Source organism: Rhineura floridana, chromosome 20 (assembly GCF_030035675.1).
Source record: "Rhineura floridana isolate rRhiFlo1 chromosome 20, rRhiFlo1.hap2, whole genome shotgun sequence".
Lineage (NCBI taxonomy): Eukaryota > Metazoa > Chordata > Lepidosauria > Squamata > Rhineuridae > Rhineura > Rhineura floridana.
In genome coordinates, this window is record NC_084499.1 from 16,256,091 (window position 1) to 16,488,081 (window position 231,991).

Consider the following 231,991-nt stretch of genomic DNA (forward strand, 5'->3'; position numbering starts at 1 on the left):
GAGGCGTTCCAGCAGGTATTGTGGTCCCGCACCGTGTAAGGCTTTATAAGTCAAAACCAACACTTTGAATCTGGCCCGGAAGCATATTGGCAGCCAGTGCAAGCGAGCCAGAACAGGTGTTATGTGTTCAGACCGCTTGGTCTTCGTTATCAGTCTTGCCGCTGCGTTTTGCACGAGCTGCAGCTTCCGAACTGTCTTCAAAGGTAGCCCTACGTAGAGCGCATTGCAGTAATCCAATCGCAAGGTTACCAGAGCATGTACCACTGATGTTAGATCTTCCCTGCTCAGATAGGGACGTAGCTGGGCTACCAATCGAAGTTGGTAGAACGCATTCCGTGCCACCGAGGCTACTTGAGCCTCAAGTGACAAGGAAGGATCTAAAACAACTGCCAAACTACGAACCTGTTCCTTTAGGGGAAGTGTAACCCCGTCCAGGACAGGATGTATATCCACTATCTGGTCAGAGAAACCACCCACAAGCAGCATCTCAGTCTTGTCTGGATTGAGCCTCAGTTTGTTAGCTCCCATCCAGTCCATTATCGCAGCCAGGCAACGGTTCAGCACATTGACAGCCTCACCTGAAGAAGATGAAAAGGAGAAGTAGAGCTGCGTGTCATCAGCGTACTGATGGCAACGCACTCCAAACCTCCTGATGACCGCACCCAACGGCTTCATATAGATGTTGAAAAGCATGGGGGACAGAACTGACCCCTGCGGGACTCCACATTGGAGAGCCCACGGTGTCAAGCAGTGTTCCCCAAGCACTACCTTCTGAAGACGACCCGCCAAGTAGGAGCGGAACCACTGCCAAGCAGTACCTCCAACTCCCAACTCCGCGAGCCTCTCCAGAAGGATACCATGGTCGATGGTATCAAAAGCCGCTGAGAGATCAAGGAGAATCAACAGAGTTACACTCCCTCCGTCCCTCTCCCGACATAGGTCATCATACAGGGCGACCAAGGCTGTCTCAGTGCCAAAACCGGGCCTAAAACCCGATTGAAATGGATCTAGATAATCGGTTTCATCCAATAGCGCCTGGAGCTGGCCAGCAACCACTCGTTCCAAGATCTTGCCCAGGAATGGAACATTCGCCACTGGTCTATAGCTGTTAAAATTTTCTAGGTCCAAGGAAGGTTTTTTCAGAAGTGGTCTCACTGCCGCCTCTTTCAGGCGGCCAGGAACCACTCCCTCTCGTAAAGAGGCATTTATCACTTCCCTGGCCCAGCTAGCTGTTCCATCCCTGCTAGTTTTTATTAGCCAAGAGGGGCAAGGATCTAGCGCCGAAGTGGTAGCACGCACCTGTCCAAGCACCTTGTCCATGTCCTCGAGCTGAACCAACTGAAACTCATCCAATAAAACATGACAAGACTGAGCTCTAGACACCTCATTAGGATCAACTGCTGTAAACTGAGAGTCTAGGTCCCGGCGGATGCATAAGATCTTATTCTGGAAGTGTCCAGCAAACTCATTACAACGGGCCACCGATGACCCTACCATGTCCTGAGGGCCAGAATGGAGCAACCCTCGGACAACTCTAAAAAGCTCCGTTGGGCGGCAGAGAGATGACTTAATGGTGGCAGCAAAATGTTGTTTCTTCGCCACCCTCACCGCTCCTAAGTACAGCTTGGTAGAAGCTCTTACCAGCGCATAATTGCATCCGTCTGGAGTTCGTCTCCACCTCCGCTCTAGCCACCTCCTATCTTGTTTCATCGCTCTCAGCTCTGGGGTGTACCATGGAGCTGTATGAGCTCTACACAGGAGAGGGCGCGCAGGAGCGATCGTGTCGACAGCCCGGGTCATCTCCGCATTCCACAGTTCAACCAGGGCTTCAACAGGAGCGCCAGTCTTATCAGCCGGAAAATCCCCCAGAGCCCTCTGAAAGCCTTCAGGATTCATTAGTCTCCGGGGGCGGACCACTTTAATGGGTCCCCCACCCTTGCAAAGGGGAAAAGCCGCTGTGAGTCTAAACTTCAGCAAGTGGTGATCTGTCCATGACAACGGGAGAGATGTAAAACTTCCCACATCCAGATCACCATCCCCATGTCCAGTGGCAAAAACAAGGTCTAGAGTGTGCCCCGACACATGTGTTGGGCCAGTAACGTATTGGGACAGCCCCATGGTTGCCATGGATGCCATGAAGTCCTGAGCCGCCCCGGATAAAGTGGCCTCAGCATGGATGTTGACATCTCCCAGTACCAGTAGTCTGGGGGATCTCACCAATACCTCGGAGACCACTTCCGTCAGCTCAGTTAGGGAAGCCGTTGGGCAGCAAGGTGGGCGGTACACCAACAAGATTCCCAATCTGTCCCTCTGACCCAACACAAGGTGCAAACACTCCAGGCCAGTAGCTACATGGACATGGTGGTTGATCAGTGAGATGGAACTCTTATAGACCACAGCGACCCCACCTCCCCGACTCTCAGATCTACCATGATGCTGAACCAAGTACCCCGGTGGGCAGAGCTGGGAAAGACTGACTCCTCCCTGTTCACCCACCCAGGTCTCGGTTATACATGCCAGATCGGCCGCCTCATCCACAATCAAATCATGGACAAGGGAGGTTTTATTGTGTACCGATCTGGCATTTAACAGCATCAGCTGGAGATCCGAGAGTTGGCTGACAGGACAACCAGCAACCCTGCGGGTGTGCGAAGAACCGGAACGAGGGACAGCCACTACATGTCTGGTCCGCGTTCCCCTTACCTGGCACGTCCTTCGCCCAATGCCATACCTCCCTCTGCCCGTCACTACACTAATTGGGGCCCCTTCACGTCCCCCCGATGGATGGAAAAGCCTCTTTCCCAGACACATAATAAAACTATATACAACACACTTTTGCTTCTGTTTTTGCTTAATTGCAACTCATTGCGTCATCTGGATTGGCAGACTGTGGTTAATGTCAACTACGGTTTGTTCAAAACAAGCTAACTTCAAACTATTGGTTATAAAGTTGGTCTGTATAACGAGCAATAGCTAACATTAGCTATAGCTTAAGAGTTTGGGCAAAACACTAAAACGCAATTAATGAAAAATGGAAGCAAAAGCTTCCAACTCCTCTTTGCTGTGCCAGAGGTGAAGAGTGGAGGTGGAGCACCTGAGCTAGAGGCTTGCCAAGGCCTGATCACATAACACTAAATAATGGCTTAGCATGACATTAGAAAGTAGCCAGTGTCTTGTTTATTCATTTTGGAACTTTATATCAAGAACATTTAATAAACTGAGATCCAACAGGGAAAGTTTGACTATGGCCCTAGAACAGCAAGACCAAAACCAGGAAATGTCTCTTTGCTAGGAGCATCTGCAAAGGAACACATTTGTTTAAATGCTTAAAGTAGTCTCTGCCGGACTCCATTCAATCTTGTTAGAAGGTCATTGCCAGAATGTAGCAAGAAAGTACTACAGGAACATACCGTGCTGCTCAAGATAGGTCTGGAGTCTGTTGATGAGATCCTGCTTGTTTCCTTTTGCCTCCAGGCCTCGGGCTAAACATTCTTGCTTCAGTTCAGCAAGCTTTAACTTGTGCAGTTCTACTGTTATTATTATTATAATTATTTAAAACATTTCTATCCCACCCTTCTATCCAAAAACAGGGCACTCAGGGCAGCTCACAATAAAACGCACAAACACACACAGAAAAACAATTAAAATAGATCAAAATACATAAAATGCAGGTAAGAAATCTAGAGGAGTGACATTGAAAAGGGACTAAAGAGGCAAAACTAAAAAGGGGAGAAGAAATTAAATCCGTTCCAGGCTCAGCCTTCAGAGCTGTTAGTTCAGCAACACCGGGAAGGCTCCTCACACACCGGCCCTGAAACACGCCTGCGTTTATTATGACATTCACAACGTTAGCGACTACGAATCCCAGAATGCCACGGGGCTGCATGCCTTTATATTCCGCGCTGTAAGAGGGCGGGACGGGAAACCGGAAGTCTCTTTCAGCCAGACCGGAAAGAAGCTCTCGGTATCGAGTTCAAACCTCCACCGGAAGTGGGCAGTCTCATTTCCGGTCTGGCCCGCTTTCCCTCCCGCCGTGGGAGGGGAAGTAGAGAAGAAAAGACAAGCGGAGGCGATTTTCCCCTCCCCCTTTTCCTTTTTAATTTTTTCTTAAAAGGGCCTTTCGACATTCGCGCGTGCTCGGTCTGGAAATTCTGGAAGCGGGCTTCCCGCCTCAGAACCCGGAAGTGCCGTGTCCCGCTTCCGGTCCTCTGCTGTCTCCTTTCCCCCCCCACTGCTGTTCCTCCTCCTTTTTCTTTCTTTCTTTCTTTCTTTCTTCCTTCCTTCCCTCCCTCCCTCCCTCCCTTCCTTCTCCCCTTCCCCCACTTCAAAGCCGCTGTCCCAAAATGGCGCCCCTGGACTTGGATAAGTATGTGGAGATTGCGCGGCTCTGCAAGTATCTGCCCGAGAACGACCTCAAGGTGAGGGGAGAGAAGGAGGAGAGGCAGGGAGGGCTGGGCCTTCTGAGGGGGTCGGTGGGTGGGTGGGTGAGGGGCTTGGTGGGGGTGGATAGGGATTGGGGGTGGGTGAGGGACGGATGAGGGGTCTAGGGGTGAGTGAGGTGGGAATTTGCCCCCCCCGCAATCTGTCTCTGATAGGCTGTTCTTGTGGTTCTACTTTGGTAAACCGTCTGGAGTTTGTAAGACACAAGAGGGTTGCCTCCCATGCTGATCCTGCTCAGAGTAGACCCGTTGAAATTAATGGGCATGACTGATTTTATGTCCATTCATTTTGATGGATCTACTCTGAGCAACATCAGCATTGGAGAGAACCCACGGGGAGCTGCAGAAATTATTTAAATCCTAGGTTGGAGTGGAGTTGTGGGCTTTTGTGGGGGGGGGAGGGCAGGAGTCAGCATGGGGAAAGTGGGAACTTTATATTCTTTCTGTCTACTTTGGGGGTGATGGTGTTGGGTATTTCCATTGTTATGATTATTTGTCAGAAATATATTTATTTATATTGGCTTCTCCAAGGTGGTGTATGTTTTCTTTCAATCTCGCAACAACCCTGTAAGATAGGCTAAACTACAACAGAATGACTGGCTTGGGGTTGCCTGTGTGCTTCGTAATTGAATGAGGACTTGAACCCACATCAAAGCCAGAGGGTGGGACATCTGTGGCCTCCTAGATGTTGCTGGACTACAGCTCCCATCAGATGTGACCATTGGCTATGCTGGCTTAGGCTGATGGGGATGGGTCCCAGCAACCTCTGGAAGGCCCTAGGTTTCTCATCCCTGCTCTAGACCAACACTAGCCGCCCAACAATATTGTGTAGTGTAGTCCTTTGCCTCTCTACTCAGAGGTAAGTCCTGTTGTTTTCAGTGGGGCTTACTCAGATGTAAGTGAAGTTAGGATGAGCCAATGCTCAGTGGATGACCAGAGGATCTTCTGTGCCTTTTATAACTGGGTAAAATGGGATGTTTAAGCAGTTGGAGCCTTTCTTGCTTCTGTGTGGCAAGTGTCATCTGCCAAAATTTCCCCTTGTACATGCTTCAAAAAGTCACATGAGTCCTGATGTATTCCTTTGTGCATCTCAAATGGGGTTAGCTGCAAGATTGCAAACTGCCTCCCTCTTCATGTTCTGTGCGTCAAGGCAATGACTGATGGGGAAGCATGGGTTGCTTTTTGCCTGTGAGTGGGTCTTTGTTAGATAGGTTGCCTGGAAGCCATCTCTAGGAAATGGGCTTGTAGCTAATATTGTGTGATATGTTTGCATTCTTAGCTTCATTGAACTAGGTTTTGTGAGTTTGTTTTAAACCTTTGCATGCTTCCCTTGCATTGGGTACTTGGAGTGGCGTATGTGGTGGTTTTTTCTCCTTTGTGTTATTGCAACAGGCAAAGTGGTACCTTCTGTTCTTCTGCTTTATAGCAGCAAGAGAGTGTGCTAACTAACTGTGTTCTGACAAAATTCTCAGGTTGACAAACTTGCAAACTGTAAATGCATATTGGTATAAACTAGTTGGAGATTTTATTTTGGTCTATCATAGTAATTTGGTCTATCACTTTTCCTGTATTGTGAAGCCATTGTCTGGCTGAGTTCAGCTTCTGTTACCTTTTCTGCTATCTTTTGAAACTTGAGAGTTCTGAGAGAGTAGATAAAATCTGGGATAATTTGATCTCACACAGAGCAGAGGTCTTTAATTAACAGGAAATAAAATCACAGTTGGATTAATTGCTGAGACGTGTGGCTTAATTTCCTATAGGAAGTAAGAGTTTATGCCAAGTAAGCTGGAAGGACAGTTCTTGTAAGTCAAAAGAATTTGGGGGGATTTTTATGTGGGTAGGACAACTGCTCAAAGTTCTTATCGGTTAGGAATATCAGTGGATGTGTTTGCAAGGCTGACCCCTTCACAATTTCCCCAGAGTGGAATGTAGAAGGACTGTGGTATACAAATAAATTCTACTCTGGAATGTTTGTACCCCTTTATCAGGTTGCCATGTGAAATTATGATGATCATAATACAGAGAAATCTTGCATGAATGACCAAATTTAATTATCTCTTTGTAGCGCTTGTGTGACTATGTGTGTGACCTTCTTCTAGAAGAATCTAACGTGCAGCCAGTTTCTACGCCAGTTACCGTCTGCGGCGACATACATGGACAGGTGGAATTTTATATGAATTGTTCCTTCGATGCTATAGCCCCTGGTACAGTGTTACAAAGCTCTGACAGCATTTCAGTGTGAATGGTATATTTGCAGTCTCATAGCAGTGATGTTCCAGATGTACTGTGCAAGAACCAGATATGGGTGTAGAGATCGTGGTTGGAAGAAGAAGAGAGAGAGGCATCACTTAGTGATGCTCAGTGACATGACCGGTGCATACTGCCTTGTGCAGCATTGCAACCATGAGACACAAATATTAACATTAAATACTTTTTTAGAAATACCATCAAGACCCATAATCAAAACAAAACATAGAATGTTGATCAGGGAATAGCTCAGATGCTGTCTGTCTTGCACTGATGCAACCTGTTTAGGTAGCCCCAGGATAAAGCTGGTAGCTTTTTAACTCTTTAAATGTGGGAGCCTAGCACTTGAACATCCCTGAGCACACATAGTTCTCTTCAACCTATGGTTGTCATTTGATGCCTTTCAGAACCATCTCTTTTTTTAAAAAAAAGAAAACAAAAGGGTCACTAATGATCTTATGGGAATTCTGAGTAATTTGGGTTTAACATAATTAATGGTACAAACCATTCATCCTTTTCTTTTGTCTTTCAGTTTTATGATTTATGTGAATTATTCAGAACTGGAGGTCAGGTTCCTGACACAAACTATATATTTATGGTATGTACAAATCAAATGCTAAAAATAAATAGCGAATGGTTTTTGAAATGTAGTACTAATTCTGTGACTTTGCAACTCTCTTTGTGTGTTGTTGTTGTCTTAATCTGGGCACCTGGGTCTTGCTTGCCTCTTTGATTTTTCTTACCGTCAGGGAAAACATGATCTAGCCAGTGAAGGCTTGTAGAAGAACTGCAGTGCTTGGGAAAATACCAAGTGCTTGGTTACCCAGATGCCCAGAAATTTGAAACCTTTGCTCAGCCCTGTGTATAACTGGCAGCATTAGAAAATGGTTTAAATTCTTATCAAGGAAACGAGAAAGAGATTGAGGCTGGGGTTTTTAAATTATTTTTTGCTGCCACGTTCATTCTAACAGAAATTCTGCCACGGATCCCACTTTGCATGAATCTGTTCCTTAAGGTAGGATGGGTTCTGAAGAGAACATTTGAAATGTAATGTAGGTGAGCAACGCCAGAGAGACAGAGGGTGGTGGGTTTCTGTAATTAAACCAATATGTTAACTGCCTGTATTTTTTTCAGTATAGTTGTTTTCAACATTCACAATCCTAGAACCTGGGGGTGGGCATAGCTTGGGGCCAGAGCACACATTTTGGATGCAGAAGGTCCTAACTTCAGTCCTTGCCATTTCCAAGTTTAAAAAAAGGGGGCCAGGTAGCAGGTAATAGGAAAGCTTAGCCTGAGATCCTGAAGAGCTATGGCCAGCAAGCATAAGCATTACTGTGCAAGATGAACAAAGAGTGTGATGTGGTATAAGGCACATGTTTCTGTCTGCTGACTCCTCTCTAGAGGGAATTACTTGTTGTTAAAACTGTATTCATGTAAACTGTTTTACTTCTTTTGCTTCAATTGTACGATTATATTTTTGCGATAACCTGCCCTAGGACCTTAAAGGTGAAGAAATCTTATGAATAAATAAATGAATTGAACACGTTTGGACGTAGAGACTAACAGCCCAATTCTATGTCTGTTTACTATGATGCAAGCCCCTCCAAGTTCAAGGAAGTGTGTAAAAGTGCATCTAAGGTTGCAGGCCAAGTGTGCCGTTTCATATGATATAGTAAAACATCTGTCTTAACTTTCAGGGTGACTTTGTGGACAGAGGCTATTACAGCCTCGAGACATTTACCTACCTTCTTGCCCTAAAAGCAAAATGGCCCGATCGCATCACACTCTTGCGTGGAAATCATGAAAGCAGACAGATAACGCAGGTGTATGGATTTTATGGTAAGTTCCCCCCACCCCACCAAGCCAAGTCTCAGTTATAATCAATATAAAACCGTGGTGAGTTGGCCTCCCCCAGGAAGGTATGGAGCAAAGGTGTGGAACCTGAGGCTCAGGGGCCAGATGCGGCCCTCCAAGCCTCTGTCTGGTCCTTGGGACTCTTCCCCAGTCACGCCCTCTCTCTCCCAGGCCTCATCCCTCTCTGGCCCTGGTTCACACCCTGCTTGAGTCTTTTTGCCAGTCCATGAACTCTTACAATGACTCTTGCTTTCCTGGATGGAGGATACAGAGGGCCATGTGAAACTAGCCTTACTGTACAAAGGTCAAATTTACATGCATTACCCCATGCACTCATGCAGCCCCCCTGATGATTGCCCAGAAATTCTCAGGCTGGGAAAGGTTTTCTTTCTCTATGTCAGGGCTGTGTACAACAAGATAAAAACATTTAAAAACAATGCAAAATGATCATTAAAATGACTGGCCTGAAAGTCAAAAGTGAGAATCTCTGCCAGAAGTGTGTTCCACAGCATGGACCGGTGACACTAAATGCCTAGTGTCTGGTTGAGACCAGTTGGGTCTCTGTAACGCAAGGAACAATGAACAGCACTCCTCCTGATGATAACAGAGAGTGAAGCGGTTACCTATTTCGTCAAGGCATTGAAGAAATGCTGACCAGTTAGGACAAAACCTTTACGCAGTCTTGTAAGATAGCAAAATCTCTTTTACAAGGTTGTTGTGATTAGAATGCATGTGGGATGCTACCCAAATTATGTTATTTAGGTGAACAGGCAATGACAGGTTTTCAATCAATATGGGAGCTGCTGCTCCTACAACACTTCTGTTTCGTTTGTCTGAGAAATTCTAACCAATAAAATATGGATTTCTTTATTTCTCTCCATTCCTCTCTCCAATAGATGAATGCCAAACTAAATATGGTAATGCTAATGCCTGGAGATACTGCACCAAAGTCTTTGACATGCTCACGGTAGCAGCGGTAAGGATTTTATTGGAAAAATTATGAGTCACTTTGTCTCTAATCATACATTTGCCAAATGATTTTTGACTTTCAAGATTGTGGTGCTTGTAAAGCATCCCTTCTTTTTTTGTTTTAAAGTTAATAGATGAGCAAATCCTCTGCGTACACGGGGGCCTGTCTCCAGACATCAAAACACTGGACCAGATCCGAACCATCGAGCGCAACCAAGAAATCCCACACAAAGGAGCTTTTTGCGACCTCGTTTGGTCTGACCCGGAAGATGTCGACACTTGGGCCATTAGTCCCCGAGGAGCTGGCTGGCTGTTTGGGGCAAAAGTCACCAATGAGGTAAAAAACAAAAAGCCCCACACCACCCACCATCCTATAACTTGGGTCATTTTACCATCCATGTGCCTGTCAGTGGCTCTGACCTGCGAGCAAAGTATTGCCTTAGAAAGCAAAACAGCAAGGAGTTTACGACCATGTTTGCCTCTCTGTTCAGAGAACATGTTTGAGCTTTGGAAAATGTCCTGCTTCTCACAACGATCGCATTTGGTGTCCTGCTGCATCCAGGAGTGGAGGAATCTTTGGCCCTCCAGATGTTGCTGAACTACAGCTCCCATCAGCCCCAGCAAGCAAAGCCAATGCGTGGGGATGATGGGAGTTGTCATTCAGCAACATCCGCAGGGCCAAAGGTTCCCCACACCTGCGTTATTTGCAAGAGACGTTAAGGCTGGGTGTGCCCATTCCATCCCATTCACACTGCTAACAAGTGCTGATGGTGTATTCGTCGCCCAGTAGAAATCTTGTGTTGAGGGAAATTTAATTGAAAACTATGATACTGCTATAATGTCGTGTGTCTGGATGCAGGAATCAAAGTGATAGTACTTCATGTTGAAAATGCCTTCATGCTGTCTCCAGAATCACTGGACCACTGGCTTGGCTTACATATTCTTAGAGGTAATGTTTGGCTCTCAGGATCACATTGTTTTAGAAGCACCTATCGTAACTGAGAAGCTGAGAGCTAAAAGGGGAGAATGTCCTCGGAAGGAAGCCGCAGGATTAGGCTAAGAGAATGTCATCTCCTTGTGCTGTTTGTGTGTGTGTTGGCTTCTGAAGGATTGCCTTGGCTCTTTATCAGTGAAAATGGGGGGGGTGCCTCCTCCAACATATTTTTTAAAAAAGTGTTTTAATTTAAAACTTTCTCCAAACCAATACAGAGCACTTCCAGTGCAAATAACAATAAAAGAAACACACATTTGACAATAAGTAACAAAGAAGTGCAGAAAAATAGCTCCTGAACTTTGCAATAACCATCATGACATAATAGTGTAACCAAAGGATTCCTCTCATAGCTCTGGTTATACTTACTGCATTCTGAAAAGTCCTCCCATATCAGGTGTTTAAATATCCTTCACTGTGTTTCCTGTAAATGTTCTTAATTTCCTCCTCTCTTTTTTTTAACGCTCCAGTTTGTCCACATCAACAACTTAAAGCTCATCTGCCGAGCCCACCAGCTGGTGCACGAAGGTTATAAGTTCATGTTTGATGAGAAGCTGGTCACGGTGTGGTCTGCTCCAAACTACTGCTATCGCTGTGGAAACATTGCCTCAATCATGGTATTTAAAGATGTAAATACGAGAGAACCAAAGCTCTTCCGTGCTGTCCCAGACTCAGAACGTGTGATCCCCCCGAGAACGACCACACCGTATTTCCTCTGAGACCGGGCTCTGCCCCTTGTACTGTTTTCTTTTGTCACATACTTTTTATCGAGCACTTTGCTGCTGAAATGCTGCCTCTTGCCTTTTTTATTTTTAAATTATCTAAATGTGTTGTATATTGTCTATAGTGACGCATCTCTTAATTTCCTACCCGCATACATGCCTCCTCTCCCACACCTCACCTCCCCGACTGGTCCGAGCGAGTGCTTTTGAAATATCCCTGAACATTTACCTTGCTGGGTTTTTTGTAGTGCTTGTGATTTTTCTGGGTTTTTTTGGGGGGGGGCGTTCTTTTCTTTCTTTTGTTTAGGGAAACTGCATTTTCCCTTTAAAATTTTCAAAAAATAAAAACAGAGCAAAACATCAGAACTAGTCTGATCTCCTTATTTCATCTAGGGGGTTGTCTTGGGGGAGGCTATTTTTGGATAAGGTTTTAAGAAATTTCAGCAGCAAAGTTGTGTTTAGTGTACGTGATGGGTCTTTCCAAGCCCAGCTAGTATACATACATCTAAGATGTAAAAAATGAATTGTCCTGGTTTATATTTTGAGTTAAGCCAGCATAAATAAGTGATTTAAAAGTCTGCCCCTGATTTTTCTTTGTTGCTTTTTTTTTTAGGATTTAAACTAAAATACAAAACCCGGTACAGGTATTTGAATTTGTACATTAAAATAATTGTTCTGATTTTTCTCAGATACCTTGTATTTTTAATAAAGTCATATCTTGAAGTCAACTTCTAGGTTAAGCATTCAAAATAAAACCCTACATTGCTGATGTGAATGTATGTCTTTTCATTCTCTGCTCCCCCACCTCCCTTTTCACAAAGAGAGATTGCACATGTCATTACAGTTTTGCAAAGTAGAGCTTTGTCTCATAAGGACATTGCTTTGAACTCTGGAAACTCCATAGCCCACCGCACCTATTTTTTGTACACATTTGGGTCAAACTATAACTTTTCCTGCTAAGAAGTGGAGAGCCCTACTAATTTTGGATAGGTCTGCCCAATTCTACTTCCAGACGCCTCAGCAATTACAAAAGGGTAGATTTTGCTAAGATTGCTAAAGGAAGATTGGATTCTGCAGATACCTCTCTGTAGTCTTTGCTTCTCGCGAAACATGTCTAAATGATTTTCACATAAGGGCTTCAGATTCTCTGCTGTGGTAGGCCTCTCAGTTGTACAAGAGATCAAGTCGTTTTTCATAAGAAAAAGTGAGATGGAGGCATTTATGTTCCTAGATATTTTTTTAATTATATGGTTACTTTCCATAGAAGGGCCAGAGTTGTGGCCACTATGGTCAAGCTAAGTTTGCAGGTGGATCAATTCCTTTCTCATAATTGGGTCTTGATGGTTGCCTGGACTAGTGCTGCCTCTTGTGTATACTTTGGAGCTTGTGTCTTTGTTTTTTATCAACACTGACCAGCTAATAGCTGTGGAAAGTACAGTATCCATGTCTTCTGCTTAAGTGAACTATTTGGTATGAGACAATAATACAATATTGATCCTCATCCAAAGATGTGCAAATATATCCAATAGGTCCCAAGCATACCTTCTGGTCAGTAGAACTTTGGATCATCCTCTACTGGAAAGCTGTTTTAATCTTATCCCAAGTATAAAAGTCTTTTTTATTTTATTTAAAAGCCTCTCCAAACCACTGAATATTTAGTAATCTCTTAAGTGGTATACAAAAATACAACAAATAATAAAATGGTATCGTAAAAACATATATAAATGGTAAAAGAGTATTATTAAAAAAACATTTCAGGTCTAATCTTACAGTTCAAGGAAAGCCTGGGTAGGAATTTGCTGTGGGGTGGGGTGTGTCACTGTGTGAAATAGGTTGCTGGGTTGGGGTCAAGAGTCACTACCATTTTTACTAGTTGTGCACCCTAGAAATTTACTAATGTTATTGCATATCCCCTTTGGCACTTCTCAGATCCTTTATAGTAAGTTTAAAAATTGTATCTACTGAATTGTTAATATTAAGATCATATGGACAACCCCGTTTGAGGGAGCGGTTCTCTTCAAGATCTCCATACAATAAAAAAGCAGATGTGTGTGCATGCAAATAAACCTGTGAAAAGGTAATGGAGGAGGAGTGATTTAAGGAAAGGGGTAGTTAAAAATAAATGGCACGGGTACATTCTGTCAAGCACTGTCCATCGGTATGGATAGCAAATAGTGGAATATTAGAAACTGGAATGCATGGGAGCTAACTGTGCACACACACCCCAAAACTGAATTTGAATGACCTGTTTGCATTATAATGCCCTCTGTCTGGAAGCAACCACAGTTAGGTATCAGTGGCTTTGGTTATTAAAAGGAGAACATGCAGATCAATTAATGTATCCATGGATAAAGCTAGAGGCCCTATGTTACAGATGAGGTGGCTGAGTTTGCAGAAAAGATTGTCCAGCACTTTGTTCAGTTAATCTGTTGCCCAAAAAGATTTTAACTGCTTGGAAAGCATTTTTACAAGTAGATGTTTGAACAAAATGTTGTTTAACATGGCAAGGGATACAGACACATCGCTGGGGACTCCCCCTTAGGTAGACAGGATGATCATTACCATTTTTTAATTTTCCTTTCAGATTTGTAAACAGCTTCACAGCCAAAAGCTACTGAAGAAGTGGACAATAAGATACAACACAAATGATTATGGACTAAAGCAATTTCAGAGCTGGGCACAATGGATTGCATTTGAAGGGTTTTTGTCTGATAGAAAAGAGAATTCTGACGGTGGGGGAAGTTCCTTCTGTCTGGGGAACCTTTGAACCCAGCCCAGCATAGCCTGGTTGCTGGTGCCATCAAACCTTGAGTCTGCCTACCAACTTATTTATGTTTTGTGCTTTCCCCCCCTATGAATAACATGTTGTTTTTCCAGTGAACTTTGTGGCTAAAATGCCAGGCTAAAATGCCTGGAAAGCTCATTCACCTTATTTGGCAAACTTCATTACTGGTTTTCCTAAGGCGGGGATACTAGATGAGTGAATAAATGGTACTTGATGTACATCAAGTGGTTTTTTAACTAGAGACTGAAGTGTAACAGGACTTGTTTTGCAGGTGACTTGAAATGTAACTGACTGAACCAGTTTCATAGACTTACAGTGATCCCCCTCTCCCCCCCCATGATTTGCAACATGATGCAGCGAAAACAAAAAGAACTGGTTAGATTTGAAGAAGGTGCATGGAGGGAAATTGAAGTGAAGCAATTGCGGTGAAATGAATCAAGCTGAAGAGGGTGTTGAACCAGCATTTTGAAATGAGGCAGTTAAAGCTGACCTCAGGCAAACCGGAGCGAATCAAGGTGAGGTGAGCTCAGTTGTTGCTGGTTATATGAATAGCGCTCAAGGTGGTAAATATGCAGTCCAGTGTGGACGGCAGCGAACTGAACAGAGAAGTTGTGAAGCTAAGGGATGGGTGGTCCTCCAGATGGTGGATCAAGCTTATTGGCCTATTCAGTTCTGTTCATTCTGATTGGCTCCAGCCCGCAGGAAAGGACAAGGAACCATGTGAGAAGACTCTTCTCAGTGGCTAACACTCCCCTTTCATGCTGATTGGCTCATAGGACACTGGAGATATTGGGACCCAAAAAAGTAAGGGTTCTAAGACCCTAGACTACACCTGTTCCCTCTCTCCACATAGTGGGTTGTGTCACATTTTGTCTGAGAACTGGAAAGCTCATTCACTATTTTGTGGTGTGTTAGTTCCTAATAAATGTATTTCCCAACTGTGGAATTTCCAGTGAGGTAGCCAATATTAAGTCATACTTGGTTTAAATCCACTGAAATAAATGGACATGCCTAATTCTGAAACGATTGTCAGTTGCTAGGGCACTCCTTAAGCGGCAAGTGACTAATGCACTGAAATAGTAACTAATTCCAGTATGTCTGCTCTTGAGTAAATTGGGTGCAGCCCTTATTCATGAAGCTTAGCATGTTACTGAGGTAAAATGAGTCCAGTAGGCAACTAGACACAGCCGAACTGTGCGAGTTAACTGAGGCCGCACGCAGACCCCTCTCTTTAAATATATATAGATTTCCCTTTCTCGTTACTCGTCTAACGCCCTGATACGAATCCCAAATCGAAGTGGCGCCGAGTCGAACGTGAGAGGGGTGGGGTGTGTATTGACGTCACAGGGAGGGAGGCGGGCTGAGGAAGAGCCGCTTGAACTGGACCGGGGGCTTCTGAGGCGAAGCCCCTCCCTTTTCCCAGCTCCGCCCTGGGATTGGTTGGGCAAAGTAGTCAGCCAGTCCCGCCTGCCCCCCCAGGGGGTTGGTTGTGTGCTCCCGTCAGTCAGTCAGTCCCTCCTCCCTCTCCTGTGGGTGGGGTTTCCGTTTCCGGCCGGTGCTGTCCCCAAGGCAGCGGCTGTGGTGTTTCTCGGCGGCGGCGCCTCAGCGGGGAGCGAGGCCTGACTGCCGCCCCCGACTCGGCCATGGCGCGGAGCTCGCTCTCCTCGCGCTTCCGCCGCCTTGACATCGACCAGTTCGACGAGAACCGCTTCGTGGAGGAGCCCGACGGCGCTGACGCGGGAAGCGGGGCCGGCGCGGCGGAGACCGAGGGAGGGGCCAGCCCGGAGGTGGAGGCGGCGCTGCGGCAATATCCTTCCTGAGCTCGAGCCGGGAGGGAGCCTCGTCTCCTTCCCGCGCCCCCCCTTTTTTGGGGGGGAGGAATCTATACCCCCCCTCCAAAGAGAGCCTCCCGTAGGAGCATAGGGGGCAGCCTTAGACCGAGTCAGGTCCACTGGCCCACCGAGCTCAGTAGCGCCCGCACTGACCGGCAGCGGCTGTTCCAGGGTTTCAGGCAGGGAGCCTTTCCCCATCCTTTTGAACCTGGGGCCTTCTGCATGCACTGGATGATTGCCCTTTATCTAAGTAGAAGAAAGACGCCAGGCCTGTATTTCCTGCCCATTCCTCGCTCCAAGAACAGAGGAAACGGCCTTATACTGAGTTGGAGTCATTGGTCCGTCCAGCTCAGTGTTGCCTACATTGAATGGCAGCACCCCTCCAGGGTTTCAGGCAGGGGGCATTCCCTGCCCTACCTGGAGATGCCAGTGAGGATTGAACCTGGGATCTTCTGCACGCAAAGCAGAGGCTCCACCACTGAGCTGGGCCCTTCCCCACATTGTGCCTTGCGGCATTTGACCTTTGGTACTCTGGGTCTAAGTTCTCTATCTGTCTTGGGGCGCTCTGTCTAATCTTCTTGCGCTGTTATTTCCCCCTCCCCATGCCTAGTTTTAGGTGGATTTCTTTTTTTACCCCTTGACAATTATTTTCTCTTCCTCTCCCCCAGTGTGCCTCTCTGTTACGCCCTTTCTTTCCCTCTTACCCTGTATGTCTTCATTCTCTCCCACCCCCTTACTCTGTTTCTTGGGGCATTCCTTTGCAACCCCTTTTCTCCCCACTGCCTGGGAGTCTTCTTCCCCCCACAAAGCATCACTGAGGATTAATCTGTGAAGTTATCTTCACCTTTTTCAGACTTGGGATTCACCTTTAATCCAAACATACATGGGGGGGAGGGCACCATATATATTTTTCAACTATATATTTGCACTGTTTTGAGCCACCATGAGTCAGACTCGGTAGTTCAAGACCACTGTGTTCTGGGATCCTCCCCTACCTGATCTCTCCTCCTGTGCTGGATTTTAAGGTGTTGGTCGAGTTCCTTGTGGCAGCTGCCTTCATGGTGAAGGCATCATCCTTCGTCCCTCCTCCTCCTCTGAATATTTCTGCCCGTTAACCTGCTGTTCTCTCTCCTCACAACCTTTACTGAGGAAAGATGCATATCTTGCAAGCAAGAACAGGCAACCGTGGCAAATGCCAGAAAGGCTTCGGCAGTGAAGTGGGAAATACTCTCAGCGGTTGTTTAGATGTACCAACCAGGTATTCCCATCCTCTTTTCTTTCCCATCAAAACATCCTCTCTGCCTTTCCTGTCTGGAATGGCCTCTCCTGTCAGAATTTGCTTCACGGCCAAACACTCTTCCCTGCCTTCTGCCCAGTCAAAGATCTAAGGGTTGTAGCCAATGTTACTAGACGCATTGAAATTAATAGACATGACTAACCTGGTTCATTAGTCAGTGGGTCTTCTGTAAGGCAAACTTAGTTGGAGATAACCCCTAGCTTCCTGTGACTATGGTTTGGGGGGCCATCCCTCTTTATCTGAGTAATGGGCTTTATCACCATGTTCGCCTCCATCAGAGTATTTGGATGGAGAGTCCTTATTTATGTCTCTCCATCATGTTTAAGACAAAGGTCCCCAGACCTGTTCTAATGGCTGAGCTCTCTGAAGGACTGTGCTGTAGTGCCTGAAATGTTTGGGAAGCCACTGTGTGTGCAGTAGTTGCTGGTGCTCCTAGCAGTGCATGTTTAGTGTGTCTTTGCATGAGAGGCAACTTGGGGTCTGCCAAGCACTTGGGAGTGATCTCAGGAGTTTCAGAAACCTGCAGAAACGCTGCCTGCAAATGGGTGGTGTGTGCATCTTGACCAGCTGTGGCGCAGAAGGGCTGTGAGTCGAAGTCAGGTGATGTTGCAGGGCAGGTCACCATAGTGTAAGGTGAGCCCCACCCTGCAGCTGCCTCCAGTGTGTCAGCAACAAGAGGCATGTGTAAGGGTTGTGAGGCATGCATCCGTCATGCGTAGAATCAGGTTTGGCAAGAAGGCACCGGTCTCGCTGGCTCTGAAGAGTGACGGGGCCAGGCTTGTCTGTGCCAGCCAGGATTGGCAAGTGCAGCCCTGCCTGTACCAAACGCTGAAACAGGAGCCTCTGCTTTCTGGAAGGTCAAGCAGAAAGTCCAGTTCAGAGGCCAGTGGGTCAGGAGGCTGCTGCTTCTGTGATTTCCAGGAAGGGTGGGGTGGGGAGGTTCTTACGTTAAAATATTGGTCTGTGGTTTTGCTTCAAAGAGTAGAACTGATGCTTCTCTGTCTTGGGCAGCGCTTGCTGAGAGACTGAAATGATGTATGTAAGGAGTGACCTTGCCCTCCTCTCCTGAAGACTCCCAGGCGGCCAGTGGCAGCTGGGACTTGCTATAAAGGACGGGAAGTACCGGCATGTTATAAAATCAGTAGCATTATCAGGTTCTCTGTGGGTTGAAGCAGCATATTTGTTGCTAGGTTCCTCTTAGCTGATGGCTTGCCTTGGCTCAGTAGTTGGCCCGTGTATATAGCCAGTCAAAATAAACCCTGTAGAGTCAGGGATATAAGCTTTATGTGACAAAAGGGATGAGATGAAGGCGATGTTGCTGAGAATGGCAGAATTAAGAACAGAAGTGATAAATGCCTTGAGATTCTTAAGACTAGATGCTTTGAAGTGGCATTTTTCATGCCACTAATAATGCCTCTCCCAAGTGTCTCACCTCTTGGACTTTTTCTGCTTTTCAACTCTTTTTGCCATTGTGTTTTCACAAGCCGTTTTCTTGTTGAAATGGTACACGCTAGTCTCTGCACTTGAGCCTCTCGTTCTTTGCTGACAGCAGACTCTGAAGTTGGTGGAAGCCTGTTTCTGCTTGGCTGATGGGAATCCTGTGAACTCAGATACAAAAGCAGCTCCCAGCAGCTGGGTTCCTGCTTGGCTTGGCTTGGGAGTGTGCGTGCTTGTAGCTGGCAGTTATGCTCGGATGTGAAATTCAGAGTTAACTGCATCCTTGTAGGTAACAGAATTACAAATCAATGGGATTGATTCTCCCCCTTTCTCTGCAACTTTTCAATGAGTGAATAGAGCTAAACTGATGTAAAGATGCTCAAAATAACTCAGCTGCCATCTCTCCCAGGGACATAACCCATATTGCTGCTTTTATCAAGAGGCCCATCTGGAAGAGAGCAAAAACATTCCATGGATAAAGTCCTCTTGATTTCAGTTCTGCAACTTGTGCAGTGTCAGGCAGGCTTTCCCTGTGCTGCTGGTATACTGGAGGTGTCTCATTTACTCTGTTCTTTAAAAAGGATGGGCTGTTGTATTGCTCTCGTCACTCTTGCCTGCAGATTCATTTGACGTGCACCGCTTGTTTGAATAGAAGGAATTCCCCCTCTTTTAGCAAGGCTGGTTGCCCCCCAGGGATATTAGTGAATTAGAACCCTGGTATCAAAGAGTTGGGTTACGGACTTACTATCTTAGCACCTTGAGTTAAATCTGCCAGGCTGGTGAATCTGAATTCTGACCTTTAGTATCGCATCTTGCTTAAAAATCTGTTCCCATGGTAGCTTTGCTTGTTGAGTGAGAGACAACAGTAGACAGGAATTGGAAAGATTCTATGTTGGCTGAAAAGGTGTTGAGAAGGAACAAGTGTCTGGTAGTTGAGAAGATAGCACAGGCAGGCAGCAGGACTCTGCTCCTAGCAACTGCCTTCTGCATGTTACTGTAATTGCTTCCCTCCTTGCAAATGTTTTACCTGGAAGCCTAAAGACAACCCAATTAAAAGAAGGTGGCGGAGCCGCAGTTCCTTTGAATTCGGAGGTACAGTGTTCATGTGGGATGCTGAATATACTTTGGGAAATGGAATGTGCTTGTGCCCTGGTTTCTCCCCCACCATCATTCAGCTGAGTGGACATTTGGCTCAGCTTTCTTGAGAGAAGGAAAATGAGGCATTAGTGACTGTGCAGCCTGCTCCTTCCTCACTGATAGTCAAGAGGCTGGTTGCGGGCCATATTCCTCCTTTTGTGGTGGGGACAGACCTTTAAGTTCAAGGGCCATGTTTCTTTTTTGTGAGGGGGCGTAGGCCTAGTATAGCTTTACATTCTTTGCAACCACAAAGAACACCAGCAGCAGACTGCTGTTGGAGTTCAGTCTTGACTCCTTTCAGCTAAGTAAAGCCAACAGTTTAAAAAGGGTGGGGGGCTTTAATCTTTAGTGTGTGTGGAGGTTTCATCATAAATACCAGTCTTGTCTGTACAGATTAAACTGTTTGTTTTTAAAAAAGGTTTGCAGCTGTTCCCTTGGTGTATTTTCTTGTTCCTTGGTATTCTGACAGCTACATAAGTGAAACTTCTTTTTCAAAAAAGAAGCTTTAGTGGGAAAAAGATTAACAAAATTAGATTTGTTGTAATAACGGGAGAGTTGCACAGATGAGTTCAAGGATACACGAGACCCAGGGTTTCCTTGATCTGTTGGCTCTGTCACTTCTGCTTTGGGTGATAAAGGGTTTCTGTCAACTTCAGTGTGAACAGTTTCTTTTAATAAGTGGAGAGGAAATTGACCTTGACACAAAACGACTCCTTCCTTGCAGTCAGTGATGCCTTGTGAAGGGGATTCTAACAGACTCCTTGTGGAGCAATTTGAGGGCAATCAGAAATGAAATGTGCAGAATAGCATTTAGTCCATGGGAGGGAAAGCAAGTTCTATTTCTGGCGGACTTGTTCAAGCCTTGAATATATTTTCTTTCTCTACTAGTGAGGTTGTTTGGCCTCGTAGGACATCTTAGCCTGCCTCACGCTCACCAGATCGTTTCTGTAAATGTGGCGGCTTACGATTTGCAATGGCAGAACCCAAGTAGTCTCCATTTCCTTTACTGAAGGGGATTGTATGCTGCTGAACACCTGTTGGATTCCAGCATTTCCTCAGGGTTTGCCAGTGCCACAAATGAAATTTAGAGTCAAGTTGGCCAGTCACCGTGCAGCCACTACTGCGAGAGCTTTGTAAGATTCCCCGGGTGCTGGCTTTGGTGTGTTGTGTGGGTCAACTTCATTGCTTTAGTTCCTTAACTTGTTTTGCTGCACAGGCGACATGCTCCGAGCATTCCATGCAGCTTTACAGAATTCTCCAGTCAACACAAAGAACCAGGTAGCAAAGGTAAGTGGAATCTTGGAGGAAGTTTGGCCATCGCTGTCTTGATACTGTAAATGCTGATAAACGAACGGCCTTGCGAGTGGCAAGCCTTTGGGTGCAGGGATGGGGGGGGGTATTCAGTCCGCATTTCAAGCCAAATCTATCAAATTCTCATTTTCCAAAACGGTATGAGAATCAAAACACAGGAATCCTTGGAAATTCATACTTATCTGAATTTTGCAGTGCAGTTCTCCAGCCAACAGTGTTTACAAAAGTGTATATATTGGGGGGAAGTGTGCATAAAAATGAATATATTTGTGAATATTAACACACAACAATGCATTGCATTAGAAGTTGCTTGCTAAAATGTGCCCATTAGTCAAAACTGCATGCAAAAACTGTGTGTTAGGAGAAATTTGATTTTTTTAAAATTGCAAATTCCTGCAGAAATGTGGAGAACTAAATTTAAGATTGGAAAATGAGAAACAGAGACCCGAAATGCACAGATTCTTCCCTCCTTACAGGGGTGTATGTGAATGTCTTCCCAATAGCCATCCATTGCCTGGCTGAGGGTACCCTGTTTTTTTCTTCTGTAATATTTCTATTTGTTTTGTAAAGACAAATACAAAACAATAACCGCTGTCAGGAGAGTCAAGGCCAAAGTCTTAACATCATCGTTCCAGAGGACATATTAACAGCCGTATTTAGTCATCCAGGGTCATCTTTCCACAGGTTCCCATGGGTTGGAGTGGTTACAGTTGTGTTCAGTTGGTGCCGCATAAGTAATGAAGCCGCTCCATACAGCAGGAGTGGGGAACCTATGGTCTATGGGCTAGTCTTGGCCCGCCAGGGGGTCCAGTTTGGCCTGTGAGGCCACTTCCCACAAGCCACACCCCCTGCTGACATCACTCGTGTTAGTGGGAGGGTGGGGTTACATCTATTGGGTGCATGTATCTTTTTCTGGCAGGGAACAGGAACTTGCAACCAAATCAGCAGGATTTAACCCCCAGCTTGTCAGCTGATGAACAGTTAAATCCTGCTCATTTTGGCTGAGTTCCGTGCAGGTTTCCATGCATATCCCTGCTAAAATGAAGGGGACCCCCCCCCCCAATGTTTTTAGCAGCACTTTGCACATCATAGTGATGTCAGGTGATGGACAGGTGAGCGGCTCTACCCACCTGTCATATTTGGCCCCAAGGCCGATCCTGATAACCCATGGACTCAAAGGTTCCCTGTGTCTGCCATACAGTGTGGAAGTCATCTGTGGTAGTTCCTCTGCGCATTGATTTTACCTTCTCCATAAGCACCATCTTCCGCACCTTCCTGATAACTGTATCTCCAATATATTGTGTGTGTGTGTGTGTTTCTTTCCACTGTCATGCTACCACCTGTCTGGCAGCAGTCAACAAAAAGGTCACCAAGCTGAGGGCACCCTTTCTGTCCAAGAAGGTGCAGAGCATCCCTCCTTTAGTCTTGTAGCAGGATGGATAGCCTTGGTTCTGGGTCCAGCCTTAAATCAGTTCCCAGGAAGTAGCCAAAGTGGGTTGGCTTGTATTTGAGGCGTCATTTCTCCTTTCCTTGCGTTTCTCTCCAGGAGCGGGCACAGGAAGTGGTGTTGAAGGTTCTGACCTCTTTTAGAGGCAGCGAGATTGAGCAGGCGGTGAACTCCTTAGACAGCAATGGCATTGACTTATTAATGAAGTACATTTATAAAGGATTTGAAAAGCCAACAGAAAACAGCAGTGCAATACTTCTCCAGTGGCACGAAAAGGTACGTGATTCCTCCCCTTCAGACTTGTAGGCCCTGATCCGTGTGGTTCAGCCAGCCAAGTAGCTGGCTGTTTTTGAAGGGATGTCTTTGTTGCCTGTCAGAGGCTATCTGTAGCTCCACAAAAACTCATGCTTGCAATGGGATGACTGTTGCAGGTGGTGCCAGCACCCAGATCTTTTAAGTGAACAACATTTTGAGTAGATTTGCTGTTAGAGAACATACCTAATGTTGGTAGACGACAGCGCACCCTTCAATACAGAGCCGAGGATTCCTAGGATTGCACAGAGGATTCACATTTCTACACAGGGATGCTCAAGTGATAGTTGCAGTTTACCTTGGCCAGAGTGCACTTCTGCTTGCGCAGTGGAATTTCTCCTCTTCTCATCCTCCTGCTCCCTGAAATCTGTTCTGGAGGTTTCCCCTACCTTCTGGAGCAGATTTGAGCAGGTGTGAGAAGCTGAAGCCCTTGCACACACAGGACAGTTTTGTTGGATGCAGCCCTCAGTTTCCCTGTGCATCTACACAAATGGTGTGCAGCCAAGGTAGGGCAGGTGGGAACACTGGGCAAGGCAGCTCTCGTTTTCCAAGGAAGATGGCTGAATTTGTGGCTGTTCACTAAATGTGCCATACCAAGAGATATGCTTAGTGGGAAAGTTTTTCACGTTTTAGGCTGCGGGTTGGAGCATTCTGTTTGAATGCTCCTTGGAAGCCCTCCAGAAATCTTGCATGTGGGGAGAAAGGTTGAGCCTCCTCTTTTTTCAGTGTTAATTTTCTGTGTGCAGGGAGAAAAAGCATTCAGATACCCAAAGGGCTGCTTTATCGCTAGTATCTACTGCATGTTTTACCCTGAGCTGAAATCTACAAGAGCGTGGTTTTATTTCGGGTGGCCAGCTCAGGGGTAACCGGCAGCCTTTGCTGTGTGGAATTGGGGTTGCTGAGAAGGGTAACCTGTGGAAAAATGAAAAAGTAACTTACAGAAGAGGAGCTGGCCCCACAAAAATGGCAAGAGACACAAAGGTTTTACATGCCTTTCTGTTAGTGGCTCTTCCAGGGTTAACAGCGGAGTGGTACTGCATACTTGCCTCTCAAGAGGTGCAGATGCACCAGTGGGCGGTTTGGTGGGGACTCTTGCATTCTCATGACAACAAGCCTTTCTGTTTGCTCTCTCGTTTCCAATGGAAACGGCAGCTTATACCCGACATGGGCCGATGCTCATGCATGTGTTTGTGTGTGAGAGGGTGCGAAATCGGAGAGCTGGCTTCCTATTTGGGAGGAGGAAGAAGCATTGCTGCCTGTGCATGTGTGCTCCCCAGGTGCAGCGCAGAAAGGCATTTCCAAGAGAGATTTGGTACAGTGCCTAAAGAGGCTGTGAACCTTTGCTTTCATACCTCCGCAAGGATAAAAGTGCAAAGAAAACAAGCCCGCCTCGTGCTGTGGCTTCACGCCATTCCCAAGAGCAAACACAGCTGTCTGAGGGCAGGAAGCCATTTCGAGCATGGGCTTGGGGCCGCTGGTTTGGTGTGCCATGTTTCCTCCTCTGCTGTTCAGGCACAGCAGTCAAGGGCTGAACTGTTAGGTAGTAAAGAGCAACAAAAACACAACACCTTTTGCTCTTTCTGAGCTGTTGCCATGGATGGCCTGATGCAGGGAGAGGGACAAGAAATTCAGACTTCAGAACCTGGGATTTCCAGAGCAGAAATGTTTATAGCTTCACAAACTTTTGTTTGAATTCGTATCTCTAGCTGTTGCTTTATGCCTCAAGCTAGGTTCAGTCATCATCCCGTTCAGAGTGAACCTCTTCTCTTTGGCTGGAAGCAGCGACTTGGGACAACTGCTGTGTTTTTAGGATGAATCTTATGAATGCTTCAGAAGTCTTTTCTTCCTGAAGTATTGCCAGGTGATATAATAGGCTTGATCCCAAAAGCCCTACATAGCTGTGGCCAGATGCCACTTGGTTCAAGGTTCAGTGCCCCTCATCTCATGGCTGCACCGCACTACCTGCGACGCGGGTGGTGGGGGAGGAAAGAGGCAGAAGGCCAAACCAGCCTCAAAGTTGTAAAGTAAAACTCTAACATGACCTCTGCTTGCTGGTCAGACTGCTTAGAACAGGTGGGAACCTCCAGCTGTTGCTGAACTACAACTCCCATCATCCCTGGCCGTGCTTACTGGTGTTGATGGAAGTTGCAGTTCAGCAACATCTGGAGGATCAACAGTTCCCCAGACCTGCCTTAGAACATTCAGAAAACCCAAAAGGTGGTGCTATTTTGGATATTTAATTTTTTTTAAAAATTCTTACCATGCTTTGCAAGACAAGTTCAGTGGAGCCAATAACAGAAGGAAATCAATAAAAGCAATGTAACAGATTTAAAAAGACTGAACTCAGAGCTGGTCCTTTATGAGCAGCGATCAAACATCGTAAAGGTCCACAGGGCAAAATGGAGATTGGGCGAGCGTGAAAGCTGTCACTCTTTGCTTTTGTTTGCTGGGGTGGGGATGGGCTGGCCTCGATGCTAACTCTTCTTCCCCCCTTTCTTTCTCTCACCTTTTGCAGGCATTAGCAGTAGGTGGACTAGGCTCGATAGTCAGAGTCCTGACTGCACGAAAGACTGTTTAAAAGACTTAAGTTCATTTGAACTGAGACACCAAGAACTCCTTTGGAGTCCGGAGGAGGAACTTGCTATGCTGACACTTCGGCCCACCCTTCTGGGAACCACAATCTACTGAAATACTGTATGTGTGTGCTGGAGGGTGTGTGTCTCCTTCCTCCTGGAACAGCGTCCTTTTAACCGTAGAGGTGGTGGTGGGGTGGGACAGGTTTTGTGTTCATGTTTTCCGACTATCAAGTGCAGGAGTTTTTTGGGGGGGGGGCAGGGCGGCACTTGTGCATTTGCCTCCAGAACAGCCTCTGCTCTGGCCAAGTAAGTGTGGGTGATTGAAACTTTAATTTAAATTTAACGATTTTTTTGGGGGGGGGAGTGTTTTTGCGCCAGGGGTTAGTTGTGACGTCAGATGCAAAACAAGGAGCCTGGTTTTGGGGTTGGAAAAGGTTTTTTTCTTATGCAAGAGAGCTTTTTGTACATAGTTACGAATAGGTGGGCAATGTATGGAGTTGGTTTCATGTAAAGTGCCTGCTGCTCTTTCAAAATAAAGTTCTTGGATGGCTAGAATGAGCAGTGATGGATTTGAGTGGCGTGCATAGTGGCTGCCTTTGTCTACGCACACATTCTCCCTCCCCAAGTGCTTTCTAACCCTCGGCTACTAGTTGATAGTTTGGTAGAGGCTGCAGCCTGCGTTTCCCCATGGTTTATCACTTAGCTGTCTCTCTATTTCTGCCTAGGAAGCCTAACTTTCATATTTAAATCATGCAGCTTTTAAACTGTGATTTTGTTAGAAAAATAGGATTGACAAGGTAGATGCCAACAGAGGCCTGCTTCAGGCCCAAAATCTTTTGTTTTCAACTGTATGTGCCCCCCCCCCCCAAAATCAAGCAGGCCCTCTTTCTTCTTTATACCGCAGCTGTGGTAGTTGGGATTCATTCTAAATAGCTTAGCCCTGTGGGCCCTATGCAATAAAGGCTGGGAAGGGATATGAACCTAGCTTTTCCACATCCAAATCCTAATTCTCAAGCTGCTAGCTAATGTTAGTAAGCTCTCTTCTTTTTCCTGATCAATTTCACGGCAGTATACTCTGCCACTGCCTCCCCCAAAAAACCCTGGTGTAGACAGATAACTGCTTTTGATTGATATGTACTGTACAACACACACACGTAAGAGCCTTCCCCACAAGCAGGACAAGAGAGGAGCTACTCCTGATCTTGGAGGCAGCAAATAACCGTCATCCCTAAGTAGCTACTAGATGCTGGCAAGAAGCAGGCGCGCTTGAGCTGCAATCCTGGTTTAAGCCTGCCCTCAGTAGTCACGTTGCAAATCCTGACCAGCAACGGGAGCTTGTTTCTGAACATTCCAAGCTGAAGGAAACAGAGTGCAACTCCCCCCCCCCTTCATTTTTGAAATTGAGCAGGTGCAGTCCTGGTGGGACAAGTATCCTCTTCAGGAATCTGCGCAACAGAATGGTAAGTGCCCTACAGGGAGGAGTTAAAAGCAGTGTGGTAGAACATGTGGGTTTTTAACCTTGAATGATGAGACAGAAGGCAGAATTGCAGTTAAACTCTTCAACTCACGTTAAAAGGACTAAGTCTGCCTCTCTCCACATGCACAGTGGAAACGCTGTGTTTTCCTTTACCTCCAATACTGGTTGAGCATATATACCATGAAACAAGAAGGTAATTATGTCAGCCTCAAGTTTTAATCAAAAATGTAGTGCACCACAAATTAGGTCTCTACAAGCCATTACATAATATAGTCCATATTTACACAGAATGTATGGACTCAACCAAGGGTCCATAAAGGCTTTTTCTATATACACTCCATAGGTGGTTTGTGTGTTCTTTGTACAAGGAGAAAAAGTGCATTAGTTGCTACTATTAAATGAATATACACACCTCGTTCTTGCTCTGACAGCTTACAAGAATCCAACGCTAAGGCTACTGCAGACTCTTGCTTAACAGGTTTTCTCTTAAAACTGACTCTAAAAAGGTAGATCTGGGAAAATGCCACAAGTGCTAATCGGTAGAAATTTTACTTTGTGCTCTTGGGAAGGAAGACCAACCCTTGTGGGCTGGCTGATTTTTCCCCCTTCTTAACAGGCAGTTGGTTAAAAAAAATACTGTTGCTTAGCAATATGTAATGATAATATTAAAACTGGAACCTGCTGTCTTACATGGTTGATTTTCTGTACAGTATAGATAGTATCTTTAAATAGACTGGTTAATAAAAATGCAGTGTCTAATATAAGGGGTAGGGCGTTAGTTTGGTTTATCACTGTATATTCAGTTTCTCCTTTCTAATGAGCCAAACTGACTGCCACCCCTCGAGTAGTGGGGGGGGGAATTAACTGTGATTAGGTAAGCCACTCCCATCCGTTAAAAGCAGGAGTACAGATTGCGAACACTTCTGCTGGTCAAATATGAACTGGCTCTAGGCTGATGCAGCAGCAGCTGCCACATTGAGCTTTCTGTTTTCATTTTTAAAGTGAGCGGCTGCCACCCTCTAACTTGCTAATATATGTCAACACTTTATATAGGCAAGGAGAGTACATTGACTATTGTAAAGACCACTTAAAATGATTTTTCTTTAAGAAAAATAAAAGCTGGCCCACTGTGTAGTTGCCTAGGGGCTGGAGAACGGGCGTACTGTTTGCAGCTTAGCTTGAATGCGCTGGCAGTTTCAGCTACGAGGGAAGGGGGGCTATAAGTCCAAGGGAAAAGAATTGCTCCCCCCCCCCAGCCAGATTTCTACACTGTCAGGAATGATGTATGCAACACACACATGTACGCTTGTTGCTCAACATACAGAGTTTGGGATTTATCTCGTGACAGAAGCCGGAAGGCACCACCCCATGCTACCAGTTACTGCCCCCGCCAACACAAACCCTTTGGTTCCACAAGGCCTCAGGAACCAGCCGCTTGTTATCAACTAAAGGACTGTGGAAGGGGGTGTCGGTATGCAGCAAAGGACACTCCTTTTACAGTACAGCTTTGTAAACCATTTTTCAAAGTTCTCGTACAAAAATACTGTGGTGACAGCAATTAGATACCACCTCCATTGGTGGGTCCAGTATCCTTTTCATAGAAAAAACCAACTGGAGGCAGGAAACACATCCTTGGGAGGGGGGGCTCGTTCATGACCATGGGGTCCGTGGACTTGAGATCGAGGGTCGGATACTGCCCCTGGGAGATGGTTTTGACCCAAACCAAGACATCTGGTGGAAGGGGAAAAGCACAACACAAGAGAAAAATGTGGCACATGGTTACTGAGCAGCTAAACGGGCAGGGATAGGAAAGTGCCAACAAAATAAAAGCAGGGAGAAAGAATTCGGTACCTGGTTAGGCGTGGGGAACTTGTCCCTCCAGCTGTTGCTGAACTGCAACTCATCAGCCCAACCAAGCATGGCCAATGGCCAGGGATGATGGGAGTTGTGCTTCAGCAATATCTGGAGGATCAGAGATCCCCCACACCTGATACACGGGTTGAAAAGCCTTCACTAGGAGGCAAAGCTAATGCAGGAAAAGAGACAGGGAGAGGCGATCACAGTGTAACGCAAGAGAGAGAAGCTTAGGAACAAGTCTTTGGGGACAGACAAAGAATCATTGGTCAGGAAGGTTATGGTAGCATGGCGAAGGGGCCACTTAGACATTGGCTTGTTTTGAACTTATGGGAAGGCCAGGGTTCCCTAGACAACAATATTTAAAATCAGAACAAAGCCCAGAATCTAGGTAACCCTGTATGACACAGAAGCAGCAATTCACAAGCATGTTCGAAACAGGCCTGAGCTTGTATATCTACTCGTGTACCCTGTGAACGTTATTATCTCTGCAGCTGACCTCCAGATTAAAAAGGAAGATCCACACAGGGCCTGTGCTGGAGATGCTGCAATGAAAGCTTCACCCATCTCTGGCATATAGACGCATGACATGTTTCACACATACAAGCGTTCCCCTTGATATGGCAATCATCAGGTGACGAAGATGCACAAGTGAATTCATAGTAAGAGTTCTGATGAAGTCTTACCTTATACTCCAAGGTTTCCTTGAGCATGTGTTCCTCCTCTTGAGAGAAATTTAGCAACACAGACACAGCTTTGATCAGATGGAATGCCTAAAACGCAACAGCCACCGAGTCACAACGGATCATCTTAGGCAAGCCTTACAGATCTGATCACCGAGGTAGGGCCAGCTAGCTTGAGAAAGATGCTTGCCACTTCCCTAGCATTTCTATTCTACATTCCATTCTGGGCTACCTTGGTTGCAGATTTCCTGCTGAGGTACTGACTTCCTGGCCATACTTGCTAGGGTTGATGGGAATTGTAGTTCAGCCATCTGGAGGGTCGTAGGTTCTGTACACCTGGTGTAGACCCTCCCATTAAGATGGAGGCAACATTCAGATGTGCTTATTCTGAATTTCTTTTCACATTTGATTCAGCTTCACTGGAAGTTGCACGGAACTCTTCCCTCACCCCCCGCCGTGTTGACTCACAGAAAAGAAAACTGTGGAAATGAGAACAAGTTAAGACAGCATCCCCAGCAAAGCATGCTTTTCTTACCTCTGATTCCCGGCAGGACATAAATTTTAGCACCACGTGCTTAAGGTACTCAAAGTTTATTTCCCGAGAGTCATTCAGATCTGAGTTGTTTGTCACAGTCAAGGCAGCAGTGGGCACTTCAGGGACCTCACCATCGGGTCGAATTTTCTGAAAGGGACAAAAGAAAACAGTGCTAGATTAGAGAGGCAGGCAAAGCCAACACCTGCAGCCCTTCTAAAGCACAGACCTCTCACCATGCCATTCTCCAACCCTTCCTGGAGAGCAAACTCTTTGGCAAGGAGCAAATGCACGCGCCACTCTCTCGGATCCTACATGAAGAGAAAGGGGAATCTAGCAACTTGCGTTAACTATGCAAACTGGGCGTCCTGGCATCCATCTCTCTTCTCCAGTATTGCTCTATTCACACCCAAGTGCTGACTATGTGGATCATATATCCCAGTTTTGCTTGTTCCAATCCAGAAACACAGAATATTCAGCCGCTGCTCTGGCTTCCAAAATGTCAGCAGGCATATCTTCCCTTCCATAGGAAAGAGAAACTTGTCTTTACAATTAAAATCCAAAAGTCAACATCCTCAGGAAACTGGTCTGCTTCCACCACCAAACTGTGCAGTTGTTGCCCCTCTAATAAGCCAAGAGTGTGCATTCACACCGGTAGACAAGCGGATCGTCATGCTCACCAGTTCTTTCTGCAAGGTCTTCTTTAGCTCTGTCATTCTCTGCTGCAGCTGTTTTATCATCTGCCAAAGGAGAAAGGATGGGGAAGAGAACTTCAGCTCAGAGGCCTGGTTATCAATAAAAGCTACTGAGGAGTCCATTGTGATAATTGGACCACCTTGAAAAAGCACGCTGGGGCAAGGTGGGGACAAGAGAGACATGCTGGCTGCCAGTCAACGTTGCTGTCTCATTTATGCAGGAAGGGGAGGGCCAACCTTCTGTCCCCTTTGAGTAGCTGCCACCTAAACAAGACTGAGAATCAAACAGGCCCTCTTATTAAGGGCGTCTTGTCTTCCTTGTGCAGAGAAGACATTGCAGGTATTCTCAAGACACTCAAAACAGTGCCAAGAGGCTGCTTTACCTGTTCAGGTGTGGCGGTTGTGTTTTGTGTATATATACATATATATCTTTCCACCCCACATCACCAGCCAGGATCCAACGTTAGTCCTCCCCTCTGAAATGGTAAAACCTGACTAACTTAGGTATATTAATTTCAGAGGGTCTAATTTCCAGTGGGCTGTAGTCAGCCAGGTTCTACACAGAGGAGATCTCCTGGAATTTATGTCCCTAAGTTAGAGACGTCCATCAATTTCCATGGGTCTAGTCTGAGTAAGACTAACACTGGATACTCTCCAGAGTGCCTGGATGTTTGCTTAAATATTTATGGGTCGCACTGCATATGCAGAGATCTCTAAAGCCCACCCACCCCACAAGTATTGTTTACAGAGTTGTTAGCCCACAATCAGAGGCTCTCTGAGAGGCCCTCATTACCTGGGGACTCTTGCTTGCAGCTGAATTAATCCTTGCATAAGATAAATCAAGTGACTTCCAAACGAACGCAGGGTCCCCATGTGTACCTTACGCTTAAAGCATTCTCATACCACTTTAAACAGTCCTGGCTTCCCCCAAAGCATCCTGGGAACCGTCGTTTGCTAAGGGTGCTGAGAGTTGTTAGGAGAGCCCCCATTCCCCTCACAGAGCTATAATTCCCCAAGCAGTTGACCAATCAATCCCTCTTCTCAAGGAACTCTGGGAATTGTAGCTCTTTGAGGGGAAGAGGAGTCTCTTAACGACTCTCAGCACCCATAACAAACTACAGGTCCCAGGATTCTTTGGGGAAACCCAGAACTGCTTAAAAGTGGTAAAAGAGCACTTTCAACATAAGGTGCAAATGGGGGCATAGTGAAAATAAGGACCCTCTTCTGAGAAGAAGAAATAGCACCCTGGGGGCTGATGGTGGCCGTGCTGAGCTAGAGAAGTGAGCAAGACGAGTTGATGGATCAGAAACGCTGGGGGGGGGGAGTAGAAGAGGGGCTCCTGAAGAGCTGGAGCCACACCTTGTTCTTCTCTGCGATTTGCTGCTCCAGGTCTCTGTTTCCCTTCTGTAGCTGGATGACGTCTGTGACTGCCACCTCCCCATTCGGCTCGGCTTCGCCATCTTCAGGGGGACCTGAGTGCTTTTTCAGGGCTGCAGATGACAGTTCTAATGTAGCAACCTGGCAGGAGGCCAAAAAAAGAAGAAGAAGAAAAAGGTGGGGATCTTAGCAAGTTCAGAGCAGCTGCAGAAAGTCCGGGCAAGCTGAAGGGGTGGTGCGTGGGTGGGCTGGAGGGTAGATGAGCCAGCAGCAAAACCACAGAAGCAACGACTGCACCCAGCTGCAAGGAGGTCAGAAGGCTGCGCTGACATCTCAAAACGGATCAAAAGGAGGCTGAACCTTCAAAAAGAAAGTTCTGTGCTGCAGAAACCCAATCATGCAAGTTTCCAGGTGTATTTGCATAAATTTGTTTGGCTTCTGCAGGGCATGGAAATCTTACATAGCAGCCTGAGGTTTCATCAGGCACTGGCCACATGCTTTCAAGTATGAGTTTTATATCCATAAGGCCTGGATTTATTTTTTTTTTTTTAAGGGAAGCAGACTCTTGGGATTCTGAACTCTGTGCCCAATACTACATTCTGCAGCTTTTCTGAGCTCTTGTGGAATCGCAATATGCAGTCCTATTTGTAAGATGCACAGAACTCCTTCATATGGAGCTAGACCCAATGGCCAATCTAATGCAGTACAGCACTGAACACAACAGCAGTTCTGGCGCAGCAGACCAAAATCTCCATCTAAGCCATCATCCTGCCCACCGCAGCGACCAACCTAATGTCTCTGGGAAGCCCAGAAGCAGAGCATGAACCTGCTCAGTCAACTGGTAGGTTCCTTATAGACATGATGGTGAGTGAACTCCGATAGATCCTGTCCTCCATGCATTGATCGAATCCTCTTTTAAAGTCATCTAAAAAGTAAAAGATCAGTTCTAACAGCTTGGATCGATTTGGTATTCAAGAGGGATCCTGCCTCTGAACCAGCAGATCTCCAGTCTCTTGGGCAGATGTAATTCTAGTTCTTTTAAGTGGATACACTGCAGGCCAGGAAGATGTCTAGGTCAGGCATGGGGAACAGGATCCGGCCAATGGGCTTTGACAGGGGCACCTGTCAAATCACATGATACCAGACAACCTGTTTGCCTTTGCCTGCATGGTTCGAAATCAAACCATGCACGCAAAGACACTCAGCTTTACAAGAGCTGTCCGTCAATTGACTGGCAGCACCACAAACCCTGCTATCGACAGGGAGATGTATCTTTACCTGTCATTGCATATAACGCAGTGGTGGCTGGTAACCACCAACGGTAGGTGGAGTCGGAGCCAACTCCATCACCCCATCTGCCTCCGTGCTGAATTCTATATGGGCAACCCTGAGACTGGCAGCCAGTGCCATGTAGGAGGGCTGGCTGAGGTTAATGGGGCAGGGCCCCATTTCCCCCTAATGATACCAGGTACAGGCCGTAGTGTAGCAACAAGGGTCCCTTCATGTTAGTAAAAAAGGAGGGCGCGTGGCTCTGACTATGGGGTTGAGAATGAGATCCTGCCTTCTCCCACAACCACAGACACCCCTAGGAGGCAATCAGCATGAAAGAGGTGTTAGCTGCGGAGAAGAGTCTTCTTAGTGACTGACTCACTTCCTTTCATTCTGATTGGCTCCAATCAGCAGGAAAGGACAAGGAAGCATGTTAGAAGACTCATCTCAGCGGCTCACACACTCCCCCTTTCATGCTGATTGGCTTGTAGGAACCCTGCTGGTACCCCACTCCCCAAAAAAGCAAGGGGTCTTAGCCACCCCCCTAAGACCCTGGTGGGCATGGCTTGGCCAAATGGGGAGGCCCATGGGCCGGAAGTCCCCCACCGCTGGTCTAGGCACCGAAGAGAAGAACCCTCAGGTGAAGAGCCCACAGCCGAAGGCACCGCTGCGTACTTGCTTCTCGCTGGCTAACAGGCGCGCCTGCTGGTCCTGCAGCTGCACCTGGAAAGCGCTCATCTGCTTCTCTGCTGCAGCGTCCCTCTCCGTGGCCTGCTGCTGGCACAGTTCAAGGCTGGACTGCAACTGGTGCGTCTGCAGGAGAAGCGCATCGTGGCCTGGCAGAAAGGGGCACAGCAGAGACCCAGTTCGGAGGAGAAAGGGGCACAGCTTCCAGTCAACAAGCATGGCAGTCGTTCATTATCAAGCATTTGGCCCCAGGAGCTGAGTAGAGTTCCCCCAATTTTATCCTCACAACAGCCCCGTGAGGTAGATAGGCTAAGAGAGGGAGCGACAGGTATAGGATTCATGGCCACGTGGGGATGAACCGTAGCCCAAGGAAGGGGAACATTTTTTCTGCCGAGGACCACAATCCCTTGGGGTTGTCTATCCTGGGGCAGACAAAATCAAAAGCAGCAGGGTGGAATATGAAATTAGTCCAGGGGTCACATACTGCACAAGGGCCAAAGGGTGCCCATCCCTGTACTAACCACTACACCACACTGACTCTTGAAAGACCCACAAGTTTTTATTACACATCCTACACACCCACACTCTTCTTCTAACCTGTGGATCTCCAGGTACCATTGGACTCCAAACTCCCATCAGCTACGCAGCCAGCCTTGCTGATGGGAGTTTGGAGTCCATCATCAACACCATGATCTGGAGGGCTTCATCAAGGATGGGGACCCTTTGGCCCTCCAGATGTTGCCGAACTACAACTCCCATCAGCCCCAGCCAGCCTGGCCAATGAGGGGCGATGGGAAATTCCCTGCTCTCGTAGGCCCTCAACGGTCCAAGCCCTGGAGAGGTCACATCACCCACTATACCAGCAGTGAATGAAGCATCAAAGCCTTGCTAGGCCTCACCTTGCCTGAAGCGCTTCAGCTCTTCCTCCTCTGTCTGAAGCCTCTCCGTTTTCTCGGCAATCAGCAGGTCCTTCTCCTTCAACAGCGAGGTCAGATCGGCAAGCTAAGCCACCAGAAAAAAAGGGGGCCAGGCTATTACAGGATCTAGCTTCCAGCCCATGCTTTTGAACAGTGAACATCGCCTATCACCACTTGGCTCAACTGGCATTGACTTAAACTGCTCTCTCCAATCTCACACACACGCCAGAGAGAGGAATGAGCTCAACAAAGGGCCATTTTGCACTTGGCACTTGGGTGCTGTAGAAGAAGCGGGGGACGGGGGGGACGGGACTATAGCCAGAGATTGTGCCGAAGCTGGTGCAACTGTTTATGCAAGCAGAAGCATGAGAACAACTGCAGAACGTAGCTATTATAGTGCTGCACAAAAATGCTTAAGCCAGCCTTTGCCAACCCGGTGCACTCCAGATGTTTTGGAAGACAACTCCCATCAGCCCTGGCTTTTAAGCACTTGCACCATGGGCTTCATCCACAGCTATTCTCCTCCTGCTCTCGGTTCTTTGCCTTTGGATCTAAATTGTAAGGCCGAATTCCAAGTTCCCTGATCCCCTGAATTCACCTTGACACACAGCGAGGTGCAAGAAATTCAAATGCTCATGTGAACTGGCAATGCCTTTCCCGCTACCCTTGCAAGCTCAGCCTCATTTAGACCATCTGCCCTTATCTCTCTCTCCCCCCCCAAGCCTCCCCTCAAGCCCGAATAATCCTGATCCTGCCTGAACCCAATGTATCTTCCCATGCCTCTTTCCCCCCCCTGACGTTGACGCTGAATCTGCCGAGTAAGAGCCTCCAATTCCCAGGCTTTGTACACAGCACCTGGCAACCCTGCTGGCACTACAGAAATATGCAACTGGTTAAATAGGACCAAACGCTAAACTCCTTTCAGAGCCTCCCCGCAGATGGGCTGCCTCTTGTTGGGAGGATCTCGGCTTTCACAGCAGTACAAGCCCTTGGCCAAAAAAAGACAACCCACTGCCTTGGATGAAAGAGCTGCCCAAACACAGCTGCCCTCACGAACAGTGGGTGGCAGGTGCAAAACCACTTGGAAAGTGGAGGAGACGTAGAACCTTTCAGAAGAACACTTTCCCTAGTCACCAAAATCACTCGGGAACAGTTAAATTGGGGCAGACGGCTTTGACCCAGAACAGCAGAGCGGAGACAGAGGCATCGCTTCTGCCGTCTCAGCTGTTAGCGAGACTTCCTGCCCATTTCCAAAATGTTTCCCCATCACCGTCTGATTGCCAGGACATTCTTGGCAGGACAAGACTAATTGCTTTCCTTTGGTTATGCTGACATTAATACGCCAAATGGCTGTGGCGAGGGTCGCCCAGCCAGCCAGTTCCGAAAGCGAGATGTCTCAGACGCGGCCCTCCTGCAGTGACCGATCCTGAGGGCAAGGCAGCCTCCGCCCATAAGGGGGCAGCAGAGCAGTAAGCACACCTCCACCTGCAGCTGCTGCTCTCTTTGCTTCTGTGTCTCCTCCAGGGCTTTGGCAGTTTCGACGTTACTGTTCAATTCCGCCTGCAAAGCAGCAAGAATCCTGGGGTTAGAGAATGGAGAATTCAGAATGACAAAAAGGCATGGGAAGCAGTGGGGGGGCACATTCCCAACTAGGGCCGTAGCCTATTTTATCTGGGCAAACTGCCTTCCAGACCCCAAACATGGGAAGATGAAGGGGCTGATCAGGGTCCAGTTTCTCCCTACAATCATCCTTAAGAATGGAGACAAAAGCTGGTCAAGAAAGAAGATATAAATGGAAAGCAGAAATCTCAGTTTGTGAAGTGTTTTAAGGATTGGTGATCACCTGTAACAAGGGCGGGAGAGCTTTTTGGCTCCGAGGGCCACATTTCCCCCTTGCCATCCCTCCGAGGGCCACATGGAGTGCTTATATTAATGTCTATGTTTAAATCAGAGCTGATGGGATATCCTTATTGTTACTGTCAGCTGGTGATGCTTTTAGTCTCCCCCTCCCTTCTTTCTGTTACACATTTGCAAACAAAAATCCTAAAAAAAAAAAAAAAAAACAAGACAAGTGGGACCTGCAACAAAATGGTCCTGTTCTAGCCCACCATTTCCTTTTCCCGGAAACTCCATTTTTTGTCCCCCCAACCCCCGCCCGAGCGTGCTCAGTACTTACTGGGCGGGCAGTTAGGATTCCCACAAACCCCTTTTATAGTTCCCCCTCAACCCCCCCACCCCTTTGCGTTCTTCCACAAGTCTTCGGAGCTCCTCAAAAATGCTGATATTGCTCCCTCTTGTGTGTGGATGGTGCCATTGCAACAACAAAGGGTCCCACGCTCAGAGAATGAAGTTGCTGTTACTATATAAGCAGGAACACCAGCAGTGTAGCCTTTGCTTGACCTGAAAAGGCAGACCCATTGGCAGGACACCAGTTTCCAACAGGCTGAAGGTGGCTGGTATTCAGAGCAGAGATACCTTTAGTCGTTCCGATTCAGATTCTTGCTGCCTTAAGGAGCTTTCTAAGTCTCTGCATTGGCCTTTGAGTTCTTCATTTTCTTTTTCCAGTTGGCTCTAAATGGAAAAAACGAACAAACGCAGGGCTGCTTGGTCAAGATCCAGGGAAATCGCTATACGGCTGCAGGGTTGCTTTATTCTGGCAAAATGCTGCCTTCATTTCTCCATGTGTTGTTAGCTGGATAAGAACCGTCTGGGTTCAAATTCTTCTTCAAGGCCAAGACTCACCAGCTGACCTCAGGCAGGTCTTCGCTCACCCTCCATTCCATTGCCTCACACGGGAAAGTAGCGCCCTACCTCACAGGGTTACTGTGAGAATGAAGTAATACCACCTTTCTCAGAACCTTAATGACAGGTTGGGGTAGACAAAGTCTATAAAAATCAGTGACAAGATCCAGGTAGATAATTCAAAGCAAACAGGCTTGGAGATAAGACATTATCGCTCCGCCTCTGGACCCCTTCCCTGGCAATGTATAGCTGCTTCAGTTCAAAGGCCCTTCTGTGAAGTTTCCAGCCTATCCAAATGGCCTTTTTGACTCAATAACAGAAGCGCACGCGAGGCATTCAGTCCCGTTGCTCATGTGCTCTACGTTCCATGACATCACTGATTCTGCCACTGGGGAACGCCAGCGTTAAGTGACTAATCAGGGTCAACATTAAGTCACCCCTATGTAAGACAATTATTGTCTTATTTCAAAACAGCCCCCCTAGAGCTGCAGCCTAGCTCCACGCCATCCATATATTTAAAGCACAAAGAATCCTGGGAACTGTAGTTTGTTAAGGGTGTTGGGAATCGTGGCTCTGTGAGGAGCAAGCTATAGTTCCCAGAATTCTTTGGGGGAAGCCGTGAGCTTTAAATGTGTGGCATCAACGTGAAGCCACATCACATTGTGTGGGTAGTCAGGCGTGCTTATTGAGATTCCAGACCACGCACAACAGAGGGAAGCCAAGTCTATGTGAATGCCACAATCCCACAGGAACACAGAAGAAAAATTAAGCTTCCTGAGAGGCTTTCGTTTTAAAAAAATAAGATCCTACTCCTTTCAAAGACAAGCCTGAAAGGGTGTGAGCGATGCCTGCTGAAAGCTCAGAAGCCAGAGAGGTGCTCCAGAGAGGGGCTCGATTGCCTAGCCTCTCCTTCACGCCAAGCAACACAAGAATTACGCAAAACAGCTCAATTTGCATAATCTGTATACAGGCTGCAGAACTTTGCTTTGATTGTTTCTTTCCCCAGGCAGCAAATCGGCGAGGGAGGCCCGAATGTTGCTCTGAAGAAGAGAGCAGGGCTCACCATCTTACGCTGGGCGGCCGTCCTTTCCAGTTCCTGTGCAGCTTCCAGGGACGCCACTTCCTCCTCCAGCCTCCTGACGCGCTCCGTGCACTGAAGCTGCACCGCAGAGAGGCCCTCCTGTGACTGGGTCCTCTCCAGGTCCAGGTCCGTTTGCTGCCAAGAAGGGAGGAAAGAGAGAGAAAGAGTCGAGTTCTGATATTGCACCAACTCTGCAGGTGCTCAGAAGGAGGACGGGGGCTCTTTTAAGTATTTTCCTTCCACTTCACATCCTGGAAAACACTGGCACAAGCCAGACTAGCGTGGACTCACCAACTTTTGGATCTGCAGCTCTCTCTCCTCGAGGTCTTCTTTACTTTTTGCCGTTGCCTCGTTGGCAAGTTCGAGGGCTCGTTCAAGATCTTTCAACTACGAAACAAAAAAAAACCATCTGCTCAAGAGAACTTTCTGACACCTCACATGCACACCGCCAGTGCCACCACCTGTCAGCCACTGCCACACGGGGAAAGGGAAAGAGGAATGTGGCTCACGCGGCAGCCGCTACCTGTTGCAAACCGCTTTCCCGGAGGCTCCGCACAAGCTCCTCATGTGCGCTCAGGCACTCCTGCCCTTCCGCCAATTGGCAGTTCAGTTTGTCAATCTAGGATGCAACACAAGTGATCAGCGATGAGCGCAGAAGGAGCCTATAAGGGCGATTATGTAGAGGAGTGTTCAAAGATGTGATCCCCACCCACCCCAGCAGTCCAAAATGGCACAGCCCTTCTTTTCCTGGACATCGGCTTCAGCTCACAAGAGAAGGGAAGGATTTATCTGTCTGTCTTCCTGGCACACACACACCCCTCCCTCCTGAAACAAAGGCTTAGATCAACAATCTGTTTTAAAATTTCTGAACAGATCCTGTAGGCCTAGAAAGGCTGCCTCTTTGCCCTGAAAGTCCTCCACCCCACATAAGTAAAAGGTTGGTTGCAGTTACTCAGAGGTCAAGGAACAGCACTCTGCACGTGCTCATCATCGTGTTCCAGGGCAGAGGAATGGTACTGAAAACCAGGAGAGGAAAGCCCCTCCAAATGAACCCGCTGGCTAGGCCAAACCAAGAGGAATCCCCCAAGAGGTATCAGCGTCATAATGCATTGCCCACTCAGCACCAAGAGCAAATTCTGCCCAGCCGACCTGAGTCTCCAAGAGGTTCACGCTCTCCACGTGGCTCGTCCGTGCAGCCGAAAGTTGCTGCCTCGCCTCCTCCAGTCGCTGCTCCAGAGCACTTTTCTGGAGAGAATAGAAACTGTCCATGACTACTAGTACTGTTAATATTAGGGCATTTAGGCACACCACATTTTTACAACACTGTGACCCTCAAAGCGGCTTACAGTCAATAAGATATAATGAGTGTGCACGCACACACATCAAATAATAAAAAGTATATTGCTCTGTTCCATTCTAGAAAGGTTTCATGCCTTTTAAAATTGTATTGATTTGTATCTGTTTTAACATGGCATTTCCCACTCATTCTAACTGGCCCTGGGACCTCACGGTTGAAGGGCAGGTAACCAATCTTAAAAATAAACAAATAAATAAAAACACGTTACAAAACAGCAGCAACCATATGAACTAAACAGGGAATAATTAAGGAGTCATTTCCTACATGGGCATCGTCAAAGTCTCCCACCAAAACCGTAACAGAATTGGAAAAGGCAGCAGCTAAAGAGTGAAAAATCCAGTCCAACACCAGACAAGCAGACTCTTCACAGTATTTACTGCTCCTGGGTGGTATGCAAAAGCTCGTACTACACACCTCTATCTATCTTGCAGCCATACAAAAACAACCAGGATGCAAAGCAGAGGCAAGGAAGGGGTGTGGCCTGGAGAGAGTTCCAAGGGCCAGAAAGGAAGGCCCAGAGGGCCACTTTTGGCCCTGAGGCACACCACTCCTTATATCAGAGTCTCGCTAAACCAGAACCAAGAGAGGACAATGAGAGAGCTGAACTGAATTCACCTTGACCTCTTATATTTTAAGGCCAACCAGAACGGGCAGCCCACCTGCCGCCCACTCACATTCGGTGACCTATCTATCGGAAGAGACCATGTTCTACATCCAGAGTGGACTGAGCCTACGCTGCCAGATTTCCGAAAGCCACTCCCTGCAAGGAAGCATCATTAGCCCATGCTGCACTAGGAAGGAGCCAAAAGGTCTTGCCTCCATCATTCTCTCTTTATCCAATGTTCAGAGGCGAATTTGTAAAGATTTTTTGGTGTTAAATCACTTGTATTGACACCTGAGCTCCTTCTGGGGAAGGGTGGGATATTAATTTAATAAAAAATAAATAAAAGAGTGTCACTGCTGATGTAAACCAAAACAATACCATCCTCACACCGGGGGGGGGGAGATATCAGTAGGGTTAGGGGAACCTCAAGGGTTACAGAACTACCAACAAAATCCACAGAAAGACAACCTAAGGAAGAGAAACACAACCCCTTCAAAACAGCCCAATGATGACTGAGCATGCTCAGTGACCATTGAATGTTGACTGTCCAGGGTGTGTGGTAGGAATGGAGTATGGCAAAGGAGGGCATGGCTGGCCACACAGAAGCATGCCACACTGCCAATGATCTCTTGGAGAGACAAACGGCATTTTACTGGGAAGTGGGAAACTGTGGCAGCCTCCGCGAGGGAGGCACCCAGCCCTGAAGGGCATCCCGCAGATTGAGAAATATTGGCATGCGTGAGAAGGGGGTTGGACTTGATGGCCTTATAGGCCCCTTCCAACTCTACTATTCTATGATTCTAAGATTTGTGGGGAAGGGGCCCGAAGGCAGGGATGTCCTCAGCAAAGCACCCTCATCACTCTTTCCGCACATCACCAGCGGGAGCCCGCACGCACCTCCCGGAGCAACTCCCGAACATGCTCGTCGCCAGAGAGGTTCCCTTCAAAGCGCTTTTCCAGAGTGGCCACTTTCTCCTGTAAGTGGCCCGCAAGCTGGCTTTTCTCCTCCACCTCGACAATCATCTGTAAGGAGACACACGTTGTTTGCCCCGTGGTCAGTCGTCAGGGGAAGCTTTCAGCCAACACAAACTTTTTCCCACAGCAAGAACATGGGATCTGCCCTCCTACCCTTGACCGGAGGTGGCAGGGTGGTGGGTGGGACAGCCTTCCTCCCTTTCGCAAAGCCCAAGAGGGGCGGTTTCCCAAGCGGCCCTACTCTCTCACCTCACCCTTTGAAGCTGGATGTTTAAAGCTGCAACTCCCCCCCAACCCACCCTTTTTCGAGGTACTTCAGTGGCCACCATCAACCCGGAACCGAAAAGGGCAGCGAGACTTAAAAAATGGCACTCTCTGTCACATTTGAGACTTGCTGTGGAATTATGGGAAATGGTTTTGACAGGATGCACTGGTTTCACGAACACAGCACAGGTGTGCCCGCAACACACACGTCATCTCTGTCAGGAATCACCAACCTTTTTGGGGGGGCCGCTGGGCTGAAATGCAAAAGGCCCCGTCAGTATTGGCATTTCACCGGCTCTTAAAGATGCCCTTGTTTAGGCAAGCGGTCCCCTCAACTTGAACTTCAGCTTGGGGGAATCCATTTATGTCTCCCAAGCACCACCTATGCCAGCCGCTGCTGGGCTCAGTCACAGAGAAAAATTCTTTGCACTTTCTCTGTTCAGAACAGGTAGGAGGGTGGGCATCCAATCCTGACATCTAATGAAATGGAAGTGTGTGCATTGAGGGGGAGGGGGTTCAATGTATGAGAGGCTGAGCCAGCACAACTGGATCTGAGCAGGAAGAGCAAACTATGGCCACCCCATGCATTTATTCCACTATTATTCCACTTTAAACAGACATGGCTTCCCCCAAGGAATCCTGGGAAGTGTAATTTGTGAACTCTCAGCAGAGTTGTTAGGAGATCCCCATCCCCGCAATTTCCAGAGTGGTTTAGCAATCAACCCCTCTTCCCAGAGAACTCTGGGGACCTCCAGGTTGGTACCTTCTGCTTGTGCTGCTCGTATTCCAGCTTCAGAGATTCGTGTTCTCCCTGCAACGCCCCCAGCCGCTTTTCACAACCAGAGGCTGCAACCTGAGCCTAGAAGATATTTTATTTGTTTCCTGGGATTTACATTCCTGCCTTTACACCGAACGGTGCTCAAGACGGCTGACGGCAACAAGGCAGAAGAACGAAAACATGCAATAAAACATCCAATGTTACAGAACAAGAAGAAGCGAAGAACAAAGCAGGCAAATCGCCAATAAAACAAAACGAACCACCTAAAAGTAATTTCAGTGAATTGTATCCAACTTTAGTACTACTCAGAGTAGACTCATTGAAATTAAAGGGCATGACTAACTTGGCTCCATTCATTTTAATAGGTCTACTCCCGAGTAGAATTTAGCTGGATACAGCCCAATATTTTTATTAAAGTGGTATCCTGCCCTGCTTCTCAAAGGAGACCAGGGTGGCAGGCAAGTCAACTTATGGGCCAAATAAATGTAAATGTACTGCCTTCAAGTCGATTCCGACTTATGGCGACCCTCTGAATAGGGTTTTCATGAGGCTGAGAGGCAGTGACTGGCCCAAGGTCACCCAGTGAGCTTCATGGCTGTGTGGGAATTCGAACCCTGGTCTCCCAGGTGGTAGTCCAACACCTTAACCACTATGCTACACTGTAAAAACCTCCTTGCCTGCCAGTGGAAGGTCATCACAGACAAGACCAGCAGGGGCTCCCTTGGCAATGAGTTCCAAAGTCCTGGAACTCTGGAGGGAAAGGCTCATGAGTGCAACTTCTGCAAAGAGAATCGCCCTTTGAACTTATGTCTCCCATCAGATTTCAAAGAGGGTATGGTCTCGGCGAGGTTCTCTCGGCAGTTGTCTTGGAGGAACTGTGACGTCTGCCTACCTGAGAATTCAACCACTGGCTGTTGCTTAAGGGCCAACTCGCACATCATGCCACCGGTACGGAAACCTGGGTTTGCCATGAAGCATGTAGGCGAGATGGGGGGAACCTTTGGGGGCAGAGAGAGAGAGAGAAGACAACTGCCCAGCTTACATTTTGCAAATCCACCGACAGTCGTTGAATGTAGGCTTGGAGATCATGGTTTCGCTGCTCCAGGGTGGTGATCTTGCTTTCCGCACCCTCCTCGGCATCTATGAGCTCGTCCCTGAGTGACCAAGGAAAAAAAAGAAGAAATTTAAGCTGCAGGCCATAGGTCATGGATCGGCAACATGGTGTCCTCTAGATGGTGTTGCACTACATCTCCCACCAGCCCCAGACAGCACGGCCAATGGTCAGGGATGATGGGAGTTGGGAGCCCAACAACACCTGGAAGGCCACGGGATCCCCCCACCCAGCCTGATCCAGAAGTTCCGCTCTGTTCGTTTGGACCTGAAACGAGATGGTGGCTTCCTGTTCCACCAGAGATGTATGCTGGTGTCCCCCTGCCTGCCTCAAGTGGATGGGGGTGCTTTTATTTTTTCCCCTTTAGAGCAAGGGTGGGTGACCTGTGGCCCTCCAGCCGTTCTTGGACTCCCAACAGCCATCCGCCCTAGCCAGCCTGGTCACCCGTCAGGAATGTTGGGAGTTGAAGGGCCACAGGCTCCCTAACCTTGTCCTAAGGTTATCCCCAGCCAAGCCTTGGGGGTGGGGTTTGGCATCCTTGGCCAAGACAGACCCCTCACCCCAAACATCCCTATATCCTCATACCAGGCCATATTCGAGACTTTGTTGTTAACATATAAGCCCCTGAACAACTCAGAACCAGATGACCCAAAAGGTAGCCTACCCCTATACAGACCTGCAAGATCACTTAGGGGTTGGCTGGGGGAATTCTGTTCCCGGCACTGCGCCCTACAGAATTGGCATAGGCCGGTAACCCCCAAAATGGGCGTTTTCTGCTCTTGCCCCTGCATTATGGAATGCCCCTCCCTCTGCCATACGTGAAGCAGCAGCCATCTGCGGCTTCAGACGTCTTGCAAAGGCAGATCTGTTTGCTTTCAGGCTTTCCCTGACCCGTAGTATCGGACCCTGTTTTATGCGTTTGGATCTTCTGAATTCCTGTTTCGTTTGAGTTTTTTTATATGCCTTTATGCTGCTGTTTTATTTGGTTTTCGATTGGGGGCGGCTGTAATTTTTTTAAAATATTAGGGAGGTTATGACTGCTTTCAAATAAACACGCAAGAGGAACATAAGACATAAGAAGAGACCGTCTGCTGGATCAGGCCAGTGTCCCATGTGGTCCAGCTTCCTGTCCTCACAGCGATGCCCACTAGTTTAGGCCTGCATCAGACAAGGCACCCAGAGGGCTCAAACAAAACATCATTTCCCCCCTTTTGGGGAAGGGCCGTAGCTCAGTGGCAGAGCACCTGCCTTGCATGCAGAAGGTCCCAAGTTCAATCTCCGGCATCCCCAGGTATGGCTGGGAGAGACTCCTGCCTGAAACCCTGAAGAGCCGCTGCCAGCCAGTGCAGGCAGCACTTAGCTAGAATGGCCAATGGTCCGCCTCAGTTTAAGGCAGCTTCCTAGGCTCACCTCTCTGCTTCCAGGTCCACGTGCTGCTTCCGTAGTTGTTGCAGCTCGGCAGCCAGGCGCGAGGACGAGGCACGGGAGGCCTGCAGTTCCTCTCGGGCAGACGTCAGCTCTTGTGTGGAGGCTCCCAATTCTTGCTCCATCCGGGCCAGCGACTCTTCCTTCTTCAAAAGCTGGAGGTTTAAAGAAAGAAAGCAAATAAACCACAACAGACGGACACAAGTCAGGTGACCCTCTTGAGGCAGAGGGAACATCTCAGCCCCTACCTTGGAGAATCACCGGGGTAGCCAATGTGATGCCCTCCAGATGTTGCTGGTACAAAACCTCTCACCACTGGCCTTGCTTGCTGGGAGATGTAGTTCAACAACATCTGGAAGGCACCATGTTGGCTATCCCTGGCATGTGAGGGTCAGTAACATTTGGAGATGGGAGAAGCATGGAAGAGAAGAACAAGACAGGGGAACCAGATGCCCTAGAACTGGAGTGGGCCGACTCCAGTCTTGTGGGATCTGCTTTCTTTTCTAGCAGAACCCAAAAGCTCCGTCAACTAGTCGCATGCAGAAATGGTGGCTCAAGAGGAGGCGCCAATTACCTCCCACACGCCCTAGGACAAACCCTGGGACGACACTTGCACTCGCAACAGCAAGCCTACATTTTATATGTTTTAACGGGATTGCTTTACTGCGGGTTGTAGTCAACGAAGTCCTGTTCAAAGAAGACCCAGTGAAACTAATGAACCTAAGTTAGTTGTACCTATTAACCTCAACTCTGAACAGGTCTAGCACTGAATACCACCCTGTTAATTATGAATATTTTAAAGTATGTGTAACTAACTGGTTTTTATACTTGGCAAGGAAACAAAAAGGAAAGGCCCGGGTGCTACTGGGAATGAACTGCTGAATAAGCTCAGTGCTTTTCGGAAACTCTCTTCACTTCAACAAACACTCTTCACTTCCTTCACTCGACAAATTATCCCTGTTCTTGTCTGCCAATAATTCCAATCTCAAACCGAGACTCCCACTCAGAATGGCTTGAGATGAGAATTAGCTGCAATATATACACTAGGACCTGGAGGTCTAGGCTTCTGGATCATGTTGCACAGGAGGGCCTGGAGATCTGGCCTAGCTGCCCTGCCCCAAGCAAGACAGCCCCTTGGGAAAGCTCACCATGTGCTTGACTTTAGCCAGCTCCTGCTGCTGGAAACCTTCCAGCTCGTCAATCTCATCTCTCTTCTGGAAGAGGTTCAACCTCTGCTCTCTCATCTCTTGCAACTGTGCAGAAAGGAGCTTCCTCTCCTGTTGAGCAGCAGCCAACACATGAGAAAGAGGATTTAGGGGGGGGGGGATTTCCCAGCTTCAGTGCAAAAGCCAAATAAGGTCTGAGAAAAGGGGAAATCGCTGGATGTTGAGCTTGGCAGCACAAAGCCCCAACTGTGCCTTTCAGGAAGATCTCTCGCATTCATTTCAGGGATTTCAAGGAGGACTCTTGCATTCATAGTCAATCTAGTCTATGTTAAGGCAACTTACTGAAAATAATTAACATGACTAACTGGGATCCATTAATTTCAATGGGTCTACTCTGAGTAGCACCTAGCTGGATACCGCCCTTAGACCTCCCACATCCTGGGCAGCGAAAAATGAGCAATTCTTGGAGTTCCCCTTGACTTGAGAGGTGGGGGCAGCCTGATCTTGTCTTTAAGGCACCTGGGCATCTCCTGTAGCTGCCGCAGCTTCTTTCGTCAAAGGGCACTGGAAGCAGAGCTGACTCTGCCTTTCAGCAGGGATGGCATCGTAACGATTTGATGCTGGTACCTAGGGATTTGGAACATGCTTCTAGTCCCAATGCTTAACCTTCATGAGATACCCTTGGGTACTAGAGGCTCCCATGTTTCTGGAGTTTTTTTAAAAAAATGTTTCTAGTCCTCAAGAGATCTGGAAGCTTTTCCGCATTGAAGTGTTCTAGGGAATGGTTTTCTTGCTTCTCTCTCTCGAGAATCCTAGTTGACATTCTCCTACCCCAGGGGAGGGGAGCCTGTGGCCCTCCAGACATCCCTGAACCGCAGCACCCATCACCTCTGGCCATTGGCCATGCTGGCTGGGACTAATGAGAGCTGTTGTACAGCAGCATCTGTAGGGCCACAGGTTCCCCATTCCTGGGGTAGAGAAAAATAATCCACCCTTTTGCCCTAGTTATTGTTCCTCAGGGAACATTCAGCTGGTAAACATGCAAGACCACATACCGCTTCTGCCCTCAAAGAATGTCCACAGGACCCAAAAGTCTAGACTATCCCAGAAGACTGAGTTCCCTGCATGGGAGGATAAACAGGCAGGGACACTATGCTGCTTATGATGTCTGTGGCACAGCTGGGAACCAAATTCAGAGTCTATTTGGGGAGAGAAGATGGGATCCTCCAAGAACCGGAGTCCTCTTGCCATTTTTGCCCACGTCTGTTTGCACATCAGGGCTTTAAGCAAGCGACTTGCCTTTTCAAGGTGAGACAGCTTCTCCCTCCATTCCTGGGAAAGAAGAAAAGGACAAGTCAACATCTGGGCGCCGGAGGGGTTCTACCAAGGGAGAAGCTAGGAACAAGCCAGGGAGCAGCACAGCCTGTGAGGGGAAAAGCTCAGAGCCATCTGTCTGACACAGTGCAAAGCAGCAACAGCAGGTGCCGTTATTACATCACAGAGAGGCTCCCTTCCTTAAAGGGACGGTCTCAGAGGGAAAGAGCATCACACCTGGAGGGGCCATCTCCAGAAGAGGAGGGATGGAGAACCAGGGCCCCTCCACATGTCGTTGGGCTCGAACTCTCATCGTGCCTGATTGTTGGCTGTGCTGGCTGAGCTCGATGGGAGCTGGAGACCAGCACCATCTGGAGGGCTGCTGGTTCCCCAGCCCTGCAGGAGACGAACAGAAAAAAAAGGATGGGAACATGCGTTTAGGCACATAACAATTCAAGGCAGGTTTAACCCTTCTGCGATGAGCATTTCCCTCTTAAAACATCACCCCTACTAGGCCTTATTGTGGAACATGGAAGCCACAGCAGCACAAGTGAGGCTTCTCAGACATCTGCATTCTGATCTAACAGCAAACCATGGTTTCCTGTTAGAACGTGAGCAGGCACGAACCTCAGGCTCAGGTGCTCCCTCCTTCCCTTCTCCATGAGCAAGCAGAGGAGATCAGTAGCATCCGGAAGCATTTTGCAGCCAACCATAGTTTGCTGTTTCACAAGAAGTTGGCAAGCTATGGCCTATCTGTAAAGCTGAATCAGACCATGGTTGGAGATCCAGAATCTGCACAAATGGTAGTTTGCCAGATTGTATGCAATGATGATCGGAAGCTTCTAATTTCCTCCCCTCAAGCACGTGGAAGAACAGCCTAGGAGCCTGAGGCATGTGCCGGCTTGCAACCATGGCTAGCCATTACGTCTGAATGCATACAACACCTCTTCAAGCAGCAAAGAAGCTTGGAGTCACCCCAAATTGAACTAAAGCAACAGAGATGAGTGGGCAGGCAAACCTTGCTCCTCTTCAGCAACCAGACAGATAAAAATGTATGTATTTATTACATTTGTATCTTGCCCTTCCTCTCAAAGGAGTCCAGGATGGCAAACATCAAAATGTTATAACAGTGCAATTTAAAATGAAATTAAAACATATCTAAAACCATTTACAAAGCAAAGAGATGCACTCAGTTATTAATTTCACAGCTGCCACGCCCAGTATCTATCAACCATATATAGATGTTTTAAAATTTCTCCTGAAAGTCACTCACGAGGGAGACAGATGCACCTCACCAGGAAGAGCATTCCACAAACACGGAACCACCACCAAGGAGGTCTTGTCATGGGTCAATGCCAACCGGGCAGCAGCAGTTTTATGTGCTTGAATCCACTGACTTTTTGTTTCACTTGTCTTTACATGTTTTTATGCTGCTATGTTTCTGGTTCTAGATTGTATTTTTTGTTTTAATGATGTTGTTTTGTACATTGCATACTGCTTAGAGATTTTTAAGTAGTAAGCAGCTTATAAATGCTTTTGAATAAATAAAACAAACAAAAGCCATGGAAAATCAGAAACAACACCATGCATGTTGAATTCTTTCCACCAAATGTACGGAAAAAACCCAGCAGAGGGGCAGAAACCCAGGCAAAAACAGGGTTCTGCCAGAGGGACCTTCTTCCACCCATGGTGGGAATGCCCACCTATATACAAATTTTGGTCTGATGTATATCTGGAGATCTTTGATGGCACTTGCCTCTCCTTACTGAACTTGTGGGATGCTCAAATGAAAACCTTCTGTGCAAACGAACTTCTGACATGGTTGTTGATGGGTGCTAGACTTTCCGTAGCACAGAAGTGAAAGACAGCGCAGGATTTAAATATACACCAATGGTACCAAAACGTACGGAATTTGGCTTCATCAGAAAAAATAACCCATGATTTGAGGGTCTCCAGTAGCTTGGAGAACACAGAGAATTTTTACGTGGTCTGATGGCACTTTTTTCATATGCTGTTGTCACCAATACCCAATATTCTTTACCTACACCAATGCAGGAGCGTGGACATCATAATCACTTTCTGTTTCTGTCAAGGATCTCTCTGTGTTAAATTTATACAGGGGGGTCTTGTTTCTGATGTTTTGTCTGGATTGTTTTTTTGGGGGGGTGCATTATATGAACATATGTTCAATAAAAGTAATAGGGTTCAGTTATTCAGTCATGCCAAGAACTTGTCAGGCTCATACTTTGCGTAAGGTTCTTTATGAGCTGCTATGAAAAGAATGAGCCCCTCCCTGATTCCAGGCTGCAGGAAGAGAAAGCTGGGAGAGGACGCCCACACTCAAACCACTAGTGCCTTAAACCGGTTTGGGAAGTGCCAGCAATGAAGAGGTATTTGGAGGACGTTATTAGAAAGTGCTGAAAAAGTTGCTTCCTGGTTCTGAGCAACACCTTAAAAAAAAAAAAAGGAACTCTGGAGTGTAATCTTACAAAAGAAGGGGGCATTGTAGGAGGTATAGACCTCTAGGTTAGATTAATGTAATGCATTACACATGGGGTCACCTTTGAAGACGGTGCGGGAACTGCAGCTGGCACGGAATTCTGCGGCCAGATTGCTGACTGGGGCAAGACAGTCAGAGCGTACAAAACCAATTCTGGCATGACTAGATTGGCTATCAAGTAGTTTCCAGGTTCAATTCAAAGTGCTGGTTTTGATCTATAAAGATTCATGCAGCTCAGAACCTCAGTACCTTAGGGACCACTCCTCATGTGAACTAACCTGGCCCCTGCATTCATCATCTGAGGTCCTCCTCCATGTGCCCCTCTGAGGGTGACATGGAGGGTGGCAACACAAAAACAGGCCTTTTTGGTGATGGCCCCCCATTTGTGGAATGCTCTCCCCAAGGAATCCCACCTGGCATCATTAACATCTATTTTTAGGTGCCAGGGAAAAAAACTAAGGCTCTTGGCCCTTAATTTGGGGGGTATTAGGCATACGTATGGCCTCTTTCTTGCTTCTCTTATAGTGGGGTGGGGTGGGTTAGACCTGCCTTTGTATATATATTGTGGATGCATTTGGGGCTTATCATTTTGTTCTGGTTGTTTATTCGTAGCTTTAAAGTTTGTATTATTTTGTAAGTTACTCTGGGTCACTTCCCATGAAAAAAAGGAACTAATAAATGTGAACAACAACAACAGATGCACACACACAGCTGCATTGGATGCATTTCTAAAGGTTACTACCATTACTGAAAAAATAAGAACCGAGCAGCATGGGGCTGTCCAAGAAAACTTGTTCCTCTCCCCAGGAACGTTTTGCACCAGCTATTTTAGGGGTGAAACTCCTGGCACCAGAGAATTCTGACTTACCTGGTCCTTCTTCTCTAGTGCCAAGGCCATCCCTTCCGCCATCTTGGCTGTGCTGACCTGATGAGCCTCATTCTGCTCTTGGAGCTTCTTCACAAAGGCTGTGGATGACAACACAGCTCATCAGCCTGAGTAACACCAGGGCGCTGCAAGGGTTGGGCTGAAGGCTCAAACTCATTCCATAGTAAGAACGTAAGACACGACTGGTTCATCTGCTTCAATATTGTCTACACTGCCTGTCCACGGCTCTCCAAGGTCATCAGCAAAGGGTTCACTGCCATCACTTGCTACCTGAAAAAAGTGGTGGCTGATGCCTACTGAGGTCGGTAGGGCGGAAGGCAGGAAGCCCAACGGTAGGCAGAGCCAGAGCCATTGACTGGCAGAGCCCATTCATTCTAATTTTGTCCCCATCCTCCTCCCTGCAGAGTTCTACAAGGGCAACACTGAGACTGAGGAAGAAGCTGACATGTAGTGCCACCCTATGGACTAGTTATACGTAAGAAGGCAGGCTGATGGCTAGGGATAGATTGAGACTGGTGGGGCACTGCCCCACTCACCCAAACAGGCCAGCCTCCTGCCTGAAATCCTTTTAATTGGAGAATCAAGACAGGATCTTCCATGCGCAAAGCATGTGTTCTGCTACTGGGGCTTTGGAAGTTTCCCACCAGCAGAATGTCAGTCCACAGAATGAGAGATGAAAGGAACTCTTTGACAGGACCAGTCTAGAGTGACTTCCTACCCTGCTTCTCTGAAAACTTTTGAACTTGGCATAGGTCCTTCACCAGGAGGAGGCAACTGCAGAGAGCTTTGTATGGAATTGCCTACGGTTTGCTGTCCATTGGACTTCTCAGCACACAGAATAATTTACAATGCTCTGCCTCATTTCTGTTCCCTCCCTCCAACTGCACAGCAACTCTGAAAGCTACGTTGTACTGACTGACATCAAGATCCGTCTCTCTCCTTTGTTCAAATCTCACATTTTGTCTGCTCCCCCACAACAGAGAAAGCAAAGGAGGGCCGCTCAGATGTAATGCCAAACCACTGTTTACCCATCTCGAGAATCACATGCTGACTCCTCCCCACAGGTACCACTATTTTTTGCTACCTAACAGCCAAACTAAATGCTGTGTCTGCCTACAAATCAGGATGTGATCCTAATTTGCAGGCAAGCACAAACCATAGTTTATGTCACTGGACAAAACAACAAACAATAGTCAGATATTAATCAGGATCAACAACACAGAACTGAGTCATGTGAGAGGAGGAGGGAGAGGAGATGGCAAGCAATCCCAAAGCTGCTTGGGCTCATTCTCATAACGTCAAACCATGGTTTGGCATTCCATCTGAACAGCCTCACAGTGTTTCTTTGTAGAGCAAGGACGGGGAACCTGTGGCCCTCCAGACATTCCTGGACTCCAACTCTCATCATCCCTGCCTATTGACCATGCTAGGGCTAGGGCTAGGGCTGATGGGAGTTACAGTACAGCAACATCTGGACAAGGTCCCTGTCTCTGTGTTCCATTTTGTAAGGTTTCTTTTTAATGGTAAAGTCATAATTCCAATAAACAGAGCTTTGCAGTTTTACGCACCAGGGAGAAAAAAAATTCTGCGACAAGAGTCTGGATCCTAGAAGGATGCTGTTAAACAGTAATTTATCTGTCAATAACAATCATCAAAATGTTTTGCTAAAAAAAGGTTACACCATACAGTTTTCTGCTGTTTAAGACTATGACCTATCTTTGTTTGCTCACCCATTTATTTACATGTGAGATATAGGTATAGTGTGCTTTTAATATATCTATATACGCAACAGAGAGTAGGCAAAAAACCTCCAGGAATACCAGCTCCCCGCCATCTCCCTGCAAGGCTCCAGCCAATACACAGCAGCTTCTTTATTCACTATAAATCAGGCAGAAACAAGGGCTGCTATTTGACAATTCACACTCCTGAACTGCAAAGTCAAAAAGAGCCAGTCCCCTCTGTCCCTAGACCAGAGCACTGAAAACAAAGACGGTTTTACTCTGCGCTTTCTGAGGCTTCTAACCCCTTCTTAAAGGGAAAGGGGGGGAAATGAGTACGTACAATCCTGATGCGTCTCTAACGCGTTCTCAAGCTTCTCCTTAATCTTCTGTAAGTTTCTGACCTGCTCAGCGTAATCTTGGGAGGAGGCAGCAGTGGCACCAACCGGAGGTGGATCGACAGGTAGGGAAAAGGCGGGGGGGGGGATAAGCAGAGGGAGACAATGGTGAGTGAAGAGGAACAATGATTTCCTTTGTTTGAAAGTCATTTCTGTTGAGGAAGGCAAGGCAGGCAGCCTCACCTTGACAAAACAACATACATTCATTGAACGTTGTGGATGAAGGCAGGAAGAGGTGCAGACCGAAGGAAACGGTCTTCGTCTTGCCAGAAACCGGGAATCACATGCAGCCCAACACTGAAAGGATGGGGCCCGTTACCGAGCCAAGCAAGGTACGCTTGAGACTGACATGGCCTCCCCACTCTCTTTAAAGCCCATCAGAGTGGCCTCACAGCAGGTCAGTTTGTTTAGCCAATTGCAAAGGGCACTTCAAGATCCCCCTTGTGGTAACAACCCCCACCTACATGGACAGTTTAACCATGAGGCTGAGGTGGCCCCAGCACTAAGCAAAAGTTTGACTGCTTTTAGACACACTCCTCTCTGTATCCCTAAAACCCCATTTCAGTTGAAAGAGGCCAAAAACCTCTTGCGACCAAATAAAAGAGGTGTGCTTCCCGTAGCCTGCCATTACTGTTCCAATTTACAGGAAGGGTTAAGGTTTTGAATGACCCTAGACGTGTTAAGGGGCTCTTATTGGTTCAAAGCACCACCGATTCAAGCCCCTAAAACCATGGCCAATAGCAAAGGATGATGGGAGTTGTAGTTTAGTGACATCTGGAAGGCCAAATGTTCCCCACACCAGATCTAAGATCAACCTGGCTCAAAGAACGGAGGCAGTTTCCTCATCATATGATTATTTTAAGTGGTAAGGGCTTTTAAAAATAGTGATAGCCTATCTAAGGGCACATGCTGGTAGGACAGCTGCAGTCTTACAACAGGAGACTGCAGAAGTGAAATTAAAAACAGGAAGCTTCTGGGGGGGTGGGTGATCATGATAGCAATGGGTCAGGTACCTTTTTCAGCATGGGGGCTGCATTCCCTCGCAGACAAGCTTCCAGGGCAGGGGGCGGGGCATGTGCCAGTGGTAGGTGGAGCCAGAAGCAAAAGTGGGCGGGGCAACGGATGTGATTCTTACTTTTGCACAGCAGGTGACCTTTCCAGCCACATGAAAGCCTTTAAGCAGCATCCAATGTTAATCCTGCTCAGAGCAGGCCCGTTGAAACCAATGGGCATGACTAACTTGGGTACGTTAGGAACACAGGAAAGCTGCTTTATACGGAGTCAGACTACGGGTCAGTCTAGCTCAGTACTGTCAGCACTGACCGGCAGCGTCTCTACAGGGGGGGTTCAGGCAGGGGTCTCTCCCAGCCCTTCCTGGGGGTGCTGGGGACTGAGCCTGGGACCTTCTGCATGCAGAGCAGATGCTCTGCCACTGAGCTGCAGCCGCTCCTCAAGGGATGTCAAGAATGACATTCAGTCTTTACTGAGCATTTGTTCCGATTTGTTTGCAGGCCAATTACGTGACAACGAGCATTTGTCCTGACTTCCCCACAAGGTGTTCACACCTCTTCCCACAAATTAATTTCAGTGGGTCTACTCTGAGTAGAACTTAGCAGGAGACAACGCAGAGGTTTCTACACATGAATACGTACCTCTCCATCCAGGCAGGTGCAGGGAACCGCTGACCCTCTAGATGTTGTTGAACTACAACTCCCACCATCCCATTGGCTGTGCTTGCTTGGGCTGGTGGGAGCTGTAGTTCGGCAACATCTGGAGGGCCGAAGGTTCCCCACACTTGATCCAGGCACGCGAGGAGCATTATCACATTCAAGGACACAAGCAGGCAAAAGCACTCGAGACCGGCAAGGGACTCAGCCGGGAGAGAGTCCCAAGGTCCAGATAAGCAGGCGTAGGGGGCCGCTTCTGAGCCACAGCCCCTCAGGGGTTCTCCATCCCTGAACTTTTGAGTCGGAGATGGTTACGACTCCTGAATTTTGTTCATCCAGGAGGAAGCCCCTGCCTTCTTAAGCCAGCGCCGCATACGACAAGGAGCATACCTGACAGCTTGACTTCCAGCTTCCGGATTTGTTCATTCCTTCGAAACAGCTGAGACGAAAGGTCTTCCCTGGAGCTGCTGCCATCGGAGGGCTTGGCAGGTTAAAAGGACACACGGGAAACACTTACTTTAAAAATTCAAAAATGACCAGCCCAACAGAGTCGGGCACTTCAGTGACAAACAAAGCCCCACCATCTTGAAACAGGCTCTAAGGGACCAGAGGACCCCCCTCCCCTTCTCCAGTGGCTAACCTGGCACTAGGAGATAGGCTTCGAAAACCAGGGAGAGGGAGAGAGAGGGAGAGAGAAGAGGAAAAGGGCACTTCCAATTATACTCTTTTCAAATCACGTGGAATACCGTTTGTTCCAGTAGCAAAAACTGCACATCTACTCATGGGAAAGGCAGAAATATGTCACAATGCTCTCAGTTCCTCTCGTGCTATTACATAGCATTGCATTTGCTGAGCGTGCTTATTCCTCTCAACTCAGCACTGGGATTGCTCCATCCTTCTGGGATGTTCTATGGCTTGCAAGCAAGTCCTATGTTCTTTATACTAAACTGGGGGCGGGGGAAGTCTCAGTTTTCACCCTTGAAATGGGGGGGGTAGTTCCCAGCATGAGCTGGAGCAGGAGGGGGGGCACATGGCCCACTCTCTGGAAGGCCCTCAGGAACAAGCATCCAATCACACCCCCAGGGAGTGGGGTAGGGAAATGTGTGAGGCTGCAGTTAGGTCATATTCACCCCTCCCCCAAATTTACACCACGCAAGTTTACTATAAAGGCAAATACTGATCGAAGCTCAATTTCAGGCGATTCAGGACAGACAAAAGAAAAGACTTCTTCTTACACCGCAGAGTTACAACATGGAATTCACTCCCGCAAGAGTTAGTGAAGTTGGAACTTCAAAGCACCCTGCAGGCAGAAGTGCACTGCCAAAATGTTTTAGCAGGGGTTTTCAGTGCAAGCCCTTTTGTGATCAGGAAGAGGTTTGCACTGAACTGGACTAGAAAGAGGGCTTTTTCAATTGTGGCCCCCACCCTATGGAACTCCCTTCCAAATGATCTCCGCCAGGCCCCCTCTAAAATGAGTTTCCACCGGGCCATGAAGACCTGGCTCTTCAGGCAGGCCTTTGGGGTGGGCTAGATTTTAACATCATTGCTTTTAGATTTTAATGTTATTGTATTGATATGTCATTTTGTGCTATTTTGCTTATTTTGTACGTCGCCCAGAGTCACTGGTTAGCCAGCCAGATGGGCGACTAAGAAATCCAATAAATAAATAAATAATAAAATAAAACTGTCAACCGGAGCAGGATTCAACCCCTTGGTCATCAGTTGACAAGCAGGGGGTCAAATGCTGATGCATGTGAGAGTCTAAACACCAGAGTGACATCAGCTGATCGACAGATAGGCGTGGTGTTAAAACAATGGCCTCGTGGGCCAAACTGGAACCCCTGGAGATTCCCCCGCACCTGTTTTACTGCTTTGATGAAAACTGGGCAGGACAATCAGGTGCTGGATTCAGCCTGCACCGCCAGCGCACAGCCTTGGCACAGTCCATCCATCCCTTACCCTGGACAAAAGGAGTTTGCCCTACGACATTCAAGAGGAGCAAACCGCACCAGAGAACTATTTGCGGGTTTTTTAATGTTCATTTTTGTATTCTGTAGACTTCAATATGCTACGGCCGTACTACCCTGAACATGCCCAATGTCATCTGATCTTGCAGCTAAGCAGGGTCAGGCCTGGTTAGCACTTGGATGGGAGACCGCCTGGGAATACCGAGTGCCGTAGGCTTAGAGGAAGGCAATGGTAAGCCACCTCTGAATACCTCTTACCATGAAAACCCTACGAATATATCCAAAAAAGATTCATAGGGTCGCCATAAGTCATAATCGACTTTAAGGCATATAACAGCAACAAAGACTTCAATATAAAATGGAGCAGGCCAATGCATCATTGCCTTTAGAAATGAGACAGCTGAATGCCACCCCTGGCACTTACGAAGTCATCCCCCGAATCGGCTCCTGCGGATGTGATCGACTCCTTGCTGACTGATCTGGGCATTCTGGCCAGCCCTCCTGGCCGCGGAGCGGTCGCTGCCTCTTCCGCAATCTTCTTCTTCAGTTTTGCAAACATCTTCCCTCAAAGGCAGGATCGCCCCAATTCAGATGGCCGGCACATACATACAGGCAGAAGCCTAGGCCAGATTTCTCTTTCATCCGGTCACTTTCGCTCCTTCAAGGGGCTCATAGCCCAGCACTGCTTCAAAATTAAAAGACAGAGGGGGTGGGCACCATTTATGAAAACCACTAAACTGTCTTGTCAAATTGAACACAGACCAGGCGAGCCACAAGAATTAGTTTAAGAGCAGTGACCAAGGCCATGATTAAAACCTCTCACTGAACTTCTCGTCCCAATTACACAGGAAGAGAAGCCAGAGCCCAAAAGCTCAGGAAGAGGTTAGGATTGCTCACATCACACTAAACCACAGTTTAGCACTATGTTTGAACTCTGTCAATGAATGAATACAATGCAAGTCAAACTGGACCACTGGGACGGATACAATCCCAATCAAATCTAAAAACAAAGTTGCAATTAACTTATTTTCGAGGAACTGTCTTTAGGAACCACATATTTATGCACACAGCTTTCAGGTACGCTAGCATCAGTATATTAACAGTTTTGAGTACCTTCATTTCCCCCCTTTTTTAAGATATGAGAAACGTATGCTACTCAGTTGTGTTTTACAATATTTCCAAGTATTCCACTAATTTTTCCCCAAGCAGCACCCTGAATTAATTTTAATATAACATTTAAGACACACAAAGTGCCCTTGCTTTATTTCCCCCCTCCTAGTCTAATTTACTTAAACAACCCATGGTTTGAAGTTGGCTTGTTCAGGCTCATCCACGTAGCACTAAACCATGGTTTACCAGCTCACCGTAGGTGGTTGGATTTGAAACAAGCCACGTGTGTGCGCACTCTCTCCACTCATGCACCAAACACCCAGACATCTGGAATACATTCCTAGGCCTCAAGCCAGGTGGCACATCTTCCTGGAAAAGTATATTCAGGACATCTTCCTGGAAAAGTATAAATAGCAGCTTAAAGAAATTTAGCACTTTCAGGTGATCGCAGGGGAAAGTTTTTGAAAAGCTGCTCTGAAAACTGCCACAGCACGTGTTTTTGTAACACTGGGAGAGACAGACATCAACCAAAGACCTACTTGCTGGACCAGGTTCAGCTCATCACATGCCGGTCTCAGATTGCTGGTTATTGTCTAACCCAGGGGCTCCCAAACTGTGGTGCGTGGACCATCACTGGTCAGCAAGCTTCATTCAGGTCTGTGGCATGTCCATATTAAATATTCATATTGATTTTTAATTGAACGTTTATTGCTTTTTTTCCCTTTTGTTGTATTTTATTGTATTACCATTTGAATTCTACGGAATGCAAATTGTAATACAGTAAAATACAATATAGTTTAAGAGCAGTGACCAAGGCCATGATTAAAACCTCTGAACTTTAACAATCATACAGCTTCTAGCACAGTGCATTACAATTGCTACAACAGGCAGAAAAACAATCAAGTAGTCCACCAAAGCCACCAGCAATTTCAAGTGGTCCGTGGGGAGTTTGGGACCCACTGGCCTAAGAGGAGATGGACCTCTTAGTCAACCAGCTGCAGCAGGAGAATTGCTATGGAACAGCTGCTCACACAAATGCTCCAAGAACTCACAGAGCAGCAAAAGGAGGTTGAGCAACAGAGGTTGCCGAGTCTGTGCAGCAAAAGAACCACAGAAGGTGCTGAGCTGTGGTTTCATTGCTTGCCTGTGGCCTGATGGGCCGTTCGCTGCACCAAGTCGCGTGCTCGCTCATGTGCAGTGTTGCCACTTCTGAATCTGCAGGCTTCAAAGCATGTTGGAAGTCACGGGGAACCCCACCCCATCCAGCCCTGCTAGTGACATATGGAGGCGGCACAATGTGGGTCAGAAGCAAAAATCAGGCCCCCAATGGAAGAGAAAGGGATGGAAGGAGATGTCCGATTCAAGCCACACCAAATGGAACCTTCTCCTCATGTGGCCTCTCTCCCACCTACCTGAACACCATCTCCCTGAGCAACCATGAATTATTCACTGGGTTTCTTGGCAGCCCTGCAGGAGCTGTATAGGACACAGGACACCACCGGACTGACATGCTCATCCTCAAAGTGCTTTGTGTATCAGACTGATCTGCAATGGTAATACCAGATGGGCAACTACAGTCTTTGCCATATGCTTAACTCTGCCCTCTCAAGACATCCGCACAGTTAAAACTCCACAAAGACCCTTCATCTTGCATCCAATGGATGACTACAGGTCCCAGGCTATGGTCTGAAGGCACATAAGGCCAGCTCCCTGCCGAAGCTAAGCAGGGTCAGGTCTGGTCAGTGCCTAGATGAGAGACTGCCTAGGAACCATATGTAAGCCGCCTTGGGTTTCTATCAGGAAAAGAAAGGCGGGGTATAAATGTAATAAATAAATAAATAAATAAAATACTACTGCTCTGGCCTCCCACGAGCCAGGATCAACCAACACTTAATAAGAAGTGCCACAGCTCAAGCGTGCCTGGAAATCACCATCGCCAGCTAGGAAGTCCTCTGACTCTAGAAGCGCGTGGGATGAGGGCAGCGAATGACAAGTGGCAGGCAACCTTAAAAAAAAAAATCAAGCCCAGACATTTGTTTTATTGTTCCTAGTTGCTACATAATGCTCTTGATGTCATGAGCCACTTTATACATTAATTCCTGAAAAGCATTATTTACTGATTCATGATTGTTATACACAGACAGCTCAGTACATGGTCAGGGGCACTCTTATTTATATATTCTAGCTTCAAGAGACACAAATTAAGCCTTTACTAAAATGCTGTTTGAATTTCTTGCTGTACTGATCTTTCCACTAACTCAGAGTAATGTTAATACCTACACACCATCACCCACTATGGGGGGGGGGAGTTCCAGCCTACAGGTCTAATTAGGCCTACTAGGCCTCTGAATTTGGCCCAATCCGCCATTTTAGACAAATGCCCAACTGTCAGTCAACTGACACCATGTGATGTCAAGCAGAGATATCTGTTATCTCCAATCTAAGCACTAAGTGCTAAGATGGGAAATAAGGGAGCTCTTTTCTTTTAGCACTAAGCACCACAGTAATATTTACAGTACTGTATTTGCCCCCATCATTCCCTTACTGCAGAAGAGGCAACCCCCAGAGGAGCTGCTATGTTGAGATATACTTCCATCCATTACATTTTTCTTACAGAAAAGACACTGCATGGCTGGCACACATGCAAGCTGTGAGAAATGCCACCGTTGCACACGCATGCAGATGCACATACACATATATACACAGCAGTCTGCATGAAGGCTGCATGCTCTTTCCATGTTTTCAAAACTTTTGATCTTCAAGGGAAGATTTTCCACATCCATTCATCTACCATGGAAGTTCTACGAGTCTGCCACAAAAACACATGACAGAAGCCTGTAGTTCTTCCTCATTTAACCCAGAATTACTCTTTCTGGGGGAAATCCAATAGATTCTGTTTGTAAATTAAACCCCCTCTGGAAAGACTCAAATTAATACTAGCAATAGGGATTAATACAAAAGGGACAGGTGGCTGTGCTGGTTCATAAGGAAAAGAAATACAAGAGTCACTGGGCCATCATACCTTTATTTGGGTCAACTAAAGCATCACAAGACAGTGACATAGCTTTTAAGTTACACAGAACTTTTCATCAGACTGACTGTACAAAACCAGGTCTTGGGGTGGGGTGAAAAGAAAAAAGGCAAGGGTTGTTAAGAGTAAAAAAGAGAATTAACTCTTTTCTTTCTCTTTATGAAAGCCAGTGTCATATAGTGGTTAGAGGATCAGACTAGGACCTGGGAGGCCAGGGTGCAAATCCCCCACTCAGCCATGAAGCTCACTGGGTGACTCTGAGCCAGTCACCGTCTTTCAATTTAACCCACCTCACAGGGTTGTTGCAAGGATAAAATGGGGACAGGAAGAAGCATGTATGTACACCACCTTGATTTCCTCGGAGGAAAGGTACCATATAAATGTAGCTAATAAACAAACAATCACGCCCACCTTTTTCCTCTTCCCTCCTCACACCCTTTTCCTTTTGCACACAGCCTAAAGAAGCAGCAAAGCACCAAAGAACACAAAACCTTTCTCACTACAGGGAAGGGTGTCAGTGGGTAGAGCACTTGCCTTGCATGCTTAAGGTCCCAGGTTTAACCACTAGCATCTCCAGTTAGGGCTGGGAAGGAATCCATGTCTGAAACTCTAAAGAGCTGCTGTCAGTCAGTGCAGACAGTACTGAGCTAAATGGACCAGTGAGTCTGACTCAGGAAGTTTCCTATGTTCCTACTGTTGCTCGGTTCTCATAAATCTATTACCCAACCACAAAAATGGGACATTTGGGGGGGGGGAGTAGATGGCCAGTAGTAGAAAATGTTTAAGGCTTTTTTAAAAAGATGTTTTGTTTTAATGTATTTTAAAGTATGTTTTTAAAATATTTTAGGGTGTTTTTAGTGTTTTTGTGTGCTACCCTGGGCTCCTTCTGAGAGGAAGGGCGGGATATAAATGTAATTAATTATAGCTATTGTAATTATTACATAATAGTTATTGGGGTAGCCACGTCGCTCCGTTTACCTGACTGCACCAGGTTGCCTGTCTGCCTCGCTGCAACCACGGTTGCCGTGCTAACCCTAATACCCGCGCAACCCCTTCCCAGTTACCGTATTTACCCTCGCACCTTCCATTCGCTGCCACAAACACTGAGACAAAAGTCCAACTCCAGACCCCATCAGCGCCCGCAAACCTCCAAGACCGTAATACACAGACATTGCGCAAACCCCTTAAACGCTCGGGAGAAGAAAACAAAAGAAAAAGAACAAGCGTATCAACCCCCTCACAACTCACCAGCTGCTCCTGACAGAAGCGACGCCTCCAAAGCCACTCACGGCCGGACCCAGAAACGCTGTCTCCACCGGCTGGCGGAAGTGACGCGGCAGAAGGGAGCGAGGACGCGTGCGCAAAGGGTGAACGTGGAACTCAAGAGATAATGTGGGTGGGGACGCTTTCACTTCGGGGGCGGGGCAAGAGGAGAGGCCCCTCCCCTCGCGTGACTGGAAAAAGAGCGGGCAAAAAAAAAAAGGCGGCCGGCGGTTACGTCAACGCACCCCTCCCCCGCTCCCATTCGCCTCAGAGAGAAGCTCGCTGAGGCGCTTGAGAAGCGGGAAGGGAGCGGTGTTTAAAAGGAATGACGGGCACCTACGTGTATGCACACAATAAAAAGAAGCACACAACCGTTCAACACTCATGTTCTCCCTGCTGAACAATGCCCATAAAAAGCAAACTTGGCTTAACTGCCCGGAGCCAGGGTCGCTAACCTAGGTATGGGGGAACTTGTGGCGCTCCGAATGTTGCTGAACGACGACTCCCATCAGCCCTGGCCGTCGGCCATGCTCTCTAGGGCTGCTGGGAGATGTAGTTCGGCAACATCTGGAGGGCCCAAAGGTTCCCCACTCCATGAACTTTAAATGAATGTGAGCCTGGTTGGCCTCTGAGAACAGGATGCTGGACTAGTTGGGACCCTTCTGGCCTGATCCAGCAGCCAGGTTTTTCTCAGCTGTGATAGCTGACAATGGAACCTCCACACCCAGAGGCAGCCTACCTCTGAACACCAGTTGACAGGCACCACAAGTGGGGGGAGCACTGTGTTGCTCAGGTCCTGCTTGGGGGTTTCCTACTGGGCCATCTGGTTGGCTACTGTGAGAACACAATGTTGGACTAGATAGGCCACTAGCCTGATCCCACAGGCTCTTCTTATGTTCTGGTACTGAACATGCAGATCCACAACTGTGCCCTCTCATAGGAACATAGGAAGCTGCCTTATACTGAGTCAAACCACTGGTCCATCTAGCTCAGGATTTCAAACTCTACACTGTCCCCAAATGTCCTTGACTACAACTCCCATCATCTCCGGGCGCCTTAGCCACTGGCCAAGGGATCATGGGAGTTTGGAGTCCAACAACATCTAGGGACCCAAAGTTGAAGAATGCTTGCCTACACTGACTGGCAGTGGCTCGCTAGGGTTCTCCCTCAGCCCTACCTGGAGATGCTGGGGACTGGACCTGGGACCCTTCTGCATTCAAAGCAGATGCTCTACTAGCTGAACCATGGCCATAGCCTCTTTAACCAACTCTTAAGGGGGGCACAGGGCCTTATACCTGCATACCACCCTACTGCTCCTGCACATGCTGTAGGAATGAAAGCCAGCAGCCACAGCTCCTAAGAGCTGGATGCCTACAGAACAGGCAGAAGATGTCGTGTGTATACAGAACACGACTGGGCCTGGAGTAGGGACAGGGGGGAAACCTGTGGCCCTCCAGATGCCGTTAAACTACAATTCCCACCATCTCCAACTGCTGGCTGTGTTCCACAGCCTTGGCCTACAGTACTATCTGATCTTTTCAAAAGAACTGCTGAAGAATACACAAGCACCACATCCAACTCTACTGCAACTCAGAAATCAGTCTCTCTCTCACACACACACTTTAGTCCCAAGATGGTTCTGCAAGAGGAAAAGATGTCTCTGCTGGTAGGGGATGGGACCTTCCCCCTTCCCCACACACACAAAAAAAGCCTTGCTGACTAATTTCCTCCTAGTTTCAAGATCTCCCCTCTCCATCCTATCCCTCAGTAGACGTTTCCAGGGCTGGTTTCCTTTTGGCACAGAGAGCTTAATATTCTGTGTGTAGATGTGCAATTGAACAGACACTTCAAGCTACAGAGACAGAGAAGGCAGGCCTAGGTATAGTTAGTCGTTCTGAAGCAAACTGCAGCTTTCTTGCACTTTTTACCAAACAGCTCCAAAACAGAAGAATTCACCCTTTAGCAGGTCTCCTGTGCCTCTTTATACCTCCCAGGCCTATGCCAACATACAAACAGCTGGAGTGATCCGCCAGCTTGATCACTTTAAATTAACATTCACAGTAGTCAAGTGATACCAAAGTGAGGCTTTCAACAACAGGAGAGCATAACCTATAACTACATTTAGGACTCTTATTGGCAATGTGCTATTATCATCAAGCAAGATCTAGTACAACAAGATTATGGGGAAGGACCATAACTCAGGGACAGAGCATGTGCCTTGCATGCGCAGAAGGTCCCAAGTTCAATCTCTGGCATCTCCAGGTAGGGCTGGGAGAGACTCCAGCCTGAAACCCTGAAGAGTTGCTGCCACTCAGTGCAGACAATACTGAGCAAGATGGACTATAATAATAATAATAAATAATAAAATTTTATTTCTGTGTCGCCTATCTGGCCGGGTCAACGGCCACTCTAGGCGACGTACAATCGGAATTAAATACAACATATAAAATGCAACATATAAACCAACAACTTCAATCTAAAATTAATCTAAAACCACCCACAGCTGTAACAAGATAAAAGTTAGTCTACCCCCGGGATCTTGTAGACCTGCCTGAATAGCCAGGTTTTCAAGGCTCGGCGGAAGCTTGGTAGGGAGGGGGCATGGCGAAGGTCATAGGGCAGGGAATTCCAGAGGGTGGGGGCCACAATCGAAAATGCCCTCTCTCTGGTCCGCACCAGCCTAGCTGTTTTAACTGGTGGGACCGAGATAAGGTCTTGAGTGACTAATGGTTTGACTCGGTAAAAGGCAACTTCCATTGTTCCATAAACAGAATTGCAAATTCAGGTGGGGTCTTCAGTGTCTTATCCAAGGCTCTAGGCATCTATCTGGAGAGGGTTTAAAAATGTCAAAGCCACAGCTTTAAAAAAAAGCCTATCAAGTCTGGCATTTCCTAAGTACTCTTCACGAGAGTTAATTGCCTTGATTTCCAATTACTGTAAATTACTAAAGGGCAGTATGCCTCTGAATATCAATTTCTGGGGAAAACAAGGAGTGCACTATTGTGCTCATGCCGTGTTTGTGGACTTCCCATAGGTATCTTGTTGGCTACCATGACAACAGAGTGCTGGACTAGATAGGCTTCTGGTGTGATCCAACAAGGCCTTTCTTATTATTTTAAGGAGGGGAAATCTAATTAGTGACTTTGATGAAACCTGATAGTGGAAGAATGCCCAACATTCCTCCTCTTAAAGATGATTGAAAATAGCATTATTCTCCATCAACATTGCTGAGAATTATATGGCAATTGATACACAGGCAATGATCTATTGTCATTTAGAAGTATAGCCCACCTAGTTCTGAAGGCTCAGATGCACTCCTTTAAGCAAATATGTTTATTGTATATTGGTAGTACATATAATTGGAGTGGGTCTCAGATACAAAATTCATGTACAGTAATTCACAACCGATGAGCGTACTCACATTCCAAGCAAACATTAACCAACGTGAAAAGTCTTAAATACACTGACAGCAAAACCCAGAAATGTCATATCGTTACTTAACACAACATAAAAAGCAGTGTTTGTTTGTTTTTTTACAGTATTTTGTTCCCTTGATGCTATGTCTGGTCTGTAGAGAATCACAGTGTTAGCTTGCAAATTTTTTATTTAGTGGAATAGTCTTCCCAAAAGCGGTAAAGAGAAGGGAGGGGTGGATGCTTTGGATTTTCAAAAAGTTGCCACCAGCCCCGCTGAGATACTACCTTGCTGAGATCTCTTTCATTGAACCCTTGGGAAAACACATCTGCACGGATGATCAATATCAGCCAACAAACTGGGAGAGATGTCAGATGGGATGAAACAGGAAACATTCATGTTCGGGCATATGGCTTGGTCGTTCAGATGCATTACACACACATTTTGTACAGTATTACAACAGAGATAGACACCAGGCTTCCACATCAACTGGGGGGGGGGTGGAGTGTGAACTCTTGGTGAGAGAGGGGGGAAATGCCATTTACAACCTTGTAAACAAGAATGACTCCCTGATCTTTTCAGCGTAAGAGGGAAAAAAAGCATTACACTACACTGGCCAGATCAGGAATGTTGCAAAAATCTCAAGTCATAATGTAGATAAGACTGGCACCAAAGATGTGGATATGTCATAAAGGTTAACAGTGGCTTTGTGAAACCGTTACAGAGGTTACCCTATATAGCATTATCACATGCACTATGGACTAGCAGCACTTAGAAACAGGTTAGGTACATGTAAAAGGCTTGTGCTTCAATCTCTTTGTGAAAGAGATTCTAAGAGATATACAGCTGTATACTCCCTACAACTGGCATCACAGTTCAATAAACATTTCAATTACAGACAAGCATTTGCCACAGATTAAAACGTTCTTTTCTACCACGAAGAAGGCATGGTACTACAATTTCCAAATGAAGTGTTCTTTTAATAGAAGGAAGAAAAACAGGCATGTAATTTTCTAATGCAAGCTTATTTCTTTTTTTAAAAAAGTTTATAACTTTGTCACCATTGTGGGAGATGTGCCATTCAAGATATGTCATGCTCAACCTGCTTGATTTCAACTTAATGTTTGCTAGCAGGAACTGCCATCTTACTAAGACTAGTGTTAGAGTCTGAAACTTGGTTTCATTCATAGCCCTTCCTGACTTAAAAGCCATTGGCATCGTCTGATTTTTTGCTGATGTGAATTATAGTTTTAATCATTTGTTTCAACTGTGCGGCAAGATCCAATCCAATTAAAACAAACGGATTTACGTATGCTCCCTGCTGCATTATCTGAAATATGCCCACATAAGCAAAGGACTAGGAGAATCATCACAGCAGAACACACACTGCAATTTTTATATAGCCAAACCAAGCATTTGACAACCTAGAGGCTTGCAAGGCCCGCATAAGCAAACAAAATGTGCTTAAACATGCAAAATGGCACTGAAAGCAGAGGCAAAGATCCACAGTGGAATCAGTAATCAGGCCTTAGTGGTATTAGATTCAAAAGCCACCAATTAATAATAATAATAATAAAGCTAAAATTTGACATCTAACTTGCAAGGCTTGCTCAAGGAGTGGCTGCTCACAACGTCATCATGAGATGTCCAGTGGTTCCATGCTCATCACTGTCAGTCCCCAGCTCTTCAAGAAAATACAGGAATAGTAAAGAGTCCCTAGTATTCAAAAAGCAACCTGCTGATTACAGATGCATTTTTACCTACAAGGCACTTCCTTCTATGTAATCTGCTAAGAATCCTCCAGTTTCCAAAGAAAAGGCAAAATGTGCTCTAGTTCCAGAGGAAGCAGTAGAATATGTGTGTGTGTGTGTGTGTTTAATTCTTAACCCCTTGCATGCCCCCACTGGGCTGCCCAACAGGGCAAACGGTGGAGGGAGGGTGAACTGGTTTCTTGTGCTTTAAGCAATGGCATAGTCAGGGGTGGCTAATCTTTGGCCCTCCAGATGATGTCGGGACTCCAGCTCCCATCAGCCCCAGGCAGCATGGTCCAGAATGATGGCACACAGAGTCCAGCGACATCTGAAGTGTCACGGTTCAGCCACTCCTGGCAGAGATATTCACAATTCTATCTAAGGAAGCTTAGTCTATGTTTTCCCTCTGGCTGTCTAGCTTAGCACAGCTTGAAGGACAACAGTAAAAGACCTAAAGAAGCCTGCACAGGGAATGCTGGGAGGTTCTCACTTGGCAGTTGACATGTATTTCATACTTAACATATCACTCACATTTACTTCTTGTCTATGTCCAATGGTTTCATTGGAATTTGCTTTCAAGGAAGTATGCCTGCAACTGTAGACTTCGTCTAAAGATAGAGTTTAAATCAGAAACCAGTCAGAGATGCCAGAGTAAACTCGATCTGAAACTTTAAAGTTGATTTGGTTACCCTTGTGTAAGAGTATAAAACACAGGAGAAGACCCCATTTAATTCCAAGAGCTATTCCAACAAGATTAAACTGGTACTTTAGTGCATTAGGATTCGAAACGTCAAGATACAAGGTAATTTCTGTACAAAGTGTTTCTTACTGATCAGAAGACCATCATTTCAAGATTCTGAACTAATGTCCAGGAGGCTATGAAGGTTGATAAGAGCAAATGAATTACACCTTGACGTTTTCTGACCCAACAACATATTCAGCAATCCCAACAAGGATCACACCATTTAGCAGACCTGCTTGCTGCGGCCACAAGAAGTTGGTCCAATTTTGGTGTCCCGAGCGTTTAATCTCACCCTTCACTGCAAACATCCTCCCATCAACCATAGCAGTGGCTTCTCAAAGAGTGGGCCAGGGACCACTAATGGGCCTCAGCCCTGTAGCCCACCCTCTGCTCATGCAGTAGCCTTTCCATTGGACAGGTGCTGCACTGGCAGCTCTGAAAATACTAGTAACAAACTGGGAACAGAGAGGAAGGGGTAGTTCTCATTATAGGAGGAAGAAGGACCGTAGGCTCAGTGACTCCGCACTTTCTCCCTTGCTGACCCATGTGCTTGAATCAGCCCCCCAAGACACCACTTGTCTGATGTGCTTCAGATCCCTCTACAAAACCTTACCGTTCCAGGATCCTGTTAACACAACCCCTTAATTCCCATGCCTTACTGAAACCCAGGGAAGGGTCATACCTCCGTGGAACAGTATCCACTTTGCACGCAGAAGGTCCCCGGTTCAGTCCCCGGCATCTCCAGGTAGGGCTAGGGGAGACACCTGCCTGAAACCCTGAAGAGCCACTGCCAGTCAGTGTAGACAATACTGAGCAAGATGGACCAATGGTCTGACTCAGTATAAGGCAGCTTCCTGTGTGCCTATGTATGTGTGGGGGGGGTGGGGGTAGGTCCCAGGCCACTAACTGCATAGACCAGCAAAACAGAGAGAAACCATTTATGTTTAAAACCTGGGCCTTTAGCGGACATTAAAGGCAGCTTTCCTTTTCTTCCGCCCCATTTCAGCAAGATGCATAAGCCACAACGACAGCCTTACTAATCCATCTAAAAATAAGTTGTGTGTGTTTTTTTTAAAAAGAAGTTCAATAGAATACAGTACCTTGAAACAAAGGGGGCATCTGGATACACAGGACAGTTCATTAGAGAAAGTCTTTCAGTGTCTCTCAATCACATTTCTCTAAATTTAAAGAGAGTGGCACAATTTTTAAGAAAGAGCTTAAAGTACGTTTTTAGCCAAGAGAACTGGCCCTGCTACTTGATGCGAGATCTGCCCCAATAGCACCACATGATCAAATTTTAAAATGAGTGCAAAACTCGCCTACTTGAGGAAAATGTGCTATCGAAAAAGACACTGCCTTCCATTTTGGCAAATGCCCTCTGCTGTTCTTGTGGCCATACAGGAATATCCCATGTAATTCTGAAGCATTGCATTTGTGGAGCTGGTACTGTAAGGATATCCCTAGTTATCTGATTGTCCCATACACAGCGAGGCCGGAAAATAAATTCTTCCCTCAACCCTCCCACTTTGGTTTCGCTCTTTAAGGAAGCCTGAAGACCTTTGCTAGTAGCAAACAGCCAGACTTGTTCCAGAAAAAAGAAGTAGTTTCATTTACACTTGGAGCAGAAAAAGGTCAAGAGAACAATACACAAATATTCATGTGGTAGATTGTTTTAAGCATACCAACTTTTAATATTTGTTCTTATTTGCTTTTCAAAAATATAGGTCTGTAATTATTTTTGTTTTCCATATATACTATGTTAAAATGGGGGTGACTGGGGCTCTGTTTTAACCTAGACCTATAGTTAAAATAAATATTGAACAGAATACAAAATATAAACTCTTAAAAAACAGAAGTCTCCTTTCCAGGTCTATGCACACAAGCGATTCCAGCAGAGTGAGGCAATGTGGAGCAAGGTAGTCACAACCAACTGTGGAAATGGAAGTATGATCACCACAAGCAACCAGAGAAATCTTTGAAATCCTCCCTCCGCCCCAAACAAAGGGAGAATCTTTGTGACCGAAATCTCAGCCTGCAGAATGAGCACAGATGTTTCACGTTCTTAGGCAATCCCCAATAAGAACCGTTTGCAGTTAAAAGCCTAGTCAGACATACATCATGGGAGGCAGGGGGGGCAATACATTGGCACCCACATGTTTCAGCGAGGTGAGTGGGCTTCCACCATTACAAGCCTAGAAATCAGCTGGTGAGCATTACAAGGTCATGGTTCGGTAAGAATTTGTCACCGAACTTGTCCCAAATTCCCAAACTCGTCCCAGATTCGTCCTAAGTTTAAGACATACACAAGTCCCTAAATTGTTTGGGGATGGTGACGTTCTCCAATCAAATCCCACTTAGCCTTAATGCCACTTCTGAATCACGGACCCATGCAATCACAGCCTCAAGCGACAGCATTCTTAATGAAGCTCTCTTGCACAAAATGAATTCTGCCCAGCGCCTATGCACATTTTTATTTTGTTATTCATCTGGTTCTCAAGCTACCCTATATATAAATATATACATATATACAAACACACGCACATTTACGAGAAGCACCTCTCAAGTTGGCAGGCAGAGTACATATAGTACATATAACACACACCTTCCACCTACACTTTTTAAAAAAATTAATCAGGTAAATGGGGACTGAAAGAACAAAGCACCACAGGCAAAAATGCACCAGGGCCAGTTACCAAACCTACCCTGATGGAAACAACTTCTATTAAACTACTCCAGGTGTGGGGGACCTTTGGCCCTCCAGGTGTTGCTGAACTACAGCTCCCATCATCCCTGGCCATTGGCTCATGCTTGCTGCAGGGGCTGATGGGAGTTGTAGTTCAGCAACATCAGGAAGGCCAATGGTTCCCCCAACACCGGAATTACTCTTTCTAGTTGCCTGGAATTTTAAAGCCAGGCTTATTAAGGGCAGCGAAGGGAGGGGGGCATCAAAGCTCTGCAAACTCTGCATCTACTGCCTATGTCCCCATTGCACTTTTTGCCCGACCTAAGGCACCTCTTGGTTATCACTCCCAAGCACTGCCTTCTCCAGCTCCGGAACAGATCTCAAGGCTGCAGCACCTAACACGCTGGCTGCTGCGTCTTTCCCTGGGCAGTGGTTTGCATGGCAGCTCTGCTGAACCAAATCCCGAGCAAGCAATATTTTACTTGAGTAAAACAGCCGCAGGAAGAGGACAAGAAACACTGGCCCCATGGCCCTTCCCTCAGCCTCAGACAAACTCAAGCTTTGACAAGACTCTCATTTCTCTATTTTACATCTCCAAAAAAACACCCACAAGTGTATCGTTGCAGAATATGCTCACAAAGGTGAAAAACAGCGCTCGAAATGTGAGCTCGCTGTGTTCGGAGGGTTAATCCTGAATAGTCCCAACAGATGATCACCAGCAGCGCACCCAGGAACATCTGAATGACAGTTAACACACAAACTCAAAAGCCTATGCAGTATTCATTTGCCAAGACTTGCCATTCACCTTATTTGATTAGATTTAGATTCCTTCCAGTTCCTTTGAAAAATATTTACATTTTAGGTCTTGCTAAGCCTGCAGCTCTGCTTAAAGCATCAGTACCTTTGGCTGCATACACACCACACATTTAAAGCCTATTTAAAGCACATGGCTTCCCCTCAAGAATCCTGGGAACTGTAGTTTATCCCACACAGAGCTATAATGCCCAACACCTTTAACAAACTACAGTTTCCCAGGATTCTTGGGGAGGGAGAAATCATGTGCTTTAAACGTTTGGTTTGGTGTGTACACAGCCTTCCTTGGTGATTAGTTGCTAACCACAGATCTCTTTCTTGGGGTTGTGGAATAAAAACCTTGAGGTCTTGCAAGACGGTTGTGCTTGGCTGCAGGGATTGGGTGCTGAGGACAATTTGAGAGCAGCACCCTTCCTCAGCATCCCTTTCCATCCTCCATGGCATCATCCTGTTCCTCACACGCTGAGAAAAGACAAGACTGCATTCAGGCAGTTTAGGTTGCCTCTCGCAGCCACTACTCAACAAAAGCCTTGCTGCAACAGCCTTGAGCTTCCTGTAGACCAGGTGAGGGAAACCTTTGGCCCTCCAAAAGATGACAACTCCCATCATCCTTGCCAGTGGCACATGCTTGCCACAAGGGCTGATGGGAGTTGTGGTTCCAGCAACATTGGGAGGGCCAAAGAGTCCCCCACACCTGCTATAGACAAAGCAAAGAGTTACACTAATCGCCACCACCTGTTCTCCCCCTTCCCATCTAAAAGCCGCTCTGGCAGGGAGGATTCACACTTCACGCAAGGTGCAAGGTGGAGGGACGCGCCTTTCCCACAACTATAAACTAAAAGATTTTATTTTGAGCACTTGAGCTTCAGAGGCAAGGCAGTGATCTTAGTCACTGCACAGCATGGACTTGTGTCATCAAAAAATGAAAGGGGGCGGGGAGGAGGGGGCAGAAAAGCAGCTGTCCTGGATCTAGGGGAACTTCATGAAAGGGTTGGGGGGGTTCCCCCACACACACAGTCCAAGTATGGCAGTGGCAGTCTGAAGCAGTTTCTTGCCATGTGTCCGTGTGCAGAGAGGGAGGTATTTCCCATCCCTAGGTATGACTCTCTGGGCAACAGCTGAGGAATGGTATTTCATCGTGGAGTGAAGGAAGGCAGTTTTCCATTGGAGATTTCAGAATCCAAAACTGACCGGTTCTAACCCTCCTCCCGATGTAGGAGGATCTCCATGGCTCTGCAAGAGGCACAGAGGGTGATCCGATAAAGAGACAGGGGCCGATTTTCTTGATGCAATTCATATGCCAGGAGATGGTTCTTTCAGGCTGCGCTGGAATAAAAATCCTGCATTCGTAGCCAACATGCAACACAGCTTTAAAATCTGGATAAAAGGGTTTTACGGGGAACACGACATTTTCTGGGATCAGTTAAAATAAAAATGATGTTCCTTCTTGGGTTGACCATGCATGTTGTCTTGAAATACTATTTTTTTTATTGCTATCGCTGCTTTGCATGGTATGAACCCATCACTCACATTTCAAATCCAGAATCTTTGGGGGACAGAAGTCTTCTCCTTGGGTTTATTTGCGTTTTGTTTTTGCTTTTTTTTGCTTTTTTGCTTCCAAATTTTTAAAAATTGTACAAAAATAAAGAATTTCCACACACAAGGGCTAAAAGTGACCAATAGCATTTTTAAATACTTAGGATCGTTTGTGACATGTGGCTGGCTTCAACCACCAAATAAAAAAAAAAAAATTAAAACCCAAGGGGATTTCTTTAGTCTTAACATTTTTTTTAAAAGATGCAGGAGGAATTAGTTTATAAAATTGACCCCATACAGAATGAAACAGCCGTGCCCACAGCCATTTCATTTGTTAAAAAAATAATCATTAAGTTTAAAAATAAAAATCAAGTAAATTCCTTTTGTGGATCTTCACATTAGAAAACTGCACCATTTCAAAAATCTGTGGCTGGGAAACCCCCACTGCAGTAAGAAAGCCAGAATGTGTGTGTTTCCGTTTTAATAATCATCAAGCGTGGTTTCCAGGAACACGTTCCGAACATCCAGCATTGAAGCCAACTCCAAAATGTGCTTTTGGAGGTGTGGATTCTCCACAGTTTCGTCCCTTGGCAGTTGGGGATAGGATTCCGGATAATTTCTAGTTTCCTGCTATGGGAAGAAAGGGGAACAGAGAGAAAAGGGAGGGGGGACATTTCAGTTGTCCAGTAAAGTCATCATGAAGGGAGATGCATTTTGGAAGCCAACTGGCCATGGGCTCCACAGAATCTGCTGCACATCACTCGAAAGCGTTAAGTCATGGGAGATATAGGCCCCATCTACACTATATCTTGAAAGCACTATGATAACATTTTAAATAGTCATGGCTTCCTCCTGACAATCCTGGGAACTGTAGTTTGTTAAAGGTGCTGAGAGTTGTTAGAAGACCCCCTATTCACCTGATGGAGCTACAATTCCTGGAGTCCCCTGTAAAGAGGGACTGATCGTTAAACCTGTAGTTCCCTTAGCTATGGATATATAGATATGGTGTGTGTGCCCGTGAGCATGCACACAAAACCACATAAAATGTAAAGTCACAGATCAGCTAACCATTACAGAAGACCTGCTTTCTTTCTGCATAAGCCTGGCAGCACAGAAACATCTTCAGCAAACATTTAAAGGTTAAAATGGAAATCGTTTGCTGAAGCTCTGTTGACAGAGCATTCCGCAGGACCGGGCTGATGACATTCAAGGCTCGGTTTGGCTAGCTTGCTTCAGTGCGTTAATATCATGGTCAGTGTCTATCAAAGAGCTGTTCTGACAAGAAGAAAAGAGTTCTTTGCCATACCCGGAAGATTTTGTGCATCCTCATGGTGGCCGAGCAGAAGACGAATCTGGTTAGAAGCAAGCGAAGGAATTCATCTCCAAAAAACTGGAGGAAGGCCTGATCTGCAGAAAGGAACAAAGTGGCAGAACTAAGAAAGCTGAATTCAGAAAAGTTATTTTTAAAATGTCTGGGAGGGCAGGCTGGCAAAGGATACCAGGGTATATTCCTGCCTCCCCAACCCCAGATACTGTACTTAATATTAAATAAAACCCCATAAACAGAACTCATCACTGTTGCTCTTTTTTGGCGGTGAAGCGCCCTCCGTCTAAGTGTACCCAATTAACGTACCTATGGAACGGGAATGAGTCAGCAACTGTGCAATATCCCGGAAGATTTTGCGAAGGTAATCGTGACACTTGTCCCATAATCCTTTGCGCATGCTGGATAATCCAGAGACAAACAGGAATGCCATTAAAGGATTGTTCAGAAAGAAGGTGAAGAGGCTACCTCGTTGAGACTGATCTAAAAGCAAAGAACAAATCATGCACTCAGCCTATGAAATAGGAGGGGGAGAGAGATTGTTGGCCACTGTGACACCCCCTACCATGACATGTAGAGAGGGAGGCACGATTAAAAAAACACCAAAGACGCTCCACCAGCCACGTCGGCTCTCCATAACTTTGCTCAGCACTGATGAAAAGGAGCAGCAGCAAATGTTTATTAAGGGCCAAACAGAACCACCATCACCCCAAAACACAGGGTTGCAGCAAACTATGTGCTACTCAGAGTAGACCCAATGAAATTAATGGGTCTAAATTAGTCATGTCTATTAATAACCCTGGGCTCTTACTGGGAGGAAAGGCGGGATAGAAATCTAATAAATAAATATTATTTCCAATGGGTCTACTGTGAATAAGACTAGCACTGGATACAGCCCTCAGAGTGATTTCATTTTGCATAAAAATCTCACATTTGCCTATTTTGCTTTTCTTTTATTTATAGTCATCGTCTGCTTCAAGGTCAGGGTGGGGGACTACAGGGAAACAAACACACACAGCAGAACAATAGTTCAGATGTACTGAAATCTCCACACATTTTCATCATCTACCCTTAAGATCCCCAAATACCAACCTCAACAGGGTAGGTTTCACATTGGTGAAAGAGGGTAGGTTTCACATTTGACAAGGTGTTTCAGGTTTCGGCTTTTGGCAGTCTAGTGGGATCAAGGACCAGGTCCACAGCCTCGGGGTCATTCTTGACTCCCAGCTGTCCATGGAGGCTCAGGTTTCGGCAGTGAGCCGGGCATCTTGGTATCAATTACATCTGATACAGAGGCTGCGACCCTACCTTCCTGTCCATCTGCTCCCACGGGTGGTACATGCTCTGGTCTCCTCTCGCTTAGACTACTGTAATGCGCTCTACGTTGGGTTACCCTTGAAAACGGTCCGGAAATTACAGCTGGTACAGAACGCGGCAGCACGGTTGATTAAGAACAGCCGCCGCCGTGATCATATCACTCCAGTGCTAGAAGATCTACACTGGCTACCAGTTGTTTACCGGGCCCAATTCAAGGTGTTGGTGTTAACCTTTAAAGCCCTACACGGTTTCGGTCCAGTTTATCTAAAGGAGCGCCTCCAGCATCACCAAATATGCCGCCTGACGAGATCAGCCTCACAAGACCTCCTCTCGGTCCCGCCAGTTAAAATAGCTAGGCTGGTGCGGACCAGAGAGAGGGCATTCTCGATTGTGGCTCCCACCCTCTGGAATTCTCTGCCATATGACCTTCGCCATGCCCCCTCCTTGGTAGGTTTCCGCCGAGGATTGAAAACTTGGCTGTTTAGGCGGGCCTACGGGACTCCTGGGTAATCTGGTTTTAGTTTGTAAAGATGTGGGGGGGTGGATTAATTAGATGTTATAATTGTACTTAGTTGTTGTATTTTAATTTTTATGTACACCGCCTAGAGTGGCCGTTAATTCGGCCAGATAGGCGGCTTAGAAATAAAATTTTATTATTATTATTATTAATGGGGGGGGGGGAGAGGGAAGAGACCAAAAGCCATTCTAAGTTGCTGCTTTGCTGCTACTTTAGAACATGAAGCTATGAGCAGATCTGTGGCTCCAGTCCTCATGGAGGTTTGGCGTTTCAAACCCATGGCACCGTATCAGAAAACATCACCTACCCTCTTGAATCTTTGTGCATCTCCCAAGGATAAGCAGGTTCCCCAACCTGGACTCTGTGTCAAGTGCAAAGGGACATGGCTAATAATCCAAGCTGCTCGTTGCTAGACCAGGGCAGCTGGGCCCAGGTCTGTGATACAGACCAGCGTCCCTTAAGGTACCAGCAGGAATTTGCCTATCCCAGGGAAAAACTGTAGGCACTCTGGCTGCAAGAACCAAGGAGATTTCCCTAATTGTGAGGTAACCACTGAGAACTTAATAGTTATTATTTGCTTTATTTGTTGCCCCATACAAACGTCTCTAGGCGACCAGGAGACTTCTGTCACATCCATACCGGGCATTTAAAGCACATTTAACACACGCAACTTCCCCCAAAGAATCTGGGGAACTGTAGCTTGTTAAGGGTGCTGGGAATTGTAGTCCTGCAAGGGGTAAACTACGCTTGCCAGGATTGTTGGAGGGAAGCCATGTGCTTTAAAGGTATATTAAATGTGCTTTAAATGCATGGTGTGGATGTGATACAACAACAGCTTGTGGCATCATGCCATCTGTTATCTTTTCGGCGTCTACTGAAGACCTTCCTCTTCCAAAAAGCCTACTAAGTAGAGACCTTTATCCCAGTCTGATATCAGATTTCGTTTTCAATTTTTTTTTTAAAGACTTGTAAAATATTTTTTAAAAAAAGATTTTAAAAAGATACTTTTCGTGTTTTATCGTTTGTTGCCTGCCACTCTGGGCTCCTTCTAGGAGAAAGGTCAGGGTATAAATTTTAAATAATAAATAAAATGCGAAGAATGGCCCCCACCCTAATCCCACAAAAGCACACACAAAGAATACTCTCCACCACTAAATTGCCATCCCAATTAGTCGCCAGAATGAAAGCTGATCCTTCAGCTTGACAAGTCCCTAGCTCTCTTTCAAAGTTGTGCAATTAAGCAAAATGAGAGCTGACTGGTTTAAGGCTCCAACCAGCAGGCACACTACACACTAAAGAGGATCCCCTCCCCACCCTCCTCTCCCACTGGAGACATTCACCTTTTGGTTGTGTCTATTTTTATTTTTAAAGGCAAGTTCTATTATTTTCACCACTCCTCCGGACTGACTTGCTGTTATTTTCACAGAGACAGGTTTTTTATTTTGCGCAAAACCTCTTGGCACATAATAGAACTTACCTCCAAAAGGCCAAAGGGTGAAGTCTCCAGCTTCTCTCATGCATTCACTGCTGACCACCAACTTCCTGTGTCACAAATTATGTCACCAGACTGGACTTCATGCTGGGAACCAGTAGCAGTAAAGGGGCAGCTCTCTCAGAGAGCGACACCACCAGAGACCCATTTACAGTAATAGGGACTGGAAAAACGGGTTGTAAAGTTAATAGAGAGCTTTCGGATCGAGGAAATATCTCGCTCCCTAATTCGATTACTAGTCTCCCTCCAGAAAGGCTTCCATTAAGTTGCTCCAGGCAAGCAAAACCCCTAAGAGAGACTGCATCCCACAGCTACCGTTGCAAGCAGAGAGAGGAGGCACAACACATGCTTTTTCGGCATGGACCTAAAAAGGCAACAGAAGCACTTTTTGAAAAGGTTACAAAGGCCTGCTTATTTTAGCTGAGTTAAGCAGATTTTAACAGGAACGTTTCACCTGTTGTTACCAGCCCCATAGGAACATGAAACACAGGAAGCTGCCTTGGACCGAGTCAGACCATGGCCCATCCAGCTCAGCACTCTCTACACTGACTGGCAGCAGCTCTCCAGGATTTCAGGCCTCTCCCGGCCCTACCCAGAGATGCCAGGGATCGAACCTGGGAATTCAAAGCAGGTGCTCTACCACTGAGCTACACAGCCCTACCCTTGCAGTTCTGCAGTTCTCAGTCTCCTCTGAGAAGCGTGACCCATGCTTATATTACAAACATGGGGAACTGCAACCAAAGCGTTGCAGTAGATCTTCATCTCCAGCCAGCCTGAAACAGGGGCCACATACCACTGTTTGCACCATGCAGGGACGGGAGCAAAGGACCTGCTGCCCTTCTAAAACCCTCCACCGGAGGGCTACAAAGCCCCAAAGGGTGAGAAGATAGAAAATCCATAGCTAAACAGAAAGGGGGTGGACAAAGGAAGATTTGACCATTGTAAATGTGTCTGCCACCTACATAAATATTGGGTTGTAGCCAACTAAGTTCAACTCAAACTAGACCCGTTGAAATGAACGGATCTACGTTAGTCATGTCTGCTATTTTCAATGGGTCTACCCTGAGTGGGACTAACATTGGACTAACATGACCAGCCAAGAAGCTCCTCCCCGTCCCATTTTATTTTGAATTTTACTTTGCCGAATGAAAATGGTTCGTTTATTCACTGCAAAGGCTAGATCAGCAGTTCCCACACTTTCTTCCCCCCACAGACCACTTGAAAACTGATGAGGGCCTTGGCGGACCGCTTAACGCTTTTAAGGCCTGCTGGAGCAATTGCCACGCTCTGTGCTAGATGCTGTATGACTTTTAACTCCATTGGTATTACTTAGTTTCTTTCTTGTATCGTATTTTACTGTATTGCAATTTGAATTCCATAGAATTCAGACTGTAAGCATTCTTTATAGACATGCAGTGGACCGCCTGAGTGGAGCTCGCGGACCACAGTTTGGGAACACCTGGGCTAGATCGCTCCTCTCTACTAAAATTATAAGATTAGCTCTTGGCTAAAGTGGTGCTTTTGACAGCTAGCACATGGGACCACCCACCACCCAGGGTAATATTGTTAAGTTTTCTGTGGGGTCTGTCCCAGAACTGACCAGGGTGGGCTACAAGCAGCTTCCCAAAGGCTTCAGGCCATTTTCCCCCAACGTAATTTCAAAAAGCACATGGCAGAGCTGACTTGTATCACTTCTGCAATTTTTACTGCTGGAGAGGAAAGTGCCGAAAGGTGGAAGGAGGTGGAATCCTCTCCCACAGGAGCCAATGATGGCCACCAACGTGGATGGCTTTACAAGGGGATTAGACAAATACATGGAGAACAAGGCTATCAATGGCTACTAAGAATGAAGGCCACGTTCTCTCACCACTGTCGGAGGCAGTAAACCTCTGGATACCAGTTGCTAGGAATCACAAGTGAGGGGAGTTGCTGTTGCACTCAGACCCTGCTTGGGAGTTTTCCTTTTAGGCATCTGGTTGGCCACTGTGAGGACAGGATGCTGGACTGGATGGGCCACCAGCATGATCTAGCAGGCTCTTCTTATGTTCTTATGGGAGCCCAAAGCACAATAGTTTGCTGAAATTATTGAGGAATGAATGAATAACACTCTCATACAGCAGCGGGACAGCGTCAGAGCAGTTTCGCCAAGCACCCAGGCTACAGGTTTGTGTACGGCAGGCCAATTTCAACAAGTATTAGTATACATTTATAGCAAACTTCCAGAGGACAGATGCTCTGTCCCTGCCAAAACAAAATTGCTCACCGTGGCTCAGGGGATCAAAGAAAGAAAGAAAGAAAAAGGTGTTGCAGCAGCTTTTTAACCTGGGATGTGAATACCCTCGTCATTTCACCGATAGTTTGAAAAACGCAGGAGCATAGCGCAGCAACTGAAACCCTGCTACACACAGAGAGAAACACCTCCTACCTTGTAGTGCTTTGGGGTATGTTGTTGGTGAAAGTAGGCACACCAGGGGCTGTCCAAACAAGTTTGTGAAATTCTGGAAGAGGAGAGAGAGAGTGAAAGAAAGAGAGGAAGAGATTTCAGCGGTTTGGTTTGAGAGCTCCTCATCCAATAGCAACAGGAAGCCAAGGAGAAAGGCAGACCTGATCAGCGGCTGAAGAGAAGCGTCGCTGGGAGGCCCACGTACACCTCTCTAAAGAGTAGGATTTTAAGTGTAAAAATTGTAAGTCACTAAGAATGTGACTGCGCCAGCTGTTTTCACAGACTAGATTCTCCTGCTGGCTGGTGCAGTTGGTGCTTGGTCTCTGACTAGGGTGTCAGGTTAGGGATCCACATCAAGGTTACAGGCAGTATCCGGTGAAATAGATCCACTGACAGGAGGATGTTTGGCTGCGCAACTGAACATCCTCTCCCTCTATTCTCCTTACACTGTCCCCCAAATCTGCTGCCAACTTTCAGAAGCAATTTTGGGGAGGGTGCACAGAACACAGGTAGAAAGGAGGGGTAGGGAAGTTCTGTTATGCAAGCAGAAACCCTTGCGCTAGTAGAAGTCCTTGGCTAGATCCTGTCCTTTGTCCCTAGAAAGGTACTGCCTCATTCAATCAGATGCGAACTTTGGGACACATGCGATTCAAGACATTGCTCCCTATAAACTTGCATTTTGAGAAAGTTGGCTGGTAAGTGTACCCATAAATTGCTTCCAAACAGGGAGCCAACTTGTGGCTTGAACTAGTCACAGTTGTCCTTCGATGACTCCCAGATCCCCCCCCCGCCTGCCTGCATCACATGTGCAAAGGAAGCAAAGAGCCGCACAGAGAGAAACAAGGGACAATGGCCACATTCACAGACAACGAAGCAGCAGACTTTTGGGCTTTCTGCGGTTTATTATGAACTAGCAACATGCTGATGTGTGCTGTCCAAATGCTCTTATTTTAATCCTACCCCAGCACAAGCAGGATAAACAAACCAGGGAGCCAAGGCTGAATTGTTTCTTGCCCCTAAACAAGTCCCAGTTAGCAAGCCAAGTACAAACCAGGGCTTAAGGTTGGCTAGCACTTGTGGTTTATTCGGAAGCAACAAACCATGACCTCTGGGTTTAGATGTAAGAGGGATTCCTGATTCATTTATCCAGTTTGTGCCGGGGAGGAGCAAAGCAGGGGGCGAATTGGGGAGCATGCACCAGCACACCGTTCAGTCACAATAAACCATGATGGGACAGAACGTTTGTCTTATCTTTACATGCAAAAGCAGCCCATGAGATGTGGATGAGAGACAATGGAACGCTGCAGACATACCCTTAAAGCCTCATGTGCTATGCTACAACTTTAAAGAACTTTCATGCCCATATACTTGCTGTAGCGCATGCTGCAGGTTTTCCAAGAAAATGTTTTCTACCCTGTCATGACTGATGGTTCCCAGAGTTTTTTTCTGTTGTTGTCTGGGGTAAAGGGAGAAGAATGTGGAAATCTCTGCCTTACGTGAAGAAGCAGCCAACAGTTGCTACGGATGTCTTGTGAAGACTTTTCTGATCAGTTTTTTTCTGGTCCATAAGACTGGACCCCGCTTGATGAGTTTGAATGTTGTGCATTTGTTTTATTTGCTTTTATATGCTTTTCTGTGTTTTTATACTGCTGTTTTACTAGTTTTAGATTGTGTTTTTGTTTTAATGATATATTGTTAGTTTTTTATCGCTCAGAGATTTGTGAATCAGTAAGTGGTATATAGATGCTTTTAAAACAAATCAAGTAAGTAAAGAACCACAGCAATTAAATGTGCTTACAAATCTCTTTAAATAAGCAGGTGTTATCTTTAATCAAATACACACACTCAAATAAGAAGAGTTGTGTTCTATTTACTTGTCTGACAACAGAGCATAGCAGAAGTCTACGCAGTGCATCTTGGGATGTCATGTGGACAACTCAACGTGAAATTCAACTTTCTGGATGTGACAGCCCGATTATGAGAAGCACAAATGTTTTTAAAGGCAGAAGACTGCTCGGGTGTCTTTTTCCAGCCAAGAGAGTGTTTTCTACCACTTCCTAATATGTTGTGGAAAAAAGGGATTTGAGGAAGTTGGAAATTTGGGAGGGAAAAGGAAGGGAAGGCACAAACTACAAATGCAGCCTTTTTCTAGTTTCTATCCAGGACTCAACACATAGGACAGCAGCTCTTTTCCAAATGTGTCAATTCCACTAAGATTCATTAAGCTATTTCCTACTAAGCTTGTTAACATATTAAAGACCAGCTGGGTCTCATCAGAGTAATATTCATCCCCCTCTCCTCTCCCTCCTGCGCCAAAGCACTGATTAAGCGCAGGACTCCGTACCATGAGACAAATCAGGCAGATCCATGAAATGGATGGCTGGGCTTAGATGACAAAAACAGCATAAATAAACAAACAAATTTGGGGGCATTATAGTGATGCGTAATTTAGCAACACTGAAATTCTAGTAAAGTCTTTGAAACAAGGAACGGAGCAAGCCACAGCCAACCTGATTGCATTACGATGTCTCTCCAAAGGGGCTGGTGTTAATCATGGGTTAATACAGCATTGCATTATAGCTCTGGAGGGCACAGTTGCAATTAATTGTGCTTTAGAGGTTCAGAAGTAGGCTTAGCCAGAAATCTGACACTTGGTCCAGAAACCCAAGTGGGGATTTCTTTCCTAGAAAGATGGATACCTAGCCTCTTACATCTGAGGAGAACCTCAAAGTCTTATTTGCAGGCTTCCCATTGGGGCATCTGGTGGCCACTGTGAGAACAGGATGTTGGACTAGATGGGCCACTAGCCTGATCCAGAAGGCTCTTCTTATGTTTTTAAAAACCTGAGCCACAGAGATCACTCCTTCGAACCAAAGTGTGCGTGGGGAGGGGGCAGCTCAAAACACACACGCCAGAAAAGTGAGATCTAGCCTCAATATGGTATTTAAAAAAACCTGAATGTTATGATATATTTTACTTTCTTACATTTTTACTGCACCTTCTTTTCATTATAGAACCCAAGCATACATATGGATCCCAGGCAGTCTCTCATGCAGGCACAGACCAGACCCAGATCTGTTGGGCTTCTGTTCAGCAACGTCTCCAGGCAGCAAGAAACGATTGTTATAGAAGAATGAAATGCCTGCTGTGTTTCAGCAAAAGCCTTCCTCAGGGGCACAAGAATACTACCAAAGCAACAACTCTCCTTAATAGGCAAACTGTATTCTTGTTTATTTAATATTTATTTATTATTTATAAATGTTGCATCCCTGTGCCCCTGAAGAAGATCCTAACTGAAATGCGTTGGGCATTTCACCATTTCATAAAGGACATTTTAGCATTTTATAAAGATCAGTTGTTACTACGATTCAGGCCTCTTTCTTTTGTCGCTTTGTCCTCAACGCAAAGAACTTCTGTTTACAAACAAAAGGGAAAAACTAAAATACTGCATCCAGGAAAGATTATTTTGGGCCGATTTCCTTCCGTTTGATGTCTTGGGGCATTCTGGGCGCAGGGCTGATTGTAGGAGTGCTCCAAACGCAGACGCTTGAAAAGTCTTACCTTGTAGGCGACACTGTTAGAGGAGTCCACTATGATAAACAGAGGCTTCCTCGTGAAAGGATAGAGATCGCCAGGGTGGAGGCTGAAAGGGAGCAGAAAGCATTCAGAGTGTGCCGCCAAGGTGAGAAAAGATGCCACCACTCATATTTCCCTTCCCTCCCCCAAATATTTTAACAGTTCTCCCCAATGGAGAAGATCTGTCGAGACACATCCCCACCTTGCCATTGTAAGAACTGAACATTACTCTGGGGGCTCTCCCCATGCCCCTACTTTCATTTATTTATTTGTAAGGGCCTTCTCAGTTGTGGCTCCCCATCTGTGGAATATGTTCCCTAGTGAGGTCCGCCTTGTGCCTTCACTGACATCTTTTCAGCACCAGGTAAACACTTACCTTTCCCCCCAGGCATTTGATGGACTGAAAGTAGATTGTCTCTTCTTAGTATGCTGCCAAAGCTTCCTATGACTGCACTGGCGTGTGTGTGTGTTTATAGCATGATACATTTGTTTTTGTCTTTAACATTGTTGCAAGTCGCTTGGAGACATTCAGGTGACAAGCGAGTAACAAATTTAATAAATAATAAAAAATTAATTAATATCAATACTAATAATAGCAGCAGGGCCTGAAGCATGTGTGGGAAGCCTTTGGCCTCCTGATGTTGCTAAATGGCAACTCACATCATCCCTAGTGAATGGCCCATGCTTGCTAGGGCTGATGGGAATTGTAGTTCATCAATGTATGAAGGGCCAAAGGTTCCCTGCACCTAGCCTAAAGTAAGCTAAGCAAACCTATGTAGGCCCTGCCATGCAGGCTCAAATCTTACATAGGTAGGTCCGAATTCACGACCATGCAGTTTTTCCAAGGTACAGGCAAATCTTTCTGGGATGGGTGATTGTAGTAGGTGGTTTGTCGCATGAGGTGATGTTTTAGCGGATTGTCTTTTATCGTTTTGCCACAACTGCTGTTGGCTCCTCCCCAGACCTAAACGCTAGCCATTTTGTTTCCAGCACCCAAAACTATACAAGTGTGTATATTTCCACTGATTGTCGCATGCTGAAGGTGCGCTGTCATTTTAACAACCCAAATTAGAGGAGTTTTACTCTCAAAGATCTCCACACATGCAGGGGATTACCTTGGAGACTGTAGTTGAAGTACAAACATCAGAACTTTAATAAAAAATAGAGAGAGAGAGAGGTCTTGCATAAGACCTCTATGAGAATCTGTGTAGCTAAATATCTCTCTCACGCAAGACCTCTGAATGAAAAATTAAAAACATGAGATCCCTATCAATGAATACAAACAAGAAATTCTCCTACAGGGTTTTGCAGCATTGACTGTGTTTCCATGTGTTCGTTCGCAGACAGTAATATTGTGAAGCCAAAATCTTCCACAACTGCAAAGTGTTAAGGGGCAGAGAGCGTAAAGCCCTAAAGCGGGGGCGGGGGGGAAATGGGGCCAAACGTAGGGGAATTGGCCCCAGGAGGCAAACGCAGTCCTCCAGCTCTCTCTGTTAGTCTCTCAGAATCCTGCCTAGGCCAAGTCCCTCATTATGCTGCTACGTTCCCGCTTTGAATCCTTTTGTCTGACTGGAGCATGTCCTTGAATTGGGACAATGCCTCTCGCTTGCCCGGATAGAGAGGTTTGTGTCTTGTGTGTAGAAACCTCTGACTTTCGCATGGCTGGAATGCAGTCTATTCTGCAAAAGGTTAAGAGCTGCATCTGTTGCTCTGCCCACTTTTGCCTCTGGCTCCCGCCACCGACGGCACAGGCCCCCCAAAAGGTTGCCTATGAGAGAATGTGGCCCTCGGGCTGAAAAATGTTCCCCACATATACCACAGAGGGGAAAGTAGAAAATTCAAGAACAAAACGGTAATTGAACTGCAAGTGCCGAGCTACTCACCAGTGCATCTCTTTGTACGACTGGTTCCGCTTGTGGATGCCGTCCCCATTTATAATGTCCCTGTTGCTGTTTGTCAGGACACCCCCAAAATCGTAGGGACCTGCAGGTGGGCAAACAGGAGCCACGATGAACAGCAGATACGTGGCTAGGCTGGCAAAGAAACAAACACGGAATGCCGACAGCAGCCCCCGTTGAGAAGGGGCAGAAAGGAGAATTTGTGAGAGCTTGTAGATTGCTAGCTGGACAACGGGTTGTTGTGCACTTTTTGTTAGCTCAACTTGTCTCCCGTCTCGGTAAAATGGCATTCAGTGCTAGTCCTACTCAGATCAGACCAGGTGAAGTCAATGGGCGAAGCTGACTTAGGTTCATTAAGTAGATTCACTCCGAGTACGACTTGGCTGAACACAACCCAATATATTTTCTAGCTTTCGTTTTAGATGATGAATTCATGGAATCATAGAATAGTAGAGTTGGAAGGGACCTATAAGGCTATCAAGTCCAACCCCCTGCTCAATGCAGGAATCCAAATCAAAGCATTCCCAACAGATGGCTGTCCAGCTGCCTCAGAACACGAGACAAACTAACTGCACCCCGTGACCTTGAATTAAAATTTAGCGGAGGAATGAAAATTGACTCAAGCGCTGCATTTGAGGGCTGCCCACTGACAACCCATGCGTAGACTGTGCAGGGCCCAAAAGGACGATACCCATTGTCGCTAGAGGCCTCTCTAACTAAACCGTGTTTATTTCATAGAACAAGAAGGATCAATATACACCATGTTTAAACACACACCACAATCAAATCAATACACCCAAGAACTAGTATCCATCCTTCTACATTAACAAGTCAGAAAGAACCTTTCCAGATTTGATGTGAACGCTGGCCGCCACCACCACCACCACAGCGAGGACACAGAGGGAGAGAATGCCAATGGGAATATGGCTTTGGAAAGCTTAAATTTTGTTGCTGTTGTTGACCTGACTCTTGGTAGCAGCTACAGATGCATCAGGGCTTATAGCGCTGATTTAATGACTGCCCAATGGGATTCAATCATTTTCCACAACAAGACAATGGAATTTTCACATCGTCTTTTGCACTTAACCATATTCTCCCAAAGGATATTATATATATATATATATATTTTTGCTGGCTAGCACCTGAACTGACGCACCGCCCATTCCATCGTACGATTTCTCAGAAGTAAAGTCCCACCAAGTTTAAGGGGATCTACTGCCGAGAGTTTGTGGACAGGGTTGAAGCTTAAGGGCTAATTCTTACAACCCACGCTTTTTCACCAATAGGGAGCTGCCTTAATACCGAGTCAGGCCACTGGTCCATCTAGCTCAGTATTGCTGGCAGCGGCCCTCCACAGTTTTAGAAAGGGGTCATTCCTACCTGGAGATACCAGGGACCTTCTGCATGCAAAACAGGTGCTCCATCACTGAGCTTCGGCCCTTCCCTTTATGGCAGGGAGAGAAGGCATTGCATTTCCCTTTTCCACTGGTTGCTATTTTCAGAAGAGCAACCACAAATGCGCACATTGATTGCATCCAAGCAATTAAATCGCGTCTGTTTTGGCCCTAAGATTTCACTCCTTCCCTTGGAGACCCAGGTAATTTGTTCGCTTTTTCACACAGCCAAGCTGACACACGTTCAATGCGGTCACTTGGATGCTGTTTTCCATGCCCCCAATGTGGGCATGGCACTCAACTGGGAGAAGCAGTATTCCAGGAAAAGGTATCCTTCCCTGTTCCAACTCGGCCCCCCGCCACCGCCACATTCAGCTCAGGAAGCCTATCGGACGACTTGCTGAATCTGAACTTAGTTCCACATTGGCCCCATCAGCTACATGGCTTGGCCGGGATTTACCACTCCTGACTTTTGCACCGTGGGCAACTGAAAGGGTTGAGACAACCAGCCTGAGCATTTCCGCCCCTCCTCCCCATTTCATTTATTGATTGTAACCAGCTTTAACTTCCCAAGGGAAGGCCAAAGCGGCTAGCAAACCAGAAACATAAATGAAAAGTGATTCATTTGCAGCAGTGAAAAACAGGAGATGTAGCCATCGGAAGTTTGCCACACTGAGCTCAAGAGGTTACTGGACGATTTGGCCAACCAGGCAGTGTTCCCTGTTGCCTTGTCCTTTCCTTAGGCCAACCCCCGTTCCACACTTCATTTGGCCCCTGTGTGCTCCATCATTTCATAGTGTCTCCAAGAAGGGCAAGTCAGATAAGATTATCTGCCTTCCTATGCCACTACCACCAGGAAGGCCCAGGAAGACCCTTGCCTGTCCCTCCTGCTTTTCCCCATGTCAATTTTCCAGCTCTCTTCCCTCCCACAGTCCCAGCTGCATTAATGCCATTCTCTAGGGCAGGGCAGAGGATCCTGCCATTTTGGATTGCACCAATGGGCCCCTAGGGGCTCTCATCCCACTGGGAATTCAGAAGAGTAACAAGAAATCTAGAAGGTTCTCCAAAGGGCGGAGATGGATGTTTGTTCCACCGTTACATTTGGGAAGGACAAGAGCTCATGCAGCGGACTTAGACAAAAACAGGCTACTAAGGACAGCAGATCTGGCACCAAAGCACACAGGAGAATTCTACACAGCTACTTTAAAAGAAATTCTTAAAAATTAAAAAAAAAACCCTGTAAACTTTTTGGTACAGGGGTTTCCTTTTTTTGGTGTAAAATATCTGGAAAGGTTTATGAATCATGCAAGGAAAGATGAAACAAGCATGCATTTTATAAAGGAATGCAAGTCTTTTTAAGTGGGTGGCGGGAATAAGACAACATCTACTCAGAGGAGTTTCTTTGTTGAATGCAAACGTTGTGCAGTAAAAAAATGAAATTGCTTGCCTTTGTCCGATCCATTCACTCGGCTCCAGCCAGTTTTTATAATGGATCATTATCAACAACATCATTATCATTTCTGCAGAAGTGTGGGGAGTTCTTTTTTTTTTTTTTTAAGGTGGCAACTGCATCCCAATATTCTGCCAGGTCGGATAGGTGGGGAGGGAAGTGAGGTGGAAGGAAGTTACAGAAGTCATGACAAGGGCTTGAACTGTCATGATGATCAACGAGGAAGTCGTAACCACCATCTCTACAGCCTCCCCCCCCCCTCCCCAAGCACAGTCATCCTCTTGGCCACACTTAGATATAAGAAAGAAAGAAAGAAAGAAAGAAAGAAAGAAAGAAAAAAAGAAAAAAAGAAAGAAAGAAAGAAAGAAAAAAAGAAAAAAAGAAAGAAAGAAAGAAAGAAAGAAAGAAAGAAAGAAAGAAAGAAAGAAAGAAAGAAAGAAAGAAAGAAAGAAAGAAAGAAAGAAAGAAAGAAAGAAAGAGCACAAAGCGGGATTGTTAAGGGCCAAGACAGCCCCACAAGCATTCAGGTTTTCTGACAGGTTAAAAAAAGAAAAGGCACGGTTGGTCAAACACTTACCAGGCTGGTGATCTTTGTGCGGCGGAGGAGCAGGTGTGCACTGCGCCCCGTTTCAATGTCACATGCTCCATATGGAGCCTCGTAACGCTTTAAACTCAGGCTGTACAGGAGGAGTGGGGAACCTCAGGCCCAAAGGCAAAATGTGGCCCTCTGGGACTCTTTTTCTGGCCCTCAAGACTTTCTCTCTGCAGTCACGCACCTAGCAGGTCTTGCTTTCACACCGTGAATGTTTTTTGACTGGCTGGGACGCATCCTTGAGCTCCGATTATGCCCGTGGTTACCCAGATGGAGGATAGGGATACCTGTGTGTGTGTATGTAGGTGCACACAGACGTGTTGTGTAGAAACTTATTATTGTTATATGCCTTCAACTCAATTACGACTTATGGCGACCCTACTGAGCAGGGGGTTGGACTTGATGGCCTTATAGGCCCCTTCCAACTCTATTCTATGATTCTATGAATCTTTTTGGAATATTTGTAGGGTTTTCATGGTAAGAGGTATTCAGAGGTGGTTTACCACTGCCTCCCCTCTAAGCCTACGGCACCCGGTATTCCCAGGCGGTCTCCCATCCAAGTACGAACCAGGCCTGACCCTGCTTAGCTTCTGAGATTGGGCGAGATTGGGCGTGTTCAGGGTAGTATGACCGTAGGCGTGTAGAAACTAGCCTACTGTAAAATAAGAGTTCTTTTAGTTTAATCTTAAACTACCTCCCTGTACCCCGTAATATACTCATTTATCTACTTCACCTTTTGTCATCATATGCAAACTGTTTTACTGTTTTTAACATTGTTTTGTGTGTGTATTGTTATATAATAATTATTATTTTTTAAAAAAAGAAAATGTTGCCTACTGTACAAAGGTAAAATTCACACTCACGGCTCCACCCACCACTGACATGCGGCCCCCAGGAGGGAATGTGGCCCTTGGGCTCAAAAGCGTTCCCCACCACTGTTGTAGAGGCTGCTTCCCTGAGTGGAGAGGGGAGGGCAGAGAGGCATCCCATTGGCAGAGGGGGTCACATAGCCACTTCTTCACCATACAAAGTAGGTTGCCAGCCCGGTAAGCGTCTGAGCCGGGCCTAACGCTTCCAACGCCAGAAAACATCTGAAATGTGGCCCAAAGGTAGACTTGAGAAAATCCAAACGCCGCTTTGCATGAGCGCTGCCGCGTTCGGACAAGGAAAGCCAGCCGGCAGCTTATCCTTTGAGAGAGGAAAACAAGAGTTTGGGGCGTTCCTGTCGGCCTGTGGACCATAAAGAGAATTCAAGCCCTGCTCATGACAGGAAGCATTCCTTTATTTGTACCTTCACTATCCGAACGACCTGAAGGGAACACGCCCGTTGCAGACAGGTAGATTAGCAGGACGCTATTCGCAGGCAGCTCCTGAAATTTTGACAGGAGAAGGGGGGGAAAGGAGGGATCGGAGAGGGCAAATTGGGAGAGGGGGAGGTAGGCGTTTAATTGGTTAATGCACAAGACAGGTACTTTTTTTTTATTTTAAACAGTCAGTATCAAAGATAACCCAAAGGAGTCTTAAGTGGGATTGTATCCGGTCCTAGACCCACTCAGAGTAGACCCACTGAAGTTAAGAGACATTTATTATTATTATATTTATTAGTTGCTTTTTCCCCCCCAAAAGAAACTCAAAGCGACTGTTTAAAACAGATACAAAAACACAAACAAAACCGTCCAAACGCACTTATGAAAAACATAGGAACAAATCCACCCCACCTGTCTAAAAACAAACCGAAAATTAAACCCCAAAGACCTTGGTTAATAAGAATAGTTTTACCTGGCATCTAAAAGCAGACAATGATGGTGCCAGGTGTGCCTCCCAGGAGAGAGCATTTCATAAATGGGGAGCCAACACTAAGAGGGCCTGTTCTCTTGTTGCTTTCCTTAGAACCTCCCTCGGAGGGGGCACACGGAGATGGGCCTCAGATGACAAACGCAGGGTCCAGGTTGGTTCATGTGGGGAGAGGCGCTCCTTGAGGTACTGAGGTCTTGAGCTGCATAAGGCTTTGTAGGTCAAAACTAGCACTTTGAATTGAGCCCGGAAGCTAACTGGTAGCCGGTGCAGCCATGCCAAAATTGGCATTATATATTCCAACTATCTCGCCCCGGTCAGCAGTTTGGCCACTGAATTCTGCGCCAGCTGCAATTTCCAACTAAATTAGGTTCATTGATTTCAGAGGGTCTATTCTGAGTAGACCTTAGCTGGATACAACCCAAAGCAAAAATTACTTTGCACTTTTATGCAAAAATTATGCTTTTTCAAAAAAAGTAATGGTAAGACTTGCACTGAGGAAATATCCCACCCTCCCCACTGCTGTAACTCTGTGCAGACTCCTCCCTTGTTTCCACACAACTGACAGAGCTACTTGATGCTGCTAGACGGGGTCCCCTGGCTGCCCAGAGGCCTCGTGTGAGGTCAGCTGATCCACGGAGCCGTCACATGGGCAGGCTCAGGGAGTGGGCAAAGGCTAGCAAACAGGGAATTCCCCTGGGACAACTGACTGTCTTGGGCTAGGGGTTCCCCCCCATCCCGGGCTGCCTTCTGTCAAGCTAGGAGGAAGACACCAGTCGGATGACCAGACGTAAAAAAGAGAAGGATGGTGCTCTAGAACTTTTATGGACAGAGGAAGAGGGGATTTCACGTGGGTGCGGCTTTTGTCGGGCAGGGGTGAGAAAGGCTGCCTCGGCTAGACATTCCCTCTTCTACACAACTCCTAAAAAGGCACAGCAGCCCTGCAGTAAACCTTTGCATCCAGCTGGTATAGTTGCCGGCGGCGAAACCTGCCTCCTTTTGCTCCACAGCTGCCAAAGAGGGTACATGCTTGATAAGAAAGAGTCCTATATCTAGCTAACTAGCTAAGTTGGAGCAGCAAACACTGAGCCCAGTGCTTGCCCTCATGCTTGGAGGAGAGAGAGAGACAAAGGAAAAATGTCTGCTCCCCTCTCCTCCAAGCATGAGGGCAAGCACTGGGCTCAGTGTTTGCTGCTCCAACTTAGCTAGTTAGCTAGATATAGGACTCTTTCCTATCAAGCATGTACTTCCAGAATAAAGTAGTTATTTCTTATTTTAAAGCTTAAAGTCTCTGTCTGACTAATTTGCAGGGAAGGTGGAATCTTTAGCAAGGATTCAAACACACACACACATAAGTTTGCTCAGTACTCTCCGTTCCCAGCGACTCTCACACAGTTCTCCGACAGTGTCTGTGTTACAAAGGGCTCTCTCCGGGACAAGCATCAATGATTGGACATTTTCAGGGCTATTTCATCAAGGAGCACCATCCCCTCTTGCCTTTGCTGGCTTCCTATTTGTATCTGGGCCCAATTCAAAGTGCTAGCTTTGGACTTATAAAGTTCTACATGGCTTTGGGATCCAGTACCTGACAAAATACCTATCCATACCTTCAGGTAATCTGCAGAAGCCCTTCACTGTGTGTGTTCTCCCCCACATCATCTGAAGTTCTGAGAGTGGCCACAAGAGAAAGGGCATTTTTGGTGGTGGCTCCCTGGCTATGAAATGCTCCCCTTAGAAAATCTCACCTGACACCACATTGTTGTCCTTTCAGCACCAGGCCTGTTAAGATCTCATTATTTAAGCCCTTGTAGCATGGTTGGGGGCTCTAGCTGGTTGTTTTAAGCTCCCGTGATTCGTATCTTACTATACTGTGCGCGTCCTTGTGTGTTTGGCTTTTGGGCTGGGTTGCAGTTTTAAAGGATTTAGGGCAGATTTCTTACCATAGCATTGTTTTACTTTTCCATACAACATCTAGAGCAGGGGTTCCCAAAACTGTGGTTCATGGACCACCAGTAGTCCACAAGCATCATCCAGGTGGGCTACGGCATGTCTGCATTAAATCTTCATGTTAATTTTTTATTGTGTTTTTATTGCTTCTTTTATTCCTTGTATTGTATTTTACTGTATTACAATTTGAGGTCTATGGAATGCAAACTGTAATATAATAAAATACAATGTAAGAAATGAAAGAAGCAATCAAAATCCAATTAAAAATCATACCATGTCAAGCACGGCGCATTGCAGTTACTAAAACCAGCAGGAAAATCATTAAGCAGTCTACCAAGACCCTTAGCAATTTTCAAGTGGTCCATGGGGAGAAAAGTTTGGGAACCGCTGGTCTAGAGAACTTATCTTACGAGCATTTCATCATTATATAGGCCAGGACGTCTGCTCTTAATAAGAGACAAAAAAAAAAAAGCGCCAAACACAAGTGGGTGCCTCATGCCAGAGAGCCAAGAACAAACTGAGAACGCTTAAGCAAGTGAGCTAATCTACACACATCAGAGAGGGCCAAAAATTCCTGCCCCCAAGCACCAAAGCAAAATCCACTCAGCATCTCCCACTCACTGGCACACAGGCTTTTCCTGTGTATTGTTTCACCAAAAAAAACACTTTGTTGTTGTTGTTATGTGCCTTCAAGTCAATTACAACTTATGGCGACCCTCTGAATCAGCGACCTCCAAGAGCATCTGTCGTGAACCACCCTGTTCAGATTTTGTAAGTTCAAGTCTGTGGCTTCCCTTATGGAATCAATCCATCTCTTGTTTGGCCTTCCTCTTTTTCTACTCCCTGCTGTTTTTCCCAGCATTATTGTCTTTTCTAGGGAATCAGGTCTTCCCATGATGTGTCCAAAGTATGATAACCTCAGTTTCATCATTTGATTTGTTCTAATACCCAATTAGACCACTACAACATTAGAATCAATACTGGAAAGGGCAGGCGGGAGAGAGGCAGCGTACAGCCACCCATCCTTATACGGAAGCAACGCCTCTCTCATATGCCACTTTCAACTTTCAAAAAGTTGTTGCCCGTTTCCAGACAAATGCGCGCACGCACACGCGCACACACGCACACACGCACACACACACACACACACACACACTTTGTCCCACCATTGCTTCTGTTCAAATAGGTTTGGCTGGCTCATACAATTATTTTTTTACAAAAATCTGTTCCGCCAGTGAGTGGGATAGCCGTAGTATACAGTAATCCCTTTTTCAACCCACCCTTGGGGATGAGGGGGTAGGGAGTCTCTTCCTCTTGCTTCGTAATTTTAGATTTGCATTTACTGTACAAATTCCAAGGAAAGCCCATCTCGCTTCCTCTTGAGATGGACCTCCACAGGTTGGTTGAGAAAGCTCTCTCTTTAGAAAGGCATTTGGGCTGTGAACTGGTGCCTTACCAAATGGATTCTGGGGGGGAAAACTATGGTTTTGCAAATAAAGGTTTATTATTGCTGTATTCAGTTATTTTCCACGGCTGTTTCAGCGTTAAATTGTCAGCATAACTTAAAGGTTAAATTGCTGTTAGCTGCCTTGAGTGATTCAGAAGATTCACAGGAGTTCCCTAAATGGTGGCCTGTAGACCACCAACGGTCCACAAGCTTCATTCAGGTGATCTTTGGCGTGTCTGTAGAAATACAATCAAAACCACACAGCACCGAGCACAGTGCATTATAACTGCTACAACGGGCAGAAAAAAGAAATCATTCAGTGGTCCGTGGGGGAAAAAATTAGGGGACAACTGCTTTAAAATAAATACAATTCATAACTACAGTATTCTGATTTGTCGCTGTTTGTTTCAATCACGCTCCCTAAGCGCCTTTGGCTTCCAAGGCCCACGTTGGCCCACTTGCATTTCAACTCAGCAAAGTTGTGCTTTGGGAGATTCTACCACTGCAAAGGGCCCATGACCCATTTCTGCACAAACCTTAAACGATGCAGCCAAGAAGGTGTACAGCTGACTGAAGGTTGGCTTGTACAGCAAATACTTGTGAGGGTTTTCCCTTCTTGCTGGCTTCTCGGTCGTCTCCTGTACAAGATTGAAAAAACAAACACAAAAATACAAGTTCCTAAAAGCAGCTCTTGTAGCTTTCACTTAAAGAAGGGAGACTAAAATCAGCCCATGTGGAATTCTCAAATGGGGGAGCGGCTACTGACCCCAACCAAAGTTAAAATCAACTGCCGGTCGCTAGCCTGGTAAGTGGAGGTGGGGGCGGGGACCACAGACTTGCCTGCAGCCCAGGCTTGCTCATTTGTGATGCCAAGTTCATTGGCTCCCTCTCCAGAGCTTGCAGCATCCGGAACATGTCGATTGTCAACTCGCTGAACTTCACCTATGAGAGATGCATTCCATAGAAGCCCTGATATATATTTGCACACGCATATATACAGAATCATTGTTCTGTACAACTACACCCAAAGCAATATACAAAGGTAAAAACAAGTAAATACACAACTCAATACATATAATTAAAACAATGCAAAGTTATATATTAAAGATCTGAAAACAGAGCACCAGTCAAAACTTGATCTGCAATAACAGTGAATATATGCTAGAAAGGTCCTTTGATCTAAAAACACATTCACATACCAACAGAGGTGGTGCAGAGAGGTAGCAACACAGATCTCCCTAAGCAGGGAATTCCAAACAAAGGGGGCCACCATGAAGAAGACCCTACAACTTTGCAATCTCCCTCCTTTAAGAGGGAGGTCATTAATTTACCAAATGCTGTGGGCTTTCCAGAGGCATCTGGTTGGCTACTGTGGGGAAAGAGTTGCTAGATTCCAACAGACCTCTTCCTACATTCCCTACCGAATAGTCCCTACCAAAATGTGTCATCTTTTGTGGCAGGGGACAAAATGCTCATATGCAGGATCCCACCTGATTGTTGCAGTTGCCAATGATAAGCGCATCTGCGACAGTCAGCTGCCCCACAATCATCCCCTGCTCCAGCAAAGGGGCTCCTGTTTCAGAGAGGCGGTTGGAGAGGATCACGAGGGTGTTGTCATCGTTCAAGACCATCACAGGGTCTGCCTGGAAAAAAGAAAGAGGCAGACATGAAAGTGAGGGCCCTGATGTGAATAACCTGGACCTAGGTTAAGCCGACACCTTGCTAGAAAGAATAAAACAGCATAGCACTGAGAGAACAAGAAATTAGCAAGGCTAGTTATTTTCCCAAATACTCTGCTGGAGGAGTGGGGAAGTCTCTTTCTCATAAATCTGTAGTCCATGCGTTGGTAACCTCGAGGCTGGATTACTGCAATGCACTCTATGTGGGGCTGCCCTTGGCCCTGGTTCAGAAGCTCCAGCTGGTGCAAAATACGGCAGCCGGACTGCTGATGGGAGCACATAGCTGACAACACGTGACACCACTTTTAAAACATCTGCACTGGCTGCCCATCTGTTACCGAGCCAGGTTCAAGGTCCTTGTGTTAATTTACAAAGCCCTGACCAACTTAGGTCCGGGATACCTTAGGAACTGCCTGAACCCTTATATCCCAGCTTGATCACTGAGAGCATCTACAAGAGTGGCTTTGGTCAGCCCCCAGGTTGGCAAGGCTCATTTGACATCAACACGAAATTGAGCCTTCAGTGTCATCAGCCCAGTTCTCTGGAATGCTCTGCCAACAGAGGTTCAGCAGGGGCCTTCTGTTTTAACTTTTAAGCGCCTGCTGAAAACCTTTCTGTGCCGCCAGGCTTATGCAGGCAATTAAGAAGATGCCCTTTTTTTGCAACAGTTGACCTTTGTTTTCATTGTATGTTTAATGTTTTTTGTTCTATGGTTGTTGCTTTCAACGTGTTAAAAACATCAAAGTGGTTTACAACAAAATAGCTGCATGCAAATATTTTATATATATATTTATAAATAAATCCAAATACACTAAGCTGGATGAACGCAATGGAGCAGATTAACACTAAAGCCACGATCAACATTAGCTGTCATCGTTATTTAGGATTCTGTTTTCCAATTAAGCTGCGTTCAAATTCATTTGCATTTGGGGGAAGAATCCCTTCAGGCGTGGGGATGAACAGCATCCGGCAAACTGCAAGTCAATCTCTGATGTGTCATTACGAGCCTTGGAAGTTCCAGAAGCAATAAGAGCAGCCGCGATATAAGGAATTCTACCTGCAAGATCCTGGCCCTCGTTACACAAAGTTCACCACTAGATTTGGCTTATGTGTAGGACCCTTGAGCATTCTGTTCTGTCCACTTTGGGATAAATAATTATGCTTGCAAAATGTTGTTTATATATTGTTGTTGTATGCCTTCAAGTTGAAGGCATGGTAAGAGGTATTCAGAGATGGTTTACCATTGCCTTCCTTTAAGCCTACGGCACCCGGTATTCCCAGGCGGTCTCCCATCCAATTACTAACCAGGCTTGACCCAGCTTAGCTTCCCAGATCAGATGAGATCGGGCATGATCAGGGCAGTATGGCCATAGGCTGTTTATATATATTGCTGGCAAAATTTATCTTAAGAACACAGGGAGTTGCCTTACCCCAAGTCAGACCATTGATCCACCTAGCTCAATATTGTCTATGCTGACAGGTTTCAGACAGGTGACATTCCCAGCCAGGCGACGTCCCCAGCACTTCCTGGAGATGCCGGGGACTGAACCTGGGACTTTCAAGCTCCTCAGTAAAACAATGAGAACGAGAAGCTTGGGTGTTTTCTTTTTCAAATGAAAGCTCAGATTCTCAACCACCAGATGAACAAGCTACAATAATGGCAACTAGCTTGGAAGATTTTTAAAAAAAGAAACAGAGCAATTAAAAGAGAAGACTAGCAGGTATTAGTTATAAGAACTAAAAAGTATACCTGTTTCAGCACCAGTCTTTTGACTACCAGATGTTAGGGATAAACAGGAGCGCACGCTCTATCACCCCTGTTTGCAAATTTCTTAAGGCATCTCTCTGACCACTCTTGAAGACAGAATACTGGGGCAGATGGCCCTTTGGTCTGATCCAGCAGGCCCTTCTTATGAACCCTAAAATGTAGCTTATGCTCCTGTGCCAGAACCAGGAGACATCATCAGACTCGACATCATCCAGAAGGAAGGACCACAAATCTCATCCTTAGCATGTGCCACAAAGCCAAAATTAGGATTCAGCTAAGCTTTACTCAGAATAGGCCCATTCAAATTAATGGACCTAAGTTAGTCATGCCCACGTTCAACGGGTCTTCTTTGAGTAGGCCTAACATCGGATACGACTCAAAGACTTCAGCCATAAGGAGAGCTGTCTTGTGAAAATGTCCTCAAGAGGAACGAGAACTGATCAATGCTCTTCTGACAGAGCAAGGTGAGGATTATCCCAGAAGTAGCAGGATCAGAGTCAAGGTCCGGGTCGATGCGGAGCTCTTTCGGAAAGAAGGAAAAGTGAAGAGGTTTGCTTCCGTCCTTACCTCAACGAATGCCGCCACCTCTTGAAGAACCAGGTTCCACTCCACTTGGTCCTCTGTGTTGAAGCGGTGGGTGTAGTCTTCAATCTCGTCCGATAATTCCTGGGAAGCACACGGGCCAACAAGCAAGAAGGTTCAGCGCTGCCTTTTTTTTTGGAAGGGCCTAACTTTATTAGATTTGTGGGTAGGCAAGTGCCGTTAGTGAGCAAACACACAACAGTGCTCAAAAAACAATTTCTTCAGAATGTTCACGAGAAGCAGCACCAGCACGCTAGAGGCAAACAAAGGGGGATCTGTGGGACACAATTACATCCCCACTGATGGGACGTGTCGTCCTCCTAGTACGCTGGTGCTGCCACATTCTTAGACTGACCAACGCGGCACATCAGAACGGCACAGCTGGTTTTACCTTGACAAGGTCCTTGACAACATCCATTTTGTTGAGTAAAAGGCAAACCACTATGAACCGGGCGTAATAGCGCAGTTTCTTAACGACCAGTTCAGGCCTGGAAAAGGAGGAAAGAAAAATGGGAGAAGAAATATATCTATATATTTATCAGATGGAAGAGGAGGGAAGGCCGCCAGGAAGACGGCTCCTGCATGACGGAATATCAAGTGATGCCATGTTACATTTTAATCACAGCTGTGGCTTAGGCAGAAAATATTTAACCTTCAGCACTTGCAGAGTTCATGGAGCTTGGGAGGATGAGAGCTTGGAGGACCAGCAATAATTCACTCTGGAGGTCTGTCGGCCTATTGGTTACCTGTCAAGCACAGCTATCTGACCAACGGGACGGACCAGAGGAGGCTGCTCCATTAGGACTCGAGGGTCACCGCCCCACCAAACTCAGTCTGCTCTCAGGCTAGCTCTCCCCTATCTGGCTCCTGACTCACGCCCAGCCCAGGGGACGGCCCGCTTTGTCAGCTCCCTCCTCCGCAGTCTCTGCCCCTTGTAGAAATCAGCGGAGAAGAGGATGGAGACAAAGCTAGAAGTTGCAGGCTCTGCCTGTCGTTGCCTCGGGCTGCGCCTGCTTTTTGCCCTTCTGCCCTACCAGTCAGGGCCGGATTAAGCTGAGGAGGGCCCCTAGGCTGATTCTGAGCCGCCCGTTATCCCGTCCCATCCCCCCCGCTTCACCTACCTTTCCACTTTTTTTGCGGCTGTGCGCACAGGTTTGCCATCAATCAAGATGGCACGCATGCGTGCCATCAACCAAGATGGCGGCAGAGGCTTCAGCCCCTTAGGGAAACCTCGGTCGCCATCGTGATTGATGGCAAACCGCAAAAAACAGTGAAGAAAAAGGTAAGTGAAGCAGGGGGATGGCGGATGGTTCGGAAGCTCTTGTCCTGTGATCCGCGGCTCCTGTCCTGCTTCTGCGGATCGTGGCCCCCCCAAGTGTTCCGGGTCCCTAGGCTTCAGCCTACTAAGCCTAATGGATAATCCAGCCCTGCTACCAGTCCCAGCAGTCACCAGCTGCCACTGCTCTAGAGCACATCATTTGCACGCAGACGGTCCCGAGTTCAATACCTGGCACCTTCAGTCAAATAGATGAAGTCGAAGCTGATGTGAAAGACCTCTGCCCAAGTCCACTGCCAGTTGGGTCAGACTATACCAGTGAGGGGGACAAATAGCCTGATTTGGCATGAAGTTTAACTTCAGAAGGAAAGGAACAAAAATGGCTGGTTTTAGAGGAGGTCAAGAGAGAGCATGCATCCCGCTGGATTTCTCTCTCTCTCTCTCTCTCTCTGCTGGAGCTCTCCGAAGAGGAGCCAAGAGGAGTCAGCCAAGCACCTGTTGCAAAGAAGTTCACCCTAATATGCCCGGTGGGCTCAGCCTCCGCGGCCGACACATATTCCAGAGTTCATTCCCTTTCAAGCCCCAGGAAGAGCAATTCTGCTGTAGAAGCTGTGCTCCGAACCACAATGATACAGATCACCAAGAGCTACGGCTCGGCAGCAGAGCAGCTGCCTGGCATGCAGAAGGTCCCAGGCTCAGTCCCCAGCATCTCCGGATGGGGCAGGGAGAGGTGACATCCAATGAAAAGCAAGGATGTCTAAAGGGGCGTGTTCAGTGTTAGGAGAGGCCACACCAGTGCAAAACAGAAACTGAGCGAGAAAAGCAAACAGCCTCTTGTGTATTTGAGGGAATAGAAACATACGAAGCTGACTTATACCGAGTCAGACTCTTGGCCCATCTAGTTCAGTACTGTCTACAGTGACTGGCAGCAGCTGACCAGAGTTTCAGGCAGGGTTCTCCCCCAGGACTACCTGGATATGTTAGGGATTGAACTTTTGCATCCAGAGCAGATGTTCTACCCACTGGGCTGCAGCCTTCCCCAGATATTTACAGAGACCTTTTGCAGGCACCACAGGAGGCACTGATGGCCGCACTGGCATCCTTGAGCACCACACTGATGACCCCTGTGACTAGCTAGAATTAAAGAGTGTCCCAGGACTGGGTTTGACACCCCTGACGAGATGCTGAGTAGGTATAAAAGATAAATCCATCCTCCCACCTACACAGCAAGCCAGTTTGGCGGCTCCAGATTATTTCAAAGCAGCTTAAGAGATGGCAGGCACAGCTGGAATGGGGTCTCAAGTCAGGCCCTTCATCCTATCTGTGATAGGTCTTTTGAGTCCCAGTGTTAGGAGGTGCCAGGGCTCGCGCCATCTCTGAACACAGCTTCCCCCTGCAGTAAGCCCCTTAGGGCTACAGACTGAAGCCTAGGTGGCAAAGGGCACCCAAATACCAGAGTGGCTCCGCCAAGCCAGGCTGGTCATTGGCACTCCTCAACAGGAAGGGCTTATCAAGGCTTCCTGCACAAACAGTAATGGAGAGCCCTGGGACTCTATCAGCTTCTGGAGGACCACAGGTTTCCCCATTGCTGCTGGACAGGTTGGGATAATGATATGCTTCTCCTGGATCTGGCTTGTGTCTTGGCTTCTTTTCCTTGGCCCCAAAGACTCCTGGCTCTTGCTCAACAGCTGCCTACGGCTTACACCCAACGCTCCCCTACTCTGGGACAGGGAACCTGGGGCTCTCCAGGTGTCGCTAGACTGCAACTCCCATCACACTGGGCCAAGTTCAAGGTTTTGCTATTGGTATATGGAAATGGACTGCCTTCAAGTAGATTCCGACTTTATGGTGACCCTATGAATATGGTTTTCATGGTAAGCAGTATTCAGAGGGGGTTTACCATAGCCTTCCTTTGAGTCTGAGAGGCAGTGACTGGCCCAAGGTCACCCAGTGAGCTTCATGGCTATGTGGGGATTCGAACCCTTGTCTCCCAGGTCATAGTCCAACACCTTAACCACTACACCACACTGGCTCTCTCTATTGGTATATAAAGCCATTTAAAAGTTTAGGACCAGTTTACTTGCAGGATCACCTTAACCCCATGTGTGACCACAGGTCTGCTTCGACCTGCGGAACTGAAACTGTTACAGGCGGCACATAATACTCGTCTGGTACCCTTTGGAACTCCCTGCCTCTTGAAATCAGGCAGGTGCCTTTACAGTACTCTTTTCGGGGCCTGCTTAAAACATTTCTGTTTTAGGTAAGCCTATCCAGACCCAGTGTGGTGCAGTGGTTAGAGTGTTGGACTACGACCTAGGAGACCAGGGTTTGAATCCCCACACAGCCATGAAGCTCATTGAGTGACCTTGGGCCAGTCACTGCCTCTCAGCCTCAGAGGAAGGCAATGGTAAACCACCTCTGAATGCCACCATGAAAACCCTATTCATAGGGTCGCCATAAGTCGGGATCGACTTGAAGGCAGTCCATTTCCATTTCATCCAGACATGATGTTAACATGTTTGAATCTCTTTTTTAGCTTGCTGTTCATTTTAATTATCTTTTACATGGTTTTAATTTACTTGTTTTTAAGCTTCTCATTATACCCAATTTTAATATGAAAGGGGTTAGAATTTTTTATGGGAATCAAGCAGTATATACATTTTGTTAAATAAATAAGGCATCTCTGACCTGTCGGCCGAGAGGACACATGGTCCAGCAACATCTGAAGGGCCACCAGGTTCCCCCACCTCTACTCCTGCCAAACCCCAAAAAGGCAGGTGTTGCACAGCTAGTCAACGCCAACCGGGACCAAGAACTGCCACCCGCCACCCACCAAGTTTACAATGCAGCATGCCTTGCGTTTAAATCGCGAAAAAAGCCTCACAAGACTGAAGCATGGCCTGACCTGTCTTCTTTGTTGACTTGTGAGTAGTAAGACCTCTGGCGGATTGCAGAGTAGAAGGAGAAGGCTTCGTTCAAGTAGCTGGTTTCTGATGTGCGAAGGCTGCGGAAGAGGGAGACGCGCTCAAAGCTCACAGGATGAACACGCACGCGTCCTGCCCACCAACTACCACCAGAGAATGGCTGGCTGGCCCATCTCGTCGCCATCCCCTCAGCACCCCCAACATTACACCGAGCATTATTATCGTTCGCATTTATACGCTGTTGTTTTCAATAGAAGTTACCCAAAGCTGCTCACAAAATGTTACAAAAATTAAATGCAAACGTTAAAACCCAGCCTTAAAAAAGAGCAAAATGAAAATATATATTTGTATATATATTAATATTCATTTTGGGGTGTGTTAGAGAGTGAATGAGTGAGTGACAGAAAGAGAGAAAGTGGGTATGTATGCAAATAAAAAGGCAGATCTAACACAACACAACCCACTAAAAGATAAGCAAGGAAGAGGCCGCAAGGATAACCCTCCAAATTAAGGGCCAAACATCTGGGTGAAAAGAAGCACTTTTGCTTGGCACCTAAAAATAGGTAATGAAGGTGCCAGGCGTGCCTCTCTGGGGAGAGCCTTCCACAAGTGGGAAGCCACCACTGTGTCAAAACTCTCTGAACCTCCCTCAGAGTGGGGACACAGAGAAGGGCCTCAGATGATGAACGCAGGTTCTGGGTCGGTTCATTTTTGCCAGCTGTTGAACAGCAAACACAAGCTTTCACCATAGAGAGGTAGGGACGGACGGACGGACACACAGAGCATCCATAGAGAATAATGGGCAAGAGCGGCTCTCATTCTGGCTTTTTAGATGCTGCCACTGCCCACTTATCCTCCAGCGAGACAGGTTCGGAGCCCTGACCATCCCCAGCTCCAGCTTTATACTACATAGAATCACAGAATGGTACAGTTGGAAGGGGCCTATAAGGCCATGGAGTCCAACCCACTGCTCAATGCAGGAATCCAACTTGGACCCAGCTTGGCCAGGAGAAGAGTGGGGCCTTTGTCATCTCACAGTTGTTCTGTGTAGGGATGCAGATCGACATAACTGTAGCCCAATTAAAAAAAAGTCTCCAGCCACAACCTAGCTCAAATGCGTGGGGTTTTTCTGATGGCATTAAAAAAAGCCTTCCCCGCATATGACGTTTGATGGCGGGATGTGGGGCTTTTGTAATGTTATTGTTTTGTATTAATGCATGCATTTGAAAAGAAACTACTCTAATGCGGGGGGGGGGGGACTTTTTTTCCCAGCCAAAGGGCCACATTCTGCTTGGGCAACCTTTGTGTGTGTGCGTGCGTGCATGCGTGAGACATGACAGTGATGGGAGGAGCCACTGACAAAAGTGGGCGGAGCAACAGACACAATCCTCTCCCTTTATACGGAAGACTACATTTCAGCCATTTGGAAGTCAGCAGTTCCAACGCACACCCGTCTGTCCTCCATCCAGGCGGGCAAGAGACATTGTCAGAGTTCCAGAACACATTCCAGCCAGGCAAAAAGCACTTGAGGAGGGCACACAGCAGAAGGCCAGTGAAGGTGTGGCCTGGGAAGAATCCAGATGGCCACAGAGAGGGGCCTGGAGGGCCAAGTTCCGCATCCTTGATCTAAGGCATCGCAAGGACTGTGTTACTCACTAGTAGTGGTAGTAAAGCTGCCCGATCTTGGAAGCGATTTCGCCAATTTGCCAGCGCTTAAGACCGTACCGATTGTCCAGAACTTGCCTTTTTTTTTTTTACCGAAAGAAAAAAGAGAGTGTGTGTCACATTCTCCATGTTCTCCACACAGTGCTACATAATTTTTGGGCTCCCACACATAGCAGTTCCCCTTAAGTGGACTAAAATGCAGCCTCTTAGGACAAGACCATGATCCTTGAACTCTCAGAATGCAGGAACGATCTCATCGGTAGCTAACCGCCCAGGCTGATCCCCCTCCCACAAACCGCTCCCCACCAAGTGGCATATCTACACTACAAATTTCTTTCATATTTATACCAGTTTAACCGACATGGCTTCACCACCCAAGAATTCTGGGAACTGTCGTTTGGTGGAGGTGCTGAGATTATTTAGTAGAGATCCATAGGAGAACCTACACAGGACTACCAATTCCCTGGGAGAAGAGGAACGACTGCAAAACTGGTTGCAATCCACAGTGCAAGTTACTTATTGTTATTTATTGAATTTGTATCCCTGCCCTTTCTCTCAAATCAGGTCCTCCACTTGGTCATAGTTGTCTGAGGGGTGCTTCAGACTCTCTCCCCCCCCAAACCTGGGGGGGGGGAAGGAGGGTGGCCTGGCAGCCAAAGCCAGCTGGCTGCATCATACACAGCTCTGGCCCCCACGTTCCGAGAAGAGGCAAGGCAACTGGTTCTTACCGGTGCTGCTGCTGGAACTTCCAGAGCTTGGTGTAAACGTCAAAGGTCCGCCCAAAATAAGACTGCCACTGCTTCTGCCCATACTGAGGCAAGTCTCTGTAAAAGAGCCAGTAAGAAGAGTCCATGTCACCAAACAGGGAAGAAAACAGGAAGAGCCGTCCACGGTGGGAAACAGACAGTTCAGAGGCAACCTGGTGGTACTCATCTCATCATGCTCCATTTCACTTTCTGCCTCGCAGTCCCAATACCAGAGTGCATGCACCTGCTATATATTTTGGAAAGCTGCCTCCTGGTCTCAATACTAGAGTTCATACATCTACTTTATATTTTAGAGAGTGGTGCCTATCGGATGCAGGACACTGTAATCAAATTTTGCCCAATGGTTTCTAAAATCAAGGAGCAATTTGACATCGTTTTGAATCAAGATGGAGGACTGAACTTTTCAAAACTGCACTGATTTTAACCGCCGATTTCAAAACTGCAACTTTTCTGTGTGTTTTTTTAACATACCCGAGCAATGCAGCTAGTTTGCCATATATGCATCATTCCAAGAGGGTGGCTACAGATCATTTTTGACATTTAAAAACAGAGATAATGTTTTCGGGAAGGGATTTGGGGGGGTGGATTAAGAGGTGTATAACACATGTCCATCTCTGCTAAGATTTTGTTCTGCTAAATAAGATGTCACACACTTATATACCCCTATACAAAGTTTTAGGCTTTATTTATCAGTTGGTAAGATCACTTCTGTCCCACCTCTTCTGCCAAATTGGGAAGCTCAGAGCCGTTTATAGCAACAATGCACAATTGACACACAAACTAAAAACAGCAGCTCTGACCTCCTGTGTATAAGAGACACGCTCCCAAATTTCTCTTTTAATAAAACTGTCACACACTTGGGCTTCTGTGTGAAATGAACTCATCGTTCACTAGTCGTTCCCTGGTCCAAATATCTGGCATGCCCTATTAAAAAGGATCTCTGGTAGCTAGTGCTGGGAAAGTTCTCTCCGTCTCTCTCAGATCCCGGAGAGCGGCTGCGAGAGAGTGACAGAGCCTTATGTATGCATAAGGTCTCTGCTATCTTTTCGGGGCCTTTTGAAGACTCTTTCAACAAGCCTTTTAAGTTGAGACCTATCCCAGTCTGCATCTGTGTTAGAATTGCTCGTTAATATGGTTTTTTTTAAATAATGTTTTTAACCCTTTTTTAAAGATGTTTTTAAAGCTTTTTAAAAGAAATGTTTTTAATGTTGCTTTGTTTTAATGTATTTTAAGGTCTGTTTTTATGATGTTGTAAAGTGTTTTTAGCGTTTCTGTTTGCCGCCCTGGGCTCCTGCTGGGAGGAAGGGCGGGATATAAATCAAATAATAAACAAATAATAAAGTCCCAGGGCTCAATCCCTGGCATGTCCAGGTAGGACTGAGAGATACTCCCTGACTGAAATCCTGGACAGCCACTGCCAGACAGTGTAGACAATGGTCTGAGTCAGTATAAGGCAGCCGTCTATGTCTCTGTGCTCTCACAGAACTGAGGCAGCCCTGATCTTAGTTGCCTACTGAGGCCAATGTCTGGGAATTAAAAAAACAATATTTTTCCAACCCTGCCTAAGTCAAATGAAGAGCTGCACTGATACCCACAGCTGGAGGTGCCTGTCCCAACACTGACTGCACAAGAGGATGCTTCATAGCCTTAATCTGGAGAAGGGAGCACCCTCTTTCTCAGCACAGATTCTCTCTCTCTCTCTCTCTCTCTCTCTCTCTCTCTCTCACACACACACACACACACACACACACACTCACACTCACACTCACACACACACACACCCCTCAGGGTTTATAATAGGAAGAAGCTATTAGCCCAGCATGCAGCCGCAACAAAAGGCCTTTGCAGAAGGAAGGCAATTAATGGGCTGGTGATGGAAGAATCTGCAGTGCGTCTCAGGCTTAGCTATTCTGCAGGGAAAAACAACATATATGCCCCATGCACTTGCTCCAGGCCTGCAGGGAGCCAGGTCCAGACAGTTAATGGGATCACCTGGTGGTTGCTTTTCACCTGAATCCACACCCCGAACAAAAGGATCTCTCGCCACCCTAAGACAAGCTGAAGAACGCCACCTTGTCCTGCAAATTTCAGAGTGAACCGAGGAAAACTGGATGTGGAGGAGGCCTACTGGCTAGCATCTGTGAGAATACCAATACTTCCAGCCGTTTTACAACTTTTTCTAAAGAAGACTTGGAACTTTGGGGGGGGGTCAGGGAGAGGAAACAAGATGAAACCTGGACATTATTTATTGAACAAAATTTATATTCCGCTCAATTGCAGAAACCTCTTAAACAGTTTACATAAAATGGACCTATTACACTTGCTATTTTAAGGAGAGAAAAAGCGGACAGCCTGGCTTGTTCCGTGAGGGGAGGGGCAATGCCAGTCTTGTATTTAAAGCACTGTCCTGGTTGCCTCAGGAGATAAGGAACAATGTGCAGGCGAGTGAACAGGCTGGCAGAGCACAGCCAGAGTGACCTACTCCTTTCCCTGGGCCCAGCACAGAAATCAAGGCAGGAAAGAAAACCCTTTTCTGTGCTGCCTGGAAAATGCAGGAACCTGCCCCCACCACTGACAGCCTCCAGCAGGCTAGTCAATTTAAAGGACAAGAAAGAAAGAGAAGAACCTGCCATGAATTACTGAGGTGCAAGGTTCTGTGCCTGATATCAGATAGCGCCCTCGGCTGTTTGAACATACAGCTGGTTCACGTATGCATGTCAACCAAAGACTTCTTAGCCAAGGATCCAAAAATTCATCCCTCCTGGCAAGCAAAACATAGGCAGCTCTCCAACTGTCCATCTTCACAAGCCGTTAACATGAGAACACAACGTAAGAGCCTGCAGGATCAGGACGGTGGCCCATCTAGTCCAGCATCCTGTTCTTCCACTGGCCAACCAGACACCTGAATAGAAAGCCCACAAGCAGGACCCGAGTGCAAAAGCACCCTCCCCTCCTGTGATTTCCAGAAGGATACTGCTTCTGACAGTGGATGTAGAACAAAACCATCATGGTCAGTAGCTGTTGCTAGCCTTATCCTTCATGAATTTGTCTCAACCCCTTTTAAAGCCACCCAAGTTGGCAGACTACGTGCCGTGTGACTACGTCTTTTCTTTTGTCTGTCCTGAATCTTCCAAGCTTCATTAGACATCTTCAAGTTCTAGTTGTATGAGAGAGCGAGAAGAACGTCTACAGTAGGGCCACGCTCATACGGCAGGTTCCTTTCCGGACCACCGCCGTAAAGTGAAATCCGCCGTAAAGCGGAACACATTGACTAACATTGTCTAAAATGGTGCCCGGCGCCCGAAAAACGCCATAAAAGTGGAACAAGCGCCGTAGGAGCGGGGCCTTTCTGCAATTGACAACCACTGTATCAGTGAAATGCTGCAAAGTGGAGTGCCGCAAAGCGGGCCCTACTGTATGTGCTTTCTCCACGCTGTGCATAATTTTATACACCTGTATCACGTCACCTCTGACTCACCTTTCCCCTAAACTAAAAAGCCCCAAAGGTTGTACAATTCCTCGTATGTCCACAGGATTGCCTGCTTTGACTGTTGTGGTCTGTCGGTGTGCTGTACTGCCCCTTCCTACTCTTATCCCAGCTATTGTCCTGGGAGATGGTAACTCAGGTAATCGCTGCTTACCCACAAGCGCCAGCCAGCAAAACCTGAGCTGAGCGTGGCAACAGGAAGTGGTCCCCGCAGGCCTTCAGGCACCAACCCAGGCTCTCTGAGGAACTGGGCACATGCTGCATTTCCTCCAGGTTTCATTCCCAAGAAACACAGTCAGAAGATACAGCTGGGCTGTGCACCCGCCTCCCTCCCTACCCCTCACTTGCAGGCAGGCTGATGTTCCAGGCAGGCGGCGCATGATTGGAGGGCATGCGCACGTGCACCCGCAGCAAAGGCGGCAAAATCGGAGGCTCCAACTGCCTGAACAGAAGAGCTCTTCTGCAGGAGGTAGTTTTATGCGTACAGCTGAACAAACTGGCGGTGAGGTAGAATAGACTGTACCACTTCAGACTGCACAGGGGGTGGGGGAGAGAAGATAAGAAGGGGAGATCACATTTTTAGACACTCTTTCAAGACGAGAAGTACCTCTGCATGAAGAGCGCAAGGCAAGGACCTTTGTCCGGGAAGCAGTACTCACAAGGATTCAGAATAAATAAATAAATTTGTGTGGTGGAACATTCAACAAGGCGAACCCCCCCTGTTAATCCCAGTTACGGAACTCGATTCTGAGCAGGATCAAGGACAACTCTGGGCTCTTTTAAAACAGGCCTTAAAGACACATTTTGTCTTGGGTCCCACCAACAGAATGAGACGTGGGACTCTCGGTTATTCGAGGGGGGGATGCAAAAGTCTGCATAATTTTTACAGCTTACAGATTTCAACTTTTCCCAGCAGAGAATATGTATTGCCCAAGTCCAGAATTTCAGGCTGGTTGGTTCCCCCCACCCCCAGGTTCAAGGTAACACAGCCCTACCTATAAAAGCACCTGAAACCAACTGACCGTAAGCCATTGAAGAGCTGTTTGGATTTATCCAGCAGGTAACAGAAGTCTGTGACTGTTTTCCTCTCCCCCTGAGGGATGTCATCCTCCATGCAGCCCGCTGACATGGCTTCTTTCAGGGCAAACTTACTCCTAGGGAGGGAAAACAGGGAAAAATCTACATTAGCCATGGATGGCAAGAGGCTCAGAATGAACATGCTGCAGCTGGGAGTCTGGCACGTAGAAGGTTAGATGTGCAGAAAGAGAATGATCAGATTTGCTTGATATGGCACCTAAACACTGGCTTGCCATACGGCAGTGGTTTCCTCAAAGTCTTGATAGCCGAGGCAAGAAAACTGAACACAAGCACCCAAGAACTCTCTGCGAGATGCCTCATGCTGGCCGGGCGACCCACGTGCTAACTTTTTTTAAAAAACAACAACAACAACCTGCACACATCAGCTTCCATCTCTCAGTTGTGCAACCACAAGCGTAGCAGCACGTTACACTGTGCTAATGAAGGCTGAAAGGGGAAATTAAGCATTCATTCATTCATTGGCGATCACTCGTGACTGAATAAGATCGTACTCAAGACCTGGTGACGCCTTTGATCAGGGCTGTGGAACGTGTGGCCCTCCAGATATTGCTGCACTCCCAACCTCCCTTCCCCAAAGTGTGGGAAGATGGGAACTGCAGTCCGGCAGCATATGGAAGACTACAGATTTTTTACGTTCACGTCCCACCTTTCCTCTTAGGATCTCAAGGTGGGGTACATGGTTCTCCTCCCTCTCCATTTTATCCACACAACAACCCTGTGAGGCAGGTTAGGCTGAGAGGCTACGACTGGCCCAAGGTCACCCAGCAAGCGTCATGGCCGAGTCATGATTTGAACTCTGGTCTCCCAGGTCCTAGTCAGACACTCTAACCACTACACCAGACTGGCTCTCACCCCTGCCTTTGATTAATGGGCTTTCCATCATCAGCAGGCCCCCTGCCAGCCTCAGGGTCCTGGCACCTGTGCCATGTCACCGAGTGTCACCTACCTGGAGTCAGCCATACAACACAAACATGCGCCAACAGCCAGCAAGGTGAGTCACCAACTGGCAAAGTAGGAAACACTCCTTTGTAAGCAAATGGAGGGATAAAGAGTCAAGGATGCTGGATACTGGATCAATGTGGCTGTGTGAGCATTGCTTCATTCGCGAAAGAGTGCAGGCCAGTCATCTCCTGCAAGTCTTTGTTTAACTGTGCTCGATGAGCCCCCAAATAACTACTGCTTGAAATAATGGGGTTCCTTAATGAGGTGTTGAGGAGCTCTGATTTCAGAGTAAGGCTAATTTTGTGCCAAATGCACACAAACACACACATATATATACCAGTGTTATGATCAGAAGACTGATTTGTTCATTTTAAAACACAAAATCATTTCTGTTTTCCAACCCAGCTTTCATTCTCCCACCTTTCTTTATTTTTTGTCTCTGAAAAAATATTCTACAGATCCACCTTACTACTCTGGAGTCCCATGCACACTTTCCTCACAAAAATGTAATGGACTGCCTTCAAGTCGATCCTGACTTATGGCTATCCTATGAATAGGGTTTTCATGGTAAGCGGTATTCAGAGGGGGTTTACCATTGCTTTCCTCTGAGACTGAGAGGCAGTGACTGGCCCAAGGTCACCCAGTGAACTTCATGGCCATGTGGGGATTCGAACCCTTGTCTTCCAGGCCGACCTCCCCAACTACAAAAAAACCCCACTATCCTGTCACACTGGACATGCTCTAATGCGCTGTGGGCTCCTTCAGGCCACACAGTCCGTTGAGCGGTGGTTTAGATGCTAAATAACTCCACATTTCCACAGGAGGAAGAAAAAAAACCAGAAATGGATAGTTTGGATAGAGAGTGTGCATTAGGCAAAGCAATGCAGGAATGACCTGTGAGAACTATATCGAAGCCTTTGGCCTGAATGACAGATGCGAGCAAGCAGTCGTGGCAGGGCCCATTTTTAAGAGCCAAACAAAAAGGGGTCTTTTTCTTGAATGCATTGACAAAAGGGCCGGAGGGGGTGGGGTGGGCGCTTACAATTAGGCGCCCATCCCCACTAAAGAGTTTTGCGCTGTGTTTTCAAATCTCACTACCTCCCTGTGAGGTAGGTTACGTGTAGATAACAAGAGGGAACCAGGGTGATGTAGTGGCTAGAATGTTGGGACTAGGACCTAGGAGACCAGGGTTCAAATCCCCACCCAGCTAAGAAGCTTGCTGGGTAACCTTGGGCCAGCCACAGTCTCTCAGCCTAACCTACTTCAGAGGGTTGTTGGGAAGGGAGCCCTACCTGGAGATGCCATCGGAGGGTGAACCAGGGAGGTTCAACCTTCTGCATGCACAGCTAATGCTCTACCCACTGAGCTACAGCCCCTTCCCACCCCCGCATTAAAAAGAGCAGAACATGCCAGCAAGGTAACTGCAGCTCTGTCCCCAGAGCTTTTGCGTAATGTTTACCAAAAACAAAACGGAGCAGGAGACTAGGTGGAAAACACCAAGCCTGAATGTACTTAAATAAGCAAGTCAACAAGATGGTGTGAACAAGCCGCTGGAAGCGGAAACAGATGGAGCGATGGCAAAGGCAGACAAAACAGAGAGGAAAGGGAGAGGGAAGCAGAGCGGGAACATGAGCCAAGGGAGAAAAATGCCAGTTTCCCTGCAAACCGGGAGGGGAGGGAAGAATGACAGAGAAACAGACATAAAAAGCAAGGCTAAAAATATCTAGACGCAGAAGGAAAATGGGGCAACTGGGAAGAGAAGGCAGGAAATAAAACCGGAAGAGGATACGACCCAAAAATGGAACAGTGGGACTATTTTTAATTGTTATGATGATTACTTGCAGGGAGGTGGCTTCAAAGCATTTTAGCAGAAGACACGCCTAGGGCTGCATAAGTGCACGACTCTTAAAAACCCACTTGGCGGGAAATTGGGGTACAGCTGAATCCTGCGATCGGGATTAAGCTCATGTATATATACATACACACACCCTTTCTACGAGAGAAGGTAAAGAAAGGGAGTTAGACAAACCTAGCACATTCCGGGAAGGCTAGTCTTAAGACCGTGGAGCCAAACAAAGGGTTGTATCCAGCGTTAGTCAAATTAACATGCGTGACTTAACCGCAGAAGTCCATCCATTTCAGGGGGTCTATGCTAAGTAAAATGTAGATGGATAGCACCCCACTGACACCAAAGGGCTTGTGGCAGGAAAGAGAGTCCAGAGGGCCAAATCCGCTGCCACCGTCTGCCAACTCAGAGGGGGTATTTGTAGGGCAGCCTTCCCCCCAATCGGATGCCCTCCAGATATTTTGGAACTCGACCTCCTTCAACCCTAGCCAGTGTGGCCATGGCATCTGGAGGCAATGGAAGTCGAGGTCCAAACACCTGGAGGGTACCAGGTTGTTGGGGGGGGGGGAGGCTGGTGTAAAGAGTGTCAGCAGAGGCAAAGGGACTTGCCAGCACTCCGCTGGCAAAGGGGGCTGGCACCCTCCATCTCCTCTTCTTCCAAGGTTAACCAAGGCCTTTTTGCCATCAGGCTGTGGGGATCCAGTCCTCCTGCCTCAGTATTGTATATGGAGAAGACGGCATCCAAATCTGCGGTGCTGACCGCCCCAAAGTTCCAACCAGAGAGCAGCGTGTAAAGGAGACACACGCAAGGCACCAGAAACCAGAAAGGCATAAGAAAAGGCCTTGTTATTTTTAGCATTTAATAGCAGTTGATGGCTGGTGGTTAGATGCAAACAACAGAGCCCAATTAAGACTGCAAGAACAAGGCTGGGCTTCGCCTGAGCCCCAGTTGTCCTTTGTGTATATTTTTCTTTCTTTCTTTTTTTTTTTTTGCAATTAATTTTTATTCCAATTTTCAAAACCAAAACAATACAAAAAGAAAACAACACAAATCAATAACTAGTACAATACAAAAAGAAATATATATATATATAAAAGAAAGAATATTGACTTCCGATTTGTCATAGTTCAGCTATAAATCTATAATATATATCAAACCTATCTCTTAATAGATTATAAAATCACCTTCCTCCAGCGGTTATCTTAGTTGGTTTCAAATCTCATTAACATCATATCATTTTAATCTTCCACAAAAAGTCAAAGAGAAGTTTCCAATCCTTGAGATATATGTCAATCAATTTTTTTTCTAAATAAACATGCCAGTTAATCCAACTCATCAAATCTACTAAGTCCAGTAATTTCAAATCGCTATAATTCAGCTATAAATCTATAATGTATAACAAACCTATCTCTTAATAGATTATAAAATCACCTTCCTCCAGCGGTTATCTTAGTTAGTTTCAAATCTCATTAACATCCTATCATTTTAATCTTCCACAAAAAGTCAAAGAAAAGTTTCCAATCCTTGAGATATATATCAATCAATTTTTTTTACTAAATAAACATATCAATTAATCCAACTCATCAAATCTACTAAGTCCAGTAATTTTAAATCGCTCTTCTGTCATTATCCATATTGGGTCCATCTTCCATCTTTACGCACCCAAAAATCTTGCTGTCATAGTCATATAATAAAAGTCTGATAGGAATTTCCTCCATCACAGATATTTTCTTGCCATCAAATCCAAACGTATCACTGAAGTATTGTTGCAAAGCCGCATCTCTGTTCCTCTTTTCCACATGATACACTAGTACATCTCTTGAAGATTTTTCCATTGACACAAAACAGGGATTAATTCTGTTAACTTTCTCCATTTCAAGTTCCATCAAATCCTTCCAGTCCAGGAATTTTTTTGAACTGATAATATCTTTATCTCCAATCTCTTCAATTCCTTCAGGGACAGCGCTGAATTCCAAACTGTAATATTTGTCTCCAGGATCCATCACAGCCAGGAAATCCAAATCTTTTTTCATGTCCATAATTAAGCCAATCTCCATAGTTTGAACCTTGCCTTTAATTTCTCTTTCATCCTTTTTTTGTTTTCCAGATCTATCTTTATTCTCCTTTCTTATAGGATCCTGAGTTTCTTTCAGCTCCTGTCTCATTTCGTGAAATTCAATTCTCCACGCTTGTCTATTATTTCTCAGTTCTTGTTTTATTGAGTTAATCCCATTCATTCTTTTCTGAAACATGTCTAGAGATAAAGTCCCTTCTTGTACATCCATGATCTTCTTAATTGTCATTCTTAAAGCCAAAGGAACAAAACTCCTTCAATTTTCAATGTCCCAAACAAAGAGCAGCTTATTTCTTTAACCAGTTACTAAGGAGTTAATCTTTCCAACCAACTAACGTCACACGCTAGACAGCCCTTATCTCTTATCTGCCCGGAAGTGTAAGAACGGCTTTAGTTCACAGCGTCCAAATAACTAGTAGCAGAGAGAATGAGCAGATTCGTCAAAAAAAAAAGTAGATCAGGAAAAATAGTCCCAGCCATATATTACACAAAAGACTTATAAATCAAAAAGATTTCTTATCTCTTCCAATCAGAAATCTCCCGTCCGTTGTAATCTTTAAAATGCTATTTTCCATGTCAGCTTTTTGCAATAAAAAAAAAGATAAGCTATTTATATTTTCTTCCCCCTTAGTTCCGTGAATAAAAAAAGGAAAGTCTTACCTCACCTAGGTTATCTCAATTGCTGTTACTTTGACAAATCTCTTTAGCTGTATAGATAAGAAAATGATGAATGTAGACAGGAGGATGTTTGCCTGTTAATCCGTAAAAAAAAAAGGATCACTTATCCAGCTGAGCTAGCATAAAAATCCTCGCTCTGTCTGAGCTGCTGGAAGACAGACAATTCTGACGAATTCCAGACTCCAACAATCAAAACAAAGCTGTGTGGGAAATCTCACGTTTCTTCCTTATCCGGAAGAAATTATTCCCAGTCAGAAAAGAGCCTTCTGACTGAATTTAAACTGGATAAGTTTCATCCAAGACAGAGCTCGTCTCAGAGGCTCTTTGTGTATATTTTTCCAAGAAATAAGTGGCTATTAATTCTATTCATCTTAGAAGGCTGTTCCTTCCACTTGTGTGCCCCTGACAGTCTCTCCCTCTCCAGCTTCTGGATACACAAAAAGGTGTGCATGGCGTGGGGAGTGAGAGGGAGGAAGGGGATGGATTGCAGCTGTGTACCCAAAATACCTGTGGAGACATTGCAATCTAATTTGCAAAACACACAAACTCCAGGCTCTCAAGAGCAGCCTCCTTCCTTCCGAAACTTCTGCGTCTGAATGCAAAAAGGGAGGAGGCATATTAAAAGGAATTTATTCTGAAAAGGGCAGATCTGCAGTAACGGAATTAGCAAACTGTAGTCAAGGATAAGTGGCTCACTGCTCTGCAAGATGTATGTCACAAATAATGCACATCAGCTTTCAGGGCAATCCGTTGGCTTGCAGAGGTGCAAGCCACACATTGCAAGTACTTGCTCAGGTGCATAAGGTAACCCCAATGGCTATTTTTAAAAAACTGAAAGCAACTTGGGAGGGGAGAGGAAAGAAAAGACGACTCTCCTCTCATGACATTTTGCTTTGTAATTGCAACCTCTCTCAAAAATTCCTCTACTGAGGCAAGTTTCACCCCTTCTTAACTGGTTCCAGGGTTGTTCATTTTCCCTAATGGCTTCTGCCTCCCCAAAAAGCCACTTCAATATTCCAAGTGAAATTGAGTTACGTTGAGTGATGGCCACGAACTTGGACGGCTTTAAAAGAGGATTAGACAAATTCATGGAGCATGATGCTATCAATGGCTACTAGACATGATGGCTGTGCTCTGCCACCATAGTCAGAGGCCAGATGCTTCTGAAAACCAGCTGCTGGAAACCGCAGGAGGGGAGAGTGCTGTTGCGCTCCAGTCCTGCTTGCCATGAGCATCTGGTTGGCCACTGTGAGAACAGGATGCTGGACTAGATGGGCCATTGGCCTGATCCAGCAGGCTCTTCTTATGTGTGTGTGGGTTTTTCCAACAACTAGTCCAGATAACGAGCTTGTTAAGGGCTGCAAAGCTTCTGAAGCTCTGCTCATCTACAGTCTAATGGCCTTAACCGTCATTCCCTCCCACCAGAGAATCCTGGGAAATGTAGTTCTGAGTGGAGGCAGGGATTTCCAGAGTCCTGAGCACCAAACTACAATTCCCAGGATTCTTTGGGGAAAGCCATGACAGTTAAAGACCAAAGTAAGTATAGTGCCTATGTGCCTTGCAGTCTTCTAAAAAAGCAAAGAAACACCACCAGTTTTAAAAGCAAGCTCCTAACAAAAGCTAAAGTTAGTAGGTGCCTGGGAAGGCCTTAAAATAGAAAGGGCCAGAGAAGGCAGGAGGAGCGCTTCACTTCTAATTAAGACAAAGCCCCACCCCCACAAAGATTCTTTGGCCTATCTGAGGCCCGAAGAGCGACAAAACACAGTAAGACTTTTCAATGGTCCCCCCCCCCCCCAAGGAATATCCTCCCCCAACTGAGATTCACCAAGCCACGGGCGAATTGTATGGTTTTAGGCTTTTGACCAAAAATCTGCTTCTTTCTCCTCTCGTCATAATAAGCACGTTAAGACAGGTTTCCTTTCTTGGGTGCCTTCAAGTTTTTGGCGGGGGGTTCACGAGTTGTTATTTTTGTTGATTTTGGAGTATTTTGGTTTTCTACGATGTCTGTTTTCTCTTCCAATATTGGAACTTCAGATAATCAGAAACATACAAAAGCCAGCTTCCTTGCCCCTTTCAATTTCAACTTTAAAAAAAAAATTAATTATATCTATTTTAATTTTATGCTATTGCCAACATTTGCTTTTAGGATGCCTTGGAAACCAAATCATTGGTACAAATGTGGGACCTTTTTTTTTTTTAAATAAGCCAGGCTAAGCAACGAGAAATGACACCAAGCCAACCAGAATTAAACTGCAGTGCAGACATGGGCTAAGCTATATATGAACCCTCATCAGCTGTTTTGGAAAGAGGCTATTTTTTCCCCGTAAGGCTACCTGAATCTCAGTGCTTTTTATCCACTACAAGGTGACGGATGGGAAGGTCTCTGCATTTACTGTGGTTGCCAGCATTTAAATCCTGGCGTGCCCGAGAAAGACAGCTGGCCGGAAGGATATAATTACAGACACCATTCCTTTTATTCCATATGCACGTTACATGATCTGCTTTCAAGCTGGTTCCCTACCCCACTTCAAAGTCATAAATTGCTCCTGCTTACAGCAGTATGATTTGGACTCAACGTTACTACCCTGGAGAAGAAAACAGCTGATTGGAAGCGACACCTGTCAAGAGTCCTTGACAGAGCTCTTAAGACCCCAATGTTTAAATGGCAAAAAGGGGTGGAAAGGGGGCCAAAGGAGATTTACTATCAGTTCTACTGCAGTTTGCCTTCAGAGTATGTTTGCACCAAGGTTGCGCCCCCAGAACATACCAGAAGCAGAAAACGGTGCAGGCACGTCCACCTGGGATGCCATTTACATCCATAACCCATGGAGCAATTAACAAAAGATATGCAAGACAAGCATCATTCAGAGGAAGGACCATAGCTCAGCGGCAGAGCATCTGCCTTGCATGCAGGAGGCTGCATGTTCAATCTCCGCTGCATCTCCAGGGTAGGGCTGGGGGTGTCCCCCGTCTGAAACCCTGCAGAGCCGCTGCCAGTCCGTGTGGACAATACTGAGCTAGATGGGCCAAGGGCCTGACTGTTAAAAGAAGGAATCGAGAAGCTTTTGGACTTACAGGTGGTAAATGGGAACTTTTAATGCCTCTAGGTCAGAGCTTTTTCCTTCCACTTGGTTTCTGCTCTGGGGAGGGGTGTTATGTGGAAGGGGGAGGAGAAGCACAGCACCACCACATCCTTTACCACTATTATTAGATTTATTAGTCAGATTGTGAGACTCCAGTGACTTCAAATGATATGTTTTATTATATATTTAATTTTTTTTTAAAAATTGGCAGGTTAGGTTCCAGACCCCCGCCGAAAAGCAAAAATCGCCTAAAAGCAGATCAGCTGTAGAGCGGGGGTCTGGAACCTAACCCGCTGATCGCACCAGAAGAGGAGAAGATTAGCTGTAACACACTACAGCTGATCTTCCCCTCCTCCGGCGTGATCAGTTGGAGTGCGGGGAGCTCCAGCCCCCACTCCAGCTGATCGCCCCGCTGGCACCGTATTAGCGGAATGCCAAAAAGTGGGGCGCCGAGAAGCAGGGCCATACTGTGTTATTATTGCTTTTGTTTATTATAAATAAAAGGTTTTTTTTTTAATTAGATTTATTAGTCGCTTGTTACCCGAATGTCTCCAAGCAACTTACAACATTGTTAGAAACAAAATTAAATACAGCATACCATAAAAACAAAACAATATAACCTCCACCACCCATACAGCCACAGAAAGCTTTGGCAGTACACTAATACGAATATCATCATCTCAGTCTATCAAATGTCTGGGGAAAAAGGTGCCAAAAATATCTCAATGAAGGGACAGGGGAGCACATTCCACAGACGGGGAGCCACAACTGAAAAGGCCCTCTTCCTTGTCACTACCCTCCAAGCCTCCCTCAGAGGGGGGATTTGGAGAAGGTCCTCAGAAGAAGATCTAAGGGTCTGGGTAGGTTTATATCAGGAAAGGCGTTCCAGGAGATATTGGGAGCCTGAGCCGTAAAGAGCTTCGTAGGTCAGAGCCAGCACTTTGAATTGGGCTCGCAAGCGTACAGGCAGCCAGTGTCGTTGAACAGAACTGGTGCTGTATCATCTGTTTGCCTTGAACCCTCAACAATCGGGCAGCTGCATTCTGCACTAACTGAAGTTTCCAAACCGTTTTCACAGGCAGCCCCGCTTAAAGCGAATTGCAATAGTCCAACCTTGAGGTTACCAGAGCATAGATTGCTGTAGCCAGGTTATCCCTGTCGAGATAGGGTCGCCGTTGGGCCACCAACCTAAGCTGATGGAAGGCACTCCACACCACTGAACATTCTCAACATGGGTTTCTAAGCCTTGGCACTTTCCCACTCCCTGCCCCACCACTGCTGCCTGTGTATCCGCCAACACAGATACTAAGAATACAGATATCCCAACTTTCTGCCTGACAACCAGCCTCCAACACGGCTGACAAATGAAAATTCATACATAATAAATACCTATTTTTAAAAGCGTTGGTGACTGAAGATGGCTTGGCGTGTGGAAGAGAAGGATGAAAGATGTCCTCTCTTCAGGAATGGGGAACCTTTTACAGACAGTATTTCTCTCCAGGCAACAAGTATTTATCTTTCTGTCGAGGGCTACATGCTAGCAGTGGGTGGCGCAAGAGGCAAAAGCAGGTGAAACAATGAACATAATTTTTCCCTTTGTAGAGTAAGCTGGTTTCTACACGCATGCACCCCAGTCTATCCTCCATCCAAACATGGAGGATGCATGATCAGAGCTCAAGAACGTGTTGCAGCCAGGCAAAAAACTCACCCTGCAAAGCAAGGCCACTGAAGGGTGTAGCCTGGGGAGAGTTCTGAGGGCCAGACAGAGAAGTCCAGAGGGCCACATTCGGCCCCTGGGGCTGAGGTCCCCTACCATTGGCTTAAATGTCACTGCTCCGGTGGCCATTCCAAAAGCATCTCTTTGAAGAATCCATGGCGTCCACAGTGGTAAATGCTCATCCATTCACCCCAGAAAGGTGCAACTTAAAGAAACCACGGCCAGAAACCACACCAGGTTTTTTTGTTCCCTAGCAGGGGAGCGCTCTCTGTCTCTCCCCTCCCCTGACCCAGGCAGCTTGATAGTCAGCAGTTGTTGAATACTCTGTGATGTGTAAAAAAAAAAAAAGGTCCACTCCGTTAGAGGTTACTTCAAGGGCCCTTTCAGCTTCAGCAGCAGTTAGAGGACTCAGATTTGGCCATTCAAGGGACAACACAACAAACACACAGCCAGCTTCACCTTCTCACCACATCTCCATCCTGCAGCAAGCTCAAATCAGTGACAGACCAGCACTCAACAGCCTCTGCTAACACCGACACAGTATGGCTCCTTTTTCCTACTTAACTCTTGGGGAACAGAAGACGATGTTGCTACCCCCGTGAGAGAGTCATGGAGAGACTCTCTGTTGTTATAATTACAAAGATCCAACATCCTAATAATTATTTTCCTCTAATCACCCACGTGGAAAATTGTATGTGTACAGGAGGATGTGTTTTTAAAATTAGCTACTCTCTCACAACAACCAAAGTGGGCAGGACTAGCGCAGTTTCTAGATCCACACCTGGACTCACACCGGCCGTTCTAACCGATACAAGATGCTTCCCCTCCTCAGAGACCCATGTGAGCATGCAGGCGCCCAGTCCCGTGGAGATCTGCATGAACCGGCTGGGACACGGATGCAATCTGTGCAACTGCAATGGCTGTAAAAGAAAAAAAAAGGTGATGCTGTTGTGAAAAACCAACAGCTCAGGAATAGAGCACACTGTGACGCCCTTCCCTGGCTCTCCCTGTCAGGTTCCTACCTGCGCGTGGCTACTGCCTGTCACTAGACACCACCAGGGACTCCACCAGTCCGGACTGTCTTTTTTTATTGTTTCTCTCCCCGCTCTAGCACAGATCTCAACAGATCCCCCTGCTAGGCAACCATCAGTCACGTCCTAATACTAGTATTCCCAGAGACTCTGAATACTGGTATTGTTATTCTCTTCACCGCTGCCACCATTTGTTACAGTTCCCCTTCAGCCTTGGTCATTACCTTACCCTCCCTTCTGGTCTGTGAAACCCCAGCCAAGGATCAGGCCTTTGGTAAACCAAATTAAGTATTTATTAAAGATAACAAAGCTAACAAGATTAACAAAATTTCTTCTTAAGGCACATAAGCATATGGTTTTACTCAATACTAATCCGAACTCCACCCCCCTCCTTCTCCACTCTCTCCTGGCAAACAACTCTCTAAACCCCACCAAGCAACCCACTCAGTTTCACCTCATCCACCCCCTAGATTCCACTCTCACTCTTCCTTTTATACGTTCAGCCATTTTAAACACTCAGCCAATCATCTAGCATTCTACTGCCCATTCACTCCCCCTCCTCTTTCACTCCACTTACCATGTATCTTCTAAACAACCAACACTTACCATATATACATTAATATAGGAACATCACACACACACTTTACAAAGAGGCCTCTCAACATCTCCACTCACAAGGATCTCATAGCAAGTGACAGGAAATATTTTTACCTGAAACCCCGGAGGGCTGCTGCCAATGAGAGAGAGCAACGCTGAGCTAGACGAACGCAACGCAAGGCAACTTCCTACATACCCAAGCCACTGCTATCTACGTACGGGTCAATCTGCACTAACATTTTGTCACGGGATCTCATGTTCACACACTGACAAGAAGGAGCTGCGTCCTCTCCCTTGTAGAGGAAAGCTTCCGAGAGAACATCCGGTTCCAAAACAGAAGAGCCAAATGACAACTTAGCTCTGTTGTCGCTCGTCCACAGCTTAATCTTAAAACCAAGTTTGGCCCACTTCAAGTTATCATGCAGGTGGTTGCTCTTGCTGCTGATTATTATTATTTAGATGTAGTAGTCGCTTGACACCTGAAGGTCCCCAAGCGAGTTACACAATGTTAAAACGAAAACAAATAAAACGCACTCTATAAAACATAACAACAACAAAACCATAGCAATAGCACCCCCTACGCAGCCACAGGAAGGTTTGGCAGCGTATTAAAACAGAACATCGTCTCAATCTAGCAAATGCCTGGGAGAAAAGGTACATCTTTACCTGGCGCTAGGCTTTACACTGGGATAAGCTTGTCCATTCTCCACGGGCAGCACCAAGAGGATAACCACATGCATTCCCTCCAACTGTAACAGTTTTCTTACATTATGTGCCGCGCAAACAAGAGGACCATAAAGAAATGGTATTAAACCAGAAGCAAATACAGACATTTTAATTCACGCAGAGATGACATGTCTCATAGCGCAGAACAGTAGTTCTCCCAACAGCTCCTCTACCCATCATCTACAGCCTGTTCAGGCACCACCTTTAACGATAATCTGGAACAATACCCCACTTTTAAATTTAACTGCGCAAGTCCATAGTCCTGATTCTCTCTTTCAAGAGAGATCAGATGCAATAGAGGACACCAGTGTCCCTGTACCAGCGATAGCAACCTGAGGAGTGCAGCTAGTTGTCTCTGGTGTTACAGAGGCCCGACTGGCCTCCACTAGAGGCTGGTCCTGTGCTGTGGAACCCTCTTATAATAATAATAATAATTTAATTTTTGTGTCGCCTATCTGGCCAAGGCCACTCTAGGCGACGTACACAATTAAATTCCAGTAAAATACAATTTAAAATACGATTTAAAATACATAGCAATACAATACAGTCGACAATAAAGCATTAAATTACAGCATAAAACAGTATGTAAACAACGGGCATTCAGTAATAGTGATAAAAGCTTAGCCCACCCCGGAGGTCCCGAAGGCCTGTCCAAAGAACCAGGTTTTTAATGCTCGGCGAAATGCATCCAGGGAAGGGGCATGTCGAAGATCGAACGGGAGGGAGTTCCAGAGAGTGAGGGCCGCCACTGAAAATGCCCTCTTCCTAGTTCCCACCAACCTAGCTGTTTTCGTTGGTGGTACTGAGAGAAGGCCCTGCGTGGCTGATCTAGTCAGGCGGCTAAGTTGGTGGTACTGGAGGTGCTCCTTCAGGTAAACTGGGCCGAGACCGTATAGGGCTTTAAAGGTTAATACCAACACCTTGAATTGCCACGTTATATTGTATGACATGGCGGCACAGAAATACTGCTATTTATTTGTGTTTGTTTATAGACACAGAAACATGAGAAAAGCTGGGCAGGGGTGCAGAAAGCTGCATCTGATGGAACTCCCTTTTCTACCGAGCTATGAAAGATCAAAAGGGGCCTGCCCTCTTTTTCCTTTCGTTGCTCTCTCAGTCTCTTCTATTCTTAAAAAAGCGGGGGGGGAGAAGAGAGAAGAGACAGTATTAGTGGCATCAGCATTAGTGGTCCAACTCACCTTTAAGGCTGCAACACAGCTCAACTTGAGACCCACCAGCTGAAGGAGACCGACAGGCTTAGGCACCTCCTTCATGTCCATTCTTACCCCTCCCTGCGGCTGCCTCCAGCAATTAACCCTGCATTCATCTGGTCTCCACCTTTATGGCTCCCTCTTTCAGTGTGGTTCATGACCTCTTGTCTGGTCCACACACAAGGGCCAAAGGCTATTGACATCAACTGTGGCAGACGCCTGACACTGACTTAATCAGCTCTTTTAAAAAAAGAAAAAATGAAGCCGCCGTTGATTCAGTCACTGGGACAGCAGCTTCCAAACTGCTCAGACAGCCAACTGGAAGGGATATTTATTTGATTTTATCTATTATTAACATTATATCCCACTCTTCTTCCCAAAGGGAGCCCAGGACAGCACAAGCAAACAAGCAACCAGAAAACACTAAAAGTTTTTTTTGTTTTTTAAATCAACTTCCTACACCAAGAAACAGATATATCCAGCTAATTCTACTCAGTGTAGGCCCATTGAAATTAATGGATCTAAGTTAAGCCTATTATTTTCAGTAAGTCTACTCTGAGTAGCGCTAATAGAGGCTACAACCCGGAAGTGTATGCCACTCTTCCTGTGGCGAGGGTCATTTCAAGTCAAAAAAGCAGAGGCCAATGGGAGCGCATGGAAGAAGTGCAGGGGAAGGCAACACAGTTGCATTGCCACCCCTTCACCTAAAGTGAAATTTCAGGGGAAAACCATGGAAGGGAAAAGCACCCAAGGAAATTCCAGGGAAGTCAACTGATCTCAGATAAGATGTACAGGGGGAGGAGAGAGGTAAAGCCTTAAACACAACGCCAGGAGCTATAAGAGATATACTGAGCATTTCATCTCTCTTACCAACGTTTCCTGAATATTTGCAATATTTTGAGGATTTGCTTATTCACTACCTCTCCTCCCCCCCCCCAGATCCACTTGATAAGACACAGAACATTTTTTACTGGGGCTCCATACTAGGGACATTTTCCAGCTGAAAAACTGTGCTCCTGCATGCAGGGAAGTTCTCCAGGTTTTTTTTTTAAAAAAATCACACCTTCACTGCAATTTCATAAGGTGATCTTAGGGGGGACAGCGACTACCTCTCAGCCTCCACAGCTGCAATATGGTGGACTGAAACTGGCCTACCTCACAGGGATGTTATGCCAAGGTGATACGCATGAGATGCTTTGAACACTCAAAGAGGAATACAAATGCTAACAACGGTTCTGTCAGTTAGGACCCCAGTCTTTATGGCGACATAACCTAACTCCCTGGCGAGCACAAGAACACCTAGAAACAGAAGACAACCTTTACGCTTGTCCTGCATATCAGCCAGCCAGGGCTGTAGGACAGTATCTCCTCTGCTACAACCCTCCTCTGCTCCAGCAGTTAAGGCATGCTGTGCCTGTTGGGTTGTCTCCGTGTTGCAGAGCAGGGGAAGGCAGCCAGTTCCGTTTTCTGGACATCAGGTGGCTGGCTGCCAGTTTCACTCAAGAGCAGAGCCAAGCTCTGCCCTCTTACCTCAGGCAGTCAGGAAATGCATCCTTAGAACAGCCAAGTTCCTAGACAGCATGTGAGTGCCAGGGCAAATGCTTGCTTCTTCAGAAGGCAGACCTCTGAAGGAAGCCTTCTGGGAGGAAAAGTCTCACTCAGACTAGACGTACACGATTAAAACAATCTCTAGACATGGCAGAGCTACAACCGTACCGGGTCTGAGCTCACCATGGTTAAGAGATCAACCAGGGTTACATCTGTAACGAGGCCCGCCTGCACAACTGCGACTTCAGAGGTCCCAAGTGCTACTCGGCTGCAAAGCTCTACGAGTAGTTGTCTGTCTGACTTCCTTCATGCAGGTTAGAATGCCACCCTGAACTCCATGGAGGAAAGGGTATAAGGTTAATCTACAAAAACAAAACCATCACTGGTATAGAATATGCCACCATTGCGACTGTTATCTCCCCCCCCCGCTCAAATTAAATAACTAAGTTGCTCACTTTCAAGGTCTGCATAGGAAGTCTGCAAACGTGGGGCCATCCATCTCAGAATCTATATTAGGGGTCAAATATCCATACTAGAGGCAAGACGTTTGGTTGCTATGTTGGCAGATCCATGCAGTTTCCCACACTCACGCATGCTGCCAAACAATATACCATCACCACTAATTATTCAATGGCAGTTACTTGCACGTAGAGAAGAATAGGATAATGAACAATGAGGCACACAAGCTACATGGTAGCACATTCAGTCTGATGAACCCCTTTTCATTCCTCCCTTGGTGCCAGTGGGTGAACAAGCCAGGAAGGGGACAGCTTAGCAGTGCATCTGCACCCAGGATTGTGGTTAGCTTCTCTCTTAACAAGCCATGACCACTAGCCAGACTTAAACCGTGGCTTGCTACAGGCTTATACAAACAGTGGCTAGTTAGGTCTGATCCAGCAGTGGGTTGGTCTTACATTTTTATCCCCTGGAAGGACATCATGGGCCAAAGTCTTTTCGGGGTTCCTGCCCCCCCCAGGTATAGGGACACCCACAGGACATCTCATCTCCCTGTTAACTAAGCCACCTCCCTACTTGATCTCTCAGGAAACTGGAATGAAAAATACTGTGGCCTGCTCCTACAGCAAAAGCTCGACTGGGCTCCCTCTCCAGGCATAAATTGCTAGGCAGCATTTACTTTGGCAGCAAGCTCACATACTTTAGAGGCATGGACCTCGGCTTGACCCTCTCTGCTGCATCTGCACACGCTGACGTGCCTTCGGGCTGCTCAAGTGAACACGCTCGAGACGGACGGGGCAGAAGGCAGGCTAAGGGAAAGCACAAGATTCTAGGGCAGGGAGAAGAAACCTGTGGCCCTCCAGAGATTGCTGGTCTCCCAACTCGCATCACCCCGAGCCAGCAGGCCAAAGATCAGGGATGATGTATGCTGCAGTCCAGCAATGCTGGGAGGGCTACAGGCTCTTCGCTCCTGCCCTAGGCCAAAGCGAGACCCAGGAGTCTGGCCATTTTCTAGTTTTCCTCGACAAGAAGCAACAAGTGATCCTATCATTTGGGTGGGGAACCTTTTTCAACCTGGGGGCCACAATTCCTTCCAGGCAACTTTCCAAGGGCCGCATGCCAGTGGTGGTGGGCGGGGCCAGAGTCAAAATTAGGTGGAGCAACAAATGCAGAATACACACACATACACACACCTCTATCCTTCACCCAGGCAAGCAAGAAGCATAATCAGAATTCAAGGACGCATTCAAGGAGATGCCAGAGGGTAACAGCTTAAAAGTGGAAGTGCTGGGTCCCATAGCTAAATCTCCTATGCCCCTTCCTTATAGGAACAGGGAGATAACCTTCGGTGAGATATAGACGTGGCAATGACCTCACTGATTGAGACATGGGAGAATCGCCCATAAGGACTCCATCCTGAATTTCCATTTGACCAAGAAATGGTTGACGTGTTTGAGATCCAGGACTGCTCAGGTCTCTCCGTCGCTAAGCCTGACCTCTCTGTTCTGGGGAAACCGGTTCGATGGCATGGATCTCCAAGAGATGTGCAATGACTACAGTATTGAAGTCCTTTGACGTCTGGCTGGGTTGAAAGATGAGGGACTGAGAAAAAAAAAACCGTCCTTTGGAATTCCAGAGTACAGCCCTTGGCTCCAGGGTGAAGGATCCAGCAACTGGAAGTTGTTAAGGATCAGACACTTTGGGGAGGGGGGGAATGAAACTGACCATCCAACACGTTTTCCAGAGTAAGCTGAGGACAGTCATGTGGAGCCAGACTTTTTTGCTACTGCACTGCAAATCCTGTTGGGACTTCACTTCTGGCCCTCTATGGCTGCTACTGCCATCTGGTTGTGAGAGTAGGTGGGTTTGGATGAATGAAAGGATTTAATCTGCTTAGAGCTTTTATCACTGCCTGGGAGTTAAGGAGCTGTACCCCACCCTGGGGACCTAACCCAAAGTTGGCTGTCCTCCTCCCCTCGAGGGAGAATCAAGTGGGTTGGCAGAGGAGTGATGGGCTAATCTGTCCCTCCTCCAACAGCTGATTTCACTCTCCTACATGGAATTCCTTTGATCACCAGCAAGTGGTTCAAAAAACAAAACAAGGCTGTTCTAGTCCCCTACTCAGGCGGTTCTATTACCTGGAGAAGCCAGTTCCAAAGCTGCCCTCTTGCTGCTGAAAAAGCCCTAGCAGGTTTTACTCCAGCCAGGCTGCATACACACCATACATTTAAAGCACATGACTTCTAGAATCATAGAATCGTAGATCTGGAAGGGGCCTATAAGGCCACTGAGTCCAACCCCCTGCTCAGTGTAGGAATCCAACTTAAGAAATACCTAACAGGTGGCTGTCCAGCTGCCTCTTAAATGCCTCCAGTGTTGGAGAGCCCACCACCTCCCTAGGTCATTGGTTCCATTGTCGTATCGCTGTAACAGGTAGGACGTTTTTCCTGATGTTCAGCTGAAATCTGGCTTCCAGCAACTTGAGCCCATTATTCCACGTCCTGCACTCTGGGACGATTGACAAGAGATCCTGGCCCTCCTCTGTGTGGCAGTCTTGCAAGTACTTGAAGAGTGGTGTCATACCTCCCCTCCATTTTCTCTTCTCAAGGCTAAACATGCCCAGTTCTTTCAGTCTCTCCCACAGAATCCTGGGAACTGGGGTTTGCCCTGACAGAGCTACCATTCCCAGCACCCTTAGCAAACTCCCAGTTCTGTGTGCCTTAAACACAAACAGTGTGCACGCAACCCCAGAAATCGAAACCAAAGCAAGGCCTGCACAGCAGGTATCTGAAAAACTCATAGAGATTCACATGGGAAAAAATGTTTCTACAGACAGGACCGGCCCACTAATTCCTCCTCTGAACACTTTCAACTCTTCTTCACCCAGATTTCAGTTTATTGAAATAAGGACACACACACAACACTGCAATGTCAGGCTGCCAAAACAAGGCTCCTCTTTTCCTTGGTTGTTGCCAAGCGTAGATCACACCCCTTGTGGTTCTGGCAGAGCTGATAGAAGGCGCTGGAACCAAATGCCAGCGTAACTTGATATCTCAGCTCAAATGCCATTTAGTTTGCAACAACTTACCCAAGGCAATGAGAGGGAGAGTGGAGAGGGGATAGAAAGAGGGGCAATTATCACTCTTCCAAAAATACAGTTTCTCTTGCCATTACTCTGTCCTGCAGGCAGGTGCAACCCAGAGAGTTTTCAGTCATTCGTGCCACAGTTGGAGCTGTGAAGTTCCGAGGATTACCCAATCAGGTTTATCTTGGGTCATCAAACGCACTCCAGGTTTCGAGCAGTGACAGCTTCTGCCTGCGCTACAGCTAAGAGCTCAGCAGCATCTCTCATGGATCTGCCCTATTAAGAGTCAGCGGTAAGGAGGACTTGGAAGTCAGCAGCCAGAAGCCCAGGGGCCAAATGCAGCCCCCTTTAAGTACCTTCAGCTCCACCAGGCCACCTGGCAGGTGCCAAATTAAAAAGGCAAGTGGTGGAGGTGTTTTTGGCTGCAGCCCTGGCATTTGCTTCATAACCTCCCCCGCCTTAAGGAGAGCCACGCTAGATCAGGCCAATGGTCCATCTAGTCCAAGAAGCCGTTACCCACAGTGATCCCAGGAAGGCCATAAGCAGAGCAGGATGACAACAGCCCTCTTCAGGTTTTGTCCCAGTATACTGGGACCAGAAGCATACTGCGTCTAAGCATGGAGGTTCTATTCACCAGTTCCAGCTAATAAATCTCTCCTCCTCCATTAATTTATCTAATTCCCCATTAAAGCCATCTAACAGCCATACTGCATGCGACATTAAATGCGTGTAAGCATTTAAGGGGCATATTTTTGGCTGCTATTTAAAAGAATCAGTTGCACATTACATGCATTTCACATTGCATGTCGTTTGGCACTAAGGACAGTGCCACATCTTGTGGCAGTGAAAGCTATGAATTAAAATCAGTGTTTGTGCGGAGAAGCCTTTTCTTCTGTCTGGCCTGGATCTCTGGCCAATTTCATTGGCTGGCCCAGTATTGTGAGAAGGAGAGGAAAAACCTTTCTCTTTATGCACTCTGCCCATATCGCACACCCAGACCGGAGAAGTGGCATAGCTCAAAGAAGAGCACATGCCTCACACCCACAAGAACATAGGAAGCTGCTTCTACTGGGTCAGACCATTAGTCCATCTGGCTCAGGATCATACATTGACCGGCAGCAGGTCTCTGGGGTTTCAGGCAGAGGTCTCTCCCAGAGATTGGACCTGGGACTTTCTGCATGCAAAGCAGAAGCTCTGCCACTGAGCTACATCCCAGGCATTGATTCCCCATATGTCCAAGTAGAGCGGTGAAAGAACCCTACCTGAAAACCTGAAGAGATACTGCCGGTCAGTGCAGACAACATTGAGTTAGGCACTCCAATGGTTTTGACAGTATAAGACAGGTTTCTATCATCTAACTGTATTGTTTATTTATAAAATGTATATCCCACCCTTCCTTGCAAGAGGAGCCTAGGGCTGCAACTGTAGAATATCTGTTGCACAGAATTTAAGAAAGTAGGAAGCTGCCTTTTGCCCAGTCAATCTATTTGTGCATCTCCTCAGACTGGCCATGGTTTTCCAGGATCTCAGACCGAGACCATTCCCATCACTTGCTACCTGACCCTTTTAACAGGAGGTGCCAAGGAGCTGACATGGGGCCTTCGTCAGGCAAAGCACATGCTTTACCACTGAGCTAAGGTCCCTCACCTTTGAAAAACAGCCATTCACCCAGTCAATTGTGATGAGTAAGAACTGCAGGGAAGTCTTTGGGGTAAGTGGGGCTGGCCCATCAACTACTAAAAAATAATGTAAATGTACTGCCTTCAAGTCGATTCCGACTTATGGCGACCCTATGAATAGGGTTTTCATGAGGCTGAGAGGCAGTGACTGGCCCAAGGTCACCCAGTTAGCTTCACGGCTGTGTGGGGATTCGAACCCTGGTCTCCCAGGTCATAGTCCAACACTTTAACCACTACACCACTGACCTGAAGGTGGTGCTTCTATAAAATTAGAGAACCAAAACCTAAGAAGATGCCAGCCTTGTGGACCTCCAAGTCTGTTGTCAACAGCATCCTTGCATCACATAAAGTAGCAGTTCAGAGATGGCTATAAGCTTACTTATATGCTATAATAATTATTAGCCTTATTAGCTGGTGGTGTCCAAGAGACTTACATTTTAAATGCATTATACCAGAGTTTCCCAAATTCTGATCCGTGAACCACCAGCGGTCCGTGAGCTTCATTCAGGTGGCCCGTGGCATGTCCACGTTAAATATTCATATTGATTTTTAACTGCTTCCATTATTTCTTGCATTATTGTATTGCACAATTGGAATTCTGTGGCATGCAAACTGCAACACAATAAAATACAATGCAAGAAATAAAAAGCTATATAAATTCAGTTAAAATCATACAGCACCTAGCACAGTGCACTACAATTGCTACAACAGGCAAAAAAAAAAATCATTAAGTGGTTCTCCAAGACCATCAGCAATTTTCAAGCGGTCTGTGGGGAAAAAGTTGGAGAACCACTGCATTATACCATAGGGAGGGAAAGCCATATAAAACATTAACGTTTTCATACAACCCCTACAACTGATTAACATAGCACATACAAAAAATCACCCTGCCCACGTAAACAGCCACAAGAAGCTTTGACAGCTCACTAAGAGTAGAACAAAATCAACTCAGGCCCTGAAAGAACGGGGGGGGGGGGAAGGCAAGTTTTTACGATGTCAAAGAGATGACAGCAAAGGCAGCAGGAAGACCCCAGTGAAGAAAGTACAGCAAAAACACAACTGTAGAAACTCTTGCACAAGGCTACTCACCAGATGTGAGCCATGTCTCACCAACGCCATGCCTGTCATAGCTCTGCCCACTCGACCGGGCATTAACCGATGAGGGGCTTACCAGTGTGCCCAACAGCCACAGATGAACCTGCCACACAGCAAGACACTCAAACAACTGGGACCTGTGAGTAGGTGACATGCCTTAGGACACGGGTCTCTGGTCATTGCCAGGTACTGCAAGCAGAGAGCAATGACAGTCTAAAGCAGGCCTACAGGAAAGAAGGCAACATCTAGCATATCCTAGGGGAACAAGATGGGAAGCCCTAAAAGTGCGACAAGGAAACAGTGAAGAAGAAATCAAAAATGCCAGCGTGGGAGTCTTTCCCTGTCCTACCCAGACATGACAAGGATTTGAACCCAAGACTTTTTGCCTGCAAAGCACATACTCTGTCATGAGCTGAAGCCCTGCCCTTAGGGCTACAATTGCTGGAAATCCAGTTTCTGCGCTGGGGGGCGTGGGAGCTCTCTCCAACTCCCCTCTCCAAGTGGCCCTCCCATAAACCTGACCAGGTGCAGGAGGGAAGGGCAACTTCAGTGCCATGGGGCAATTCCAGAACACAGACCTGTCCGCATTCTGTTCTAATTCCCTGGAGAATGCGTCCTTCCCCCCTCCCCCCGCGACAGGATTCACGAGATGGTCCCTTAGAGATCTGCTTGGGCCACAACCAAAACCATACATTGCACCTTGCAAAGATACAGGAAGCTGGGGCTCAGCGACTGCAGCACCAGCGCAGCCGTGCTCCCGACAGCCCTCCCCTGACAGGTCATAATCTTGATAATTCTGCCCAAAGGGAATTTTCAACCTGACATCCTGACAGTGCTGGAACAATGCCAGTAACATTACACAGCAAACACCAGAGAGAGAGAAAGAGAGAGATGCAGAAACCTGAGCCACTTGTAGAATCGACAAAGGCATGGAGCAGAGGGTGGGCGAAGGAGAAGAGGCAGAACGACAGCTCGGAATCTGTGCAACGCATTTGCTTAATGATAAAACCTTCGGAAAGCACTTTTCTGCATGCATCTATTGCATTCTTCTCTCCGCCACACACACTGCAACCTCCTCCAGCAGAGCCACAGTGCACATGCCTCTCTCTGTCTCTGACACACACACTCTCTCCAAATACAAACCTCTCCAAATACAAACCCCTCCAAGACTCCCTTGCTTTCTACACCTTCGTGGGTACACAGAGAGCATCCTACTCATCAAATGGCGGCGCGGGGGGGGGGGACGGACAATGAACACAAACCTGCTTCCTAAAGCTCCACAGAGACGGCAAAGCAGAAGAAGGGGGGGATGCCAACTTTCAAGCCTTTTCACAGGATACACTGCTCCACAGGCACCCCCCTCACCATGCACAACAGCAGGAACCACTTCCGCTCCACCCCCACCCCATTTTTCAACAGCTGCCTCGCTTCTTTTGAGTTTTTGCAAGGCAATCCAGCCGTCCAAGGAAAAGGGCAAGTCCGTGAGCACAGCCAGCTGACCGTGGCTGAGAGAGCTTGCGTAGGAAGTGTTGATTCACACGCGCAAAGAGCTGATGTCATTCGAGCAACTGGGGAAGAAGGTATTTGTTTTCCAGCAGTAGGTTAAAAGAGAAAGAGACTGTGGAACGCTCAGAGGCTTACATGCCTGTTTACAAAACATATATTTTAAAGATATGGGGGGGTGGAGTGGAATAGCGACTTCTGCTCTGAACCTGTGGAATAAGCCCATTGCTACATGCACAACGGAGCAATGCTCTGGTGCAGAAATCAAAACCCTGGCCTCAAGAATGGGGAGCCAACAGAAAGTGCAGCCAATATGACTGCAGCGTACATCTCCCATTCAGGCTCCTGTAGTCAAAGGGAGATGTAAAAACATGTGTCTGAAGCACTAGGCAATACACTCCCTTGAGAGTTTGGTGTTTTTTTATGCAGGGGAGAGGAGGGAAGGGGAGCATTAAGTCCAAGGTGATGGATTGTTCCCTGTAGGCATCACTCCTTACGATTTGGGGGAGCGGGGAAATTCACTACCTTTCTGTAACCAGCACTAAGTAAAATCTGTCTCTGCAGTTACAAGAACCAAGAAGGGGGGGGGGGAGAGAGAGACCGCCAGCTCCATCCTTGTCTTCTCCAAGGCAACAGAAAAACAACAGAACCTGTTCACCTATCAGCTCCATTTTCGAAGCATCATTTCTGTCCCCCTCCCCCCTCAAAAAAAAACTATGAAAAAATCACCACACACACACACACACACACAGCTGCTGCAACAATGCAGGAGATCAATGGAGGCGACTGAATTTGCAGCCACTAAATTGGGGGAAAGGGGGTCTGGGGGAGAAAAGAGAGATGGTCTTCCTCTCACCTTTTCCGTCTGCAGTGGGGCTTCTGCAATGGGGCTTCTGCACCAGCCTGTGGTTGGAGGGTGTGGGGAAGAAATAAGGCACTGACAGGGGCCGGCAGGGACAAGCAAAGGACGACAACCCCACTCCACCCACGACATGCAAGCACATCAGCGGCAACCTCCATGATTGCAGCTCACGTACATCCCTGTATTTGACAGATACCCAAAGCACATCCTAAGCATATGAGAGCCCTCCCTCGGGAGAGCCTCCCTGTTCCAACATGTTCCCTCACATGGCAGACCCACTCCAAGAGGAGCCATGTCACCCCCTCTTGAGGACTCCACGCTCTTCACCCATCAGTGCTCTTCCCTGCTCACAATCCACCTCCCCTCACACCCCACACAGTGATCACCCTCCATCCAACACATGACACTAACCTTTCACCCCAGGTGGACCATTCCCTAGCCAACGAGGCTGGCATCAAAAGCCATAGCCTCTGCAGTTCAGCACCCATCCTGCACCCATCCCATGGCCAGCCCCCCCACACCCACAACTCAGACCGCTCTGTCATCCATGCCCTTGCCATCAACATCTTCACCACTATCCCCTCCACAGGCCGCCCGCCTCTTCAACAGCCCCATACTAAGCCCTCTGTCCGCTTGCTCCGTCCTCAGAACAGCCCACAAACCACGCTGGGCTATGTTTCATCCTCTTTCTCCACCCCAAATTCAGGATATGCCATTGCATAAATTCCACTCATCACATGGTGGGCCCCAACGAGCAGTCCCCCAAACATGAAGCCCTCACTCCCCAGCCCTCACAACACAGTTATTCCAACACCACGTGCACCTCTACCCCCAACATCCCCAAGCCTCCAGCCCCATAGCCACGTTTCCCATACCACGTCATATTTCAGCATACGATACAGCCATTCCTGCATACACCTTTCTGCTCTCACCCCCGCAATCCTTCACAGCACCCTCATACGCACCAAACCCCCATGATTCACACAACCCAAAGAAACTTCCAAGGCCTCACAGTGTCCTCTCTCCTTCAGCCCCAGCCCCCAAAGCAACCCCGACTCTTCAAACGGCTTCCCCCCACCTCCTACCCTAAACCCCATTACCCCAACCCCCAACTTCCCTCCAGCCCCTCACAGCACCATTACCCAAACCCTTCACTCTTCTCCCCATATGCCCCCATACCTCAAGCCAGTTCATATTCCAGCACACAATCCCCTAATTTAAGGGCCACATTCCCTCATAGGTAACCTTTGTGGGGCCATGTGCCAGAGGCAAGAGGGGAAGATAACTATCAAAAACCCCATTCCTAACCTGCACACATCTCAACCCCCCCTCAAGGGAACCTCAGTCCATCTGAGGACCTTCTACCCTTCTCATACCCCCCACACACACACCATGCCCCCTTTGCCTCCCCAATTCATGCTACACACTCCGAGCCCCAAGGCAGCCCAGGCTCCTCACGCATTGCCTCCTACCCCAAAGCCTTCATTCCTCTTACCCACCACCCCCTCATTCCCCCAGGTCCCTCCACACACACCCCAAGATGACCCTCAATCTGATGGACCCACTCATACCCCAAACCCTTCACCGTACCTCTTTTGCCTCCAAACTCCGCACACTCCTCGGCCTCCAATTGCCCCCCACCCTCTAAACCCTCGGCTCCCCGCAACACCCTGGGACCCCTGCCCATTGCCCTCCTGCCCCATCTCCTCATAGCTCAAGCCCCTCCATGCTTCAACATATAACCCCCCTAATGCAGCCCACATCCCCTCCTGCTCCTCTACCCCTAACTCACCCCACACCCACCCCTCCCAAGGCAACCCTCAGTACAGCAGAGGATGCTCCACACCCCACATCCACACCCCCACCATAACCCTTTCCTCTCCATCCGCCTACACTTTACACCCCAGGCGGCCCTCAATACATCAAAGCGACCCTCCACCCCTCTCACACCTCAAGCCCCTCACCAAAACTCCTTTTCCTTCCTTGACCCCCAAGTTTCACACACCCTGAACTCCAAAAGCCCCAAGGCAACCCGCAATATGTCAAACGACCCCCCAAATCCACACCCCCATCCCCCTCCTGCTCCCCCACCCTCAACATCCACCCCAGAACCCCCAAGGCAACCCCACCACACACCAGACAGCTCTCCACTCCTCACCATCCCTTTTTCCCTCGCTCAGCCGCCCAGTCTCCGACACCTGCACCCCAGAACCCCCAAGGCGACCCACAAACCGTCAGATTGTCCCCTCACATACCCCAGACCCCTCCCCAGTCCCCCTTTCCCTCCCCAGCCCCCCACACTTTCACACCCCCTCCATCCCAGAGCCCTCCCCTCCACAAGGCAACCCTCAACGGGTCAGATATCTCTCTACTCCACACCTACCCCAAACCCCTCACCATCCGGTTTTCCCCTCCAAACCTCTCACACTCCTCAACCCCCCCACGCCCACCCATCCTCCGCCAGGCGACCCTCTACCCCCAAAATACCCCAAACCCCTCCTCAGCTCCAACAGATTCCACACCCCCTCCACCCCAGAGACCCCCCTCCACGCAACCCTCAACGCGTCACTTGACCCTCTACACCCCACATACCCCAAACCTCTCCCCAAACCCCCTTCAGCCCCCCACCCCACCCCACCCCACCCCACCCCCGAAAGGCGACCCTAAACCCTTCTCATTGTCCCCTCACATTGCCATTACCCCCCCACACATGTCCCCATGTCGCACAGGTAGGCGACCCCCACCCCACCACCCCACCCCCGAAAGGCGACCCTAAACCCTTCTCATTGTCCCCTCACATTGCCATTACCCCCCCACACATGTCCCCATGTCGCACAGGTAGGCGACCCCCACCCCACCCCACCCCCATCACCCCAAGCCCCGCCCACGCCGCTTACCTGGAGGCCGGGCCGGTGCGGGGCTGGCGGGCAGCCCCTCTCACCATCCGCGCTCCGGAGCCAACCTGCTGATGCCGGGGCGGCTGCTACTGCAGGGGCGGCCCCTCCTCGCTCGCTCGCTCTCGGCTGGAAGGTAGCGACACCTCCCCGCCTCCACCGCAGCCCAACCTGAGCACGGCCTCCCTCGACCCCCCCCCGCTCCGCCGCTCCGGCTCCCTCATTGGCCCCGCGGCCCCAGAGGCAGCGTGCGATTGGCCGAACGCGCCGCCGCTCTCTCGCGCTCGCCCTCAGCGGTCCCCTGTATTCGGAGGCAGGCGAGGGGCGGGAGCAGTTGGAAGAGAGGAGAGACGAGCGCCACCTCGAGGGCAGAGCGAGGCGTTGCACGGAAAAGAGAGGCCAGACTACCTGCGAGGGGAGAGGAGGGGCCTTCTGTCCAGGACACGTGTGTGCGTGTCAAATCCAGAAGTGCAAGTTCCCTTCATGTTACTCACAGCCATGCCCCCACTCTTTTTTTTTTTGCTGCTGGGTTGAGAATGAGATCCTTGTTAACGCCTTCTCCCACAGCAACAAACATCCCTAGGAGCCAATCAGCATGAAAGGGAACAGTGTTAGCTACTGCAAAGAATCTTCTCAGTAGCTGACACACCTCCTTTCACTCCGATTGGTTCCAATCAGCAAGAAAGGACAAGGGAGCATGTTAGAAGACTCTTTTCAAGCCCTTTTTATGCTAATTGGGTTGTAGGTTACTGGAGACATAGGGACCCTGCTGGGACCCTGCTCCCAAGAAAGTATGGGGTCTAAGACCCCCTGAGACCCTAGATGACTACACCCCTGCTCGGAAAGCTTTAAGACATGGGTAGGGAACCTGCCACCCTCCAAATTTATTGGACTCCAGCTCCCAACAGCTTTTTATTTCGTTTGCATTTTACCTGATTGAATGGTGTTGCTCTATAACTGCTAAATAATTCGATTACTATATTGATCAGTGCTTGATCAATATAGTAATCAGATTATTTAGCAGTTATGGAGCAACGCCATTCAGTCAGCTAATTCCCGATTTCTATGTATGGATGTGAAAGTTGAACAGTGAAAAAAGCAGACAAGAGAAAAATCAACTCATTTGAAATGTGGTGTTGGAGGAGAGCTTTGCGCATACCATGGACCGCGAAAAAGACAAATAATTGGGCGTCAGAACAAACTAAACCAGAACTATCACTAGAAGCTAAAATGATGACACTGAGGTTATCATACTTTGGACACAGCATGAGAAAACATAATTCACTAGAAGAGACAATAATGCTGGGGAAAACAGAAGGGAGTAGAAAAAGAGGAAGGCCAAACAAGAGATGGATTGATTCCATAAAGGAAGCCACAGACCTGAACTTACAAGATCTGAACAGGATAGTTCATGACAGATGCTCTTGGAGGTCGCTGATTGATAGGGTCGTCATAAGTCGTAATCGACTTGAAGGCACATAACAACAAAAATTAATCAGCGCTTAATGCAAATGCTTAACATAAGTCTCGTGGGGGGACAGTGGAAATAATGCACCACCTAGCTGCAGCGGAACCTCTCATCCGGTTACACGGGCTAAACCATTGCGAGAGGAGAGGGAAAGAAGAGAATAAAAGCTCTTCCCTCCGTCTTCCTTTCCCCGCCCGTCACCCCGAGCGTTATGCGCTTATTGGTTGATCCGGCCTTCGGGTTTCCTGTTCCTTCCCGGCTTCCGTCCTTTCCGGTTGGTCGCCTGGACCGCTCGTCTCTGCCATGGTGAGCGCGTTGGGGAGGGGGCGACTTTAATCCGGTTCCATCGGTTCCGAAAAGGAGGTTTGGGGCCCTGGGTGTGGGTCGGATGGGACGGGGAAAGGCCGGAGGTGTCAGGCGAAGCGAAATGGGGGGAGCACATCGGAGGATGGAGTAGGCCGCGCTGGGGCAGGCTTAAGATGTAGAGCCCCGGGTGGGGAGAAGGAGAAGGAGGAGATTAGCTTATAGGGCTACTAAGATGGCTTGCTGGCTCCCCTTCCTTGTTGGGCGAGATGTCAGTGGGAGGGGGCTGCCTTTGGGGGAAAGGCTTAGAGCTCCTCATCGCCAAGGCTGCATGCAGGCCTTTTCACACTTTCCACGCTGACATACCCGGGTTTGCTGTTTTAAAAGTGTCGTCGGCGGGTCTCCCGAGAAGCTTGGGCCTGGCCCCACCGGTGGCTGCATCGCCAGCTGACAACTTGGCGTGCAGCGAAGTTGAGCGGGTAGAGCCGAGGCCTCGTTTGCACGTAGCAAGCTGCCTTGTTACCAGGTCAGGGCGCTGGGCCAGTTAACTCCTGCACTGACTGGCGGCGGCTCTCGAGTGTTTCAGCGCTGCTTGTGGACCAGCCCATAGTCGCCTGCATCTCACCTTCACAGACGAGGAGGGTGCTCAGCTGTGGATATGTTCCTTTAACGTACTTTGTTAAAAAAAACACCACCTGATTGCCCTTACGTATGAAAAACTCATGGGAAGGTGCCTTAGATAGAGGCACACGGCTGGCTTGGGTTCATTTGTGTCAGTGGGTCTGCTTTGAGTAAAGCTACGTTGGGTGCAGTCTCTGTTTTAGTTTGTGCATCTTTCCTGAGGAACCTCTTTCCCTTCCTACAAACTTTCTTCCTTGCTGGGTGTTCTTTTTCCTGCATGTGAAGAGAGACTGCGATCTCACGTCATGTATCTAAGTGTGTGCTGTGCCATTTATTTATTTACTTATTTGTTACACAGCTCTCTTCCTCCACGTTTTATGTATCTAAGCATGCGCTGTGCCATTTATTCATTCATTTGTTACACGGCTGTCTTCCTCCACACTTTATCCACACAACAACCCTGTAAAGTAAACTAAGCTGAGAGACTGCAACTGGCCCAATGTCAGTTAGTTAGCTGAGCAGCCATTTGAACCCTGGACTCCCAAGTCCAAGTCTACTCACACGTTATCCTAAACTAGGCACTCTGACACAGGGGTAGCTGATACGGTGCCCTTCAGCTGTACTGGGATTACAACTGCTATAATCCCAAATCATTAGGCTTACTAGTGTTGATGGTAGCAATAATCCAGGACGCCATATTGGTTATTCCTGCTCTAATGTGTAACTGGAAGCACAGGATGCTTCCTTGGGAAAAGTAGGGTTTTTTTTCACTCCAGGTAGTGGCTGCAGAGTTCAGTTGGTAGAATGGGCCACGTTGAAAGTATCCCATAGATCTGGATTACGGCGATCAGCAATGCTAAAGTAGTGTGTGACTTAATTGGTATCACTGATGGAGAGGCTGTCACTTCATTTGTGGTTTGCGAAGGAACTGAGGTTTTACTGAATGGGAGGAGCGCAGCTGAGCTCGGAGAATTGCCACTATCTTTAGGGCGCAGTTGTATGGAGGGCTTAAAAGGCCCTAGACCTGAATTTCTGAAACCTGCAGTCAGGTCTGACAGTACCTGGCATAAAATAAGAATACAACCCTTTTTGCAGCAATAAGTGGCTAGAAACTTCCATTTTTAAAAATAAAACTTGAAAAGCTGAGATTTCCGGAAGTGGAATTCTATAATAATACCACATTTCATGGCTCTGCAACATACAAACACCTCTGTAAGTACACCTGCACAGAGGAATAGGAGCTATTTTGACTTTTACCAACCCACACCATATGTCTCTGGTGGGTCTACAGGGAAAGAGGAGAGTCTCTTTATTTTAAAAAAATTCACAGCATGCTAATTACCTGTGGCCTTCTGCACCTAGCGTGGGAGGATTCTGCGTGATGGTTCCTCAAGGACAGAGCAAAGGGGAAGATGTAATTGATGGGTCTCGTGCTGTATTTTGTTCTTCTTCCTAGGCCAAGATCAAAGCCCGCGACTTACGAGGGAAGAAGAAGGAAGAGCTGTTGAAGCAGCTGGATGACCTCAAGGTGGAACTGTCTCAGCTGCGTGTCGCCAAGGTGACAGGCGGAGCAGCCTCCAAACTCTCTAAGATGTGAGTCTTCTGCCTCTTTTAGGACTTGGGTGTCGAATGTTTGTAGGGATGTTTGGCGTTGTTAGCTGCAGCCCTCTTTGTCCTCCTCACGCAGGGAAGATGTTTGCTGCTCTTGGTAATGGCTGCTGCCTCCCCCCAATCCTAGATGCTAAACGTTTATGGTTGTATGCATACCTGGCAGCCTCTCACAGCAGCAGGCCGATAGCGTCTGGTTTAGATGGCTGCAAATTCATGATTGCTGGTCTGTCCAGAACGATTATCTATGATTACCGAGTTTAGTCTCCCTGTTCAGAAGGAGTAAACCTCTGGTTACTGAATGAAGATGTCACCATTCTAATCTTGCTTTGATTTCTCCCTGTGGTGTTTGATTAGCCACAGCTAGAGACGGTGGTGAACTAAATGGACCTTTGGACTCGTCCAGCATGGCAGGTCCTATGTTAGTCCACCCAAGTCTCTGAGTGGCACTGCAGTGGTGTTGGTCACTGGCATGGCAGTTATTTGAAGCCTTTTTTTGACCACTCTTAGTTCCCGAAGCAGCTTACAAAAGTCCCTGCCCACAGCCTTGCAACCTAAAAGACACAGCACAAAAGAAAAAATGGGGAGGAGGGAAGAGGAAAACAAGCAGGCCACCAGTGCTTACAGTTACAGTAGTTGCAATTACCAGTTCAGGGAGAGGAGGAGCCCAGCAGAGCTGGTCTTTCAGCGGAGCTGACAGAGTGGTCCTGCCTCCCAAATCTCCCTCTGCTGCAGCCCAACGGAACGTGCAGAGTGTTATCATACGACCATAGGAAGCTGCCTTATACCGAGTTGCACCATTGGTCTGTCTGGCTCAGTGTTGCGTACTCTGGCTGGCAGCTGCTCTCCAGGATGTCAAGCAGGGAGTCTTTCCCCGCCCTACCCGGAGATGCCATTGGGGATTGAAGCGGGGACCTTCTGCATGCAAAGCAGGTGCTCTACTGCTGAGCTGTTGCCCTTCCGACTAATCCTTGCTTAGTTGATCCCCACAGCTACCCTGTAAAGTAGGGACTAATTATTTCTCCCCATTTTGTAGTTAGCGCTTTGCTGAAAATCAAGCCAGAGACGATTGGAAACACCAGATCCCCAGCTAGCACACAGTGCTTCTGACTGATTTATCCATTGACAGCGGTGCATTTAAGCATCCAGCACGTTGCAAGGATGCAAAGTTCACCCAATGCTGCCTGCTGCTCTTTTGTCCTGATCCCTGTCTGTCTCTTTCCCCCTTGCAGCCGGGTGGTTCGCAAATCCATCGCCAGAGTGCTGACGGTCATTAACCAGACCCAGAAGGAAAACCTCAGGAAGTTCTACAAAGTGAGTCTGAAGCTTCATTTCTCGGTTCTTCTGCATCCTGCCTTTTTTTGTTGCAATGCCAGTCGAGGGTTCAAGAAGACAAAACCAGTACAACTCTCCCAGTGAACGCCTGGCAGCGCCTTGTGCTGTAGCCACAGTCGAAGCTAAAGAGCATGTGACGTGACTTCTGGAGCCTCATATTATGGGTTGCAACCAATGTTAGTCATTCTCGAAAGTAGACCCTTTGAGTTTAATGCACATGAATCTGGCCTCATCTGCACTATACATTTAAGGCAGTATTTTACCACTCTAAACACTCATGGCTTCCCCCAAGGAATCCTGGGACCTGTAATTTGTTAACAGTGCTGAGAGTTGTTAAGAGACTCTATAACCCTCACGAAGCTCCAATGCCCAGAGTAGTTTATCAACTCCTTCTCCCAGGGAACTCTGGGAACTGTAGCTCTGTGAGGGGAACAGGCGTCTCCTAACAACTCTCAGTACCCTTAAACTACAGTTCCCAGGATTCCTTGGGGGCAGCTATGACTTTTTGAAAATGGTGTAATACTGCTTTAGATGTATAGTGCCGATAGGGTCTGAAGCTAGGGCCATTCATCCCATTATCTCTGGAAAGCTCCAAGTTCCTTAAATTCTCTAAATATTAAGAGAGGTATGAATAATCTCAATATGGGGGCAAGGGCGGTTTTCCCACATAGTGCTATCTATTGCAAGGCTAACACCCAGCACTGCTCGCAACCCTGTGGATGCAGTGTGAATCTGTACTTGCTAAAGCAGCTTCTGCTGGACGGTGTTGGTTTAGCCTGTCTGGTCTAGGCAGCTGTTCAGCAGGTACACCTTTGAAGGCGGCGTAATTCTGCACGTCGGTCTGGGCGTTTGGGTAACTTGAACCTTTCGAAGGAATGGTGCCCAGTGAGGTGGGTCTTCTGGAAATCTATAATTACAAAACATTGGGGGCAGGGAGAGTTCTGGTGCTGTACATGAACGGTGGGGAACCTTTGCCTCTCCAGGTGTTGTTTGGACTCCAACTCCCATCAGCCCCAGCGAGCATGGCCAAAAGTCAGGGATTGTGGCAGCTGTGGTCTAGCAACACCCAGAGGGGTTACACAGGTTCCCCACCCCTGCCCTAAGTCAATCTGTGTGTGGTTTGGGTATGTTCGACTTGCTTTTTGTAAGCAAAACCTTGTAAAGTATACACTTATTTTTATGCGTTTAAATGAGAAATGTGTACTTCAGAAACTTTTGCGTACAAAATAAAGCCAACATTTTTCTGCATAGCCAAATGCAGATAATCTGAAATCTCTAAATCGGCTCTCCATACACACACCCTATTCTCCAACAATTGGTGTTCAGAAGCGTGGTGCCTCAAATCCTGGAGGTAGCATCGATACCTTCAGGACCGCCTGGGCCCTTGTATCTCAGTTTGATCACTGAGGTCATCCAGAGGAGTGCTGTTGGTTGTCCCCCATGTTAACAGAAGCCCAACTGGCCTCAAATAGAAGTTGAGCACTTAATGTCACTGATCCCATTCTGTGGAACACTCTTCCAGTAGAAAGTGAGCAGGCATCCTTCCTTTTGACTGTCAGGTGTCTCTTGAAGAGCTTGTTATGTCAACAGGCCTTTGTGGCTGTTTTAGTTTTTATTTTTGATGAGCCAGTTGCATTAATGATTCTCTGTGTTTTTTATTTTTAAATGGCTTTTTGTGTTTTAACATCGTGCGCTGCCTTGATATTTTATGATAGGGCTGTATAGAAATAGTTCTAGAAATAAAACAAAGGCACCATGACTTCCAGCCGTTGATCGCCTTTGTTGGGCCTGCGTTTGCCTCAGGCGGCCAGGGATGTCTTGTTGTCCGAGCCTGCCTGATGCAGAGGTGTGGGCATTTTTGTGCGCTCAGCGTTGCAGACTGCAGTTTGCCTGTGTTGTCTCTAGCATCCCGTTTCTGAGATTGACTTCTGTCTCTGCAAACAGGGCAAGAAATACAAACCTCTCGACTTGAGGCCTAAGAAGACGCGTGCCATGCGGCGCAGGCTAAACAAGCACGAAGAGGGTCTGAAGACGAAGAAGCAGCAGCGGAAAGAGCGCCTGTATCCCCCTCGGAAATATGCCGTGAAGGCATGAGCCTTGGGTGTGCAACTGGTCCACCGGCTACCATTTTCCCATTAAAGGTGTTTTGTCTTTGGAAGCTCTTTGCCGTGGTAGCATCTTCTTGACGTGGTTTCTTGCAGCTCCAAGAGGGTCACCCTTAGCTTCTTTTTTTACAACTTCCCCTACGCTTTTCAGAATAATACCATCACGTAGGATATCCTGACAGAGGTGGAGGCTTTGAGGCACTAGCGTGGAGTCAATGAATCTTTAATTTTTTAAAAAAGACTTGGTCTTGTTGCTGTGTGATGTTGCATCAGGAAATCGGAAGAAGACCAGAGTGCTATTTATTTCCTTTCTCACAAGCCATGTCACATTGTAAGATCTGATTTGCTGGAAGGGCTATAGCTCAGCGTTCGAGCATTTACTTTGCATGCAGAAGGTTCCAGGTTCAATTTCTGGCCTGGCAGTGTAGACAGTACTGAGCTGGCTAGATCAATGGCCTAACTCTGTTTAAGGCATGTTCCTATGGATGTTTCACACATGAATGCAATCAGGTGGTATTCTTTTAACAAAGTACGCAAAAGGAACATATCCATAGTTGAGCGCCCTTCTTTGTGAAAGAGATGTGGGTGACTATGGGCTGGTCCACAAGTAGGGCTAGCCCATGAGTTGGGTCAGCCTTCTCCAAGCTGCTGCCCTCCAGATATTGTTGGGCTACAACATCCATCAGCTCCATCCAGCAAGGATAATTTGTAAATTGGCTTCTTTGGAAACTACGGCTTAAACAAATTCTGCTTAATCTCTGGTTTGCATACAACACTGCACTGGCAAGGGGAGCCCAAGGCTTTGCTCATGTATTTGTTGGCAAGTGAACCAGCCCTCTATAAACATGCCTGATGGTATTCACTTGTGGGGGGGGGTTACCCTTGCAGCTGAACCAGTGATCTACCTTGGTCCTGATGTTTTGATTGAGAGGCTTCTCAAAAAGGCAGGAAGACTATCTGACAATTCTGTCAGTATCTGTTGGCCGTTATTTCATTACAAAGCACCATCAATGTGCACGTGGTGCTTTGCAAAGTGCAAGAAAACAGGTCTTTGTCCAGAGGAGCTTACAATCTGTGACTTGTTACAATGACAGAGTGGAAATTGGAGACCCCTTTTGTGCTGGCAAAGATATGAGGTTGTGCTGCTCCCAAGAATCTTTCGAATGACAAGCTTAGGTAGACCAGTAATGTGCTTCAGGGTATACTTAAATATGTAACAAGCAGGTGGTGAATGAGATTGACGTAGTGGAGAGAATTATTCAGATTGACTGCTGGTGTTTGGTCTCTGAGAACTAAGACAAGCCCAGAGGCAGTGAAGACTGACAGTAGCTAAATCAGTCAATGTTATGTATTATGCCAGCCTTCACCAATCGAGTTCCTTGTAAATGTTTTGGACTACAAGTTTCATAATCCCTGTCAGTTGCCCATGCTGCCTCAAGCTGATGGGAGTTGCAGTCCAAATCATTTGCAGGGCACCAGGTTGGCTAAGCCTGTATTATGGAGACTGAGATGATAGAATTCTGGACTGTGCCATCTGAGACTGCAGATAAGGTGCCGTAAATCAGCACAGGAGAGAGAAGTTCAATATAGCTTTCTCTCTGATGTGTCAGTTGCTAGTTTATTGCATCCAGGGAGGTGCTTTTTTTTTAAAAAAAAAGTAATTTAAAAATGTAATCCCCCATTGGAAGTGATAACAGTCAAGCTGCCGCTCACTTTGCCCAATGCAGCCTTGGCCAACCTGATGTTCTGGGCTACAACTCCCATCAGCTGGCTGAGCTGGTGTAATGCGAGTGTTATCCTCATTCAGTCAGTTTATATCCTGCCTTTGCTCCCAGTGGAGCCCAGGGTGATAACTTTCTTTATAAGCTTAAGGTATCTGCAATGCAGGGAGCCTGATTCTTGAGTAGGACAGGGAGGAAATACAATGGAAGGCATGACCATAGCATCGGTCAGACACAGGTCTGAAAGAAACAATTTACAAAGCTCCCATGCGGGCAGGATTCAGGAAAATAAACGACCTTCACTGGCATGCTCCCTCACCTTTGTCCAAGCCAGAGGAATTCTGGGGGTGAACTAACGTGGTTGTAGGGTAATGCCTCAACACCAAGTTCCTACTGGGAGGAAGGGCAGGATATAAATCTAACCAATGTTAGGTTTTTCCAATGGAACAGATGGCCTTCTGATGCCAAAGTAAGGGCAAATACCTCCTTTCTGGAAGCAAATAACCCTGGATTTCATATGGTGCGTGTTTCCTTCTGGGACAGTGATGGTCCTCGTAGACAAGGATAGCCCTGTTCTCCATAAGGTCCTTATCTATGGCTACTGGCCATGATGTCTAAACCGCCTCCACGGTCAAAGGCAGTATGCTTCTGAATACCAGTTGCTGGGCATCGCAAGTGGGGAGACCGCTGTTGCACTCAGGTTCTGCGCATTTCCCACTGGCATCTGGTTGGCCACTAGGAGAACAGGATGCCGGACTAGATGGGACACTGGCGTGATCCAGCAGGCTTACGTTCTCATTTTTCATTGTCTCGCCAAAGGGAAGGGGAAGCCATTGGGCACCTGAGGCTACATTATTTTTTATTTATTAGATCTATATCCTGCCCTTCCTCCCAGTAGGAGTGAGTCAGACTATGGGTCTAGCTCGGCCAGAACTGATGCGGTGCCCTTCAGCTGTTTTGGACTACAACTCCCAAGCCGTTTGCTGTGCCGGCATGGGCTCTTGGAAGTTGTAGTCCACAACATCTAGAGGGCGCCATGTTGGCGACACCTGCTCTAGCTCACTTGGTCTTGTCCTCTGATAGTGGCTCATCTGCCTCTGATCTTGGACCAATCTTGGATCTTCTCGCCGGAGACTGAATTGCTGGCATACGAATTTGTAGTTTGTTTTCCATGATGTTGGACTTCAGCTATCCAGGAGTTTAGATTTAACAATGTCTTAATTTCCGAAGGATCTTGTAAGAAGTACTGCTTCTGGTAAGTTGGGTGGGGAACCTGTTGGACTCCCAACTCCCATCAGCCCCTATCAGCATAATCACTGGGAACTATAGTCTAACAAAATCTCAAGGGCCACAGGTTACCCACCTCTGTTTTACCCTGTGTACTACCCATCCTATCACACTGGCTCTCACAACTGCACAGCTCACCAAAAAACCCCCAGTATCTGCAGCTTTTTGTATTCAACAAAGTTATGGGCACTTAATTGCAAAGCATATTTTTTGTCGTCGGAAGTTGTAACCAATGTTTTTGGAAAACACAAACTCCAAGGCACTCTAAATTACACAATCTATGTCAATTATGTAGTGGGTTGTCTCATTCTACTGTTGTGCATAGGAGTTATGCAAGCCCTTAAGCCTTCACCACTAGCAATCTCATTTGGCCGCATCCCTGTCTTCTGAGATGTGAGCTGGCATTTGTCTTTCAATGATACCTCTCCAGCCGTGAGCACCATAGACTTTTCTGTTTATCCATTTTTATCCCACCTTTCCCTCCAGGAGTCCAAGGTGACATACATAATTTCCCCTCTCATTTTATCCTCACAACAGCCCTGTGAGGTAGGCTAGTCTGAGAGACGGACTGGCCCAAGGTCACCCAATGAGCTTCATGGTTGAGCGGGGGTTTGAACCCTGATCTTCCAGCTCCTAGTCCAGCGTTCTTAACCGCTCCGCCAACCATACTCTGAAAGCTGAGAGTCGCTTCATTCTGAGTATCCCTGTCTGGGAAGGCTCCTAACTCCAGAAAAAGGATTGCCCTTGATCTGAGCCATGTTAAGAGTTAATATCAAAGAGGGCTGTCTTGCTAGAGAGAACGCACAGTGATAAGCATGAACAGGTGCAGGCACATGGCTGTGTGTACACACCCCTCTGCTTTCATTGACAACCACGGCGCCTCCCTGCTCCGCCCTCCACAAACTAAATCACGTTTCCAGCTGCGGTGGCTGGTGGCTAGGTAAGTGGTAGGGGCTTATGGGTCAAAAGAAGGTTGGGAGTGTGGCCGAATGTGGGTGGGCCTGGGTACAGTGGGTCTGAGGGTGGAGCAAGACTGGGCAAGTGAAGTTGGATTGCAGAAATCGGGGCTATCAAAGTGGACCTGGCAGGTGCCAGCCCATTGGCTGGAACAACATTTCAACAAGGATGGCAAAATGATAGTACTGCTAAAGTACTAACAGCACTGCCCCCTCCTTCCAGTTATGGGTCGTGGCAGGCTTAAGCTTGCGGAGGGGGGAGCGTATGTTACCTCTGAGATGTGCAAGAGGTTCCTGTGCCTTTTTAATATCTGCAGAGAAGAGGGTACTTTTATGTATGCAGTCTTCATCTCTGCACTGTCTCCTGCTGTTAAAGGCACAAGAGCAACCCTCCTCTTCCACCCAGCCTAGACGTTTATGGGCTGCTGTGCGTTTCCATCCATGGTTATGGAAAGGTGCTCACGTGTGCTCAGAGGCACATCTCTGATGCAACCACAAACATTCTGGGGCCACACCCTGCGAAGGCTTGGCTCAATTTACAGTTTGCTGTGTGCGTGCGTCTGGTCTTTCGCCAGTTGCTTCTCAGTGTTACAGCTTCCATGCCTTGCCTATATGTGCATGTGTGTATACACAGATACACCTGTTTTCCTGCTCGTCTGCCTTTTAACGCTTGGCCCACAAGATTATGGCAAGCAAAGGTTTTCCTGGCGCAAAGATAAAACCAACGGGAAAAGCTGCAACAATTTCTGGGTGTCGGAGGGTTGTCAAAAGGCACAAGAGCACCTTTAGGGTGGGTGATTCTGTCTGGCCTTTTACTGCTCATAAAGCAAAGGGGATTTTTTTGTCTATATTTTTCCCTCCGAATTTCCTGTTCCACGGAACTAGGCTGCCCTTCTGAGCTAAAGTGGTTGGCCAGTTCCTCCTTCCTTGTTCCTCTTAGCGACGGTGTTTGAAGATGCGTTTCAGAGTACAGTTCCTTGTTCACGAACTGCTTTGCTAAACTTCCCCTTGCCCCCACCCTACCCCTGTGGGGGCCCATGTTTCCATTTCTAATTACTGTGTGATACTCGCAATTTTTGGCAAAGTTGGGGGGTTGCAGCGTATGGGAAGCGGAGGGCTAACGCTTCCTTTCCTAACTGTGACCCCCTCAAAAGCATCTCCCTCCTATGGCCGCCTGTTATTTATTTATTTATATTATTTATTTGTTAAATTTCTATACCGCCCAACTAGCATAGCTCTCCGGGCGGTGTACAACAGAAAAAAATATAAATATATACAATAAAATCCTATAATTCAGTGCGAGGAACACGTAAGTAAAAATCCACAGATCTGTTAGTCTTGGGCTCATGCATAGCTTCCCCCAAAGAACCCTGGGAAGGATCCCCTCGCAGAGCTACAACTTCCAGCACCCTTAACAAACTACAGTTCCCAGGATTCTCGGGGGGGGAGTCATGTGGTGGACACATACAGTGCATATGCTGCCTTGAAGACAGGCTTCAAGGGTTCCAGTCAAAGGTTGCTTTCAAGGCCAATTTCTGCACGGGGCAGAGCAGAGGGGAGGCTGTGGGGCAGATGGAGGAAAGCCCCAGAAAGCCACATCCAGCCCCTAGGCCTGCAGTGTCCATGGAGTATTTGTTTATTTATTATTTCCTACCCCCTCCTTCCTCCCAAAGGGGACCCAGTACAATACTGTACTATTATTATCATTGTTGTTGTTATTATTAATTATTAATTATTTGATATATATCCCGCCCTTCCTCCCAGCAGGAGCCCAGGGCAGCAAACAAAAGCACCAAAACCATTAAAACGTAAAAACAAACTTTAAAACACATTCAAACAAAACATCTTCAAAAACGTTACTTAAAAAAAGCTTTCAAAACATCTAAGATCAACAACATTTTTAAAAGAAGGTTTAAGAACATATTAAAAAGCAATTCCAACACAGACGCAGACTGGGCCAGGTCTCAAAAGGCTTGTTGAAAGAGGAAAGTCTTCAGCAGATGCCGAAAAGGTAGCAAGAGATGGCGCCTGCCTAATATTTAAGGGTGGGGAATTCCACAGGGTAGGTGCCGCCACACTAGAGGTCCGTTTCCTATGTTGTGCACAATGGACCTCTTGATAAGATGGTGTCTGCAGGAGGCCCTCACCTGCAGAGCGCAGTGATCGACTGGGTATACAAGAGATAAGACTGTCTTTCAGGTATCCTGGTCCCAAACTGTATAGGGCTTCGCTTTGTACACCAAAACTAGAAGCTTGAACTTGGCCCGGTACCAAATGGGCAGCCAGTACCAGATGAACAAACAGTCCGAATGGGCAGAAGGCAGTTTTTGGTGCTCCTATGAGAGTCAGTGTGATGTAGCGGTTACAGTGTCGGACTGGGACCTGGGACGCCACGGTTCAAATTCCCACTCGGCCACAAAGCTGCTTGGGTGACCTCGGGGCCAGTCGCTGCCTTTCAGCCTAACCTACCTCATAGGGTTGTTGTGAGGATAAAATCGGGAGGGGGAAAAACCATGTTTACGCCACCTTAGGCTCCTTGGAGGAAAGGCGGGATATAAATGTAACAAACAAACAAAATATTCTGTTGTGTTGCTAACGGGCCCTGCCCTTGCCCTCTTCCCAGGTGTTGTGAGCTGTGCCGACCCAAGAGCAGAGTTAAAGAAATTCCCTCAAAAGGACTGAGAAGTTCAAGAAGGGCGCCAAGGGCATCCACCCACCCCACATCTCCTGGAAAACGAAATGGCTGGCTTGGCAGTCGCTGGAGATTTCTCATTTCAGAGTCAGCAAGATCAAACCACTGAAGTGGAAGAACAAGCCCGTGCAAGCCTTGCTTTCGGGAAGGGACAAAGGACAGTCCTGCTGGAAGAGTTTTTGGGATTTCCCTTACGGCTAGCAGAGAAGCAGGAACCAGCAGAAAGGGGAATGCTTTGCGGCTTGGCAGCCCAACCGTGGAGGGCGCAACAGGCTGCAGCAACCCCAGCCTGGGACAACCTACACATCCCTCAGTTGACCCAGAGGGACGATATTGAGGCCTACTTGGCCACGTTTGAGCGGGTGGCCGAGGCCTGTCAGTGGCCACGGGAAGAGTGGGCTTCTCGGCTTGTGCCGGCCCTTAGTGGAAAAACTCAAGAGGCCTGTTGTTCTGTGGGTGTCTGTGAGGGAAAGGACTACGAGAAGCTGAAGGCAGCCATCTTGAAAAGCTTCAACATCACTGCTGAGGCGCAACGCCGGCGCTTCAGGCAGTTCCGCTACCAGGAGGCCCAGCATCCTCTGGAGGTTTGCATGCAACTCCAGGCGCTGTGCTACCAGTGGCTGAAGCCGGAGAGACACGCAAAAGAGCGGATCCTAGAATTGCTGGTTCTGGAGCAGTTCTTGACCATTTTACCAGGCAAATTCCAGAAGTGGGTCCACGAACAAAACCCCGAGACATGTCTGCAAGCAGTCGCCTTGGTGGAAGATTTCTTGCAGACGCATCAAGAGGCAAAGGTGCGAGAGGAACAGGTGAGAGAATGGAGAAACAGCTTTCGATTTGGTGCACGTGATTGCACACGTCAGGGATAGACGAACCCGTCAGTTTTAATTTAGGGGAAAGGACTGCAGCTCAGAATCATGAGGACTAGAGTCTTCGCTTGTTTAGACAGACAAATGATTCTGTGACAGAGCATCTGCTTTGCGTGCAGGCGGTCCCAGGTTCCATCCCCGGCATCTCTAGGTAGGGCTGGGAATCTCCCCAGTCTGAAAGTCTGGAGTGCTGCTGCCAGTCAGTGCAGACAATATTGAGCTAGATAGACCACCATCCTAACTTCGTATAAGGCAGGTTGGTATGTTCCTATGATTTCTTTCAGTTTAAGTTCGGTGCTCCCCATTTGCACCCGTTGCCTCCCACACTTGATTCCACGAGACAATTCCCATTGCAGCTCAGAGGGGTGGGGGTCACATTGGGAAATAAGCAGGAGGAAATGTGCTAAACGTTCCCCGTGCGCACGCGCACACAATCCAGATTCAGACTGTGGGCCCTGCAGCTGCTTTGGGGAAAAGTAAAATGCAATGGCAGATCTAAACGTAGGGTTCCCCTGCAGAATGTGCTTTGCTCAGTTCTAAGCAAGTAGGGTGCAAATCTGCATCCTTCAGTGTTCCTTTTGTGGTGGTTGTGGTGGCTGCAGGGTTAAGGGGAATTGACCCTTTGGGCAAGGGATGGTCGGATCTGTCTGTTTTGGTGCTCTTCGCTTTTCACTTTTCCAAGCTGAAATTTGGTTGTCCGGATTTCTGCAGCAATTTGCGATTTAAATTTCTTCTAACACACACATTTTTGCATGCAGATTTGACCTAGGCACACATTTTTGCGAACAGTTTTGCCTAATATAATCCCTTTGATTTTTTTGCACGCCATTTTCACTCACATGTTCATTTTTATGCACCCTTTCCCCTCATACGTGCATTTTTGCAAACTTTCTTTGGTTAGAGAACTGTACGGCAACATTTGGATCAGTGCAGATTTCGACAGACGGCTGCATTTCAATTTTCGCATTGTTTTGGAAAGTGCAAATTTGACAGATTCAGCTTTAAATGCGAACTGAATTGAATTTCTCCCTCGTTCCTGTTCTGGACACACACAGCCATCTTGGACATAGTACTCTTTTTTTCTTCTTCCAGGGACTGGTTGCAGATATGCTGGAGCAAAAGCCAGCAGAAGTGAATCAGAGTTTTGACTCCCAGGAGGTAGCAGAGCTAAACAGTGATTTGGACAATTACTTGCAAGGTAAGAAGCTGTCCGAGCTGTGGATTTAGGACGTGATCACTTTTCTGGTCTGCCTTCATCTTAGATTTCCTTGCCTGCCTGGCGTCAGAAATGTTAGGAATGTGGAGCTCAGATAATCTTCTCATCCGGTGGGAAGGAAGTACCATTCTCCAGTTTCCCTCAAGATAAACTATCTACACAAACGTTCCAGAGTTCAGCCAAAACGGATTTGCTCTTCAAAATCCCTTCTTACGCAGCCCTTGTAAAGCAATCCTGTGAATGTTTAACCTGACATAAGTCCAGCCGTGTGCAATGGGGCTTACTCACTACTACGTATGTTTGGGATCCCAGCCTTTAGGTTGGATATTATCCAAATATTCAATATCTGTGTTTGAAATCCATGATGTTTGATTTCCGCCTTTTGACGCTTTGATGTTTCATTCCAATTATTTGATATTTGAACATTGATAGGTGACATTATTCAGTAGCTGACGCACAATTGTATTAGGCTGCAGGCCTAACCATATCTACTCAGGAGTGCCAGTATAATGGTTAGAGTGCCAGCCTAGGACCTGAGAGACCAGGGTTCAAATTTCTCCTAATATAATGCATTTTTGTATGCTATTTTTACTAATATATTCATTTTATGCACATTTCTCCCTAATATATGCATTTTTGTAAATGTTGTTTGGTTGGAGAATTGCATGGAAAATTTGGAAAAATGCAAATGTCAAAGGATGGCCATTTTTCAGTTCTCACAGTGTTTTGGAAAGTGTGAATTTGAAATGCGAACTGAATTGAATTTCTCAGCCATCCCTAGACCTGGAAGAAACAGGTTAAAATCCCCATTCAGCTATGAAGTCCGCTGGGTAGCCTTGGATCAGTCACTGTCTCTCAGCCTAACCTACCTCACAGGGTTGTTGTGAGGATAAAATCAGGTGGGGGAGAACCATGTTTGCACACCGCCTTGAGCTCCTGGGAGGAAAGGTGCGATAGAAATGTAATAAACAAAAGTCCCATTGAATTCAATGGGTCTTATTCCCAAGTGGGATTAAGATTGCAAATTTAGTATTTTATACTTTACATGCAGTGGTATTTAGGATTTCATAATATATGATAGTTAATATGTTAGTGTTTAGTATTTAATATTAAAATAATAATGGGCTGTATCCATGGTTAGTCCTTCAGAGAGCAGACCCACTGAAATTGATGCACATAACTAACTTAGGTACATTAATTTCAGTGGATCTACTCTTAGTGGAACATACTTGGATACAACTCAGATATTTTGTTTGATAGCTGACTATAATGGTTTTTAATGTGCAATGACTGACATGCAATTATATTTAATATTTCACAATATATTAGAGATGACATGCAGTGATGTTTGTGTTTGATACTCTGACTTTTTAGTATCTATGATAGATAACATGCAATGGTATTTAATACTTGATAAATGGCATGCAATCGTATTTAGTATCTGACTGTATATCAGAAGTTGATACTTGACATGCAGTAAGATTTAGTAGTTGACACCGTATGCTAGATGACATACAATGGTATTTGGTGGGCAATAGTATTCAACAACATAGGGTGGCTGAGATCTTATTGCAGCTTGTATTCTATGCCTGCTGAGTTCAAAGCAATTGAGAGTTGCCAGTAAGCCTAAATTGCTCACTACCTCCAACTCTTGCATTACCTTTCTCCCAGTGATTATTACTCATTGCTTTTCAGGACAGGGAATAAGCTGAAGCATAGCTTGTTTTTTCCCCTGCAGGTAGCAAGATGATCCTCACTGAGGTTCTTGGGGATGAGAGTAGTCACTCCGAAGAGACGCCGTACCAGTGTCCCAAATGCAGGTGGGAATTCAGCGACGCTTCAGCCCTTCACCAGCATCTCAAGAGCCACATGGCCGAGAAACGGTACCAGTGCACCGAGTGTGAGATGCGCTTCCGGCAGAGCTCGGACCTCATCAAGCACCAGAGAATTCACACGGGGGAGAAGCCTTACCAGTGCCAGGAGTGTGGGAAGACCTTCAGCCTGTGCTCGGCTCTGTACCGCCACCACCGGGGACACTCCGGGGAGAAACCTTTTAAGTGCAAGGAATGTGGGAAAGGCTTCACGCGGAACTCTAGTTTAGCACAGCACCACCGACTCCATAAACGCTAGCACCTGGCTCACAGACTGGATTGAAACAGCAGGTGCTATGGTGTGGGTGTTGGATGTCCCTAAGGATTGTGTCTTAAATCAATGACTGCATGTCACAAAACACAGAAACTGGTGCAGAGTTGAACACCCTGAGATTCTTTTTTTGAATGTTCAAAATGAAACAAGTTTCTAGTCCTCAAGGCTGAGAGAAAGACAACAAAGCTGGGATGATGTGGGTGCTTGGCCTGATGAAGTCTGGGACTTAAGTGGCTTGCGTAGCTCTTTGGGAGGGAGGAGCGTTGGAGTAGCTGCTTGGCATGTAGAAGGTCCAAAGCTCAGTCCTTGGCATCCCCAGTTTAAAAGGGTCAAATCAGCAGATGAAGGGAACGACTGCTTGAAACTCTGGAGTGTCAAGGTAGATAATAATAGATGGATAAATAGCCTGACCTGGTATAGTGCCCTATGTTCCCGTGGCCAGCAGAAATCATGTGAAATAAACGCATTTCATTTTTGTTTTACCAAGAAGTCCATTGCTTGTTTATTTTTTGACATTAATGTAGAATTGCCTTTCCAACCTTAAGGCAGCTTACAGGCCCAATGATAAAAACAATACATGCATCATGTATGAAGGTGTGCCTCTTCACCCTGGCTTTTGACGCTTGAGATGTATATTTTTAGGACCCTTTCTAGTTGTGAATGTAATTTGCTTTAAACTGTTTTTAATGTGGTGTATTTTGTGTTGTTGTGACCCACCCTGGGACCTACCGGTGAACAGCGAGTAGTAGTAGTAGTAGTAATAATAGTTGTTTTTGTTGTACAAGGGTGGGGAACTTCACTCTCAGGAGCCAGATGCAGCCTTGTAAACCTCTCTGTCCAGCCTTTGGGACTCTCCATAGGCCACACCCCTTCCCAGGCCACACCCCTCCACAGCCCTGCTCTGCACCCTCCTTGAGTGCTTTTGCCTGGCTGGGCTGTATCCCTGATGATCCCTCTTGCTGGCCCAGATGGAGAGAGAGGCCTGTGGCGTGTGTACATATGGAAACCTCCAATTTTATTTTATTTATTTTTGCACGGCTGAAACAAAGCCATGTCCAAATGTCACACTGATCGCCCTGCCCGCTTTGCCCCTAGACCTGCCCATCGCTGCCATGCAGCCCCTGGAAGGTTCCCTTCTGGGGAGTGCGGCCCTTGGGCTGGCAAAAGGCTCCCCATCTCTGTAATAAAATAATAAATGAGTGCCTGTTACTAAGAACAGAAGCAGGTGAAAATGAAAGCGCAGAAGCAGCAGCGGTCGTCACTACCAAACGATTCTAGCTTAAAAAGCCTTTCATTAAATTTTCAAGCTCTCACAAATGAACTTGAAAGACTCGTCATCACCTCATTCACTCGCCAGAGCAAGGAGGATCTATTCTGCAATGGCATTGTGCTCCCATGCCATTTCCCCTCCACTGTGCCATGGAGCTCAGGACCGGATCCAGCTGGACAGGCTGGGCTAAGGTCAAGCATCTTTTGCTCGTGGGTGCTGCGGTGTCCAGTTTAGCGTCCGACAGACGGCCCGGCCCTGCAGGCTACGGGCAAAACACACAAAGTAGATGTCAGCATGCCGCTCAGGGAAAGCACTTCTTTCCTTGTGGCTCGTGCCAGAGACTCCTCTCCACCGCCCCTCAGGCCTCTAGCGGAAGCTGCCTCAGTGCCTGACCTTGAGAATCTGGATGTCTCATTCCAGGCTGGAGGGCAGAGGCGGGGAGCCAGTAGACCCTGCTGATGCCATTTTTGGGAGATTAACATCGGTTGCCTTTCCTCTAGGGCTGGAGGCTAAGGCAGTTGACAGACACAAGGGCCTCCTCCGTGCCATACATTGTCATCTTTTCGGCGCCAAGTTAAAACCTTCCTCTTTCCCAAAGCATTTTAACTGTACTTTTAACTTATTATAATTTAAATTGGATTTTTGCACTGTATTGTTTTCTTCTTGTATCTATTGTATTATTCTGCTGTTCACCACCCAGAGAGCTATTGCTAGTCGGGCAGGGTATAAGCCTAATAAATAAATAAATTAAATAAATAAAGAACAAAGCATCTCCCCCTCCCTGCCCGGAATCCTGGAAGCTGCAGTTCACCCCTTGCAGCGCTACAGTTCCCAGCACCCTTGGCAAACTACAGTTCCCCGGATTCTTTGGAAGGAAGGCGTGTGCAGACTTCCGGGAAGGGTGACTTAGCCTGTGCCTGCTTTTGAGACGGGCTCCTGCCTCAAAAGAAGCTTATTCAGATATATCAGTCAGTTTTTTCTTTTTTTTTTGACTGATTAAACTTCTCCCGGGTAGGGAGAAACGAAGAGATTAACCTCAAAGCCTATTTTTGTTGGGACGACCAGATCTCATTAATTTATGGGACGAGGTCCAGCCGACGAAGGTGGGACGGATTTTCAACAGCAAGCTCTATCTGTTAAAGCGAACGTTCATCTTATCTTCTAAGAGAGAACGCACTAACAGGCAAGCACCCTTCTTTCTATATTTTTCTTTTACTTGACTTAAATTGTTGCTGTTTAAAAGAGATTTGCCAGATTGATCGGTTTTTGACATCTCACTGGGGAGCCGTAACTTCTCTCTGCTACGCACTAATTAATAGCTTATCTCTGTTTTTGTTGCAAAAAGCTGTCCTGGATTTGCATTCTAAAGATACACACAGAAGAGGGATTTCTATTCCAGATTTTTATTTTGAAAAATATTATACTGTTTTGAGACTACTCTCTTTTTGGTCTATTTTATTTTGACGAATCTGTTTCTTGACGATTGCCATTAATTGCTTCGATCCTGGGAACTGCATTTTGTTTACTTAACTATTGGAGAGATAAGGCTGTCTGCTCTGTTTATACTGTGATGTCACCAAGTTTGGAGTATTAACCCAATTGTTGCTGAAATAAGAAGTGGTTTTCCTATATTTTTCTTTTAAAATGGCAATTAAGAAAGTGGCTGAGAATCTGGAAATAACTATGTTTCAGAGAATAATGAATGAGATTGAGATAACGAAAATTGAATTGAGTAAAATGAAGCAGGAGATTAAAGATATAAGGGTCCCTGTGAGAGAGGTGACCCTGGAAGGGGTCCCTGTGAGAGAGGAGACCCCGGAGATTGGAATAGGGGTCCCTGTGAGAGAGGAGACCCTGGAGACTGGAATAGGGGTCCCTGTGAGAGAGGAGATCCCGGAGATTGGAACAAACGTGGAACAGGAACAAGATTTGGAGTCTATGGACTTTAGAAATAAAATCTATTGTTTGGAACTCAATGTTATCTCTGAAGAAATTAATGAAGATTCTAGAGATAAAGTTATTAATGGCATGGATTATCTTCTGGACTGGAATGATGTGATGGAGCCCAATATAGAGAAAATCTATGGAATTAACTGCAGCCATGTGACAATGGAAAAACTTTTAAGAGATGACCCAGTGTATTTTGAAAAAAAGAACAGAGATATGATTTTACAGCAGTATTTCAGCAACTTATTCAGAATGGATGGCAAGAAAATATTTGGGATAGAGGTAATTCCCATCAGACTCTTATTATATGACTATGGCTTTGACAGCAAGATTATTATGGAATACTGATAATGGAAGATTGGATATTGAAATTACTGGACTTAACAAGACTACTGAAGATGGAAGATGGAAAATGGAACTAATAGAGATAATAGAACAATGGCTACTGAAATTACTGAACCTAACAGATTCTGATGTGATGGATTAATTGAAATGTTTATTTTGACTATGGTTATGACAATAAGATTATCATAATTAGTAATGAGATGGATTAATCGATATGCTTATCTGGAAAAAAAAATTGATAGATATATTTCTTAAAGAATTGAAACCTCTCTTTGACTTTTTGTGGAAAGAATAAAGTAATGTTTATGAGATTTGATGATTAAGTAAGATAACTACTGGAGGAAAGTGATTTTATAATATGACTTAAGAGACAGGATTGCTATATATTATAGACTTATAACTGATTTGATCTTTGACAAATGGGAAGTCAATATTTTACTCTTTATTTTTTATTTTTGTTTTTTTTTTTTTTCTTCTTTTCTTTTTTTCTTTTTGTTTAACTATTTTTGATTTTGTTTTTTGTCTTTGAATGTTTTATGATTTTGTCTTGTATGTTTTATGAAAATCTGAATAAAAATTATTGAAAAAAAAAAAAGGAAGGAAGGCGTGTGCTTTAAATATATGGTGTGGATGCATCTGAGCATAACGGCTGATCATCTATTGTAAAAATGGGGGATGGGGGACCTCTGGCCTCGGGAGCCCAGCGTGATCCCCCAGGCTTCTCTGTGCAGCCCTTGGGACCCTCTGTAGGCCACACCCCTCAGCGGCCTCCTTGAGTGCTTTTGCGCAGCTGGAATATATCCTCTTCCTTGAGAGGCATGTCTGCGCCTGCAGAAACCTCTTACCTTTCGTAGGGCTGGAATGTCGCCCGCAGCCCCTCCGCCCACTTTTGCTTTTGGCCCTGTCTGCCACTGGCGTGCAACAATCTCCCCCCCCCCCCGGAAGGTTGCCTATGAAGGAATGCATCCCTCAGACGCAAAAAGTCTCCCTGCCCTTGTGGTAAACCAAGAGCAGATCCACACCATCCATGTAAAGCACATCCAACACACATTTGAAGCACATGACTTCCTCCTCCCCCCCCCCGAAAAAAATTCTGGGAGCTGTGGTTTCCCCCTCACAGAGCTACAAATTCCCTGCACCTTTAGCAAACTACAGTTCCCATGATTCTTTGGGGGAAGTATAGAATCATAGAATAGTAGAGTTGGAAGGGGCCTAATAAGGCCATAAAGTCCAACAGGACCAATGCAGGAATCCAAATCAAAGCATTCCCAACAGATGGCTGTAATGTGCTTTAAATGTGCCTTGGATGTGCCTTAAAATGGATGGTGTGGACCTGTGCTGTGTCCAACGGCCCTTTAAAGTGAGCTTCATGGCTGAGTGGGGATTCAAACCCTGATCTCCTGGGTCATAGTCTTACACTCTAACCGTTACACCACACTGAAGCGAAATGTTGGAAGGTTCAGGACAGACAAAAGCCAGCCCTTCACACAGACAGGACTTAGTTAAACAATGGAATTTGCTCCCACAGGACACAGTGAGGGCCACAATCTTTGGAAGGCTTTAAAAGAGGGTTAGACAAAGACAATAATGCTGGGAAAAACAGAAGGGAGTAGAAAAAGAGGAAGGCCAAACAAGAGAGGGATCGATTCCATAAAGGAAGCCACAGACCCAAACTTAACAAGATCTGAACAGGGTGGTTTATAGCAGATGCTGTTGGATGTCACTGATTCATAGGGTCGCCATAAGTCAAAATTGACTTGAAGGCACATAACAACAACAACAGAGAGAAATTCATGGAGGAGAAATTATAAGCGGCTACCTAGCCCTGATGGCTACGCTCTGTCTCCAGGGTCGGAGGCAGTCTGCTTCTGAAGGCCAGTTGCCGGGAATCACAAGTGCTCTTCCGCTCAGGTCCTGTTGGCTGGCATCCCTTTGCGGCATCCGCTTGGCTACTGTGAGAACAAATCACTGGACCACATGGGCCACTGGCCTGATCTAGCCTCTGGACTCTTCTGATGTTCCCACCCATCCACGCTGGCCTGCGGGACACATATATACAAAGGAGCAGACACAGTTGCCCATTGTTGGGTCTTTCAGAGGGATTTGCATGCTCCCTCGATCCAGAGTTCATTTTGCTGCAAGGTCAGAAGAGGAGAACGCAGGTTTGGGCGAGGAGGCAAGAGCCCGAGAGCAGGTGGGCAAATGGGTGGAATGCCATGGGCCTGCATTCTGCTGACATAGGAGACCCTCGCGGTGGTGAGTGACTGACTGTGGCCTTGAGTTACCCGTGCATGCTCTGAGGGGTGAAGGGGTGTTAAAGGCATCGCTACAGTGGCCAGTTCAAAAGCTGGCAACCTTATAAGGCTGATTTGCCCGGTTCAATTTTGAGTCTGGATGGCTGTTTTAGCAGACCAAAGCTGGGCTTGGATTAGAGATATAAAGGCCTGGGGTCGGGGTGGGGGGGAACCAGAAAATTTCAGGAAAAAATGGGGAAACATTTTTCCTCCCTAAATTTTTCAAGATTTCCCCCCAGGCCTTCACATCTCTAGCTTGGATGCTTCTTGGATGAGAGGCAGTGTGGTCTAGTGGCTAGACCGGCGGCAGCCAATGAGGTGCCCTGCAGATGTTGTTGGACTAGGACTCCCATCATCTCTGACCATTAGGGACTCTGCACTTCTGAATTTGCCAGTACACTACTGGTAGAGTTGCCAACTTTTCATCTGTCTTCTGTTATCTGTGTCTTTCAACCAGGATGTGATCTACAGGACTCATCAGGCAGGGCTTTTCAAGGCACTGAGTTTAACGCCCCACAGAGTGGGTGGCCGCTGAAGGCACAGCGGTGGGGGACAGTTGATAATGATTACCTTGTATTGCTTTTAAATGTTTTCATGTTGCTGTACCCCACCCGGTATATAATAAACCAACAAGACAACATACAAAAATGCATTATATTATGGGAAACTGCTTTGTAAAAATGTGCATGTTAGGCCAGATTGCATCCAAAAATGTTAGAAGCAAGTTGCACTAAAACACGAATGAATGTCCATGACCTTTTTTAAACAACAACAATGATAATTAATAGCAGCAGCAAACCGGTGCTGTACTGTGAGAACTGAACAAGACTGGAAAAATGACAAACGGGGAGAAACCCAAATGGAAACATTTGCACATCCCTGGGGATTCCTGCGGCCAGTGCTTGGCGTAAGTGGTGCACACCGCAGCCGCTCTGAACACTCCCACATGAATCCTGGGCAAAGGAGCGGTGTGGCCTGTATTGCAGGCCTGCTGGCCGACCGCCCCTTCGCCTCTCTGTGACCCGAGCGGCCTGCAGTGGACGGGACGGCAACAGTGGCCTGATCTGCCTCGTCCGCGGAGTCAGGTTTCCTGTGCGCCACAGACGCACCCAATGAATGGGCTGTGTGCCTAAGTCTGTGTGTGTGTGTGTGTGTGTGTGTGTGTGTGGTGTTTATGTCTCCCTCTGTGTGCCTGAACTCTTGCAACAGCAGAGGTCCTGAGCCGCAAGCCTGCGCGCCAACAGCCAAACACAGCTGCAGAGTGCTTCAGAGATAAGGCCACATGCGGGTGTGAGGAGGAAGCACAGGAATTGACGGAGGAGGAGGAGGGCCCCATTCCCATCCCATGCCATTCTCTCTCTCTCTCTGACACATCCACACACAGGCAAGGCCACCTCAGCTTTGCACATATGCTCGGGCGCCTGGCGCACACCTTTGCACGATGCCACCTGCTGCCTCATAACGCCGTCTCCTTTTGGCCTCCGGATGAGATCTGGCCCAGCTCCTTTGGAGGAGGGAAGGAAGTTCCCTGCTGGTGATGTTGAGAAGACCCGGTGCTTGGTAATGGTCTCCGTCTGTCTGCGGTGGGGCTGGCCTGGCTGGGTGGAGCGGAGAGGAGGCTCTTGTCTTTTATGTTGTTTTCTTTTTGGAGAGGCGGTCGGTGGGCTCTTTCATTACCAGTTGTGCAGAAGGAAAGAAGGACCCGGGGTGTGTCCATCTCAGCCCTTTTCTGAGTAGACCCACTGAAATGAACGAACCTGTCTAGCCCTGTCCATTGACTTCAATGGGTCTGTTCTGAGTGGTGTGCTGCTGTGCCTTTTAAGAGCATCCCGATCTGCAGGAATGAGCGGTTTTCTTGCAAGGTGGAGAAAATCATTCTTATCCTGCCAATGGTCTTCAGTTCAAGTTGCATAGGGACAAAGTCTAGGAAATTTTTTATTATTATTATTTATTAAATTTATTAGTCACCCATCTGGCTGGTTGTCCAGCCACTCTGGGCGACATACAAGATAAAACAATACATTAAAACATTAAAATTTAAAACCATAACAGTAAAAAACGTAACCCACCCCAAAAGCCTGCCTGAAGAGCCAGGTCTTCAAGGCCCGGAGGAAGCTTATCATAGAAGGGGCATGGCGGAGATCAATTGGGAGAGAGTTCCACAGGGTGGGGGCCACTATTGAAAAAGCCCTCTCTCTAGTCCTCACCAGTGTAGCTGTTTTAACCGGTGGGATCGAGAGAAGGTCTTCTGAGGCTGATCTTGTTGAGCGGCATCCCTGACGATGCTGGAGGCGCTCCTTCAGATAGACTGGGCTAAAACCGTATAGGGTTTTAAAGGTCAAAACCAACACCTTGAATTGGGCCCGGTAAACAACCGGTAGCCAGTGCAACTCCTTCAGCACTGGAGTGATGTGATCTTGCCAGCGGCTGCCTTTAATCAGACGAGCCGCCGCATTCTGTACCAGTTGCAGCTTCTGGACAGTTTTCAAGGGTAACCCCACGTAGAGCGCATTACAGTAGTCTAGGCGAGAGGTGACCAGGGCATGTACTACCGGTGGGAGCAGATGGTTGGGAAGGTAGGGGCGCAGCCTCCGTATCAGATGGAGTTGATACAGCGCCGCCCGGCTCACAGCCGAGACTTGAGCCTCCATGGTCAGCTGGGAGTCAAGAATGACCCCCAGACTGCGGACCTGGTCTTTCAGGGGCAATCGTACCCCATTGAGCACCAGGTCCACATCCCCCAGCCTTCCCTTGTCTCCCACAAACAGTACCTCAGTTTTGTCAGGATTCAGCTTCAGCTTATTCCTTCCCATACCTTCCAACTCCAAAAGGAGTTGACAATCAGCTAGGAAAACCTGGCAGGGTTTTCGGTGCTGGGAGTACCTGCCTGGCATGCAGTTGTTATAAGAGAAGAAAGCTTTTCCTGGGACGGAGGTGAAGATAACAGTGAAATATCCCTTGCCGAATGTCTGCAGCTGTTAAAAAGTGCAGGAGTCTTGCCTGAAAAATGCTTGCAACTCTTAGGGGTGTATTAAATAGGCAGTCTTTCTGCTTTGGGCGGCCACCTTCTTTTTCTTCTTGTTTAACTGCCATGGAAAGGGATTGGGGGTGCAGCCCAAGCAGATTTGGGGCAGGGTTGCCAACTGACTGGTAGAGCACAGAGGACAGCCTGGCTGGGAATCCAGAGTCTGTGAGTTCAAATCCCCGCTCGTGTCTCCTGGGTGCCAAGAGCCAGCTAAAGATCACCATGCAGCGAGTGGCTCAGGGGTTACGTGCCCTGCCACCTGTGCAGCCGTGGGCAAGCTGCAGAGTCCCAAGGAGCCCAGTTGCCCCCTAGCTGGCAGTTGCAGACAAGGAAGCGGCTGGCTTGTGCAGCTGTGGCAAGCTGAGCAGGCCCTAGCCAGCTGGGGAGGACTAGAGTTCAGAGGGAGGCAATGGTAAACTCCCTCTGAATACTGCTGACCATGAACACCCTATTTATAGGGTAGCCATAAGTCGGGATCGACCTGAAGGCAGTCCATTTCCATTTCCATTTTGCCAACCAACTGGGGGGAAAGACCTACCTGGCCTGCTCCTGTGCAATTAACAAGCAGCTTGATCTGCCTGCAGACAAAGCTTTTCTGCTGACGTCTGCTACTCCAGCTGCAGATAAAAGCAGAGGAGTGGGATGGGTTTAAAAGTTGGCAACTCTGAGGCTGCCAATCTTTCCTTCTGGTGGAGACCCTGCACCTTAGCTATATGAGAAGCAGGGACAAAGGGAGCATTTTCCCTGCACGGAGAGCGTCACTTGCATGTTTGCACCTGCAACTGACACCGTAGCTTATCCGACCATCTTTCTTTGGAAGTGCTTTGCAAATTGAAGAGCCTGTTAACAAGTCTTGAAGCTCGGAAACACAAGCTCTCTACTAGGAGCCAGACGCCTGTCGCAAATGTGAAAGCACACCACTTCCTCCTTTGAAATTACGCAGAAATGCACATGTCGAAACTGATCCTTTCACATTCTCTGGCCGCTCATCGATTGGTCAACCATTGAGCGAGAGTTGCTCGCTTGGCTGGCTCGTTGGTTGCCATTCCAGGCACCCATTCTCCACTTTGAGGGCTTCTAGCTATTGTTCCCAACTTTTTGACTAGTCCTGCACCTCTGCCGTTCACAACAGCCTGACATGGAGAAACAAAAGCGGCTGAAGCTTTCACTTCATCGCTTCAGTGCCATGCTAGGAAAAGATTCAGCTGCTTCACTTGTGCCTGTGAAGCAGAAACGGGAAGCCTCAGGCCTGAGGGCCAATTATGGCCCTCCAGGCCTCACTATCTGGCCCTCAGAACTCTCCCCAGGCCATGCCCCTCATTGACCATGCTTCGCTCCTTTAATGTTTTTGTCTGGGTGGAACGTATCCATGCCTCTTCCTTCTCAGAATGGGAGACAGAGAGGGCGTGTGCCAGCCTGTGTAGAAATTTCCTTACCGTACAAAGATAAGATTCACATTTGTTGCTCCACCCACTTTTGCCTCTGGCCCTGCCCACCACTGGCACGTGGCCCTCGAAAGGTTGTTCAGAAGGAATGTGGCCCTCGGGCTCCTAAAAGGTTCTCCACCCCTGCTGTGAAGGCTTCTGTTGAAAGCATGTCAGTGAAAATAAGGTGGAAACGGTAGCTCTGCGAGGGGAATAGGGAGTCTCTCCTAGGTGTGGGAAGATCTGTCTGTTTCGATTCTCTCCATTTGTCATTTTTCCAACGTTAAATTCAGTCCTCTACATTTCTGCAGCAATCTGCGAAATTTTTTAAAATCCTCATGAAAATTCTCCATTTTAGTGCGAATTTCTCCAAATAAACACATTTTTGTAGGCAGTTTTGAGAAAGGTACACATCCTTCCAAGTCATTTCTCATCACTTCATGTCTTTTTGCGTGTCATTTTCACTCATGTACTGGTTTTTATGCAAACTTTCCCCTAATAGATGCATCTTTGTAAATGTCGTTTAGTTGGCGAACTGCATCCCAAAATTCTAATAAATGTGAATTTTGAAGGATGGCTGTGTTTGGGTTCTCATATTGTTTTGGAAATGGCGAATTTGATCAGTTCTGCTTGAAATGCAAACTGGATCAGAATTCTCACCCATCCCTAGTCTCTCCTAACAACTCTCGGTGCCCTTAGCAAACTACAGTTCCCAGGATTCTTTGGGGGAAGCCACGATTGTTAAATGTGGCATGATACTGTTCTAAATGTGTTAGTGCAGATGGGGCCTCAGTGTTGCCCCTTGAAGAACTCAGGCAGATGGGAGCAAAACTAGAATTGGTTAGCTCCGCCTGGTCAGTGGCTCTGGCTCCACCTATCTTTGGCTCTGGCTCTGCCTACTCTTGGGCTCCCGGCTTTCTGCCCTACCAATCCTAATAGGCACCAGCCAAGAAAGGAGGAGGGAGAGAGGGAGAGGGAGAGGGTTTCTTACGGAGGAGCCTTCAAATACCTCTCCTCCCTCCATGTGGCCAGCTTTGCAGGCGATGTGCAGCTCCGAGCGCCTGGGGAGGGCCGCTTCCATCCATTGGGGTAGTGAAGTGTTCCTTCTGCTCAGGAATGAAGCCCGGCCAGTTTGACCTGCTCCAGGCTCCCTCGAATCCCAACGTTAATATGTAGCTGGACGAGCTTTCCCGTCCAGCTACTTGTGAGCTGCAATCCATCTTCTGGATGACGCATTCTGTGATAGGGCCTGGTGACCCAGTCCATCTGTGCCTCTGTTGTTTGCGGAAGCTCAGCCCATTTCCTGAGGGATTTGTTTGATCTGGAGCCTCCCACTCCCATCTCAAGGGCTTGGGAGTGGGTAACAGTAAAGTTAAAACCAGAACGCTTCAGTTGCAGGGATAATAACGTCAGACGAGCCTGCAGGATCAGCCCAAAGGCCCATTTAGGCCAGCATCCTGTTCTCACAGTGGCCAACCAGATGCCCACGGGAAGCTCGCAAGCGGGATGAGTGCAACAGCTCTCTCCTCCTGCGGCTTCCACTTTTCAGAAGCATATCGCATCTGATTGCGGTGGCAGGGCACAGCCATCATGGCTAGTAGTCACTGATAGCCTTATCCTCCACGCATTTGTCCAATCCTCTTTTTAAACCCATCCAAGTTGGCGGATGTTGCTGCCTTTTGCGGGAGTGGATTCCTTCGTTAAATGATGCGCTGTGCAAAGAAGTCCTTTCTTTGGTCAGTCCTGAATCTTAATCAGGAGTGGATCATCTCATCCATTCGTGGTCATCATAAGAACTGAGGAAGCTGCCTGATACAGAGTCCGACCGTTGGTTCACCTAGCTCAGTATTGTCTCTCTGGGGTCCCTGTCAGGAAGCCTGTCCCAGCCCTGCCTGGGGAGACCAGGGACTAAACTTGCATGCAAAGCGGGTGCTCAGCCACTGATCGGCCGTCCTTCCCATGCGAGCTGTCATAAGCTTAGGTGAGTTTCAGAACAATGCTTTCAAAACCTTTGAACAGCTGAGCTCCTCTTCCCCGCCCCCCCATTGGACAGAAGTGAGCCTGCAACTGCAGGTCACATGCAGGGGTGCAACAGGGAAACCTCCTGTGAGGGTCCCGAAATTCTGCTGCACCTCTGGAGTTAGACTTTGTGATACGATGGGTAGGGAAGGAAAGATCTGTCTGTTTTGGTTCTCTCAGTTTCTCATTTTTCCAATGTTGAATTCAGTTCCCTACATTTCTGCAGTGATCTGCGGATTTTCTTTTAAAATCCTCATGAAAATTCTCCACCATTCCAGTGCGAATTTCTCCAAATAAATAAGGTTTTTCAGGCAGTTTTGACAAAGGTGCACATTTTTGCAAGCCATTTCCCATCACATCTTGCCCTTTTGCGTGTTATTTTCGCTCATGTATTCCTTTTTATGCACACTTTCCCCTAATATATGCATTTTTGTAACGGTTCTTTAGTTGGCGAACTGCATCCCAAAATTCTAATAAATGCGAATTTTGAAGGATGGCTGTGTTTTGGGTCTCATATTGTTTCGGAAAGTGTGAATTTCATCAATTCTGCTTGAAATGTGACCTGAATCGAAATTTTCACCCATCCCTAATGATGGGGCAGCATTACTTGGCCTTGGCAGTCTTAAAACACATACTGTAGTCAGCCAAATGTTTCTGGAAAGCTGTCCTTCAGGCAAGACAGGAAAGAGCTCTGCAGTCTCCTGAGCCGGCTGGTAATCAGACGGATGAATGTAAAGGTTTTATTGTTGCTAATTCTCATTGCTAGTAGTTGCTGATACTGATCTGTCCTCTGTGAATCTGAAATGCCTGTAAAGCTAGGTCCTTTTTATTGTGCATTCATGATGATTTGTGCTCACGATGGCATCGGGGCACACCATCCTGCGTTCAATAGCGTTGGAAATGGGTTGGAAATGTAGGCCTCTTTTCTCTGTTGTGTACGTGCCTCAGGCACTGCACAGACTCCCCCTTTCACATCCTGTGGTCGCTAAGGTAGATTCTGTAAGCTATTAAGAGTCACTTCTGTTTTTCTAGTAGAACTTTAACCAAAAGAACAATCAGCCAATTGGTGTTTAAATCAGCAGAAGGCTGGCTGTTGACAGAATGAAAATAGGCAGCCGGATGGTGTGCTGAGGGCAGCCTTTGGGTCAGTCTGCTCCGTCCTGATCTGATAGCAGGTTTGCGTACCTTTTTTTTCTTTCTCCCTATGGTCTACTGCTTTTAATACTCATCCTGCTTCTCAAATTCACAAGATTCAGTGGAATTTATAACACTCCAAAGTCAAAAGTGTCCTTTAAAAAAACGACAACCCTATGATCCATATTGAGAGGGCCCAACGAGGACATTCAAACAAAGAACGTATGAAGGTTTTTGCTTAGTGGGCTTTTGCTCAAAAATGCAGAGTTGTAGCATTTGAGGGTTTAAAAAAAACTATTTCTTGATTTTCAAGAATACAATGTATATAGAGCCAGTGGTGTGTGTGTGTGTGTGTTTTGTTAGATTTATATCCTGCCTTTCCTCCCAGTAGGAGCCCAGGGTGACAATGGTTTAGAGTGTTGGCCGAGGACATGGGGGGGGGGACCCAGGTTCGAATCCCAACATGGCCATGAAGCTCATTGGGTGACCTTGAGGCAGAGCCATAGCTCAGTGGTAGAGCAGAAGGTCCCAGGTTCAATCCCTGGCATTGCCAGCCAGGGCTGGGAGAGACTTCCTACCTGAAACCCTGGCGAGCCACTGCTAGTCAGTATAGACAATACTGAGCTAGATGGACCAATGGCCTGACTCAGAATAAGGCAGCGTGCTATGTTCCTATTGTCTCGCAGCCTAACCTACCTTACAGGGTTGTTGTGAGGATAAAATCACAAAGGGGAGAACCCTGTTTGTACGCCACCTTGAGCAACTTGGAGGGAAGGTGGGACATACATGTACTAAATAAGTAATGAAGAAACAGGAACTCAGCTGGCACACCCATCTTCCCAATCCCTCCCTGCTATGGGACAAAAATGTTTGGCATATGGCCTTAGTGGAAAAGATAACAGGCGGGATAACTGCTAAAAGGAACCTAAAACCACATCATTTTATGCCGTATGGTGGGAACGTATTATGTATACAGTCCCAGCAATGCCACAGAAACACTGAAGAGCACTCTGCCAGTCCATCTTTGCAAATACAGTTTTCACGACTTTGTATATCTTAAGTGTACCTCTGCCCATCTGTAAGGGCAAACTGGAGCACCTCTGCACTCTATTTCTCTGTAACATTAATACCACTGTTAACAAAGTAGAAGCATTGCTGGACATTACTTCTTAAACGGAAACTTTGGTACCAAAGGTAGGAATAACAGGGAAAGATACCTGCTCATAGATGGTGGGGACAGCTTCAGTGGGGGCTTTAAAGGGTGCCTACCCGGCACCCACCCACTCCTTGCCCCCCTCCTCTGAATCGTATTGGATCCTTCCCTCCCCAGCTCTGGGAGAAAGCAAGAGATCTCTTTCATGCAAAGCAAACACACAGGCGTGTCAGTTTCACCTAGCAAAGCAAACTCACAGGCTTATCAGTTTACCAATAGCAAAACAAAGACAAGGCCTGGTTTCACCTTAAAGCAAATGCACAGGCTTGAAAGTTTCTCCATAGCATAGCAAAGCAAAGATTCAGGCTCTTCAATTTCACCTTAAAGCAAAGGCATGTGCATTATAGGTCGTACACAAGTAAGCCTGAAGCAGAGGAGACCCATTGAAATGAATGAATCCAGGTTAGCCATGAAAGTTTATCCATAGCAAAGACGCAGGCTGCTCAGTTTCACCTTTTAAAAAAGCTAAGTTAAAAGGAGTTTCCTTCCTGGAGGATTTCTTAACTGAGGTATTACTGTATACAGTAGGGCCCCGCTTTACAGCGATTCACTTTACAGTGATTCGCTAATACAGCGGTCTCAATTAGACACAATTAGACTAAAACCCCACTCATACGGCGCTTGTTCTGCTTTTACGGCAGTTTTCGGGCATCGTGCGCCATTCTATTCAATGGGTTCCGCTTTACAGCAGTTTTCGCTTTACAGCGGAGGTCCGGAACGTAACCCGCCATATGAGTGGGGCCCTACTGTACTACATTATTGGGAGGCAGAAGTGGGGAGAGAGAAAGAAAAACAAAAGCAACATTGGGTGGCATTCAATGCTAGTCCTACTCTGAGTAGACCCATTGATGTTAATAGACATGGCTAACTTAGATTCATTCATTCAATGGGTCATCTCTGAGTAGGGCTTACTTGAGTAGAACCCATAATTTTCACCTTAATACCAGCGACCGGTTCTGGTTGGAGAAGTTCATCGGTTGTGGTTTTGTGCTGCATATTTTAAAACTAATAATTTTAAAATTGTTTTTTTCAAAAAGCAATATCTTAAAACTATTATTATTTATTCTATTTGTATGCCACTTTCCCACACAAATGTGCCCAAAGTGGCTTGCAACACAAAAGGAAAAAAATGCATATCAATATAACATTACAATAACAGTCCAACCACTATTTGAACACAGTATAGCAATCCAAACCAATAATTCATTTTGATAACATAAATGCTATAAAATTTAAAATACATTATAAAATACGCTATCACTACACTAAAGAGCCCCTCGTCAGGGTGGGAGAGTAGCACTCCCCTTCTGCGATCCGTAGCAGGCTGCCCGCCCGTTCGCTCGATCCACCTACCTCTCACCTGTCTTCTGCTGCTGCGCACGCTACACACATAGGGCTGCCATCAACCAAGATGGCAGTGGAGGCTTCTTTAAAGGGCTGATGCCCCGACCGCCATCTTGGTTGATGGCAGGCCTGTGCATGCACGTAGCATACCGTGCATGCGTGCCATCAACCAAGATGGCGGTCGGGGCATCAGCCCTTTAAAGAAGCCTCTGCTGCCATCTTGGCTGATGGCAGCCCTGCATGCATAGCCCAAGGGTCCAGTCATACCCGGCAGCGGCCCTGGCTCCTCTGTTCAAGCCTCCAGTGTCAGAGATAGCATATGCCAACTTCCACTTAGGGAAGTGCACAGAGGACGCAGCCTCAGTATTTATTTATTTATTTATTTATTTAAAAATCCTAATTTCTCTTAATTCAGATGCTCCCACAGCAATGTACAAAGCCCTGAAAGTTTGTAGTAAAAATGACCATGATAAGTAAAACAAAAATCAGTAGTGCTTAATCAATGAACTCCTATTTATTAGAAATGATAAAAATAAGCCATTAACTGTTGAAATTACTAAAACTGCAATTTGTTAGTTATTTCACAACCGTTGGGACATCCTTGAACACCCTTTAGCTTCCACTTTGTAACCCATTCATGTTTTCTGAGTCAGGCTGAATAGGAAAGATTTTGCTGCTCTCTGATCCATGCTTTTACATTGCCAACTTTATTTGCACTCAGCTGTTAATGCCTGCGCAAGAAACCTGCCTTGTTTGGCAGTAACCTCTAGGTGGCACTGCTCTCCAAGAAGATTTGGCTTCTTGATTTAAAAAGAAACATGCCATGTGTTCAGCCTGGTTCCGTGGAAGAGAAACCTCAATGGAAACTGCAGAACTTTTAAAAGGTGCATTGGATGTGATTTAAATGTATGGTGTGGCTCTGCCCTCAGTGCCCTCCGCTTCACAACAGTCCTGTGAGGTGGTTTGGCTGGCTTAAGGGCCACTTTGTGGCATTTGATGGAGAGGGAGTTTGTAAGCCAATGCAGTAACCATTATACCATGCTGCCTTTCCTGATGTTCTTAAGCTTCTTTTTATTCTTCTTTAGACAAGAGAGGACGACGAGGTCTGCAGGAAGAGTTTGCGATGGACGGCCGAAAGCCTGCCTTGAAAAGCCCCCAGAAGCTCTCTCTTCTCTCTTCCCCGGTGCGGGCCATCATTCGCCTGCGGAGGACAGCCCACATCCTTAAAAAAAGCTTCCCAGCTGGGGATCCGCAAGCGAAGCTCCTTCAGAGGCAGATCTCTCTGGGCAAAGCCAAGCTGGGCAGCACCTCTGCCTCGCTTCTGAGCCAAGCGAGCTTTGAGAGCTCACAGTACTTTACCTTCGACACCTCCGTGCAGCCGCCCGTGACGAGATCCAGCAAGCGGAAGAAGAGGCACCGGAACCCTAGAGTGTTGTACCCGGGGACTTCCAAGAAATACCTCCCGACAGAGCACAAGAGCAAAGCCAAGAGATGCCTCCTCTTACTCATTGCCATCATCTGTTTCCAGATCCTGAATGCCATCGAGAACCTGGACGATAACCTTCTGAAATACGACTTGGACGGCCTGGAGAAGACCATGCAAAGGGAGGTTTTCGGGCAGACCTTAGCGGTCGAGAGCCTCATGGGGTTGCTCAAGGACTACCTGGCGACCCACACCCACAACAAGCCCTTGGTGATCTCCTTCAACGGCCCGAGCGGGGTTGGGAAGAGCCACATTGGCTGGCTGCTAGCCAAGCACTTCCGGTCGGTCACAGGACACCATTCTGTGCTCCATTATTTTACGATGCACCACTGTCCGGACAATGTCTCCACGTCGGCCTGCCAGTTAGATTTATCCAAGGCAATCAGCAACATGGTAACCCAAGCTGAAATCGAAGAGAAGATCCCTTTGTTTATCCTGGACGAGGTAGAGCTGATGCCTCCGGCCTTGCTGGAGACGCTGAGCAGATTCTTCCAGATGAACCAAACCAACGAATTCCTCAACGCCATGTATATCCTAATAAGCAAAGTAGGGGGCAATGAGATCATGAACGTTCTTCTCCAGAACATCTCCGGGGATCCCCTCCCGCAGCCTCAAAGAAAGATGGAGTTGCTGCAGGAGGCTCTCCGTCCGGTCCTCAGCCGCATCCACCCTCTTTGGACGCTGGCAGAGATTGTTCCGTTCGTGTTGCTGGAGAAGGGCCATATCCTGAGCTGCTTCTACGAGGAGATGATGAGCGAAGGCATTTATCCAGATCCGAGCCATGTAGAGAGCTTAGCCGGTCAGCTCAGCTATTACACCCAAGGAGGTCAGCAGTACGCCACCACTGGCTGCAAACAGGTGGTGGCTAAGGTTAATCTGCTGTAAGGACAAATGAACATCTCTGACAAAAGGGTTGACTCACCCCACCTCTTTTTATTACGGACAATGTACTGAAGGGGTAGGCAACCCTTGGCCCCGGGGCGAAATGTGGCTGTTCAGGTCTCTCTGTGCCCATACCCCAATGTACTGGTTTTACCAATGCCTAGACTTATTTCCAAATGAACAGGGATGAGAGTGACAGAAATATTGTCACCAGTACAGCTAGGAGCATAGGAAATGAAGAACTGGTGCTTGAGCTTGCTTTTTCGTCCTCCCTTCCATTTGTTTTTCCTTCCATGTCGTGTCTTTTTTTTAATGAATAAATAATAGAGATTACTCCTCAGATCCCATACATCTGCAGACTCATCCTCTTTAGGTTGCCTCTCCTCCACAACTCCATCCATTTAGAATGAATACAAGCCCTGCCCTCTAACTCATTGTCTTGGAAACAGTCCTAATTTTTCTATCTAGCCCCACAGCTAGGCCCTCCTACTTGCTGCAGCCCCCTTACAGCGGACTGAACCCTTAAACTTTGCCAGATTCAGCTGGGACTCAAACCCTTCCACTGAGCTACTCAAGGCTGCCGCAAGATTTTCAGGCAGAGTTTTGAACTGGGGTTGCCAATAATTAGGCTCTTGTCGCCTTACAACCTGCACTCCCTGATTGCTGCAAGCCTGGGGGGGGGGCTCATAAAAGTAACCCTATACTCTAAAGAGGTTTCATTTCCTAAAACTTGCACTGGATGTTGTTGGACTACAACTGCCATCATCCCCAGCTGGCTCAGCCAATGGTCAGGGATGGTGAGTTGTAGTCCAGTCCCATAACAACTGGGGACCCAAGGTTGAAATGCACCGGTCTGCATTGGCTGGCAGAGGCTCCCCAGGGTTTCAGACGGGGGTCTCTCCCAGCCCTACTTAGAGATACCAAGGACTGAACCCAAGACCTTTGGCCTGCAAAGCAGGTGCTGTACTGCTGAGCTATGCCTCTCCCCCCTGTTGAGAGTAAGGCACCAATGCAAGTTACAAGTGAGCTTGACCCAGTGAGGAGAGATAGATTGCTGATTCCTCCTCTAAAGTGTTTGTTGCTTTGGCAGGCTTTGCTCCTCCCCTTTCTCCCTTCTCTTTTCTGCATTTGTTCTCAGTTAGTAATGGCTCCCTGAGTGAAAGCCGCACGGCTGCTTCAGCATGTATGACGTTACCTCTTTGTAGGAATAAACCTTAAGTTTCTTTATTCTTTCAACTACCCGTCGTAACAGATCAGCTATTGCTGCACTCCCCTGCAGTACATATATACCAAAAACTCTTAACATGCCCAAGCCATCTTATATTTTTCCTGACCTTTTTGTCCTGTTATCTTAGGTTTAACATCAAGAATTTGGTTGAGTAAACCAAGTATTTTAAGCAGGGAGCATTTAATTAATTTACTGTAGATCCTGTATTGTAGTTCCCAGATTCCACCACCCCCATCCCTGCCTCCACTCCCCCCCCCAGTCACAAAAATACACCAGATCTCACCACCTAGAGGGCCACTCAGAAACCCAACTGGCTCCGCCCACTTGCCCATCCCTTGCCCCACCCACTCTCCAGGTGTTCTTGAGAGCACACAGTCACAACTTTTTCTGCTCCAGCCTCTGCACCCTGAATTAGGAAGCAGCTTCAGGTTTTGCCCTGCAGCATCAAAATTCAAAAAATATCTCCTTTTTAACAAGCACCTACTTACACAAATCATCTTCAGGCTGAGACAGTTGGGTTGATAGAGCAGGTGTGTTGTTGACTCACGTATTCTTATATTTGATGTTGTGCAGTTTTCTACCCAGTCAGCAGTGATATATTAATCACTTCTCCCTAAAAATAGCAAACCATGTTCAGAGAAGCGTGTGTGTGTTTTTAACCACCATATGTAAGGTATCTGTCTGGTCAAGCACAAGAATATATAGCCTACCGGAGGCCATTCATGTTTTGCAATTAACTACGATAATTATCAGACACGAGTCAGAAGATGCAAAGGTAGCTGATTCACCAGTCTGTTTTGCATAGCAGTTTTTGCATGTATGTGTTTTGTTTTTGCACTGGGACATGCCAGCCAGTGTGGTGTAATGGGTAAGGCATTGGACTAGGACCTGGGAGACCAGGGTTCGAGTCCCCACTCAGCCCTGAAGCTCACTGGGTGACCTTGGGCCAGTCACTGTCTCTCAGCCTAACCTACCTCACGGGGTTGTTGTGAGGATAAAATGGGGAGACGAGAACCATGCGTGCCACCTTGAGCTCCTTGGAGGAAAGGTGGGCAATAAATGTAAGAAGTCAATAAATAAAATATAAAATAAATTAAGCTTGCCTGCCAAGAATGTCCAGCTTTGCAGCCGGGAAAAATGTTTGTGATGGGGCCTCATGAGATCTAGCAGCTTAGGCAGAAGGCTTGGAGCAGCTCCGGCTTGTCACTCAGATGAAAAAAGCCAGGTCTTCGTCAATAGCTTGACAGGCCCAGGTGGAACCTTCTCCGGCCCATGGTGTCACCTGATCGCCGCCGGGTTGATCACTGCTGCACTGTCCTCTGCCCATCAGCAGTAGAAGGCCTGTGATCAGCGGACAGAAAGAAGTTTCTGGATTGGCTGAGCCTGGGGGTAAATTACTCCCTCCTCCCAATCTTGACTTTCAAAACAGGAATCCCTGGTACAATTAAGTAAATTTTGATTATGGTCTTATGGGGAGAGGGGGCTCTTTACTAGATAGAGTCAGAGCTTAGTGGTAGACTGGCTGCTCTGCAGGTTCAATCCCCGGCATCTCCAGGTAGGACAGGAAGAGACTCAAACCCAGGAGAGCTGCTGCTAGTCAGAGTATAAGGCAGCTTCCCTATGTTCTTAGTTTATTTATTTATTTCTTGCATTTATATACCGCCTCATAGCCGAAGCTCTCTGGGTGGTTTACAACAATTAAAAACATTAAAAACAAATATACAAATTTAAAAGCACATTTTTTAAAAAGCCATTTTAAAACACATGCTAACATGCCTGGGAGAAGAGGAAAGTCTTGACCTGGTGCCGAAAAGACAACAGGGTTGGTGCCAGGCGCACCTCATCAGAAAGGTCATTCCATAATTTGGGGGCCACCACTGAGAAGGCCCTCTCCCTTGTTGCCGTCCTCCCAGCTTCCCTCGGAGTAGGCACCCGGAGGAGGGCCTTGGATATTGAGCGTAGTGTACAGGTGGGTTCGTGTCGGGAGAGGCATTCCGTCAGGTATTGTGGTCCCGAGCCGTGTACATTGTAGTTGGCAATGTAAATTACTTCACTTCCTTTCGACAATTTAAATGGTCTTAGGACTTGCCCCATCAGCCATCAGTGCCAATCGTCAATTTCTTCAGTTTACAAATCTTTTTTAAGAAATCCTCATGAATATTCATCGGCCTTTTAGTCCAGATTTCTCCTAACATACACCCTTTTGTGTGCACTTTTGCCTACTAGGCACATTTTTGCAAAGCAATCTCCCCTAATATATGTTTTGTACGCTATTGTCCCTGATGTATCCATTTTTATGCATCCTTTATCCCAGCATATATTCATTTTTGTACTTGTGACTTGGCTGGAAAACCGTGTTGCAAAATTCCAAGGAGTGCAAATCTCAAAGGCTGGCTACGTTTTGGTTCGTGTATCATTTCAGAAAGCGCCAGTTAGGTAGGGTCTCCTTTAAATGTGAACTGAATCAAATTTCTCCCTCACCCCTTAGTGAGGATTGTGCTGTGAGAGGAAGAGAATCAGGCCTGCTCCTCCCCAGTGAGTGGGTGCAATGAAGGGTTGTAAACAAGGGTCAGACACCTGTTGGTATCAATCACTGCTGGGCAATCACGCGATCTGCCCCCGTTTGATAATAGGTGGCATCAGACGAAAAAGAAGAGTTAAAGAGAGAGAGATTAGTTTAATGGCTTAATGACTCAAAGGTGTTCTGTAAAATTAAATCTCTTGTTTGAGATGTCACTGGAGCTTGCAACGGGAGGGTTGGAGCGCCTTAAAACGCCCCGAGCCTCAGCAGGTCATTGCAGGCTGAACAAACTCTCCCAGCCCCTGCTGCAAGCCACACAAAGTGTTAGCACACAAGTGTTGTTAGCAGCAACATCTGGGCCCTTCACATCTGTTTGCCTGCACCCGTGCCTTGGCCAAGGGCCAGAGATAGTTGCTTCTCTTTTTTGTTGCAAAACTGCAAACCCGTCCCCACCCCAAAGCTCAGCAAAAAACGATAACAAGATGAAACGGGGGGGAAATAGCAGACACCCAACAAAATCAAATCCCCATTAGAATATACATATATAGGCACAACCAGCAACTCAAAACACAATTGGAGAATAAGAAAGAGCTCATGGGATGCTGGAGTGCTGGTGTACAATTAGGGTTGCCAAATCTTTTTCTCCCACAGGTCTCCTGTGCCATTTAACAGTGTGATTTTTGCCAAAACGTCTGATTATTTATTTATTGGCTGGCTTGTTTGAGAGATGTGCAATCCATCTGCTTTTCCATAAATGCTCCCCAGGGAATCCAACAATAAACATTGGAGAATTCAATAATTCATAATGAGTTGAAATAATGCATTTTTAATGGCAAAGTAAAAGCAGAGGGCTGTATTCAGTGTTAGTCTTACTCAGAGCAGACCCATTGAAATGGATGGGTTCTGAGTGGCATTTAGTTGGAGACAACCCAGATAAATTAATGTACCTAAGTTAATATGGCCATCAATTCCAGTGGTTCTTCTCTGAGTAAGGCTAACATTGGGTACAACCCAGAGTTTTGAACTATGCCCCAGAAGACAAGCCGACTTCCAAGGCACTGTGAGGGTAGGAAATGCCTGCCACCTGGAGTGTAGTGGCAAATTCAGAAGTGCAGGGTCCCTTCATGTTCATCATAGCCATGCCCCCTCCCTGCTTTTTTGGCCATGGGGTTGAGAATAAGATCTTTGTTAATGCCTAGGAACCCAATAAGCGTGAAAGATGAGTGTTAGCTACTGAGAAGAGTCGTCTCAGTGTTTGACTCAGCTCCTTTCACTCTAATTGGCTCCAATCAGCAGGAAAGGAAGCCTGTGAGAAGACTCTTCTCAGTGGCTAATACACTCCTCTTTTTTGCTAATTGGCTTGTAGGATGCTGGAGACAGAGGGACCCTGCTGGCACCCTGCTCCCAAAAAGGTAAAGGGTCTAAGAAGCCACACGATTACACCCTTGTCTGGAGCCACTGGAATGCCACAAAAGTAAATCCCTCCCTCCAGATATCTTGGACGACAACTCCCATCAGCCTCAGCCAGCATTGATTCAGTTACAACAAAAGGGAAGTCTAGGGAGGACAAGACAGAGGTTTGCATAAGAGGTTTATGGAGGAGATGTTTTTCTCCCTCTCTCATAATACAAGGACCTGGTGCCTTAAGATGGAGCTGAACATTGGAAGATTCAGGACAGACAAAAGCAAGGACTTCTTCACTCCCACACCAGCCTGGATGGCTTTAAAAGAGGATTATCATTTTTTTATTTAACAACATGTATATACCGCTTGAATGTGAAGACTTCTAAGCTGTTTATAAGAAAATGTTAATACGATCAATGAAACAGTTAAAAACAAGTAATGAAAAGCATATTTGAACAGCTACTAAGTACAAAGATCAGGCAAATTCATGCAGGAAAAGGCTGTCAGTGGCCACTGTGTTTCTGGGCCCAGTTCAAGACGTTAGTGTTCAAAGCCCTGAACGACTTAGGTCCCAAATATCTGAGAGACCGCCTCCTTCCCTACAGACCCTCTCTGGCGATGAGATCAGCAGAGGCAGCCCTTTTGGTAGTTCCAAAAGGGCCCTTTTGGTAGTTTTTTGGGGGGGATGGCCCGGGAGAGGGCCTTCTCTGTGGCAGCCCCTAAGCTGCGGAACTCCCTCCCCGGTGAGGTGTGTCTGGCAACTTCATTGTACAACTTTTGGCAAATGCTGAAGACGTTCCTCTTTACCCTGTCCTTCGACCCCTGAGATGTCTATTTTTAGGACCCACTCTATTTGCTGTGATGATGTTCAGGTCATTTAACTGTTTTTAATTATGTGTTTTAAAATGGTTGTAACCTGCCCTGGAACCTTTGGGTGAAGGGCGGGGTAATAATAATGATGATGATGACGATGGCGGCTATGTTCTGCCTCCATTGTTGGAGGCAGTATGCTTCTAAATACCAGTTCCTGGGAATCACAAGTGGAAGAGCCCTGCTGTTGCACTCAGGCCCCGCTTGCGGGCGTCCCATCAGTGCCTCTGCTTGGCCACAGCTGGAGGGCACCAGGTTGAAGAAGGCCGATTTATTCCAAACGGCCTGCAACCTGTTTCTTTCCCCCCTTTTTTTTAACTGGAGGATTCCAGGGTTCAAACATGGGCCCTCTCCGCACGCAGAGACTGGCGTCTGCCACTGAGCCGTGGTTTCCACTCCCCGAAAGGGTGTTGCTTGTTGTGAAGGCACACAGGTTCCCATAGAAATTGGAACAGCCCTTGGGAGGGAGGGGGGAAATGGCCAATGTTCCTCAAAATGCCCCTCCCACCCTGGAGACGGTAAAAAGGAAACAGTTGCCATGCCAACAGCATCACAAAGCTGCAAATATTGACGCATAACATTTAGGTGCTGATCAAGGGGCCTGATCCGTTGGGCCTAGGGCGCTTACACTCAAGGCTGTTGTGTTAAATCCACTATCTTTCAGGACCACACAAAAGCCCCAGTGTGTAGCACTAGGTGCGGAGTCAGTTGCTGAGAATCTCACGGTGGGTTGTTGTTTTTTTTACCGGGGGGGGGATATGTTTCTAGTTCTTAAAAGATGTGCACAAAAGCATAAATGTAAATGTAAATAAGTTTATTTCGGTCAATGACCAGCAAATGCACAAAAGCAAGTGAGCAGTGCCTATGTGAAATCTCAGGTGCCAGAAAGGATATATGTGATTCCCCCCTGCACAATAAAAAGTGGTTCAAGAAGTGCCAGACCTCTCCTCCTCCTCCTCCTCCTCCTTCTCCTTCTCCTTATATCCCACTTTTCACCCAAGGAGCTCAAGGTGCTGCACACATTTCTCCCCACTCTCCATTTTATCCTCACAACAACCCTGTAGATTAGTCTGAGAGAAAACGACTGGCCTAAAGCTACCCAGTGGGCTTCATAGCTGAGTGACGATTTGAACCCGGGTCTCCCAGGTGAGAAATGCAGCATATTAATATTTAAATATTAAATACTAAATACTAACATATTAACTATCATATCATGAAATACTAAATACCATTGCATTTAGTATAAAATACTAAATTTGCAATCTTAACCCCATTTGGGAATAAGCCCCACTGAATTTAATGGGATCTTTGTTTATTTATTACATTTCTGTCCCACCTTTCCTCCCAGGAGCTCAAAGTGGCGTGCCAACATGGTTCTCCCCCACCCTATTTTATCCTCACAACAACCTTGTGAGGTAGGTTAGGCTGAGAGACAGTGACTGCTCCAAGGTGACCCAGTGGGCTTCATAGCTGAGTGGCAATTAAATCCGGTTCTCCCCGGTTTAGGGATGAATGAGAAATTCGAGTCAGTTCACATTTCAAGCCATATCTATCAAATTTGCATTTTTCATAACAATATGAGAACTGGAAAAACAGCCAGTTGCACTTATACATATTTTGCCAGGCAGTTCTCCAACCAAACATTTACAAAAATGCATACAGATTAGCAAACACAACATACAAAAATGCATTCTGTTAGGAGAAATTGCTTGCAAAAATGCGTGCCTTAGTCAAAACTACATGCAAAAATGTGTTTATTGGGAGAATTCTTTTAAAAAATCTCAAACTGCTGCACAAATGTGCATTTAAGACTGGGAAAATGAGAAACAGAGCGAAGCAAAACGGACAGATCCTTCCCTCCCTACCCTGGTTCTAGTCCAGCACTCTAACAGCTAAGCCAGTACACTGGCTTAATCATTGGCCCTTCTAGCCCAGTATTGTCTAGACCAGTGGTGGGGAGCCTCAGATCCAGGCCCTGAATTCGGCTCTTTGGGCCTCTCTATGTGGCCCCTGGGATGCTTCCTAGGCCACACTCCTTTCCAGCCTACACCCCTTGAGTGCTGTATCCTTAAATGTGATCGTGCCGCTTGCTTTAGAGAGATATAGGTGTGTGTGTGTCTGATGTGGCTATTTGGAGAAACCTCTGGCTTTTCCTGTACAGAGGTAACATTCACACTTGTTGCTCCACCCACTTCTGCCTCGGGCCCCTGCTTCTGGATGTCTCCCCTCCCGCCAGGAAGATTTATTTATTTATATTTTTTATTTAACCAAACTTATATATGACTTGATTGTAGGGATGGAAAGATCTGTCCATGTAGGTTCTCTCAAGTTGTCAGTTTTTCAATGTTAATTTCGGTTTCTCCCCATTTCTGCAGCAATTTGTGATTTTTCCTTTTAAATCCTCATGAAAATTCTCCAGCCATTGTAGTACAAATTTTAACACATTTTTGAAGGCCATGTACACATTTCTGCAAGCCATTTCTCAGCACGTGCAAATATTTTTGCATGTTATTTTCACTCAAGTATTCTTTTTGTACGCACACTGCCCCTAACGCATGCATTTTGGTAAACACTGTTCGGTTGGCGAACTGCTTCGCAAAATTAAAATCATTGCCAGTTTCGAAGGATTGGTTCTCATATTGTTTTGGAAAGTGCGGATTCGATAGATTTGCCTTGAAATGCAAACTGAATCAAATTTCTCGCACATCCCTACTCACCAGTGGCATTCACACACATCCGCTGAAAGTTGCCCATGAGGTCATTGAGCCCTCAGGCTGAAAAATTCTGCACACTATAAAATTCTGTAACAAATTCTGAAAGTAACTGTCAGTATCTGATTCAGTACACAGCACACAGATATAACATCAATGTGTAGCAGTTTGATGATGGCACATGCTGAAGCATCAGGTGATCTCTGCAATGGTCAGAAATATATGGATGTTAAAGAGAACTGGGGGCATAGTGGAATCTGGTAATACCCCAAGTATCAGTTTCCGAGGGGGGACAGCAGTAGCAGTCTCCCGGTAATAACACGAGGCAGGATATCTGTGAGTAGGATTAGAGTTGGGGGAGAAATTTGATCCCGTTCACATTTAAAGGCAAATCTACCTAATGCACACCCTCAGAGACAATACGCCAACTGAAACACAGCCATCCTTTGAAATGTGCATTACCCAGAATTTTGTAATGCAGTTCTTCAGCCAATGAATGTGGACAAAAATGCATACACTAGGGTAAGGTGTGCGTAAAGATGCATATACTAGTGAAAAATAACATACCCAAATGTGTTAGGGGAAATTGCTTTGCCAAATCGTGTATAATAGACAAAGTTGCATTAAAACACTGGTGAATTTGATGAGGACCTTTTAAAAAAAAAACAATCTCCCACTGATGTGCGAATGTGGAGAACTGAATTTAAGATTGGGAAAATGAGAATCTTAGAGGAACTGAAACTGACAAATTTGACCATACCTGGTTTCTTGCTGGTTCTCTGGGTTGGCAAAGTCCAACCACCTTGTCAAACAAAGCTGTCTCTCGTTGGGAACATAAGAAAGCTGCCTTTTCTGAGCCAAACCATTGGTCCATCTAGCTCAGTATTGTCTACGCTGACTGGCAGTGGCTCTCCAGGATTTCAGAGAGGAAATCTCTCCTAGTCCTACCTGGAGATGCCATCAGGGAATGGGGATTGAATTTGAGATCTTCTGCATGCAAAGCAGATGTTCTCTCGTGGAGCTACGGCCCTTCACATGGAGCATTTTGCACAAAGTTGGAGGTGGGAACCTTTGTCCTTCATAGCTGTTCCCACCTCTGGGTGTGGACAGGTGAGTGATTTGGGGCAGAGTCACCTGTGTGAGTCACAGCAGCTCTGCCCTAGGCAAGCTCCACTAGCAAATAAAGTATTTATAGCCCAGGAAGGGTTGGAAAAAGGACAAATAAAATCAGTTAAGCGGATCTCCGAGAAGCTAAAAAAATCACGGCGAGAACTTCGTTCCGCACATCTCGACATTCTGTGCCTTGAGAAGCCGCCAACGGAGGAATTCATTATCCTAAATATCACCCTTGTGAGCTGATTGTAGGTGCAGCCGTATCCGTGGAGTCCCTGGGATTTCTTTACAGTATTGGCCAGTTGAATGATGCCAGTCACTGCAGATGCACCCATTGCTGGAGAACACTCGGCGGTCAGTGCTTTGGCGAGCTGTCCTTCATTCCCACCTGAGAGGTTTCCTGGCCCCGCAGCTCGGAGGGGAAGAAAACCTAGCCGAGTGCTGTATCCTCCGCTGAGGAGGAAACGTTGGTGCAGGGAGCAGGCGGACCCTGCCAAAAGGTGGCTTCTGTTTTTCGCTGGAGTCGTTCTCCTGCAAGTTCTGATGGAGGAGCCTGCTCAGGAGAGAGAGGGTCTCCCTGAGGACCAGCTGCTTGGTGCATCCTCAGGTACCCACCCTGTCAAGGCTCTGTCCAATTATTCGGGAGAAGAAACTGCACAAAGAGAGAGAACATCAGATGTGAAGAGAGATCCTAGCTTGGGGGACAGGACAGCTCCACTCCAGCAAACGTGCTGGATGGGACCCAGCCTCCAAAGCAGAAGAGGGTCCTAAATAATTAATGTACACAAAGCTGGTTTGGCCACAATCCTGGGAACAGGAACAGGTGCTGACAGTGGTGTAGCAGAAGAAGATCGTGAAGCTCTGAGACATTTCCCCCCCCCAGAGAAGGAGCAGTGATGTCATCTGCCGGAGCACTGGGCTCACTGAGGGATGCTCCTTGTTCTGGCAAGTGAAGGAGATGATAACGAGGCTTTCAAGTTGTGTGACAGCTTAGCAGAGAGGAAGTCAGAGAATGAAGGCAATCGTCAAGCAGAGACTTGGACGCTTCTTTGCTTTTCTTTGATGGGGGTTCCTGCTTCACGCTAGCAGTCTAAACAGTAACCTTGCTTTGTAAGGACTGTCAACGTTTCTAATTAAAAGCCAAAGGCTGCCTGTCAGCTGGCTGAAGTTCTTTGGTTAGAGCTCAATATGTTTCACGAGTCGAACCTATGCAAGAAGAAGTTAGCACTGCTTTTAATGGAGAGTACTCCTGGGGAATTATGCATAGGATTGCTGTCATGCTGATCCTAATAAGTTGGGCAGCATGCTATATATTTCTGCTCTCTCTGTGTGTGTATGTGACTATATCTCTGTATAATATAAATTGAATAAATAGAGCTGCGTGCAATTTTAGACTCTCCTTGCGGGCAGAGGACTTTCATGAGTTGCTCCTGTACTTCTAAATGGACCGCTGCACAACTGGACACCAATCCTCGAAGTCCTGCATCTGACGTTCTGCGGCGAGGACTTAGCAGACGCCCAAGGAGAGCTCTCCACTTCCATATTGGGTCACTGATTCATGATGAGTTGTTCAGAAAGAGCTCCTAGGAGAATGGGACAGACCAACTGTAGTTATCATTGCTCAGTGGTCGAGCACCCGTTTTGCATGCTGAAGATCCCAGGTTCAATTCCTGGCATCTCAAGGTAGGGCTGGGAATGTCACCTGTCTGAAGCCCTGAAAATCTGCTACCAGGCAGTGTAGGCGATACTTAGCTTGGCAGGAAAGGAGTGGAATCTATGTTTGTTTCTTGGCTGAAGTGGTGCAGTTCAGGAATGGGGGAGAAACGCAATTCAGCTTGCAATTTGTTTTTTTTAATTGTTTTTTTTAGTGTTTTTAAATTTGTATATTTGTTTTTAAAGTTTTTAATTGTTGTAAACCACCCAGAGAACTTCGTCTATGGGGCGGTATACAAATGTTAATAATAATAATAATAATAATAATTAATGCAAAACTACTTAATTCACAGTTCCCAAAACCAGGCGCAAACTGAAATGCAGGTACCCTTCAAAGTTCATACTTTGCCAAAATCTGCGATGCACCTCTTCAGCCAAATAATGTTTACAAAAGGGTAAAGTGTGCATAAAAATGCATATATTAGTGAAAATAACATACACAAATGCATTCTGTTAGGGAAAAATGCTTACAAAAATGTCTATATCAGGGTAAATTGCACATCAGAAGAAATTCGCACTAAAACGCTGATGCATTTTTGTGAGAACTAAGGATGGGGGAGGAATTGGATTTAAGGGTGAATTTATCAAATCTGCATTTTCCGAAACAACCTGAGGACCAAAACGCAGCCATCTTTTGAAATTTGCACTCACCTGAATTTTGCGATGGATTCCTCCAAAGTTTTGCAAAAGTGTGTATCTTAGGGGAAAATGTGCATAGGAATTAATATATTAGTGACAATAACATACAAAAATGTATTACATTAGGAGAAATGTGTATATTAGTCAAAACCGCATGCAAAAATGGGCTTAGTGGGTGAAATTCTTGCTAAAATGCTGGAGAATTTTCATGAGATTAAAAAAATTGGAAATTGCTGCAGAAATGTGGAGAATCAAATTTAAGACTGGAAAAATGAGAAGCAGATAGAACTGAAATTAACATATCCTTCCATCCCTAGTGAGGACTATACAAACAATAGCAGATGGGGAAATGTGGAAAACTGAACTTAAAGATGGGAAGAATTAGAAGCTGTGAGAGAAACTGATATTGACAGATTCGTCCATCCCTTAGTGCAGTAAAGTAATTTTAGACTCTTGATTTAATGGCCTTATGCTTTCCTCTTGAGATGGTAACGTGTATGATTTTGCTTCAAAATGGGATTGCCAGCCCTGTTGCCTTTGGGGACCCTCCTGCTTATTCTGTTGAAAGGCCCCCCGACCTTTGCCCTAAAGTCCTTTCAAGATGGTACCAAGGCTGAGCTCTGGCATCTTATACCACTGCCTGTCACTATTTCAAGGGATGGCCTCTATTTTTTATTTTTTATTGTTTTCTGTGGTTTGACTGTATCTTTTGTTAAATTCTACACTTTTTATGAAATTAACATTAATGTGATGCTGTGAGCTGTCTCAGATCTCTTTTACAAGAAAAAACAGGATAATGCATTTTTTAATAAATAATTTTTGTGTCTTACATGAGCAACTTTGGATGTCTCTCTCTTCTCTTGTCTTATGTACTCATCTTGCCTTTTCTCCTTCCAACTGTAAAGACAATTGGAAGTCTTCAGCTGTCCCCAACCTGGTGCCCTCCATGAGTTTTGGACTATGTTGGCTGACGCTGGTAAGAATTGTAGTCTTGAGGGCATTGACAGGGGTGTAGTCATCCAGGGTCTCAGGGGGTCTTAGACCCCTTACTATTTTAGGAGCAGGGTCTCGGCAGGGTCTCTATGTCTCCAGCATCCTATGAGCCAATCAGCAGGAAAGGGGAAAGTGTTAGCTACTGAGATGAGTCTTCTAACATGCTTCTTTGCCCTTTCCTGCTGATTGGAGCCAATCAGAGTGAAAGGAGGTGAGTCAGCCACTTAGAAGACTTTTCTCAGTAGCTAACACGCTCCTCTTCCATGCTCATTGGCTCCTAGGGACATCTGTTGCGGTGGGTGAAGGCATTAACAAGGAATTTATTCTCAACCCAGCAGCAAAAAAGGAGGGGGAGGGGAGGGGTGTGGCTGTGACTAACATGAAGGAACCCTGCACTTCTGAATTTGTCAGTACACTACTGGGCACCAGGTTGGAGAAGGCTGAAGTATTTTATTGATTCTACAGCATTGAGTGATTTAGATGCTTAATAAATATTAGTACATATTATTCTGTGGTTTTGTTTTTGTTTTGCAGTCCTGGTTTGGAGAGTTCATTCAAACCACAGTTTGCCAGTTTGGACGTAACAGCAGCCTGTGGTCTGCTCAAACTACAACTATCCCATTAAGCTGAGTGTGCAAGGGGAGAGGAGCACATCAAAGTTGTTACCCATCCTCTGAACTATGGAAATGTGATGTCTGAATATAGCCACAGGGTTCCTAGGCAATCTCTGAGGTTGCAGTCCCGTTTTGAAAGGATAATCCTAAGGTTTATTGAGGTACTTCTGTAGCATTTCAAAACCTTGCACTGGTCTGCTACACCTCATTTTTCTCCTGCCACAGCTGCCCTATATCTTGGGCAGGCAACCTTCAACCCCATTGCCACATGTGGGCCCCCAATGTTGATTGCCAAGTGCTGGCCAACCCAACCCTGAGCAAAAGTCCCCATTGTGCCAGGGCGGAAGGCTTTGCCAGTCCTTGCGTGGGAGAAGAGCTTTGCACACACGGCCTGTGTCTCCAGGTGTTTTCCCCGAAAGACCTCTTGAGCAAGAGCTATTTCTGCCTCCCAGTTAGCCTTATAATGAGCCTAATTTGAGGCCCAGAGACAGGAGTTTCCCTGTTGAGATGCACAAAATAGCGCCAGCTTCCTGATGGGTGAGCACTGCTTCTTTTTCTTTGTCTAGTCATCAGCACATGGCTACGGAGGAAAGGCACGGAAGAAAGGAGATATTTGGTGCATTGTCCACGCATTGAGCTTGTTCTTCAGCTCTTTTCTATCTGTCTGTCTATCATCTGTCTATCTATCTGTCTGTCTGTCTATCTATCTAAACGATTCCTAAACTGTATCATCATAGAAACGATCACAAGGTGGAATACAAACTAAAAAGCAAGCTACCCCCCTCAAAATATCGAACCCATCCTGAAAGCATTTTGAGAAGATGTCTTTAAAAAAAAAGATTGAGTGGGGATGAGTCCTGCTGAACCTCTTTTGTCAAGGAGTTCCACAGGGCCAGCCACACTAAAGGCTCGGCCTTGATAAATGACAGGGAGGGCTGAGAATCACCTCTGCCTGAATCCCGGGAGAGCTGCTGCCAGTCAGTGTAGACTGTATTGACCTACATGGACCAATGGTCTGACTCGGTCTAAGGCAGCTTCCCATGTTCCTTTCAATGGAAGGGCCTTTGTGAGAGATCATTTGTTTTCCATGCAGAAGGCCCATGGTTCAATCCACAGCATCTTCAGCCGGACCTGGGAAGGTCCCCAATCCTAAGCCCTGGAGAAGTCGCTGCCAGTCAGTGTATGATTGTTATTTGTTTTCTTTTCCTGCCAGCCTCTTTCCATCAGTGCCCCACATCGCCTGCTCCCCTTTGGGGTACAAGAGAAGAGAAACAAAAGGTCAGAGGATGTATCCTTGGCAGTTGGTTGCATGCATCTAACCTCAGTCACTCTCCAGTAGAAATGAACAAAATATGTCAATTTCAGTATCTCCCAGTGTCTTGTTTTTCCAGTCTTAAGTCCACTTCTTCACATTTCTCACATCAATTTGAGTTTTTTTTCGAAGTCCCCACATCCAGCATCGTAGTGTGAATTTCTCCAAATACACACATATTTTTATGCAATTTTGTCTGATATACACATTATCCTTATCCCAGTCTGCGTTTGTGTTGGAATTACTTTTATAGATGTTTATAAAGTTTTTTTAAAAGATGTTTTGAAAGATGTTTTGTTTAAGATGTTTTGAAAGATGTTTTGTTTTAAGATGTTTTAAAGTCTTTTGTTTTTAAGATGTGCTTTTAGTGTTTTTGTTTGCTGCCCTGAGCTCCTTTTGGGAGGAGAGAGGCGGGATATAAATTTAATAAATAAATATAAATGAAATCATTTTAGCAAGACTGTTTTCCTCTAATAGAATGCATTTTTTGGTATGCTGTTTTTAGAAATAGGTGGATTTTTATGCACGCTATATCTTAGTCTATGCATTTTTGTACACGTGACGGCTACAGAACTGCATTGCATTTGGAGAAGTGGAAATTTCAAAGGATGGTAGGTGTTTCACTTCACATCTTGCTTCGGAAAGCACAAATTAGGTGGGTTCACCTTTGAATGTGAACTGAATGGAAAGTCTTTCCCCCTATCTCTCCACTCACCTCCATCTGTCTTATGTAAGAACTGGCTCATTAGACTTCACTGCTGACCAGCTTGTAAAATATATATATGTCAGTTGATGTCATCAGATTGCTCTCTCCAAAGATTTGGGGGATTTGCCTCATGTAGCCGCACTCCCTTAGTGAAACATCCAGAAAATGCAGCGCTGGAAAACTAGGAGCAATTCTGTTGGCTGTGGACAAACTACTTGGAAGCAAAAGGATGGAGATCTCATGTGCTAAGCAAGGGAGGGGAAACGTCATCATGAGGACCGCATTCCATCCTGGGCAGCCTTCCAGGGGCCAGATGCCAGGGGTGGGCGGGGCCTAGAGAGGTGCTAGCATTCCGCCCAGTTCACATTGGGAACTGAATTTTCCATTAATTTGCTTATTCTCTGTCCTTGCAGATGGGATTTTTATGTGGCGATTTCCCACAGCTATTTTTGAAAATTGATTTTTATTTTGTTAAAAATCCACCTCTAAAATATCATTATTAAGAATGATAATTTTATCAATATGTCCTTTCATGTATTAATATTTCCTTTCAAAACATCGATATTTCCTTTCAAATTATTCATATTTCTTTTCAAAATATCAAGGTTAATATCAACATTTTTTTGTGATGGAAAAAAAACAGATTGGTAAAAGCAGAACAAATTGGAATCAATACTGGCCTGTTAGGTCGATGGAATGCTTTCGAGCCGGCACTGGTCAATGGATCCCATCCCTAGCAGGACCAGAGACAAATATAATTAATATATTTATTTATATAAATCTGTTGCCACTAATATAAATTTTACCTTTGTACAGGAGGCTAGATTCTAGACAGGCACATCTCCATCTAGATAAGCGAGAGGCATTATCTGTTGGGCTGGTGACCAGTAGGCATTACTGTCTCTAGTAGTTTTCCATGAAGCCTGCAAGTGTGAAGACGTAACTGTGGTTAAGGGGGAGTTATGTCTATGATCTGTCTGGGAACGGTCGGCCAGGGCCGTTGCTATGGTAGCCATCTGATAACAGCTGGGAAAGTTGTAACAGAGTCTATGTGAGTTGTTGTTCTTCTGAATTATGCCTCTGAGCTGAGAGGTTGTGTTTTTGTGTTTATCTATGGAGAGAGATGTACCAGAAGGGGGGTGAGAAGAATCTCTACATGTATTTACTCTTAAGCCTATGGCCTTAATGTCTTTCAATAAAGACTCTTAACATGCTCTGAGGATGTTTCTTGCTCAACTTAACTCCAACGTAATGTATGCTGTTTCACACAACAACACACACAAGCCAACAGTGGTAGCAGAGGATGGTTACGCTCCACAGCGCATTACACCGGAGTAAGTTGCTGGTCTGAACGGCAGACGGAGTTCCAGAGAGGGCAGCTTGATTGATTGAACCAGACGGAGGTGAGCAACATGGCTGTAAACCTGTCTGGGAGAGGCTTGCCGATGGAACGTCTTAATGAAAAGAATTTTGGCAGCTGGAAGCCGAGGATGCGGGCTTTGCTGATAACAGAGGATTTATGGGACGTGATTGAAGAAAAACCCCCGGCGGTACTGACCGCGGCCTGGAAGCGTCGAGACCAGAGGGCGCAGGCTTTATAATCTTGGCTCTATCGGATTCTCAACTGATGTGTGTGAGAGATGAGCCGTCGGCTAAAAAGATGTGGGACGCGTTGCAGGAATTGTCCCAGGAATGGCAGCGGAGGCAGGAGGCGCTGAGAGCCCAGCCGGTGGAAGCTGTCAGAAGCAAGGCGGAGAAATGTGCCGAACCGGAGCAGGCTGCCGAAAGCAGACAGGGAAACAAGCGGGAGCAGCAGCGGCTGAAGTCTTGTTTTGCCTGTGGGGCCCGTGGGCATCTCCGTAAAGATTGTGCAGTCAAACGAAACTCCAGGGACGGAGGCTTGAAGCAAGGAAGTGTGAACTTTGTTTGTAAACAGAAGTCTAAAGACTTGGAACAAATTAACTGTATTGTCGACAGCGGAGCAAGCCATATATTAATTAAAGACAGGAGTCTGTTTTACACGTCTACAGATGAGCAGGACTTTGTTTTACTTGCTGATGGATCACGGAAATCTGTGCAAGCTAAAGGTCTGATTAAATTTGACAAGCTTGGAATTATGACAAACTGTTTGTTTGTTCCAGATTTGGCTCATAATATTTTATCAGTGGGCAAACTGGTGAGTTGTCAATTTTCAGTCTGGTTTGATAAAGGAAAATGTTGGGTGCAAAGAGGAGAAAATGTTGTCTGTCAGGGTTTTATGACACCAGGGCAGTTTAAAATGACCGTGGGTGTGAAGTGTGCTGATGCCTTGAGTTTAATGGGGCGGAAAGGGAATGACTGCCAGAGCTGTAAGAAGACAGCTGTTAAAAGCACACAGCCACAGTATTCATGTAATGCAGTCAGGCTGATGCCTGAAAGAGTGCATCGCAGCCGAGTTTACAAGCCACAGGGTAAGAGACGTGGCAAACGTGCACCTAGAGCACAAGAGAATGCATATTTCAAAGTTTGGTGTCCAGAAACACAGCAGTTAATTCTGAGCAGAAGCATTAAAGTCTCAGAAAAGCCTTGGGATCAAAGAGAGACAGTTCTTCTTACAGGAACAAATGACACACGAACACAATCACAGAAATTTAGGCCAGATGTTGACATTAAAGTGGAAGGTACACAAATTCCTCTCAGAGATGCTTTGCATGAGCTCATTTCTGGAAAACGCAGATCAAAGAAACGAAAAGCAGAGGAAATGGAAGCTCCTGCACAGGTTGTGCCAAGTACAAGCACAAATGGGGGGGCAGAGAGAGCCGAGGCTCTGGTTCCTTTAAGACGCTCCACAAGAGCGAATTTAGGCACACCGCCTGACAGATTTACTGTGGGATTGATAACAAGTCCTGGAATGAATAAAGTTGTAGAAATGGATCCTGAAACACTTTATTTGACATGTGTTGAACCAAAGTTTGATTGAGTTTCTGAAATGTACTGCTATGTACTGAGATGTAAGTTTGAACTGTACTGAACTGAAAATGCAATGTACTGAAATGTATTGCAAGAGGTATTGTAGAAATGTATGACTGTATGACTATGTATTGTGGAGATGTATTTCATGTGTATTTTGCAGTCTTAATGGAAAAAAGGGAGGCTGTTGGGCTGGTGACCAGTAGGCATTACTGTCTCTAGTAGTTTTCCATGAAGCCTGCAAGTGTGAAGATGTAACTGTGGTTAAGGGGGAGTTATGTCTATGATCTGTCTGGGAATGGTCGGCCAGGGCCGTTGCTATGGTAGCCATCTGATAACAGCTGGGAAAGTTGTAACAGAGTCTATGTGAGTTGTTGTTCTTCTGAATTATGCCTCTGAGCTGAGAGGTTGTGTTTTTGTGTTTATCTATGGAGAGAGATGTACCAGAAGGGGGGTGAGAAGAATCTCTACATGTATTTACTCTTAAGCCTATGGCCTTAATGTCTTTCAATAAAGACTCTTAACATGCTCTGAGGATGTTTCTTGCTCAACTTAACTCCAACGTAATGTATGCTGTTTCACACAACAACACACACAAGCCAACATTATCGGAGTTTAAGCAGGGTTTATTCTAACTTGCAGCTAGACACATTTTGTGCGTTGTAAAAAAAAATGCAGTAAAAGAAATAGGTTTTTGTGCAGCCGAGTATATGAGATTTAATAAGGAGCTGGGTAGTTTCTTAAAAAAGAAATAGATGAGAGAAGATACAAAGAAATTTTCAAATCTTTTAAATCTTCATAACCTTATACTACCAGTTAGGGCTTTTTTGGTAAAAAAAAAGAGGAGGTGTCTGCTCATATTTTGATAAATGTACTGTGGCTGCCATCACAAAATAGCTAGCATGGACGTAAATAAAAAAAGAGGTGTTGGTACTCTGTACAGGTGAGTACTGCCACACACACACACAAAAGCGCTGCTGATAGTGTATTATGGGACAAAATATCTGACTGGTTTGGGGGCAGGCAGTGTGCTGGCTGCTTGCGCAGTCGGGGGGAAAAAAGCTTAGAATAAATCAAGGCAAACGTATTCAGAGGCAAAGCAGGGCTAGTTAGCAGTGTGTCCTGGAGACATTTCTGTGGGCCACATAGAGAGGGCTGGAGGGCCGCATTCAAACCCCAGGCCTGGGGTAAAGCACAGTGTGGTGACCAGGACTGTCGGGGGGTCAGGCAGGGAGAAATGTTAATTGTGTGCTCCGTGACTGAAGTAACGGCCTGTCTGTAAAGGTTCCCATGCTCCCAGTTAGACCATTAAGTCCAGGGCCTGAAATTACTTTAGCTGTCCTGCACACAGTACACACCTGGTAAATCATTGCCCATGTTTCTGCCTTTGGGGATCTCCTCGTTAAAATGTTTTTGGTGTGCATGACAGGCTAGCATTTTCAGTTCCTCTGGTTCGGCCCTCTACCCGGAACCGTTTGAAGTGGTCTCTCCGCGTGCCGTGCCCCTTTCGGATGCTGCGTCCAATTTGAACGGCGGAGGGCTCAAGTAAACGAGGCCAGCGAGAGTTGCGAAAAAACTGGTAGCCGTTGTAATTTATAATTGTGCAACGAAGGAAGCAGAGACTCTGGCAGATCTCTGTGAGCACACTGGTTCTCTCTCCTCTCCAGTGAGAAGACTCATCAGAACAGAGAGGAGAGTTCTTACTGGGGTACCGTTCAGGTCGCTTCACCTCAAAAGGGATATTGAAGAGCTGGAAAAGGCTCAGAAAAAGGCCACTAAAATGATAAAAGGGTTGTAGTTACTTGCCTATGGCGGCTTTTTAATTTAGAGGAAAAGGGGAATAAGGGAGAGGTGTATAAGATTATTTATAAGGTGGAGAAAGCCGATAGATAAAACAACTTTTCTCCCTCTCTCATAACACTACGACTCGCAGACATCTATTGAAACTGAATGTTGGAAGATTCAGGACAGGCAAAAGGCAGGACTTCTTCACACAGCGCAGAGTTAACCTATGGAACTCGCTGCCACCGGAGGCTGTGATGGCCACCAACTTCGATGACTTTAAAGGAGGATTAGACAGATTCATGGAGGATAAGGCTAGCAGTGGCTACTTGCTATACTCTATCTCCACTGTGGGAGGCAGTATGTCTCTGAATACCAGTCAGTGGGATTGGAATCATAATGGGGAGAGTGCTGTTATGTCCTGCTTGGTGGCATCCCATTGAGGCATCTGGCTGGTCACTATGCCGCCCTGTGTTCCTACTGGGAGGAAGGGCGGGATGCAAATGTAGTAATTATAGAGCCACGAGAGTCTGAACTCTATCAACTGCCTTAATATGGTTGCTTCCTCCCTGCTAAAACAAGATCAGCACAGCACATGTCTTGTTTTTGTTATTTCAGCTGATTGCAGGTGTTGCCACCACTCACCATATGCTCAGAGGCACACGTTACCCAATTCTTCCAAGCTACACAGGAAGAGGATTGGACTGTAAAAGACCGGCCCAAATTGTCTTGGCATTTTGACAAATTTGTAGGGCAGTACAATATCTCAGAGAGGAGGTCAGGTCTCCTTCTCCCCTGGTGCATATTCACTATAGCTGCCCAATTTCCCTACTTTTTAAAGTTTGATAGAAATATCTGTTGGCTATAGGCACATTCTTAAACCAGAAGGGGTTTTCTTGCCTGTTAGTGAATAAAAATAGAAGAGGATGCTGGACTAGATGGGCTTTTGGCCTGATCCAGCAGGTATGTTCTTATGTTTTGGACTGCAACTCCTACCAGCCTCAATCACTGCAGCTGTTGACTGTTAAACCACTCTGGGGGTTGTCACTCTGTGAGGGCAGTAGGGGTCTCCTAACAGCTCTCAGCACCCTTCACAAACTTGGCAGTTCCCAGGATTCTTTGGGGGAAGAAGCTGTGAGTGTTCAAAGTGGTACTGCCGTGCTTTAAGTGCCTAGTGCAGACGGGGCCTTTAATCATGATGAATGCTTATTGTCGTCTAACCTCCCTGCAAACGAATCACAACAAATGCTCAGTACAGAGCGGGTGCCATCTAACCTGCCCTTCGGCTGTGCCAAGCCAATCCAGATGAAATGCTTGACAAACTGGTCTTTCCGTTTGGACCTCTCTTCACGTCACCCAATGCCCTCGCCTCTGATGTTCCCCTGGCCCTGCCCATCCATGCTCGCTCGGCCGCGCATGTGTTGGAGGAGGCTCCAGACTCCCACAGACCAAACCCTCTCAACGAACCGCAGCGCTCGCAAAGGGCAAAAGTTCGATCTTGCCGAACTGAGATTTGATCCCGGAGAAGGAGGAGCTGTTTGGGGAGGCTCCAGCCAGGCTCGGCCTGCGAGTTCCCAGTTTTTGTTTTCTTTCTTTTTCTTGTAGGGACAACATGGAAATAAAGCCGGGTTGCGGATCGGGGAGGGGGGAGGCGAAGGGAAAAAGAAGACTTGAAACGTACACACAGCCCCTGTTTTACTGAGGCGGGGGACAAACCCCTCTTCCCTTTGCGTTGTGGCTTTCCTGGTTTGCATGCAATGCTTGGCTTAACTCCAGGCCTGGCCTGGTCCCACCACCAATGGAAGCAACTCCCAGCCAGGCTTGGGGGGGGGCGGAGAAGAAGAAAGAGGAGGAAGGAGGGAGAGGAGAGGAAGGAGGGAGACAGGAGCTTTTCTTTTCTTTTTCTTTCCGCCTCTTCCTTTCTCCCTCGCACACCAAATCTCCTCTTTTCCATGGCCTCCGTCAGGGGGTTGCCATAGGAACTGTAGTGACAAAGGCGAGGGAAGTCTCCAGGGCCTGTGTTTGGAGGGACGGAGGGGAGAGCAAGGAGGAGGAGTCTGAGCCACAAGTTTGAGCGGATCTCCAAAACTGCTGGAAAAGTTGCTTTGCGAGGGAGAAAAAGAGATGTGGGGGAGCCAAGCGCAGCTGGATCCATGGCGATAAGGAGGCTGGGATCGCTGTGGCGGCAGTGGCGGTGGCGGCAAAAAGGCTAGGCCGGGCAGGTAGGGCCTTTCCTTGCTTTCTGCTACTTTGGCCAATGTCCCCCCCCCATTTTCTTTTGCAGTTCTCTTGCATGCTTTTGTTTTGCTGTGCAGACAATGTTGGCAGCTTGCCCTCTTTCTCAAACCACTGCGGCCTGCAGTGCTCTCTTGTGCTTCCTTGTCATGGAGAGGGGGGACACGGCTGGGCGCCCTGGCGACAGGGAGCAAGCGTGGGCAGTGCGGAGGCCGGGGGGGGCAAGGAGGCCTCTCCCTCCCCTGTGGCCTGGGAGGAGGGAAGGGGGGTTGGCTCAGTTCGGCAAGAGGGGAAAGGATCTTTCTTTTTCTGAACAGCAGGAAGGTTGCACTTGGAGTGCATGGGAGATGCGCGGCAGTCAAACCGGAGCAGGAAATGCGGGATAGGCTCTTGCAGGAGAAGAGGCAATGCGCAACATTCCCTCGGTGAACATGCACAATGTTCTGTCGTGACAAAAGCAGGCTCTTGCGCAAAGATATGCAGAACCATCTGCAACTGTTGGGAAATCAATGTGCAGCACATGTGTCGGCAATCATCATGATGCCCTGTCTTGCTTTTTGGAAACAGTGCGCCTTCAGAGGCTGGATAGCAAAGATCTAAGACTGCAACACACCATACATTTAATGCACATTTAAAGCACATCCCATCCCCGCAGGAATCCGGGGAACTGGAATCTGAGCGTTGGAGCTCTGCGAGGGGTAAGCTACAGTTCCCAAGATTCTTGCGGGGGGGGGGCAGGAAGAATGTTCTTTAAATGAATGGGGTCTAGGGATGGGAGAGAAATTCAATTCAGTTTGCATTTAAAGCCACATCTATTAAATTTGCATTTTCCAAAACAATATGAGAGCCGAAACACAGCCACCCGTCGAAATTTGCACTTACCAGATTTTTGCAATGCAGTTCCCCAGCCAAACCATGTTCACAGAAATGTAAGAGGGAAAGTGTGCCTTAAACACAAACCTGTTTGTGAAAATAAGATACAACACTGCATTTATTTTAGGAGGAACTGCTTGCAGAATGTGTACGTTGGACCAAACTGCATGCAAAAATGTGCTGAGCAGGAGAAATTCTCACTCAAAGGCTGGAGAATTTTCGTAAGGATTTATAAAAAAAACCAAAATAAAATCTCAAATTGCTGCAGCGATGTGGAGAACAGAATTTCAGAGTGGTCTTTCCATCTCTAATGCTGTTATTGGTGTGCACGCTGCTATAGTCACATGGGCGACACACACTGTCATAAACCCACCAATTATGGGTGTAATTATGGAAGATTTGGAACAGACAAAGTGCATAGTTCAGCTCTGGAATTGGCTCCCATAGGAGGCAGTGATGGCCACCAATTTGGATGGCTCTAAAAGAGGATTAGATAAACGCACTGAGGATACGACTATCAGTGGCCACTAGCCATGACGGCTAAGCTCTGCCTCCCCTCTTGGAGGCAGTGTGCTTCTGAATGCCAGTTGTTGGGAAACATGAGCTGGTCGCTCCGGTCCTGCTTATGGGTTTCTCACAGGCATCTGGTTGGCCACTGTGAAAACAGAAGCAGGACTAGAGGGGACACTGATCTTTTTATGTTCTTAGAGTGGCTACCCATATCTGAAGTCACCCTCCAAGCCTCGTATGAGCAATCAAGCCTTTTGCATTGGTGGTGGGTGGGCAGAGGAAAGACAAGACGTTTTCATTCCTGAGGTGGCAAATCAAGCTGCCAATCCCCTCCTGTCATAGTGGTAAGAATATAGCAGCAAAGTCAGTAACTGGCCATTTGCGGCTCATTAATGGTATCCCCAGAGGAAGGCAATGGTAAACCACCTCTGAATGCCGCTTACTATGAAAACCCTATTCATAGATAGGTTCGCCATAAGTCGGGATTGACTTGAAGGCAGTCCATTTTCAATGGTATTCCCAAACCATCCCCTTGACTTAGGCTGCTTCAATCTACCTCCCTTATATACCCAGAGGATCCCTGTGCTCTGCAGGTCAGGGCCTCCTGCAGGTACCATCTTATCAGGAGGTCCATTCCGCACAACACAGGAAACAGACCTTTAGTGTAGTGGCACCGACCCTTTGTAATTCCCTCCCCTTAAATATCAGACAGGCGCCATTCTCTTTTATCTTTTCGGTGTCTACTGAAGACCGTCCTCTTTCAACAAGCCTTTTAAGTAGAGACCTTATCCCAGTCTGCCTCTGTGCTGGGATTGCTTTTTCAGATCTTTTTCAAGTTTTTTTTAAAATATGTTTCTTTTAAAAAATGTTTTGTTTTAATCTGTCTTTTAAAGATGTTTTGTTTTAATACATTTTAAAGTCTTTTATTTTTAAGGTGTTTTAGAGTGCTTTTAGTGTTTTTGTTTGCCTCCCTGGACTCCTACTGGGAGGAAGGGTGGGATATAAATTTAATAAGTAAATAAATAATGGTAGAGCCTGCCTTGGAGTGGGGCTTCTTTGGGCTGGGAGATGGAGCTGACATACTTGCCTACCCACCTTCTGACCCAAATTGATGTCCCTCTCTCCACATGCCTACACTGGCTTACCAACCTCAGGCATGGGGCTTGGCCCCCCAGGGCTGCCCCTCTGGCCCTTGTAACTGTCTCCAGGCCACACCCCTCACTGGCCCTGCCCCACCCTCTCCTTGAGCATTTTTGATTGGCTAGGATGGGTCCTTGAATTCTGACCCTGCCTCTTGCTTTTCTGGATGGAGGATACGGAAGGGTGTGTGAGGGTGTGTTGACACTGTCCTGTACCAACATGAGTTGCTCCACCTACTTTTGCCTCTGGCCTCACCCACTATTGGCATCTGGCTCCTGGAAGGTTGCCCAGAAGGGAATGTGGCCTTCGGGATGAAAAAGCTTCCTAACCCCTGCGACAGTCCATCAGATGTTTGCAGGGCCAGTTCCAGGGTTTGGGGTAACCTTGGGCACTGTTAGACCCATCATCAGAGCTGGGCCTGGTCATTTCCTTCCACCGCCCATCTTTGTTGTTGCAGGGCCCCCACGGTTCCACTACCACCTCCTCCTCCTCAGTGCCTTGCCCATCCCTTCAGCATCTGGAGGCGCCGGGTGTTCAGCAGCAAGCCTTTCCGCAGCCACCAACCCCAGAAGCGTGTTGGGCCTCCATGGCATGGGAACCTTCGCCTCACGGACATCACAATAGAGGTGCAGAAATGAAGATGAGTGGTGGGAGGAGGTGACCAGGCTCGGTGCTGGTGGTGGTGAGGGCCCCTTTCATGCTGGGACCCCACTCCCAAAAAAGGAAAGGGACTACGACCCAGGGCGACCCTGGAGGACTACACTCCTGGCCACCACCCTGCAGACCTTGATCTCCACATTTTAGAATCAGGATGGGAAACTCCAGCCCAGGAGTTGGATGATGCCCTCCAGGCTTCTCTATCTGACCCTTGGGACTCTCCCTAGGCCCACACCCCTTACTGGGCTTGCTGTGCATCCTCTTTATGGGTTTTTGCCCAGCTGGACTCTGTCCCTTAACTCTGATAAATGCTTCTTGGTTGCCTGGATGGGGGGTAGAGAGGGATTGTTGTTGTTATGTGCCTCCAAGTCGACCACGACTTATGGTGATCCTATGAATCAGTGACCTCCAAGAGCATCTGTCCTGAACCACCCTGTTCAGATCTTGTCAGTTCAGGTCTGTGGCTTCCTTTATGGAATCGATCCCTCTCTTGTTTGGCCTTCCTCTCTTTCTACTCCCTGCTGTTTTTCCCAGCATTATCGTCTTTTCTAGGGACTCCTGTCTTCTCCTGATGTGTCTAAGGTAGGATAGGCGAGGAAATTCACATTTGTGGCCCCGCCCACTTTTCCTTCCGGCCCTGCCCACCACTGGCATATGGCCCTCGGAAGGGTGCCGAGAAGGAAATGTGGCCCTCGGGCTGAGACAGGGTCTCCACCCACGCTCCTTTTAGAATGTGCATGTGTCAGTCAAGACTGGGAAGAAATCTAGAGATGTGGGCGAAGGAGCGGAGCAGGGCGAAGCAGAAAGAATAACAAGCAGCTCTTGTGGGGGTGTCACCAGGGTGGGGGAAGCCAGCAGGGGCTTGTCATCATTGCTTTTTGCTTGCTTTTTAACATGTTTAACATGTTTTTTAAAAATATATGTTTTAACCCTTTTTAAATGATTTTTTTTAAAGTTGTTTTGTTGTGGTGTATTTTAAGGTCTGTTTTTATGACGTTTTGATGTGTTTTTAGTGCTTTTGTTTGCCACCTTGGGCTCCTGCTGGGAGGGAGGGTGCAATATAAATCAAATAATAAATAAATAAATCCAACAAAGGTTTTGAGATGAGAGCAGGAGGCTGACAGATGCTGGGGGCCCACGTCCTCTTCGAAACAGCTCTCTGCCGAGGTCTTCGCTTGGAGGAAGGGGGAGGTGGGGGTGCCGTCGAGAGTGGTGGGCATGGAATGATGTTTCAGTGTGCAAGAGCGTGAGCAGCAGAGCCCTTGCGCTGTCATTGTGCAAGGGAACATGACTGACAGTGCACACGGGTGCAACAGAAAGAGAGGAGGGGGGCGGAAAGAGATTCTCCAGCAGGGAATGGGTGCTCTTTTTTTTCACCCAAGGTTCAAGGCAGCTGTTCTGTCTCTTTTCCTCCCAGCCCGCCTCTTGCTTTCAGAGTGGATACCTCGCAATGTTTCTGCTTCTCCAATGGCTGTCATGGTTTTTTTTAAAAAAATTAATGTACAGTTTGCCAGCTGTTAGCAATTAGCAACTGGATCCTCCCTGGGCCCCCGTCAAGGAGAGTTTAACGTTTTCGTGCTTTCTCTGTCAGGACAATTTGGATTGTTTTGGTTTCACCTTGCTATCGAAGCTTGGGCTTAGGGATAGAAACCTCGAAAGCGAGGTAAAGGAATCCGATTGTGTTAAGAAGTATAAAGAGAGGAATCGGGTCAGCCAATTTCAACCCCAGCATCACTTTTGCAATCGCTGTGCACTGGGGTTGGAATCGGTTGGAGCCATGTTGTCTAAGGGGATCCATTATATTGGCCTTCCCCAACCTAGGGCCCTCCAGATATTTTGGACTACAACTCCCATCAGCCCCAGCCAGTGCAGACTCTTAGCCAATGCTCCCTCAACAAGTTGTAGCTGCCAAGGGGGTTATGGCTTTAATTATTTGTCCTGCTTCTACAAAATGTGTGGAATGCAGCTGACTCAATCAAACAAACACGTCCAAATTACAGTGAAAGACAAAACAATGCAAATACATATTTAAATAGCATTATTTGCAGACAACAAAAGCAAGAATAATTAACTGTCCGCTCCAAGCCACAATGGCTGGAAGGGTCTCTGTGGGTCCTTCTGGACATCCTTTCTATTGTGCATTCATAATGTGATGTGGTATAATGGTTAAGGTGTTGGACTGGCACCTGGGAGACCAGGGTTCAAATCCCCACTTGGCCATGAAGCTCACTGGGTGATCTTGGGCCAGTCACTGTCTCTCAGCCTAACCTACCTCACAGGGTTGTTGTGAGGATAAAATAGGGAGGGGAGAACTATGTAAGCCATCTCGAGCTCCTTGGGGGAAAGGTGGAATACAAATGGGATGGATGGATGGATGGATGGATGGTGCAGTTATACATGACTCCTCTTTCAATGCCGTTTCCAGCTGCAAAGGTTTTGGGGCAAACATACCGCTTCATTTCGAACCAGTGCAGGTCCTGCTGAAATTGTGTAACTTTTCATACCACCAATGTTCCTGTTGATGTTTATTTTTGTCCTGCTTTTGTTCTGCTGTGATGGAAAGAGTGCGCCTCCAAACAGCAGCAATGCACACTTTATCCTGGTATATGCATGTCTGTATGCATTACCTGTTTGAGGAATTGCACTGCAAAATTCAGAGAAGCATGCATTTCAAAGAGCGGCTGTGTTTCAGCTCTCATATTGTTTGGGGAAGTGCAAATGAGGTCGGTTCGCCTTTAAAGGTGAACTGAAACATATTTCTCTTCACCCCTGATGACAATATTAGAACCAAAAATACAAAAGAAGTGGATCAGTTTTAAAAAGCCACCAGAAATCCATCAGTGAAACAGCAAAGCGGAGCAGTGCGATGAAACTCATGAGCAATGAGATGGATCTTAGACAGCACTGCCAATAATGCAATGAATCCTAGCTAGCCCTTGGCAGGTACCCACTGAGCGCACTGGCGGTCACTTGGGACTTCCACCCTTAAATCAGGGCCTAACAAACTGTGTTCTGAATCTTATAAAGCAGGAATGGCTTACTCTGCCCTGAGTGGTTGATCCCTGGTTGGGTGCCTAACCTCACCAATTTTGGCAGCAGAAAGAAACATTTAAGTACAAAGAGCTAGGGATTCCGACAGAAATGGGAACATAAATTGCCCATGTTTGCTTTCTGGTTCCATGTCTGGAGCAGAAATCAATCCAGCAAATATTATTGGTATTCACTGTTGTTGTGGCTCTCAGTCCACAAATGATGCATAATTGATTATCCCTACCCTTTGCATTATGTTTCCTTTGCATTGAAATGAATGGAATGGAATAACATAATTTATGTAATTAATGACATAAGTTACACAAGTTAGGTAAGCTATACAATTTTGCCACAGTGGACAGCAGGATGAATAATGTAGGCGGAAGACGAACTGCAGCAGGATGGAAACAGTGCTGCATGCGACAAATGCAAGGTGGAATGGAAAACGAAGTCTCCTTACCTCCCTGATGGTGATGCAAATTGCCCCTCCTTGCTCATCTGATCAATCGTTTGATGAATGGGGAGGTTCCCTGTACAGATCAGCTGTGGGGAGGGTGTGTGGAACCTATGTGCCTGTGTATGCTGTATCTGTACATGTGTGTGGATGTGTGTGTGAGAGAGTCCACCTGCAGTCTCAGTCCCACTCTCCAGTGGCATGCGGCTCTTGGAGCACTGGCCGGGGGTGAATGCAGCCCTTGGACCAAAATGAGGTTAGGTACCCGTCTTATAAAGCCATGGGCCCACACACAGCCTGGAGAGCTAGCTCCAAGCCAGTCATCTTTTTGCCTCTTGTTTTCTCAGAGATGTGAATGGCAGTGACCGACAGCCAGGGAGGACCGCCCGACTGACCCGGGAGCTGTGGGAATCGCTCCCACATCTCCAAGCATGCTCGGCTTCCCACTCCTACTGATCGCCGCCTTCTCCTGTTGCTCCTGCTCTGAAGTCAATCCTGGTAGGAAGCTTTCGGCGCTGCGTTTTGTCAAATTGTTGAGTGAGCTATCTCTATACCTCACTGACCAGAGGCTTCTGGGTTCCTGGACCTCCCAATGCCCACAATGGCCCTCAGTTCAAGAAGTGCAAATCTGTCCATTTATTTTCTCTAGGTTTCTCATTTGTCCAAGCCTTAAGTTTGGTTCTGCACATTTCCACATCACTGTGTGATTTTTTTAAAGTCCTCATGAAAATTCACCAGCATTTTAGTGCAAATTCCTCCTATTGTACACATTGTGTTTTTTTTTAATTTTTGCATTTTTATTAATGCAAATAAGACAAAATAAGAAAGAACAAAGGAACAGACTGAAGGGAATAATAGTCAAGAGTGCATTGTTGCAACAATAACACCTCTTTCAGAGCGGAAAGAAATATTGCCTGAGACAACACCGTGACATCTATACTTCCTAACGTACACATTTTTGTATTTAATTATTAATTGCATTTATATTCTGCCCTTCCTCCCAGAAGGAGCCCAGGGCGACGACCAAAAACACTAAAAAGACTCTGAAACATTTTGAAAACAAAATAATAATAATATTAATAATAATAAAATTTTATTTGTGAGTTGCCTATCTGGCCGAATTGCAGCCACTCTAGGCGACGTACATTGATACAATAAAATACAATATAAAATCAGTAAAACCACAGTCAATAATTAAACTAAACACCACTTTAAATTAAACTTTAAAACATATTAAAACAAAACATCTTTAAAAACTTATTAAAACAAAACGTCTCTAATCAAAAAGCAATTCCATCACAGACACAGGCTGGGATAAGGTCTCTGCTTCAAAGGCTTGTTGATAAAGGAAGGTCTTCAATAGGTGCCGAAAAGATAACAAGAGATGGCACCTGTCTAACATTTAAGGGGAGGGAGTTCCAAAGGGTTGGTGCCACTACACTAAAGATCCTCTTCCTATCTTGTGCAGAACAGACCTCCCAATAAGATGGTATCTGCAGGAGGCCCTGACCTGCAGAGCACAGTGATCAACTGGGTATATAAGGGGTAAGACGGTCTTTCAGGTATCCCAGTCCCAAACTGCACAGGACTTTGTAGACCAAACCCAGAACCTTGAACTTGGCACAGTAGCTAATGGGCAGCCAATACAATTTTGCCCAATATATATAATTTTATCAAGCAATTTCCCTGAATTTTATATGTTATTTCCACTCATATATGCACACTTTCCTCTAGTACAGCCTTTCCCAACCAGTGTGCCTCCAGATGTTGTTGGACCACAACTCCCATCAGTCTCAGCCAGCATTGCCAATGCTCAGGAAAGATGGGAATTGTGGTCCAACAACATCTGGAGGCACACTGGTTGGGAAAGGCTGCTCTAGTATATGCATTTTTGTACACATTGGTTGTCTGGAAAACTGCCTTGCAACATTCGGATTCAAAATTCAAGCAGTGCTACTCCCAGCGTCAACATTAGCCTGTCACCGCACATGAGGGATGGGGCAGAAATTCAGTTCTCTTTGCATTTAAAGGCATACCTAATCTGCACTTTGCAATTAGGTATGCAAAACAATATCCCAACTGAAACACAGCCATCCTTCGAAATTTGCAGTTCTCTAAATTTTGCAATGTAGACCTCCCTCTAAGTAATGTAGAAATATGTATATACTATGGTAGTGCATATCAATGCACATATTAATGAAAGGAACATGCAAAATGCATTATATTTGAGAAAATGGCTTGGAAAAATGTGTCTGTCAGAGTCAGAGCTGCATGCAAAAATGTATTTGTTAAGGAGAAATTTGCACTGAAACGCTGATGAATGTTCATGAGGGTGTTTTTTTTTAAAAAAAATCCCACATCGCTACAGCAATTTGGAGAACTGAATTTACGAGTGGGAAAAAGAGACACTGAGAGGAACTGGAATGGATAGATTCATTCATCCATCCGCACCATATGCACAGATGTAACACCCAAAAGGAATCTATCCTGAGCAGCGATAAAATGAAAATGGGTCCTGCAGGCTGATCACAGGGCCTCTCCCTGTTTTTTTTTTAAAAGCTCTTTGCTGGTCTCCATCTTTATGCTGATGTGAACATTGTTGCCTCTGCCTCTCTTCCCCTTCAGCCATATGTCGATACCCTCTGGGGATGCACGAAGGAACAATCCGAGATGAGGACATCACCGCTTCCAGCCAGTGGTACGACTCTACGGGGCCTCAGTACGCACGGTGAGCAGGACTACTTCTGGGACTTTGCTTCAGCAGAACGCTTTGGACATCTATGGCTACTAGGCCATGTCCTCACCTTACATTTAAAGCACTATGGTACCACTTGAACAGCTACGGCTTCCCCCCAACAGTGGAGACTGGCAGCTCCAATGTCAGTGGGAAAGTGAATCCCCTCCAGGTTTTCATCCAAACTTTCAATGTGCTGTCCAAGGTGTTTAAACCTGGTCCCAAAATAGGTTCAGCACCTTGGACAGCTCCTTGAAATGTCAGGCAACAACCTGAAGCAGATTCACTGTCCCACTGATGCCAGAGCCAGCAGTCTCCACAACCCCCAAAGAATCCTGGGAACCATGAATGTTATCATTTTATTCATTTATATCCTGCCTTTTCCCCAGGACTGGAACCTGGGGTGGATTACAAAACTGTAAAACAAATGCAGTTACAATCATATAGGTAAAACGTTCAGAAAAGTAGAATTAAAGTGTAATTAAACTATCTATAGAATTAAAACCATTTAAAACATAGTGATTAAACACACACACACAGAGTGAAACCACATCTTATTAATAGCCCTCGCAGTCAGTTCCCAAAAGCCTGTTGGAATAGGATAGTTTTCACCTGCTGACTGAAGGACAGCGGGTTTGTCTGTTAAAGTGCTGAGAATTGTTAGGAGACCCCGCTTCCCCTCCAAGGGCTGCAATTCTGAGTTTCAGAGGGATTGATTGTTAAATCACTCTTGAGAACTGTAGCTCGGTGTGAGGAAGGAGGGTCTCAACGCCCTTCACAAACTATAGCATATTATAAAACAAGACTAAGAAAACGTCAAAGCACACACAGTGGAATGTGAACGTTTTAATTTATTTTGCCTAGCAATTGCAATCTTTAAGCTTTTAGTGCAAAGAGTCTAAAGAGTAAAAAGCACATGCAAGAGAATGAACTTGGAGGTCAAGTAGAAATCATTCAAAATTCTACCCCTGAGGTAGGGATGGAATGATCTAGTTTGGTTCTCTCCGTTTCTCATTTTTCTAACCTTAAATGCAGTTCTCCACATTTCTGCCGCAATTTGCAATGCTTTTTAAAAAGAAAAATGCTCATGGAAATTCTTTACCATTTTAGTATGAATTTCTCCTAATAAATACATTTTTGTGTGCAGTTTTGACTGATGTACACATTTTTTGGCAAGCAATCTATCCTAATACAATATGTTTTTGTATATTATTTTCACCAATTGTGCACACTTTCCCCCAACATATGCACTTTTGGGAATGTTGCTTGGCTGGAGAACTGCATCACAGAATTCGGATAAGTGCACATTTTAAAGGATGACTGTGTTTCGGTCCTCATATTGTTCTGGAAAGTGCGGATTGGATACATTCGGCTTGAAATGCAAATGGAATTGAAGTGCTCCTCCATCCTTTGACTGCAATCCACTACATGTCTACTCAGAAGTAAGCTCCGATAGCTCCTGCTGAGAATCTGATGTCATAAATAAGGATAGCGCAAGGTCGAGCATGTAAAAGTCAATCTGATGTTACCTGGCAACCCATTATTCAATCTGTTAATTCCTCTGATCGCATGCATAACCCTCCAGCCTCTCATGATCAACTATGGAGATCTATACTAGGGAGATAACAAATGTAACAGACGCTAGACATCTTTTCTTTTCCCTCTTTCTTGTAAACAGCTTTATTACCAATTTTTACTTCTGCGAATGCTTAGCACTTTGTATTTTACGTGCAGTCTGTTAAATTTTAATTTAAACTTTTTTAAAAAAAGTAAGCTCCATTGGGGTCAATGGGACTTATCCCTAGGTAAGTGCGCACTAGATTTTATCTTTACTTCAGTTCACTCCACAATTATGGGAACTACTTTCAGGTGCAGTTCTGAGGTTTTGGAATTGATTCAGTTGTTGTTGCTGTTGTTGTTATGTGACTTCAAGTCAATTTCGACTTATGGCGACCCTATTCTGTTTTTCCCAGCATCATTGTCTTTTCTAGTGAATCATGTCTTCTCATTATGTGTCCAAAGTATGATAATCTCAGTTTCATAATTTTAGCTTCTAGTGATAGTTCTGGCTTAATTTGTTCTAACACCCCATTTTTTGCCCTTTTCACTGTCCATGGTATTAGCAAAGCTCTCCTCCAACACCACATTTCAAATGCATTGATTTTTCTCTTATCTGCTTTTTTCACTGTCCATGATTCAGTTGACTTGGTTAAAAAGCTGAACTAGTTCGTGCCATGCATTGATACCTTCTATAGCCTTTCCAGGTTAGGTTGCCTTGCAGGTTCTCCCTTTGATCCCTGATCTTTGAAATGTGGTTTTTTTCCCTCTCTCCCCCCCTCTCTCATGCATGCACTCAGGTTGCTGAGGGAGGAGGGTGATGGGGCCTGGTGTCCAGCTGGTCTCCTGCAACCCGAAGACGTACAGTTTCTCCAGATAGACCTACACAAGCTCTACTTCATCACCCTGGTGGGGACGCAAGGGAGGCATGCCCGGGCGACCGGGAAGGAGTTTGCCCGTGCCTACCGGATCGACTACAGTCGCAACGGGGAGCGTTGGCTCTCTTGGAAAGATCGCCAAAACAGGCAGGTGGGTGCGAAGTGGTCAGGACATCTCTGAGGAAGAAGGGGTTGGAGCCCTTGCAAAGAAATCAACAAAAGTTACTAGACCACATTAAATAAAAAACAGAAGTCCGTCCATCCAGGATGTTGACCTTCAGTCCCATGAACAAAAGTTACTAGACCTCATTAAATAAAAAAACAGAAGTCCGTCCATCCAGGATGTTTACCTTCAGCCCCATGAACTCATCGTCATGTTTGATTCAGACTGTCCTCTGGGTCTGTTTCCGGCTGAGAGTTTGTTGGTTGACACCAAGGAATTTGGAGCGAATCTCCAGGGATTGCTTAAAGCAGGAGTGGAGGAACCTTTTTCGCCCCGTGGGCCAGCTTTGACCGGTGGTCAGGACAACCCACTTGTCAATCACGTGATGTCGTTATGATGTCACATGAGTGGCAGGTGGATTGTCCTGCCCACCTGTCAAAATCCCTTATGCGGAGTTCCCAAGCTCTTGATAGGAAGCTGCTTCATACTGCGTCTGACCCATTAACCCCTCCAACTCAGTGCTGTCTACACTGACTAGCAGCAGCTCTCCAGGTTTTCAGGCAGGGAGTCTCTCCCAGCCCTACCTGGAGATTTCGGGGACGGAACCTGGGACCTTCTGCACGCCAAACAGATATTCTACCACTGAGCTACTGCAGTTCCACTGACGTATCTTAGAATTACTAGCTTATCAGCTGGCGGCGGCAGGGAAGAAAGGAGACTGCCTCTTGCAGGAATCCGTTGCGAGCGTTTAAAACCTAGAAACATTTTTTTTTAAATTAAAAATCTGTGAAACATACTGCAGGCTAGTTTCCACACACAGATGCCTCTTTACCTGTCACCCAGGCAACACAAGAGGCATTGACAGAGTTCTGGGAGACGTTCCGGCCTAGGGAGGGGTGTGGCCTGGAGACAGTGCTGGGGGCCAAATGGAGAGGCCTGAAGGGGTGCATTTGGCTCCTGGGCCTGAGGTTCCACACCTGTTCTGGCGTCTGCTTCTGAGCACATTTTGACTGGAGGGATCTTGCGGCCTCTTCTCTATTCCAGGTGATTCAAGGCAACATTGACACCTACGACGTCGTCCTGAAAGATCTTCGCCCACCTGTCATTGCCCGCTACATCCGAGTCATCCCAGTGACTGAGCAGCCCATGACCGTCTGCATGCGAGTGGAGCTTTATGGTTGTGTCTGGTCTGGTAAGGAATCCAGGAATTCTGGCAGCAGGACCCAGGGTTCCTGAACTCTCTTTATCCGCCTTCCGTAACCTGGTGCCCTCCAGATGGTTTTGCGCTACAACTCCCATCAGCCCTGGCCAGCATTGCCAATGGGGATGGTGGTAGTCCAAAACCATCTGGAAGGCACCAGCTTTGAGAAGGCGGCCCTATATGGTATGTTGCATCTTGCTGGCAGAGAGAATTGGGGAGTTCTGATTTGCTGCTCTTCACCACCACTGCTGGCCAGAAGATAGTATCACAGCTACCCACTCAACAGGGGTCAGGTGACATAAATGCGCCAATGAGGATTCCATCTGGTCCTAGAAAGCTGCTGGTTGTGGTGTGGATCCATAATGGGCAAACTGCAGCTCAGATATGGGTTGAGCTGCTGTCAGAACACTCATTCCTGCTGATGGCTTTGAATGCCTGCTTGCTTCTCAACTTGTCCATCTGCCAGGTGTCCATGGTGGGAAGCAGACAGGCCTTCAAACCTATCACCAAGAACGATCATTCTGTCTGCAGATCAGCCTGTGGCTGCATTCACACCATTCATTTATTCCACTATTATTCCACTTTAAACAGTCATGGCTTCCCCCAAAGAATTCTGGGAAGTGTTGTTTGTGAACGGTGCTGAGAGTTGTTAGGAGACCCCAGTTCCCCTCTCAGACCTACAGTTCCCAGAGTTCCCTGGAAAGGGGGATTGATCGTTAAACCACTCAAAGAATTGTAACTATCTGAGGGGAATAGGGGTCTCCTAACAACTCTCAGCACCCTTCACAAACTACACTTCCCAGGATTCTTTGGGGGAAGCTATGACTGTTTAAAGTGGAATAATAGTGGAATAAATGAACGGTGTGAATGTGGCCTGTATCTGCTTGCCGCCAGACTGACAGCCTTGATGCGATTTGGACGAGATGGGGAGGAGAAACTGCTCCTCTTGCTCAGGTAGGTCATATGGGCAGAGGGACCACAAACCTCCAGCTGACCCTCAGCTGTCTCCTTTCCTAGATGGTTTGGAGTCCTATAGCATGCCTGAGGGGGAGATGATTGCAGCTCCTGGCCATCCTGTTGTCTACTTGAACGACTCAACCTATGATGGTTACCAGGAGTGCAGGTAAGATGGGCCCTAGGTGGGTGGGACATCTCCCTCCCCGCCCTCGTTACTGTAAAAGATGGAGTTGGAAACCTTTTATAGTCAAAGGGTCACATTCTGTTCTGGGCAACCTTCTGAGGGCCATTGGTGGGCAGAACCAAATGCAAAAGCGGACCAAGTAATACATGTAAATTTTACCTTCATACAGTAGGCTTGTTTCTATGTACGGTCACCCCCACCTTCTCTACCCTCCATCCAGGCAAGAGGCATTTTCAGAGTTTTATTTTATTTATTTATTTATTTATTGTTTAATTTATATCCCACCCTTCCTCCCAGTAGGAGCCCAGGTAGGCAAACAAAAGCACTAAAAACACTTTAAAACACGATAAAGCAGACTTTAAAACATATTAATTTGTTGTAAACTACCCACAGAGCTTCGGCTATGGGGCGGTATACAAACGTAATAAATAAAATAAATAAATATTAAAACAAAACATCTTTAAAAACATTTTTTTTTAAAGTTTTAAAAAAATCTTTAAAAAAAGAAAAGGTTTAAAAACATCTTTAAAAGCAGTTCCAGCACAGACGCAGATGGGGATAAGGTCTCTACTTAAAAGGCTTGTTGAAAGAGGGAGACAACAGAGACAGCGCCTGTCTAATATTTAAAGGCAGGGAATTCCAAAAAGAAAGTGCCACCACACTAAAGGTCCGCTTCCTATGTTGTGCGGAACGGACATCCTAATAAGATGGTATCTGCAGGAGGCCCTCACCTGCAGAGCATAGTGATCGACTGGGTATATAAGGGATAAGATGGTCTTTCAGGTATCCTGGTCCCAAGCTGTATAGGGTTCTGTACACCAAAACTAGACTCTTGAACCTTGAGTTCAAGAACACATTACACTCCAGAAGGGTACAAACCAGGGTTGGCGAGGAGTGTGGCTTGAGAAGAGTTCTAAGGGCCAAATAGAGAGGGCCACATTAGGTCTGAGGACCTGAGGTTCTCCAACTCTGCTCTAAACATATGCTAGGCTCCTCCTGCTTGATCTCAAATATCAGGTAATTCACATGCATGCTCATGCACACACACACACACACACACAGAGAGAGAGAGAGAGAGAGAAACCCGCAAAATTCTTCGCATTGCTGTGACCAGGGAATACATTAGATGGAGGACAGACAGACAGGTGAACAGATTAATGAATATCATTAATGAATGATATTAATGGGTTAATGAATATCAGGGCCTGGCATTTTGTGGGTGCTCAACAGATGCCAAATTGCTGGACTATTCATGTGGTCTGCATTAAAAAAAACACATAAATTCTGTAACCCAAAAGAGCTGCATTCCACAATTTGCATAACAAATTCAGGCAATTTGCATGTGTACGTAAAGCATTCTCTCCCTGCTAGTCACAGGGAGAGGAAATGAGTCAGGCAGGGGGACTGCGGGAAATCTTAGGGCCAAACTGGGTGTGCCCCGCGAATGGCGTGTATGCAATTAACAACCACTCTTTTTGTCATGTAAACAGCACCCCAGGGAAAAGCCTGAGCAGCCCCAGGGGTGGGTGGGGAGTTAGCTTTTTCTCTCCCTGTTACCGAGAGGCCAAACAGAGATCTCTTCTTGGAAGTGACTACTTTTCATTTCAAGAGATGCTCCCTGTGGCTAGGGATGGAAGAATGAATTTCCACATCAGTTTGTGATTTTTTTTTTTTTAAGTTTTCATGAAAGTTCATGGAGTTCTGGTTCCAGTTCGGCCAGCAACGGAACTTCACCTCCATGAAGGTAGGGCCTTGGTGGCCATTTTGCACGCTGGCTGCTTGTTGCAAGAGGAGACCTGCAAGTTTAAAGGGACAACTCTGTTTTGGTTCGTGTGCCTGTTTTGGAAAGTGCAAATTAGCCAGATTCGCCTTGAAATGTAAACTTCATCCCATCTCTCCCCCATCCCTGCTGTTGGCACCAACAGAGTTTCTGAGAAGGGATTTTTGTTGGGATTTAAATTCCCCTTTCCGCACCAAGGCTGCCCATCAGCCGCTATTCGCGTAACAAAAAACATGCACATGCGTTGTACATTGATGGAATTGGCAACACATCTGGCTTGGCCTTTATCCTGCGGCCTCTCTCTAAGTGTTATGACTGTCTCCGTAACCCTTTTATCTCCCCTCCTTTCAACAAAAGCTCAAACGCTCTGCAAAAAGGCCTGGGATGCCTTGGAAGAGTCCGACTTCCATCCCCACCCCTGCCCAGATGGCCCCTCTCAGTCTAGGGATTCCTCTTCTCGGTGGTGTGTAACCACAAATGCTCTCTCGTCAGGCTCCTGCACGGTGGGTTGGGCCAGCTGACAGACGGCGTCCTGGGCTTAGATGATTTCACCAAGAGCCACCAGTACCGCGTCTGGCCGGGCTACGACTACGTGGGCTGGAGGAACGGCAGCTTTAGCAGCGGCGCTGTCGAGATGGAGTTCCAGTTCGACCGGCAACGGAACTTCACCTCCATGAAGGTAAGGCCTTGGCTGCTCTTTACAAGAGAAAAGAACGCTCCTGGGGCAAGAGACATAGCTGAGTGGCAAAGCACCGGCCTCGCATGCAGACAGCCCCAGGTTCAATCCCCTATGGCGTCTCCAGGTAGCGCTAAGAGAGAACCCTGCCTGAAAGTGTAGCTGCCAGTCAGTGTAGCCGATACTGAGCTAGATGGTCTGACTTGGTATAAGGAAGCTCCCTAGGTTCAATGTTCAGCGTGGCTGCCTGCCGTTTCCGACTCCAGGTGCACTGCAACAACATGTTTTCCAAGGGCGTGAAGATCTTTGAGAGGGTGGAATGCTTCTTCAAGCCGCGGCTGATCGCCGAGTGGGAGCCGGACCCCGTGGGCGTGGACACAGTCCTCGATGACAAGAACCCCAGCGCGCGGTTTGTGACCGTCCCCCTCAGCCAGCGCGTGGGGAAAGCCATCCTCTGCCACTTCCACTTCGCTGACACCTGGATGATGATTAGTGAAATTTCCTTCCAATCAGGTGAATCTCCTGGCCCAGGGAACAGGATGATTCGCGAGTGCAGGGGGAAAGGGTGGGGTTAATCCTTTACCTGTTAGATCCAGTGTTTCTGTCAGATGCACCTCAAGGCAGCTAATGGCATCAATCTACAAACATTCATATTATTTGTTGCGGTTTTATCCTACCCTTCCTCCGAGGAGTTCTTCCCTTCTTCTTTACTAGATTGTTAGTCGCTTGTTGCCTGAAGGTCTCCAACAAGGTTAAAACACACAAATAAATATATAAGACCATAAAACAGAACGAACAACAACAACAACAACAAACCAAAACAGCCACAGGAAGTTTGGCAGCCCACTAATAATATACAATATCCCCTAAGTCTATCGAAAGTTTGAGGGGGAAAAGTAAGTCCTGACCGGCTGCCGAAAAGATGCCAGCGAAGCTGCCGGACAGACCTTGCTGGGGAGCGGCTGCCACAGATGGGGGCCCACGAGTGAGAAGGCCCTTTCCCTTGTCACCACCTGCAGAGCCTCCCTCAGAGGGGGGAACCTGTCGAAAGGCCTCCAGTGAAGATCTAAGGGTCCGTGTAGGTTCATACGCATGTCGGTGTTCTGCTGGCTAAAGAAAAAAAGTGCTAGAATCATAGAGTCATAGAATACTAGAGTCCAACCCCCTGCTCAATGCAGGAATCCTGTAAGGAGAACCCCTTCGAGCCAAGATCTTGCAGTTATCCAGCCCAGATGGCCAAGCTCTTCTCCCTAACCACCCCACTGTGAAATGCCCAGGCTGTGAGCCTATTGACAGGCTGATGTCTTCTCCCTACCCCCTGTATCATTGCTTCTCCAGCAGACATGGATGCCATCGACCCCATTACGGTCACTCTGGCCTCAAGCACAACCTTGGCGATGCTCCCCTCGGAAGAAGCCAACGCAACGGATGGGACTTGGGGTAAGTACGAGGCGGAGTGCGCCACCTCCAGGGGACAAGCAGTGCCATCAGCAACTAGGTTGCTAGTCCTCAGAGTAGACCCATTGCAAATAATGGCATGACTAAGTTAGATCCATTAGTTCCAACGGGTCTGAGTAAGACTAGGATTGGATATAACCCATTATTTTCATCACTGCCACCTTCCCTTGCAAGGGCCACCGTGAAATCTGCTAAAAGCACCATTACTGCATTGATTGACTGACTGACCAATTGATTTCCCACCTACCTGCTGCTGCAGGGACCACCTTGCTGCCTTCAACAATTCCTTGGGTTGCTCCGAAAGCAGAGGACTCCGACACCTCCAGTTTGGTCAGCTGCCTCGTGGCCATCATTCTCCTACTCCTCGTTATCATTGTCGCCATTCTGTGGAGGCAGCACGCCCAGAAGCGCCTGGAGACGGTATCGTGCGTCCCGCAGTACATTGGATGGCTGGGGAAAACCTCCTAGCACAGCCTTGTAAATAAGCCCATAAAAGTTACTAGCCTGCAAATCAGTTTCCTGGGCTGGCAGAAGAGAGGACGAAGCGCTCCCTACCTTCACCGGCCCACTCAAGACTCGCCAGCAGGGAACTCTTTCCTCGCCAGTGGCTACCAGGCTAGTGCTTAAATACAAGGCTGTCCTAGCAGCTCAAGCTCCGCCCCCATCCTACAGGAAGGGGAGGGGCCAACCACATTGGTGGTGCACATTGGCTTTTCTTGGGGATGGGGTGGAATCGCTTGAGCATCTCCCATCTCGAGTATTCCAGAACTAGTCCATGGTGGGTGGAGAAGGTCATCCAATGAAATTCGTGGGCAGGAGATTCAAGATGGGTGAAAGGAATGACTTCTTGTGACACAGAAGGAATTTGTGGGATTTGCTGCCACAGAGAGGCAGTGAGAGTGGCTTTTCAAGTGGATGTGACACTTTCGTGGCGGAGGAAAGGTCTCTGGTCTAGTGTGAATATCTCCTAATTTACACGTTTGTATGCAGTTCTGCCTAATATACACATTTTTGCAATGCATATCTCCCTAACAGAATGCAATTTTTGTTATTTTCATTAGTTTATGAATTTTTATGCACGCTTTAGCCCAGTATGCCCATTTTTGTGCACGTGACTGGGCTGGAGAACTACATTGCGAAATCCAGAGAAGTGAGAATTCTGAAAGACGGTCGGGTTTCTGTTCGCGTAGTGTTTTGGAAAGTGCGAGATGCGGTTGATTTTAATGCAAACTGAATTGGAATTCTACCCCATCCCTAATTTCTAGCCTTGGTGGCTTAAATGTAGCCTCCCTCTCCAGTGGCAGTGTATCAGTGAATACCAGCCACTAGGAAGCAGCAATGGGAGAGGGCTATTGCCTGCACACTCTGCTTATGGGCGCATCAGTGGATTCTGGGTGGCCACAGCGGGAAGCAGGATGCCAGGCTACATGGTTCTTGGTCCGATCCTTTAGGGGTCTCCTTATGTTCTCTTCACAACCAAAGAGCATTAGCCGATCCCGAACAACCAAAGAGCATTTAACCAAAGGCTTGTGCAGAAAGGCGAGCCTTAACGTGCATGCCCCTTTGGCTTCTGAGATTTGATCAGGTGTTACACTTCCGAGCATGATTTTGGCAGTCATGAGGGCTAGAATCTTGCATTTTTTGTTTGTTTGTCTGAAATGAAACCTAAGGGTCCTCAGAAAGCTGAATCTGGTGCTTCCTATTGCTTCGACTCCCCCCTAGGATGGGGTGCTGTGTTTTTGTTCTCTGCGTGCAGGGAGCTCACCAGCTTCCCCCCCCTTCCTCTAGGCTCCCCGGAGGATCCTGGAAGAGGACGCCACCGTCCGGCTCTCCTTCTACAGCTCCAGAATTGTCAGTGGCCAGACACAGATCCACCAGACCAATCCCACCTACGAGAGGGTCTTCCCGCTGGACCTGGAATATCACCAGCCAATCACCCTTCTTCAGAAACTCCCCGAACTCTCCCAAAGCGCTGAAGACTCAGGTAGGACCACCTCCACTATGGCCACTAAGTTCTACTTAGAGGAGCCCCATTGAACTCAATGGATGTGAGTTAGGCGTGCCCATTATTTTTGCTGAGACTGCTGAGCTGATTGGATACAACCCATGCGTTTGAAAGAATACCGACAGGCCTGCATGGACTCTGCACCAAGACTGACCCTGCTAGTAGGCAAAGTGAAGCAGACTCTTATGCTTAGGGATGGGATCCGTTGGCCGGTGCCGGTTCGAAAGCATTCTGTTGACCTAACAGGCCGGTATTCTTTGTCCACTGGTCGTTGCTTTTACCAATCTGCTTTTCCCCTCCCCAAAAATATTGGTATTAATAACAATATGTTGAAAGGAAATAATTTTAAAGGAAATATCTATACATGAAAGGAAATATTGATCAGTGAAAGGAAATATTGATACAATTATAGTTCTTGATATTAAAAAACTCCATTTTCAAAAATAGCTGTGGGAAATTGGTACACAAAAATCCAACCTGTAACAAATAAGTGAATTAATGGAAAATTCGGTACCAAATCTGAATTGGGCGGAATTCTAGCACATCTCTACTTATGCTGTCTGCTTCAGAAGGGGGGGGGCTTTCCCAGCTTTCTATTTGAGACCTTTTAACTGGAGAGACCAAAGAATGAACGGATGTGACAGGGTGGTGTAGTGGTTAAAGTGTGGGACTAGGACTGGGGAGAGACCCACATTCAAATCCCTCGGAGCTTACTGGGTGTCCTCGGAGCAGTCGCTATCTCTTGGCCTAACCTACCTCACAGGGTTGTTGTGTGAGGATAAAATGTAAAATGTGTATGTGGTGGGGAGAAGCAAGTACACCACCCGGAGCTCCTTGGAGGTGTTGGGAGTAAAGCACCAACATGTTACAAGTGACCTGAACCAGTGGAGGGACAATAGACAGAAAGGCGATCTGTTTTTCCCTTCTGCTGATTCCTCCTCTAAAGTCTTTGTTGCTTGTGCAGGCTTTGCTCCTCCCCCTCCTCCCTTCTCTTCCTGTCTTTGTTCTCAGTTAGTTAGTAATGGCTTCCTGAGTGCAGGCCGCGGGTACAGCTTTACCTATTTGTAGCAATAAACCTTACGTTTCTTTATTCTTTCATCTACCCATCTGAACAGACCAGCTACTTCTGCACCCAACTGCAGTATATACCTACCAAAAACTCTTAACACGAGGAAAGGCAGGATATGAATGCAAGAAAACCTGGGTGGGAATGTCTGCAGGCAGAGTGTGAGTTCTTACCACTGAACTGCAGGCCTCTGGCCAAGGAAAGATAACGGGTGGACAGAGAGGCCTACCCTTAGCTCCTGGTCCTGAGGCTCCCTAAGCCATTTTGGTGAGCCTTACCAACCGAAAAAGCAGGATATCAGCAGCCCTCCAAATAAATGCAAAAACAGGCTGTCGCACTCGGTGCTTGTTGGAGGCAACCTTTCCTTTCGTTTGCATGTGCTCTTTTCAGCCTGTAGCGGTGACTATGCCGAGCCAGACCTCACCAAGTGCACTCCGCACCAAGGGTTCCAGAACAATGTCCCTCACTACGCTGAGACGGACATTGTCAGCCTGCAAGGCGTGACGGGCAACAACACCTACGCCGTGCCGGCAATCACCGTTGACTCGTTAACCAAGAAGGACATCACCGTGGCCGAGTTCCCAAGGCAGCAGCTGCGGCTCAAGGAGAAGCTGGGAGAAGGACAGTTTGGGGAGGTGAGCAATAATGCTTCAAGCCAGGCCTGAGGGAGCTGATGTACCTTGTCTTGAGGGCTGCCTATTGACAAGGCTGTGTAAGTTGCCATTTCCCCCAAAAGGAGGTGGGGGAGAATCCTGCAAGTTATAGCAGTGCTCAGAATCCATCTTCCCCAAAAATGTCAGCTCTCCTTAAAAGGGAAATCAGCTTTCTAGCCCTTATGAGGGTGAGGGGGGAAAAAAGTTCAGAAACATTTTATTTATTTATTTATTGTACTTATATACCGCCCCATAGCCGAAGCTCTCTGGGCGGTTTACAGTAACTAAAAACATTAAAATAAAGATACAAATTTAAAAACACATCTTTTAAAAACAGTTTAAAGCACAATTTAAAAATTTAAAACAATATAAACATGTGAGTGATGCCTGCTGAAATCTCAGAAGCCAGGAGGGGGAACCTGATCGTGATGACCAGTGTTTTCAACATCCTGCATTGATCCCTGCCCTTCCCTCCTCATCACCAGCGTACGCAGAATAAGGAAAAGTATATATATGCAAATCTGCTCCGTTTACATCATTTATTCATGTCTCACAGTCCAGATTTTCTTGGCGCAGGATTTGGGTCACTTGCTTGCTTGCAGAATTAATGTAGGGTACACTAGGAATGTCAGAATTCTGTCGGGAACAGAAATGGGAACAGAAGTTGCTGCAATTTGGATGTTCTTCCGAGGTCAGGAATGGAAATCACACAAGTGAATACGAGCGGTATTTACTATCATCTTTTTTTTTTAGTCTGCAAGCGTTACATAAAAAAACACATTATTTTTTGCATTGTTTTTGATGTTTCCCTTTCACTGAATGGCACTGAAATGAATTCCACAACTAATTACATTAGTTTTGGCCACCGTGGATTGCGAGACGAATAATGTAGGTTTTAGCAGAAGCTGAACTGTAGTGGAACGGAAACAGCGCTGATGGTGACGAACACGAGATGGGATGCAAACCAGTGCCTCCTTACATCCTTAGAGTACACACATGACATTAAAGAACAAGGCTCTAGAAAATACCTGAGAAAAAGGTTGTGAGCTCCTACTGAGCTCTTGCGCCCCTGGGATCCTTCTACCTAGATCCAGCCTTTTGCATTATTCTCCAGATAGTCTCCAAATTATTCTTCGGGTAGATTGAGAGTGAGTGAATTACGCCTCCCAATGCACCTAATATTTTTGCAGACTGGAAGCTAGTCTATCATAGGACAAATGGGGCACCGCCCCACCAACCTCAGTCTGCCTGCCATCTTACTTACAACCAATCTGGGGGCGGCTCAGCCTGTCATTGGCTCTGGCTCCACCTACTGCTGCTCTCCCTGCCTTCCGCCCCACCAGTTCCAGTGGGCACCAGCCACCCCTGCTTGCAGGTTCCTAGCGTGTGAAAAGGATGGTGGGGTGGGGGCATTGAGAGGAATCTCTTTCACCGCAGATCAGCTTGACTGTCACTCTATGAAGGTTTGGCCCCTCTCTTCTGCAGGTCCACCTGTGCGAAGCAGATGGTCTCCTGGAATTCTTAGGCCGCAGTTCTCCAGAAGCCTCCAGCCGGGCGGTTCTGGTGGCCGTAAAGATGCTGAGAGCCAATGTCACCAAGACGGCCAGGTGAGCGCGAGCAATGGTGTCAGTCCAGAGAGAGACTCTGCTCTCGGCTACAGGACGGGGGAGAAATCCGCTCCGTTTGCGTTTTAATGCAACCCATCTAATTTGCACTTCCCAAACCAAGAACTGAACTGAAACGTGGCTATCCTTCCAATTTTGCACTTCTTTTAATCTCGCCATGCAGTTCTCCAACTAAAAAAAGGTGTGCAAAAGAGTACATATTAGGGGGTAAGTGCACACCAAAATGCCTGTATTAGTGAAAATAGTGTGCAACAGTATATCCTATTAGGGAAAGCTGCCTGCAAAAATCCCAGTATTAGGCAAAATGGTGTGCCCAAAGGTGTATGCTGAGAGAGTTTGAAGCAAATCTACGAACTGATGCGGAAATGAGGGGAAATGGCTTGGGAATACGAGAAACAGAGGAAAAACGGAACTGAAAGATTTGCTCGTCCCTGCCTCGCACTGGCGCTATTTGCCAAAAACTCAAGTAGCATTAACTGATGTTTGATTGACGGCTTCTTTTCCTGATGCATAAAACTGGAACAGTCATGACCTACGTGTGATGGAGTTGTTTTGAGAGACCAATCACAATGTTGCCCAAGGACGGTAGAGCCGAATTAGCAGCAGAGTGACAAATGTTCCTTTTACCCTTGTATAGTAGGCTAATTTATACGCTCGCTCGCCCTTTCTGTCCAGACAAGCAAGAGGCATTTATCAGAAGTCCAAGGACACATGGCACGGTGCAAAGCGGGGGGCGGCCTAGAGGAGAGTTATGGAGGCCAGACAGGGAGGCCCAGGGGGCTGTATTCAATTAATCACCCTAGCCTGATGTCCCACAAATAAGACTGGTTTGCGTATGGTTAAGCCACCTCCTGATTAGCTAACGCACATCAATCAGTCGACTCAAGATTTCTTTCATCAGGTGACCAGCTTATTCTATTTACATATTTTTTTTCTCCCATTCCAAGGAACGATTTCCTGAAGGAGATCAAGATCATGTCCCGCCTGAAGGACCCGAACATCATCCGCCTGCTGGGCGTGTGCGTGCGGGATGACCCGCTGTGCATGATCACAGAGTACATGGAGAACGGAGATCTCAATCAGTTCCTGTTGCAGCGCCAGAGCAGAAGCGCCTTCACGCTGTCCAACAACATTCCCTGTGTCAGGTGACGGTGGAAAAGGGATTGGGGCCACGGTAGAGAGAAGAGCTGGTAGTAGCTATACACTGGGTCATAAAATAAAGAATAAAAAAATCAGCGCTCTGCTGCTGGATCAGGCCAGTGGCCCATCTAGTCCAGCCTCCTGGTCTCACAGTGGCCAACCAGATGCTCATGGAAAGTCCGCAAGCAGGACGGGAGTGCAACAGCACTCTCCCCTCCGGCGGTTTCTAGCAACTGGTATTCGGAAGCATGCTGCCTCTGACTATGGTGGCTAGTAGCCATTGATAGCCTTCTCCGTGAATTTGTCTCATTCTCGTTTAAAGCCATCCAAGATGGTATCCATCACCCCCTCTTGTGGGAGCGAATTCCATAGTTTAACTATGTGCTGCATGAAGAAGCCCGTTCTTTTAGATGTCTACAAGTCCTAGTGTTATGAAAGAGGGAGACTTTTCCTCTATCCTCTTTCTCCATGCCGCGCATAATTTTACACACTTCTATCATGTCACCTTTTACTCGCCTTTTCTCTAAGGAGCCCCAAATGCTGCAACTGCATTCCTCACTGGGGAGTTGCTCCATCCTCTTGATCATTTTGGTTGCCCTTTTCTGAATATAAGAGCCCTGCTGGATCAGACAAAGGCCTATCATGGCCACCATCCTGTTTCCTGTAGCGGCTGACAAAATGCCTGTGGGAAGCACACAAGAGCCCTCTCCCACTGTTGCTCTCTAGGTACTGGTGTTTAGTAGCATACTGATTCTGGACGTGAAGGTTGCATCTGGCCCTCACAAGCAACAGGGGCCGGCCCTACCATTAGGCAGAACAAGGCAGCTGTCTCAGGCAGCAGCTACGTGGCAAGGTGTTGCAGAAAAGAGGTTTCGTTGGTGCAAGGAACCAGGTCCGTTCCATCCATACTATGACCAGATCTGCCTGCTGGCCAGTCGTGGTCCTCCTGCAGTCATGCCAGAGGTTGGTGGGACCATGAAGGACCGTCCCTTGATTGCTTTGTGTCTTGTTTGTCTTCTCTCAGTTGCCTTCACCTCCTACTCATGGCTACCCAAATTGCCTCTGGCATGAAGTACTTGGCATCCCTGAACTTTGTGCACCGGGATCTGGCCACGCGCAACTGCCTGGTCGGGAACAATTACACCATCAAGATTGCCGATTTCGGCATGAGCAGGAACCTGTACAGCGGCGATTACTACCGGATCCAGGGCAGAGCCGTGCTGCCGATCCGCTGGATGGCCTGGGAGAGCATCCTGCTGGTAAGAGGGTGGGAGAATGGGCGTGAGGCCGTGGGAGGCTTCCAGTCCGGCCCTACTCAAAGTAGACCTATTGAAACTGATAACCATGACTAACTAAGGCCCGTGAACTTCCGTGGATCTACTCTGTTAGCTGACGACGATGCTTTTTGGTTGTTGTTGAAGATCTATTGAAGGAAAGGGTGGGGAACTTCAAGCCAGGGGGCCAAATGTGGCCCTCCAAGGCACTCTGTCTGGCCCTCAGAACTCTCCCCAGGCCACGCCCCCCCAATGGCCCAGCCTCACACCCTCCTTGAGTGTTTTTGCCTGGCCGGGATGTGGCCCTAAACTCTGATAATGCCTCTTGCGTGTCTGGATGGAGAACAGAGAGGAGTGGATGGATGTGTGTAGAAACCAACCTGCTGTACAAAAGGTAAAATTTACATTTGCTGCTCTGCCCACTTTTGCCTCTGGGCCCACCTAAGCCTCTCATGTGGCCCCTGAAAGGCTGCCTAAAAGGGAATGCGGCCCTCGGGCTTAAAAAAGGTTCTCTGCTCCTAAATTTTAGGGAAAGAAAATAATGCTTTTATTTAGACAAGGTATTAAATCCTATATTTAAAGCACTTTCATCTCATGGCTTCCCTCCAAAGAATTCTGGGAACTGTAGTTTGTTAAGGCTGCTGAGATTTGTTAGGAGACACTTAACCAGTGACAGCTCCCAGGATTCTTTGGGGGAAGCCATGACTCTTCAAGTGATATGAAAGTGCTTTAAATGTACGGTGTGGATGTGGCCTAAGCCTTGATCGTGATCTTCTGACACTCTGTGGCCTTTTTCTCACTCTCCGTAGGGCAAGTTCACCACGGCCAGCGACGTGTGGGCTTTTGGTGTGACGCTGTGGGAGATGTTCACACTGTGCAAGGAGCAGCCCTATAGCTGGCTCTCAGATGAGCAGGTCATCGAGAACACTGGGGAGTTCTTCCGAGACCAGGGCCGACAGGTACAGCGGATACTGCAAGGTGGTGGCCCCCAGGCGCCGCTTCATCACTGACGCTTTACACATTGGTCTTGATGACTCTTGCCTGGGATACTGAAGAGGACAGGAAGTTGGTTTCTTCTGCTGCTGTGGGGGGAGGGCTGGCTGCCACCTTCTCCTCTTACTTAGCTTTTACTCACAGCCAAGAACTATTCCCTGGAGGAATGGCTCTGAAATCAGCTACGATTCCCTGGGTTGCTCAAGAGGGCGGGAAGCTGGGTTCTCCTCTTCCTGCGAATTCTGCTCTGTATGGTACCTGGCTGCCACCTCTTTCTTTAACCTCCTTTGTCTCTGTTTGCAACCAGGAGCCTCTGCCTTGTGGATGGGCTTCAAACTCAGAAGCGATAATTCCCTGGGGTTACTACGGAGGCCAGGAAGTTAGTTTCTCCTCTTCCCTGTGTGTTCTGTTATGTGTAGTGTCTGCCTGCCACATCTTCTTCCTTCCTTTAATTGCAACCAGGAGCCACTCTCTGGAGAATGGGCTGCAAAGCCAGAGACAATGATTCCTTGCGTTTCCTTGAGGGCAGGAAGTTGGTTTCTCCTCTTTTCTGTGTGTGCTGCTGTGCATGGTACCTGGCTATCATCTCCTCCTCTGACTTCCTCATCACAGTCAGCAGCCACTCACTGGAGGAAGAGCTCCCGGTACAAGGTTATGACTTCTTGGCTTATTTTACGTGTGCAGGAAATACATATGCAGTATCTCCTGCTAGTCAAACACAGGTCTCCCAGAACGGCTAATAACTTAAAAACAGTAAAACAACAACAGCCCATAAAAAGTAAATAAATTGGAGGCATCTCCAGTTGAATCCAGAAACCTGTGGTTCAGAAATCCCTCACCACCCTCGTTCTTCTTTTCCTGCTCACTTAGGCCTATCTGACTCAACCGCCCCTGTGTCCGAATCCTGTCTTCTCCTTGATGATGAAGTGCTGGAGTCGCGACATCAAGGACCGCCCTGCGTTCGAGGCCATCCACCTGTTTCTGGTGGAGCAGATGGACGGGAGCATTTGACCTGCCAGACACGCGTGAGGGACGCCGTGAGGGACCAATTTGGGAGTGGCCTTGTCTCGGCCTAAAACTTTTCCGCTGGGCTCCTTCGCCGCCGGGCGTGAGCCCAGGTGCCTTTGGAGCTGACAACCGAGGAGTCCTTTCAAACAGGGTGCGAGATGTCCTTTCACTGCGTATCGTACCACAGAGCTTGCGTGGACGTTTGCCATCATGAAGGAATACGGCCGCGCTTGCGGTGGGTTTCTTTGCTTCAGTCAGAATCCATTTTCCGTGACCTCCGCTCCAAGGAGGTGGCCATGGCAGCTGCTGCCTCCCTCAGCCATGGCCAAGAGACTCTCCGGTCTGAGGACACGCCATCTCATGGGATAATACGGCCTTCCTTCCTGGAAATGCTGAGAGGGTCCTCGTCTCAGCCCTTCTCCTCTTCCCTCACAAAAAGCGACAAAAGACACCATCTCTTAAGAACACACAAATAGCCTCCTTGCTGGTCGGTCAGGCTGAAGGACCTGAGCATTACAAGGCTCTCGTGGCTTGTGATTCCCAGCAACGAGCGTCTTCAAGAGGACAACGCAGTTGGGGAAATGATATTCCGGCTGTCAGAAAAGCTTGGTTCTTGGGAGGTGCGTGGACTCTTCCTGGAAGCCATCTTGGCATGTCCTCCTCACTGAAGGAAACCTGCAAGGGGAACGGAACAAAGCGGGTGGAGAGGTCAGCCATTTGCAAAGCCCCATCCTCTGGATTGGGAGGGGGCTATTCACACTTGGGACTGCCTGTTTGTAGAGGGGTGTGTGTGAATTCTTCCACACTGGATTTTATATTCTTTCAAAAAGGGTGGTGGTGGATAATGTTATTGGTCATAGGAAGGTCACTGAGGGCTGTCTGCTAAATATGTGGGTTTTTTGGGGGGCAGGGGGAGGGTCTTTTAAGGGGAAATAGTTGACACTGTTACTACTGTCATCATGACGCCAATGCCTTGTGTTTGTGAACTCGGAGCCAAAACAGACTGACATGCAAATCTCTCTGTTCCCAGATCCCACTTTTAAGAAGATTCCAAAAGAGACAGGAAAATTGGGCTTGGGGGCCTCTCGCTGTCTTAACCAGTTTCACACCGCTTGCCCCACTTCTTCTCTTCGTTTAAGGACCCCCCCCTTTCTTAATCTGCCTCTTTTTTAATTTTTATTTCTTTGAAATTCAGAAGCTGTTCTAGAATTCTCTCTGGGCCACCAAACACTGCCTCCAAGACTGAACGTATATTACATTTTCCACAGTCACGGAACTGGGTGCTGAGCTCTGGAAACCGTACAGCGGAGAAGCTCAGCTTTCATTAAACCAACCCGCCAAGTTTCTAGCCCTTTATGATCAGCCTGAGAGGACGCAGGCAAACATCTCCAAAAGGGCGGGAAGAAACCAACCGTAAGCCCTTTGCATGTCTCTTCTTGCTCCATCACCCAGAGTGCATCGGCACAAAAGGAAAGAGAAATTGTACCAAAGCGGAGCAGGGTTGCAATTTGAGGTGAGGTTTTGATGCCCGGTGAACACAGACCAGATTATCTGCTGCTGTGGTCCAGACTGGGAGCCTTAAAGCAGTCACCTTTTTAACCCATGATGCCCTGTGACTTTAGAAGGCTTATTTTTGTCGTAATACCGCAAAAAGGTGTCCTTTCCTGTCTGTTGCAGCTGAAGGTACTGGTTTAAATGGCATAAGAGCATGCCAGAGCCAAATGACGTGGCAAGCTGAATCTCCCTCCCCTGTCCCCCCCCCCCAGACAACTCTGTGGAATTGTAGTTTGGTAGAGGTCCTTGGGATTCTCGATTAGAGATCCCTGTGCCACAGAACTACAATTCCCAGGGGTCTTTGAGGAAGAGGCAGGGGTGTAGTCATCCAGGGTCTCAGGGGGTCTTAGACCCCTTACTTTTTTGGGAGCAGGGCCCTAGCAACGTCCCTATGTCTCCAGCATCCTACGAGCCAATCAGAGTAAAAGGAGACGAGTCAGCCACTCAGAAGATTATTCTCAGTAGCTAACATTCTCCCCTTTCATGCTTGTTGGCTCCTAGGGCCATCTGTTGATATGGGAGAAGGCATTAACAAGGACCTGATTCTCAACCCAGCAGCAAAAAGCAGGAGGAAGGGGGCGTGGCTGTGACTAATATAAAGTGACCCTGCACTTCTGAACCTGCCACTACACTACTGGGTAGAGGGAATGATATTTAAGCCAGTTTAACAGTGCATTTCTGTACATCTTTATCTACTAAAAGCCACACCAGACATGGCATTATTCACGTTGCTTGGCTTTGTTTGCTGGTTACTGTTTTAAAAAATTACAGATGTGGGGGGGCACTGGATTGGAACTAGTGCAAGGGGAAGGGTGCTGTAGCTGAGGTTATTGGGGGGGAGGACAGTTCATCACAGAGGGAGGAGTGGGTTCTGCCACATCTCCCTTTCGGAGGCCTCACCTGCACTATCCTTTGAAAGCACTATCGTGCCACTTAAACCGTCACGGCTTCTTCCCCCAAAGAATCCTGGGAACTGTAGTTGGTTGTTTGGTGCTGAGAGTTACACAGAGCTACAGTTGCCAGAATGGGATTAATAATCAATCCCTCTTTCCAGGGAACTCTGGGAATTGTAGCTCTGTGAGGGGAATACAGGTCTCCTAATCATCCTCAGTGCCCTTAGCAAACTACAGTTCCCAGGATTCTTTGGGGGGGAGGAAGCCATGGCTGGGGCCTGAGTGGGGGACAGTGTCGGGGGCAGCAAATCCCCAGTGATCCAACCAGCAAAGGGGTGTAGAGAAAGTGGCCATTGTAAAGACCTGCCTCTCTCCCCCTCCCACCGCCCCCTTAGAAAAAATATTATTTAGGCAGTGGTGGCTGATGGCTCCATGACAGTGAAATCTGCTCTGGGTTTTAGTCCAAACTTTCAAGGAGCTGTCCAGGGTGCTGAAACCTAGCTCCTTGAAAGTTTGGACTAAAACCAGGAGCGGATTCCACGGCCCCACTAATATGAAGCCACCAGCCGCCACCATATTTCGGAACACACCATAGTATATTCAGGGAGCTAAAAAGATGGGGATAACTGGAATTCAGATAAATTGAAAAAATTGTTGTATACTGGACTATAGCCTTAAGTAGTTCAGACCTATATGCAAATGCAAATTGGCTTAGCGGTGGTATGTAATAAGTAAAAACCCTCTAAGGAACTCACTTGGTGGTCAATCAGATTTGGCTATGGGAGCATGTCCTTCCTAAGCAGCAGTGACTTTTCTTTGTTGCCCTTAGTAGCCCGTGACATCCCCCGCTACAACCCTGTCATGAATCTTAGAACAATGAAGATTCCTTAAAGGCGAACAAATATGTCATGGCATAAGCTTTCGTGTCCCACACTCCACTTCATTAGATGCATGAAAGGTCGGGCTGATCTCAAGCTGCGTACACACCATATATTTAAAGCCCATGACTTTAAAGCCCGAGAATCCTGGGAACTGTAGTTTATCCCTAACAGAGCTACAATTCTCAGCACCTTTAACAAACTACAGTTCCCAGGATTCTTTGGGGGAAGCCAAGTGCTTTAAATGTATATGGTGTGCACACAGCATCAGACAAAGGACATTTCATAGAATCATAGAATAGTAGAGTTGGAAGGGCCCTATAAGGCCATCAAGCCCAACCCCCTGCTCAATGCAGGAATCCAAATCAAAGCTTTCCCAACAGATGACTGTCCAGCTGCCTCTTGAATGCCTCCAGTGTTGGAGAGCCCACTACCTCTCTAGGTAATTGATTCCATTGTCGTATGGCTCTAACAGTTAGGAAGTTTTTCCTGATGTTCTGTCGAAATCTGGCTTCTTGCAACTTGAGCCCATTATTCCGTGTCCTGCACTCTGGGACGAGTGAGAAGAGATCCCGGCCCTCCTCTGTGTGACAACCTTTCATGTACTTGTTAGCACATTATACTTGTTTACTGGCTTCCCGATGTCGTGGCATCTGTGCCATCAAGAACTATTTTGTGAATTACTACTGTTAAGTACATAATTATCACCATCTGCACTTTTCATTTCCCTCTGACCTCATGGTTTCAATCCTACCCTCCCAAACCGTATGTATATACACCTAACACTCAGGATAATACCGCACACATCTGATGAAGGAGACTGCAGTCTGCAAAAGCTTGTGCCATAATAAATTTGTTGGTCTTCAAGGCGCAGCAAGACTCTCTGTTGTCGCTGCTGCAAACGGCTATCACGGCTATCCCTCTGGACAGGACTCCTAGAGCCTCTGAGGCAATCTCATTGCTTCTGCCTCAGGCTCTCTTTTATCTCAGTGCTTTAAACTAGAGACCAAAGATTTGCTTCATCTTATTACTCTGAATGTGAAGTTCTGTGCCCCTTCTAGGGCCTGTGTGATGTTTGTTTCCCCATCCCCTTCCGGCTTCTTAGCTCCCCCTACTCCAAGGGCTCTTTGGCCTTCAGTCCTTTATCTCCCCAGATTTCACCCCACAGCCTCTTTTATCCCCAGCTCTTGGGTGAGGTTCCCTCCTCCTCAGAAAATCCTCAAACCACTTCCCTGACAGCAGCTGCTTTTTTATTTTTTGGAACATTCCATGACTGACCCTTCCCCCTCCGAAGTTAGAATGTTAGCAAACATTCCAGGCATGCTTTAGGTCCCCTCACCCACACAAAACACTTCAATGGCTGAATACATGGCAGAGTGATTTTTGATGAATTTTCTACAATCATAATGACTTCTTTTTTTACAGTCATCCAGTTTCTAGCCACTGGACCCCCCCCCCCTGAATCCTTTTACCATGTAAAATACTAGTGTGGGTCAGAAGACCTGTTTTTCATCCCAGAATAGTGAAAGTGACAGCTATAAAGGAACTGCCTTATACTGGGCTTGACTGCTGCTCTCTCTCTCTCTAGCCCAGAGATGCGGCTCTCCAGAGGTTGTTGGGTACAGCTCCCATAATTCCTATTACCTATAGTGGCTGAGGCTGGTGTGAGTTCGAGTCCAGTAACATCTGGAGGGCCATTGGTTCTCCATCCCTGCTCTAGCCAAATACGTCTACAGTGCAGTGGCGGCTTGTGGCTCCATGTCAGTGGGGCAGTGGAATCCACTCTGGGTTTTAGTCTGAATTTTCAAGGAGCTGTCCGAGGGTTCATTCTAAGGTTTTTTTCCCTACCGCACAAGCAGCCAGCACACTGCCCGCCACTGAACTAGTCAAGTAATTTGCCCCATATTATACTATTAACAAGAGAGCCAGTGTGGTGTGGTGGTTAAGGTGTTGGACTATGACCTGGGAGACCAGGGTTCGAATCCCCATGAAGCTGACTGGGTGACCTTGGGCCAGTCACTGCCTCTCAGCCTCATGAAAACCCTATTCAGAGGGTTGCCATAAGTCAGAATCGACTTGAGGGCAGTACATTTTTACATACTGTTAGCAGGGCTTTTTTTGTGACAGACCTCACCAGTACAGAGCACCTGCACCTCTTTTTTGTTGCCTATGCCAGCCATTTTGTGCAGACACCCACAGTGCTTTTATCAACATATGGTTACCGGCACCTTGTTTTTTACTGAACAAGTACTGACTCGTAGTATAAAATTATGAAGAGTTGAAAGGAACCGGTATTTATCTTCATTTTCTGTTTCTTTTCATCTTTCCTCATCTGTTTCTTTTTTAAAACTACCTAGCTCGCCATTAAATCCCAGATGATCAACTGCACAAAAACTTGCTTCAGTGCTGTACAGATTTTTTTGACGCTGCACAAAACGTGTCTAGCTGCACATTAGAATAAACCTTGAGCTGTCCAAAGCACTTTGGACTGCGCCTTGAAAGCTCGGAGTAAAACCCGGTGAGGATTCCCTTGCCCCATTGACATGGAGCTCCCAGCCACCATTGCCACAATGGTTAGGAGTAAGGAAATATTTCCCAGCATTGCTAACTGGAGACTCAAGCGACTGAACATCAAGCCTTACAGGTGCTCTTCCACCAAGCTGCAGCTCCTGTGGTAATGGAGGGAAGATTGTCATACATATTTATTTGGGCAGGGGGAAGAGATATTACCACTGGCTATCTCAGTTTCTGGTCATGTGAGAAACTGGTCAGGTTGCCATCTCCCTTTCTGGCCCTTGCTTCTGTGCCTTTAAAGGCAGCTTGATCTGCTGACATTCACAGAGAGAGAGGCCTTACGCTGCTGATTTCTCCAGATCAAGCTGGTGTTAAAGCAGGATGGGGCAATTCTGGCCCACCAGATGTTGTAGGACTCCAGCTCCCATCATCCCTCAGCTTTGGACATGCTGGCTGGGGCTGATGGGATCTGGAGTCCCGTAACTTCTGGAGGGCCGGAGGTCTCCCAACCCTTGCCCCTCAAGGCATAGGAACAGACCAGGATGTGGGGCTTTCCCCCATGGTCAGTTGCCCATCCTAGTAGCCTGTTGCTAGGTTGCTTGCACACCAAAAGGGTGGGCTGCAAACGATGTAGCAGTTGACCAGGTAGGCCGCAGCCAGCCCTCCCTAGTGTGTCGCTTAGCAACGGCGAACAGGAATGAAGCATTTCATTGAGAATGCGACAGTTATGCACCTTTTGCCTTGGCTATGAGGGCAGCCCTTCCTGGGACATCCTTCTTTCCATGTTACTTGAAGTTCAAAACTGTGGATAGACATCGGCCATTTTGTCCCAGAGCACATGACTCCTCTCTCTTTCGCTAACCATTCTCGGTTTTATGTCGTTTGTTTTGGCTGTTGTATGGCTGTGTACATATTGTATTTAGAAATGGCATTCAGATGTGTACATAATAATAATAATAATATATATGGATTTTAACCAGCAGCTCCTCTGCAATCACACCTTTGCCATGGAGGCTTTTTTGTTTTTTGTTTTTTTTACATTGACAAATGACCAATAAATTCTGTTGGTTTTCTTTTCCTTTTCTGTTTCTGCAATTTGTGTGATTAATTCCCAGCAATTCCCAAGCGGACAACAAGTTGGAAAGCCAACCACGTTGGGTGGCATCCAATGCTAGTCATACTCCGAGCATCTCCCGGTAGGGCTGGGAGGGACTCCCTGCCTGAAACCCTGCACAGCTGCTGCCAGTCAGTGCAGACAGCACTGATCTAGATAGACCGGTAGTCTGACTTGGTATAAGACAGTTTCCTAGGTTCGTAACTTAAGTTCATGAATTTCAGTGGGTTTACTCTGAGCTGGACTTGGGTGAATGCAACCCATTGAATTGGTTTTCAAGTAGGTCTGCAACATTTAATCCATTGATCCTGTCGTGGAATTTATGACTGGGTTCTTTTTGGAGGAGACTTAAGAATGAAGCCAAAGCCTGGTTTAAGGTCGTTTATTCAGCCAAGCGCTTAGCTGGAGTAAAGTACAGAACTCAACTAAAATGGTGGTCAGTTACAGACATATACTCCCACATTCGTCATGACCATGGCAACAATTTCATCCAATTGTTCTATGCTAAAGTGCTGCAGTGATGCGCTGCCCCCTCTACCAACCATCCTCCTCGATGCATTCCTGCGATATCAGTATCCTTGGCACATATTCACTCTATTACAGTAGTGCTATTCACTATTGTCTACGTGACCCCCCCTGCTTACAAGGAATGGCAGTCAGAATTGTTCAGGATCAATCAGAATCCTCTTCAGTCCATTAGCAATGGCCAGGGATGATGGGATTTCAGCAACATCTGGAGGGCCACAGGTTCCCCGCATCTGAATGAGATTAATGGATTTAAAACTTTTCATCAACTGAACGGGTGCCCACACTGCACATGGCAGGAGTGTGGCAAGTTGTCCCACTTCACATACTATTCTCAGAGATCCCTGTGAAGAGGGATTGATGGTTAAACCACTCTGGGAATGGTAGCTCTGG

At 46.9% G+C, this 231,991-nt stretch overlaps 8 protein-coding genes and 2 pseudogenes across 29 annotated transcripts; 6 read left to right on the forward strand and 4 right to left on the reverse strand.

The window, feature by feature from the left end:
* The first annotated feature begins 3,968 nt into the window (after window positions 1–3,968).
* Window positions 3,969–11,997, forward strand: PPP6C (protein phosphatase 6 catalytic subunit). The gene is made up of 7 exons (XM_061604101.1): window positions 3,969–4,418; window positions 6,505–6,600; window positions 7,219–7,284; window positions 8,384–8,525; window positions 9,437–9,516; window positions 9,637–9,846; window positions 10,971–11,997. The coding sequence occupies exons 1-7, from the start codon at window positions 4,344–4,346 to the stop codon at window positions 11,217–11,219; spliced, it is 918 nt and encodes a 305-aa protein (XP_061460085.1). The 5' UTR covers window positions 3,969–4,343; the 3' UTR covers window positions 11,220–11,997.
* Window positions 11,998–15,508: 3,511 nt separating this feature from the next.
* ARPC5L (actin related protein 2/3 complex subunit 5 like) lies at window positions 15,509–25,911 on the forward strand. Its single transcript, XM_061603658.1, has 4 exons — window positions 15,509–15,814; window positions 20,925–20,997; window positions 22,568–22,744; window positions 25,296–25,911. The coding sequence occupies exons 1-4, from the start codon at window positions 15,651–15,653 to the stop codon at window positions 25,356–25,358; spliced, it is 477 nt and encodes a 158-aa protein (XP_061459642.1). The 5' UTR covers window positions 15,509–15,650; the 3' UTR covers window positions 25,359–25,911.
* A 1,116-nt stretch (window positions 25,912–27,027) lies between these two features.
* On the reverse strand, window positions 27,028–62,302 carry GOLGA1 (golgin A1). 6 transcript variants are annotated; one of them, XM_061603651.1, is made up of 26 exons: window positions 62,190–62,302; window positions 58,165–58,306; window positions 57,225–57,482; window positions 55,224–55,314; window positions 53,112–53,186; window positions 51,033–51,130; window positions 47,650–47,682; window positions 46,333–46,461; window positions 45,170–45,339; window positions 43,691–43,802; window positions 42,634–42,729; window positions 41,529–41,654; window positions 39,820–39,915; window positions 39,194–39,289; window positions 38,962–39,057; window positions 38,653–38,805; window positions 37,323–37,418; window positions 36,327–36,407; window positions 34,830–34,932; window positions 33,919–34,079; window positions 31,957–32,115; window positions 30,583–30,642; window positions 30,139–30,213; window positions 29,906–30,052; window positions 29,374–29,460; window positions 27,028–28,564 (listed from the first exon to the last, which is right to left on the reverse strand). In XM_061603651.1, the coding sequence occupies exons 3-26, from the start codon at window positions 57,357–57,359 to the stop codon at window positions 28,484–28,486; spliced, it is 2,556 nt and encodes an 851-aa protein (XP_061459635.1). In that variant the 5' UTR covers window positions 57,360–57,482; window positions 58,165–58,306; window positions 62,190–62,302; the 3' UTR covers window positions 27,028–28,483. The 6 variants fall into 6 exon arrangements, with proteins under 6 accessions (XP_061459635.1, XP_061459637.1, XP_061459638.1 ...); XM_061603653.1 differs by having other exon boundaries at window positions 57,225–57,485; XM_061603654.1 differs by lacking the exon at window positions 58,165–58,306.
* A 3,258-nt stretch (window positions 62,303–65,560) lies between these two features.
* Window positions 65,561–136,782, reverse strand: SCAI (suppressor of cancer cell invasion). 6 transcript variants are annotated; one of them, XR_009759758.1, is made up of 18 exons: window positions 136,612–136,782; window positions 109,505–109,636; window positions 104,957–105,052; window positions 104,220–104,306; window positions 102,545–102,643; window positions 98,755–98,851; window positions 98,349–98,447; window positions 95,825–95,977; window positions 95,175–95,276; window positions 94,871–94,972; window positions 90,438–90,516; window positions 85,696–85,795; window positions 83,798–83,879; window positions 80,219–80,291; window positions 74,777–74,950; window positions 74,450–74,550; window positions 69,212–73,773; window positions 65,561–67,302 (listed from the first exon to the last, which is right to left on the reverse strand). XR_009759758.1 is itself a non-coding variant. In XM_061604058.1 (18 exons), the coding sequence occupies exons 3-18, from the start codon at window positions 109,609–109,611 to the stop codon at window positions 73,624–73,626; spliced, it is 1,701 nt and encodes a 566-aa protein (XP_061460042.1). In that variant the 5' UTR covers window positions 109,612–109,636; window positions 120,703–120,841; window positions 136,612–136,782; the 3' UTR covers window positions 65,561–73,623. The 6 variants fall into 6 exon arrangements, 4 of the variants coding, with proteins under 4 accessions (XP_061460042.1, XP_061460043.1, XP_061460041.1 ...); XM_061604058.1 differs by adding an exon at window positions 120,703–120,841 and having other exon boundaries at window positions 65,561–73,773; XM_061604059.1 differs by lacking the exon at window positions 136,612–136,782 and adding exons at window positions 120,703–120,841; window positions 132,612–132,629 and having other exon boundaries at window positions 65,561–73,773.
* On the reverse strand, window positions 89,666–89,784 carry LOC133374069 (5S ribosomal RNA; annotated as a pseudogene).
* Window positions 97,270–97,388, reverse strand: LOC133374076 (5S ribosomal RNA; annotated as a pseudogene).
* A 1,492-nt stretch (window positions 136,783–138,274) lies between the features above and the next one.
* RPL35 (ribosomal protein L35) lies at window positions 138,275–144,101 on the forward strand. The gene is made up of 4 exons (XM_061604258.1): window positions 138,275–138,382; window positions 140,457–140,593; window positions 141,841–141,922; window positions 143,888–144,101. The coding sequence occupies exons 1-4, from the start codon at window positions 138,380–138,382 to the stop codon at window positions 144,035–144,037; spliced, it is 372 nt and encodes a 123-aa protein (XP_061460242.1). The 5' UTR covers window positions 138,275–138,379; the 3' UTR covers window positions 144,038–144,101.
* A 3,788-nt stretch (window positions 144,102–147,889) lies between these two features.
* Window positions 147,890–155,518, forward strand: LOC133373777 (zinc finger and SCAN domain-containing protein 31-like). Of its 2 annotated transcripts, none has more exons than XM_061603968.1 (4): window positions 147,890–147,996; window positions 150,636–151,513; window positions 152,666–152,771; window positions 154,528–155,518. In XM_061603968.1, the coding sequence occupies exons 2-4, from the start codon at window positions 150,752–150,754 to the stop codon at window positions 154,917–154,919; spliced, it is 1,260 nt and encodes a 419-aa protein (XP_061459952.1). In that variant the 5' UTR covers window positions 147,890–147,996; window positions 150,636–150,751; the 3' UTR covers window positions 154,920–155,518. The 2 variants fall into 2 exon arrangements, with proteins under 2 accessions (XP_061459952.1, XP_061459953.1); XM_061603969.1 differs by lacking the exon at window positions 147,890–147,996 and adding an exon at window positions 148,616–148,802.
* A 6,339-nt stretch (window positions 155,519–161,857) lies between these two features.
* On the forward strand, window positions 161,858–175,641 carry TOR4A (torsin family 4 member A). The gene is made up of 2 exons (XM_061603798.1): window positions 161,858–162,350; window positions 172,035–175,641. Exon 2 carries the CDS (start codon window positions 172,073–172,075, stop codon window positions 173,315–173,317), a length of 1,245 nt encoding a protein of 414 aa, XP_061459782.1. The 5' UTR covers window positions 161,858–162,350; window positions 172,035–172,072; the 3' UTR covers window positions 173,318–175,641.
* Window positions 175,642–195,731: 20,090 nt separating this feature from the next.
* On the forward strand, window positions 195,732–231,037 carry LOC133373756 (discoidin domain-containing receptor 2-like). Of its 11 annotated transcripts, none has more exons than XR_009759745.1 (18): window positions 195,732–196,091; window positions 203,116–203,266; window positions 205,394–205,496; window positions 207,860–208,088; window positions 209,145–209,292; window positions 210,319–210,424; window positions 212,715–212,901; window positions 213,165–213,411; window positions 214,237–214,338; window positions 214,616–214,776; window positions 216,145–216,340; window positions 217,818–218,062; window positions 219,566–219,687; window positions 220,653–220,850; window positions 221,870–222,104; window positions 222,929–223,078; window positions 223,983–224,828; window positions 225,151–231,037. XR_009759745.1 is itself a non-coding variant. In XM_061603902.1 (18 exons), exons 3-18 carry the CDS (start codon window positions 203,200–203,202, stop codon window positions 223,896–223,898), a joined length of 2,820 nt encoding a protein of 939 aa, XP_061459886.1. In that variant the 5' UTR covers window positions 195,732–196,091; window positions 199,085–199,253; window positions 203,116–203,199; the 3' UTR covers window positions 223,899–224,075. The 11 variants fall into 11 exon arrangements, 8 of the variants coding, with proteins under 8 accessions (XP_061459886.1, XP_061459889.1, XP_061459891.1 ...); XR_009759746.1 differs by having other exon boundaries at window positions 223,983–224,740; XM_061603902.1 differs by lacking the exon at window positions 225,151–231,037 and adding an exon at window positions 199,085–199,253 and having other exon boundaries at window positions 223,575–224,075.
* The last annotated feature ends 954 nt before the right edge of the window (window positions 231,038–231,991 follow it).

Excerpts from the sequence above, each read along its gene's own strand:
- GOLGA1 (XM_061603654.1), bottom strand. The coding sequence starts at position 57,359 with ATGTTTGCAAAACTGAAGAAGAAGATTGCGGAAGAGGCAGCGACCGCT. Across the intron at positions 38,806-38,961 it reads AGCTGCAGATCCAAAAGTTG|CAAACGGACCTGGACCTGGA; the intron begins GTGAGTCCACGC and ends CCTTCTTGGCAG. Across the intron at positions 30,643-31,956 it reads AAATCGCAGAGAAGAACAAG|ATGATAAAACAGCTGCAGCA; the intron begins GTGTGGCTCCAG and ends CTCCTTTGGCAG.
- LOC133373777 (XM_061603968.1), top strand. The coding sequence starts at position 150,752 with ATGGCTGGCTTGGCAGTCGCTGGAGATTTCTCATTTCAGAGTCAGCAA. Across the intron at positions 151,514-152,665 it reads CAAAGGTGCGAGAGGAACAG|GGACTGGTTGCAGATATGCT; the intron begins GTGAGAGAATGG and ends TTCTTCTTCCAG. Across the intron at positions 152,772-154,527 it reads TTTGGACAATTACTTGCAAG|GTAGCAAGATGATCCTCACT; the intron begins GTAAGAAGCTGT and ends TTTCCCCTGCAG.
- RPL35 (XM_061604258.1), top strand. Across the intron at positions 140,594-141,840 it reads GCCTCCAAACTCTCTAAGAT|CCGGGTGGTTCGCAAATCCA; the intron begins GTGAGTCTTCTG and ends TCCCCCTTGCAG. Across the intron at positions 141,923-143,887 it reads ACCTCAGGAAGTTCTACAAA|GGCAAGAAATACAAACCTCT; the intron begins GTGAGTCTGAAG and ends CTCTGCAAACAG.
- ARPC5L (XM_061603658.1), top strand. The coding sequence starts at position 15,651 with ATGGCGCGGAGCTCGCTCTCCTCGCGCTTCCGCCGCCTTGACATCGAC. Across the intron at positions 15,815-20,924 it reads GTGGAGGCGGCGCTGCGGCA|AGGCGACATGCTCCGAGCAT; the intron begins ATATCCTTCCTG and ends GTTTTGCTGCAC. Across the intron at positions 20,998-22,567 it reads CAAAGAACCAGGTAGCAAAG|GAGCGGGCACAGGAAGTGGT; the intron begins GTAAGTGGAATC and ends GTTTCTCTCCAG.
- TOR4A (XM_061603798.1), top strand. The coding sequence starts at position 172,073 with ATGGACGGCCGAAAGCCTGCCTTGAAAAGCCCCCAGAAGCTCTCTCTT.
- SCAI (XM_061604056.1), bottom strand. The coding sequence starts at position 136,658 with ATGGTGAGAGGGGCTGCCCGCCAGCCCCGCACCGGCCCGGCCTCCAG. Across the intron at positions 85,796-90,437 it reads AGGTCGTTCGGATAGTGAAG|GTCCCTACGATTTTGGGGGT; the intron begins GTACAAATAAAG and ends GCCCACCTGCAG. Across the intron at positions 80,292-83,797 it reads CTAACAGTGTCGCCTACAAG|AATTTCACAAACTTGTTTGG; the intron begins GTAAGACTTTTC and ends CTCCTCTTCCAG.
- PPP6C (XM_061604101.1), top strand. The coding sequence starts at position 4,344 with ATGGCGCCCCTGGACTTGGATAAGTATGTGGAGATTGCGCGGCTCTGC. Across the intron at positions 7,285-8,383 it reads ACACAAACTATATATTTATG|GGTGACTTTGTGGACAGAGG; the intron begins GTATGTACAAAT and ends CTTAACTTTCAG. Across the intron at positions 8,526-9,436 it reads GCAGGTGTATGGATTTTATG|ATGAATGCCAAACTAAATAT; the intron begins GTAAGTTCCCCC and ends TCTCTCCAATAG.
- LOC133373756 (XM_061603902.1), top strand. The coding sequence starts at position 203,200 with ATGCTCGGCTTCCCACTCCTACTGATCGCCGCCTTCTCCTGTTGCTCC. Across the intron at positions 210,425-212,714 it reads GATGGTTACCAGGAGTGCAG|GCTCCTGCACGGTGGGTTGG; the intron begins GTAAGATGGGCC and ends CTCTCTCGTCAG. Across the intron at positions 220,851-221,869 it reads AACAACATTCCCTGTGTCAG|TTGCCTTCACCTCCTACTCA; the intron begins GTGACGGTGGAA and ends GTCTTCTCTCAG.